Raw genomic sequence first — 247,298 nt, forward strand, 5'->3', positions numbered from 1 at the left:
GAATTGATCTTACCGATATAGATATCGTACCTCAAAGTGATGATGTTACTGATCATTTCCTTGTATCGTGCATGCTGCGTATTACTGATATTAGTTATATGGCTCCGCGTTATCGTCCGGGCAGAACTTGTTGTTCCAGCTACCAAAGACAGATTCACAAATAACCTGCCTGATTTATCTCAACTGCTCTGTGTACCCATAAATACACATGAACTAGACGAAATGACTAGCAACATGGGCACTATCTTCTCTAATACATTAGAAGCTGTTGCCCCCCTCAAATTGAAAAAGGTTAGAGAAAAACGTACTGCGCCATGGTACAACAGTTATACCCATTCTCTCAAGAAAGAAACTCGTAATCTTGAGCGCAAATGGAGAAAAACTAACTTGGAAGTTTTTAGAATTGCGTGGAAAAACAGTATGTCCAGCTATAGACAGGCTCTAAAAGCTGCCAGGGCAGAGAATATCCGCAAACTCATAGATAATAACCAAAACAATCCAAGGTTCTTATTTAGCACAGTGGCTAGATTAACAAATAAACACACGCATCCCAAAATCATTCAAGCTGGCGGTTATTAAGCCTCTTATTAAGAAACTACAGCTAGATTCTAATGAACTGGCAAATTACAGACCCATTTCAAATCTTCAGTTTATGTCTAAAATTTTAGAAAAAGTTGTGTCTGCTCAATTGTGTTCCTACTTGCAAAAAAATTATCTCTATGAAGAATTTCAGTCAGGTTTCAAGCCTCACCATAGCACAGAAACTGCACTTGTTAAAATTACAAATGACTTACTTCTTGCTTCAGATCAAGGCTGCATCTCATTGCTATTATTACTTTATCTTAGTGCTGCGTTCGACACTATAGACCATGACGCACTCATAGATCGATTACAAAACTATACTGGTATTCAAGGGCAGGCTTTAAGATGGTTTAGATGGGGTGGTGGTGGCGCAGTGGATACGACACATACCTTTGGTGTGAGAGACCCGGGTTCGAATCCACTGTGAGACACCAATGTGTCCCTGAGCAAGACACTTAACCCCTAGTTGCTCCAGAGGCGTGCGACCTCTGACATATATAGCAATTGTAAGTTGCTTTGGATAAAAGCGTCAGCTAAATGAATAAATGTAAATGTAAATGTTTAGATCCTACCTGTCCGATCGCTACCACTTTGTTCATTTAAATGGGGAGTCATCTCAATTAAAGTATGGAGTACCACAAGGATCTGTCCTAGGTCCTCTGCTATTTTCAATATACATGCTGCCCCTTGGTAATATTATTAGAAAATACGGGATTAGTTTTCATTGTTATGCTGATGATACTCAACTATATATCTCAACAAGACCAGATGAAACTTCTAAACTATCTAAGGTAATAGATTGTGTAAAAAATTTTAAAGATTGGATGACCAATAATTTCCTCCTATTACATTCAGATAAGACAGAGATATTACTTATTGGACCAAAAAACAGTACACAGAATCTCTTGGATTACAATTTGCAACTAGACGGATGTACTGTTACGTCCTCTAAAGTCAAAAATCTGGGTGTTATATTAGACAGCAACTTGTTTCTTTGAAAATCATATTTCCCATGTTACAGCATTCTTCCATCTTAGAAACATTGCTAAGCTTCGAAACATGCTACCTGTTTCTGATGCAGAAAAGCTAGTTCATGCATTCATGACCTCTAGACTGGACTATTGTAATGCACTGCTAGCTGGTTGTCCTGCATCTTCAATAAACAAGCTACAGATAGTCCAAAATGCAGCGGCTAGAGTTCTTACCAGGTCAAGAAAATATGATCATATTACTCCAATTTTACAGTCTCTGCACCTATTAAGTTCCGTATCATTTACAAAATATTATTACTTGCCTATAAGGCCCTAAATGGTTTAGCTCCTGCGTTCCTAACTCATCTTCTACCACGCTACAATCCAACCCGCTCCCTAAGGTCGCAAAACTCTGGACTTTTGGTAGTACCTAGGATAGCAAAGTCCACTAAAGGAGGTAGAGCTTTTTCACATTTGGCTCCCAAACTCTGGAATAGCCTTCCTGATAACGTTCAGGGTTCAGACACACTTTCTCTGTTTAAATCTAGATTAAAGACACATCTCTTTAGCCAAGCATTCACATAATGCATCTTATAATCTTGTACTGCAGTTATATCTGATCAAATGTACATTATTATTATTCTTTAGCTTAGATGGAACAGCAGCTATGCTAATTATGCCTCTATTTGTTTCTCTGTTTCTGATTAACATCCGTGGTAACTAGGAATTACAGAAGCTTCAGTCTGGATCCAACCCTTAAATGATCTGAGATGACCGAACATATGTATATATATATGTATATATATATATATATATATGTATATATATATCATACAATACATGGTAAATGGAAAAGAAAAAAATTAGGATATTAGAAATAAATTGAAAAGGAAAGGGAAATATGAACAGAATTAATTGGAAATTGGAAATTAATTTGGGAAGGAGAAGAAAAGAAACTGGAAATGTAAAGAAATAAAATATATAAATAAACAATTGCTACATGTTGAAAACAAAAAGAAAAAGGAACTAACTGAATATATAATTTAAAAATATCTTGTGTATATATATATATATATATACACACACACACACACACATATATACATATAGACATATAGAACAGTACACACACATACACACAATATGTGATAATATGAAAATAATAGAAAGATAAAATATATAGAAATTAGAATATGGAAAAAGAATATGTGTGTGTATGTAGTATAAGTGTAAAATGTATGGAAAGTTTGAAAAAGGAAATGGAAATAAATGTAGAAAGAGGTTTCACTGCATACTATAACATACTGTTCTATAATAATATCTCAGTTGTGTATGGTGAATCATTTCTCCATATGTAAGAGAATATGTAAGTTTTTAATTTTTTTCAGCTTGTCCATCAGTGAGAAAGACGTGTTATGTTTTATGATGAATGTCGTCAGTCAGCAGGCAGCCAGACTACATTACAGCTGTCGACGGTTTGTAAATCGCATTCAGAGGAGTGGATTTTTCCCACCGGGAAATGTTTTTCATGCAAGATCAAGGCTGGTTGGTGCTTGATGGCCTGAGGGAACATTTACAACGCAGCCTTTCTGCACAGTAACTTAAAGATGCAATTTAGTTTTAACACCGTTGCTATGATGACTGGCTCCACAGCGGCCCTTGAGCTCACAATGACCCTGAACCAAACCAAACCCAGACTCCACATTTCTTCATGTAAACATACCTTCAGACACACCAGCCTGTATGAACTATTACAAATACCCATCAGTGCAGTAGTCAGCATGAAGAATACACAGACAAAAACAGAAGCATCAGAAAGAACATCTCATGCAGAGAGGAGTTTAGCTGTTGATGAGAGCCACCGCCTCGGGAAACTGCTTGTTTTTGTTCTGATGGCCCTGAGCTGCTTTATGGAGGATGGTGATAGATCTTGACTGCCAGGATGACCCCCAAAAAGACATTCAGTGTGTCAGTAACTGCATTTTTATTATTGGAATGAAGAAAACTCCACAGAATGAGAATTTGGTTAGTGCTGTCTGGGCTATTTTGAGTTATAAATTGCACAAGGCCTGTAAACACGTCAAGAGACGGGTTCATCTCATGAACACTCAACAATAAACGTGGAACACACAACTATAATACACTATCCATTCACCACACTCACTTATTTTATTTTTATTTTCTCATTTCTAATTTGCACATACTTGACCTGTACATACATAGTTGTCTATATATTATATATTGTGTTTTTGCTGCTTCGTACATTGCCTATTTGGTTAATTGTTGTTATTCTTTTATTATCTGTGTCCTGTCCTGTTGCTGTCTTTCTGTTGCACTGTGGAGCTTCTGTCACTACAACAGATTCCTTGTATGTGTAAACATACTCGGCCATTAAAGCTCATTCTGATTCTGATTCTGAGACATGAGACATCCGTCCAATCCCAGCGGATCTTCACTCATCCAGTGATTCATGGCTCAGCATTCAGGACCCAAAGTTACAGAAATGAAATAGTGAAAATTAGATCTAGAAATCAATAAAACAATATGATTAGGCTGCGTTTAGCACTGCAAAGACAAGTCTTCACACACACACACACACACACACGTTTACTTAGCTATCTAAATGGGGACATTCCATAGGCGTAATGGTTTTTATACTGTACAAACTGTATGTGCTATTGCCCTACACCTAAACTTAGCCCTCACAGGAGACTTTCTACATTTTTACAATTTCAAAAAAACTTTGTTTAGTTTATTTTTAAACCCGTTTTACAAATGAGGACGTCCCCAAAGGCAGGTTTTTGGAGATTTAGTCAGGTTTACCTCACTTTTGGGTACAAATTTGTCCCCAAAATATGGTTAAGTAGGTACACACACATCGCAGCTGTTTTTTTTTTTATAAATTTTTTTTATAATGTTCAGGGTATGATCCAGCTGGCAATGAAAATATTGTATATACATGCTATTCACAATAAATGTTATTTAAATTCAGAGCTATAGATAGATGGACAGAGATAGATTTTCTTTTTTTAATTTAATTTTTTTTTTTTTTTTGCACTATGTAGTCTTTCACATAATTTTTCACCTGCCATTGTTTAGTCACACTAAACCTTTGATGAGTGATCTATTATTTTTGTTTGTTTATTTATTTGTAAGTTAAAAAACATTAAAGGGAAGAACTGTGAATAACATCTTTACTATTGCTAAGTTTGTATGTTTATAGGGCCTGCTGTTCTGAGAATGGAGCACTAGTGTCCTCTAGTGGAGAATATTAAATAATGCAGTGGACTCTGAATCCAAAGCTTTGCATTACGATGAACAATGGTATGGATTTCCAGCGTCATTTAAATATATTTAAATATGCATAAATTTAAGTTTCCGGTATGCAAATTCAAATATGCAAAGCTGCATTGTCATGGGAACATCTGACCATTTTCTCGTAATATATTTATTGAACTCTGTGCCTGTTTGAGCAAAGTCAAAACAACTGTAAAATACTTAAAATATTATTCTTTACAAAAACAAGGCATATTTTGGGGATTGTACATTTGTGTGTGTGTGTGTGTGTGTGTGTGTATATATATATATATATATATATATATATATATTAATTCAATTATTAATTGTAAAGGATTAGGTAGGCTAATAGATAGCATTATATAAAATTATAGGCTGATGTAATACTCTGTATTTCAATTATTATTATAATAATTTTTTACATGGTATAAAAAAAACGCTTTGAATAAAGCAAAGGTCCATTCCTGCAAATCTGACCATAGGAATGACAAAAACAAGTCTTGGTGTGTTTTGGGAAATGTAGTTCCGTCAGTGCTGATAAAAGTAGTAAACATTAACCCGTCCATAAGATTCACAATAACATCCAGATAGTTTTTATCATCTCTGATGATATTTATGCAGGTGTTTCATTAGGAGCTCCTTGTATAATTGGCTTTTATTTTATCATTTACACAGTGGCAGTCAAAAAGAAGACACAGGAAGAATGCGTTTCCGCCCCTTTCTGAGTTCACGCACCCCCTCAACTACATTTCCCAGAATTCCCTGCCCGCTTTTCGCGGTACTGTCAGCGACAATGCATTATGGGAGTTGTAGTTTAAACAGGCCGTGCCAGCTTGTTGCCTGACGTCTGGACGAGCATTATACATGAGGATCTCTGCAGAGGGAAGTCCATCATAGACATGAAAATAGAGGCCAGGTAATCTTGCTTTTCTTACAATTTATACAAAAACACACGTCCACGTGGAATGTAGAGTGTGTATAGCGATTAAATACGAAGGTAAAGCAGACTTTGCCGGTTGCGCAAAGGACAGAAACGCCAGTGTTTTATAGCTGCGTTGGTGGTTTTCATGTGAAGCAGCGAAACGACCCGATTCTGTGTCTTTTTATAGATTCTCAACACTCATTTAGTTGCATTTCTGATGTCTGGTGTGGTAGTTAGGATGTGAATGTTATATATTGGACGACATATGCAGAAACAGCACAGTTTTCACATATTAAGACATGAAAAATAAACCGGCCTCTGTTATGCCGCAATATTGAGGATGTCTCATGTTCTGCGGGGATTTCACGTCAACTTTAACTCGATATTAAACCATAAACACATGAATGCATGCCGCAGATTCGATGTAATTATGCAACATGGGCGCTGTTGAGTCATTGTCCAATCAGAGGCCAGATTAATGTGGCAAGGCTACAAAATAACACAAGACAACGTGGCGTTACATACACTATGTAACATACACAAGTCACATCTGTTTAACCATGCTTAAAAAATGTAACATTTCAGCGAATGTAATAGATTTATCTGTAGTAGATTTAGGAGCTGTCAGAATCATGTGGCCAACCATATGCTGACACTCCATCAGTTTCTGTATATGCTGAAATGAAAGTATTATCTGTGTGTATTGTTGCTTATAAGCCCAAAAACACCACAGGTAAACATTTCAATTAATAGATTTCACCACACTTCCCAGCTGAGTAAAATACATTTTTCACTGTTTTTTTATTAATAAATGTTGTATTAAAAATAGGTAAATTATATATTATAAAAAAACTAACTCAGAATATAGATAGGAATAAAACTGTAAAAGCTGGTGTGTGTAAATGCTTCTGAAGAGGATAAATTAAATGTTATGCAAGCAAATTGGCCAAAATTGACCAGTGCATTAAAAACAATGGTTTTGCTTGTTGTGTCTTGCTTGAAACCAAGATCAGCAAACCTGTCGGTTTACTTGTAAATCTGTCATTTTTCTCTTCTAGGTGTGTTTGAGGTTTTGGAAACATGTCCAAGAAAAGGGGCAGGTGAGTCAAAATAATATAAATGTGCTGTATCAGAATGGCAATACCATGGTGTATGATGACATTGCAGGGATACCGGTATTTGTGTAACAAATTGTAAATTAATTTTAGCACAATATATATTGAAGTGCCTTGAATTACCATCGCTTTTAGTCAGTGATTAATGGGATGGTGCACCCAAAATTAAAATTTGCTGAAAATTTACTCACCCTCAGATCATCTAAGATTCTTCTTCAAAACAGATTTGGTGAAATGTAGCATTGCATCACTCTGATGCTTTGCTTGTGGATTATTGTGATGTTTTTATCAGTTGTTTGGACTCTCATTCTGACGGCACCCATTCACTGCAGAGCATCCATTGGTGAGCAAGTGATGTTGCTAAATTTCTCCAATTCAGTTCTGATGAAGAAACAAACTCATCTACATCTTAGAGGGCCTGTAAATTTTAATTTCTGGGTGAACCATTAAATTTCAAGTCTTATTTGCTGTTAGTAAATTGTATCATATACCACATTGCTCTCCAGATATATGTTTCTGTATCTGCCCACATTGGTCGACCACAAATACACACAACATTGTCCAAAATTGACTATTTCTGCACACGTTTAGATTATCAGCAGCTCCAGGCTGATAAGAATATTTTGGTAGCTGGCCGGATTATGCTGTGACATTTCCAGGAATGTGTTTTGAGCGTTAGAAATGTTGAGTGACAGACACACAGACCGGTAGCAATGAATGATTAAACTGAGCTCTGAACTCTTGTGCTCAGCTGAACTAAAGTCAGTTGGGAGAGGCTGGGAGTTTTATTTAAAGGTCAGCCATGTGGGTTCTGTATAATCTGGAAAAGTTGCTAGTCATTCTTCATCTCATGTGAACATTTCAACATATTTTGTCAGTATTTATTTCTATTAGGAGCCTGTAGAGTCCCATTTTATTTAGGTAATCGATGTATTTCTGATTGAAATAGGATAATCAAGAAAAATATGGGGTGGGAATTGGATTGTGAAAAGTGGCTGTTACAGATCAGAAGTGAGCCAGGTTATTGAAAAATAAAAGGACTTTGTAAAGTCTGCAAATTTGATGAAAGATTATGAACATAAATGTGTTTTATTTAGAATAAGGTACACTTCAAATGTTTTGGGTCAATAAGATACCAAGGCTGCATTTATGTGATCAAAATACAGTAAAAACAGTAAAGTTGTGAAATATGATTATATATAAAAGAAACTGTTTTCTGTGTGAATATATTGTAACATGTCATTTATTTCTGTGATCGAAGCCGAATTTTCAGCATCATTACTCCAGTCTTCAGTGTCACATTATCCTTCAGAAATAAGTCTTAATATGCTGATTTGCTGTTCAAGAAATATCTATTGTAATTAACAATGTAGAAAATAGTTGTGCTGTTTAATTTTTTGTCAAAATCGTGGTGCATTTTGTTCAGGATTTAAATTTTTTGAGGTAAATAGAAAGTTCAAAGGAACAGCATTTATTTGAAATGGAAATCTTTTGTAACATAATGAATGACTTTATTGTCACTTTTGATCAATTTAATACATCCTTGCTAAAGGAAATTATTATATTGATATTTATAATTATAAAATAATTAAATTATAATATTATACGGATCCTGTTATAATATATAATTACGTATATTATAACAGGATCAATTTTTATTTCCATATCACGTCTGCTTTTGTTCCGACTGTGATACTAATTTTTAATATCACTTTAGACTAATGCACAGTATTTGCATCTGTTACATAAACCATATGCATTTGATATGATTCAAGAGAGAATGCTGTGCAATATAAAATCGATAAAATCATATTCATAAGCTTAGAGTTGTAAAACAATCCTCGATTAGCACTCCGTCAGACTTAATGCAGCCCATTACGTTTCTGTTTCCGTCTGCTCAGCAGGAAGCGCAGCAGCGGCGAGCTAAGCGACAGTCTCACCCCAGATCCCAACAACCTGCTGGGCCGACGGATCCAGCACAGCTGGAGGGAGAAGGGCGCGCTGACCAAGTGGAAGGGCACCGTGCTGGACCGCCTCAGCGTCAACTCCTCTCTGTTCATGGTCAAGTACGACGGCTTCGATTGTGTCTATGGCATCGAGCTCTTTAAGGACGAGAGAGTCTCTAACCTGCAAGTTCTCACCGAGAAAGTAGGTGAGTAGGTGAATCTGTTGTGATGTGAACAGGAAACAAGCCAAAGACAGGAAGTAGCACATGTGCAAAGATGAGCGTTGAGCTAGTATTTATAGTGCATGAATTTAGTTTCTCATAATTAATCATGATACTAAAACATTGTGTGCTACTTTAGGAAAGAATATGTATGGCCAAAAGTAATTCTATATCCCAGTAATGGCATGAATTCAGTGTTTAATACTTTTATTCAGCAAGGTTGCATTAAAACGTTCAGAAGTGAAAGTATAGACTTTTATAATGTTACAAAATATTTCTTTTTCAAATAAATGCAAACAGCTGTTTTTAACACTGATAATAATCAGAAAATGAATTAGAAGGATTTCTGAAGGATCATGTGGCACTGAAGACCGGAGTAATGATGCTGAAAATTCAGCTGCACATCACAGGAATAAATGACATTTTACTATATATTACAATACAAAACAGTTATTTTAAATTACAATAATACTTCACAATATTACTGTTATAAATGCAGCCTTGGTGAGCAGAAGAGTATGCTTTCAAACACATGAAAAAGTCTTAACTTTTGAACAGTAGCGTAGTTATTTTATGATGCTTGACACATTTCTTCTATCACACTTTATGTACCATCGTGCTACCCAACTCTGATACCTTAAAATGGATGAATTATTATTATTTATTTATTTTTATGCATATCTGTGAATTTAGCTCATACTGCAGTGTTTTTACCTCTATGCAATGATGTGCACATCTGTTCCCTAGGGATCATAATACAGTTAGAATAGCCAGAAAGGAAAATAAATGAACTGACTACTAAAGCACAAAATAAAAGAGACCGACTAGGAAGAAGACATTTGTTCCTGATGATGTTTGCAGTTGAAATGATGGAGGCAGATATCACATGCATAGATTTACACTGTCACAATGGAGAAGATATGAAAATGTTAGACTGTCTGTTGAGTAAATATGGGTTTCATCTAGAAAGCTATGAATATGAAATATTGTTACTAGAATTCTAGTGCCTGTTTGTTTGGCACAGCTTTACTTCATTTAAAATTTCATATCTTATAAGTCTAATAAACTATTTTGCATGGTGAAAGAATAGTTAGTTAGTAAAAAGGCTAGTTAGTAGTTAAAATAAATTGAATTATTTAATGAACGCACACTATTTTTTAAATAATTTAATACTTTTATTCAACAAAGGGACAGAAACAATATTTATAATATTACAAAAGATTACTGTTTCAAATAATTCTTATTCTGTTGAACTTTCTATTCATTAGATAATCCTGAAACATAAAACATCATGTTTTCCACAAAAATATGTTTTCAACATTGATAATAATCAGAAATGTTTCTTGAGTAAATCAGTATATTAGAATTATTTCTGAAGGATCATGTGACACTAAAGACTGGAGGAATGATGCTGAAAATCAGCTTTGATCACAGAAATAAATTACATTTTTAAAATGTATTAAAATAATTTTAAATTGTAATAATATTTCACAATATTACTGCTTTTTTGCTAAGCATTTTTGATCAAATGAATGCAGTCTTGGTGAGCAGAAGAGACTTGTTTAAAAAAATAAAAAACTTTACTGATAAAATCAGTAATAAGTGTCTTATCTATGAATCGATAAACTTGTTTATTTTAATATATTATTTTAATACTACGTAAAACACACACACACAAAAATCTTACCGACCCCAATTTTTTTTACTTTTTATAAAATATTATTATTAATTATTGAATATACACTTATTCATTTTGCTGTGTTTCCAAACCCTTCAAAGTGAACAACAAGATCAAGGTTCCTCATGACGCAGAGGAGCTGGTGGGAAAAGCCGTGGAGCATCTGTTTGAAAAGGAGGATGGAGAGAAGAACGAGTGGAGGGGGATGGTCCTGTCCCGAGCGCCCATCATGACCAACTGGTACTACATCACATACGAGAAGGACCCCGTGCTCTACATGTACCAGCTCTGGGACGACTACAAAGACGGGGACCTCCGGATTTTACCTGAAGCGGGTAAATAAGCTGATGTTTTTAGTAAAACCTTCCTTGAAGGTTTCTGTCATCTCTCACCTTTTATATTTACTAAGTAATATAATAATTAAATAATAATAATAATTAGAAACTATAATAGTATCTCAATAATACTAAAATAACTTCTCGAGCAGCAAATCAGCATATTAGAATTATTTCTGAAGGATTATGTGACACTGAAGACTGCAGTAATGATGCTGAAAATTCAGCTTTGATCACAAGAATAAATTACATTTGAAAATATATTCAAAGAAAGAAACAATTATTTGAAATAGTAAAAATATTTCACAATATTGCTGTTTTTACTGAATTTTTAATCAAATATATGCAGCATTGGTGAGCAGAAGAGATTTTTTTTTTAAACATAAAAACTCTTACAGACTATAAACTTTAGAGTTTTAGATTATTTATTAAATTATTGGTTTTGTTTGTAGCTATATAAATAATAATAATATTAGTTGTATTAAAGGTATAGTTCATGAATGAGCCCATGATTTACTCATCCTCAAGGCATCCTAGGTGTAAATGACTCGAATCCAGTCAGAGGTATATTAAAAATGTTCTGGATCTTCCAAGCTTTATGATAGCATTGAATGGGTGTTGAGATTTTGAAGCCCATAAAAGTGCATCCATCCATCATAAAAGTGCTCCACACTCTAATCTCTAGCTTCCGCTAGAGAGAGTGGTGTTCCAACATATGACGTAGGCATAGTGTAAACTGAAAGAAGAAAGTCATATACACCTAGGATGGCTTGAGGCTGAGTAAATCATGGGGTAATTTTCATTTTTGGGTGAACTTGCATGTTTATTTTGATATAAAATATTTAATGTTTAATATTACATTTGTTATTTTTAATTTATAGAATAAGTTGTTTTGATTCAGTCACTTCATTGTGAAGTAAAGTCATTCCACCGTTTTGTTTCCACAGAGAACAAACACCTGCTGCCTGCAGACAGGAAGCCCGGTGAGGAAACAGAGAGCCTTGTGGGTAAGCAGGTGGAGTACGTGACGGATAAAGGGGTGAAGAGAACAGGCCTCGTCATCTACCAAGTTCCCGCCAAGCCGTCTGTCTACTACATCAAATACGATGACGACTTCCACATCCATGTGTACGACCTGGTCAAGACCACCTAAAAAACCACAGACAAAACAAAGAAACCCGAGACAAACCCACAGCGCTTCACCTCTTTATAGCTTAAGTATCATCGCCTCTCATTGTACAGTCTGCCATGCCTCGCCGTGAAGGGCTGGCCGTGGAGGTGCTGTATGAAGCGTCCGTGTACAGGGTTTGTTATTTTGTGTTGATGTCACAGCTTAGGGAGACGATTTTTACAATTGTCATATCAAAACAGTGTATTTATACGTGTGCGTTGGGCATCATTTGGTATGTTTATAATCCAATGGAATAGCTTCCATTCACCCGTAAACCATGGAGAAGCTTGCATTTTCGTATGTACAAATGCTCAAGGAGTTTTGAATTGTAAATAGTTCTGACCGCAGGTAAAAAAAAAAGTCACGCCAGAGAGACATTTGATTACAAATCGTATAGTGAGACTCTCTAACTGACCTATTTATTGAACTAATACGCTTCGTAACCCAGAATTGCTGTTAAAACCTTTGAGTTGGTATTATGCGACGCATATTGTGGCTTTTAGTTGCGTTTTCCCCCCAAATCAAATCACATCTGCAGTGAAACAAATGAGCGCCATTGAAGAGGGTTGCCCGTTTTGTCCTATATTATATAATTTGTGCTTTATTTTTGTTGTTAAACAGCAGAAGAGCACTTGTATCTGAACACCAACCTAAATCAGCGATTTTGAATGTCAAGCATAGCAAAAAATGAAAACAGTCTCCTGTTGATTGTAGTAAAGATTATCGCAAACTAATTGCAAAAATAAGAGTTTATGTAGCCCAGTTGATTTAAAATTTAGCAGGCCTCGGTTTAGAAAACACAAATCCAATCCAGCAGGCTGGGTAGACCTCTACAAACATCAGCTTTACTGTGAAATAAATTGGTCTTAAATGATTTTAAAAAAATTAAATTCACTATATTTATGCTCATGTTTTTGTCCCAGCCGATCTGAGCAGAGCTTCATGATTTCATGAGTTGTAATGAAGAGTGATTTGTGTTGTCTTCATGTGTCAGATCGACCCTTTACAGTGATAAAACAGCAGAACTTTAAATGTTTTGTGAGCCTGTTTCCTCTTCTTGCTTTTTGCATCACTTCACGTTTTGTTGTAAATGATGCATATGAGCATGATAATTGGCCACCTGTTCATGTAGCTGATTAGACCTTTTTTCCACTTTATTCTTAAAATGTTGTCTGTAGCTCCAAAGTGACCCACAGGAAGTCTGAAAATAATTGTTAATTTCAGCTACAAAAAAAGTGTCTTTCCTGATTGGCATCACTAAAATAAAATATACAGCAAGCAATTTGAACTAAACTGAAATAGTGCAACTTATATATGATATTATTAGTATATTTTATTAAACCAATCCCATATATATATATATATATATATATATATATATATATATATAATTTTTTTTTTTATTAATTTGATCAGATCAAATTTATCCACTATTTACAATTGACTTGTGTATGAATGGATTGGTTATGGGGATTTCATGCTCTCTGATTGGGTGTATTTGATGATCGTTTCCTGCTTTGGTTTGCATGTCTTTCTCGGACAGACTGACAGTTTTTGAATTCCTTCAGTACATTAGCACTTCACACAGTTGTTTATTGTGTAGTTTTATTCTAGTTCGATATTCAGTATGCCATTATCAAAAATGTAATTAATTTTTTGGAAAAGATGAATGGTTTATTTCTCCAGACACAGTAAATCTTTTGGGCAACCCAATCGGGTTACAGGAAAGTATTGTTCAGTGAAATGCACATTTCTGTAAATGAATTGTTCTACTTCCAGCTGTTCATATGGATTGAGTTTCTGGTCCGTTTGCCGTCACATCAGGTGGATCGTTCTCTGTATATTCTCCGTTGTGCTTTAAAAACACTTGTACTATATTTCTGCCTTCCCTTTAGACAAAAGGTTTGATGATTTCGACATGCTCAAGGTTTCACGGCCCTCAGCAGGCTTCTGCGGTTTTCTTTCTCCTAACTGTGAACGAGTAATTCTCTCTGGCTTCTTTGTAAATGTGTTTTATCGTGTGGTCTGCAAGCTTTTGACGGTTCCTCTGGTTCTTCTATTTAATCTGTTCATTTACTGCTTTTTACCAAAGTTACGTTTCAGTAGGTGACATTGAGGAGTGTCAAACTATTCATCCTGTCTGTTTGTGTAATGATGTTATCGTAAATAATAAAAGAGATATTTTTTGCACTGAATATGTTGTCATGGTAATTTTTTCTTACATATAATGCTACATGCACTTTTACAAGTAGTTTGACCTGAAATGTGTGTTGGCAGTGTGTGTACACATTCACCCTATAATGATAAAAATCCACCCAGTGTTTTTTTTTTTTTTTAAATCTAAAATCTTTACCCCTTTATTTTTTTTATTTTATTATTTTATTTTATTTTTTATTAATGCTTGAACAAATACAGAACAAAGGCTCCAAGGGTATACATGTAAATAAAATAAAAAGTATATATTAACTATACATGTATGTATAAAGTCAATAAATAAATTAAAATCTGTACCCCTTTCTCCAATCGAGCCGTGTGACGTCACACGGACTGAGGCCCCGCCCACGATTGTTGATTGACAGTAGCATTTTAGCACAGACTGCACTAGCATCTTACCTCTCAGACCTGCCCTGAGTGAGCTGTCATCAGTGGTTTTACCGCCGGAGCAGATGTAGACAAGAATGACTCCTAAGCTATCAAGGTGTTTTGCATTTACTCCTGTGGTCTGAGCAGCTGAAGAGGATCATGTTTGTTTTTAAAGGGAATGCGCCCTCGATCTATGTTCTCGCGAATAATTCGTGATCCAGCTTCACCTCCAGAAAAAGTGAGTACAAGGTTTTTTAAATGAATCTTTGTAAATGCCTTTCCTAATAATGTGCTAATTAGCAAGTTTCAGGATGAATGAACTAAAGTAAACAATCCCTCAGAGAGCGGCTCAGAAGAGAGGGGCGGAGTCAGCAGAGCTAATTAACATTTAAAGGAGAATGACTCAATACGGCTTGCTCTGACAAGAGCTGTTTTTGACACAGTAAAAAGGTGTTTTTTACACTACCAATGAAAAATTTGAACCAAACTATGTTACAGACTTTTCATTAAGACCCTAAAGAATAATATCAACTTGTGGAAAATGGGCATTATATGACCCCTTTTTTCTAATAATATTCTTAGACACATAAGGATGCACATAATGTAAAAACATTAAGTGACAGTATATACCATTTATAGGAATGGTAAACAAAATGAATAATTTTTTAAATATTACATATATTTTTAATGATTCGCTAAAGCAACTCAACTCTGAACATACTTAAAATGATGTTCTGTGTACTGTAAATGTTTCAGCCATTTAAAGCAGCTGTTTGCAGTTTTGTGGCTTTAGAGCTCTTTACTATGGGAGCTATTTCTGCCACAGAATAAAAAAAAAGATAATTGATATTTTTATCTCACAATTTTTTTTTCACAGTTCTTAGAAAAAAAATTGCGAGATAAAATAAAACATTGTAAGATTAAAGTCGCCATCACCTTTTTAATTTTTTTTTATTTTATTTTGTGAAGAAAAAAATAAATAAATTGCAAGATATAAACTCAATGTGATATAAAAAGTCAAACTTAACCTTTTTAAATATTTTATTCCGTGGTGGAAACGGGCTCTTACGACTGTCGTAAATACATCACTGTTGTAATTACAGTTTGCTAGCTGTACACATGGCCTGAGTCCCAATGTGCATATTATTCATCCTAAATTCTATGTGATATTAGTAATTTTCAATACTATTTAGGGCAGATAGGGTGGATAGTATGCACATTGGGACGCAAGGATGCATTTATTTCCACCGTAAAGCGATCCGCTCATTTCGTGGAATTTCGTACCCGCTCACCAAACGGTTCTTTTTGGGAAAGAAACCGAAGCCATTCGGCTTATTAGAATTCAGAGCGATATTGAAAATGATATTTCAAGGTATAAAAAAAAAAAAAAAAAAAAAAAAAAAAACTTGCTGAAAAGCACTTTGAATTTTCATGCATGCATTACTTTATTGCTGCTTTGGAATTGTACATACTACAGAGAGACCTTCAGCCTCCTGAGCACTGAACTATCGGCGCCCTGGACCTCAGGCAGCTTTAAATGGACGATCAGTCACGGTTTATGACTCTTTTCTATATCAGCAGTAAGTTAGGTGTAATACATGCAGTCAGAAGTGGGATTTCTCATTCACACACCGAGCTTCTGATCGAGGACAACAGTGAACATGAAGGGGTATTTGGGCTTTTTTCTACTGATCGCTGTCCTCACGGCCTACACGTGGAAAGATACATTTGATCCAGGTCAGGACAACAGCTTTACGGTGTTATTATGCTCATTTTATTTTCGAATTGCCGTATTCTAGTCCTTAATTTGACACACTAATATAAAACATGACATATATAGCCTATGGGAATCCTTTAAAAAAAGATGTTTAGGCAGCTTATTTGCATGCAATACAATAAATAAATAACACTAGAAATTAAAACTAATAGATAAAATCCTTGCATTTTCCAAAGACGACTGCATTTTTAGACGGCTTTAACACCAATTTAGCTTCCAAAATCTTACTCAAAATACCAAGTATTTGCAAGTATTCCACTAGAACTTTAACCAACTAAACTCTAGTCTTGAAAACTGTTGGCAGACTCTTTTATTATGGTTATGTAACTTATGATTAGTTTATATGAATGTAACCTTGGTGAAAATACCATGTGCTGATGATCTAGAGTTTTAATCTTCTCTTTAGTCATAAAAAATATAGAATTAAATGAATTTAATAGAATTAAAATGACTTTTTAAGAAAACATTTGAACCCTTTAAAGCCTGACGTATGAAATAATAATCAATACTTTTAAAACTCTGTTTTATTCAGAATCCCAAACTGAGCAAAATATGCAATTGCCAGATGTGCTGATATTTATGGAGCCAAAAAGTAAGATGAAATTCTGATAGCATGTAACGTAAATATGTGAGATCTTTTTAACAGTATAGCAGATTACATAAAATGATATAAACATAAGTCGTCACTCTATATCTGCCAATAAGATGATATTTAAATGTTTAGTTGCATGATCAAACATATAAAGCAATGCAATACAGTGATGATTGGGAGATGAACAACTAAGCATTCCTCAAAAGCCTGATGATCATATTTGAGACTCACATTTGAACATGATTTTCTGAAAAATGATGCATGGATAATCAAGTAAACCTAAGTCACTCAATGTTTTCATAAAATATTACTAACAATATTAAAGTTATTCTTATATTAAAATCAGTAAAGATTTGACCGCAAAAAGACATGAAGCACCAGCTGAAGGTAGACGTTTGTACAATTGTGCTGAAAGGCCTTTTATTTGCTGACTAATAATTAGCTGACAGAAGGCATGTAGTAGATTGTGTGCAACAGGTTTTTCAGCAAATTGTTGATCATTTGGGGGCCTCAGAAATTTGTACATCAAATGCAGTAGGCTTTATAGTTAAGATTGCTTCTAACGTTTCAGTTTTGAACTTTAGGGGAGTTCAAGTCTTAATAAATCTAAGTGGTACATCAAATGATGGGTTGGTTAGGTTTCCTGAAAAGCAATGAGATGTCCTGAATTCCACCGAGGCCGCTGTGTTCTTGCACATAGAGTCAGTTCGGGGGGCCCGAGTGTTGATCACAGGGGCCAGTTCAGGCATTGGGGAGCAGATGGCCTACCATTATGCAAAGTTTGGAGCCCAGATCGTCATCACTGCCAGACGAGTAGATGCTTTGAAAAAGGTCAGTTCTTTTGTCCCAAACCGGTTTTTAAATAATGTTGTATTAAAGGGATAGTTCACCCAAAAATGAAAATTCTGTCATGATGTCAAATGATGACAGAATTTTCATTTTTGGGTAAACTATCCCTTTAATGCTTTCAAAAACTCTAAACACTTTAAGACATTCCTTTATAGTGTTTAACAATGAATGGACTTCAATCATATTTTGTTTGAGGCTGTAAAGCTGTGAGTTTCTATGTAAGGGGACCAATAATACAATGATGTTGCATGAAAGTAAAAACTGAGCAAATAAAAGTTAAAAATGTAAAGAAATCATGTCCCGTGGATGTTCAGGTGGTGCAGAAGTGTGTGAAACTGGGTGCAAAGAAGGCGATGTATGTGACCGGAGACATGTCTGACCCCGCCGACCCCGAGAGAGTCTTCAAATACGCTGTGGAGAAACTGGGTGAGAAATGACTCCATCACAGTGCATGTGAAATATAAACACTCCCACTTGGAATAATTAAGAAGTCTCTTCTGCTCACCAAAGCTGCATTTACTGATCTAAAATAGTAAAGCCGTAATATTGTGAAATATTAATACAATTTAAAACAGCTGTTTTCTATGTGAATATATTGTGAAATGTAATTTATTCCCGTGATCAAAGCTGAATTTTCAGCATCATTACTCCAGTCCTTCAGAAATCATTGTAATATGCTGATTTGCTGGTTCGTATTATTGTCAATGTTGAAAAGGTTTTTGCTGCTGAATAGTTTTGTAAAAACCATGATACATATTTATTCAGGATTCTTTGATAAATATAAAGCATTTATTTGAAATCAAAATATTTTGAGACATTATAAATGTCTTTACTGTCACTTTTAAACTATTTATTGTGTCCTTGCTAAATAAAAGTAGTAATATCTTGCTTGCTCCAAACTTTTCAATGGTAGCATTGATAATAAGAAAATCAGCATGTAAGCAGATCATTAGAATGATTTCTGAAGGATCATGTGACACTGAAGCCTGCAGTAAAAATTCAGCTTTGCATCAAGATTTTTTATTTGTCACATACACAATTATACAGAGTATAACCAGCAGTGAAATGTAGGTAATAACATACATTTATACAAACATCACAGCAATAAATTACATTTTAAAATATATTACAATATTTTTTTTTTTATTGTAATAATATTTCACAATATGACTGTTTTACTGTATTTCTCATCAAATAAAGCAGAATAAAAAAAAATATCATAATTATTCCAAACTTTGCTGAACACATTCAGCATGATACTCCTGATTTCTGTCCTGCAGGTGGGCTGGACTTTCTAGTGTTGAATCATGTTGGAAACACTAACGTTGAACTCTGGAACGGAGACTCCGATCACGTCAGGTCACTCATGCAGGTCAAACACAGGATTTTGTTGCTACAGTGTTGCAATATGTGGATTTCTTCATTTTCTTTTCACACTGATCTCTCACTTGTTGCAGGTGAATTTTGTGAGTTACGTGCAAATGGCCACAGCAGCTCTTCCTGTTCTGGAAACGTCCAGTGGATCCATCATTGTAGTGTCTTCAGTGGCAGGTGAGTCTTTAAGTTGAATTTTCCTGCTGGAACTGGAAAGATTACTTCTGGCTCTTTTCCTCCCTGGTTCAGGTAAGCTGGCGAGTCCATTCGTGGCTCCGTACACCTCTACCAAGTTTGCTGTGAACGGTTTCTTCGGAGCGCTGCAGAATGAACTGGCACTCAAGAAGAGCAACGTGTCGGTTTCCATCCTGATCCTCGGACTGATAGACACAGAATCAGCCATGAATAAGATCAGGTTGGTTTTCTGTTATAACACTCCACTGCAGACCAAAAATGATGACTTTTAAGCTTGGATTACCAGAAATGCTTTATTCAGCCACAGTAATTACCATTTTTAACTCAAATAACCATTTTTTATTCACATTTATCAAGTACATTACAGAACTAATTTATAAATTAAATAATTAAAGCCATTTGCTTGAATCAACATTTCTATCTTATAGCAAACACAGTATCTCATGTTTCATGTGCAACATGCCTTTGATTTGACAGTTTGTGCCTTAAATATTTCACGAGGTTGCTGGCAATTTTTAGAGATGATGTTTTATTAAATATTATAAATGTATTAAACGTTTTGGTTAAATTATTTTTTTAAAATTGCATAAAATCAAAGAAAATATGCTATTATTACTTTGGTTATAATATGCAATTTGTTCTTTTTTTGTACAGTAAGGTTCCATTTGTTAACATTAACTGCATTGGTTAAAACGAACTAACAATGAACAATACATTTATTAATTTTAAGCTAATTTTAGCATGTACTAATACATTAAACTCAAAAGACTTAATATTCTTTAATGGTCCTGAGCAAACATGAACTAACAAACTTTTATTACGTTTATTTCATTTTATTTAACTAATGTTAAGAGAGATTTTATATCCATCTAGTTGTGTAAGTGTTTGTTCTGTCCAGATCTTTCGAGGACATTGGTGTGGCCTAAATGCAATCAATGTTTCCATTCTATTCTCTGCATCAATCAAGATATTTTTGGAAGCTGTTTATGAATTCATTTGCAGTTTGTCATCAGGCTCATTTATCTTGTTACCTTGGTGATCTATTATAATGGACAGAACAATGTGCTAAACATAACTATCGACACCAGCCGCCACTCACCTTCTCCTGGATCATGATTCAAGCAATATCACACACACTGACACAAGCGACTGACTGTAAAGGAACATGTCTGGGCCACAATTTCATTTTTTTTTTAAACTATCTACATGACACTTCAGCATATTCTTACCTGTCACTTTGCATGAATGCATTAATTTGTCATTCATACAATCAATGCATTTTTAAAAAAAATGCATCATAGTAGTAATTGGCTGAATCACCCATAACTATATTCTGCAGAGGATACACCACGATGACCGCCTATCCTGCCAGTGAAGCCGCTCTGAGCATCATCAAAGCCGGGGCGACCCGTCAGAGAGAGGCCTACTACCCCTGGTTCCACTACTTCACCTGCCTCATCAATAACATCTTCCCCTTCATGAAGGACCTTCTGATGTCAGGCCTCAGCGCGGAGTATATGGACTAAACCATCTGCATAGTTCAGACATTAAAACTGCAGCCCGTAACTTTTTAATTGGTTAAAAATGATCCGAAATCAATATTTGAGCAAGTACATAACCAGCCAGTGTTCAAAACTATCGCCTTACTTTATCGCCTAAGTTTTCTAATTTGAGTGGTACGGGAAGGTTTTCGTGGGAAATTTGAGCATGCTGCTGCGTCAGTACGTCACGACTGTAAACATAAAGAAGTTGTCCCGACTACTAGGCTATAGCATGTTCGGATCCTGCAGGTGACGGAACGTCTATAGCCTTTTCTCACAGCAGCTAGAATTATTAAATGCATCATTCTGATGGTGGATTGTGATCCAGAAAGGATTATGTGTTTATGAAACATATGAAGGAAAGCTTTTTGGGTTAAAAGAATTTCTTAATATGAAATTCTAATGGCATGCCAATTAGAGATTAGACTGTACAGAAATTGAAATCTACACGTTAATACACACTATACCCATAGTCACACAATGCTGATGTTGTTAACATTAATCATTTGAGAATAAAGTATAACAATAATAATAATTTGCATGGTTTGATGTGATGTGATTCATCCGCTTTGCAGCCGATCCGGAGCACTTCCCACGCAAGGAAGATAATTCCGCACAGAGCTGCAATTCCAGTTTTTCAAACAGAGATGGCGACAAAGAGGCAAAACTTACGGACTGCAGCTTTAAAGCCACTGGTATTTAAGATTTGTACCTTGAAATATCAGTTTCAAAATCACTCGTGTTCTGGGAATTTAAAAGTTAAGCGGGTCAGAAATTACACCAAAATGCCAGCAACAAATGCACGTGTACATCTATATGATAGGGGGCGCCAAAGTCGCACAAATCCATAAAACTACATACAAACAGGATTTTTCATTATGCATTATATTATTCATTGTGATAAATTGTTTTATGTGCACTTGAGCCAATTTTTACATATAGCCAGTAGATCATTGTAATTTTTCATTAGTAGTTTTTATTAAAATATATTTATACCCCACTTTAAAATCCCACGTGCAAGACGAGCCGACACAACATTGTAAACAATACAAAAGAAAAATCAATTCATTATAAAATCAGTCACAGAACAAATAACATTCAACACAAGATGCTATTAATCACACTTAGGGAATTATTTCTTAAGAACTCTCTATGAAAGATTTTAAGAGCCAGTGCTTAAATGTTTATGTATTTATTTGTCTGACATTAATTAATTTTTCAACTCCACCAAGACTCTGTGCCTTTGGGATTTGAACTTGCAAATATATATAATGTTTAATTAAATAAAATTAATTAAACAGCTCATCAGTTTGTGAGTCTGTGTCCGCCGTCTTCATTTAAAAACAAATGTTGAAATATTAACGTCAGACGTGGGAGTAGCAAAACTTTACCAGAATGAACAATGTTCTCCTTCCCCTGTGTGATTTTTATTTAATTTTTTCTCTCCCCCCAAACCGTTTCCCATGAGCGCTGTGAGACTCTGAGCACGAGTTTGCTGAAACCACTGAAGGATGTAAAATCTGAAATTAAACTCTTGTTCCTCTGGTTATTGTGACTCACAGAGACATTGGGGCAATTCATTTCCATTTGTAGTCATTTAAGTCATTTATAATTATAATATTTGAAAGTCTCCGACCATAAAATGCTTTTTCTGGTGAAGTTGTGCCATTGTTAAAGTTCTGAAAGTGTAACCAATTACATGTGTTATGTTACTGGGGTCATACTGGTTAATGAACAGCCATGAGAGCAAGGTCAAAACCATCAAGAGTCAATGTGTTGTATTGTCATTGTCTGCCAGAAGCTGATAACTCTTATAAGTGAAACATTAATCTGCAGATATGAAATTTGATAATTGCATATGACAGTTTTAGGTTCACCTGAACCTGAAGTTTATGGACTTTTTAACTCTCTTTTAGCTCAACCCCATGTCGTGATTTGACGTGTTCATCAGCTTACATATTTATATGTATAAATAGATGTTTGGACAGTTTAATCACGCTTGTGTTAGATTTAGTGCCTGTATCTGCATGCCTCAAATACAAATTTGTTGTTGTTTTTTTGTTTGTTTGTTTTTGGTCAGTGTCTTTTATTTATTAGTCGATAATTTCACGTTTTTAACACTTCAGGTATCGGTCTTACTGCGGCCCTTGTTCTGTGAAATTAAATACAATAAAAAGAAACAAATAATATTTTTATACTTGGTAATACAAATATTTTTAAAAACAATAAATAAATCAAATACTATTGTAAAACAGATAACAGTACCACCACAACACTTCTGCTGTAGGCTGATATCAACGACTAGTGTTGTCACAGTACCAAAATTTCAGTATTCGGTACCGATACCAGTGAAAATCCATGGTTCTCGGTACCAAAGCAAAACACAAAAACATGCTAATTAAAAAACACGCTATTTTTATTAATAAAAATCAAAGAAAAATAAAATTTACAAAAATCAATGCCATTCTTTATTCTTATTTAAAATTGTGTTCCAAGTTTTTCCGCAATTAATAAAGTATGAAAAATGGTAAACAAATTTCACCCAAATTTAATTGGTCTTTTAATTAATGGAATTTAAACATGTTTTGTTTTTTGGTAAATAAAGGGGATTTACTATTAAAATTAAAATATGGAAGAAATATTTACAGATTTTTACAGATACTAGGCCATGTTGCGATTTGATTTAAGTGTAATGACCTACTTTTGATTAATTCATCCAAACTTTGACAAACTCCGTGACATACCGTGCTATCAACGACAACAGTTTTCCGAATATGATTCTGTCTACCCCCCCCCCCCCCCCAAAAAAAATAAATAAAATTAAGTGTACATTCAAATATTAATTACTGTATATCATTGTACTTGAACTCACAAATAGAAATAGCAATATAAACTGCTTGTTTAAAATTCTACAATGAAATATTTACATGCACTGTTTGCAAAAAAATAAATGAATAAAAATAAAATATATGGCGCTCACCGGAACCACAGCTTTGGCTCTCTGTGCCACAACTGCTCCAGCTCGTTTCCATGGTGACCTGCTCATGCACAACAGCTCTTTGCCAAGTGTGATGTTTATTTAAAGATGCATTAAAGACACTTTGTAAGCAGATGATTTACATTTTACAAAATACAACCAGATAAATAAAAACAAAGTTAAATAAGACTTTGACCATATAAAACAATTATTAAAAATAAATAATAAAACGCCAATAGTTAAATAGGAGAAAAGATACTGAAAAAAAAACACTGACCAAAAACCCCAAAACAAACAACAAACAAGTCAAATTATTAACCAATAAACAAAAAGACACTGACCAAAAATAAAAACAAACAAACAAAACCTAAAAACAAACAACAACAAAAAAATGTGGAATTTGAGGCATGCTTGATTAAACTGTCCAAACATACATCTATTTATAGCTATATAAAAATATGAATAGACTGGACAAAAGGAACCATTAAATTGTGCATTCATCCACACAGTGGCACTATAGGGTAAGACATACTTGACCAATGGAAATCAATGGGCAAGAAATTATATTTTTACCTAATTTTTACCTCAAATTTACAGATATTTTTAGGCAGAACTGAGGTGGTGTGATTCATTCGGTGTTCCTCTGAGATTTGTGATACTAATTTTACATCATCTGAAATATTAAATAGTCTCTATAGATCTCATAAATTACAGTGGTATTTGTCTGCCACATAAACTTACGGCTAGGCTGGTTTAAGGACAAATCTGTATGCATATAAACATTTACTATTGCTAGTTAGATATCTAGAGGTCACAACCTCTGATTAAATGTCCCTGATAGAGAGATCGTATCCAGATCATTGTCTCATATTAACAATCTCTTTACAAATGATGGAGAGAATAGCAAGAGGGGATTGATTTTTCTTGTCGTCTTCTTCACAGAGAAATTCATTCTGATCTAAGGGGGCTGTTAGTGAGCTGTATGGAGTGCCGCTGTGATGGGATGTTTGTGGGAGAGTTGTCCAAACCAAAGTTTTTGTTGATTAAAATCTGATCGGGATGGAGTGGCGTTGGCATGGACTCAGCACTTTGGTTTGCAGAGCTCAGCAAAACGGCGATGAGCAAATGAACACTTCATCAGAGCAGAGAGATCCATCGCCGTACAAACACGCATCTGATATCTGCTCCAGTTCTCCACAGATCCAGCATATTATGCACAAACAATAGCATGTGCAACCTGGTATGAAACAGTTTTCAACTTCAACACTTTCATGCTCCTCATGAGGCGGTCAAAGATTATGTTTTGTTTTCTTCAGGGAAATTAATATTCTATATTTTAGTTCAATTATGTTTTTATTTAATATTTCAACGTGAAAAAAAAAAAAGAAGAAAAAAAAAAAAAAAAAAAAAAAAAATATATATATATATATATATATATATATATATATATATATATATATATATATATATCAAAACACAATATATATCATGTTTTACTCTAAAACTGTGAGAAAATAAAAGCCACACTATAAAAATTTAATAGTAAAATGAATTAAATGAAGCAAGTTACTTTCACTCAAATAATAATTAAAGTTCATTGGACTTAACTGAAATAAGTTCTGTAAACTCAAAATGTCGTTGTACTAAGGAGAACTTAAAATGATTGCGTTTTCTAGTTCCCAGCATGCTTTGCATTAGACAACAAGGAAAATAAATGTAGGAATTAAGTGTTATTTTGTGAGTTTTTTTTCCACAAGATTAACATAGAGAGACATAACCCAGCAGGCACACAACGTCATATGACGTTAATATTAGGTTAGATTTAGGTCGCGACGTCAAGTGACCAAAATTCAATGTCAAGCCAACGTCTAATGACAACGTTATTTGACGTCCAAGACCGACGTCAGTTGACGTTGATATTTTGTTGTTTTTAGCTTGTGTTGTGAAGTAACCAAAATCCAACGTCTAGCCAATGTCTTAAGCCAACGTCATATTGATGTCAAATACTGATATATAGTCGTCAGGTATGGCAACCAAAACCCAACGTCTCCTAGACGTCATAATAGTAACATTCACACAACATCAAATTCTAACATCATTTGACGTTGATCCTCAGTTAATTTTAGGTTGTGGCATTAACTAACCAAAATCCAACGCCTGTCCAACGTTGGAGATTGACGTCAATCTGACGTTGGGTTCTGACATCATTCTGACGTTGGGTTCTGACGTCAACCCGATTTTCATTTTCAACCAAAATTCAACGTCTCTCCGACGTTGGAGATTGACGTCAATCTGACGTTGGGTTCTGACATCATTCTGACGTTGGGTTCTGACGTCAACCCGATTTTCATTTTCAACCAAAATTCAACGTCTCTCCGACGTTGGGGTCCAACGTCAATCTGACATTATATTGACGTCCGGTGCCTGCTGGGAAGTTAGTTCAAAAAGGAATTGTACCTGCAGTTTTTTTTAAAAACAATTACCTGTAGTGTGTTTTGGGCCATATCCCATTAGGGTTTAGTGGTTTTAACATGCCACCAACAGAACGCAACAAATTACCAGCACAGACCCACAGGGACCATAACAGTTTCCATTAAAACGTCCCATTCTAGGAAAAATACCTGACATGGATGTACTTCCACAATGGTGGTTTACCTTCAATAAATCAATAGGCTATTAGTATAACAGTAACAAGACAGAAACATAATTTATAAATACTGGACGTGCAATCTTTTAGTAAAAGTATAAACATGGTACTTCAGAGACATGAGCCATAGTCTTTTTCTTGGTTTAAACCACATTGTAAAAATAGTTTTGAAGAAATAGATGAATAAGCAATAGGCTAACATTTTCTCAATAATACTCAATTCATCGTATTTAAATTCAACAAAGCAACACAAACATTTTTTTTGTTAACAACTGTTTATTAAGTTTTATTTTTTGGAACAGTAGTACAAAACAAAAAGCAACTGTTCAAATTTAAAACCCACCCCAACCCATCCCACCCCTTGGTAGACTTAGAAAATAAATAAACTAAATAATAATAATAAACATTAATTAATATTAACAACTAAACAAATAACAATAAAATAATTTTTACAACAATTTTAGAAAAGAAGACTGAATGCCATGAATGTACAGTTTTCACGTTAGATCCATGTATACGAGAAGTAGAGAGCTCCATTGAGATAATGTCCAACAAATACACCGTCCAGGTTCTTCTGTCCAACGGTTGACTAGCAATTGTTTTTGCTGCTGTGAGAGCAGCTAACAGTAAAGATCTTTGTTGGACGGACAAGGTGAAGTCCCAAAAGTCATTCATGAATAAATGGCGTGGAGTCAAACATATCTCAGTACCCAACAAATATGATAGGTCCAGTGAGAGCAGAGTCCAAAAAGGTGAGAGAGAGGGACACTCCCCAAAAAAATGCAAAAATGTGCCTAAAACTCCTTGGGAACAGAGATTACACTTAGGAGAAGACGACAGATTCATATAAAAGCGTTTCATTGGAGTCAAGTAAACCCTATGCAGCAATTTCCAATGAATCATTTGGTGATTAGGGTTTTTAGAAGACAATTTAAACACTCCATACCTGATTGGAAAATAAAACATGCACATCTTCATTAAGATCCTTAGCCCACACAGTAGTGATAGATAAAGGTTTGTATGAATGCTCAAGAAGAAAGAGATAGATGACTGAAGCAGAGGAGGGAGATTCCTCGGAAGGAAGGATTAGTTTGACCAAAGGGTGAACAGGCAGTGGAGAGTTTCAAGGCACCCCATACGCCCATAGAGCCGATCTAGTGCGCAAATACATAAAGAAGGAGGTGCCTGGCAGATTATATTGAGTTTTAAGATTCGGGAAGGATTTTAAACCACTATCATCATAGATATCTCCCAGAGTGTTTACTTTACTATGAGTCCATTGCGGACGATGAAATGGAGTACTGCCTGACAAAAGGTTATTATTGTGGAAAATATGCCATTTTGTAGCTAGTTGTGAACGTCTTTCAACATCCCTCCATGTGGAGAGGAGGTGCGTTACAATGGGACCAAACCGAGATTTACACTGCCTAAGCGGAACTCACGAAAAAACAAGATGCTTCAATTTATACGGATTAATGATAGATTCCTCAATTGCTCTCCAAGACACAGAGACATCAGGATCAAACCAAACTGCTAAAGGGCAGAGGGAAAAGGCTTGAGCATACAGTCTAAAATTAGGGAAAGAAAAACCTCCACGTAATCTACATCGTTGTAAGACAGTCAGTTTAATACGAGGACGTTTCCCATCCCATATATACCGTGAAACACATGCATCTAGTTTATTCCAGTAGCCAACCGGTGGAGCGAGAAGAATCATGGAAGAAAAGAAATTAATACGTGGGAGAACATTCATTTTAATCACCGATATATGGGCCTGAAAAGAAGTAGGAAGACAAGACCAATTTTCCAAATCTGAGGATACTTTGGCTAGAATGCCATTATAGTTTTTTGAGACGATTTCCTGCAGGGAAGGAAAATCATCTATCCCCAAGTACTTAAAGTTTTGAACCAATGGAATAGATATAGAAAGGGACATGGAATCAATTTTAGAATTGAGGGGAATTAACATGATTTACTCCAATTAATGTTAAACCCTGAGAAAGATCCAAAATGGTCAAAGCAACACAAACATTTAATTAAGGCTCAATTAACAGGCATAAAAGGGGTTAAATGTACTAAATATGAAAGATTTAGACACTGTTTAACTTTGAAACTAGCATATTCAACATTTATCGTGTAGCATCCTAGCATGCTAGTCACGACGCCCCCATGCTAATCATGTGCTTCGACAAACTACTCATGACACGCGCTTAATAAAGTACAAAACCAGCTTTTTTAACAGTTATAACTCATTAGGTTTATGTGTGTTGTGTATTTTTGGCAAATACCTGTGAAGTAACGCTGTGCTTCCTCAACAGCGGTTTACCCTGAATAAAGCAGATCTGTTGGATTTTCAGTCAAACTTAACTTCAGATGTTTTTTACTCCACAGACAGGATTTATAAGGATGCAGAAGACGCAATGCTTGTCCTTCATGCTTCAACACAATCAATCTGTCCGTTTATCGCTCTCCCGTCGTATTTCGTCTCATATCGCTCACAGGCCGCTGCCCTCAAACTTTTAACTCGTGTCAGACTTTCACCTTCTGCTAAGAAAAGCTCACAGACGGTCACATTAAGACAGTTCATTATGAGAATTCTAATTCATAATCTGTGACCCTGAGAGAGTTCAGATGAGACGAGAGTGAGATTGATTCTCATTAACTTACGGTAATAAAGATGATGCCTTCAGTCACCCACCACATCAGTCCCTTCATTATAATTTACTGAAGAAGCCACTGAGTCACTGTCTTTTGATATCTGCCACATTCAAAGGGCTTTATTTCATTGACTAAAAGTGTTGATGTAACTTTCTGCTTGCAGATGGCATCTCAAACTTATTCTCTTATAGTTCAATGAGAAGTCTGGCAAAGCATGTTGTTTCAAGCCTGTGTGACTTTCTTTTAAAAGATATATGAATGTCCAAGCTGTTTTCAACACAATGAAGGTAGATACAAATTTAATTATAAGCACACATTGCTAACAAATTTCTTTTAAAGCATGCTTTTGCCACAACCAATTAAACTGTTACATTCAAAATAATTTAAAAGGCCAGTATTGTGTTACTTTAGTATATTATTATATCATTTTTGTTAATATTTTAAATTAGATTTGGGCTTTAGTAATTTTGTCGTGTTTTTGTCTTTTTTTTTTAAATGTTTAAATATTTTATTTATTTTATTTAATTTTAGATAGTTTAGTACTTAAACTAAAACTAGATGAAATTAGGAATGTTTAAAGATTAAATAAAACATGCATTATTATTTTTTAACATTAAGGTTAATTTTATAAGCAACATTTTATAAAAAATAGTTTTAGCTTTGGTAAACAATAATTGAATATAAAACGGCTAAAATTACTTTTTATTTATTTATTTTTATTAACACTTAGTGAAACTTGTTTGTGGTGCATGTCGTCTAAAAGACCTCAAATATGATCACAGTATATTATTATATTTATTTAATGTTGATTATTGTGTGCATGCAAACTGCCATACATCCTGATGCCAAAAAATTAAGTTTTATTTTCATTTTAAATATCGAGATAAATCTAAAAAGGAGAAAGGTTTTTGTAGGCTATCTGTGATATTTTCCCCTTTTAATTATTATTATTTTTTTACTTTCAAACAGAATTTATTCCATCCTTTCACTGATTCCACTGCGACTGCATCGAGACACAATGATCCGAGAGTGCTGGTAAGCATTTATCATTTTTATTGTAAAATTGAAAAAAGAAGAAAGACAGAAAAAGCCCCGATAAGCATCATTTATACATATTATGTCAGAAATGATAAACTTAAAGTTCATACATAAATATATAAATAAACCAATGCAAATGATCAAATTCTAATAATAAAAATAATCAAATAAATTAATGAGCGAAACAATAAATAGATCACCGTAATTAAAACCTTTTACACATTTAATTGTCAAAGCAGCAAGTTCAAGAGGGAAGATAATGGGACAAAACTGGTTTGTTGTTGTTCAAAAATGAAAGGAAAAGGAAGGTTTGCTCCTTTACACCTCCAGAGAAGGGCTTAAAACTCATCGTACAGACGTTACGGGAACATCTGGTCGTGTCCCACACTTCCCTCCATAGCATTTAAACATAGATTCATTATTTAGCTTACATCTGCTTGTATATTGTGCTAAGAAACCCTAAGATATAACACGATCGTCCATAGCAAAGCCGACCCGACTTGTTTTCTGTCGCCGATCCAGGTCTCACGTTGGACTCCAGCTCACACGTAGAGCTGATCCCGGATCAATCGCGACAGAAAACGCCGGGAGCTTTTGCGCAACTCCCCATTGTACCTGAAAGAAGCGTTCTGTGCTATCAATATTCCCAGCAAATACAGATTTCATGAGCCCGTCCCTTCGCATTCATTACCTCGACATATATATATATAAAGAGAACCATTCATAGGAATATCATACCAGTAGATTAATCTATAACCATTTTCTTCTGTACAAAACATTCGGAGTATTGGCTGGAACAAATCATTCCATCAAAGACGCGGGAAAGAAAAGCAAAAGTGGATGGAAAGCTTGAGGTTTGTATGTTTGGATACTGTATGCAGCGTTGGCTCTAGCAGAGGACTATGGCAGTATATGGGGAGTATGAAGGAAGAGGACATGGCTTAGTTCAGGTAGTAACATCATATGAATAAAAAACACAGTTTGTAAAATAGCCCAAACCCTGAAGAGCATGTCCAGCGAGTCCAAACGCAGCGCTATGTTTCCATGATATCCTTACTGCATGATAGCACGCTTGAAAACTACAGAGCGTGACCTCCGCTAGTCGCCTTGAAGCTTTGACCACTACCCGAGGAGGTACTGGTTGAAAATCAAAACCAACAAATGGTGCAATTTATGTTTTCTAGGTCTTTTACTACAAAAATGTCTCTCTACGTCTCTAGCAATTAGCATGCACAAAAAGTGATTTAAAGAACTATAGGCAGGGCAAGCTATGAAAGAAGAACTAGTTTTCTCTTTTTTTTGTCAATAAATAGAATAAAAATTGAAATAGAGCATGAGAATTAATGTTTGTACAGCATGTATGTTAGTATGAGCCACAGGTTTAGAAGCATCCGGACAAAAAAAAAGAAAAAATCGCACATGCCACTGTGCATGAATCAGCTGCCGCACGGCTAGGAATGTTCTGTTTTTATGCAGGATGTGTTTGGAACGGAATACTAGCATACTCTGCTTAATGCACACTGCATACTTCATACTGTTTAGATGACCGTCTGTGATGCAGTATGCAATAAGTTTCAAACACACTATAAAAAATGATTTTTCAAAATTGTAAATAAAAATGACTAAAGTACATGTTACTTGTTTCTTTGTATTATTTGTGAAAACACCCCCCCCCCCCCCCCAGCGCAGTTGTTAAATCAGGCTAGAAATATATTTAATTACGAAAATGTGTTACCAATGCAAAAGTTGCTGCAGTGATATCCAGGGTGTTGCTGTGGTCGCTAAGGTGTTCTGTTTTTGTATAATCTAGATATTATAATTTTTTTTGTTAATTTTTGAATTAGTTTTTATTTGTATACAGTGTTTTATATAGGTTTCATTAAAAAAAAAATATTTTTGTATATTAAGTTGAAACGTTGCCTTGGCAACTAGCTGAAATGAAATAAGTTGTGTATTTTATTTCATTCAGTCATTGTTTATTTTATTGAAAGTAATACAAATATTTTAGTTGTAGCTAAAGAAATTAGATGTAGACAGTTCACAATTTCACAAATAATTACAAAGAAGCAACAAGTAACACTGAATCAAACATGACATTTTGAAGTAGAAAAACTGTAATTGTATCTTTTAGTTAATAAAAATAGTTAATAATAATATTAGTTATTTACAACTTCGAAAATGCATTTGTTTTTTACAGTGTATACTGATTTTAATTCATTGCAATGCGTTTGCTAGGGTATTGCTTTGCTGCATACTGTGTATTTGATAAATGTAGTAGAGAAAAAAGTATGCATACTGCAAATACAGTATGAGGAGTATGTTAGTGTGCTTTTACAAACACATCCATGATCTCGCTGGGTCTCGTCTTAGAATGAGAACAGCTAACAGTTCAGTTTTACAATATTAAAAAACAGAATAATGGAAGATGTGGAAGTGAACAAAATTGTGCCTTTGAATGTTGATTATATAGTGACCTTCCGCTGTGATCATCTGATATAGGTTTAATTGAAAAGCTGCTCCATCCCTAATCACTAATTTGAGTTCAGACAGACAGATGGCAGACGTCCCGCTTGAGGATAGGAACTGGAATGTTTGTGCAACTATTAGCCGTATGTGTGTGTGTGTGTGTGTGTGTGTGTTTGAGGGCCCTGCTGGACTCCAACTAGTTTTAATGATCCATTCCATATTAGGGATGAAAAATAAGTCTATTTTAAGACCATTATGACTTTTTTTTGCAACATTATTTTTAAAGACAATTAAGGACATTTTTTGTACCAAATTCTCATTAACATAATGACATAAAAAAATCTCATGCTCATTATATGAAAAACTTAAAGGTAAGTACTTATACACCATTATAGCATTTGTCGTTAATTTATAAACATTATCATAATTCCGCTTTTTATTTTTGGATATTATTACTAATTAATACTACTTATTAATGAGAAAATAAAGCAAATAAAAAATGAGAATAATGTAAATTACAAAACTCAACAACAATATAATGATTACTCATAATAACGGATTTTGCATTACAGTAATGAGAATGTGCATGACTGGAAAATGTGCTTAATGCCAAAATATCACAGTGGTCCTCAAAATTGCTGTCAACATATCATATCATTCATATATATATATATACACTGCCCTCCAAAAGTTTGGAAACACCCCAAGCTTCCTAAACCTTCCAACAAGACAGTGACCCCAAGCACACTTCTAAGCTGTGCAAATCCTATTTGGAGAGGAAACAGTCAGATGGCATCATGTCTGTCATGGAATGGCCTCCCCAATCACCCGACCTCAACCCAATTAAGCTACTATGGGAGGAACTGGACCGTGATGTCCGTAAGAAGTGTCCAACCAGTGAGAATCATCTTTGGGCAATCCTTCAGGAGGCTTGGAGTAATATACAGTATCAAGTCAATGTTTGAATAAACTGACAGCTCGGATGCCCAGATTATGCAGAGCTGTAATAGCTGCTAATGGTGGATATTTGGATGAATCGAAAATTGAATTTTTTCTATGTATAAACTCTATTTTTTCATAGTTTGTGTTGTCCCATATCAGTGCAAAATTATCAAAAATTCAAAAGGATTCATGCCAATATTGTCCAAAACCCCACTTTTCTAGGGCGTTTCCAAACTTTTGGAGGGCAGTGCGTGTGTGTATATATATATATATATATACACATGTGTGTGTGTGTAATATAATAATTTGTATATAATAATTTTTAAATGTAATTATTTATGATATAAATATATGATACAATAAATACATTCTTAAAAATTCTTTAAATTCTTAAATTATATTTCATGTATTTATTGTATCATATATATATATATGTATAGCCTAAATACTAAATACATTTAAAAATATGTATTTATTTATATTGGACCTGTTGAATATGTTTTCATGAAATTCGTCATTTCTAAAGGGAAACCTGTCATAACTGATTCAAGTTTTGTGTTGACACATCAGTCACATTAACCATACGGCGATCCATCCATCAAAACTTTGCTAATTTCTGCCTTAATATTAAATAACGTACTTTGTTTGACCTGTAAAGCATTCAAGATCCACTTTGTCCCCTGAATATTAAGCGAGAGACTGCCCAATTTTCAGGATCCAGAGTGAAATGTGCTGTCCAGTCATATTAGCTTCAAGAACTCGGACGTCCTGGCATAAACTCCTAGACGAGAGGCAGCGTTTCTAAATATTATTGAGACGACGGCACAGAGAAAGTATCGCTTGTTTGGATTGGAGGAAATTGTGCTGTTGTGGCATGTGGCACATTTGCACGGTCAACTGATCATGGCAGGCTGTGCATGAAAAAATCCTGCTTTCAACATAACAGGTTTGGTCCAAAAAGTTGAACAGTTTCTGTGGGTCAAAACAACTGAGCATGATGTCAAAGTCAACATGAAACGGCATTTGTGACCCATTTTACTTCCGTAATGTGCCGTATTTCTTAGTAAACATGAATGTATTTATTCATTTGCAATTATGCCGAGTCGCTCAAAATAAGACTAGAAACGTGTATTCAGAAAGCAAACAGGGTCGAGTTTGATTTCATGTTGACTTTAAAATGAATATTAGCATGTTTTGCAGTGGTGATGTGGCCTCGCTGGTTTGTTTCTATACATTTTCAGCTCTAAACACTATTTTTCATATATTTTTGTTCCTTTACATCACTTCTCTCCTTTTTCTCAGTCGTTTAGGCCGTAACTGTGGCCTGGCTCTACATAAGTACTACGTTTACATAGGCATGCACAATACAGTGTAACTATGAGCAATTACGAAGTTCATTTAAGTGTAATCACACATGAAATACCTGAATAAAGCATGAATAGAGGAGAACTAGTGTCTTTAAAAGTGTCTCTCAAGGCTATAGAAATGTTCGGAGACTGCTTATCTCTCTGTGTGCTGTGTTTTATGGTTTGATTTGTCTAATATAAATGTTCTAGAAGGCCCTTCAGGCAAACAGCATTTCAGTGTAAGCCACTGAAACAAATTCAAAGCTTTACTATGGCACGTTTTAGGCTGTTTCTAAATGAAAGGTTTTCCTGAATTCGATCTCAAAACAGCCCGTTCTCACAATGGAAACGTCACTGCAGCGGGGAACCAGCAAAACTTCTTTCTGTGGCTGTTTTTAACCTCATTTCGGAGAGGATTCAGTAAAGCTTAAGGTTAAAGCAGTAAAGTTTGGAGAACGCAGTACAGATAGCTGGAGCAACAATTCAATTAAATAGTTTTAAATAGTGATCGTGCTGTATGAATAGCATTAGTTTCATCGCTGGGTATTCGGCACTATTTCAAACTAACATACTTAATGCAACATACACCTTAGCAGTCAGCAAGCTAATATACAAGATACAATGTGAAAAAAACTAAACTGAAAGAAAAAAAAAATGAAGAGTACTTTAAATGCAAGTCCTGCCTTGTACTTGGTAAACTGACGAATAAAATAAAATTAAACTAAACTAAATAAAATAAAAACAGATACATTGTCAGTGATGTTAATGTAAGACTTGCTGTGCACTTTCATTATTTTAAAATAATAAAATAAAATAAATTGAGAGTAATGTTGACATAAGCCTTGTTGTGTCCTTGGTAAGCTGACCAATTAAAAAAAAAACATGTTTTTTGAAAAAGTCAATAAACCAAAGATAAATGAGACTTTATGAAATCCTCAGTTTCAACGTTAAAAACAGCCTCTGGGAGTTTTGGTGGTGCAGGTTTCCTTGTGAATCTGTGTAGCTCAAAAACAGGAGCTGTTTTGGCAAAAATATCCATGTGTGGTTATGTGTTTGCTGTGGTCATTACTACTGTATTTGTTTACAGTATGATGCATGAATTAAATGATATCGCGATGGATCGAATGCCCTGTTCTCCACCCGGCAGCTGTCTGAAACGAGACGTGGCGATGAACAGCAATTCAGAATGTGCCCAAATCAATATCAACACACTTCATAGTCTATAACAAGAGCTTAAAATACCCCACTAAAGATAATCTATCAATATCCTTTAGACGGTTTTGCGGCAATAACCTGGAAACTAGGTTTTCAATAAAACACACCCCAAGTCCCCGTAAACCTACACTATACACCCTGAATCAATTGTGTCTAACTCTTAATTGGCATATTATATGAAGTAGCATGTAAGATAATCGTTCGGTGGTAATATTGTACACGGTTACGGTACCGACAGAGATGAAAAAGATTTGGTCCTCTGGTCACTACGGGTGAGAGAAAGAGAGTTCGTTATACTGCGTCAGTGGCATATACACATTTTATCGTTAAACCCTCATTATTCCACGCGAGTAAAAGCTACGGCTGTCTTTTGATATGTGCATGGATCCGTCTTTTGCTTTAGCCAACTCTACCAGTCCCAGCCATGCACTGTTCTTCCAAAGTGTTCGGTATATAGCGTTTTTCAAAAGAGAAAAAAGTTTACAGTTCATTTGTTTTTCGTCCTCGTCTCCGCCGTCGCTGTCGTCCCCCGTCACGCCAGTCTTTCATCGCCGTCGAAACACACGCTTTCTTTAATGCGTTATGCTTCACGAAACTCCCTTATGCGCTTGTTTTTCCGCTTTGTTTGCTTCTTCGTGTGTTTTTTGTGTGGTTTTTTTTGTTTAGTCTTTTTTTCGTGTGTTAGTTTTTCAAGAAAAGTTTCCATCCGTCAAAACGTCAAGACTACAACTGTTCAAAACCTGCCAGAGAGAGAGAAAGAGAGAGAAATGTCAGAGTTTGACTCGGGAGACAGACAGCAGCAGCAGAGGAGGAAAACAGCTCAGCTACATGCTGACAGCTTGATACCTGCATGTCAAACCAGGAGCCATCAGGCACAGCCGGAGCCGTGTGAAGCTCAAACTCAGGCCTGCGCTCTTGACATCGCATTAAACGTGATAGAAGCATCCAGAGAGATGACATGATACAGGTGTGCTGATGGATTGCATCATCTGCTCCACGACTTCAAGAAAACATTTGACTGTTTGCCGGGAGAGTTTAGCGGAGAACTTTGCCACTTTTAAGGAGAGATTACTTCATTCAGCACACGCTTTTATACTCAAAACTTAGGATGTAGCGATATAGACATTTGGATGATAATAATAATAATCGATTATTATGTCTCATTGTGGCCCATTATAATGGATAAGATGGCTGATATAATAATAATAATAATAATGATAATAAATAAAATTATTTGACTTTCTATTCAAAAATACAATTATTAATTACTAATAATTATTATTAATGTGTATTATTATTAACAACAATAATAATTTAATTTAAAACACACAATTAATAAAAATAGCAATAATTTCCAATTACTAATAATTACTAAAGTATATTATTATTATTATTATTAACAACAACCATAAAACAAATAATAATAATAATAAATATTATTTTTACATTTAATATTTACTATAATAATATTATTATTTTTAAAATTAAAATATAAATATGTTGTTGTTGTCAAATATAATTTATAATAATAATAATAATAATAAACATTATTATTTTAATTATTTTATTTGAATTTTTTTTATTCCATAATAATAATAATAATTTTTAATTGTTATTTTTTAATATTATTTTACATTTTTATTGAAGAAAAAAAAACTAAATTAGTTGTCAAAAATACTAGTAAAATCAGACATCAAAATATAATATGTTACAATTATTATTTACATTTATAGATTAGAGAAGATAGATACCCATTTAATACTTGGCATACAGTATTGTGTTGACAAAGAGTTTACTGTTTGAAATGAAAAAATAAGGCCTGATCTGTTTGCAGTAAATGAACTAATATTATTACAAAATTGTAAATTGTAATTAATCTTTACGCCATGCTAAGCAAAACATTAAAAAGTTTGCGAATGAACAAAAGCAACTTAAAACTGGGTTTTCCACTTGTTTTTAGAGTAAAAGCCACAAAATAATCACCATTAATGCTAGGCCTATTCAGATCATCTTAACTTAATAACTGCAAAAGACGAATGATATATTCTACACAGACGTCAATTAAATTAGGCATCTTGAGTGAGTCAAGAAAGCCAAACACTTTACATCAGCCTGCAGTACATTATGATGGACAGCTCTGGCTTTATTAACATATTGACTTTCTGATGTGCATGCCTACCTCTCCTAATGGCTGAGAGTGCACGTATGCATCCCTGGCTGTGGTCAGTATGGGCGGCTGGCGTCCTTCGGCCGTTTCAGCTGCACTTTCAAGCGTTTCATGCCGATCTGGAAGCCGTTCATGGCCTGGATGGCAGCCTGAGCGCTGGCGGGGTTATCGAAGCTCACAAAGCCTGCAGACGAGAGAGAAACTGAGTCTGCTATTTATGTGTGCGTATCTTACAGTCCCTGTAGTATAACGGCCACGAACGTCCACATTTACTCATTTTTAATTCATGTGGAAGGAAATGGACAACAAATCCTCAAGGAAACAAATAGACTGAGAGGACTGAATCAAATTAAACTAATGGGAGCGAGAGGGAGAGATTTCTGTGCAGGGATCGTGTTCCCGAGAGCCATCTGTGTATAGTGTGAGGAGAATGAATATAAATATATGTGATTCCAGACAGGCAAAGCTTTTGGGGTGAGTGAGGAGACCAATAAACCTCCATTAAACTCACTACAGTCTACACATACACACACACACACACACACACACTTGGGCTGTGGGACATCACGGGCTGCATGGCACCCTGGGTCCAAAATTAACATTTGGCAAACACTGAATGCATGTTAAAATTGGCTGTGGCGTGCAAATAAAATGGGTTAATTGCCAAATGGCTGGTAATGTGTTAGGAACTGAAACATAATGCATGCTTTAAGTGACAATGTTAACATCAGTAGTGTAACATCAGCTGTTTATAAGGGAAGCCATATGCTTGTATATGTTATTTTTTAATAATCAGAACTCTGCGTGCCAAAAAAACACTAATATAGGTAACTATATATTGTTCCTATACTGACGGATTTGTGCTGTTTTAAATTTCTCTCTCTCCCTCTCTCTCACACATACATAAATCCAAATATATATATATATAAATATATTATATATAGACATAATACATACATACAGTATCTATCTATCTAGATATAGATATGTACTGTTCAAAAGTTTAGGGTCAGTAAGATGTTTTAGAAAAAAGTCTCTTCTGCTCACTAAGGCTTCATTTAGTTGATCAGAAATACAGTAATATTAATATTACTAACTGTTTTCTATATGAATACATTGTAAAATGTAATTGATTGCTGTGATCAAAGCTGAATTTTCAGCATCATTACTCCAGTCTTCAGTGTCACAAGAAATCATTCTAATATACTGATTTACTGCTCAAGAAACATTTCTTTATAAACATTATTATCAATGTTAAAAATAGTTGTGCTGCTGAATATTATTGTGAAAACTGTAATTAATTTTTGTTTAAAATTCAAAAGTATTTACTTGAAATGGAAATCTTATGTAAAGTTACAGTCAAGCCTATACTGTCACTTTTGATCAGTTTAATGCACTCTTGACCGCAATATTTTGAACAGTAGTTCAACAGTGTGTATATATATACAGGTCCTTTTCAAAAAATTAGCATATTGTGATAAAGTTCATTATTTTCTGTAATGTACTGATAAACATTAGACTTTCATATATTTTAGATTCATTACAACACAACTGAAGTAGTTCAAGCCTTTTATTGTTTTAATATTGATGATTTTGGCATACAGCTCATGAAAACCCAAAATTCCTATCTCAAAAAATTAGCATATTTCATCCGACCAATAAAAGAAAAGTGTTTTTAATACAAAAAAAAGTCAACCTTCAAATAATTATGTTCAGTTATGCACTCAATACTTGGTCGGGAATCCTTTTGCAGAAATGACTGCTTCAATGCGGCGTGGCATGGAGGCAATCAGCCTGTGGCACTGCTGAGGTGTTATGGAGGCCCAGGATGCTTCGATAGCGGCCTTAAGCTCATCCAGAGTGTTGGGTCTTGCGTCTCTCAACTTTCTCTTCACAATATCCCACAGATTCTCTATGGGGTTCAGGTCAGGAGAGTTGGCAGGCCAATTGAGCACAGTAATACCATGGTCAGTAAACCATTTACCAGTGGTTTTGGCACTGTGAGCAGGTGCCAGGTCGTGCTGAAAAATGAAATCATCTCCATAAAGCTTTTCAGCAGATGGAAGCATGAAGTGCTCAAAAATCTCCTGATAGCTAGCTGCATTGACCCTGTCCTTGATAAAACACAGTGGACCAACACCAGCATCACTGACTGTGGGTACTTGACACTGGACTTCAGGCATTTTGGCATTTCCCTCTCCCCAGTCTTCCTCCAGACTCTGGCACCTTGATTTCCGAATGACATGCAAAATTTGCTTTCATCCGAAAAAAGTACTTTGGACCACTGAGCAACAGTCCAGTGCTGCTTCTCTGTAGCCCAGGTCAGGCGCTTCTGCCGCTGTTTCTGGTTCAAAAGTGGCTTGACCTGGGGAATGCGGCACCTGTAGCCCATTTCCTGCACACGCCTGTACACGGTGGCTCTGGATGTTTCTACTCCAGACTCAGTCCACTGCTTCCGCAGGTCCCCCAAGGTCTGGAATCGGTCCTTCTCCACAATCTTCCTCAGGGTCCGGTCACCTCTTCTCGTTGTGCTGCGTTTTCTGCCACACTTTTTCCTTCCCACAGACTTCCCACTGAGGTGCCTTGATACAGCACTCTGGGAACAGCCTATTCGTTCAGAAATTTCTTTCTGTGTCTTACCCTCTTGCTTGAGGGTGTCAATGATGGCCTTCTGGACAGCAGTCAGGTCGGCAGTCTTACCCATGATTGCGGTTTTGAGTAATGAACCAGGCTGGGAGTTTTTAAAAGCCTCAGGAATCTTTTGCAGGTGTTTAGAGTTAATTAGTTGATTCAGATGATTAGGTTAATAGCTCGTTTAGAGAACCTTTTCATGATATGCTAATTTTTTGAGATAGGAATTTTGGGTTTTCATGAGCTGTATGCCAAAATCATCAATATTAAAACAATAAAAGGCTTGAACTACTTCAGTTGTGTTGTAATGAATCTAAAATATATGAAAGTCTAATATTTATCAGTACATTACAGAAAATAATGAACTTTATCACAATATGCTAATTTTTTGAAAAGGACCTGTATATATATATATATATATATATATATATATAACTGACTACAGAGATGCAAGTGTATGTAGACATAGAATGTGTTTGAAAGCAGGGAGGCGTGTCTGACCGAAACATTTGCTCTGATTGGTGGCTCGGTCCATGAACACCTTTGAGGAGATGACAGATCCAAACGGAAGAAACATCTGCATTAGCTCGTTATCACCGAACTCCTGTGGCAGGTGATAGATAAACAAGTTGCAGCCCTCGGGACCTGAAACAGACACACGCATATTTAGTAGGCTGTTGCAGACATGAACATGTATTTTTAGACTTTATGAAAATTATGAAAACACAAATGAAACATGATGGAAACAAGACTCAGCACCAAGATTTATTATTTATTTAGTGCAACAGTGAATTATTCAAAAAAGCTTGTTTCCAACATGGAATTAAAAACAAACAAAAAAAAAATTGGAAAAAGTAAAAACAATCCCCAAATTCTGCCTTTTTTCCTCATAATTCTAAGAAAAAAGCAGAATTGTGACATATAAACTCAGAATTATTACTTATCTCACAATTCCAACTTTTCTTCCCAGAATTCCGAGTTTGTATCTTGCAACTCTGCATATACAGTGGGGGGGAGGGGGGGGGGTCAAATACTTATAAGTCAAATAATTATTTGATCCCCTATCAATCAGCAAGATTTCTGACTCCCAGGTGTCTTTTACACAGGTAAGGAGCTGAGATTAGGAGCACTCTCTTAAAGAAGCTCCAGGACCATCGCCAAGCAGCTTGGTGAGAAGATAACAACAGTTGTTGCGATTATTTGCAAATGGAAGAAACACAAAATAACTGTAAATCTCCCTCGGACTGCGGATCCATGCAAGATCTCACTTCGTGGAGTTTCAATAATTATGAGAACGGTGAGGAATCAGTCCAGAACTACACGGGAGGATCTTGTCAATGATCTCAAGGCAGCTGGGACCATAGTCACCAAGAAAACAATTGGTAACACAATATGGCGTGAAGGACTGAAATCCTGCAGCACCCACAAGGTCCCCCTGCTCAAGAAAGCACATGTACAGGCCCGTCTGTAGCTTGCTAATGATTCAGAGGAGAACTGGGTGAAAGTGTTGTGGTCAGACGAGACCAAAATATAGCTCTTTGGCATCAACTCAACTCGCCGTGTTTGGAGGAGGAGGAATACTGCCTTTGACACCAAGAACACCATCCCCACCGTCAAACATGGCGGTAGAAACATTATGCTTTGGGGGTATTTTTCTGCTAAGGGGACAAGACAACTGCACCGCATCAAAGGGACGACGGATGGAGCCATGTACCATCAGGGCCAGGGCATTGAAGCGAGCCAGGGCATTGAATATGGGTCATGGATGGGCATTCCAGCATGACAATGACCCAAAACACACGGCCAAGGCAACAAAGGAGTGGCTCAAGAAGAAGTACATTAAGGTCCTGGAGTGGCCTACCCAGTCTCCAGACCTTAATCCCATAGAAACCTGTGGAAGGAGCTGAAGGTTCGAGTTGCCAAACGTCAGCCTAGAAACCTTAATGACTTGGAGAGGATCTGCAAAGAGGAGTCGGACAAAATCCCTCCTGAGATGTGTGCAAACCTGGTGCAAGAACCAGCTACAAGAAACGTCTGACCTCTGTGATTGCCAACAAGGGTTTTTCCACCAAGTACTGTCACGTTTTGTGAAGGGGTCAAATACTTATGTGACTCATTAAAATGCAAATCAATTTATAACTTTTTTGAAATGTGTTTTTCTGGATTTTTTTTTTCTCATTTACCATTAACTTGGTGTATTTTTTTCCTCGGCAGAAATGGGCAACACCCTCAAACAAATCACAACATTATCACTGATAGAAACAGTGAGCATTCTAGTCTTTATTTAGCATTTTTGTGCTCACTTAGAGATGTTCTTTTAATGTTTTATGATTTGTGCCATTTAAAAAGTTCAAATGCAGCGGGCCAATCAGGAAACATCTGACACCTGATGTGATTGAAACTTGAAACATTGGCTCATAACAGCACGAGGGGCTGTAGGGATGCCCGTACACCAGAGACTGTGAAAGACAGTCATTAGTGAGAGAAATGAAAGCTGTGATTTCTGTCACTCACCTTCCCGCTGCTGCTGCTGTTGCTGCTGGATGATTTGAGCAGGCTGTGGCAGTGTCTGACCTATAGGGGTCAGTGTTGTGGCAGGATATATGGCTGCAGATATATGCATAATCATACATGAGAGAGAGAGAGAGAGAGAGAGGCACAGATGAGGCAAGAATAAGGACAAGACGAAAGTTGACCTTTATATGCTAATGAAATATGACAGGATCACAGTGCAATGAAATCTGAAAGCACGTTCATCATATATCAAACTGATTTAAAATGACAGATCTCTAGGCATCCGTATGATAGCAGTAATATCCAGAAAATTCAAATACAACCTGAGGTTTCAATCACAGCAAAGTCACCTACCAGCAATAACACTCCATGAGGAAAGTTATTTTTCTATGAAAGTGACATGTGAAAATATTGACTGCATGGAATGAAAATCTCAAATGAGATCTCTTTACAATCTCAGCTCAGGTTTGGAAAGATGCAAACATGATATCTCAAGTATAATATCTCTGGATTCTTCTAGACAATACTCAAATTAAATGGATTTGTTTTTTTTCTACTTGGGTCTCCTCTCAGATGTTTCTATGTTTCCTAAAAGAGAAAGACCCCAGTAATCTCACGTCTCCTCTAGTTTCAGACGAGATCTCAACAATGTCTCAAACATGCTCATTTTGCAAAAATACATTATATATTAAACAACATTTCTAAAATTGCCATATCTCAAATATGTCAATTGCTTCTCCTAGACGAAAATTAGATTAAATGGAAAACAAACTGAGTGTCCTGGCTTGAAATTTTCCAGTAATCTCACACATACCTCCTCTAGTCTAGAGTTTCAGACGAGATCTCAACAATGTCTCAAACTGTGTCCATTTTGCAAAGATTAGGTTAGATTGTGGGCTAGTTCACCCAAAAATTAAAATTAACCTGTGTTTTACTCACCTTCGAGGCATCCTTGATGTATATGACTTCAGACAAATCCAATCGGAGTTATATTAAAAATTGTCCTGGCTATTCCAAGCGTTCTCATTGCAGTGGGGGGGGTGTTTCTGTTCAACAGTCCAATATGTCAAATAAAGCGTGCGCATCCATAATAAAATGTGCCTCACATGGCTCCGGGTGGTGACTAAAGGCCTCCTGTAGCGAATCCATGCGAAGCATGTTTTATTATGAATGCGCACGTTTTGTTTGACATCTTGTGGACTGTTGAACAGAAACACCCGCCAACTGCAATGATAACGCTTGGAATAGCCAGGACAATTTTTAATATACCTCCGATTGGATTTGTCTGAAAGAAGAAAGTCATATACACCTAGGATGCCTCGAGGGTGAGTAAAACACAGGCTAATTTTATTATGCCTGTGTCACCCTTTAAGCAAATTTGTTCTCCATTTGATCTCATTGTTGTCTAGGAGAAACAATTGAGGTATTTCAGATATTAAACATCTGAGAAGCAGGAAATGCAAGCAAAAGTCAATTTTTTTTTCTCCATTTAATCTCAGCATTGTCTAGAAGAAACCGTATCTCCTCTAGAGCTTCAGATGAGTTCTCAACAATGTCTCAAACTGTGGTCAGATTCAAATTCATTTCACAGCTGTACACTCTTGCTGGATGACAACTTTTGTGTCCAAAGGAATTTTAGGAGAAACACTGACACTTAAAGGAAACCTAACTGAGATCTCCACTAGTGTGTGCAGTACCTGTGTATTGCTGGACGCCCGTGAAGGCCTGCTGGAGCGTGTCGGTTGCGGTGGGGCTCTGGGTGGAGTACGGCGGCAGGCCGTTGGTGTACATCGCCTCTACCGGATGACCGTTGGCTTGGTGAGGGATTCCACTGAATCCGTTAACAATGGGAGTCATGATGCTCGGCATGGCAGAGGAGGCCAGATTAGCCGGCGGAGAGCTCAAGCCTGCGGTGAGACGGACACAGAAATCACTGATCCGAGACAAGCGTCATGTGCACACTGAACTTCACAAGCTGGAATCACTTTTAATTACTGGCGTTTTAATGATATTGTGCTGTTTCAACTCAGTTCTCCGCATCGATTCTACACCCCAATTGATTCCACGTCAGAATGTGCTGACAGCTGATATCGATTCAGCACACTGTGGATGTAACCAGTTTATGCCTGCGGGGCAAATTCAGCCATGATCTGGGGTTTCCACACGCCTGTGTGTTCATTCTGAATTCTAAGTGAATTGCTCAGGAAAACATATTAGTTTGCAATATATGTGATGCTTTCCTGTAAACAATCTAAGCCACTTCCTGTGAAGTGAATCAGTATGATAGATGCTGATTTATTTCAATTTGTTTCGTTACATAAGGTGATGGATGTAATCAAATGATTAACAACTGTGCACTCCTGGATCTGCAGATAACTCTACAGATGTCCATGGAATTAAACTCCAAATTCTGCACATTCCCATGTTTAATGCTGTCATTAATATTTTAGTTATTTATACAATTACAGTACTCAGTACTCTTTTCTTACTTCATATTTTTGTCTTGTTTTCCAGTATAAATATCTAAACATTCTTAAATCAAGACACATTTACTTTAGAAGTACAATTATTTCAGATATTGAGCCTTGTTTTCTGAAAAACTGGTCACAATTGGGTGTTTATGCTTAAAATAAGAAAAAAAAATCTATCAGTAGGCTTAGAAAAATCAACTTAATTCAAAGGGAAACCAGATTTTTCTTGTTATTTCTCAAGTAAATGCATCTTGATTCAAGAATGTTCAGATATTTGTAATAGAAAACTAGGCAAAGATACTAGACGATCTTTTTTTTTTCAGTCCGTTTGTACCGTTTACATATTTTAATTTTTACCCCCAAATCAGCTCAGAAAATTTGAAAACATTTATTTCCTATTTCAATAATTTTTTTATCGCAGGTCTCACAAAAATATGAAGCAGCACATCTGTTTTTAACATTGATAACAATCAGAAATGTTTCTTGAGCAGCAAATCAGTATATTAGAATGATTTCTGAAGGATCAAGTGACACTGAAGACTGGAGTAATGATGCTGAAAATACAGCTTTGATCACAGAAATAAATTACATTTTACAATATATTACAATAGAAACCAGTTATTTTCATTTAGAATAATATTTCACAGTATTACTGTTTTACTCTATTTATGATCAAATAAATGCAGCCTTGGTGCGCAGAAGAAACGTCTTTCAGAATTATGAAAAAAATCTCACTTTAAAAGCAAAAGCACAAAGCAAAGCCTCATAAAGGTTTACAAACCACACAGTACGGCAACTGTGTACGATTTGATGCAGAAGCGTGATTATGTACATGTCTGATGCGCTGCTGGCTGTATCTAATGTTGCACAGATCAACACGCTTCAACTTTTCTGTCAATCAAACTGTAGAAGAGCAGGTGGTTAGAAAAACAGCTCGGTTAGCCCTAGAAGAGAGGCAAACACAATCCAACATACACACACTGCACAGGAAAACACAATAATCACCGGAAAATGAACCGTTTTATTAAAAAGGAACACTGCATGTTAGATGTTGTGTAGTCTCAGCCTCAGACGTTACGCCCTCGGAACATTGGCTAAACATCTGATGCACATGGCACACTTTTTTGGAAACACTTCAGGAATGTCGAAGTCGTCATCTGACTGGTTGAGTTAAATCGGATTTCCGGGAGACGCGAGTGAAGAAAGCTGTCACGTTTACAAATGTGACGACGAACGCTTATCAGGGTCAACTAAACGCTGGATTTTCAAAAGTATGTGAAATATTTTAAATTCGCCTTGGCCAATGAAAGCGGACATCCATTCCAGACTTTCAGTCCAGTCTGAAGGTCTGGCTACGCGAGACTAGATGTTGTGTAGAATATGAGCTTTGCATACAAGGAATATGGGAGTCGATTTATACTACAAAAAAAGTTTCAAATAGGATAAACAGCGCTCATGATGAAATAGCAGAGAAATACAAACACCTGAGAGAGCCAGAGAAATATCATCCTGCCTGCTGCCTCCTTTGTGTAGTGCACACTGTGTTTTGTTGACTTTGAAGGGTGTCTGCTGGTCTCTCTGAGGACTGCGCTCTTTAATGTCTGATCTACAATCGAATGAAGAGAGTCAAATCAAACACATTGTGTGTTTCTGTTCTGTCCGGTCTCGTGAAACACTCCTGTTCACTGCTGGAAAATCCAGCTTAAGATGGTAGATGGATTCTGTAGCATAGTAGATGGTTTCTTCTAGTCCAAACTGGTTTAAGTCATTAAGTCTCAGCTGTCTGAACCTGGTTAAACTCACAGACCATCTTGGTTAAGGGCCCTCAAAAGGGACAGTAAAGACACTCATACTGTTCTATTTAAAATAAATGCAGTACTTTAGAACTTTCTATTAGTCAAAGACTCCTGAAAAAAATATATTACACAAAAATATTAAGCAGCACAACTGATTTGAGACATTGATAATAATAAGAAATGTTTAAATCAGCATATTCGAATGATTTCTGAAGGAACACTCTAGACTGGAGTGATGATGCTGAAAATTCAGATTTACATCACAGGAATAAATTATATTTTACAATATATTTAAATAGCGTTAGTAAAATATGTTGTGTGATTCATTTGAATACTCTCCTCCCATAAATTTTGCATCTGAAAGGGAAACTCCTACAAATTCACATTCAATAAGGTCAAGCGCAAAAAATAACTGTGTCCACGCCTTTTCAGTGCTAATTCTTCACTGCGCGTCTTTAGTAAAACCTGACAGTACTATTTTAATGCCAAAAGACAGTTAACGCTGGCGCAAGCTGTTAGCAAAGCTGGCCCACAATGTGCTAATTTATGCTTCAAACACACACAATCAGTGCATGCTAAAAAACAGAAAATAAAATTATTTCTTATTTTACACGGAAATAAAAATTCTATAGAAAATGTCCTGGCATAAATGCATAATAAAAAAACACCAGTGAAACAAACAAAAAAAAAACAGTGCATTTTTACTGACTTGCCGTGTCAGTTTTATACTATTACAGTATTTATTCATATTTTAAATTAGCATTTATTTTAGTTTTTTTGTTTGCTTTGATTTTAATTTTAGTTTTAGTGACTTTGTAACATGAGTAGCATTAACATTATTCCAGCGAATAATGTTAATTTTTAAAAAATGTTTTATGTTAAAAAGTTTTATTTCCAGCGAATTTTAGTAATTTTTATTTTTATTTATTGATTTATTTTGTAATAAACTCAAACCAAATTTAGGTATTTAATTTAGTTATATTTTATTTTATTTTATTTTGGCTTTTTTAAATTTTCAATTTAATTGGATTTTATTTATTTATTTAATTTAAATAGTTTAAGTTAACAATAACAACATTGTCACCTTCATGTTATTCCAAAACCTTCTTGTGTGGAATATAAAAGAAGATATTTGGAAGAATGGCTGCTTTTTCCATACTGTAAAAATGTGCTAAAAAAGCAATGCCTTCCACTGTATGGTCAAAGAAACAAATCCATTCTGTGTTCCACAGACGACCGTCAGTCATACAGGTTTGGAACAGCATGAGGGTGAATAAATGATGCCAGATTTCATTTTTGGGTGAAATATCCCTTTACAATTAATGACAACACCTAGACAAAAACCTTTTTTACATACAATAATTGAGCACCTTAATTTTCAGTCATTTTGGCTAAAAATTCTTAAAAGGAATGTGCTGTTCTTGGCCAGAAAAAGCTGCAAATAGGACCAGATTTTATGCTGACAGTCAAAAGTCTGCTTTAGTCGCAAGACTAGAGGGAAAAAAAAAACAGAAGCTGTGAAATCTTGCCCTACAAAACTTGAAGTCACTCAGGGTATTCTGTACGTACAGCTCTTGACTGCTAGCTAAACAGGTAATGAGTGGATTTGCATTTACTGCTGCAGAAAGTCACATCACAGCACAGCTGTAGCCAAATATTTACTCTTTACAGAGCAGGAATCACCATGTGAGTGTGGGACAGCACAGGCCCAGGAGAGCTTTTGTGTCTTTTGCAGTGCTTTGTGCTTTTCAGGTCCCATGGAGCCATGATAAATTAGGTTTCCATGTCTACTACTGTCTGTTCCACAGACTCCAAGATACTCTCTGTTTCTCCTAACCACACACACACACACACACACACAGTTGCAAAAGTCAGTAGGAGGTTAGAGTAAAAGTCAAATCAATACACAGAGTGGATGCTGGGCGAGTGTATGGTTTTATTGTGTATATAAATGTGTTTGTATGTACACTCAGTATATTACATTGTCAATGTGGAGAAATAGTGTGTATTATAATAGTGTGCTAAAATAAAATATAGTCCCCTCCAAAAGTATTGGAACAGTAAATACAAAATTGCTCTGTTGGCTGTGGAGTCAAGACATTTACAAACATGATTAAAAGATGAATATGAGACAAAACTACAGAATGTCACATTTTATTATTAGCCGTTTCAACACATAGATGTTTTACCAAATAAAAAGAACAGCACTTTTAGAGTTCATGCCACTCATTGATGTGAGCATAAGTATTGGGACAGTTGAACATAAGGCAGATATAAAAGATTAAAAGCTATTATTTAGTTGCAGATCCCTTGCACACAATCACAGCAGTGAGTCTGTGACCCATAGACATCACCAGACTCTTGGTCTCATCCTTTGAAATACTTTTCCCAGCCTTTAATGCAGCCAATTCCAATTGCTGCTTATTTTGGGGAGTTTCTGCCTTTACTCTCCTCTTCAGCTGGTGAAATTCATGTTCAATCAGATTTAAATCTGGAGATTGACTTGGGCAATCTAAGACTTTCCATTTCTTTGCCCTTACAAACTCATTGACTGAACTGGCAGGGTGTTTTGGGTCATTGTCCTGATGCAATATGAAGCACTTCCCAATGAATCTGGTGGCATTTTCTTGAATATTGGTAGGCAAGATGGTTTTGTACCCTTCCAAATTCATTCTGCTACTGCCATCATACATTAAGTCATCAGTAAAGTTGAGAGGGCCTGTTCCAGAGACAGCCATGCATGCCCATGCCATGACACCACCTCCACCATGCTTTACAGATGAGGCTTTAGGCTTGGGATCATTTGCAGTTCCCTTTTTTTCTCCACATTTTTGCTTTCCCATCACTTAGATAAAGGTTCATCTTTGTCTCATCGGTCCATAAACACAGTTCCAAAACTCTTCTGGCTCACCATGGCCTTTAATTTTGCTATAGCTCTAATTGACTTCCTCTTTTCTTTTAGCATCCAAATTACTTGCTTTTCTCTTAAAGTCAGCTCCCTCATCTTCATCCTGGTTTGTGTGTGTCAAATCCCCTGCTGCCCACCTCTACTGGCATACACCTGGTCCTCCATCTGTTCCTCCGACAATCCTCCACCAGTTCTTGGTATTTCTCCCTCTTTCTCTCTTGAGCCTCCTCCATCTCCTCCCAGGGCACTGTCAGCTCCACCAAGATCAGTTGTTTTGTGGCCTCAGAGACCAATACCCCTTTTCCACCAAGGCAGTTCCAGTGCTGGTTCGGAGCCAGAGCCTAGTTTCAAACCGGTTCTTTGTTTTTCGACACCCAAAGCACCAGCTCCAAACCAGTAAAAGCGGTTCGTAAGTAGCACCAAAACATTGCTGGGCTAGAAGGAAGAACCGCTTGCGTCAGGGGCTGGGTTACCGTGACCAACAAGACGAACAGAAACTTGGACAGCCATATTTGAAATAGCAGTTAAAAGCTAACACGTTTGATTCGCCGTGTTTGGATGCCGATGTAGGTTCGCAAAGCCATGAACATCAATAGCAACGCAACGTCCGCCATTGCTGATAGTTTGTTTAGGCTTGTCCGGGATAGATCAGTGCTGCGCGGACCGTTCGGTGTGATATCGGGGTGCTGCGGGAGCGACTGGAAAGCAGACGGCTCTTTATGCTTTTGGATCGCTCTCGCTGTGCTTTAGTGTGTTCTGTGCCGATCGATCGATCGATCTGCGTGGCGCTGATGCACCTCGAACAAGCCTGTTGTGCCGCGCTAGTGAACCGAAACATGAAACGTATTCAGTGACGTAAGACCTGGCTCTGTATTGGCTCTCTAGCCTGTGGAAAAGCAACCGGTTCTTAAAGTGCTCGCCAGTCGAACCAACTAAGAACCGGCTATAGCACTGGCTCTGAACTAGCACCTGGAACTGCTTTGGTGGAAAAGGGGTACAAGATGATGTCAGGTCTCAAATTGGACTGGGTGATGTATGTTGGAATTTTCAGTTCCCTTTCCAGGTCAACTGTCATTGCCCAGTCCCGGGCTGTGGAGAGCAAACCTACAGAGCAGTTTTTCTCAGTACTCAGTTGTTGAGTACATCTTAAGTGATGTATCGGTACTTTTACTCTTCTATTTTCCTCCGTTTGTGGTCGTTACATGCTTATTTTCATTTTATTTTCATCCATTAATTAGATTAGATAGAGAGATAGTAATTGGTCTCGTGACTTTCATCAAATCAAATTGTGCATAGAAAACCTTAACCGCCAACTGCTGTTTATCATGGCTACTGGAAGTGCATTCTTCAAGCATCAATTCAGTCACATTTTCCTCTAATACGTGAAGGTAAATTTCGGATTTCTGCTTACTAAACTTACTACTTACTTTATTACGTGTGATGTAATAAAACTGCAGCTCATTTATAAACTTTTTTTTTATTTATTTTTTTTTTTTTTATCCAGTTTATACAATCCACATTCATTTAGCAAGTGCACTTGCGCATGAACAATTTCCAAGTTCAACACTTTTTGTTCCATTCAGTTGTGGATGCTGCTGATTCACCGAGACCGCCGCGGTTCAGCAAAGAGACATGCGTTTGTGTTTTCTTTTGAAAAAGTTTCCCCAGAAATACTTTGCAATTTAATGCATTTTTCCTTACAATTTGTTTTTTCAACATAATTCGAGTAAATGTGTAAAAGGTATGGCATGATGCCATCCTTCTAGAACAATGTGCATTTATGTTAAAATTGTAACATAAATTATCAAGTTTAGTTATTCTTATTTCTTTATTGCAAAACTGGCACCGTTTTGGAGAGAAATGGGCTCTCATTTTAACCCATATCATGGTGTGTGATGCTGAACTATGAGTTTCTAATGGTGTTTGTATTTGCACTATTCTAAACATTAATATTTTATGTGCAACAACAGCATGCTGTCTCAGTGGCCTTACACATGATTTTAAATCTAGTTTTCAAACTTTATGATTTAAATGGAGATAATTGTACTGAGAATAATCTTTCAACTGAATACTGTTTCCGTGCTGTTTTGATGCGTTTTAAAGAGTTGGCAGTCAAAATGAAAACTGTTGGATGATAGATATTCTTCATTCTTTATGACAAAAAGATAATGTGAATTACAGAATGTACAACGTTTTTTAAAAGTTACTCTGGACCACAAAACCAGTCATAAGTGTCAATTTTTCAAAATTGAGATCTATACATCATCTGAAAGCTGAGTAAATAAACTTTCCATTGATGTATGGTTTGTTAGGATCGGACAATATTTGGCAGAGATACAACTATTTGAAAATCTGGAATCTGAGGGTGTAAAAAAATCTAAATATTGAGAAAATCGTCTTTAAAATTGTCCAAATGAAGTTCTTAGCAATGCATATTACTACTCAAGAATTACGTTTTGCTATATTTACAGTAGGAAATTTACAAAATATCTTCATGGAACATGATCTTTACTTAATATCTTAATGATTTTTGGCATAAAATAAAAATGGATCATTTTGACCCATACAATGAATTTTTGGCTATTGCTACAAATATACCCCAGCGACTTAAGACTGCTTTTGTGCTCCAGGGTCACAAATGTATAAATTTCAGTGTAGAGCAGTTATTATAAGGGGGTAGAATCCACAGCTCAGTACTAAATACTCATGAGTACTTTTAAATAGGCTACTCTTTTACTCTTACTCAAGTAGTTTTTTGGACAAGTACTTTTACTCTACTCAAACTACATTTACTTTTACTTGAGAGTATTTTTTAAGGACTCTTTCCACCACTGTATAAATGTAAATTTATAAGGAGAAGGGTGGCAGTTAAATGTGATCAGTAGCTGTTAGTCGGAGGGGAAGTGACCCCCGGACAGATTTGCACAAAGCATCAGAGCGCACTGGTCTCAGATCAACATCCTGCTGGTCACATCATTAGTTTCATTAGGATATGAAAGGCAAACGCTGAGCCCAGAACAGCACCCAGACTAAAGGTCATTGTGCGCGCAGATGAAAGCATCTGTTTTGTGTGGCACAGATCACTCGAGCGCCAGATGATTAAGCTTGTCAAAGGCCTGGCATTTCAAACTGCGTGCAATTACAGGAGGCTCAAGCCAATCATAATGCGGCCGAATCAAATCCATGTGCCTTTTGGGGAGCTGCATGTATACATAATTAAAGAGCCTTTGAAATCAAAACTGGACTATCAGTTCTGTACATGTGTGTCAGCTCAGAGCTCAACTACATGCTAGTGTTCTCCTAAATATAGACAAAAATGGTTTGTTCTGAACATTTACAGAGCACCTTCAACATGTCTGCAGTTGAAATCCTGACTGGCGGATGGATTTTTAAATGCTTCTCAAATTCAGCAGCTTGTTTTCACACGGGACCCTGTGGACTATCCTGTATCCCGTCTTTAAGAGTCTGCTACAGGAGCGTGAGCCTGCAGCTGTGAGTGTTTGTGTGTGTGTTTGCGGCGGTCACCATCTGAAACGCATCCATGACATGTGGTTCACATCCAGCTCATCGATTCCCATGGATCAATAGGAATCTCTAGCGCGTTCCAGTCCGTGACACAGATCAGGTCAGGTGGGAGTGAAAGCTGATATTCAGCGTGAGATGTGCTTTGATCAACAAACGGAGTGAAAATCTGGGATACTCAGTAACTGATCTAATGTAACACATGTAACAAAAAATATAGTGACTTATCACTATCCCCCCCACAATATTACATTAAAAATGCACTTTAAGAAATAAATCTTAAAGAAGACAATGCTTTACAATAAGGTCTCATTTCTTAACAATAGTTTATGTATTGATTAACAAGAACTAAAAATCTGCAATATATATATTTTTTACAACATTTATTAATCTTTGTTAATAATTACAACTGAAATACAACTGAACTGAATTACAAATAAATACAACTGTTAATTGTTTATGTTAGTTTACTGTGCATTAAATAATGTCAATACATAGAGCTTTTCATCTGAAAAATGTATTAGTAAATGATGAAATTAACATTAATAATGTAGAAAAAAATTTCATTGTAAGCCAGTTATTTCAGTATCATTGTTATACTGTCACACACACACACAGATATGTATATGTGTGTTTGTTGTTTTTGTAGTTTGAAGTAAATTTTAGTTTTATATTTTCTGTTTTGACTGTAATTTTAGTTAAAGTTTTAGTAATTTTATTTGTTTTTATAATTTTTTACTCATTCAATTCATACACATCATGTTTTTATTCATTTTTATTTATTACTTTTAGTTGATTTAGTTTTAGTTATTTTAGTACTTCAAAAATTACACTAAATGAAAATTAGAAATGTTGCCTTCGCAACTAGCTGAAATATTTATTTTTATTTTAAATTAGTATTTTAGTTATTTTAGCTTTTTTACTTATTTATTTTACAGATTTTTTATTTTAAATAAAATAAGTTTAAGCTTTAATATTTTATTTCCCTTTGTTTGTTTTATTTCAAGTAATGAAAATGTTTTTTTAGGTTTAGTTAACTATAATATCCCTCTTGTAAGTTAATGTTACCTAATGTAGTTAATTAATGTTAATAAATGGAACCTTATTGTAAGGTGTTATAAAAAAATCACTTCACAAGTTTTTTTTATAAGACTTTATATATCTCGGTTACGTACGTAACCCTCGTTCCCTGATGGAGGGAACGGAGACGTTATGTCGTGACGACATTAGGGGATTTGCCTGGGAGCCCCGATCACCTCTGATAAGAGAAAACGCCAATGAAATTGGCTAGTGGATTTTGCATACCTGAGCCACTCCCCGTGCATACGAGTATAAAAGGGCGACAGGTGCATCTACTCATCAGATTTTCCACTGAGGAGCCGAGAGCGTGTCCCTGGCAACCAGCAATGATTCAAGATTGTGGCATGGGGACATAACATCTCCGTTCCCTACATCAGGGAACGAGGGTTACGTATGTAACCGAGACGTTCCCCATCTGTCGGTCATTACGAGTTATGTCGTGACGACATTAGGGGTCTATGGAAAGCGCCACAACCTGAACCCCGTCATAACCTTGTGGCATGCAGACGCTGACAAGCTAGCGTGTGTCAGACAAATGCCATGCAAAAGGTCGCAGCCTTCCCATCGCCCCAGCGCACATTCGCTGACCTTGGTACCCGCAGGGACCACAGGTGAGTACATCGCTGCTGGAGATAGCCAAGCCGCTGTTCCTTTTACCACAGAATTTTGAAGGGATTTCGTCCTTCAACGAAAGATTGCTTCAAGTCTTTCCTATTTGTTGTTACAGCTTGGCAGTAACGACGGGGAAGCGAGTCTTCCGGAGAAGGGTGCTTCGGAGGCCACATCCTGCCGAAGGGAGGTAACATGTGGAGACACTGATATGGACTGAACCAGGCCTGGGGCAGTTCTACATATGAAATGGGACTCTGAGGCAGATCCTACCTAAGCGTAGGGAGGAGGGCTGCCAGCAGAGCCTGACAGAGTACTCTGTCAAAGGGAAGACATGGGTTTACCGAGAGGGAAACCTTACCATGGAAGAATACACATATGGGATTACCTGAAGGAAATCAAGCCATATGGACACCTAGCCCAGTCCAGGGGCTGACTGGAGACCCGGGCAAGCTAACACCAGTACTGGGCCTGGCGTCAGACTGCTCCGCCCATTCTGACTGCCGGGGGTGCTGGAGGAACCCCACCAGGGTTTGCCGTCTGGGGAACTGAACTGGAGGAGGAAAAAGGCGCTCGTAACCCCGGGTGAGGGGGAATGGCTCACCAGCTCTTGGGAACCAATTCTTCCTGCCACTTACCTGTTACCCAACACACGGGAAGAAAATGGCTCAGCGCAGAGACTGTAAAATCTTGCGAAGGTGTTCGTGTCACCCAGCCCGCAGCTCTACAGATGTCTGCCAAAGAGGCGCCGTGCGCCAACGCATTGGAGAAGGCAACACTCCGTGTGGAGTGAGCCCTCACCCCAAGGGGGCACGGCTCACCTTGGGATTGGTACGCCAAGGCGATCGCATCCACTATCCAGTGGGCCAACCTCTGCTTGGAGACAGCCTTCCCTTTCTGCTGACCTCCATGGCAGACAAAGAGCTGCTCAGAGCTTCTGAAGCTCCGGGTGCGGTCCACGTATATGTGCAGCGCTCTTACGGGACACAGCAACGCCAAGACTGGGTCTGCCTCCTCCGAGGGCAGTGCTTGCAGATTCACCACCTGATCGCGGAAGGATGTGGTGGGAACCTTAGGCACGTATCCATGCTGGGGTTTCAGGACAACGTGAGAGTAGGCCGGCCCGAACACAAGGCACTCTTCGCTTACCGAAAATGCTTAGAGGTCCCTGACCCTCTTGATGGAAGTGAGCGCAGTCAGGAGCGCTGTCTTAGCAGACAGGAACTTCAGCTCAACTGAGTCCAGCGGCTCAAAGGGACCACTCTGAAGTCCAGTGAGGACGATAGAGAGATCCCAGGAGGGCACCAAGGGTGACCTAGGAGGATTTAACCTCCTGGCACCCCTCAGGAACCTCACGATGAGATCGTGCTTTCCCAGAGACCGGCCGTCCACTGCATCGTGATGGGCCACAATATCAGCCACATACACTTTCAAGGTGGAGGGCGACAGCCTGCGCTCCAACCTCTCTTGCAGGAAAGAAAGCACTACTCCAATCGTGCATCTTCGGGGGTCTTCTCGGCGAGAAGAACACCAGTTTGCGAACAGACTCTACTTCAGTGCATAGGCTTGCCTAGTCGAAGGAGCTCTAACCTGAGTGATGGTGTCCACCACAGCCTGTGGCAGGCCACTCAAGTCTGCCCATCCAGTAGCCACACATGGAGGTTCCACAGATCTGGACGCGGGTGCCATATGGTGCTGAGCCCCTGAGAAAGGAGGTCCTTCCTCAGAGGAATGCGCCAAGGAGGGGCTGTCGCGAGGAGCATGATTTCCGGAAACCAGGTCCGGGTGGGCCAATATGGCGCAACCATCAATACCTGATCCTCGTCCTCCCTGACCTTGCACAGAGTCTGTGCAAGCAGGCTCACTGGGGGAAACGCATACTTGCGCACAGCCCGATGGCAGCTGTGTGCCAGTGCGTGCCGAGGGGGGCCTCGGTCAGGGAGTAATACAGCTGGCAGTGGGAGAACTCGCGGGAAGCAAACAGGTCTACCTGAGCTTCCCGAATCGACTCCAAATCAGCCGGATTGTCTCGGGATGGAGTTGCCATCCTTGCCAGGAGGACAGCAATCTCCTCGCAGAAGACAAGTGCGTCTCAGACTGCCACCAAAGTCTCAAGAGCGCCGCTGAGCTTAGGAGGTCGCCTGGCGACCTGAATCGCATAGCCGAGTCGGATTGTGAAAATGAGCCAGCAGGACGGGTTGGGCAGCGCAAGCCACGCCCATCCCCCGATGCCGCGATCGACATCTAATCCTCTATCGGCGTGCCGAATGAAATGCTGGGCACGCTGTAAGACGGCACAGCAGAATCACCGGGGAACCGCACAGAACAGCTGCTGCGGGAGGAGTGGAAGGTCCGTGGGGACTGGCCCGGCGGAAAGGCTCTCACTGTAACCCTCAGATCGCCCAGAGCACTAGCCGATGGTTCTCTGCTCGTGGCAGAGAAGCCAGCACGGGTAGTGACAGAGGGAGAACCTCCCATCCCCGTGAGGAGAGAGAGGCGCGATCGCAGCGCTGCCATGGTTACACGCTCAAAATGAACGCATGCATCCATGAACGCAGCTTCAGCGTGCTGGATGCCCAGACACTGAAGACAACGATCGTGGCTGTTGACGGAGGACAGGAAACAACCGCAACCAAGAGGACACGGCCAGAACAACGTCTTTAAAAAGACGCGAACCGATCATGATTTGCTCTTTTAGGAAATCTGCTCTTTTAGTTGAAGTGCCCAGGGGAATCGCTGCAGACAGGGACACAGCTGTTCGCGCCGTGACACCAACCAGAACAGCTTCCAGACAGATGATGAATGGCTTTGTGGAGATCAACACGTTCATCCACTCGGCTCCGAAGCAAAAATCTGATGAGTGGATGAAGCTGTCGCCCTTTTATACCCGTATGCACGGGGAGTGGCTCAGGTATGCAAAATCCACTAGCCAATTTCATTGGAGTTTTCTCTTATCAGAGATGATCGGGTTCCCAGGTAAATACCCTAATGTCGTCACGACATAACTCGTAGTGACCGACAGATAGGGAACTTTCAGGGTTATTTCACACATTTAAGCAGAAGCCTTCTGATCAGAAGGTTTAAAATAACAATAAATAATTAAGACTCATTTAAGGATAAAACCCTACCCTACATTTGTTGTGTTGAATATCCACTTTCACAAAGCATTTTACATTACTGAAGTTTTTAGCAGTTCGGGTAATTTTTTTTTTTATTTGAGGTGGAACATTTGAGATCAAATGTGAGATTTTTTTAAGGTTGTGTGTCAGACTCACCTGACACAGGTGTCATCGAAGTGGGCGGCAGGCCGTTCATGTTGAGCGCCCCCACCTGATGGATCTGTGTCGCTGGAAACGCCACACTGGGCGCTAAATAACCGCCATGAGAGGCCGCCATGATCGCCGCCTGCTGCTGCATCAGCTAAACCAACAAAACAAGAGAGAGAGAAAACATTCCACATTATATTAAATACACAAACATTAAATACACATACTGTAAAAAAAGTGTAACCCACATTACCATGGTATCTTGTTTACAAAAAGTAGTAGTGTTAGTTATATAACTTGACCCTGTCAGAGATGCTACATGTGTCTGTAGGTGTTCAAATAAATTTGATCAAAGTACAATCCTAAAGTGAATTAACAAACACAAATGCACTGTAGCATAGCTAATTACTGTAATTATGTCACTATGGCAACAACCATCTGCACAAACACAGACTTTCAAAACAGACTTTATGTGCCTTGGAGTAAATCACAAACGCTGGAGTCCTGAAATGAAATCATATTGCAAAAATAGATTTTATTCTGGCCAAAAAAATGTACAGTGTAAACACTTCAGTTGAAAGAAGTTTATTAACCAAACTTTCCATATTTTCCAAATGTCAAAATATATTGTAATATAAAATCTTCAGGCTTCAGGGGCAAAATATATTGATAATATCAAAGTGCATTTTAGATATATGTGCAAATGTGGGTGGACTATATATATTTTTTAAATAATTACACGCGCACGCAAATGGCCCACAAAATATATTATATTTTATATATATTAATACAAATACATTCATATTTATATTAAATATATATGATTAAATATTATTAAATATTGAGGTATATGATAGCGTGTGTCTTTGTGGAACAGATGCCAATTAGCTTTCTAGAAGACGGCTGTACCACACGCCACACAAACTGACCACATTCTTGACACGGGCAGAGGCTGTAATCTATACATACATCAATATTAAGCACACTGATCTATAGGATAAACCATTAGCATGCATTCTTAATGATGCCGTTTTGTTTAGCTGTGATGCTGGAGGATGAGATGCTCTATCAACACCAGAATCCACATTCATTTCAAACACTCTACATAGTACCATGGTATTCTCTGAATTACCCTGGAGTACAATTCAAATCCAGTGTAGTGTTGTACACGAATATTGCAGTCATTTAGTAGTGGAGTGTATAACAACATACCATAATATATCAGTAGCACTGTTGATTACTACAGAAAATTATTTCAAATTGACATATGTATGGATTTGATACTGTAATACTTTTGTTAGAGTGAAGTGTGCACAATTTTATGTCTGCATTTCGTTTCAGCAAACCCTATAAAATGCCCAAAGAAATGTAACTATTGAACTGAATATCAATTTCCACCCAGCTTTAGTTCAGTTAAATGAACTGCTTACACAAAATATCAAATGTCAAAATATATTGTAATATAAAATATATTTGAGGCTTCAGAGGCAATATACATCGACAGTGCATTTTATATATAAATGCAAATGTAGGTGGATTAGAATGAAATATTTTTTTGTATTTTTCTTACTTCTTACCTTACATTTTAGACAATATTAATATTTAGATTTTTCAGTATTCAAAACATTCTGACATTTTTCTTGCAGTTCTGAGTTTGTATTTCATAATTATGTTTTTTTTTCAGAATTGCGAGATATTAATGCAGAATTGTGAGATATAAACTCAAAATTGTGAGGAAAAAGTCTGAATTGCATGGTTAAAAGTCACAATTACCTTTTTTATTCTGTTGTTTAAACAACAACAAAACAGAATTGTGAAACAAGCTTCCATAAAATGTGACCCCCCCCCCCCCCACCAAAAAAAACATACATTTATTTAAGCACAATAAAGAAATAATAATAAATAAAACAATTTCAGCAAACCCTATGTTCAAATAAATGTAACTATTGTACTGAGTATCAGTTTCCAGCGGCTTTAAGTCGGTTTAATTCAACAGTTTAATTCAACACTTCTGACCAAATTCACACGGCAAATAAACTCCAGTCCAGCCCTGAGACACAAAGACGAGTAGAAAGCCTCTGTGATAAACTCATTTACTGGAGTGATGCATGTGTGTATGTGTTTGTGTGTGTGTATTTGTGTATGCATCTGCGATTTTATTGAATGCTAATGTGTGCTGAACTCCCCAGGTACTGTGAGGCAATCAGCGCTCCATCATGGGCCAATTACTCGTGTAGTGGCGCTGCGAGAGGCACAGCTTCAGCCACTCACATGGAGAAAAGGAGGAAGACACACGTGTTTATGTATGTTAGCGGGGACATGCTGGCACGTGTTGGGGGAAGGGTTGGGAAAATGGAAGTGTTTGATGTATGAAGAAATGAGATGTCCAAACGGATGACAATAATCACTTGTTTTGACAGTCAAAGTGTAGCTGTAGTTTAAACGGCTGGGCGGCCTCATCGTGCAACAATATAAATGTGTCAGCTGGTAGAGACCCTGCTGTGGTGTTCATACGCAGCAGACAACACAGCATGCAGATCAGTTTTTTGTGAATTAATTTATTATGAATAATTAATTAGATCTTTTGGTATATGTGCATCAAGCCCCCCCCCCCCCCCCCCCCCCCCCCCCCCAGAATAAATAAATCCAACAGTTTGTGATTGGTAATTTTTTATTTATTTGTTTTTTATGTATATAAGTTTCCGCTACAGGATTAAAAAACAAAAAAGGATGAAAAAATATAATTGCAACTTTTTATCTCACAATTCGGATTATTTTTTTCTTACAATTCTGAGTTTATATATCACAATTTGGCCTTTTTTCTTGTAATTCCGAGGGGAAAACAATTATTGTAAGACATAAATTCAAAACTGTGAGATACAAACTCACAATTTCAATTTGCAAGATTCTGAAGAGTCTGTGTTTTTTTTCACACCACATAAAAATAAATAAATAAATAAACAAATAAGTTAACCTCGACTTCTCTGACTTGTTTTTCTTGCAAGTTAACATCCTTTTCTCAGAATTTTGTGTTTAAATCTCACAATTCTTATTTGCAAGAAAAGTGAAAAAGTCACAATTACCTTTTTTATTTAATTAATATTTTTATCCCATGGCTGAAAGAAGCTTCACAAAGGCTGCATTTATTTAATTAAAAAATCCAGTAAAATCAGTAATATGGCCATATTTTACTTTTACTCTTTTCTATTTGAATATATTTTGAACTTTAATTTATTCCTGTGATTCAAAGCTGAATTTTCAGCATCATTATTCCAGTCTTCAGAAACAAATATGCTTCTAATAGGCTAATTTTCTGCTCAAGAAATATTTTAGATTTGTATCAATGTTGAAAAACATTTGTCTTGATTTATATTTTTGTGGAAACTGTGATTTTTTTTCAGAATTCTTTGATGAATAGAACATTTAAAAGAACAGCATTTATTTTAATTCAATTATACATTTTCACCTAAAAATAATAATAAAATGATATATATACAGTAACCATGACAGAAAATTGACATCCACTGGTAGCTGAGGCTCATCATTGCTGCTTTGTTTGTGTGCTCTAGTCGAACAAAGCAGGCCCAAGTAGATATGAATCACGAAAATCACATTAAACAACAAGAACGCTGGGAACAAATCATAATTAACATGACAAATACTCGCGTCAGGTTAATATCCTCTGAATTGTTTGCTTATGATTAGCAAGAGTTTTTGTGCAAGAGCCAGGCACTTGCTGTGTGCAGTTGTACGGTGATCCATCAGGTGGCAGTGCAAACCACCAGCCGCTCCTCGATCACAACACAACTCAACACACCCACACACTCATGGTGTTTTCAAACTACAGCATGTTTTTACATCAATCTGGAGCTCTGTTCACAAAATGAACATCATCGTTTTGCACAAACCCCTTTCATGGTCACTATAAAAGCCTTTGGATTGAAGCGTGACGCAGCAGAATTGCACCGCCGTAATGTGGTTGAAATGAAGTGGATTTGTGGCCTGTTCTTTGTTTACATTGAGAAGGTTTCTGAAATGCCCTTCAGTGCTCGACTGCTCGTGCTTTGGTTCTTGAGCAGTGCACGCTGCAACATTACAGCCTCCAAACCTCTCACTCGCCTTTATTTGTGTCTTCTATTCCAGTGCCAGGCCTTTAAGACATCAAAGCAGTGCCAGAGAGTGCTGGAGCTGGGCATTATGGGACATAGAGTACAGTGACAAATAATCCTTACCAGTGCATTGATCATCATTTTCAGTGCTCAAATTGAGATGTTACACCTGCTGTGCTAATTCTTCGACTTCAAAAGAAATAAACGTGGGAACAGGATAGAGACGAGATTCTCAATCCATTCTGAGCATGAAAGAAAAATAAGAACAACCACAGGCTGATCTTTAGGGTTAACCTGCCATTTCTAGCACTGAGCAGAAATCAAAGCTGTTAGTTAGTATTATCATTAACGAGCTGTACTGCAGCTTCAAAAAGAAAAATAATCATCTGTTCTGTAGAGATACTGCCAAGCTCCAGAATCAAATTCCACCGACCCTAGTCATGGGGCAATATTCTATTCTATTCTATTCTATTCTATTCTATTCTATTCTATTCTATTCTATTCTATTCTATTCTATTCTATATGCATTCTGTTCTGTTTATGACTGTTCTGTTCTGTCTTGTTAGATTCTAAATAGCTCTGTTCAATTCAATTATATTCTATTTCACTATATTCAATTCTATATGGTTCTTTTGTGTTCGGTTCTGTCCTATGACTGTTTTGTTAGATTTTGTACATTTTCATGTGGTTCTATTCAATTCTATTCTATTCAATTCTATTACATGGTATTCAATTCTATATGGTTTTTAACAGTTCTGTTCTGTCCTATGACTCTTTTTTTTGTTAGAATCTATATGGTTCTATTCTATTCCACAATGACTGTTTTGTTGGATTCTATATGGTTAGTACAATTTTATGTGGCTCTATTCTGTTCTATTCTATTACAATCTATATGGTTATTTTTCTGTTCTGTTTTATCCTGTGACTGTGTTTTGTTAGATTCTACATATCTCTGTTGTATTCTGCTCTGTTCTATAATATTCTGTCTTCTTTTGAACACTCTGCTGAGTCAGAGTTGGCAATCTTTATGAAACTGTTCTGAAACCACAGCACACTTTTCAACCAGCTCAACCCAAACCGCTGACAAAAAGAACCACAATTCCAGAAATCGTCCTAAAAAACTCTCATGCTCTTATGCAAATGCTGTTGGCAGGATGTATAATCCCAACACTTCCTGTGCGGGATAACAGAGCTTCCTGTGTGCTGCCGTATCCCACTATGACCAAAATTAATAGTCTATTTCACTTAGTGTATGTGTAAATGTGTGTGAGAGAGAGAGTGTGTGTTCATTTGCTTCCTCTAGGGCAGGATTTCACTATTTAAGGCAATGTTTGAAGTGCTACTCATTCCCATTTAAATAATCCACATGCAATTTAAATCAGTCAGGTTCAAACTGAGAGTCTGAACCTGCAGACAGAACTGGGTTTGTGTTCTGTAATGTACTTTGCATGCATCTAGAATGAACATACTGTAAGTATGCACACATGGATGCTAGTTTGTGTGGATAACTAATCTGTGAAGAGGTGTCAGTTTAACTAACTTTCATTTGCTCTCTATTCACTATTCATTTGTCGTAATTGTTGTCTAAAATACTTTTCTTCATGGGTTCCAGCATATATAATTTTTTATATATGCTAGGTGCCAAGGCAACATTTCTCATTTTCAACTAAATAACTAACTTATAAATAAAATAAATAAACACTTTCTCACCCAATATGATGAGCATTTCAACATATTTTTCCAGATTGTACATTAAATAATATATTTTTAATACTTCTTTTTGTCATTAAAAACCAAACTTTTGAAATCTGACATTTGCTTTTATTTTAATATATATAATTCTGATGTATTTTTATTGATTTTTTGAACTCGTCATCAAATTAGGTAATATTAGGTCTTTTTTGCAAATCAGCATACTTTTTTTTTTTCAAGTTGCAGGACTGTGTATGTCCATGATACTAAAATAACACTGAATTCCCATTACACTGCCCCTGAAAATGCAATGCAAACTATGCATTACACTGTGCATTGGATTCTGGCACATTATGCAATGCAACAATGTATGAAATCGAACTTGCATCGCTGTAAGTGTCTCATGCACTTAGTTATTTGTGTGCACAATTCAAGTTGTGTGTGTGATTGTACATGTGTGGTTGTATTTACTGTGTACGGGGACACAGAACAGGTGGATGATGGGATACCTGGGGGTTTTCCTTCTGTTGGTTCCATGTTTAGATGTCACAGAAGGAATTGCACACAGATAGCACAGTATGTTCACACACGCGCGGGATAATAAGAGGCGAGCAGCTAACATGGCGAGGAGGCACACGCGGTTCTGGCGAAGGATCATATGGATTATAAAATCAAAGCTGTAGTTTGAAATGTCACACACACACATATGCACACACTTCAGCGCAGTGTAATTAAAACTGAATGCCTGCAGGGTATATGCTATATATAGAGCACGCCGCTCCGTTTGACACGTGATACGGAACCTCAAACTTCCCACTTCTGTGAGACTCCGTGAGCTGAAAAGTATTTAAAATAGCGGCTAACTTCCACACTATCAGATCACAGGCTTAATCTGTATCTAATGCCGTTATCGTTTCAAGTAATACGCTTATGAATATGCAAAGAAATCCATGTGCTTTGAATACATTATCCATTCCATAAATGAAGTGCGATTCATGTAAAGAAGATGAATTACTCAAAGACACATTTGGCTCTTCTAACCACGCTGAGTGTGCTGAACTAGGCCAGGATGATGAAGCTAATAAAAATCATCTTGATATTTTTCAGCCTTTTGATAATATTTGATATATATCTATATTTATGTATATTTTCTCTGAAATGGCTTAAAAGGAACCATCATTTCACCCAAACAGCCGTGGATGCCAAGTTGATTTAAATGATTAAAGAGCAAAAATCTAATGAAAAATAATCATATTTTTCACTAAATGGAAAACTGATAATCATTTTCATTTACATGCACCTAAATACTCATATAAAGTGCATTAAAAACTATTTTTAAATGCTATGCACAGACTTCAGCGAACATTTTAATTGGCTGACACTAACGGTGTTAGCATCAGAGCTTTGAACTAACTGATTAATGCAAGAACACAGCAAAAATCTAATTAAAAATAATCATGTTTTTCACTAAATGACATAGGAAGAATGATATTTAATTAGTTTCATTTAATTGCACCTAAATAATGATGCAAAGTACATTTAAAGACTTTTTACATGCTACACGCATACTTTAGTGAATACTTTTCAATGATTGATGTCAACGATTGATTGGATCAGTTTTGAACTAGTTGACTAATGCAAGAAAAAACTTATTTAAAATGATGTTTTTCATTAACTTACAAGAAAAAATGACATTTAATCATGTTTTCATTTATATGCAACTAACAAAATGAACAAAGTACATTAAAAACTTTTATAAATGCTACATCCAAACTTTAGTCAACATTTTATTGTACCAGAGTTTTTAACTGATTCATAGAAATGAATCAAATTTACCAACTCTAATGCAGTGTTTACCAAAGTTTAAATAAGAACAGCTATTAAAATCTCATACTTGTAAAGCGCATGTATGAAAAAAGTCTTTAGTCTTTAGGAAACGTAATGGCCAAATAAAAGGTGCAAGCTGCTTATTTTTATACTTATATTCAAATGCATATTTAATATTTCACTCGGCTCTACGGCAAACACATGAACTCAAAAGTACAGGTTACAAAAGTGTCCTTTATAATCAAAACGAAATACTCAAAATGCAAATAAACCATAAAAACCACACGCTAGATCAATTCGATTCATGTTACTTAGTCCGATGGGATCAAGAGTTCAAATTGCACAGGAACTCTTGGGTTTTTCTGCAAGTATTCATGGGTTGAGAATTGAAATTATGTTAATGCATTATTCAGCAGCGTAGCGAGAGCGAAAAAATGGCTTCAGACAAGGACAGTGGTCATTAATCTGAGGCTGTTAGACTCTGTACAGCACAAATGCACAGGACAACGTGCGTTTAATTCTTTAGGCCCTTTAGACGCGTGCAATACATGTTGTGTGTGCTCACCGCGTGCGTGTAAGTACTGTAGGTGCTGCTGTAGGAGCTGAACGGCAGGGCCACGGTGGGGTTGAAGATGCCAAACTGGCCGACCATCTGTTGCATGCGGCGTATGGTCCTCTCTTTATCAGTGTCAGCGAACTTTACCACCAAACTCGACGAAGCTCCCTGCGAGAGACACATGGACAGTTGTACAGTTACACTGCAACATGCACATACACACGAATGAAAATCATCATATTCTACAATTTTGTAGCATTTTTCATTTTGCAGCAAATGTTAGTGTCTTGCACCAAAAACAACTCGGTTTCCAAATTTAAGTCATTATTCGCTGACCATCTTTCCATGCAAGTAAGCGATGATCTCCTGCGAGGAGAGTTAGGATGTATATCAAGATCTGCAGTGAAAATCTTACATTTGGACCAAAATGTGGTTCCTCACATAATATAAAGCTGTCATAAGACTTAAAAAGACGAGAAATATAGCCACAAGTTGTATGGAGTGCTTTATGGTTCTTTTGTGTTAATTTTAGTTTATTAATGCTAAACTAATGGTGTAGATACAATTCTTACTCCAAAAAATGGTAACGAAACAAACAAAATGTTGAATTAAACTAGATATTTTTAAAGTAAAAAAAGACTAAAACAGTATTTTCTTGTAATATTTATTTGTAAAATGTTGCAAAATATACTCTCAAAATAATCAAAATAGTGATATAAAAAACTAATAAAAAAAACCCCACATAACAAAATGACTAAAAATGAATCTAAAATAAAACTGCAAATACAAAAATAAAATGTAATTCAAAATATTAAAAACACTCATTTTCTTCACATAAAGCTGTTGCATAACTAAAAAACAAACAAACAAGGAATATAGCCAAACAAGCTGTATGGAGTAAAGTGCTTCTATGTCATTATTATTGCACTGTAAAAAAATAATCGTAAAAAAAACGGTCAAATGACTGGCAGCTACGGCTGCCAAACAAAAACCGTAAAATTAAGGTAAAATATCTTCATTCAAACAAGGAAAAACCTGTAAAATAACAGGGTTTTTTTCTAAAACTTTTAATGAAAAAATCTGTAAAATGATAGTTTTTGCACTTTATTGGAATTAAGATATTTTTAATTTATTTGACGGTTTTTGTTTGGCAGCCGTAGCTGCCAGTCATTTGACCGTTTTTTTATGATTATTTTTTTTACAGTGTGTTAACTAAAACTAAAATGATGAGAAACAGAGAGAAATGTGGTAACTGAAATAAAACTGAAATGAAATAAACTATATTAGATGAAAAACTAAACTATTTGAACTAAACGAAAATAATGGCAAATAGTAGCAATAACATATAAATAAAAACTAAAACTCTGCAATAAAAGTAAATTAACCCTTAATTGTAATATTTAGAGACAATTATAAAAATTACAAACGCACATAACAAAAAAATCTAACTAAAATAAGAATAAAAACATAAAAAGCTAATTCGAAATATTAATATAAACTATAGGCAATTAGTATATAAATAACACTTCAAAAATTCAAAACATCAGTCCTCTTTTATTGTAACTGCATGCAAAAGAGCAACCACGCCAAATTTTCGAAGAAAGAAAATCATACAGGTAATTATACAATTGTTATTGCAGTGTATAGCAAAATCTCCATCTCTGTCACCTGTTATTTCTCCAACCCCACAATTTTTCTATTTTTTCTTGTGCTCTCTCACTGCTAATAAAAAGTGTAGTGCCACATCTCACAACTGCACACATGCGGACTCATTAAAAGGCTCTTGATGATTTACTGCACCGCTTGACCTTTCGTGTGCTGGGCCTCTCTGACCTGCTAAACCAGCATGAGATCGATCGGCCCTAAAGGCCACAATATTCCCCTCATCTCAGAGACTCTGAAGAGCTGGACCTCTGGGGATTCCATCAAAAGTCTACACAGTACTTCAATGCAGATTATGGGTGAAAGTGAGCATCATAGTGAGGGGCCGAGCACTTGAAGTGAGCACTCTGAAGTATGTGTGCATCCTACACAAAGACGTACGTCATTGCCACTTTGGTCTAAATTAGTATTGATTTTGAAGTAGAAAAAAACATGAACGTCAAATCTAGTATTTTTATGTAAAGGTCTAAAAAGCGAGCTGATCTGACACTGAACATCAATGTGACAAGCTGAAAAGTGATGCTGAAATATATTAATGCATTAAAATTGGTATGGTGGAAAGTGTTGCTCTGTAGGACTCAAACAACTGTAAGGCTGAGCTGTTAATGAGACCTTTGCTAACTCAACGCATGGCTCTGAATGTGTAATGAGGAACTATTAAAATGTCCCTGAAACTCAGTACAGCTAAACGCTCTCTCGCTGGCTCTGTTCCAAAACCTAGTGAGCTGTCTACATAGTGAGCAGCCTTGTATGTAAACTAATATGGAACCAGTTTGGAATGCACTGAACTAAATCGTTTTATGGGCTTGATAAGATTTTTTCATGTTTTCATGTATCAAGGCATCATTTAATTTATCAAATATATTGTAATATTGTGAAATATTATTAAAATTTAAAATAACTGTTTTCTATGTGAATATATCATAAAATGTAATTTATTCCTGTGATGCGCAGCTGAATTTTCAGCATCATTACTCCACTCTTCAGTGTCACATGATCCTTCAAAAATCATTCTAATATGCTGATTTCTGATTATTATCAATGTTGAAAACAGTTGAGCTTCCTAATGTTTTTATGAAAACCATGATACAATTTTCTTCAGGATTCTTTGATGAATAGAAAGTTCAGAAGAACAGCATTCATTTGAAATCGAAACCTAACATTATGAATGTCTTTACTGTTATTTTTGATACATTTAATGCATCCCTGCTGAAAAAAAGTATTAATTTCTTAAAAAAAAAAAAAAACTAAAATAATAAAACTTTTGACCGGTAGTCTCTGTGATTCATTTTTAATTCGAACATTGAATATAAAAAGAAAGAATTAATAAAAGTGAAGACTGAACCTAATGGTGCTGCTGCTCTGAGCAGTTCGTGATCAGAATCTCCTCATTGATTTAATTCTCTTTTTAAGTCGGATGGGGCGCCAACCACCAGCTGTTATCTTACCCAGAAATTTGGCAAAAGGTCTAAATCCATAATGAAGGTGCACCAGGCAGTGATATTACAAAGATATTCAATAGGTCAAAATAAATGAGAAGAAGCTTTGGAAAACAATACTCCGTAATCACAGACATTGCTATGCGGATGGGATTAGATTTCTCAGAGCAAGTCATTTGCTCTGTAATTTTGTGCAGGAAAATTACAGACTTGTTTGATTCAGGCAGAATTAAAGTCACAAAGCAAGTCTGTAAAACACACATTTACCTGACCTCCTCGGGGAAACTAGTCTCATTCACTCTAAAATGAAAATTTGCAGAAAATTGACTTACCCTCAGGCCATCCAAGATGTAGATGACTTTGTTTTTCATCAGATTTGGAGAAATGTAGCATTACATCACTTTCTTATCAGTAGATGCTCTGCAGTGAATGGGTGCCGTCAGAACAGCTGATAAAAACATCACAATAATCCACAAGCCATCCACACCACTCCAGTTCATCAATTAATTTCTTATAAACGCATAGCTTTTTGCTTCACAAGACATTAACTGATTGACTGGAGTGCTGTGGATTACTCGTGGATTGATGTTTTTATCAGCTGTTTGGACTCTCATTCTGACGGCACCCATTCACTACAGAGGATCCATTGCTGAGCAAGTGATGGAATGTTACATTTCTTCAAATCTGTTCTGATGAAGAAACAAAGTCATCTACATCTTGAATGGTCTGAGGACGAGTACATTTTCAGCACATTTTCATTTTTGGTGAACTGTTCCTTTAAAATCTTGGCTGCGTAGGCCATTCAAACTCATTCCTCTCACTCATCCATTCTGTCGTCGAGTATGTAAATGCTTTTAATTATCGGTATGCAAAGTGTGTGTGAGGGTGAGATATGGCCTTGAACGTTCATTTGAGGATAATTACTCTCAAGGTTGAGCTGATCTCCAAACACACATTTACAGTGGTTCATCAGAGACATTTCTCTACCTGTCTTTCGTCTCTGTGACAGTTAAACGCGGTCTGAGTGTTTTTTTCCTCAGTTTGATCATCCATACTCCTCCCTCTCCTTCTCTTTCTCTCTACTTCTTGTCCTGCTGTCAGGGGATGGAGAAATACACCTCTTTATCTGTCCTTTCAATGTGTGGCAGAGGAATTATTCATCTGAACCACAGAGAGAGAGAGAGAGAGTGAGAGAGAGGTTGGAAAACATGCAGAAGGGGTGTGATAAAGAGAGTGAGAGCTGTAGAATAGAGAGGGAATGTTCAGAATAGCATACTAACATACTGCTTGTATGCTATATTGCAGTGTGCAGTATGCATACGGTGAAATTTCCGTGTAAGGAATACCCAGATAGCGCGTGAGGAATCTGCAGCATTTTCTGTGCTGATTTTGACAGAAAAGCTGTGGAATTCTGCAAAATAGACTGAAGTTAACCAAAATTATTCATCCAACCTCATGACATTTCAAACCTGTACGACTTGTTCTGTGAAGGATGAAATACGAGTTATAATATTGGATCTTTTGCATGCAATTAGACCCCAACTGTGACTAAAGTGCTTCAAAAAAAAAAAAAAAATCATATGATGACATCATAAAAGTTGCTATAATCCAAGTTTTTGGAAATCATACAATATGTTTGCGGTTTTGTGATCAACTTTTATGATATGTTTTAAGATGTTTATACTGTATATAGTTTATTTCGATATATGTTAAAAAATATTGCACTTTAATTAGCTACTTTTCATTAGCAGATTGTAGTCTAACTACAGGTGCATCTCAATAAATTAGAATGTTGTGGAAAAGTTCATTTATTTCAGTAATTCAACTCAAATTGTGAAACTCGTGTATTAAATAAATTCAATGCACACAGACTGAAGTAGTTTTAGTCTCTGGTTCTTTGAATTGTGATGATTTAGGCTCACATTTAACAAAAACCCACCAATTCACTCTCTCAACAAATTAGAATACTTCATAAGACCAATAAAAAAAAAAACATTTTTAGTGAATTGTTGGCCTTCTGGAAAGTATGTTTATTTACTGTATATGTACTCAATACTTGGTAGGGGCTCCTTTTGCTTTAATTACTGCCTCAATGCGGCGTGGCATGGCGGTGATCAGCCTGTGGCACTGCTGAGGTGGTATGGAAGCCCAGGTTGCTTTGATAGTGGCCTTCAGGCCATCTGCATTGTTGGGTCTGGTGTCTCTCATCTTCCTCTTGATAATACCCCGTAGATTCTCCATGGGGTTCAGGTCAGGCGAGTTTGCTGGCCAATCAAGCACCATGGTCATTGAACCAGCTTTTGGTACCTTTGGCAGTGTGGGCAGGTGCCAAGTCCTGCTGGAAAATGAAATCAGCATCTCCATAAAGCTTGTCAGCAGAAGGAAGCATAAAGTGCTCTAAAATCTCCTGGTAGATGGCTGCGTTGACTGTGGACTTCAGAAAACACAGTGGACCAACACCAGCAGATGACATGGCAGCCCAAATCATCACTGACTGTGGAAACTTCACACTGGACTTCAAGCAACATGGATTCTGTGCCTCTCCACTCTTCCTCCAGACTCTGGGACCTTGATTTCCAAATGAAATTCAAAATTTAGCAACAGTCCAGTTATTTTTCTCCACAGCCCAGGTAAGACGCTTCTGACGTTGTCTCTGGTTCAGAAGTGGCTTGGTAGGCCTTTTCCTGAAGACGTCTGAGCGTGGAGACTCTTGATGCACTGACTCCAGCTTCAGTCCACTCCTTCTGAAGCTCTCACAAGTGTTTGAATCAGCTTTGCTTGACATTATTCTCAAGCTTGCAGTCATCCCCGTAGCTTGTGCACCTTTTCCTACCCAAATTCTTCCTTCCAGTCAACTTTGCATTTAATATGCTTTGATACAGCACTCTGTGAACAGCCACCCCTTTCAGTAATGACCCTCTGTGACTTACCCTCTTTGTGGAGGGCGTCAATGTCCGTCTTCTGGATCATTGCCAAGTCAGCAGTCTTCTCCATTATTGTGGTTTCAAAGAACAAGAGAGACCCAGAATGTACCGTATACTGTAGGGATGGTCATCAATTGAAACTCAAATATAAATATTCTAATATTTTGAGATACTGATTTTTGACTTTCATGAGCTATAAGCTCTAATCATCAAAATTAAAACAAAAAACTTTTGAAATGTTTTACTTTACATGCAATGAATGTAAAACATATGAAAGTTTCACTTTTTGAAATAGCTTACAAGAAAAAATGAACTTTTTCACGACATTCAAATTTATTGAGATGCACCTTTATATACTTCGTAAAAAGAGTAACACGAATGTTGTTTAATAACTAAATATTAAAATTAATATTATGCAGTCCACCTAATTAAGATTGTCATCTTTGTGCAAGTTAAATATTAATTTAATTTTGCACATTTCAAGATAAGATATTTACAAGTTGAAATAAAACCACTGTAAGATGGTTTGAATATATATATATATATATATATATATATATATATATATATTGAGTTTTTTATATATTAAAAATAATAGCGTAACTAACTTCTAGTTTAACTATTAAAATTAATATTATTCTTGCATATAAATTAACATTATATGCTTGCAGTAAGCTAGTGCTCCATTCAGAAGAGAAGGTAAGATGAAACAGAGAGACTGACAGCAGCTCATTTGCACTTATATTGGCACTGAAGCTGTTTGAGCTCAACACATAACAGCAGCTCTGCCTTCAACATCCGCAGTGCATGTGTGCGCTCGCTGTTACATGAACGTGTGTGTTCACAAATGCTATTGTGTCCATTAGCTTTCCTGTAGCTCAAATAGTAGAGCATGGTGCTAGCAACTCCAAGATCATGGGTTCAATTCCCAGGGAAAGCAAGAGCTGATAAAATGTAGAAACTGTAACTTGAATGCAATGTAAGTCGCTTTGGATAAAAGCGTCTGCTAAATGCATAAATGTAACTTGTTCAACATTTTAGGTAAAAATGCATATGAATGTATAGGTGAAAGTGAACATTACAGGTCATTTACCTTTTGAATGAATGTTTAAAAGTACCTCAAACCTCAATTAATACGATCTTATAAAAGCTGCATGTATAATAGTGTGTGGTTGTACTCACAGGCATGGTCTGACTCCCGTGCAGCCCGCCGATGGCAGACTGAGCCTCGGTGTGTGTTGAAAACTTTACAAAGGCACAACCTGCAAACCACACACATGCACACAAAAGAAGAGCAGAGAAATAATGAGGAAGACTGGTGGAGGTTATCAGCAGCGGAGTGTGTGTCTCTGGTGAATGCAACACTGGAGATGAGAAAGAAGATGTCCACATAAACAAAACACTCATTTTACTTTCTTAGAGCACCGTATTATCCATATATGATTTATTTTATGAGGGGCTGTTTCTAACCCCATAAAGCTTACTGTACTGTATTTGATATGCAAATTTCTAAGGCTCTAAATGAACGACACGATCAAAACTTTGCTGAAAAACCTATTGTACACAATCTACTCCACGCCTTCTGTCATCTGATTAATAGTTTAGACTTTTTAGCAAGGAAAAGGCCTTTTAGTGTAATAAACAAATGTCCACCTTCAGCTCATGCTGCCAAATCTTTACTGATATTTGTAAAGTAAACATAATAAAATGATGAACACTGGACTGAAGCAACTTAAATTTACTTGATTGTCAATACAATATTGTTTAAAAAAATCACGAGTCTCAAATATGATCATCAGGCTTTTGACGAATGTTCATCTCTCAATCATTGTATTGCATTGCATTATATGTTTTGAGCATAAAACTAAGAATTTAAATATCGTCTTACTAAGACATTTTATTGGAGATATAGTGACAACTGATGTTTACATCATTTTATGTAAGCATCTGCTATGCTGTTATAAAGATCTCATTGATTTATATTACATGTATCAGAATATCATACTTTCTTGTCCATATAAATATGAGGATCTGCACCAAATTTCATATTTTTGCCCTGTTTGAGCCTCTTAATAAAATACACATCACATATAAACTCATATCAGACTATTTTAGCCATAAAACTATATGATGCGCAACAAAAACACATGCAAACTTTTCTTTTTATATTTTGTCAAAAGCATCAAAATCTCTTCCATTTTAAATATATATATACATATATATATTAGACTATTATTTTTACAGTGATAAAGATCACAGCATATCCATGCAATAGAGGGTCATGTGATTGAACGGCGCAGCTGATCATCAAATCTTCATGATTTCGTGTTGAGTTCAAAACCTCTCACGTCGTTTCCCTCTTCACACTTTTCAAACACGATTGACCTCTCTGACATATCTCCCCTCTTGCTCTCCCTTAATGGACACAGCGATCGCAGTCTGTGTAAATAATTCCTGCCCTGACCAAGCCGGGGTTTGTCAGGTGATATCGGCACCCGAATGGATTCTGCCATGTTAGCTCTGAGAAACTCCATCACATGTCGGCTTGACGTGCACGTGTTCAAATAGACTGACGTGATGAAATTGAATGTGTAAATGAAAGCACTTCTGCTCAAGGTTGAACGCTGCTTTTCTGTTTGTTTGTTTTGACTGTCTTTTTCTGTAGAAGGTCACTATTTTTTTATCAGCTCAGAATATAAAATACACCTCAGACTTTACCCTGAAAGACACTCGGATGTCTGTCATTCACTACCGAGCTCATAAAACTGCTGCGAATGCTGAAGAGAGATGAAAGGAGGAACTAAAACTCACCTTTACTGTTTCCATCAGGGCCTCGTAATACGGTGCACTCTTCAATCACTCCGTAGGGCTCAAACAGGCGGTACACGTCCTCTTCCGTCTGCTGCTTATTCAACATGCCCACAAACAGCTTCCTGTCCTCTGAAACACAAACACACAAAGAGTATATAAACTTCTACTGTATCTTCGTTGCACACAAAAATGGCAAGAGGACAGGAAATCATAGGGAATATTAGATATTTAGGCCACAAAAATTTGCAGTTTGCAGACTGAATCATAGTCCTGGATAATGTCAAATAATCCCAAGACAATTAATAACAATCTTTGTTGGCTGCACAACAAATATACGACACAGTCACAGTCCAATTCACAAACAAATGACACTGATGAACAAATGACTCTTTTGAGCTGATTCTTTAAAATGAACGCCGACTGCAACTTAACCGTCTGAATCACTGTAACGAATGATTCACTGAATCAGAGAAGTTACTAAATCACATCAGTTTCACGAAATGATGTCAGAATCAAAATGTATAATATGTAATGTATAATACATATTATATGATATGTAGATATGTTTTCACAAATACATAAAAATAAATAACTAAAAAAATATGTAAACATTCACAAAAGAAGCTTTTTTGTCGTAGGCTATACTTATGAATCAAATTAAATAACGCAAATATTACAGTGCGAATACAAATATAAAAATAAACTAAAATAGTACAAGAACAAAAGTAAAATATGTTACAGAAATATTTTTAGTTTGTAAAGCATGTTAAAATATACTGGAGTCTGAATTCTATTATAAGCTCTGGTTTCCTCTGTGAGTGTCCAGGCCTGACACTGCAGCAGACTTTATCATCTTTATGAGTCCAGGTCTGGTCTCTCCCCATCAGCATCCCCATGAGCTATATACAGCAACACACTAACGGCCAGAGACACAGACGGAGAGCTGTGTCTATATAAAGCATCAGTAAAACGCCATCAAGAGCTATGCAAGGCCAGAACCTAGACACACACACACACACGTTGGTTTTTCTGGTTTATGGGGACTCTCCATAGGCGTAATGGTTTTTATACTGAACAAACTGTGTGTGCTATTGCCCTACACCAACCCTACACCTAAACTTAGCCCTCACAGGAGACTTTGTGCATTTTTAGATTTTCAAAAAAACACAATTTAGTATGTTTTTTAAGTCTTTTGAATTACGGGGACATAGGCAGTGTCCTCATAAACCACCTTCATATTGTAATACCTCTGTCATACCCATGTCATTATACAAATATGTGTCCTCATAAACCACATAAACCTGCACACACACACACACACATTCTCTTTATGGCCCTGATGGAAACAGTAAAGACTACACATCCTTCACTAAGCTCTCCTCTGGGATGTTTTACAGCTGTGAAGCTTTCACTTAGCTGTAGAAAACACTCACATGTATCCCAGCACTGTAACAACTTATCACAGAATAAAATGCATGCAAATATATTTGACAAATGTAGTTTGGAACTATTAAGATTTTTAAAATGTTTTTTAATGTTATTTTAGGATCCTTGATATATTATTAGTCTTAATTTTAATAATTTTATTTTTACATTTTAAATTTAGTTAAAGTTTTATTAATACTGTTGTGTGTTTTTGTCATTTTTATTTTATTTTAAATATGAAACTAAAATTGCATATGTGACTTTATTTATATATAATGACTTGATATTTAAAAACATATATTAAATATTAAAAATATTCCCTAATTCATACCTATTATCAAATTCTCATTGGTCGGTGGATCTCCATCAGATTGTGAACTGCTGACCACATGATGGAGTGTCACAAATCCTGGTGTTTGTCCTTGCCATGCAGCATCCCAATTGAAATAAGTGCTTTCTTGGTGTTCTGTAAACTGTAGTGTGTACGTGCTCTGAGTTTGAGTCTGGTTGTTGATACGCTGCTTGTGTTACAGATACAGAAATAAACACACACCAGCACAGCATGTATAAAACAACAGACTCTCGGCACCGGAACGATCATACATACAAACATCTCACAGCGACACACACGCTCTTGCCATCCAAACACACATTCCCTCTGCTGTTTACCCTTGAATCCAAGTTGCATCATCTGTGCGTGTGTGTGTGTGTGTGTGTGTGTGTGTGTGTGTGTGTGTGTGTGTGTGTGTGTGAGCGTGTGTGTTCAGTGCTTTGGAGGCAGTAAGTCTTTGAGATCTCTCTCTCTCAGTCTCTCTGCGCTGCTGGTTGCAGACTATTGCAGTTGAGTTGCAGTGCTGCAGATCTGTGACCTGTAGCCTTTAATGAGAGAAACCGTCTCACATACACACACACACACACACACACTGCCTGAAACACAGGCAATACACTGAAATTCTGCTGGGTTTACTTGTGCTGTTGATCTCTAGAAATGGACTCGTAGGAAAGAGAAATCACAATGAAATCTCTTTTTTATTTCAATTGTGGTTTCTCGACAGCAATGGAAACAAATGGAGAATAAATGTACACGTCTCCTATTTCTCAGATGTTTCTCCTGAGAAAATCAAACAGTAATCTCACATCTTTACAGTTTCTGAGGAGATTTCAAAAATGTCTCATACACTGTACTATAGTCATTTTTTTTTTTTTAGTATATTTCTATATAGATTTACTTTTTTATAGTTTTAATAATTTAATTACTAAAACTAGTTGCCAATGCTCATTTAAGTTTAAAAAGTTTTTCATCTAATATTTAAATGTACCTAATATTATCTTATTTCAGCTTCATTTAAATGACCAAAAATATGTTTCATAGTTTTAGTTAATAATAACACAGACTCAGATTTGACAAGTTACCCCAGTCTGAAAATTTGATATTTTAATATAAACTCAAAGATTTCTTATCAAATGATTTGGGCTGCCCCACATTACCCACATTTTTACCTCTATATTTCACTATAGTTCTATATTCTATTATATGTGAAATCAATTTTATTTAAATTTTATTCTGAAGGTTTTTATAGAGGGGTTTGTTCATATAGCATTTGCCTGATTTTACACAACATTTGATCTAAACACAGTGAAAATGTATTTATTTATTTTCTGATATATGGAATGATAAAAAGAGACATCCAAAATCCTTTCAGACTGTAATATGTCAACAAAATGCATATAGTTCAACTTTTCACCCTATTCACCTGGGGTGTTTTTAAGAAATCAGAGGTGAAACATCAGCCATGCAAAATTCTGAAAAAGAAAAAAGTTATATATGCAAGACGAAATGACTATAAAATTGAATTTAGTAATTTTAGGAGAAACATCTGGGATAAAGTTAAAGATTAAATGAAAGCAACTAAAATCTGAACTGTGCAACCACTCAGAATAGCACAGCTCCTAAACGCTTAAAACGAACAGATAATCCTGTCCATCTAGATGAGATGCTCAAACAAACAACAGCGTTTCGTAAGCACCACAGTCCCAGTGTTTTGGGAAATCAACCTTACTTAAAAGTTGTCTCTGCATATTAAGCTGGGACAGAAGAAAATATTATAACATCAGCATCTCGAGAGCAACCTGTGAGCAATAAAACACTCCTCTCGGGAACTGTCACTTTGATTGACAGACACACTCAATTGCTGATGATGCAGATAAATTACCTTATCCGTCAATAAACACATACTACAGAGACACCATATTTACAATTTATATTAGACCACTGAAGCGTCTCTCTCTCTCTCTTGTGCCAGATCCTGCTGGCCACAATTCTAATTATCTGCACAGACCCCCTCATTTGCTTCTCATTAGCATGTTGAATATTCATGAGTCTAATCTGTTAGCCCCTCCCTCCCAGGGGGCCGTCGGAATCTACGCACACCAGCTCTGTTCCAAAACCTAGTGAGCTGCTTTACACACATGTACATGGCATTATTTGATGCCTTAAAGGAACAGTTCACCCTCAAAATGAAAATTCGTTGAAAATATACTCCATCCGAGATGTAAATGATGTTTCTTCATGGGAACAGATTTAGAGAAATGTAGCACCACTTGCTCACCAATTGATTCTCTGCAGTGAATGGGTGCCGTCAGAGTCCAAACAGATAAAACATATCCACAAGTAGTCTAGGCTTTTTAACTTTAAATAGTCACTTCTGGATAAAATATGAGTCCATAATCCATAATCACACTTCCTCCAGTGAAAATCTCAATCTCCTGTTGTCTCTAACATCAAAATCCACCCACATATTTGTGTAGAACTGTTTTGGCTTGTAAATGGTGCTTGATCTGTGCATATTTCTCTGCATCTGTGCATAAATCGAGATGATTTTTCAGCTGTATTATGGATCATTTTAACTGCAATCAATGGTTTGAAGTTCGTCTTGATGATATGTCTTGGATTTGTTTCTTACAAACACTTCAGAAGCTGATAATTGATTGACTGGAGTGGTGTGGATTACTTGTGGATTATTGTGATGTTTTTATCAGCTGTTTGGACTCTCATTCTGACGGCACCCATTCACTGCAGAGGATCCATTGGTGAGCAAGTGATGTAATGCTACATTTCTCCAAATCTGATGAAGAAACAAACTCATCTTCATCTTGAATAGACTGAGGGTGAGTATATTTTTTAGTTTTAATACAACTATTACTTTAAAAAGATGTCTAAAAACAGAGCTATTGAATAGGTTTTCAAGCATTGGAAAAGCACTTCCTTTTCATTTCTTTGGAGCGTGTGCATTAATGTGTGAGGAAAAACAGATTGATTATAGTTCTGTGAGCTCTCAGAGACAAGAAAGAGAAAGACAACAGAGAAATGAGTGGAAGAGAAACTGCAAAGGCTGAAGGGACACGGGGAAAAGTGGGAAAGGAAGGAGAGATGATGCAAGGATGAGTTAAACGCGTGCAGTCCTGAGCTCTGCTGCTTTGTGCCGGAGGGAACGTTAATGTTCAAGACCTGTTTGGCAATAAAGGACACACACACACACACACATTTAAAATGTGCCATTGGGGATTGGAGTAAAAATGGGAAGCGGTGTGTGTGGAGTTCGTCTGAAAGATGAGTTTATATAGGGTGAGAATACGCCCTCTTTTTCCTGGCTGGGATTTCTAAATTGTCTAAAATGTCTGGGTTTTGGTTCCCAAAAGAATCTTGCAGTGATCAATTCTTAAAAAAAAAAACCTTTTAATATTCTAAAGAACCTTTTTGCACAATAAAGAACCTTTTGTGGAATGAAAAGATTCCATGGATGCTAAAGGTTCTTCATCACTGCCGATAAAGACGCTTTATTTTTAAGAGTGTAATTGCATGAAGTATGTTTCTAGCATTAGCTATTGAAGCAGACTGCCTCATTTCTCCAAAAATCCCATTGTACAAAGTCATGACAACAAATCCGATGTTAGCAAACCAAAACTCTCAATGTGACTGACAGGCCGAGACCAACTCAAAACAATCGGCCGTCACACTGACAGGTGTGATTTCTCACAAAACTTATTTCAATGATGTGTGTCGAGTAGTGGGACATTTTCTGTATGCTGTTCCATAAAAATAATGCTTACGGCACATTTAAATAATACAACCTACAGGATTTCACACTTGCACACACACACACACACAGGCACACTGTTTTGCTCAGTATGTAATCTCGGTTTGCCTCAGACTGACAGAAAACTCGCCGCAGATCAAATAAACGCCTTTATTAATAAATCAGGAGACATTAGAGTCTGTCAAACAGCGTTTGCTGATGACAGAGCGGTGGGCAGAGACTCCAGTGAAACACTGAGATTTTCTATAGCGCTCGGACACTTCATCTCTGTTCCTCATCCATAAAGTATTTCAGTGTGACATCACATCAGACGCAACCAGATGATCTGCACCTGTTCAAAGTCTCGGCCTGTTCAAAGATGCAGACAAAAAATGAAAGTAGATTATTACCGATTTTGATCAAATGTGACAATAAAGCCATTTATATCGTTGCTAAAGATTTCTATTTTTAAATAAATGCTGTCCTTTTGAATTTTCTATTTATCTGAACAAAACGCATAAAAGTTTCCACAAAAATATAAAGCAGCACAACTGTTTTCAACATTGATATTAATCAGAAATGTTTCTTGAGCAGCAAATCTGCATATTAGAATGATTTCTTGTGACAATGAAGACTGGAGTAATGATACTGAATATTCACAGGAATAAATTACATTTTAAAATATATTACAATAGAAAATGTTATTTTAAATTGTAAAAAATATTTCCCAATATTACTGTTTTTACTGTATTTCAAATCAAATAAATGCAGCCTTGGTGAACATATGAGATACATATACATGGCCCATACTGTATATATATGGGCCACATTTACTAAACAGGGCAAAGTAGTGTTAGAGCCAGTGATGGGGACTCGAGTTTGAGACTCGGACTCGAGTGCGACTTAAGTCGCACACACAGTGACTTCAGACTCGACTTGAGACTCGACCTTGAAAGACTTCAGACTCGACTCGGACTCGAGCTGCGGGACTCGTGAACAATGTTTATTTTTAGGAAACAACTGATGAGCTCGCTGTTATTCCCCTCCCTCTGTTACCTATAACCTGCCCATGTAACACGTGACGTACTACGTATCTGCTGCGCGCGGCGCGGCCGGCCACACTTTTTAAATTTTATTTTAGGCGCGGCCGCCATACATTAGAGGACAACGAACAAACATGTCGACTGCTGTGCCATTCATCGTTAGCTTTGGATTTAAGGATAGATTATACAGTTGGTACATTAGTAAAACCATTACGCCTATGGAGAGTCACGTAAACCACATATCCAAGTGAGTGTGTGTGTGTGTGTGTGTGTGCGTGTGCGTGTGCTTGCGTGTGAGAGAGTGTGTGACCAGTGTGGTCATTGAAAATTTGTTCAGATATATATCTTCACAGAAAATGAGCCAAGGCCAATGAGTCTGAGTTTGAAAAAATAATTAATCGTATAATTTTTCTCTTGATAAAAAATGAAAACGGGTCCTACAGATCCGAACACCGTACAAGGGTTAATTGCCAAACTTGTGGTGGTCGATTAACGTAATCATTTACGTGCCGCTGGCTTCCATCACGTTAATTAACGTTGTCTGCAAACAGGTTACAGGATTATTGTTGATCATGTAACATTACACTGGTTTGAGAGTTTGGGATGTGTTGACTTACAGTAGTTTATAAACTATGATTAGTTGCATTTTCATTGCCATTTAAGTGAAATTATTGAACTTAAATATACAAGCTTGATAAAAATGATCATTCTAAAGAAAATTTCAGATGGCTTTTGCATCTGAACTCTTCATATATTTCACATCGTTTGGTTTGTTGCAATAGTGTTTTGCATTTAGCTACAATGTGATGTTTGACCATATTAAGTCTTTCTTAATTTTTGGTCTGTACTGTACTGTGTGTTCATGCTACAAGTTAAAATACAGATAATATTAACTTAAAAGTAAAGCATTCTTGGTGTTTTTGTCATGTTGCAATAGCCTGTTTACACTGATTATATATAAAAATCAAAGCTGATACTGTATGCTAATAGATAAAGGAGTCATAATAACATATTCCATGCTTTGAATTCCTTATATATAGCTATGCAGTGTTGGATGGGTCGCTGTACGTGATGCAACACTTATTATAACCAGATACTTAATATAATGAAGAGACTTGAGACTTGACTTGGACTCTAGCTCAGAGACTTGAGACTTGACTTGGACTCTAGCTCAGAGACTTGTGAGCATCTCTGGTTAGAGCGCAATTCTATAAAAGTGCCGATGGGAGGAAAATTCTGCATGTGATTTACTAACAATACACACAATAACGAACACAGATGCAGCCAAAATTACCGACATTTGTTTGGACATGGAGCAAATTTGACATTAATTTGACAAGTGCAAACATTAGTAAATTCATTTGAATACTCTCCTCCCATAAATTTCACATCTGAAAGGGAAACTCCTACAAATGCATTTTCAATAAGGTATTTTCACAAAAATAACTGCACTGTAAAAAAAAAAAGAAAAGTTGAGCAAACTTAAAAATTTAGGGCAGCCAGCCTCAGCTGATTTTTGAGTTTTCTCAACTTATTTTTTAGGAGATTTTTGAGTTTTCTCAACTTTTTGGTGTATAAAATTAAAACAAGTTGAGAAAACTCAAAATTTTGCTGAAGCTGGTTGCCTTCAATTTTTAAGTCTGCTCAACTTTTTTTTTTTTTACAGTGTGTGCCCTTGCCCTTTCAGTGCTAATTCTTCACTCTGCGTGGTTCCACTTTATATTAGGTGGCCTTAACTACTGTGTACTTACATTTAAATTAATCATTTGGTACAATGCACTTATTGTGTACATACATGTTTCTACATTGCACATATATATTTTTTTTAAATACCTATTATAATTAATTTCTGTAATTACAAGGTTGACCAATCCCTTACACCTTAACCCATCCTTAAACCTACGCATACCTCCAAACCTGTCCCTAACCTTACCCATATCCCACCTCAATAGCAGTAAAAAGTGTTTTGCAATACAATATGACCACAATAAGTGCATTGTACATTGTTTTTTTTGGTGTAAGTACATAGTACGGGGAAGTCGTGGCCTAATGGTTAGAGAGTCGGACTTGTAATCCGAAGGTTGCGGGTTCGAGTCTCCGGCCGGCAGGAATTGTAGGTGGGGGGAGTGAATGTCCAGCGCTCTCTCCACCCTCAATACCACGACTGAGATGCCCTTGAGCAAGGCACCGAACCCCCAACTGCTCCCCGGGCGCCGCAGCATAAATGGCTGCCCACTGCTCCGGGTGTGTGTTCACGGTGTGTGTGTGTTCACTGCTGTGTGTGTGTACTTGTTTATGCTACTTTGTAAGGACCAAATGTCCCCACAAGGATAGTAAAACCTGAAATGTTTGACATTGTGGGGACCGGGCTGTGGTCCCCACGAGGGGAAGAAAAATTATAAAAAAATAGTAAATTATGTTTATCTGAAAGTGTAACAATGCAAACAGGTTTTCTGAAAGGGGTAATTTTAAGGTTAGTGTTGGGTTAGGGGATAGAAAATATAATTTACTCAGTAAAAAAGTAATAGAAGTCTATGGAAAGTCCCCACAATTGACAGAAACAAACGTGTGTGTGTGTGGTGAAACTGAAATAAATTGCAACCTAAAAATAAGCTAAAATTGCCTTGTTTCATGAGTAAAAAGTATTGTAACCTTCACTGAATCAACCTAAATAGAGTCATTTATACCAGCAATTTTTTCTATTAAATTAGATGGAAATATCACTTTAAGATCACAGTATATATATAGGGCCAGATTGCACCTGCGCAAACCGTCTTTTGGCATTAATATAGTACTGTCACGATTCACTAAAGATGCACAGGGTCACACTTTATATTAGGTGGCCTTAGCTACTATTTTAAGTGAAGTGACATTCAGCCAAGTATGGTGACCCATACTCGGAATTCGTGCTCTGCATTTAACCCATCCAACGTGCACACACACAGCAGTGAACACACACACACACACACACACACACTCACACATATTCTGTAAACAGAAAATGTGTATTTACTATTGTAAAGACTGTAGAGTTTTGGAAAAATCATAGGTGTACAATTCTGTTAAAGCTGCATGATTATTAGCTTTTTTCCGATAATTTAAAAATAGCATCCGTATTGCCAACCAGTCTGATATTTACAACTCTTACAAAAGTCATAATCTAGGTGCAATTTAGTGCACAAGACCTCACCGACGGACTCCTACAGGAATATATAAGCTGCCCTTTTCACCCTAATCTCAACAGACAGCAGGAGCGAGACACACTCCTCACAGCTGCAGATCCGGGACAGGCCGTCCGGCAGGTGAGCGCTACAAATCTGCAGAACAGCATGATTTCAGACTTTCAAGTCTTCATGTGTCTGTTCTCGACTGAGACGAGAGTATGAACCTGCTCTTGACACAGAAATCAAACCGGCTCGTGTGTGTGTGTGTGTTTGTGTGCAGACAAAGACAAAGAAAGAAAAACCTTTAATCTGTGAGGAGAACAGTCAGCGCTTTACATGGAGAGAAACAAGGTGGTGTATTTCATGCATGGAGGGTTTAAATTCTGAGTGCTAACCCTCAGACTTTGATCAAAACCACCAAACATCAATCACTGATGGAACTTCAGTCAGACATAATCAGACATTAAATGAGAGCAGAATGAGTCGTGTATATAGATGGAACTGCTATTTGATGTTCATTCAAATCAGATCTTCAGATCTTCATCCAAGTTGCTTATGAAGTCGACTTGAGTTTGAATCTGGTCTGCGTATCATTTTATGATACCTCAAACTCTTTTAATGTTACCTTGCAAAATATACTTGTTTCAGAGTAAAATATGGCAACAAACTTAAATAAATTGAGTTGAACTGACATTAAAAAAAAGCTCAAATAAAAAATAAAAAAGCAATACCAAAAATGACAAAAAAAAAAAGCTGTTTACTTGTCGTGAATAATTAACTTAAAAAGCCTGAAGCAATGTTTACTTTACTGAATAACAATTATAGACTTCTTATGAATGTTTTCATTTAATGTGTTAATATTTACATTCAAATTCTTAAATAAAGAACAGTGTTCAATAGCATATGGCATAGAAAATGATATTCTTCTGGTATGGCATTCATAAATGATCTCCTGAAATGTTGGTATCATGTCAAGCCCGGGGACGTGCAGGTATTGAGAAAGGAGCTTGCGTCCTAGAAACTAAAAACGGAATGGCAAATGCTCTGACGCGCCTCTCATCTACTGTAATGCTGTCATTTCAGAAGTGAGGACGATCAAATATTCATCTTAGCAGAGAAATCTAGCCGAGCTCCTCAAACCTCCTCTCTCTCCTGTATAAAACCAGATCAGCTCAATCTCTCTTCCCAGCTGAGCCCAGCACACACACACACACACACACACACATACACTCACAGTAAGGCCCGTCTCAGATGGCCTGCTGGGAAGGTCCCGCTCAGAGCTGAAGTATAATTATTCCATATCAAACCATCCACTCTATGGGAATACAGTGAGCTTGCTATGACAATACAACTGTACTGTAGTGATGTTTGTTCGTGAAACACCAAAACCTCACATTGTGGCCTTATAGGTGATTCTGTAAAAACATTATATTCAGATACTATTATGTTCAAATGACACATTATGGAAGTAGCTACAGCAACAATATGGTGATACTTGTTACTGTATAAATGATGTGTTATGTATTGGTTTGTTTGATTGCGGTGTATGTGCACTCAGATTTAACACACTAACATACACAAAGCCATCAAGGTGGTTGAAAACACATCCAGAGAGTTAACCGCTCTCATTCCCTTTCATCTCTGCAACTACATTGAGTCATTTAGCAGGCACTTTTATCCATAGTGACTTGGAATGAGCAACTGCTTTGCAACACTATAAGGACATTTCTTGCAGCAGACAGTGAACTATTTGTATCACCTCAAATAAAAATAAATAAATAAATAAACACACTGACAAATAAATGCAATGACATTTATTACGTTTTGTTGCAAGTGCCATGTATTGTATTAAAACTCCTAATTTCTCCAAAAAAATAAACAAATAAGTTTAAAATAAGCACTTGCAAAACATCTAATTTAATATAATCTAATTTTATTATGTATAAATTTTAGTTTGCAAATAGTATGTGACTGATCATACTCCATTAAATCTCCTTATTTCACCAAATAAATAAATAAACAAACTTGCAAAACATGTAATATAATAACATTGTATTATATAAAATTCAGTTTGCAAGTGCCATATGACTGATCATACTGTATTAAAGCTCCTAAATAAACAAATAAACTTACTGATAATAGATGTACTATAATAATAATATAATAATAATTTAATATTTATTCAGAACACACGGCTGCTTCTGTAGGATTTTGCCCACTTTGTGACGTAGTTACAGCACCTGTCCAGTAGGTTAGTTAGTTTTGCAGTTACTCCCTGCTGGACAGGTGCTGTAACTACAATCCTCCAAAATTATGTCTTCCAAAATTCTTCAAAAGATGGTCAAAATGGGAAAATAGTGCTGATTTGTGCAACGCAGCAAACGTTTACAATAAAATAATGCATTTTTAAAAAATGACCAATTGTGATCAAAAAAAGTGCAAAAGTGCAAAGCGATCTATAAATGCTTTGCATGAGGCAATCAGTTTATAACAATATATTTTGCACCTGTTTATACTTACATCAAAATGCAGATGTTAGCATTTCACAGTTCTCAGAAGCATGCGTGTGCATGACGTCGGGTCTTTTGTGGAGGTGCGCTGACACCTGCTCTCTAAACTCAGACCTCTCTGAGCCGAGATGTGAATTCCCAGCGCCGATTTAACATGAATGAACTCACACTGGAGTCAAAGAGACAGAGCGGACGGGAGCTCCCATCCATCATCTCATGACAGTCTGACACCAGGCCTTATGAGGGAGCAGAGATGCTCACGGAAAAACACACATGTTCCAGCAAAGCAATAGAGGCTCGTAATGAGTCTGTGCGGATGGCAAATATGGAGAGAAAATGAATTCATTTGTTCATATTATCATATACTGACATGTGCTGTGATGGAAATCACTAGGTATATAAACACACACACACACACACACACACTCACACACAAGGCAGTGTATGTGGACACTGTTATACGTGTCTGAGAGAGTCAATATATTGACACTTGAAAATCATGTTGTCTATTCTATAACATCTTCTTCCATCTTCATTGACAATCATTCATCAGATTATTTGTGTCAAAATGAAAGACTTTCATTTGCTGCCTCTGTGAGTGTGTGTGTGTGTGAGTGTGTGTGTGTGTGTGTGTGTGTGTGAAGCACAACAGCAGTCAAGCTGAGTACTGGCCTTTATCACAAACACATCCTTAGCTTTTAAGAATACTAGAAAACTTAATTTTAAAATATAAATGCAAATGTAAAAAAAATATATATATATAGGAAACGTGCACATAAAGTAGTGAAAATTCAATAAAAAAATAAAAATCTGTCATTATTTGCTGGCATGGCATAATAAAATAAAATAAAATAAAGTAAAATAATGGGGGACAAAATTATGTTTGTGTAAAGTTATATTGTGTAAAATATAACTTTAATCTAACTAATATAAAACAAAGCAAAGCATCCCCCAGGACCTCCATCTCAACCTAATGTCTTTCATCAGAATGCACAGCTCCTTCTGAATGCAGAACGCTGCAGTTATGGCATCTACCAGCAATGGCTAAATGGAACATGCTAACCTGACAAACCTTGAACCTCTGTCAGGTTCTTAGTCCGGAAACAGCTACATGGTGAGCATGACTTTGATGAAAGCCAAAAGTGGTTTTGTAGGACTACATGGCCCCTTCCGGTCTAAATGGACAGTTATTGATCAGAATAAGCAATGATTTGGCCTGGACTTGGTCTGAAAGTCAAAAGTCTGGCTGTCATGCTAATGCTAAAGGAGGCGTTTTAAGTGTTTAGTTATTATTTTTTTATTTTTGTCTAAAAGACACTGTCAACGTCAAACCATCAAAGTCTTGTGTTGATCTCTCGTACACTTTCTGTCTTTGTCTTTCTCCTTCAAAAAACGCTCATGGCTGTCCAGTTGAACGGCTCCCTCCGCAGACGTAAATCCGGGCGTCTCCATGCCCTTCACGCTCTGCGCCGGCCGGATCAATGAGCGCTTGCATCTTCCATTTATCTCAGGAAACACCCACACTTGGCCAACATGCATCAGGCTGTAACAACCTCAATTATCCCTGCTGAATTTACGGGTCAAAAGAATGACAGAAGCTTGTTTAATGAAGTCCTATTATGACCCAGAGTGTTGTTAGAACACTCATTTGATTATAGAGAGCCATTGTATTTAATGAGAAGCATTTGCCTTATGTTTGTACCGCTTTATTAGCATTTTCTAAAAATGGGATTGGGAGGCAGGTGTAAATAATATGGATATTCTGGGATATTTTCACCTTAATGTCCATTTACAGCATCTGTGGCATGCTGTTGATTACCAAAGACAATTATCTCGACCTGTCCCCGAGTTTGCTGGCCAGCTGGCAGCTAATACATGTTTAAAGTATACCATCAAAACATGCCATTATTGCAAAATAAAATTAAATAAAATTAAATATAAAATAAATTTAAAATGCAAAACATAATCAGTCTGTTTGTGTAAAGTTATATTGTGTAAAAAAAGACAAACCATAACAAAATAAAAAGCTAAATATGAAACGGAAAACCCCCCACAAAATTGTATACAATAAATAAATAAATAAAACAAAACTAAATAAAATGGGGAATAGAATCCCCTAGATTCCCCTAAAATATAACACAACATAATAACATAAAAATAAAATACGAAAGAAAAAAAGCACAAAATAAAACAAAAAACAATAAAATAATTGAAATAATAAATAAAAAAATTGTTATATCAATGTTTAAGCATGCAAGGATTTAAAATAAGAAATATGAAGGTGAATTACATGGGTGAGTTATTCCTTTAAACTGATAATAAGCCAAAACCCTTTCAAATTAGAAGTGATTCTGTTCTGTACACTGTCAGAGTACGGAGACGCTCTCTCTTTACGTCCCGTCTCGCGCTAATTTACACCTGACCAAAAATATCTCCCAACGGCGTGAAAAGCGCAGCAAACACGGAGGCGCACGGCATGATGGGACAGGATATACATCTCAGAAAACAGCTCCAGATGGAGAAATACTATTCATCACTCTGTTTTACAGCAAAAATAAAGAGGGTGGAAGGTGTTTCTTTTAAATTATAATTTAAAAATACTGTATCCCAGGGAGCTTTTCTATGAAAGCAACAGACAGACGCTATTGAAGCAAAATAATTAAAACCATTTTCTGTAATTTTCTACGAATCTCTCTTGCCGCACATCCCTGCAGTGTCTCTCTTTGGAATGGCATGGGCAGCCCAGAGCCTGCTGGGAAAAATCATTATGTATAATTACTGTGTCTCTGCCTATCACTTTCATTTCAATCGCAAATACAATTTCAGCTCTCATAAAACACAAAGAGATGTTCATATCTGTTCCGCCTTCCTGTTTCTGTTCTCCGGTGTCTTGCAGGATAATGCGTCTATAAAGGAGCACAGGGTGAACGCTTAAAACATGCAACAAGATGAATATTTACAGCAAATATCAACTCCAAATTAAATTGTCCAACATATTATATTAAATTGTTAACATATTATATTATATATGTTGTAACAAGCTCTTAAAGCGCTCTCGCACCAAGCTAAAGTCGGCCCGTATCAGTGATCATTCACATTCTCCTATTCATTTTCTTCATGTTCATTTCATAAATAAACTTCAGTAAGAGGTTTGAGGCCATGAACCAAACCAACCAGCTCTGATATGAATAACTTAACAAGCTTTCATTTAAAGCAAAAAATATATGACAAGGCAAAGCACACTGAAGCCCTGTGAATGACAGAAAAGAACCAAAATTATATTATATATTATATAAAGCCACAGTATACAACTATAAACTGATTGTCATTAATTATAAATGTAAGAACAATACATTTTAAGATTATAACAACATTTTCAGAAATATACTAATATATACAACATCATTCAAAAGTTTGGGGGTGCTAATATTTTTGAAAAAAAGTCTTATGTTCAGAAAGGGTGCATTTTACATAGAACAGCATTACATTTTTTGTAGCATTATAAACATCTTTATTGCCACTTTTGATAACTTTTTTAAAAACTCATTATTCATCTGAATTTCCAAATGTTAAGACATTTAACATAAAAAATGTATTGTTGCATACTGTCCCAAAAATTTTACTATTTAAAAGAAAAGTGGTGGGTAGAATAAATGCAAACGCAGCCACGGTTTAACACAAACTATCCCATCAACATCTAGCTGATGGTCAATGTCAATCTGTCTTAAGAAACAGGGTAAGCCAATCATGTTCATGGCTTCAATGGTTCCCATGGTAACATGATGCCTGTATGCTATAGCAAATTACGAGTATGACTGTGTGTGCACACACATTCTGTTGTCCTGTAAGTGATGTGTGAAAGGCGGTAAACAGACGGTCGTGTTTGTTTTACGGGACGTGCTTGCAAGGCCTCGACCTTTGGGATTGTTACGGGAATTGCAAGAGCATGTGCATATTAAAGGAGTAAGGGGAACAAATTAAACACACACACACACAGACACACACACACACACAAACTCTTGTCCCTTGGTAGAGACTCATTTCTTACCCTGAACTTGACAAGCATCAAAGCAGAACAAATGTCGGCTAATTATATCCAAAATAAAATGAATGCATTCTGTGACCGTGAAAAATTCCATATTGCTCCGCTCAGCAGGACACACAAGCAACTCATTCTCACGGCTTAAAGGCATAATGAAAGCTGTGGTTACATGGCAATGCTTCTTCCCCCAAAAACGAAAAATTCATCACCCTCAGGCCATCCAAGATGTAGATGAGTTTGTTTCTTCACTAGAACAGATTTGGAGAAATGTAGCATTGCATCACTTATTCAACAATGGATTCTCTGCAGTGAATGGGTGCCGTCAGAATGAGAGTCCAAACAGCTGATAAAAACATCACAATAATCCACACCACTCCAGTCCATCAGTTAACATCTTGAGAAGACAAAAGCTGCGTGTTTGTAAGGAACAAATCCATCCTTAAGACTTTTTTAACTTCAAACCTTTGCTTCTGGCTAAAATATGTCCTTTTTTGCATAATATTGCTTTCTTCAGTGAAAAAGTAATCTTGTCTGAATCAGGAGAGAAATCTGCACAGATCAAGCACCTTTTACAAACCAAAACAGTAGGTGAAGAAAACTGTAGGTGGATTTTGATGTGAGAAGACAACAGGAGATGGACTTTTTCACTGCAGGGAGTGTTATTATGGATTCTGAACTCGTATTTTGGACAGAAGCAACCATTTAAAGTTAAAACGCAGTAATGCTGGAACGCTGTAATTGGTTTCCTACAAACATGCATCTTTTGGCTTCACAAGACATCAGTTGATGGAATGGAGTGGTGTGGATTATTGTGATGTTTTTATCACCTGTTTGGACTCTCATTCTGACGGCACCCATTCACTACAGAGGAGCCACTGTTGAAGCCACTGTTGAGCAAGTGATGTAATGCTATTTCTCCAAATCTGTTCCCATGAAGAAACAAACTCTACATCTTGGATAGCCTGAAAGTGAGTAAATCTTTATTTTTGCATAAACTATTCCTTTAACAAGTGCGTTAAACATGTCATCTATCTGTCCTACAAGGCCAAACCACTCAACTCATCTTCAACTACTGATTTCATTTCAGATGCAAAGAGTCTCTGAATTCCGCTGCATGCAAATGACTTCACCAAAGCCAATGTTTCATTGGCAGGCCAATTGGGACGGGGGCGGTTCTGCAATCATCCGCAGTTTATAACATCGGGATGTTTGTTGCGTGCAAGTAATGCACCTGAATATTCCATCGGCCTATCGCTGTTAATTTGTATGCAATTATGATAATACTCCTCATTCCGTGTGGCTGATAAGCATCTCTTTGCAAAAGGAAGGAAAAGTGAGTAAAAGTGAAATGCGGATGAGGGAGCGCCGTTGAGAGACTCACTAATGAGGGTTCTCCGGTCTCTCTGGACTGATGTGGTTGATCCCTAATGGAAAGCAAATTGAAAATCAGTGGTCCCGTCGGGGGCTGCGTTAACCTCTGCTCCATGTGCACATGCTGCAATCAACAGTCCCATCAGGGATGGCGTTAACGCTGGGAAAGCAAGGTTGCCGTGGTGATATGAGATGCAGACGGGACACACACTACGGGTTCAGCTACTACCGGATTCCCTAATGGAAACTTTTTGATGGATCCCCTTGCGAGGGACTCTATAGTTAGAGTGCAATATATTTAGAATAATTTTAAATATTTAGAATTTTCATATTGTATATAATTTCATATATTACTCTAAAACTATTTTAAAGCCAGAAAAAAAAAATACAACAACAAAACACAACGTAAATGGCTTGAGAAATAGGACGTTGTTTTCTGTCCTGCAGTCAATGTAAATTTTGTTGTATCCCTTTCATATGCTACTTTCACATGCATATATATAATTTCAGCCTATGTCATAATTTATTTTATCTCATAATTTAAACTTTTTTATGTCATAAACTTTTAGTTTCATAATTATGACTTAGTATGATTATAGTTAGACTTGATAATAATATTATTTGAATATTTGTGTCATAATTTATTTTATTGTATTCCTTTGCATAATATTAATTAATTGAAATTAATAAAATATATATTTGTTTGTATTATTTATTTATATATGTATTGTATTATTATATTTATATATTATTAAGTTATTGTAATTAATAAATTATGACTTTTTTGTATTATCTATTATTTTATTATGGTATCATTGTGCCTTTTTATTTATTTATAGATTTATTATTAATTTATTGTAATTAATAAATTATGACTTAGTATGTTTTAGAATGATTAGATTTAGTCTTGATTTGAATATTGTTTTAAACTTTTGAGTATTATTATAAAATAATTGCCATGACCACAGCATCATTTCATTATATGAAGTGCAGAAGGATAAAAAGAACCAGGAGTACAATAACAAGTCATGTTTGTCAAACAGCATTTATCATGTTAGAAATGTCTGAATGAAAGCGAGGGAAGGGAGAGCTGCTCTTTAATAGGACGAACACACTCCAGCCTCATTTACATGAGCCGCCTGCTCTGAAAATAAAGCTCGAGTCGTGCCGCCCTGCAGTCAGGCCACTGAACCCAATTAACAACAGCCCGACTAAGACACAAAGAGAAACCAAGAAATACAAAGCGAGAAAATGCATGACCATTAGAAAACACTGGATTTATCATTTAGGAGAAATTCTGCTCTTTTCCCAGACTTCCCTGCAGCGTGATGTGTTAATTGAAAGCGGACAGCTGTTATGTGTGTTTACATTAGCGTGCTGTAGTGTTTTACGGTCAGGGATTACAGCGTGCCGTTTTCCTGGATCTGTGATGTGCAATGGTGTCGATAAACCTCGGAGGGATTCTCTCCCTCATCCGCACGCTTTCCTTCACTCCTACATTTCATTCTTTCCCTATTCCCTGCTTTTTTCTCAGGAAGCTCTCACTATGCCGGTGGAGTATTTTCATGTATCCATTTCCTTTAATTCAGTAGCTTTATCACAGAAACACACCAGCAGGGACTAATTTTCATCAATAATGCAGCTAAAGTGCCTCAATTTTTCCTGAGCTTACACAAATCACCTGTGCTGTCATGTTGCTGCAGTCGCCAAGTATGAGTAATAAGCTACTTCAGATCCGTGCGAGCGTGTGTGTGTGTTTTGTGCGCGCTGACCTATATTTAGAGGAAACCGCGAGGCATGCGCTGATTAAATAATTTGGAGAAAGTGAGCACAGATGCACAGAGATGTACAGACTAAACACGGCGTGGAGCTGCTGTCGGGTCGGGAAACATTTGACATTCACTGTCAGCTCATCTACACCTGTTCATATGGAAAATTCTACATGCCAATACGTTTTTCCTTCTTTACAAATTTGCACCGCATCATTTTTTTTTTTTTCTTCAATAGTACTACAAATGGGAGTTAAAAATTAGGATAAAAAAGTCAAAATTATGAGATACTAAATCATAATTGTGAGTTAAAACATCAAAATTATGAGATATAAAGTCCAAATTATGACAGAAAAACCAATTATAACAAAAAACAAGTTGTCTTTTTGTAAGAATGATGACTTTTTAGTTTATACTGCAATTATGATTTAGAAGGTAATAGTTTCAACGTTTTGTCATAATTTTTACGCATTAACTGTGGATTTTCAATTTCAGTTTGTCCTAATTGACTTATTTATGTAAGTTCTAAATAAGACTTATGTCATTTTTTCCTTTTTATGTCATAACCATAATTACAACGCCATAATTACAACTTTTTATATCATATTTGTGACTTTATCTGATAAATATTACTTAGCATGTAAATATTTTCATGTCATAAATGACTTGTCAGTATGTCAATTTGTCTGTCATAACAATTTCAACTTTTTATCTCATAAAATTAGTATTTTGACATAATTATGATTCAGTATATCATTTTGTCTTTATGTCATAATTTTTATCACATAAAGATTACTTAATTAGTTTTTTACTTCGTACATACTTGACTTGAACTTTCTTTGATAATTATGACTTAGTATGATAACTTAGACTTTTTCATCTCTTAAATACTACTTAGTAAGAATTTTGACTTTTCATGTCATAAATATGGCTTGTTATCATTTTCTCATAATTATGTTATAATATTATCATAATTTCAACTGTTTATCTTAAATATTACTTAGTATGTAAATAATTAGACTTTTATGTCATAATTATGACTTAGTATGTAAATTTGTCTTTAATGTCTTTAAATTACTTTTATGTCATAATACCTTCAATTTTTCATCTCATAAATATTACATAGTATGTACGAATTTGGAATTTTCATGCCATAAACATGATTTACCAAAGTATGATCATTTTATCTTATGTCTCAGAAATGGGCTTCTATAATACTTTTATAATATATACTATACTACAATATTTTTTTTCATCCATAATTACTTCCATAATGTCATGTCACTTGTTTTCTCCTTATCGCTTTTTCTCACTGTTACTCGTATTAAAGCACTTTCTTGAGGCTTTGCCATATTTTCTTATTAACACAGCTCGCATATAAACCCAAACACACCCATAATTCCTCGAGATGCTGTTCACGGCTGAATTGTTTAATTGCATTAATTTCACCGCATCAGCTCAGATTCTAGGGCGTCATGAACGTCATCCAACAAGGGACCGTCCCGCGAATGCACGATGAAATACACGGCGCGGTTTCCTGGCCCAGTTTGTGCGGTTTGTTAACGCTCTGCGCTAATGTCGAGCTGTATCTGTAGCAGGAGGAAGAGAGGTCGTTACATGAGTGTCTAGACATCAATGACAGTTCAAAGGATTCATTTCAGCAAAAAGTTAATTAGCCAGTGATTCCACCCCGCGTATTCTCATCAGCTCCTCTCCACCTTTCATCTCGGTGGCTTTTGAAGCACACCGGCCTGTTCCAATACCGCATGGGATTGTGGCTCCTGCTTTCCGGTGACACACTTACAACGGAAGTGCTTTTCAGGCGAGAGATCTGAGACGGCGGTGAGCTAAACCTCAAAGTCATTTCAGCCCGTTATTTTATATTAAGTATTTCAGGAGTTATGTAAGGTAATGAAGACAGCCTTTGGGACTGACTCGCCGTATTAGACAAAAAGAGTCTCTGAAAAAAAGATATCGGTTTAGACTAAAAGAGACAGTTCACCTGAGAATGAACATTATGTCATTATCACATTTTTCCAAACTATGAGTGTATGATTTTATTTCCTCCCCTGCGGAACACAAAGAAGAAATGTTTACACAGCTATTCTTCACACAGTGACACTGTGGATCCATTTGCAGATTACTTTAATAATCTTGATCAGGGTCAAACAGGCAGTGATCAAACAACAGCGGCAGGTATATCAGAGGCAAAGCAGAGACAGAAACGATACCGGGCAGGAGTCAGGGCAGGCAGCAAAACAATCAGAGTTCCAGAGAGCAAGATCACAAGGGCAGGTGGCAGAATCAACAGTAGTCAAACAGTCCAGGCGGGGAACAAGTCAGACGGGGAACAAGACTTCGCAATGAGTGTGAATGTAAATGCTGCTTAAGTAGAGCAGTGGATGGGAAACACCTGTGCAGGTGATTAGTCTCAGTTTGGGGTGCATGGGAAATGGAGTCCGAGAAAGTCAATACTCAGGTGAAGGTGGCCATCGGAGAGAGCCACAGTGGTCTGATTCATGACATTTTGGGTGAGAGGAAAATCATTCTGCTGAAAATTCAGTTTTACATCATAGAAATAAATTATATTTGAACATATACGCAAAAAGAAAACATTATTTTAAATTTCAAAAATATTAAACCAGTTTACTGGGGGGGGGGGGGGGGTCTGTATTTTTGGTCAAATAAATGCAGCTTTAGTGAGTATAGCCATTAAAAAATCTGACATCACATTCAGATCCTTGTCAGATTAAAAAAAATTTTTAGATGACATCACTGAAGATTTTCAGAAGCATTTTGGAGCCTGAAAGACATCATTAAGATTCATCAGCATTTCTCTGATTGAGAAAAATAGCATTATTTGAGGCAACATGAAGATGTTGAGAACTGTAAATAATGACAGTTTTCATTTTTGGGTGAACTATCCCTTTAAATCTAAACTGCCGGATATTTGTACTATTATGCCCTCATTTGTTTCTTCTTAAAATGTTTTATACATAAAGAAATGGAGAGATACCAAAGTCTCAATCAAAAGTCAAAGATGTCAATATGAACTCTTACCAAATGATCTGAGCTGCTAACCACGTTCATTTCATAGCTCTACACTCTTACTGTAAGTCAACAAATGTATTTTTGAAGAAACTGATAAATAAATACTACTGAGAGCTCCATCAAGTCTCCTGAGCTCTCTAACGACCAACCTCCGAGCAGTAAAATATCCCTCTGTGTTGAGTTTGTGAGACATCTCTGTGAAGGTCAGTGAGAACTCAACCTGGAAACATCTGCACGGCCATCTGGCGGACATCTCCTCACCTCTCCAAAGACATCTGCTGCTCCGGGAGCCATGGCAATGTTCCCATGAGCTGCCCTGGGTCCTGAACTCAACATAGGAGTCTGTGTTACTGCCTGCTTGGAAACTAATGCTTCCTGTGGGAGGATAATGGACCAGGTGCTGGTCGCTCACAATGGGCGCGTGCCCTTAAGAATTACCCTGGATCTGGGGATCAAATTCACACAACTTCACATGTTTTTACTAAGATACTCCTTAAGAATTCATATTCATTGGTTACAAGCCATATGCTAAAAAAAGGAGTAAAAAACTGTCCAAAATATATTTTTAAATATAATGTAAATGTATGTTAAGTGAAGAAAGTATATGCAGAGTAAAGCTCTATAATATGATATATTTTTGAAATTGAAAATATATTTAGTTTCAGTGTATTTTAGGGGCAAGAAAATGCATTTCCAATCCTACAATATATATATATATATATATATATATATATAAATACAAAAAAAATACTAATCTAACAATATAGTTTTGGGGCATTTTTTTTGAAGCATACCAAAATGTATTTCAAAATGCAGTTTAGGGACAAGAAAATACATTTTATACTGTAAGTTTGGATTGATTGTTTGATTTATGTTCAAAAATATACAAAAATGCTCCAAAACAATATTTGTATAAAATATGTTTATATAAATATATTTTGAAACATATTTTCGATTTTTTTTTCGGAGAAAGCCTGATATATATTTTCACATGATTTGGTTGCATTTTTCACATGAAATTATAATTAATGCGCATACTGTACGTTTGCGTTCTTTGCGCACATGCATTATGATTGTATGTGCATTATATTCAGCTGTGTGGTTTACAATGAAGCTCCACACTTATACTCCGTCCGAGACGATGGTTCAAAACACTCATGTAAAGTATGAGCAATAATAACAGAAATGCTTGACTCAGCAAACACCACTAAATATTTCAGCATGTATCTTTTTGCATGTATAGACTATTTCTATCTCAAAGCATCAAAACACATGCTAAAATCCAAAGACATCAGAGGCTTTGCGAAATCTTCTGAAACAAGGCTCTTCCTGTGAGAATGGGCTCCAAAACAATATATTTCAAAGATCTGGAGATGAATGGAGCTGAATGAATGATCTACTGTACAAAATCACACTGTTAAATTAAACCTCGAAAGTAGATCGTCCTGCTGCAGTACTCTGATTTATTGTTACAGGAGCAGTACCGCAAATGCACGAAACATTTTCAAGAAATGCTTTGTTGTTCCGAGAGAGAGAGAGAGAGAGAGAGAGAGATGAGGGGGGAAGCTCTAAGCCGATTAAAAGCTGTAAATAGGCTTAAACATTGACACAACTGAGAGCCCAAACAAATATGCCCCTTTATTTCTCAGCAGTACTCAAACGGAGGATTGCAAACGCCTGAACGTACAAACCCTTTTCCCTCTTTGCTACTAAATCCCCCCTCCCCCTTTTTTTTCTTGAACAGATAAACAGACTTTGTTCTATCCCCGGGTTATATTTTTCTAATATGCTAAACAGTTGTCCTACAAACAGAAGCGTCTCACAGGTGGAGTGGTAGTTTACACCTTCATCATGTCGGGTGTGTTTTGTTTGCTCAGAGAGCAGTCAGATGGGACCGGAGTGAACGCCAGGGCTTTTTATCTTTGTTTGTTTTTAAAAGCGATGACAGAGAACGTCAGTGAATGAAGCCGCAGCAGGGTGTGTGTGTTGCAGCTAAATGAAAGCGCTACCCCATTTAACCCACATCAACACACTTTTGACTTGACAGGTGGAGAGAAAAGCACGATAAAGTTAACTTTAGCATCAAGAGAACAGAGCTAACACATGCACTGATCACTAATTACAGTGGCCGTGTGGTGCAGTGGTTTTACTACAGTTATCAGGTGCTGTGACATGGATAACTGCGACAGCTAAATTATTAATCATTAATCTAAATTATTAATTAGTTTAGATTAATGATTAATATTTATTATTATTTGTTTTCGGAAATTTTTTTTATTTTTACCCAATTATTTTTAACATTTTACGAGTGCTAGCTCATACAAAATCACTGTTATGATGCTGTTGTGACTGGTTTCTAGGGTGTTGCTAAGAAGTTGTGAGGATGTTGTGGGTGGTATCTTGGGTGTTGCTAGGACACTGTGAGAGGTTTCTATGGTGTTGCTAGGATGCTGTGAGTGGTTTCTATGGTGCTGTTAAGTGGTTATGAGGTGTGGGTGGTTTCTAGATTGTTGCTAGGATGCTGTGAGTGGTTTCTATGGTGCTGTTAAGTGGTTATGAGGTGTGGGTGGCTTCTAGATTGTTGCTAGGATGCTGTGAGTGGATTCTAACGTGCTGTTAAGTGGCTTTGAGGTGTTGTGAGTGGTTTCTATGGTGTTGCTAGGATGCTAGGGTGCTGTTAAGTGGCTGTGAGGTGTTGTGGGTGGTTTCTAGGGTGTTGCTAGGATGCTGTGAGAGGTTTCTAGGGTGTAGCTAGGATGCTGTGAGTGGTTTCAAGGGTGTTGTTAAGTGGTTGTGAGGTGTTGTGGGTGGTTTCTATGGTGTTACTAGGATGCTTTGAGTGGTTTCTAGGGTGCTGTTAAGTGGTTGTGAGGGTGTTCTGTGTGATTTTTAGGGTGTTGCTAGGGTGCTGTGAGAGATTTCTAGGATGTTGCTAGGATGCTGTGAGTGGTTTCAAGGGTGTTGTTAAGTGGTTGTGAGGTGTTGTGGGTGTTTTCTAGGGTGTTGCTAGGATGCTGTGAGTGTTTCTAGGATGTTGCTAGGATGCCGTGAGTGGTTTCAAGGGTGTTGTTAAGTGGTTGTGAGGGTGTTGTCGGTGGTTTCTAGCATGTTGCTAGGACACTGTGAGTGGTTTCTAGGGTGTTGTTAAATTTTTTGAAAGGGTGTAATAGTTGATTTCTATGGTGTCGTTAAGTGGTTGTAGGGGTGTTGTGGGTGGTTTCTAGGGTGTTGTTAGGATGCTGTGTGTGATTTCTAGGGTGTTGTTAAGTGGTTGTGAGGTGTTGTGAGTGGTTTCTAGGGCATTGCTAGGTGGTTGCTAGGGGTTTTTGGGTGGTTTCTAGCTTATTGTTAAGTGGTTTCTAGAGTATTGTGGGTAGTTTACATGGTGTTGTTACATGGTTGCTATGGTGTGCTGAGTAATTTTTAGGTTGTTGTTAAGTGGTTGTGAGGTGTTGTGGGTGGTTTCTAGGGTGTTGCGAGTATTTTGTAGGGCGTTGTTACATGGTTACTACAGTAATGTGGATAGTTCCCAGTGTTGATAGGATGTTGTGTGATTTTTAGGGTGTTTTGCGTGGTTGCTAGGATGCTGCGCATGATTTCTAGGGTGTAAAATTGTTGCGATAGGTGTTTCTAGGGTGTTGTGAGGTACAGTAGCTGTGGGCGATTGCCAAGGCACTGTTATGTGGTTACTCAGATGTGTATATCTGGCCTTTAAGCAGCTCATCCAATCAGATTCAGAAGCAGAACTATATCTGTTTTATAATGTAAATAAAACATCCTTGTTTCTTTTTCTGTTTTGGAATAACAAAATATACCTGTAGTTCAACTGGTGACAGGATTGCAAATCCAGTTCCAAACACACACACACACACGCACGCATGCACGCACATACACACACACACACACACATACACAGCAGTGTCAGTAGAGCCTGAATGTTCTCTCTGCACTGCAAACCCTTCAGATGAAATCAAATCAACCCTGCTGAGCTCAGAACACACAGGTGAGGCTGGATTTACCTGCTAATACACACAACAACAAACACAGCTCTGAGAAGGTCATTAATGCTGAGCAAACACTTTATTTCACAGAGTTCACCAAGGTGAATACTTCAGATGGTTACAACAAACCCCTTAAATTAAGGAAAAACCCTACTAAACTACCTAAAGGGTTGTGCTGCAAACTGGTGCAGGTACTTCAGTTCTTGTACTAAAGGTAAATGAGAAATTACAGTAACAGACAGAACCAGACCCATGTCTATACAGTTAAGAGGCTTTTAAAGTAAGCTAGTCCATAGTTATCAAAATATTTATATCTAAAGCATTTGGCTGTGCATTTTATTATTTATGATCATTTATCACCATCATTATTTATATAAACTATATGTGGTCCAGCCTGTGTTTTAAAGCAAGAAAACTATCAAAATGGTTATAGGCTCTTTAAAATATAACTTATAATGTCTTGTTACCAGCCTTGTAATTAATACGCCATTTTCAGAAGACAAATATCTTACAATAATGATAGAAAATCTAAAATAAAATTGGGTTGGTGATTAACTCTTGTTGCCAAAAAGAAGCAGTAAATTGTCAGTACTGACAGCATATCACACAGCAGAAGTGAAGACAGATGAAATCCAGCGGCATATTGTTGGCCAGATCCCATCACAGCAGGATAATATTACAGACAGAAGGCTGGAGAAGTCAGAACAGAAGGGCTGAGACACATGCACCTACAGCGCCTCATCTATAACTCAGATCTATGAGCCGTCGAACAGAACGACAGCTACACCTCGCCGTACAAAAGACGAGCAATACTCGTCACCTCACCGGATGCTGCTGAATTACATGATGTGAGTGTTTCTGGTTTACAGCAGATTTTAAGAAGGTAAATTTAAGACTTTTTAAGACCAAGTACAAACAATTTAAGGAATATATTGAATGGAACTCAATAATCTATAAATGTAGTTCGTTTTAGCAATGCTTCAGAGTTTGAACAGATCTCCATTACTTTTTGATTCGTTTTTTTTTAAACATCTTAACTAGAATATGGAAATAACTGTTTACTGTACCTTCTGATCAAAAGCAATGCTCTTCATCACTATTTTTGTCTTGTTTTCTAGTGCAAACATCTAAAGATTTTTAAATCAAGATATATATACTTGAGAAGCAAACAGACATAAAATAAAAAGTCTTGTTTTCTGAGAAAATTATCAAAATTAAGTTTATAATTAAAGCAATAACAAATCTCTGCCAAAATTCAACTTAATTCGAGGCAAAATTGAATTTTTGTTCCCCATTGACAGATATTTGTTCATGTTTTAAGCATAAAGTCACTTAATTTCACACAGTTTATCAGAAAACAAGACATCATAGGTTCAATTTGCCTCTCAAGTAAATGTATCTTAATTTTTTTTTTTTTTTTTTTATTTATTTGTATTGGGGGAAGAACAAACAAAAAGTGCTGAGGAATATACATACACACATTTTTTGCAGTGTATGATGCAACAATTAATGCCATGGCTTTATGAATTTTTTAGGCCTTGATTTGTGAAAGGGCTAAAAAATTAATTTCTAAGTGTCTTGGAAACCCTTAAATGGGTTGAAAACAATAAAAGCAAATCAGTAATATTTTGCATCATGTGCAGTTGCAGCAAACAGACTTACAGTAATACAATGATTTAACACTTTAACACTTTAAACTATTTGTTGCCTGTAAAAGAAACATTTACATAATTTATTTCACATTTTTGAGGGGCAGACAGTGAAAAAGTATATAGGACAAATAAATACATTAACTACTGACAGAAAGGATCCTTATTGTTGAGTTGCAGTGATTGCTGTGCGCTCTGCATGTTAAAATTTAACCCAACACCATGTATAATGCAACACACAAGTCAGCAGGCTAACAACATACATGATGCAATGCAATGAAAGCAATAAAAAGTACATGAATTGACACTAACTGCATCACAATGAGATCCCTGCTATATATTTTTTTAATACATGTTCACAGTTCACGTTATTCTAAAGAAAAAATAAATGCTTGCAATAACGGTAATAATTTACTCTGCCTCTGGAATTATTTTCCTCTCACCCAAAGCTTCATGGAGAGGGAAATGTTTTTGACTATGATATTTTTGACGTTGTATAAAATGTAATGTTACACTACAGTAATATTGTGAAATATTATTGGAATTTAAAACAACTGTTTTCTATTGCAGTATATTGAAAAATGTAATTTATTCCTGTGATGCAAAGCTGAATTTTCAGCATCATTACTCCAGTCTTCAGTGGTCATTCTAATATGCTGATTTGCTGCTCAAGACACATTTCTGATTATTATCAATGTTGAAAACAGTTGTGATGCTTCATATTTTCCCCCAGTATTCTTTGATGAATAGCGAACACAACAGTGGTTATTTGAAAGAAAAATATTTTGTCGCATTATCAATGTCTTTACTCTCACTTTTGATCCATTTAATGCATCCTTGCTGTGTAAAAGTATTAATTTGTTAACAAAAAAATCTTACTCACCCCAAACAGTAGTGTAAAATCTTTGCAATTTAATGTGATCTATCACAAGCTTGCTAGGTTAAAACGACCAGTGGTAAATCTATAAAATCATGGTCTGTGTTCAAAGAAGCAGGACTGTTCGACTGAATTACACAGCGATGGCCGTTCCATTAAGACGGTATTGGTTTCTTGAAAGAGCAAGCAATAACCAGTCTAAACCCACATTTGTGTTTCAGTCAGCTAGTTCTGTCCAATTCAATACATCACAAGCCAATTAACTTAAAAGCTATAACAAAATCTATGATGCAGACCGTAATACAATCATAATGTACAATTAGCCACAGTTTGCATCATTAACAGAACATAGTACGGCAAATCTTTCCATGCGATTAAAAAAGCTTTAAGGGTCTAGTGACCCTTAAAGAGTGGAACAAAATGTCAGAGTTTAACAAGCGTATAACAAATATCCGTCCTCATTTGTGTGTGCTTTGATTATGAGATTTTAATGGTGGTTCTACAGCATGACCCCGAATGACATGATAGACTTAAAGTGACCAGACGTCTGGATGGAAGTTTTTCACAATAATTAGCCTTAACTTCCATTCGCTTTTGCCATAAATAAAGACTGCATGGACATTGCAGTGTTTTGTGCTTTTTATGAAACTAGCTGCAGGGCAATGTGTAGTTCAACCAAAAATCATCATTCAGTCATCATTTACTCATCCAAATATTTATTGTTTCTGTGGATCATAAAGGAAGATAATTTGAAAATACGATCTCAGTTTTTTTTTTCATATAGTCAAAGTCAATGGAGTCCAGTGTTGTTGGACATCAACATTTTTCAAAATATATTACAGTTTAATCATACAGGTGTGAAACAACATCAGGGTGAGTAAACAAAACTGAATTTTTATTTTTGAGTGCATTATAATGCATTATAAAGGGTTATTAAAGGATACAAAGCATTATACTTATTCATAATACATTATATCTTGTTGTAATTAGAACCAAATTTAAAATGCATAATGTAACAATGAATTGCTAATTGTTATAATGTATTAACTGTGGTTACAATTATTCATGAGGTTGTATAATACATTATAAGGTGCATTACAAGGCATAATTAATGCATTAAAGCTACTTGTATAATGCATTATACATAAAGGCTTTAAGTAAAGTGTTTCCGAACTCTCTTTAACTATGTAGTTATTTGACCCAGTAAAAGAACAGTAACCATTACATTAAGAACAAGGTCTGTTGTTTCCAATACTAAGAGGAAAGTTAGTACCTCTTAGTAAAAAGTAAAGCTACATGGTTTCGGTATACCTTATAATTTATGGATTGTAGCATCAACACAAAAGTTTAGGTCTGACTTGTTGTGCATTACAACAAAAACTTACCCAACCTTGGGTCTATAAAGGACTGGGAGTAACACTTACACATAACCTAAACATTCAAAATAAATAAATGCAGTTAAATAAAATCTTTAAAATTAATTATTTGTAAACTGAAAAACAAAAAAAGATGTAAAACTGTTATTTAATTAATGTTTTAAAAAAATACAAAAATATATATTTTTAATAACAGTTAAATAAAGAAATAAAATAGTAGGCTATTAATAATTTTAAATAGCATTTTAGAAAAACTTTATTTATTTATTTATTTATTTATTACCACTAAGCCAGCTGCTTTTCTTTTTTTCCCAATTTTTTATTAGCATTTTTTTTTTTTAAGTTGTCATTTTGCTGCCAAATGTTTTCTTTATCTATTTGTAAAATGAGTTAAAATGCCATTGGACAGTTCATTCATGGGGGCAACCAATCAGCATTCGACCAAGTCACCCCCTCTCAAAGGTGCTAAAGTAGGTGATTTGTTGATTTAATTTTTAAATGTCACTCCCAGTCCATCCATCAGAGCTTGTGTACTACTCATCATAGTCATTTGATCAACCCAAGTGGATTGCTCCTGGTTGAGTCCACTGTGTCTTTCCCTTCCTTTCCTCTCTATATCGTCTCTGGAGCCGCAGAAACCTGCATCACCCGTCCCAACAAAGCACTCGCTAAAATATGAATCACAAGGAACACGGATAAAAGAAAAATGTAGGATTTGAAAAAGAGAACGCACCACGCTGAGATTTTGATGAGGGTTTTCAAGGTGCCTATTTAGCATTCTAAGACGATTACTATTTCTGTGGCGCAGAGGAGTTTCAGAATGGCTCCCAAACGCACAGTAAAACTCTGTAATGTCTCTCCCCTCCTCTGGTATCCATTTTCCTCTGTTCTCCTCACATCTATTACTGCTACTCCCCAAAAAAACCCATTACCAGCTCATGGACAGCTGTGATAGGTGGCCCTATTTTCCTCTGTATACCTCAGGGATCCATAGTGAGTCCTGCACGGGCCGACGAACGCAGGAGCACATCCAGCATTGGCCGAGAGCAGGCCAAAGGCACGTCTCTGAGATCGCACAGGCCATTTGCTTTGATTGTAGATCAATAGCTAAGAAAATGAAGGTTTTCTTTATTACGGCCATAATGTGTCAGGTCATCTGTTTGGTGACTCCGCTAATGACCGAAGCCGGACCTCTCGGCTCATGTCATCTCTAAATGCCATCAATCACACGGGCCAAAGCAGACACGCACCGCTGCCCGCGTGCAAGCCCATCTACAGGAGCTGGACAATGACCTGTCAATGAAATCAATTAATAAGTGGACAAATGATCATGTAGAAAATGTATCTGAGGCTCATACCAAGCGTTAGTGATAATAACACTATGCTGAGTGGGCTCTTTTGACTTAAACCAAGAAACCACCATCCTACTTACATTTACTTTTGAGAATATAAAATCAACTTCATGCTAATGTCACACAAAGATAAACAATTACATGACAGAAAATGTTTAAGGAAGATTAGTAAAACATTCTTTAGAAAAATTCTATAAATAATTCTAAAAGTAGCTAATATAATGTAATATTTTATATACATTTATATAAAATTTACAGTATATATAAATGTCATATTTTACATTTTCATTTTGAGTTTATTTAAAGTTTTAGTCATTTAGTTTTTTTCTATGTTGTTTTATAGTTTTTATTTATTTTTATTTCAGTTCTAGTTGTAGTTTAGTACATAAAGTTAAACTAAATGAAGATGAGAAATGTTTACTTGGCAACTTTTATTTTATTTCATTTAAAGTTCATTTATTTCGTTTTTATTTAAATTTTATTTAATGTTATGTAAACTGCACAGTTGAGTGTTATTATTATTTAAAGTAAGACAATTGTTTTTTAAATGGTTTTAGTTTTAATAACCCTGCTAGAAATATTAAAAATGTAACCTAAAATCTCTCTCATTTTGAGGTCAAAATCAGATTTAACACTTTAATAATTAAATTCGCTGTTTGTTTATTTCAATATTGTACTTAATAAAATTACATTTGTACACTTGATTTTTACATACATAGCAAACTCAATAATAAAATTGCAGAAAAATAAACATACAAAAATATTTTTTTAACTCTTTTTTTATTGCACTTGTTAATATTAGTTGTTAATACTATCATACTCAATTATAATTATTTTGAGCACACAACTACTTGAGTATTTGGAGTATATAACTATTATTATTTTAATTTATTTAACTTATTTTGTGCTCTTTTGGCAACATAAATATATAGTTTTTGTCATGCAAAAGAGAGAAGACAGGTGAATAAGTACAGTGATTAAAATGTATTTCGAGCTCGTTGAACTGGACATAAATGATGTAGCAGCCAGTCAAATGGAGTGAACTTCAAAGAGAGATAAAGAGAGAGAGAGAGAGAGAGAAGGGGGTTGGGTTTTCATGGAGAGACTCGTTTAGCATCATTCTCTCAGAGCTTTGAGGGACGGGACTCAACCGGATTCCTATATCACACCCAACCACTTTAATAACAGCAGAAAATGAAACACATGAGAAAGTGAAAGAGAGCAGAGAGCACCGCTCCGTTCTGAAAGCCAGTGTGCTGCCTACATAGACAGCATTTCAATTCATCATAGACATGAAGGCTGTACAGAAAGGTAGGCAGCAAAATGATGCTGCCTTCTAAGTACATTCTATTGGTCAAATCTGAGGCAGCATCCTTTATGGAGGAGATTATCCCCAAAATGCACTATGAAAAAATCAGTTCAAGATTGAAAAAAGAGAACTGTTGATTATAAATATACTTTGATTTGCACTCAAAGACAAGAAAATTACGATTAAATACTCTGGCTTATTCAATAATTGAGTAGCAACATGCTAACACATGGAATTTGTGAGGGGATAAAAATCATAATATTAAGATAAAAAGTAGCAATCACTGTTTTATTTTTTATTCTTTCTGTGGCAAAAAAAAAAAAGAACTGTGAGATGCAAACTCAGAATTTAGGCCCCGTTTACACTGGCGTTTCCGCTGCGTTTCAGAAACGATCTCTGTTTACACTACACAACCGAAAACGCATGTCACACGACCATTTATGCAGGTACAACCATAGATAAGTATAGGTAGATTCCCTATTATTTAAATCGCGGACGTGTCTGCATGCTTGGAGCGGTCGAATGGGGAACCTACCCATACGTATCTATGGGTACAATAACGAGCATGCTGTTATTGTTTACACGGTCGTCAAGGCAGCCACGCCATGGTTTTCAAAAGTTCCGTTTTGGTCCGTTTACACTGAAACGCAACCCCGGTGTTTTCAAACTAAAACAGGGTCTGCAGCGTTTTCAAATGTGTCCGTTTTTGACCTTGAAAACGCCGGAGTAGTGTAAACGATAGGCGTATATCCGTAGCAAAGTTTATGCGTTTTAAAATGAAAACGCACTAGTGTAAACGGGGCCTTAGAGAGAAACGGTCAGAGTTGAGGGATATTCTGAATTCTGACATTTCTCACAATTCTCAAGTTTTTTTTTCTCTTGCAATTCTATTTTTTTTGTTTCTTACCCGAAATAAAAAATAAAAAAGGTAATTAAATTTTTTTCATCTCATAATTCTATGGAAGCTTGTTTCCAAGACAGAATTATTCTGACTTTTCTTCTCAGAAATGCTAGTTTATATCTCACAACTGAAAGTTGTAAACTTGTTAACATCTCTCAAATCTTTCTCTGAATTGTGAGTTTATACGTAGATAAAAATATCATGAATTCACAATCGTGAGTTAACATCGCAATTCTGAGAAAAGAAAGTTAGAATTGCAAGAAAAGTCACAATTCTAAGAAAAAAAAGGATTGTAAGAATTAAATTCAAAGTTCGGAATTCAGACTTTTTTCTCATAATTGCAAGAAAAAAAAGCCAGAATTTTGAGATAAGTCACAATTACCTCTTTTATTTTTTTATTCTGTGGTGGAAACAGTCTCCCATTTTAACATCACACTCTACTGGAAGCAATTGTGAGTTGGTGTGTATGTAGAGTGTCCAAATCAGTCACTGAATAGCTTTTATCTCAGTCAGGATGCTGTCTGTGTAGCCAGTAGACAGAAAGGTAGCTCACTAGAGCTAATCTGTGGAAACACACAGTCTCTCCTTCTCGGTTTCTGTCCTTCTCGCTCCATCTGTCTGTCTCTCAGTGGTATCAATCCTAAAGACAGCCCAGAGAATCAGGACGGCGCTCAAAAACGACAGGCAGAAAGGGTGAGCGGAGATAAGGGCTCTCCAAAACTAGGGCATAAAATCAAACATTGGGCCACAGCCAGCCAGAAAGAGAGAGAGAGCGAGAGAGAGACATAATAACATTTCCCTTTGATGTAGCTGCTGTATGAGAGAACACACACACACACACACACACACACACACACACAGTGACTGCATCACCCAGAGCTCATCTCACACTCCTCCCCGTCAAACTCACTCTTCTGTTATTCTCACCCTGCTGAGGAAAAAGACAAGACACCAGCTATTTTACCCGTTTGTTAGTCTGTCGCTCTATTCTCACTTTTTAGTTCTACTCGGTTATAAGCTATGCTGTTATTTTATTTTTATGGTTTTATTTGGCTATTTTATTTTCTATAAAGTTGTATAGAAATGGTTATATTGCTTATTTCTTAGAGTTATATTTTATACTATGCAGTACTATTTTGTGCTATTTTATTCTATATGGTTCTATTCTTTCTTTATGGTTTTATTATATTCTACTTTGGACTGTTATTTTTAATTCTATTCATGTATACACTATCGTTCAAAATAAATATTTTTTTGACAGAATTGATTATTCAGCAAGGATTCATTCAATTGATCAAAAGGGCAGTATAGATATTTAAAATGTAATTTTTTTTAGAATTTCAAATAAATGCTGCTTTTTTAAAAACTTTTTCATCAAATAATATTAGAAAATATATCACAGTTTCTACAATATATGAAGCAGCACTACTGTTTAATGTTGTAATAATATTTAAATTTTTTAGTGACTTTACTGCTTTTGATCAAATAAATGCAGTCTCGGTGAGCAGAAGAGACTTCTTTCACAAAAAAAACAAAACAATATTCATACTAAATCCCAAACTTTTGAAAGGTATTCTATTCTGTATTAAATGCTTCTATTCTATGTTGTTCTACATTGTTTCATTTTAGATAGTCATAGTTAATACAGTTCTACCGCATTCAACAATTCTGCTTTATAATATTCTTTTTATCTTTTCTGTCTGTTTCTAAAATGTAGCATGACATTCATTTGCTAATAAAATATTTCTAACGAGGTTGACACCGCAAAAACCTTTGGATCCATAACCATATAATGAGAAGAACCAAATGCGAAGCAGATATCAATATCACTCTCTGTACAACTGCCTCATGTTTTGAACCGTACTACCGTACATGACCTCCACTTGGGCTGTTATCATGTAAATCTGTCCTCCAGGCCTGCTGGACTGAATGAGATCTCTAAACCCTGAGCTCAGCAAATGAGTTCGCTTCATTATAACAGTGTTGCCAGATTGGAACAACAGCACTTTTACTGTAGTCTCAATGAGGCACGAGCCGATGATAAGAGCGTTACACAAACACAAGCACGCAGACACACAATCATACATCACCAAGATAATTGCATATAGGAAACAGAGCGAGCCCCACCCATCCACAATGAGTAGATTCATTACACCGCTAATCAATACTCCACTACGCTTTATCACTGCACAGAGGCAAATAGAGGTTTGTGATGAATGAGACGTTTGGTTAACGATCAGGTCGAGATGGTAAAGGTCAAATCTTTATTGGGAATTCTTACGATAGCAGAGCAGGAGGTGCACATGACATTTAACTACCAGAAAAGACACTTAGGTTGCATCTCCATTCACTTACTATATGCCCCAAAACACTGAAAACAGTATGCCAAAATTATCCTGAACTATTTTTGGGCTAGTATTACACACAATCCCTTGGACTAAAGAGGAGAGGGAACTGAAGCTGCCACTGCAGTCTTTAAACGCATTATACAAAATGAATGCATTTAGCTACATGCAAATGCAAACAGTATGTGACAATGGAAAAGGATCATGATGCAATTTTACCACATTTGTGTAACATTACTCCGATATTAGAACATACCGCAAATGATACGTACTTTCCTTCCATCAGCACAGTGCATAATATCAGTCTTCAGTGTTTCATGCTGCCATAGCAACTGTGGGAAAAATACTGTAACATAAAGCATATACAGCCTCAATTTTTTTATAAAATGGCCACAAGACCAATATGTCGAGATACGAGTACTCAATAAATAGTTGATGTTAATAATTCAATTAAGAATAAACAATTATTGTGGTAAAAGGTGCTCACATTTTTTCAATTTCTCCATGATTTTTAGTCATTGATGATAAAAAGGCAAGACAAGTTTATTTATATAGCACATTTCATACACAATGGTAATTCAAAGTGCTATACATAAAAGGAAGTAAAATGATCATATATAAAAAAAATAATCACAACAATAAAACCAGAAATTTAAAATAGTTTAAAATGATTTAAAAATTGATTTAAAATGAATCTGAAACAGTTAGAAATAAAAATGATTATACATAAAATACAGTGCAGTCAGTTCGGACGTAGCACAGTGCTCATTCAACAAATGCACAGCTAAACAGATGAGTTTTGAGTCTGGATTTAAATGTGGCTAATGTTTTAGCACATCTGATCTCTTCTGGAAGCTGGTTCCAACTGCGTGCGGCATAATAGCTAAAAGCAGACTCCCCTTGTTTTGTGTGAACCCTTGGTATTTCTAACTGACTCGATCCTAATGCTCTGAGTGGTCTGTTAGGTTTATATTCAGTGAGCATATATGCAATGTATTAGATCCAATGTATTTAGGCCATTGAGTGATTTATAAACAAGTAAAAGTACTTTAAAATCAATCCTGAATGTAACTGGAAGCCAGTGTAAGGACCTGAGGACTGGTGTGATATGCTCAGATTTTCTGGTTCTAGTCAGAATCCTGGCAGCAGTGTTCTGGATGAGCTGCAGCTGTCTAATGGTCTTCTTGGGAAGGCCGGTGAGGAGACCATTACAGTAATCCACCCTGCTGGTGATAAAAGCATGAACAAGTTTCCAGTCTTGACTGGAAACAAAACATCTAATTCTTGCAATTTTTTGGAGATGATAGTATGCTGATTTAGTTACTGCTTTGACATGACTACTGAAACTAAGGTCTGTCTCCAGAATCACCCCAACATTTCTGACTTGACACATCCAACTGTTAATTTCATCAATGCATTGGCAGAGGGAGTCAATGGGGCTGTAGTCATTTGGAGATAAGGCTAAGTAAATCTGGATATCATCAGCATAGCTGTCATAGCTTTCTCATTATTTGACTTAGTGGGAGCGTATACAGGCAAAACAAGAGTGGTGCAAGAATTGAGCCTTGTGGGACTCCGCATGTCATGGACGTCCACTTAGACTTATGCTCTCCTATACTCACATAATAACCTCTCCCTTCTAAGTATGACTTAAACCATTTGAGTACCATTTTCCAGTCTCTCTAGAAGTACGTTATGATCGACAGTGTCAAACGCAGCACTAAGATCTAGTAGTACCATCACTGATACTTTGCCAGAATCAGAATTAAACCGAATATCATTTATTATCTTAATGAGCGCTGCCTCTTTGCTGTGATGCGCTCGGAAACCAGATTGAAAATTGTCCAGGTATCCATTTGAGATTAAGTAGTTGTTCAGCTGATTAAAAACTACCTTTTCAATAATCTTACCTATGAAAGGAAGATTTGATATTGGTCTATATTTGCTCAATATGGTATTATCAAGATTGAGCTTTTTCAGAAGGGGCTTAACAACTGCAGTTTCCAGGGAGTTTGGAAAAGTCCTAGAAAGAAGTGAGGCGTTCACCACTTCTAAGAAATCTGCTTCTAAACAGTTAAGCACAGTCTTGAAAAAAGATTTGGGAAGTGAGTCAAGATAGCAGGTTGACGATTTAAGGTGCTGTACTATTTCTTCCAAAATTTTGCTATCAATTGCTTCAAAAACAGACTTAGTTACTTCTTTTTGAAATTGCGGTCGAATCTGTGTGACCTCGGCATAACTTGAAGATGTGCCAATCTCCTTTCTGATATTATTGATCTTCTCAGAAAAGAAGGAAGCAAACTCATTGCATTTGCTGTCGGAGAGCATTTCACTGGGAATCTGATTTGGGGGGTTTGTTCGTCTCTCAACAGTAGCAAAAAGAGTGCGAGTGTTGTTTAAGTTACTGTTTATAAGGTTTGAGAAGAAGGTCTGTCTAGCTGTGGCTAGTTCCACATTGAAAGCATGAAGGCTGTCTTTATAGATGCTATAGGGAATTTCGAGTTTCGTCTTCCGCCACATCCGCTCAGCTTTTCTGCATTGTCTTTTCATGCTCTGAACTGCTGTTGATTTTCTCGAGGGTAATTTCTGTCTGCCATTCCTCTTAATGACTTTTTCAGGAGCAATATCATCAATAACATTCTTAACTTTTGAGTTCAAGGAATCAAGGGGAAGATCAACAGAGTCTGCAGAAATGCTTGGTGTTAAAGATATAGCCTCCATAAATAGTGCACTAGTGCTCTCGTTAATGCATCTCTTTCTGACAGAGACAGATCTAGATTCAGTGGTAGCAGACATCATTATATCAAAGAAAATACAGAAGTGGTCAGAAAGTGCTACATCCTTAATAACAATGGATGATGTGTTTAGACCTCTACTGATGAGTAAATCAAGAGTGTGTCCACGATTATGTGTTGGTCCATGCACATGCTGAATCAGGTCAAAGTGTTTAAAACAGTTATAAAAATAATAATTATAATGATTTTGGTGCTGAAACAGACTATATCCGGCATAGTTTTGTTTCAGATCACATCTGATTGCCTGAGGAAAGTACAGGGTCCCACTTTATATTAAGTGGTCCTAATACCTGTGTACTTACATAGTAACTAGATGTGTACATAGTATGTAACCACAGTGTAAGTACATATTGATACATAGTATCTACAGCTCTAATGTTTGTGTAACTACATACATGTAACAACCCTCAGAATGGTATGTGTAAGTACAAATGTGTAACAGGACATTGGTAACAACACAGTATTCATTACAGGAATTATATAATTACATTTTGTAACAACAATATGTATAAGAGTAATTGAAAGGTTTAGGGGTGGAAATGGGACCCAGGGGGTGGAAACGGGTAGGTTTAGGGATATGTAAAGTGGAAGGAGTTGGATCTCGAGTTGGTGCACCACTGTAATATTAGTGTACTTACATGGTAACTCCCCAGGAACTGTCCACTTAGTATAAAGTGTAGCATTCTGGACACCAACCACAATTTATATGTAAAGCCTAACTTACTGGCCACTGCTGTGTAACATCAGAGTAATTACATGGTAAATCCATAGGAATTGTTTACTTAATATAAAGTGTAACACTTTCTTTACCAAAAAGTGCTGTTAGTCCTGTTACACATTTGCACTTTCATTACCAAAAAGTGTTGTTACCAATGTCCTGTTACACATTTGTACTTACACATACCATTCTGAGGGTTGTTACATATGTGTAGTTACACAAACATTAGAGCTGTAGATACTATGTAACAATGTATTCTAGTTACTATGTAAGTACAGAGGTATTAGGGCCACTAAATATAAATATAAAGTGGTATATAAATACCAGTACAGTATGTCAATGCAAACCAGAATTGTGCATCATTTAGAATTGAACTGAGAACAAACTTTTAATTGAATTCGAATTGAGGTCGCAAACAGAATGCAGGATTGCAAGAAGGCAATTTAAAATGATTTAAAAGGAATTTTAAAAAGTTCATAGAACTGTCTTTGTTAACAAGAACGATAGATAGACAGAGTGGTAGATCGAATGACAGAAAAATAGAACAATAGATAGAATCTATCTGTTCATTCTGCTTGTATTTCATGAATAAGGCTGAATGTCACACACGTAAATGTTAAAACGCTGTCAGTGAGATGTTATTTTGGGTGCAGTGCAGGTGCTGATCGAGTAAATGTCATTTCCCAGCGCAGTAGATCAGTATTGAGCTGCTAATTGACCCTTTGTTAATTACAAATAATTATTTTAAGCTAATCTGATAGCGTCCTTCATTGCTGGTGTTCTGATAAGCTATTGACAGGAGCTTCCCTTCCACTCTGGACTGCCCACCGATCTGCCAATATCACTGACATCAGCCAGGGAACACACTGCGTGTAGTGTTTGTGGCTAACTAAAGCTAAATCTGAGGGCTGAAGAACTACCACAGGGCAACTGTGTGATCAACATTCTCTAATAGTCTTGTAGCATCAATAGTGAAAGTTATTTACACACCCTTGAAGGACAATATGGTAAGAATGCAAGACAGGGATGAGAGTAAGCAATGTAACAAGTACAAAGGCCGGATATATGAGTCAGGAAAGGCAGGAAAACAAGGGCCATTCAAAACTGAATTAAGAATGATTTTTCTAAACTTGAAATCAATTTAAATTGAAGTAGCAAAGAACTGCAATTTAAATTTGAATGTAAGGAAGTAAACTAAAATTATTTGAACATTCAAAGACGTTCAATTGCGTGTAACTGTCATTTTAAACTAGAAATAAGTTTATCAATTAAAAACTTTGAATGATAGAGTGATAAAAGGATAGAACGATCAAAAAGAGAATGATAAAGTGATAGAACAATAGAACGATAGAATGATGCACAGTATGATAGAATGATAACGACAGAATGATAGACCGATAGAGTGATAGAAGGATAGAATAATATAACAAAAGGTAGAGTGATAGATAAAATGATAGAACAATAGAAAAACAGATAGGCAGAATGATAAAGTGATAGATAGAACAATAGAATGGTAGAATAACAGAACAAGAGTGATAGATCGAATAACAAAATGATAGAATGGTAGAACAATAGAATTTAAACAATAGAATGAGAGAATGATAATATTAGAATGTTAAAATAGTAGAACAACAGATAGAACAATAGAACGATAGAGTGATAAATAAAAGATAGAATAATAAAACAGAATGATAGAATGACAGAATAATAGATTGATAGATAGAACTACAGAAAGATAGAACAATAGAACAACTGACAGAATGACAGATGGATGGATAGATAGAACTTTAGCCAGCGATGGCCAGCCTAGCCTTCTCTGCTAATGAAGAGCTCACCGCATGATCGCCACATAAGCTGCATTCAAACACAGCTTCTCTCGCAAGTGTCTTTTGTTTTTTAGCTTATTCCTCCTCAGACGTCCAAAGAATGAGATATCAAATCAGGGCACAAAAGATCTCTCTAAATGCCGGCGCATTTGGCATGTCAGAGCTCAAATTTGGAGAGCCATAAGCCGAGAAAGCTCTTTTGTTTGGGGCGCTAAAAGCATTTTGGTATTTTAGACACATCCCTCTAATTTCTGCTTCGGAGTGGGCGGCAGGCGGGGGATAAACACCGTTTATGACAGAGAAGAGTGAATTTGGCCTTGTGACAGAACGCTCTCGCCACAGGTTTTTTTGTCCATCTGAACCATTACAAAAGATATAGGCTGTTTGCTCGGAAGGATGGCAAGCTACGGCTCTAAATTAGATATTTTTCCTCATTCAACAGGAGCGAAGCTTTTCCTTTCTCCTGTGTGTATTGGTGTGCTCATGAATGGTGACAATAACCTAGTCAGTAGCTTTGTTCTCTACTGTCTACATAGGCAATGGTTTTCACAAAAATAATCAGCAGCACAACTGTTTTCAACTGTTCTTCAGCAGCGAATCAGCATACAGTATTAGAATGATTTCTGAAGAATCATGTGACACTGAAGACTGGAGTAATAATGCTGAAAATTCAGCTTTGAATCACAAAAATAAATTACATTTTAAAATATATTACAAGAGAAATCATAACAACATCTCACAATATTACTGTTTTTACTGTAGGTTTGATCAAATAAATGCAGCCTTTCTTCCTTTAAAGTCACTATTCTTGCCTGTTATTGTGTGTGTATAAGTGGTTATATAGTTTAAATAATATGGTAAACAAGATTACCATGTAGCTACTCATTTCAAGGTGAACTAAAAAGTACAGTTTACATATATTTAAAAAAGAAAAAGTTTCCATAATGTTTTTATAATGGAATGATTTCTCTTTTAAAAGTTTATATCTCGCAATGTTGTGTTTATATCGTACAATTCTGACATTTTTTCGCACAACTGCAAACTTATATCCTGAAGTTCTGACTTCTTTTCACAGAACTGTGAGATATAAACTCACAATTCTGACGTGAAACTTCATATAAAAATTCAGAAAATGTTCACAGTTGTGAGTTTAATTTTGAGATGTAAACTTGCAATTGCAAGAAAAAAAGTCAGAATTGTGATTATTTTTTATTCAGTAGCGGAAACAGACATCCACAGAAATGTTCAAATACATAATTATAAATAATAAATAAATATCATGACCTTTTCAACATCCAATCCAGTCCCAATGGATAGAATCAAGTCCCACACCACATTGCATTATTATTACAATATTCTGTTTCACACACAAGATACACACACTACAGATGCAAATGCATGATGCCATGACGTGTCAGTGAGACCGAGATCTCCGTCTTGTGTCAGCCCAGAAATGTCACATCACATTGAAAACATACCACGCTTATTCCAGTAAAGCGTCAGCTCCTTTCTGTTTGTGGTCATGCATTTTTATACATGCGGATACATGACATGTCCGTTTGCCTGCGACCTCCTGACAAACACACAGAAAAGCTTCAAAAACAGAGAGAGAGAGAACGCTGGCAAAAGGTTTTTTACTATTTTATTGATTGCACGTTCAAGCCCGCCTCACTGCATCTTGTATATTTAAGAAAAGCAGGCCGAGCGCCGGGACCCCTGGGCACCCCGTCACAGCGGTGGATCGAATGACTATTTCATTTACAGTCTTATGCTAATGCACTTGGCAGGAGAAGGATGAGGTCTGTGCACACATCTGCACTCAATAACCCAATCACTTTAACCAAAATTAATACCCACAACAGACAGAGAGAAACGCTGAACACTGAACACTTTCAGAAACAGTCACAATGCAAAAAAATCAGTATTATGTTGTTTTACAGTAAAAATCTCCTTGAAACAACATACACTACCTTTCAAATAATATATATTTTTAAAAGATATTGGTTTTTTTTCAGCAAGAATGCATTAAATTAATCAAACGAGTAAAGACATTTGTTACAAAATATTTATATTTGAATATTTCTATTCATCAAAGAATCGCCAAAAATTAAATGTTGCATGTTTTGCACAAAATATGAAGCAGCACAGTTGTTTTCAACAGTAATATGAGAAATGTTTCTTGAGGAGCAAATCGGCCTATCAGAATGATTTCTGAAGGGTCATGTGACACTGAAGACTGGAGTATTGAAGTTTGGAATTGCATCAAGGAATAAATTACATATATTACAATAGAAAACTGTTCTTTAAAATGGTAATAATATTTCACATTATTACTGTTTTTATCGTATTTTTGATCAAATAAATGCAGCCTTGGTGAGCAGAATAGACTTTACTCAAAAACATTAAAATATTGTACTGATCCTGAATGTCTGAATGGTATTGAACATTTATTTGAGAAGCAAATTAGTATAAGATATTAAGACTTGTTAAATATATTTTGAATTTGAAATTTTTATGTACTGTATATTTATTAGCAGAATATTATTATTTTTAAACACTTTTTTTTGCCTTGCTTTTAAACACTTAAAGTTTGATTTTCTGCAATGCAGAATGAACAGAAAAACATACAGAATAGATCTCCAGACATGTTTGTAATGCTAATGTTTGATGCCAGTTAAATATTACAAGTATAATATACAAATATTACAGTTGCTTGCATAAACATTAATATGCTCAATTTGCAACTCCTGCTTCCTATAATTGGACTTTAATTGTAAAATCATTTATTACAAAGCACAGCAAATCAAACTATTTACAACCTGATATGACATCTTGCATGATAAACAAGATTCAACGCCTCCATCTGACATTGTGCATTTGTTTACAATAAAACCTCTGACTATAAAGTGCATATGCTTGTGTTTGAATTCAAATTCAACCCCTAAACTGTCTTATATCCTCTCCTGCTCACACATCAATAAAAAGCACCAAAACCTTAACCATTAAATGAATCCCATCGATTAAAAAGCACAGACCCTGTAATGTAAACCCCTGAACAGAGTAAAAAAAACAGCAGTCAAAGCTAATATCACCAGCACACAATGGCCGAATCAGAGAGTGAGCGAGAAAATAAATGAGTGTGGAGCAATAGAGTGAGGTAGAAATTAAATCTCTTTACCTCCTCGACTCTCGCTGTCAGCTGGCTTCACCTGAATAGGCCGTGTCATCTGCGGGAGAGAGGGAGAGAGAAAGGTTAATGTGGAGGTGTAAGACAGAGACAGCCAGAGGAGCAGGTTAGGAGCGCGTCGTCTCGCTCCCGGATTCAAAGCTGTCAGAGCCACTGAAGCTCAGAGACATCAACTCCCAGAAGCCCACGGGCCGCAGGAAACTGCGTACACGCGCGCTTACAGTAATTTCAACGTCAGGCTCGAATCAGGACTTCAGTAGAGCTGCCTTGGTTTGAATTAGACTGAGGTATTGTACAAAATCAGACAAGACGAGATGAGAACTACAGGAAAGATTGCATCTCGTAGACATCGACGAGATTAAACAGAGATCCAGCTGAGACCTTTTGCTTAGTAATCTCGTATGTGTCCCCTCTAGAGATCCGGATGAGATGTAAACAGTATCTCAAACTGCACTATGAGTTGTATTCAGTCAGCTGCAAAGTCAGAGATATCAGTATAAACTTACACATTTCTCTTCAAATCATCTGAGCTGCTACTCACTTTTATTTTAAAACTAGAATTATTGGTCCCACTTTATATTAAGTGGCCTTAACAACTATGTACTTACATCAAAAAATAAGTACAATGTACTTACTTTGGTTATATTTTATTGCAAAACACTTTTGCTGCTATTGAGGTGGATACGGGTAAGGTTAGGGACGGGTTAGGGTGGTAAGGGTAGGTTTAAGGGTGGGTTAAGGTGTAAGGGATCGGTCAACAGTGTAATTATAAATGTAATTACAGAAATTAATTACAGATGTAATTACATGCAGGTATTTTTCAAATATAAATACAATGTAAAAACATGTATGTACACAATAAGTGCATTGTACTAAATGATTAATTTAAATGTAAGTACATAGTCGTTAAGGCCACTTAATATAAAGTGGGACCGAATTGTTTTTAGAGCTGCACAATTTTAGGAAAAAAAATCTAATTGCAATTACGATTTAATATATATATATTTTTTTTGCTGTGATTATTTGTACAGTATAGACAAAAATGTGACTATATATATCAATGTGACAAAATACTAATATCATTACTAAAAATATTATAAAATAAGATTACAACTGAATTATTTCCCTGTAAAATAAAAATGAATTTACGTAAAATTACAATATTAGCATTTCTGGTTGCCTTAATTTCTCCATTTCAACACAACATAATTGCGAGTAAAAAAGAGCAACCACTGAGCAATTTGAGGTCAGGCGAGGTCTGTAGCATCTGTTTAACCCTGCTTTGTTCCATCACTCCATCTCTGCATTCACTATTCGCATCTTAATTTCCATCTAAACTTCTCTCTCTTCATTGCATTTTCTCTTCATTACGGTTCACGCTTAAAGATGGATGTTTCTGAATTCATTAGATGCCTTTTTCCTGGAGCACAGAGGCACAAATTCATTGTGTCTTTCATGAATACGAAGCGTGTGCTGTGATGCACAGAAAAGCCCAAACACATTTGCATTTGTTTAGCGTCTGATGTGAGAAGGAAGACGAGCGTGTGAAGATGACGAGAGAGAGAGACACAATCTTACACATCTAATAAGTCGACACTGAGATATTTTATGTGGAGCAGCTTTAAAATCTGTAATCTGATAAGAAGAATGAAAGCTGATCAGATCACGACAGCGTTCTGCATCCTGTACGTGACTCTGCCCTCGACAACAGGAAATCACAGCACCTCCTCCAAATCAAAGCCGACAGGCCACGGATGAGGAGCACCGTATATTAAACCAGAGACTGAATGACAGAAACACAGAAATATAAGTTAAACTTCAGTGGATAGCTCATCCAGCTATGGAAGCACTTTTGTGCCACTTAATAAAAAATAAAAAAGTAATTGCAACTTTTTTATATATCTTACAATTCTGACTTTTTGTTTGTTTTTCTGGAGCATTTGAGGCTAGAAAATCATAGTAATAATATACAATCAAGCAACGACCCAGAACACCCTGGCAACCACCTAGTAACACCCTAGCAACCGCCTAGCAACCCTAACCACAGCAATGTGACAAAAAAAGCTGAGCAACTGTGTGGCAAGCACACCAAACTCACTAGTGACCACCTAGTGACGCCCGAGCAATGGCTCAGAACACTAAAACACCTTAGCAACCACCCAAAACAAGCTAGTGACACCCTAGCAACCGCTCAGATCACCAAAACACCTTAGCAACCATCCAAAACATGCTAGTGACCATCTAGTGACACCCTAGCAACCACCCAGGACATCAAAACACCTTAGCAACTGCACAAAATTCCCTAGCAATCACCTAAAACCCTAACCACATAACAATGTGCCAAAAAACTCAAAACAGCTGATGTGGCAACCACCCAAAACACGCTAGTGACCATCTAGTGATGCCCTTGCAACCGCCCAGAACACCAAAATGCCTTAGTGACCTCCCAAAATGTCCTAGCAACAACTCAGAACATCAAAATACCTCAGCAACCACAAAAAATGCCCCAATGACCACCTAGTGATGCCCTAGCAACTGCCCAGTACATCAAAACACCTTAGTAACCACACAAAACGCCCTAGTGACCACCTAGTGATGCCCTAGCAACCTCTCAGAACACCTTAACAACCACCCAAAATGCCTTAGTAATCATCCAAAACACCTTAGCAATCACCTTAAACCCTTTAGCAACACCCATATCAAACTAACAACCATATAGCATATGCAATGAACTGCCTAGAACAGATCAACCTATCAACTGCAAAGCAATGAGCTAAAAGCTTTCAGGATAAAAATAGTAATACTTTTTAATAAGAATTACAAATTATTTAAATAATAATAATAATAATAAATCACATAGTAATATGATAAAACTCTCAAACCCTGTGGCAACCATCCAAAACACCCGAGCAACCACATAACAACCCCCTAGCAACCACCTTAAACACTGAAAAACTGCATAGCAACATCCTGGCAACCACGTGCAAAAAACAACATTTTTCTTAATAAATATAAAAATCTAGTTTTCGAATGTACAATTATTTGATTAAAACAGCAATTAATCTCAATAAACATCAGTTACAACAAAACATAAGAATGATGAACATTTAACCTAGCTTGAATAAAACATATTTTTATTCAACATTAGTTGAAAAAAAAAAAAAAAACGGAAAAGCAATAGCAATTCTTGACAGGGAAAGGCAAATAAAACAGGGGAGGGAGGGGGAAAGCAGGAGCGAGCAGAAGCGCTACAGTGAGAGAAATGAAGATGTACAGAGAGACGGGTGCAGCAGGTGAGCTGTGTGGTTGCCCGTGGCGACATCGCTGTGGCAGTGGTGATGAAAGACTCTCCTGTATGGAGTTGTCACGGCGACGGCACACAGGGGGCTGAGTCGCAACAGGAAGCGGGGGGTGAGACGGGCCACAGCCTCGACAGGAAGTCAACATCAGCGCTAATGGGGACCTATCGCTCACTTAGGCGGAGAGCCATACAGGAGCGATACACAATAACAACACATCACCCTGCGCGCCTATGCACATTTGGATTCTCACAAAGCATTTTTTTTGGGGGCGGGATGCTCTCGCTTCACTTAGGCTCCAAAATAAATTCTGTGCAACGCTTGCCAACGGGAGGTGAATTGTGAAAATTAGGCCGTTTTTCCTTTCCATTTTGCAACATACAGCGCGGGTCGGGGTGTCAATAGCAACATCATATATTATGCAGGCTATACATCCTTGTCGGAAGGTCTTACCTCCCACTTCTGAAGACGCAATTAGAAATCCGTCACATTCAAGTTCTTTGTGCATGTTACATGTCTACTACGCATGCAGTCTAGGGCATGTACACACTGCAGCTAAACTCGGTTGCCAGTTCACCTTTTAGTGCTTAAAGGTGCTGTATGTAAGTTTTTGACTCTACTAATGCATACAAATACCATAATATGTTTGTAGATATTTAAGAAATATGCTAAGTTAACATAATTGTTTATCTGAGAAACAATGCTACAGTCAATTATTCTCCTTCGAAAATGTGCGTTCTGGGCCGGAATGTCGGTCTCTGTTTTGGTTTGTGAAACCTGCCCACTGCCAGTTTACCCAATCGTATTCCGGTACCCTGGGTTGCCAGTTGGTGGAAAACACAGCGTATTTCATGTCTTTCATCGTCATGTGCGCTCGTTTCTGTTGGTGTCATTAATCTGGCAACCTGCGTGTGCGTCAAGTCTGAGGAGGAGGGACTGGGTGAAAAAACCCTCTCCAATATTTTGAATTTGGACAGCAACACCTAGTTCAACCACTAGTCAAAAAGTCTAAAAGAGTCTAAAAAAACATACACGGACAAAACCAAATTAAACCCTGCGGCTCGTGACGATACATTGAGGTCTAAAGACACAAAACGTTCAGTCTGTGCAAGAAACTTAAGTACAACTGTCCTGAGCACATTCACAACAGCCGGTGCGTGACGCGTCAACGTGCTCTGGCATAGTGGACGCATGCGCGGAAGTGGTCTAAACAATGAGTGACGCATACATGCGACTGATCGCTTCCGTGCATGCGGTGGATCAGAGGTAAAAAATTATATAAGTAGCGTTCAGTTTCTTGCACAGACCGATTGTTTCGTGTCTTAAGACCTCAATGTATCGTCACAAGCCGCAGGGTTTAATTTGGTTTTGTCTGTGTTTGTTTTTTTGACTCTCAAAGCCGTGGGTCCCATTGATTGCCATTATATGACTGACAGACTGCACAGGTTTGAGTTAAAAATCTTCGTTTGTGTTCTACTGAAGAAATAAAGTCACCTACATCTTGGATGCCCTAAGCAGATAAACATCAAATTTTCATTTTTGGGTGAACTATCCCTTTAATCCTGTTCTGTACACACACAGTTCAGTCATTTAAGGGAGTGACAACTGCATCCTACAACCGAACTGACTCAAGAAAAATTTTGGTAGCGACAACTGCATTTGCAGAAATTCTTCGCAGGGTGTACTGAATCGAATGGAACAACTAGCTGTTAATGATGTATTTGAGCGTGTATCAGTGTGGTGGTGCAACAAGTTACAGGGAAGGAGGAACGTCTTGACTCAGTGTTGCCAGATATTGCTATAAAAAACAGCACATAAGAACAAGCATATAATAAACTTTATAAATTAAACTATAATGATATTTTATTATCTCCATATAACAGATCACTTTATGAGCTAAGCCGAACCTAAACAACAAGCCCAAAAAGTCTTAATAATAATAAGTGTTGCTTATTATACTGTATGTGGACATGGCAACCCTTCAAGAGAGCGCTATGTTAAGTAGCTTTCCAAACATAAACATAATATGATGGCTCTGTTGTCTGTGGTTTAGTTAAAATCTGCCAACATAAGTCTTTGGTCACTGTAATATTACATTGGTCAAAAATAGCAAATACCAAACACGCCGGATGACAAAATATTGCTATATTTACAACAGAGTCAATCATTGCAGTTTTGAGAGTGAGTTCTGTTCGGTACACACACAAAACTGTAAGTTAGGGGATTGGGAGTGACAATTGCATTTAAATACAGGATTATCATTTTGTGTGTACGGAAAAAACTCACTCTCAAAATTGTGATGACTGACACAGCACAGCTGTAAACATAGCAACGTTTTTCCATCTTCAGCATTTGGTATCAGCTATTTTTGACCAAAGTAATATTACAGCAACCAAAAATTCATTATGTTTGAAGACTTTAACTAAGCCACCGTTGACAGAGTTGGCATTTTTGTTTAGGTTTGGAAGGTTGCTTAGCCGCAGGGTTGCCAGGTCTGCGTAACAAAACACAACAAAACGTGACAAAAGTCGAAAACGTGTTTCCCAGGGGGTGGGTTTTTTGATTCAATCTGTTGACTTGGAAAAATTGTGGACTTGGTAACAACTGCTTTTAATTTTTTTTGTTTTTTTTTACAATAATCTATGATATGGCACTCTAAAACAGTTAAAAGATTACCATGGTATCATGTACAAAAACATACTATGGTAATATGGTATTACATACTATGTAATACTATGGTATTTTTTGAAAGAAGAGGGTTTAATTGTTTTAAACATTGTGCCTCAGTAGAATAACATTTCAGAGAAATGCTCAATAAACCACAGACTGTCCAAAAAGAAATGGCATCAGTGAGCCTGAAATGGCTCAACCACAGACAATATCACACAACAGAATCACACGAGGGACAGATTTTAACCCCACACCGCCAGACATCTCGTCTTCGATTCTTATCGATTCTCAATATATATTACAGCAACATTATCTTCAACATACAGACCGTTACCACCAAACTGCTTCCACGTGAAGCGGCTCAGACGAACATGAGGCTGTCAGAGTTCAATTATGCTTTATGATGCTCATTTTATAATAATAACTGTCATAAATGTGCTGTCATAAAGACAAATGATCCACCTGTCTGCACACACACACACACGGGCTATAGTAAATACATAAATCTGGATGAATACAGTGTTTATTCTCATGTTCTACTGTACTTACAGCTGCCCTGGATAACTGATGACTGCAGCAGATTTCTGTGCAAAAACAGACGCCACATTATTTATACAGGGCTTCCACTTTATGGAATCCCTGTTTACTAATGGTTTTCCTGTGAACAAGGGGAAATTTACAAACACACACACACACACACACACACACACACATGTTGGGTTTCCATGTTTTATGGGGACATCCCATAGGCGTAATGGTTTTTATACTGTACAATCTGTATGTGCTATTGCCCTACACCAACCCTACACCTAAACTTAGCCCTCACAGGAAACATGCTGCATTTTTAGATTTTCAAAAAACTTTATGCTGTATGATTTATAAGCTTGTTTCCTCATGGGGACCAAAAAATGTCCCCACAAGATTAAGATTTACTGGTATTACTATCCTTGTGGGGACATTTGGTCCCCAGGACGTGATGAATACCAGGTGCACACACACACACACACACACACACACACACACACACACACACACATCAAACCAAACATAGATTAGCTGGCTAATCTATTAAGTTAGTAACTGAACTAAGTTAGTAACTGAAACTTTTTTTATATTATTACAGGAAATGTAATAATTGTATTTTTTTTCTCTCCAAATTCTTAGTTTATATCTCTCAATCCTTATTTTTTTTTTTACTAATTGTAAGATAAAAAGTCACAATTTCCTTTTATTTCATTCTGTGGCAGAAATGAAGTTTTTACAGCATCCAGCCTATTCAGTCTAACTACAAATTTAAACAACATACATAAGGGATATGAGTATTGGTATTTTTTTTTCTAGTGTTTTTTTTTAAATATACTAATTTCTCAGCAAGGTTTAAATGCATTTACTCTATATTTAGTATCATCACTTTTAGTTTAATTTATTATTAATCCAATTTAGAGATTGAGTAATGAACTGTAAAAGAGCTGAACATGTCAAAATACTGATGTATATCTATCAATCTATCTATCTAGATAGATAGATAGTGTATATATTCAAAAAATAGTGAACCAATCCTCAGTTAAACATCCCATCTTTGACTATTTAATGAGATGTAGCAGATACTTACACACAGGTGTGTGCATGCACACATCAGAACACACACACACTTCCATGTGCACGTACACACTCTCATGTGAGGATACACAGGTCAGAGTGGATTGTGGGTCACGGCGCAGGCCGCTCATCATCTGCAGATGTCCTGTGAGCGGTGACCCCTCACGGCTGTGAGGAAACCATTCATTTTAATGTCTCCAGAGTGCACCGATAACCTATTAGCATTTCACTGCTGCAAACGCTTTCAGAACAACACACACAAACAGGGCTGTGTTATCCGGCATGATGCTAAAACAGACTAGGAGAAAATATGAAGCAGCAGAACTGCTTTCAACCTTGATAATAATAATAAACATTTCTTGAGCAGCAAATCAGCATATTAGAATGATTTCTAATGGGTCATGTGACGGAGTAATGATGCTGAAAATGCAGCTTTGATCACTGGAATAAATTGCATTTTAAAATATATTGAAATAGAAAACAATTGTTTTAAATAGTAATAATATTTTACAATTTTACCAAATTTGTGATCAAATAAATGCAGTCTTGCTGAACATAAGAGACTTCTTTCAAAAATGTTAAAAAAGTTACTGACCCCAAACTTTTGACGTGAAATGTAGCGTATATGTTTACATTATGGTAGAGTAGAACATAGCAACAGACTCGAGGACGTTCAGCGGTGAGGTTCATTATCTTGTTATTTAGAGAGTGAAATGAAGAAGCGTCTCACCATCTGTCACGTAATCACTTACACGTAACCTGAATATTCCACATAAACATACATCAGAGCAGCAGCATATTATCTCACCTCAAGAAACACATAAAAAACTTAAAAAACACACTAATATATAAGTGTCTGTAAAACCTGACAATATCTGACATTAAACCACCAGCATTCACTGCTGATCCCTAAAGAAATATTCAGGTTTATCTTAAAGCCTGCAGACAGCATCTGCGGTCTGCTGTCGACCACAGACAATAAAGAGAAACGCATTTACAGCAATGCATTTACAATGGAAATCAAGCAGACGGAGGGTTTACAAGCCGAAGCGTGAAGCTTGTACTTTTGTTAATGAATTCTTCAATAAAACTGTTGGTTATTTGAGCTGTAAAGTTACACAGTTCACCCAAAAATGAAAATTTGCTGAAAATGTACTCACCCTCAGGGTTTCCAAGATGTAGACGAGTTTGTTTCTTCGTGGGAACAGAGTTTGAGAAATGTACTGTAGCATTCCATCACTTGCTCACCAATGGATCCTCTGCAGTGAATGGGTGCCGTCAGAATGAGAGTCCAAACAGCTGATAAAAACATTACCATAATCCACCGTAATCCACACCAATCCAGTCCAGTTCATCAATTAATGTCTTGTGAAGTAAAAAACTGCAAGTTTGTAAGAATCAAATCCATCATTAAGATTTTTAACTTCAAACCTTTGCTTCCAGCTAAAATACAAGTATTCTATCCATAATATTGCTTTCTACAGTGAAAAAGTCATCTGGTCTGAATCAGGAGAGACATATGCACAGATCAAGTACTGTTTACATGCCAAAACAGCTCAAAAACAGAAATGTTTGTGAATTTTAATGTGAGAGGACAACAGGAGATGTACTTTTTCACTTGAGGAAGCGTTATTTTGGCCAAAAGCGATGGTTTAAAATTAAAACATCTTAATGATGGATTTATTTTATCTTTTCACTTCACAAGACATTAACTGATGAACTGGAGTGGTGTGGATTACTATTGAGATGTTTTTATCAGCTGTTCGGTCTCTCATTCTGACGGCACCCATTCACTGAAGAGGAACCATTTGTGATGGAGGTGATGGAATGTTACATTTCTCTAAATCTGATGAAGAAACAAACACATCTACATCTTGAACAGCCTTAGTGTGAGTAAATACTCAGCAAATTTTCATTTTTGGTTGAACAATTCCATTAAATCATTCTTTTGCACAGATACCAAACATACTATGGTTCATTTTCTGATCACAACGTCCACTGTAAGTGCATCCTGTAAAGTTTTCCAGACTGAGGTAAGAGTCAAAACATAGCAGCATGATTTTGGAACAAGACATGTGGACAAGTAATAATGACAGAGTTTTCATGAATAAATCTCACTCAGCTGTCATGAATACAGCGGATCAATGGAGGGGTCGCGGCTTCAAAAGGTCACCCATTCAATCGCACCTGCCTTTGTGTGGCCTCCAGCCCCTGGTTGTAGCGCACAGCGCCGCTAAGTATAATTAATGGATGTATTGATTGAGTTCCCCACAACTCAGATTGAACGAGGTGAGAGGAACTCTCTGTGAGCCGGCGGCCACTGAAAGATGTCCAAGACCTCAAACTCACTCAGTGAAAAGACTTTATTTAGATAACACCGCAGCACCATTGATTAAAGCAGATACTTCAAAGCAAAGGTGAGGCTGTTGTGTGGGTTAGTCAAGGACTGAGGCGTGACGCAAAAAAATAGAGCTAATCTGAAATCATGAGAGTCTGAGAGCCTCACTATCAAACACAGCTTCGATCGCATTTCATCAGGGACTTTTGTTCGTTATTGATCATTAGAAGCAAATCCTTCCCACCTATCAAATCATAGCACCCTCTCCGAGAAGCTGTTTGCAATGCCTGATCCGAAAAGCCTAGATTGTATTTTAGTTGTGTTAATGAAGTATAATATAACTTGGAATACTGGATTCTGATTGGTCAGTTGGTCAGTTTTGTTTTTTAATCTGTATAATTGACGGTTGTCCCTGGCAAATGAATTCCTCCATAGCTATCATGCTTGTTTCAAGACTCGTGCATCCCTTTACACTCTCGTTCTTCTCAAATAAGAAAATAATTTACACTCAAATCAATATTTAATCTCTGTGTCTTTAATTATTTGGTGAGTAGCAGCTTGGTGTCTGCATCCTCATCATCTTGTCGCACTAAAACTCCATTGACTGAAAAAAAAAAAGTTTAATTGAACAATATATCATAAAGTTCTCATTTGAGTGGAATTTTGCATTATATCAGAATATTATAATATTCATGCATGTTTTTATTATATTATTTTCATTTCAGAATACTACATTATTTGCATTATATCAGAATATTATTTTTCACATCAGAATATTATATTATTTGCATTATATCAGAATATTATATTTTTTTATATATTATTTTTATATCTGAATATTATATTATTTGCATTAGAATAAAGAGCTGCTTATATTATGCATATACATTTGCAATATATAACAATACAATTCAATTGCTGTTTTTATTTTTATTTTAGGACTACATAGATCAAGGAGGTATAAAGGATTTAGCTGTAATAACCAATAATAAATAAGTAAAATACCATAATAATGCCTTGATTTACTTTGAAGTACCATTTAAATATGACGGTACTTGAATACAGTGATCATCTGTGCCATGGTATTATAATCTATTTTCTATTGTAATATATTGTCAAATGTAATTTATTCCTGTGATGTAACGCTGTATTTTCAGCATCATTACTCCAGTCTTCAGTGTCACATGATCTTCAGAAATCATTCTAATATTTGCTGATCAAGAAACATTTCAGATCATTATCAATGTTGAAAACAGTTGTGCTGTCCAATCTTCTTGTGAAAACTGTGATATATTTTATTTATCAGGATTTTTCATTTAATAGAAAATTCAAAAGAACTGTATGTATTTTAAAAAATAAATATTTTGTAAAATTATAAATGTATCCACTGTCACTTTTGATCAATTTAATGAATTCCTGCTCAATAAAAGTATTAATTGGTAACACTTTATTTTAAGGTGTCCTTGTGTAATTATACATTTAAGTACTGAGTAATATTAATTAACTACATGTACTAGGGTTAGGATTTGGGTTTGACTTAGGGTTACTTGCATGTAATTATGCATAATTAATTGTTATTATAATGTAACATCCTTAAGAAGGACACCTTAAAATAAAGAGTTACCTATTAATTTCATTAAAATAAATGTTATTGAGCCCAAACGTTTAAACGGTAGTGTACACATAGCTTCAGGAGCTCATTATATGTGTTGGCGACAGCAGTGGAATCACAGTGATAGACAGGCGAGTGGATTGTCATGTTCATGTGATCTGCTGACATCAACATCAACACTAGCTGTGGGCGAGTGAGTCGCTCTCCAGAATTCTTCTTCTCTCTGTCTCTCTCTCTCTCTCTCGTGCTCTGTCTCTCCGTCTCTCCCTCAGGGCTCAGCTAAAACGTATCCTGCTCTGCTCCAAAATAAAATCAATACAACAGAAACATACACACACACACACACACACACACACACACACGGCTGTATCCAGACACACAAAAGATGACTGTATGTAACTGCAGGCAACAACAACATACTCTTCTAATCCAGGTCACACACTCCGTAAGAGAGAGTTAATGAAGAGAACGACAGCTCATGAAAGAAATACGCATAAAACAATGAGATCTCTTTCACATCTCACTTGTTTCTTCTAGAAAACAATGAGAATGAGCAGTTTGGAAGGTGTTGCTCCTCAAATAGAGTTGGTTCCTTCTTGTAACAGATTTAGAGAAATTTAGCCTTCCATCACTTGCTCACTAATAGATCCACTGCAATGAATGGGTGCCGTCAGATGAGAGTCCAAACAGCTGATAAAAACATCACAATAATCCACAAGTAATCCGTATCACTCCAGTCCATCAATTAATGAATTTAATGAAAAGCTGCATGTTTGTAAGAATGAAATCCAGTGATGGCACCCATTCACTGCAGAGGATCCGTTGAGTGAAACATTTTCATTTTGGGGTTAACTGTTCCTTTAAGGAATTTCATGACAATCGAGATAAAGAAAAATAACTAAAAACGCGACATCTGCACAATACAATTCTCCTCTGCAAGCGTGAGAGAGAGACAGAAAAGCAGAAAGACAGCCAAAGACACACAGACAGCATTGGAGGAAGAAAGAAATCGAGGAAAGCTGACGGGATTGAAGGAAGGAAGAGGAAGTGAGAAGGGACAAGAGACTAGACAGTAGTTTGAGGCGAACAGCGAACGGAGGCCAGCTTCTACACAATGAAAACTGTTTCGACACCAGTTTTCATATTCATACTTCTGTAAGACTCAGCACAGAGAAATGTCTACATAGCAGAATGGAGAATAGCCCGGGGAAGAGCTTCTGCTACGCTGCAGATCTGCTTGTTTGTACTCTCACCGTGTTAATTCGCCTTTGCTCTGCGCTCAGCTTCCTCCTCGGTTCGTGTGCAACTCAAACAGGGCTGTGAATGCATGCTACAGTATATTACGAGTGTGTGTTTAATCTGTAGAGAAGGTAACACTGGAGGGATAGTTCAACTAAAAATCACTATTCTGTCTTCATTTACTCAATCTCATGCTGGTTGAACTCCATGTGATTGTATTTATTTATTTAGTAATCGGTAATTTATGTTTAGCTTTTTTGTATTTATTTATATATTTATAATTTATACAGTTTTATCAGGTATACTCTTCACTTAATTTGAATTAATGTTATAGTAAACTTAAGGAGCAAGCACATACGGTTTTCACTCGCTATTACATCTGATGTAAATTGATTTGATTTGGTTGGTGATGAAGAGCGGTCAAGATCCAGAACTGACAAAAACATAAATAAAATAAAATAAAATTTATAAAAAAAAATTACGTGAACAAAAACTGTATGCATGCAAATACTCTCATAAAATAATATATACTGTATATATATATAATATATAAAATTAAATTAAATTAAATAAATCAAATCTTCAACCTTTGAGTTGAGAATTATCATCTTGGGTGAGCTTTCATTTTATCCCTCAAAATTATTTGGAAAATATATGAACATACATAATTGCAATCATTCAAACAATCAATATGATAGCTTATATCTTTTAAAAAAAAAAAAAAAAAAAAAAAAAAAAAAAATATATATATATATATATATATATATATATATATATATATATATAAGCATAAAACAATCATTAATTATAGTTGCATTCATTATTAACAATAAACAACATCTTTTATAATCGGCAAACTTAAATGAAATCAAAGCGAAACTGAAACTACCGGCTGGCGTGTAGGAAACACGCTATACAAATAAACTTGTGCTCATGTACCTCTCTCATTCATATGGATCCAAATGTATGTGCTTTGCGCATGTTTTGTGTGCTTGACGTTTATTGCATTACTGTATAGAAGTCGCAGAACATTTCAGAAAATAAAAAACATGACATATTCTGGAAAATACTGTATGTAATTTCATATGTAAGCAAGTAAGCAAATAAACAAATAAATAAATATTTAATGAATGACGTAATTCTTCTAGCTTTTAAAAGGAGATGTGTTTTTTGAGCAGAGTTTGGGCAACATTAGGATGCTCCAGTCTCAGAGCGCATGCTTTGGCTGCAGGCTTATGCATATGTGTTTGCATTTAAACAGCGCAGCTGTCACTGAGAATTACATCCCCTCACGTCGCTCTGCCTGAGATATGACAGCTGTGATGTGGAGGACGAGTCGAATCGAGAGAGTGAGAGAGAGGGGGAAGTCGACAGCCAACGGGGGACAATGATGGGGTGAGTCCGTGAGAGGAAGGACAAGCTTACACTCATTCACACTCACTCCTGTTTACACCCGTGACCAGATCTGGAGCAGAATGCCTGCGAGGAGAGGCTTCAGACAAACATACATCTGCTGATGTTAAAATCTGACCGTTTAACTAGATCTGCATTTTCTGAAAGACAGAAAGAATTTTAGTCTTGTGGACTCTCAGACCTTCCTGTAGCTGAAACAGTAGAACGAGGCGCTAGCAATGCCAAGGTCATAGGTTCCATTCCCAGGGAAAGTAAGAAGTGATCAAATTGAATGCAATGGAAGTCCCTTTGGATAAATTCATCTGCCAAATGCATAAATGTAAATGAGTTCATAAACCTGCATGAGTAAAGACCACGAGACCGCAAGTCCTGCCATTTGGCTCACGTGACTATAAACGGTGCCAAATGGCTAACAAACTCCAAAATTGACCATAAAAATAAAATATGTAACCATCAAAGCCCATAAGAAAACTACCAATTTTTACATTTAAAAAAGTCATTTAACTCATTATTTATAGCTCTCAAATCTATACATATAGACATATGCATGCAAGCACCTTCTTATATTGTATAACTCTGGGGGAAGAAGTAAATATACATAAAAAAAACAAGCCATCAAAAAACAAAAAACAAACAAAAAAAAAATTGTTTCAACCGATAATAAATTCTATCCCTAAAAACTCATTTTGGAATAATTTAAAAGCATTACGATTATAAAAGTTCGAATAAGTATCAAAACAATACCGAAAAATCGTTATTGGACCACACATCAGAGAATCCTCTAGTGACAAACTTCTCACGCACCAGTGATTCTGACAAAAACACAGGCACACATTACCCACGCAAGCATGAAAACACACACACACACACTTCCCACTTAAATGTTACGCTGATTGGTGCCAAGCTTAAATGCGGCAGACGCCAAATGCCAGTGACCTGCTCTTTGCACCCCTGACTTCCTGTCAGGCAGGAAACGCATCATAAATGAGTGCTGGGCGCTGGAGGGCGAGTGCATGGGTATAATTTCAGCGACGGTGGCACCTGCCGCACCGAGAGTGTCTGACCATCAGAATGAATGGGGTCACAGCCCATGTGATCGCCAAACTCTCATTTATATGTAAATGATGCTAGCTCTACATCCACACACAGAGACACAGACACAGACACACACACACACTTCAACACTCCTTACGCACTCTGGCTGGAACACACACACTTACACACACAAAAAGCCCCAAACCATAGTGAGCTGCATCACTGTCTACATAGACAGCTGCATACTAAGGGCGCTGAATGCAGCGGAGCGGAAGGGAACAGAACCAGGTTCAGGGGACACGCTTTAAAAGTTGGACTTCTTGATGTGGCGTCTTGAAAAACAGGACACTTGTGGCAAACGGTGCAGCTTTCAGTCAAAGACGTATGTCTAGCGCATTTTTAAAGAAAACAAAAATACAGAAAACCTGAATGCAATAACATGCCCTGTGTGAACACAGCATGACAATCAGTGTTGTTATTGTTATTGTGAGCTAAAACTAAAACTATTAAAAATCATTTCAAATAGAAATAAAGATAAAACATATAAATTATAAATATCAGATGAAAAAAATTATAACTGTTGCCTTGGCAAATAATTGAAAAAAAGGTAAAATGACTATAAAAAGCTAAATGGAGATATATTTTTAAAAAGAATAACAAATAGCACATAACAAAATTACAAAAAATTTAACTAAATTCTGACAAAAATACAAAAAAAAAAATATATATATATTTTTAAAAAGCTAATTTAAAGTTTAAGTACAAAATGACTAAAACTGGAACAAAAAGAAATGAAAGCAAAACAGAAATATTAAAGACTAAAAAGAATAACAAAAGCATATAAAATGACTAAAACTTAAGTTAAATTAAAATATTGAAAACATTAAGATATATAAAAATATTTTAAAAAATGTCATTCAAAAGTTTAAAGGTGCCATAGAATGCATTGATACAGTATTTTAAATTGTTCTCTGATATCTACACAGAAGGTATGTGGCTTAGGTAAGGGCAAAAAATCTCCAGAAACGATTTTACATGTCCATTTACAACCCTAGTATTTCTCCCTAGAATGAAACGGTCTGTTATTGGCTTATTTGGCAGGGTCATGAATAATAATGAGCTCTGCTCTGATTGGCTGTTTCACAGTACGGCTCAATGTTGAGCTCTGCTCTGATTGGCTGTTTCACAGTGCTGCTCAATGTTGAGCTCTGCTCTGATTGGCTGTTTCACAGTACGGCTCATCAGCAAGAAGGAAGCACAGGGAGGAAAATATATATTTAAATACTTTCTCTCGCAGTTATATCGTCGGGTAATTATACTGTATATAAAACGCGGGCATCAGGGAGCCGTTATTAATATGCAAGGCATTGAAACTGCTTTTGAACGATCCATCGATCGCGTTATAGTTTCACTTTCAAGAGACGCGATCACACAAACTATGTTTACATTATGGAGCAACAGTACTTACCACACATTTCACAAGATCAGATGCTTGTCAGTGGTGCTCAGGATCTGTAAGTCATTCGCCATCATCCTCATCTCTCCTTACTGAGAGTGAAATCTTATGTACTGTAACAGGCTACCGCTAGCAAGGAGCTAACCATGACCCTTTAGTGGCTCGCGTTATTAGCTTTCTGTGCCTTTCTGAATACAGACACCAACCCATCCCTGCACTTCACACCCCCTGCACGGCCTGGAACATAAAATTTATTTTGTTATTTTCGCTGTTGTCCGCGCTTGTTTATTTACAATACCTGCAGAGCTTCTGATGGTTCGGCCGGCTTAGAACAAGGGCGGGTTTATGCAAATGTTGGGGGCGTAGTGATCCCGACCGTTGCGTCACAGTCGGTGTTATGTTCTGATTCGCCTGTTTTTCAGTGGTCTTTTTTAATCACGAGATTTACATATGAAGGAGGAAACTATGGTGTTTGAGGCTCACTGTATGTCATTTCCATGTACAGAACTGTTATTATTTAAATATGCCAGGGTAAAGACAGTTTTTCATTCTATGGCACCTTTAAGTATTAAAGTTACTGCTGTGTTAGAAATAAAGCCAAATAGAAATATTATAATATTAAATATTATATTAGAAAAACTAGAAATAAAGCCAAATAGAAATATTATAATATTAAATATTATATTAGAAAAACTAAGAAGAATAGTAAAAGCTCATAACAAAATAACAAAAACATAAAGTACAATTATAAAAATATAAATAAATATATTTATATAAAAATATAAAAAGCTAATTCAAAAATGTTAGTAATACAATTACTAAATTAAAGCCAAACAAAAGCTAAATTACTAAAACTTAAACTAAATTAAAACTGAAAACAGAATATATATATTCTCTGCAAAAAACAAATGCAATGCCGCCTTAAACTTTAGACAGAATTAGACCAGTTTGTTTAATGATTGCGTAATGATTATGCTGCCCCCTATGATCCCTTAAAACCCCTGTGCCTACAAAGACAGCTCCCTAAGTTTTGTAGACAGCAAAACAAACGCTCACTCAAACCACTTTAAGCACAAAGAAAACCTCTCAGAAGATTCCTGTGAACTCATAGAGGAAGATTGCTTGATATTCCCCGGACACATCAAAAGTCTGTTTCATCAGGGACGGATCTTCAGTACACTGCTGCATCTTAACAGCCTATTTATCCAGGGCCAGAATCCAGTAAACACATCCACAGATCCTTTAAAACGCTATGGGCTCTTAATGCTGCAGATTTAAGATCGGTAAATAATGAATGTGCTGTGATCTTCAACTCCACACCATCACTGGACCCAGAGAGAGTGAGAGACGGATTCTCTTGCTGAGATTTATATGACAGTAAAATATACATGCATATATGCATTCACGTCAGGAAGTGTAAAGTGAAGCAGGTAAACATACATGCATGATGGTACGAAGGTTTCTTGCACCAAAAACACTCGTGATATAGTTTTGCATGACCGCATTCAACCCTCTATAATCATGAAAGCAAGACGACCTTTATAAAGCACATTTCATTTGTAATTGAAAGCACTTTACAAAGAAAAACAAATATAAAACATATGAAAATTTTAATTGCATTAATAATACTAAAAAATCATATAAAATGAAAGATTAAAACAATTAAAGGGTTTATAGTAATCAAAGAGTAAGCAGTTAATCGTAAAAAGTATTTAAAAAAACATATGAAAGTCATATGTTAAAAAAATGAGTATTAAAAGATAAAAATATGAAAGTTAAAATAAGAATAGAATTACTATTCAAGCAGAAAGATACATTGTTATTACTAAATATAAAAGTAAAAAAAACATAAAAATCTTTAAAATATTTGTTTAAAAATCATATAAAAGTCAGATATGTTAAAAATAATAAATATGAAAATAAAAAAATAGATGATAAAATAGTAGTACAATTATTAGTCAAGCAGAAATAAAGTCTGTTTTTACTTTATTATATTTCTGTATGTAAACTGACATAACAGGCATACAAAGATGAATATAAAATTATATATATATATATATACGTATATACATTTTAATTTGAATATTAATATTAAAAAGATTAAAACAATTATATAAAAGTTACACTAAAAAGAATGAATATGAACAAAAAAAATAAATATAGAACATAAAATAATAGTAGAATTACTATTCAAGCCAAAATACAATCATAAAAATGGCAAAAGTCATTAAAATATAAAAACATAAATCTATTAATTATCTATAAATTAACCTGACCTTTAAATGTTAATTTAAAATGTATTAAAAAGAATGAATAATGGCTATGAAAAAAAAATACCAGAGATAAATATAAATAATGTCATGCAAGAAAGTAAATTTATATATTGCTTTTTATTGCTGTATCTTTAAAAATCCCATATTTTAATGACCTCTAAAGGCATAGTTAATCAGGATGGGTCAAGTTGTTGAATAATGAATAGGGTGTGTAAATGTGGGTGGTCATATGATAATTAGCCCAGATCTTTAACATAAATGGGTGGAGCTTTACATATTTACACTCACTGAAAACGATTACATTTAATCTTTTTACTTGCATGCCATGTGACTATTAACCAACATCAGAGAACTGTGACCTTGCCAATTAAGTTCAATTATTGAAATATTAACTTCTCATGAGGACTAAATATTTTAGTCTAAGTATGGCTGAGAAAAAAGTTATTATTGTGATTATTATGCATTGAACATTGGTGTCTGCAACCAAAGCTCATCATCATCATCATCATCATCCTGATCTTCATCGGCATCATTAAAGCTTGCAACGCGTCTAACCTCTCCAACCCATAATTACACCGTTTCAGCCGAACAATTGCCGGCTTTTTAATAAGGAGCTTATTTTCTTTATGATTCCCTAAAATGAAGGGTAAATAAACTCCCAGGACTATATCCTAGCCTGCTGACTCCATGAGCTCCATAATTATGTTCTGGCCGCCTATTGATACGGCACAAAACCAGGGGAAGCGTCTGGAAGTGTGGCGTTAATGAGGAGCGGGAGGGTGGATCTCCGGAGGGTTCTGCTTATCTTCTGTCCCCGAGGGCAGTAACCCAACGCCGCCTGCGTGCATTTAAACCCTTTACAAACGCTGTAATCACCTGAACTGGGGCTTAATGGACCCTCTGCTGCTCAGATAAAAATACAGCTACCAGAAACCTGACAGTGTGAAAGACACACACAAAGAGAGAGACGTGAGCCGTCAGGAGGAAGACACAAGTCCTGTCTCGAACGGCACATTTAAATGCTGTCTACATAGGCAGCTACCTTCTAAAAAAAACTCAAATGGAGTCATAGTCTCTTCGTGGGTGGCATCACTCACAAAAAGGCTGCTCGTATCAAGAGCACAAAAGCTAAGCTACTTTATTAAGTATAAAACAGCAAACAATTATTAGGTAAAAAAGTACATTTTAAACAGATTTAATGTTGTTGTAATGCTTTTAATGAAATACACTGTTGTTCAAAAATTTAGGGTCGTCAAGATTTTTTATGTTTTTAAAAGACGTCTCTTCTGCTCACCAAGGCTGTATTTATTTGATCAAAAATATAGTAAACGCTGTAATATTGTGAAATCTTATTGCAATTTCAAATAACTATTTTCCAGCTTAATATATTTTAAAATGTAATTTATTTCTGTGATGCAAAGCTGAATTTTCAGCATCATTACTCCAGTCTTTAGTGTCACATATCATTCTAAGATGCTGATTTGCTGCTCAAAAACATTTCTGCAAAACATTAGCAATGTTGAAAACAGTTGTGCTGTCTATATTTATTTATTTATTTAGTTAGTTTTGAAATGGCGATACATTTTTTTCAGGATTCTTTGATGAATAGAAAGTTCAACAAAAGCATTTATTGGAAACACAAGCTGAATAAAAGTATTAATTTCTTATTAGCAGTTTATATCTTTTTTTATAGAGTTTATAAATGTGACCCTGGAGCACAAAAGCAGTCTTAAGTCGCTGGGGTATATTTGTAGCAATAGCCAAAAATACATTGTATGGGTCAAAATTAGGGCTGTTAACGTTAAATTTAACGTGTTAATATTTTTTTTTACGCAAATTAATCGTTTGATAAGGTTTGACCCCAACGTTTTGCCATCATCGCAGCGTGGAAGGTAATCATTGCCTGTGTCCCAATGTGCACACTATCCATCCTGCATCTTCAATAAACAAGCTACAGATAGTCCAAAATGCAGCGGCTAGAGTTCTTACCAGGTCAAGAAAATATGATCATATTACTCCAATTTTACAGTCTCTGCACTGGCTACCTATTCAGTTCCGTATCATTTACAAAATATTATTACTTGCCTATAAGGCCCTAAATGGCTTAGCTCCTGCGTTCCTAACTTGTCTTCTACCACGCTACAATCCAACCCGCTCCCTAAGGTCGCACAACTCTGGACTTTTGGTAATACCTGGGATAGCAAAGTCCACTAAAGGAGGTAGAGCTTTTTCACATTTGGCTCCCAAACTCTGGAATAGCCTTCCTGATAGCGTTCGGGGTTCAGACACACTCTCTCTGTTTAAATCTAGATTAAAGACACATCTCTTTAGCCAAGCATTCACATAATGCATCTTATAATCTTGTACTGCAGTTATATCTGATCAAATGTACATTATTATTATTCTTTAGCTTGGGTTGAACAAATCATTTTTGCTTAGATGGAACAGCAGCTACGCTAATTATGTCTCTATTTGTTTCTCTGTTTCTGATTAACATCCCGTGGTAACTAGGAATTACAGAAGCTTCAGTCTGGATCCAACCCTTAAATGATCTGAGATGACCGAACACCTGAGAAGAGATGATGCCAACCCCTCAGAGGATGCAAACGCTCAGACAACATACAGAATTACCAAATTTTGCCACAAGTTAAATATATTAAGGTTCTGCAATATATAAATATATTGTGGAAACTTAATTTCCTGTAGAGCTGCTTTGCAACGATTTGTATCGTAAAAAGCGCTATACAAATAAACTTGAACTTGAACTTAAATTCTATGTAATATTAGTAATTTCAATACTATTTAGGGCAGATAGGGTGTATAGTATGCACATTGGGACGCAGGGATTGTGTGATTATGAGGCGCCGGGCTAGACAACAGTGAAGCGAACGCAGAAAGAAAGAGAGAGAGATGTATACTCATATGTACAGCGAACCAGTGTTGCGGTTTTCTCGCACAATTGGGCAATTTTGAAAAAACAGTGGCGGGAAAAATTACAGAGCGGGTTTTTTGGGCTACTTTTATAATGTACCGCGGCCGCCCAAAGTGTATATACACATGTGATCGCAAAAGGAAGTTATTACAAACACTCGATGGTGGTTTAAAGAGAGTTTTGAGTAAAAGTGCACTATTAATCTCAAACTGTCTTATGCAGCATGATGTTAATGTTAGCTCTAATGCACCTGCAGAACAGGTCCAATTCTTCTTCATAATGTATTTGATCATAATACTTCATGCAAGGTCGCAAGAAAATGTTTTGTTGTATTTATTTACAAATACTTTTGATAATAGTTGGGTAAATGTGTACTGGAATTGAAGCTTGGTAAACGTTTTATTGCCAGTATAAAGGCTGATAATGGCTGAATTAATGGATGATGGATTTTATATGCAATTCAAATACATTTTAAATTCAGGCCTAAATATTTTTTTGAGTTTACAAAATGAAACATAGATAGAGATCACATATGTTTGACAGATGTAATGAACTATATGAGAGGAGGAGACTTACAGACAATGAGAGAAAGATGAAGAGAGACCGACAAGTCTGTGATGATAAGACCTGCGGTGCTGTTCTTCAGAAATACTTCAGTCCATCTGACCACACACACACACACACACACAGCTGCCATGTCAAATAACCCCAGCGATGAGCACATTTCAGATCTGACATCTTCAAGACAGACAGAGAGTCAGAGAGAGAGAGAGACAGCTGTAGGGTTTGAGGTAAACATCGCTCCTCCTCATCCTGTTCTCCTCCTCTATCGCTCAGAAGAAGGTGGGAGATCAAAGCAGTTTGAGAGTGACTGAAGCGCAGTCTCCTCCCCTCAGGCGCTTTAGCCAATCAGAACATCAAACGCCCGTGCTGTTTATCAGCGCTTAGCCTGAGGTGGCCAATGACGGGAGCATTTGACGGATGGTGTATCTATAGATTGAGAATCCGGTCTGACTGACAGCTCTCATAACCCGCATCACTGACAGCCGCATCACATCCTGACAGATAATCATTGATCATCTAGCGGCTCGTGGCGGTACAAACCATCCTTTCTCTTCTCATCTAGTTCAAAACGCATCTTTTCTTCTTCAGAAGTCTCTTCTGCTCACCAAAACTGCATTTGTTTGTTTAAAAATACAGTAAAAACAGTAATATTCTGATATAATAAATAAATAACTGTTTTCTATATGAATATATTTTAAAATGTGATTTATTCCTCTAATGCGCAGCTGAATTTCCAGCATCATTACTCCAGTCTTCAGTGTCACATGATCTTCAGGAATTATTCTAATATACTGATTTACTGCACAAGAAACATTTCTGATTATTATCAATGTTGAAAACAGTTGTGCTGCTTAATAATTTTGTAGAAAGTGTGATTGGTTAAGGATTTTTTTTTTTTTTTTGATGATGAATAGAAAGTTAGTTTTTTAATTGAAAACTAATTTTTTTTTAAATTACAAATGTAATTTATTATCAGTTTAATGCATCCTTGCTGAATAAGAGCATTCATGTCTTCAAAAAACTGTTTTGTTAACGTTTAGAAGTAATCATATTAAATCTTAAATATTAATATTAATATTAAATATTAGTATCGTGTATTGAACCCAATTGTGATTATTTTGTTACACCCCTAACAAAGTTTTACAAAAAACATCACTTATGTTTTCTTTATAAAATCTATTTTAAATGTATTTTTAGATTTTCAGTTTTATTATAATTTTAGTAATTTGTTATTTTTATCTATTTATTTTTTTATAATTTTTTACATTTTATCTTATTAATAAAACAATTGATGTCCAATTTTTGAAGTTTTTGAACACATAGAAGACCATATATCATATTACTCTATTTATTTATTGTATATATTGCCTATATAAATATCATGTTTTTTTTTGCTAGTTGACATGATGGAAATATCTTAATGTCAGTCAAATGGTTTTAATTTGAAGTGAATGAAAGTGAGGGAACTGTGAGAGATTTGTGTACCACATTCGGTCAGCTAAACATTAAAAATACATAAAAGTCAAAACTCCAGACAATGGCTGTGAAAATCAGACATGACCATGAAGACAGTAAAACCCAATGATCGAACTGTACTGGAATCCCTCGGAGCCCCGTTTTCATTCCCATCAAACGAAACCCACAGTCTGCCTTGACTAGCATCAGTAGTGTTTGGGCCGAAGCTTTGGTGGAGGTTGGTTTTCCATCAGCGTGAGCCGAGTACAGGCACTGTGAGATATTTCCTGATATTGACCCCTCTGTCAGGACGTTCCTGTATCTGCAAAATAAGTGTCTTTGATAAAGCAGGTTAACATTGATTAATCCTTGAGAACTCTGGGCCTCAGAAAAGAAATTAACGAGGAGCGTTTTCCTGTTGTCTCCCTCAGGAGCAGGAAGTCTGAACACAACACAGCCACTCATCTCATTACAGCAGCGTGTCCCTGCTCCGGCCTGTTAGCGCTCCGCCAGCACCTTCATTTGCAAGGGGAGGACAACAATCGATGCATGACTGATTGGTCCCAGTAAGGAATTTACCAAATACATGGACTATCTTTCTTAATTTCTTTCTTTGCGATAATATTCAACCTTTTTCTACCCTTATTTGGTCATACCGCTCCAACATTCCTGTGAGATTTGCAGTATTTCCCTATATGTGACCCTGGAGCACAAAACCAGTCTTAAGTCGCTGGGGTATATTTGTAGCAATAGCCAAAAATACATTGTATGGATCAAAATTATTGATTTTTTTTTTTATGCCAAAAATCATTAGGATATTAAGTAAAAATCATGTTCCATGAAGATATTTTGTAAATTCCTACTGTAGATATATCAAAACTTAATTTTTGATTAGCAATATGCATTTCTAAGAACTTCATTTGGACAATTTTAAAAGCGATTTTCTCAAAATTTTGATTTTTTTTTTTGCACCCTCAGATTCCAGATTTTCAAATAGTTGTATCGTAAATATTGTCCGATCCTAACAAACCATACATCAGTGGAAAGCTTATTTTTTTATTTCCTGTCTTTCATTGTATATCTTTACTTATATGATTATTTTAATATTATTAGGCTGATATCTAAGCCATTAACAGAATGAGCAGAAAAACATAATTTTTGAATGCACATTTTTTTTAAAATATTTGGGCCTTTTTGAAATTTTGACTAAGATTAATTTGATACAATCTCATAAATTACAATTTGCATAAATACATAACATTCCTGTCTTTCATTGTATATCTTTATCTTCATTTATACTACTATTTTAATATTTTTAGGCTTATATCTTTGACTCAAATGAATTGTATTCCCTTTATTTTCACCCAAACAAAAAGACAGACAGACAGACAGACAGATAGACAGATAGACAGATTGCTCGGTGAAGTGTTGGAGTGGGATAGGATCACATTTACAAAGTAGAGCATTATTACTGTAAACTTTCTTTGTATTGTGTCATTTATCCTCATGTTCGAAAGAAATAAAGTCTTTAGTATGAGACTCACCTCCTGGAGTCAAACAGACATCATCATCTCAGTAACCCAGTGACTAACGTGACTAAATAATAAAAAAGGTGGGAGAATAAATAATGAATACAAGACTGCCTAATGGTGAAAAATCATGGTTGAACACACACACACCACAGATATGGTCTAATGCAGCATCATGACACACAGACACACACATGCATGCACACGGCTGCCAATTTCACACATTCAGAAATGTCCTACTTAGAAAAAAAGGCTTTTGTTTCACAGAATGACTTGAGTGCATTTTCATGAGAATCTACTAGACTAGAGGAAAGGATGATAATGCTGAAATGATGTTGAAGCGTTAATAGAGTTGCACTCATATAACACATAATCCACTGAAACAGTAGGCGTGCATGAACCCACCATCCGTCTAGACATCAAATTACAAGGATGTAAAGGAGAGAAGGATCTGGCATAACAGCGTATGCTAACTCAGTATGATGAGATGTAGAAATCTGCAGCTTGGTACGCGTCTGGCCTTCATAGGGACACATCTGAGTATGTACTTGTGTGAGTGGCAGTCAGGGGCTCATCTAGTTACGTGTACAGCAGCACACTGGATAACTTTGAATTTAGTTTGCAAATTCAGTTTTGCAAGTTTTGTTGGAAGCTTCTTCCTGCTGGATCCTATTAACGTTTCTGGACAGATCTCTCTCACACAGACATGTTACAATGGAAAACTATTTCAGGCATTCCCGATCACATACGTCTACTACTCTCTAAAATTATGGATTTTTGAAGTGATGAGAAAGAACGTTTTAGTATGAATTCACATTACTTCAGATAAAAAAGTGCTTTCATATTATATGTCCTATTTCTTACTTTATAATAAAAAAAGAAGTATTTTAGTGCTCCCTCAAATAAAATAAAATAAACAAAATAAAAATATCAACTAAAATATGCCTTCATGGAACATTTACTATATATATATATACTATATAAATATAAATATAAATTAAAATTAAAAAACGATTATATATATATATATATATATTTTTTTTTTTTTTTTTTTTTTCAATATTACAATTTTAGGCATATATTTTATTTTACATACTACCTTGGCTTGGGATTCACTAAATCATAATAAACACTACATTTATAAAATAATAAAAAGTACATTTAAATATAAAAAGTAATAATAAAAAGTACATTTTACAAGTAAATATTATTTCTACCTCAAAATTTCCCATTTAATTCAATGTGTTTCTTGAATTAATTTTTCTTTGCAATTATTTGTGAAATTTACTAGCAATTTCTGACTGACAGTTTGTTTTTCAGGGTACAGGATGGACATCATGTGAACTGGGACACAGCATGACAGACAGGTGGACGATGTCAAAATACCCTGAGGTGAAATAGTGAGACAATAACACAGTAACCCTGGGTAAACACGGCCACTCTATCAGTGTCAGCTGACCTTTCATGATCTCTAAAACTATATGACACGATCCCAAACAATCAATGTTTGATCCAAACGCTAGATCAATAACCCCTACGGCAGCATTCAAAACCTCAATAAAGACTCTAAAGCACTCCTATTCTCACTCCAATGGATACAAGTCAGTTCAGCCGTGAGAATGTCTCCAGAAATATGCCCATTTGATACTCAAATGACATTTGGAAATCTTCGACATTTACAGACATTTCCTCTGTCCTAGCATGGACTGATTGGTCATTCACCTATTTTGATTGTAATAATTCCAGGGCGGCTTTAATAAAGCGTGATTTGAGTGCGGTTTTATCTCTAATCTGTTTTCGCACTCCTCCAGGATCAATACGAGGCAGTTTTAGCCGTGTGAATCAATGTGCTTGCACTGCTGGGCCGCTACCATAGCCGATAACTCTGCCCAGGTTCCATATCTGTCATGGTTTGATCTAGATACGTCAGAGTCTATTCCCCCAAGGAGAGTGACCGAGTGATCGTTCTCTTTATGCAACCTTGAATGGTTATTTGCTGCTTTAAAAGCCTACAGCACCTTTGATTGGCTACAGGGAGTTGGGTTATTGCTCCATTGCCATTCCACAGTGCTCAGAAGACCATTTTAGACTCGTATGAAAAGCATGATGGCACATATAATGCTGTGTTCATACTGAGTGTGATTAGCAGGACTCAACTGCAGTATTTCTTCACTTGGTAACCATTGCAACACGTCACTATGAATTTAGAGTCCTACAGTCTTAGTTGCTCATATTGTTAAATATGACTTTTTTTATGACTTCAAATTGTTGTCAGTGTGAGCAAACATTTAGGATTAATTTGGAAATAGGGAAATAAAATAAACAGCCAGTAAAATGTTTGGACACACTACGCTAAATTTATGTTTCTCGTGATATTAAAATATTTCTCTCTGAAGGCTTGAAATTAGTTGTGTAGACAAAGATTTTGGCAAGGCAACATTTACCATTTTCATTTATTTTATGCAGATGTACTAAAATGACAAAGTAAAACTGAAAATTCATAAAAACAATATAGGGATAAAATTTTTTTTTAAATATATTTAAAAAAAGACTACATCTCATTAGCAAACAGGGAAAAAATATAATAATAATAATTCTAGCTATTAATAACAAGAACACTATCTTAACAATACATATACTGGTACATATGCTGTGTGAAGGTGCGTTTCAGATTTAAATTATTATCACACATAATACATTTAACTTAATAAAAGATGAAATCTTAGGGAGTAAATCAGCAAAGAGAGAACATTTTCTGACTCTCATATTTGTCTGTGAACAGAGCATTATAATGGATGAGGTTGTGTGTGTATGTTCGGGTCAGCGAAGTGACCCTTGGGGAATTGTAGTGTGGGTAATAAACAAGAAACTAAGTGAGTAACCGAACGTTGTGTGTGTGTGTGTGTGTGTGTGTGTGTAATGAGACAGTTGTAGAAATGTGGCAGCATCATGCCGGACCTCACAGTAGTTCATCTTAACAATAGCAGCTCCCTATAGACCGCATGCTTAATGGCAGTTATTAATAAACACGCACACATACACATACAAACACTACAATAATAAAAGCTCAGCTCCGAAACCCAGTCAAAGCATTTTAATGCTATACACATAAACAAAGCAGCATTATGTATTTCACGTATACAGGAAATTCAATCCAAGCATGCATTGTGGATTGACAGTGAGGAAGCTCACTAGGTTATGAAACAGAGCTAATAATACCTTTATAAATATGCATGTGAACAATAAGATTAAGGCATGAGATCAAACATGATTACACACATCTGTTCCTCATCCTGTTTTACATAGTCTCTGTGCTTACATGCCACATCTAGACAATGTTTACTTGAGCTTCTAATAAATTAAAAGGAAATACAATTTAATTAGTGAGCTAAAACAAACATACACACAGACAAAAATCATAGTTGTGTTGTCAGATGCATTTGATTGAGGCTATTAAATGCAGATTTCCAGATCATGTACTGGTATTTTGGCGCTGTATATACAGTGCATGGGCTGCCTGAGGAATCATGGGTAATGTTATAATTTAAAGCTGGCTACATGTTGGCTTTCCTCCAGTGTTCACTTCAGCGTACAGTCGAGAATGTGAGCAGAATTCATCTGAACGTAATCAGGATGTCTGTGTTGTGTAGGAATGCCTCTGGGATGTGTACAGAATGGCCTGTGTAGAATAAGCAGTCCTACAGACAGTATGTGAAAATACAGTAAAAAGAGTATTATTATTATTTAAAGGAACTGTTTCTATGTGAATATTTATCCAAAGTTCTGCTTAGGATTTTTGTGGATTGCTTTGGGGTTTTCAGGATTCTTTCATGAATAGAATGTTCAAAAGAACAGAACTTACTAGTGAAAACAGTCTGAACTGTCACTTTTCACCAATTTAATGCATCCCTGCTGAATAAAAATATTTTAAATATATATTTTTTAAAAATACAAACAGCCGTTCGAAAGTTAGGAACCTTGGTAAGATTTTTTAATGAAAGAAGACTCTTATGATCGCTGAGCCTGCATTTATCTGATCAAACATACGGTAAAAACAGTAAAATTGTGATATATTATTACAATTTAAAATAACTGTTTTCTATGCGAATATATTTGAAAACATAGTTTATTCCTGTGATCAAAGCTGAATTTATGCCATCATTACTCCAGTCTTCAGTGTCACATGATCCTTCAGAAATTATTCTAATATGCTGATTTGCTGCTCAAGAAACATTTCTGATTATTATCAATATTGAACACAGTTGTGCTGCATCACATTTTTCTGGAAACCATGATAAATTTGATTTTTCAGGATACTTTGATGAAAAGAAAGTTAAAAGGAATAGCTTTTATCTACACTAGAAATCTTTAGTAACATCACAAATGTCTTCACTTTTGACCTATTCAATGCATAGTTCATTTTAGGCAACATTTACTGAAAAATATGGGAAAACATTAATGATAATCATACAAAACAGTATGCTGTACACAGTACAGTACTCTAGTGTTCCCCAGTTTTGAATGCAATCCATGACACACACTGAGGTGTGTGTGAAACTGGAGAGGCTGTCTAATTTCTGGAATATAATATTGATGTCTTCACTTTGAGCACACAGACGGGGCATGATCTCGTGTTTATAATTCATGTGTGAGTTTCTCACACAGGCTCTCCTCTCCCCATTATGAGCCTCTCATCCATATTTCACCGCTGGAGAGGGTTAAAAGACGTGCGTGCATGTGTGTGTGTGTTTGTGCACATCTGTGAGTGTGTTTGTGGAAGGATCCATTTGAATGCACAGTCACAGAGCCTCTGTGGAGTGTTTCAGCACCACATGTGCCGGACAGCTCCCCTGTGAGGCCACTACAGCCTTGATTTACTGGGCCAGAAGGACTCCTGAAGAGTGCTGTGCATGAGCACGTGTTCCTGAGGACATATGAACCTGTGCATGCTCCAGTCTCTAGCTTCATTTCGCTAATTGCAAATCAAATCCAGCAAGCTCTATTATGGTAATATGCAGTAGAGTCACAGACGATGTCAGCAGATACCGTTCAAAAACTCAAAGTCTGCTAATCTACAAATGTAAATGATTGCATATATAAACGTTCATACATGTATACTTTATACTGACTGATCAATCATGGCATTCAGTTGTCAAATATTTCATTTAATGGCCACTATATGTAATTGAACAAAATATAATTGATCATCATCCCAAGCAACTGATTTCCTCTATAGCTGTGTTGTTGTAGTTTCTCTCATCACTCCACACTCTCTTTATATATTTTCAAAATACTTAAAATGCATATACAAAAATACATAATATAAAAACACAATAGTACAAATAGTCTGATTTCCACCACAGAATGCTTAATAAATACAAAAATTGAGATATGGTAAAAATGATGATGCTTCGGAGGGGGAAAAGAAATCAGAATTCTCCTGTTATGAATATATTGTTGGACAATGTTAATATAGACAAACAAATTAAACTACTGAGAGTGTGGAACGTCTGTTGCCAAAATTACCTATAGTTGAAGAAACACCCATAAAATGCACATTTTTACATAATATTTCCTCAAAACTCACTCACAGAAACTGTGCATTATCCACTGACAGAGCGAACTGTATTTTAACACGAGTAAGCGCTAAAACTACTGTTAATAAGCAACAAATAATCACAAAATAATAATCATATTATTGATTAATAATAATCACATGGTGATCAATGAATCAGTTTGGTCAATATATCAGTCTATTAGCTTCTATACACATGATACCAGTGCTGAGACTCCAGTGGTCATTAACCCAAACACACACACACACACACACGTAGAGGGGTGGAGGCCATACTGAAGTGAGCCCTGATTGGTTCTGATTGGATATTATTGTTTTCCACATGATCACCGAGTCGCAGCCTCAAATAAAATGGCAGGCGTGACAGTGGATGAGGCGTGACATTATAATCAGGAGCTATAGAACGGAGCAAACCCCTCTTCACGTCTCTCTCCCTCGCTTCTTTTCTCTTTGACACGTTAATCACTGCAGAATGTCACGCTCCCCTTTCAGACAAAGGACAATCATTGCTGTGATAATTTGACCTCTCCTTCAATCAGTTTCACTGTAATTGCATCAGCCTCCGTCCCTGTGTCATATCTCTCCACGGCTCTAATGAGAGACCGAGACAGAAAGAATACGAGAAGAAGTTCGACTTCTGGCCCCTGAGGAGTTTCGCTCACATCATCTATTGTTCGTCTAATAAAACGGGTTTTACAGCCTGATGTCAAAAGAACCTCTACATTCTTAAAAATAAAGCTTTGTTGGCATTGATGGTTCCATTAAGAATCTAAAAAATCCATGGAATCTTTGCATTCCACAAAAGGTTCTTTATAATGGAGAAAACATTCTTTAGATTGTTCAAATGTTCTTCACACTAAGAAAAACAATTATTTTAAGAACTGTTCACTGAAAGTTTCTTTGAAGAACCAAAATGGTTTTTCTACAGCAAAAAATAAATAAAAATCTAAAAACAGTCTGGAAGCTTTATTTTTAAGTGTTCTGTTTTTTTTTTTTTTTTTCAAAGAAACATCTACTGCTGCTTTAAAGAACCTAAAAAACCCAAAACACTGATCTGGCAATCTCATTCTAAAGCATAAGAAAGCACAAAGAGTGCTTTTTGCAATCATAAGTGTTTTTATAAGTGCTTTCTACAACAGCAATATGATAAAAGACATCAATATTCAATAAATAACCAGTTTTATTAACATTAAAACATCACAATAAGATATTCTTCCATCAAACTATATAGCTGTTTATAATATTTTATTAGTTTGTAAACTTGCTTGAATTTGTTTCTTCATGGGAACAGATTTGGAGAAATGTATCATTCCATCACTTGCTCAGCAATGGATGCTCTGCAGTGAATGGGTGCCGTCAGAATGAGAGTCCAAACAGCTGATAAAATCATCACAATAATCCACACCACTCCAGTCCAAAAGCTGCATGTATGTAAGAAATAAATCCATCATTTAGGCATTTTAACTTTAAACCATTGCTAAAATGACATTATTAAAATCTGTTCGCTTTTTCACTCTGACAGCACACTGCAGAAGATGCATTGGTGACCAAGTGATTAAAACCTAAAAAAAAAAACGTTTAGAAAAATGTTTAGATGGCCTGAAGGCGAGTAATTGTTTAGAAAATTTTAATTTTGAGTGAACTACTCCTTTAAACACCCTGTTTACAAGCAGAATCCTATAGCATAAAACACCAGAAATAACCCAGAGTAAAAGAGACTGAGAAAGGTGGGAGAGAACATCCGCACGGCTCCTGCTGGGCCACAACAGACACACAGATCAATTTAAATGATCTATGAGAGATATTAGTAATGACATTTATGAATACTTTATGGAATGTAGAAAATGTCATCATACATTTTTATTCGGGCAAATGAGGCAGCGGCTGAAAGCAAACAGCATCAATGTTTGAGTACAGACACGAGGAGGAAATGAGAGAAACGAAGAGGAACGTCACACGGTCACCCTTAACACACACACACGATGGATGATTCTGCATTATAAAAGATGTTTGCATTTTGAGCGGCAGTGATTCAATGCGTAATATAAGCCACTCATGGTTGTGAGTTGCAAAATCTACCACATTTTGTTTGTTTCATGTTGTCAACATGAAAACACACTCCATAACCATAGTAAAAGAATTCTAATGTGCAATTAAGTGCTTTCTGCAACAGAAATATAATAAAAGACATCAGTACTCAACAAATATAATGATAACCGTCGCAAGAAGCTATCAAATAATATAGTTTATTTGTTTATGGGTTTGTAGAAACTTGCTGCATTAATACAGTCAGAAATCTGCATGTAACAGCAGTTTTTGAATGAGACTCGATCAGATTTTACAACTCAAACTATTAATTTGATAAGTAAACGGCAATATACAGTGCAGTCAGCCAGTCATTAATGTAAAGCAAATGCATTAGAGCCTTTTATCACAACTGACTGTACATTATCTTGTTTACTGCATAAATTAACAATAAATAACTGGATGTGAAATATTGATTTGAGCTCAAAACATTTCAAAACAAAGAAACGATATGGAACTAATGTAGCTTGGTAGGAAACCAGCTGGCTGGGACAGTTTAGCATCTTCATATAAAAAATTTATTTGACTGCAAAAGCTCCAAGTGACCAATCAGAATCCAGTATTTCAGAGTGCCGTGTCATAATCAGATGCAAAACACTTTTGCTTCAATGTCCATTAAGAAAACAGCTGTTTGTGCTCCTGTTCATATAGCCATAAACCTGCACATGTGTGTAACTGGCACAGATTCTCACTGTCCAGTGTAACAGCATGCTTCTATCCACATTCACACACACACACACACACACACAGCTCTAAAATGATTTATCCCATTTTACAACAGCAAATGCAGCGTGTGCCCTGAATTCAGCACAGCAGGGAAGATGGAGGAGTTCGATTTCTCCTGTATATCTGTGGGTCAGGTTTAGACTCTATTATGAGGGCCAAATGTCCCCGTAACGATAGTGGAACCTGGAACCAACTATATGGAGGGGAACAACACTGTTCTCATGAGGAAAATAGCTTAATGCACATAACTAATATCTTAATGAAAATCTATAAATGCAGAAAGGTTGAGTGAAGGTTAGTTTTAGGGTTAGAAGATAGAAATGATCATTAGCTCAGTATAAAATCAATAGAAAATCAAGTCAATGGAAAGTCTCCATCATGGTTGAAAAACAAACATGAGGATATTTCACACAAAACATCACTGCTGTTTTATAACCACTATTAAATACTAGTCAGATAATATAGTCACTATTATAGTTTTTATTAATATTTTTAATTTGTTTTTAAGTTTTAGTAATTTTGTTGCCCATTTTCTGTCATTTTTATTCATTTTGTAAAATTGTATGTCTAGCCTGTATTGTTTTTAATATTTATTTCAGTTTTTATTATTTTAGTACATCAAGGTAAAAAATTCAAATGAGAAATATATATGTATATATGTACCGTATATATATATATATATATATTTAACATTTAACTATAATAACCCTGCACAGAATTAAAGGGCTGGCCAGAGTGAAACAAACAGTCAGAAATGTTATGTTCTGGATGAAAGAAACTGCACAGTTGATGAAACACACTGGTCTCCTTGGCAACACTAAGCTGGATTCAGCCTTTTATCAGACCCTTCCCACAGGGGCCAAAACACTTGCCAAGACCCAAACGCATGTAAAAACAGCTTTGGTAACTAGTAACACTATAAGCCCAGTATGCCTGCAACTATGAAGTGCAAAACTACAGATTTGAAGAAATGTTGTGTTACATCACTTGCTCACCAATGGATCCTCTTCAGTGAATGGGTGCCGTCTATATTAATATTTGTAAGAAACAAATCCATCATTAAGGTGGTTTAAATTCAAAGTGTTCCCTCCTGCTATAATACGAGTCCGCAATCTGTAATATTGCTTTCTCCAAGAAATTATCTGACTGATCAAGTGCAGTTTACAAGCCACATAACAGTCCAAAACAATTATAAACAATTATACCTTTGAACTTTGATGTGAGAGGACAACAGGAGATGGACTTTTCCACTGGGGAAGTGTTATTATGTTAAAATCGTCTTCATGATGGATTTGTTTCTTACAAACATGCAGCTTTTCTCTTCACAAGACATTAACTGATGGACTGGAGTGGTGTGGATTACTTGTGGATTATTGTGATATTTTTATCAGCTGTTTGGACTCTCTTTCTGACGGCACCCATTCACTGCAGAGGATCCATTGGTGAGCAAGTGATGTAATTCTACATTTCTCCAAATCTGTTCTGATGAAGAAACAAACTCATCTACATCTCAGATACCATGAGGGTGAGTGAATTTTCATTTTTAGGTGAACTATTCATTTAAGATGTTGAGCTAGTAAAGCAAAGTTTTCTGTAAACAAAGGTAAACAACAATGTGACAGGTGCCATTTCAAACAGGACAATGACAGCTAAATGAACTGTATATTTTTAAGGACAAAAATGCATGCAAAATACCATTTCATATCCAGTAAAATATTTAGGGAAAGTACATTTTCTCAATACACTTGCCAAAAGAATTGAACAAAATTAGATTTTGGCCCTGTGTACATCTCTTCATATCAGCATCTGTAGGTATATTTATAGATTGCAGCACTGACCTAAATGAGAAAACTGGCCTAAGTTGATATCGATCATCTGTGCGTCTCTCTAGGGTCTTTAGCGAGCATCGTTCCCCTGGGTCTGTGAGTATTCCAGACCAGAATATTCATCCGAAGCACGTTTGCATGGCAAGGCACGTTTCCATGGCGAGACATCGATGATTGGTGTTAAGGATGTAATTATGCAAAATGAATAATGGCTTGTCACTGGTGCCCACCATGTCTGGAGATCATCAAGTGTGGGTACACGCTCTCGGAATACACACCGCATTCTCTGCTGTTAACAACACTGACATTTAACCTCCGGCAGGCGTATGATTGACAGGCTCGGCATGATCGTGCCGTAACCTTATCAACAGTGTGTGTGAGGAGAGTTTAGCTGCTGGTCTGTGGTTTAATTGAATTAGTGCAGCGTTTGAAAAGCACCTGTCAATCAAGCGAACTGACAGATCTAAATGAGTGCAGTGTGACAAACCTGAAGCGGCAGAACATTGAAAGTCACCAACAAAAAATAGTTCAAAAAGTTAAAAAATGATGACCTTTTCTGAAGAAAATGTGAGTGGGGGCTCAAATTTGTACTACGATACTATGGTGTTGCTATGGCATTTCTATGCAGTTGTTATGTGGTGTTCTAAATGGATTTTATGCTGTTGATACTATGGTGTTGAGGTGGTGTTGTCAAGGCGTTGCCATGTAGTTGTTATGTGGTGTTCTAAATTGACTTCATTATGTTGATATGAGAAGCCAACAATGTAATTCTGTTTAAACTTGTTGTTTCTGTTTTTCTGAGACTTTAGATCACTAGCTAAGTTTAGCAACTAACATTGGACATGCTATCAACATATATCTATCTGAAACATGCTATTAATATGATTAAACATACTAGCAACTGCATAAAAACCCTATAGAAACCACTCGGAACACTCTGGCAACCACCAAGAAGACCTTAGCAATTCCCTAGCAAGCTCCCAGAACACCTTAGCAATACACTGGCAACGACACTTTAGTAACTGCCTAGCAACCACCTAGAATACCTTAGCAACAACCTAGCAACCCCCCAGAACACCTTAGCAACCACACTCTAGTAATTGCTAGCAACACCCTAGCAACCACCTAGAATACCTTAGCAACCACCTATAATACCTTAGCAACACCTTAGCAATCACCTGGGATGCCCTATTTAAAACATTCTAAATTCAAGTTATTAAAACTACTTCCTGAACATTCTAATCAGGCTTTCTCTGGGAAACAAAGCTTGTCTTGACATACTTTTATTATCTAGTTATGTGTTTGATTTGAACGTGCACAAACAAGAACTGAAAACAAATTAAATGCAGAGTTCACACAAAATTGAAAACATTATGTCATCATTTACCCTCATGTCATTACAAACCTGTATGACTTTCTTTAAAAGTTTGGTTTTCCTTCTATGGACAAGAAGAAAAAAACACTTTTCAGAGTTTCTACTTTTGTGTTCCACTAAAGAAAGTCATAGAGGTTCTGAACAATATGAGGTTGAGAAAATGATCAACTTCAACCATCCGCTCTTGAATCGTTACTAAATGTTCTGCTCAAAAACAGAGAGAAAAGCAACAGTGACAGCGAGGCAGCTGTCTGTCGCCTGTCGGTCATCTCCAAACTTATGATTTATACACAAATAAACAGGCAAACAAAGAAATGGCCATCCTTTACGCCCCCGGCGAGGAACTGCAGACGTTTCATTAGTCTGGGATAAAAGAGCGGCGAGACTTTGACGGACATCTGTGATTCATTTGCTTTCACACAGTTGTCATAAATTACCATCGTTATCAGCCGTCAGCTCTTCCCCGGACTGAAATAAACGAGTCTGTCAATGCGTTACATGCTGATGACATAGTATGCAACAGCATTCAAACAAACACACACACAACAGAATGAACTTCAATTCCCTCTCTACATTTATTAAAGATGCATGATAAAATAAACTACTGTGTGTGTTTAGATATAGTGAAATGAATGCAAAACTAACATTCAGCTTAGTTAATTACACACACTTCTACTGCAATATTACATGAACTATTACAAACACAAGATTGCTAGTACTACAGTTAATAAGTAATAGTGGTTGGCCAATATAAATGTTTCATTGGACAATATGTAAGGTAGAAAGCAAGGTGACTGATTGCTGATATAATGCTCATTTATAAAACCCTTATGAGTACTTATAATAATAATAGTATTTAAAATTAGAACTATTATTGAACTATTTAAGAGAATTATAATAGAATAGTAGAATTGAAATTTTACACACACACACACACACACACATATATACATATATACACACAAATTTTAACATTACACAAAGATAAGCCGAGTACATACAAAATTCAGTTTTGAAATAATGACTACATTTATTAAGGGAAAAAAGCTGTCCAAACCTGCCTGGCACTACGTGAAAAAGTAATTGCCCCCGAAATCTAACAACTGGTTGTGTCACCCAGTCAAGCATTTGCAATAACTGGCAATGAGTCTTTCACATCACTGTGGAGGAATTTTGCAGAATTGTTTTAATTCAGCCACATTGGAGGGTTTTCAAGCATGAATGGACTGTTTAAGGTCACGTCACAGCATCTCAATCGGATTTAAGTCCGGACTTTGACTTGGCCACTCCAAAACCTTAATTTTATTTTTATTGAGCCATTCAGAGGTGGACTTGCAGGTGTGTTTGGGATCATTGTCCTGCTGCATAACCCAAGTGCGCTTGAACTTGAGGTCCCAAACTGATGGCCGGACAGTTTGTGACTGTTCCATGGTTCCATGAATTATGGCAAGTCGTCCAGGTCCTGAAGCTGCAAAGCAGCCCCAGACCATCACACTATCACCACCATGTTTGACTGTTAGTATGATATTCTTTTTATGAAATGCTCTACAATGCATGTTTTGTCTCATTAATCCACAGAATATTTGTCCAAAAGTCTTGGGGATAATCAAGATATTTTTTGGCAAATGCGAGACGAGCCTCCATTTCTTCATTTGTGGATAATGGCTCTGACCGTCGTTCGCTGGAGTCCCAAAGCCTTAGACATGGCTTTATAACCCTTTCCAGACTGATACATGTCAACTATTTATGTGTTGCTCTTAAAGCATGCTTTACTTTGTCAGACAGGTTCTATTTAAGTGATTTCTGGATTCAGTTTATTTTTCATTAATACATATAACAGTTGATTTACATGCTAGGACGCAATCAAATAATATTCTATATTATTACTCACTATTACTACTACAACAACAAGAACTAACTAGCCATCATATTCCACCAAATACAAAATAATATTTAGTATTTGGTATTTTGTGGACTAGAGATCTCCAGACTTTTCATAACTATAAATGTTAAAACTGTATCAGTATGAAGAGATCATGGCAGAATAAGAGCTCGACAGCTCGACATCTCTACGTTTGTAATCCCTGGAGATCCTCATGGCAGCACTGAGATTGAGAACAGAGACTGTGATCTGATCTTAAAAAAATATATATAACAGTCCTGCTTCACTTTAAGGAAACCCCGCCAAGATAACGACAGCCACCGCTGTCTGCGGTGAGAGAGAGACAGATGACAAGCGCTGAAAAACCATCCAATTACAGTCCAGCGCTGCTATCACAGATCCATTACTGCCTTATCATTGAGAGAAACTCTGAGTGTGTGTGAGGGAGAGACGCAGACACACAGCAGGTGAAAATAAGAGTGTTTGTATAAAGGGCAACAACAAGACTATACATGAACGTGTGTGTGTGTGTGTGTGTGTTTATGAACAATATACGCTGTATAAGACACAAACTCTCTGTCACGCTCTACTCTTTTGTTTGTTTGGACTGTTAGACATCACAATCAGAAAACACAATGAACACCTTCCTCATCCTTTACAATACAACACATTATACTGAAAAAGATTATTTTATAATTCTTAAGCTTCATTCAGGCTTCACACAACAAGTACAAAGAAATTCATTTGGCGCTAGTGTCGACATGAATGAACGAACAAACGAATATGAACATACTTTTCTTTAAAGATTTCAGGTTCCAATTTTAAACGGAAATTGTACTTATAAAATGTTATTCTAGCCACCATAATTTTTAAAATATTTATTAATAAGTAATCATTTTTGTAGTTAACTACTGTAGTTACTGAAAATTACATTTAGCAGTTGTTATTATTATTATTATTACAAAAACAGTACAAATATCCATGTGGAGTCTAAATTAAAAATAAAATAAAATAAAAAAGCCTGTGAACATACATTTGTTAAAATCATTCTTCATGTTCCATTTACAGGTTCTTCAGATCAGTGTTTTGGTTTCTGGGCTCTTTAAAGCACCAGAACATACTGTAGATAGCTATGTGAAGTGACATTCAGCCAAGTATGGTGACCCATACTCGGAATTCGTGCTCTGCATTTAACCCATCCAACACACACACCGTGAACACACACCCGGAGCAAGGGCACCTCAGTCGTGGTATTGAGGGTGGAGAGAGCGCTGGACATTCACTCCCCCCACCTACAATCCCTGCCGGCCCGAGACTCGAACCCGCAACCTTCGGATTACAAGTCCGACTCTCTAACCATTAGGCCATGACTTCCCTAATAGGGAAGCTATCAATAGCTATCTAATGAACAAGAGATTGTAAAGTTCTTTATGGAATTTATGGAGTTTTCAAACCATTTCTGGTTCTATCTGGAATCTGCACAGCTCTGAGAGAGAGAGCGAGAGAATGTCAGAGAGATGTTTACAGAGGAAACATTGATCGTGTTGCCTTGACGACGGAATCTGGCTGCACTGCTCTGGCATTAGGATGTTCCTGGACTTGTTGCTGGTTGTTATTCCTGCGCTTTTGCATTCAAGACACTAAAAATAAGACAAAATGAACAACACTTACCATGTTTCCAAAATATTTTGACATCCTATCCATGATAAAGGAGCACAAAGAGGGAATGAACTCATAGTGGCTATAAGAACATGATCTTTTGATAATCTGAGTACAACATCATTTAAAAGCAGCATCACTGTGTTACATAAGCGCTGCTAACAGACATGCTCGATTTCTCTCTCTCTCTCTGACAGCATGTCTCTCCCAGAGCAGATGGTGCCGTGATATGAATCTAAGAGTAATAACTAATTACAGCAGGCAAACTGGGGACTTCAGAACCTCTCAAACAGCTAAACAGATCACCATTGATACTCTCTTGCCTCTTAAAGGAATAGTTTACTCAAAAATGAAAATCTGCTGAAAATTTGCTCACACTCAGGCCATCCAAGATGTAAATGACTTTTTCTTCATCAGATTTGGAGAAATGTAGCATTACATCACTTGCTCAACAAAGGATCCTCAGCAGTAAATGGGTGCCGTCAGAATGAGAGTCCAAACAGTTGATAAAAACATCGCAATAATCCACAAGTAATCACTCCAGTCCATCAATTAACATCTTGTGAAGTGAAAAGATGCATGTTTGTAAGAAACAAATCCATTAAGGCATTTTAACTTTAAACAGTCACTTCTGGTTAAAATATGAGTCCATAATTCATTATCACACATACTCCAGTGAAAAAGACCATGCCCTGGTGTCTCAAAATCCATTTTCACTGGAGGAAGCGTTATTATGGATTATGGACTCGTATTTTGGCCAGAAGAAATGGTTTAAAGTCAAAATGCTTTAATGGTGTATTTGTTCCAGCTTTTTGCTTCACAAGATGTTAATTAATAGAGTGGAGTGGTGTGGATTATTGTGATGTTTTTATCAGCTATTTGGACTCTTATTCTGACGGCACCCATTCACTGCAGAGGATCCATGGGGTGGGCAAGTGATGGAATGCTACATTTCTCCAAATCAGTTCTGATGAAGAAACAAACTCATCTACATCTTGGATGGTCTGAGGGTGTGTACATTTTAAGCAAATTTTCATTTTTAGGTGAACTATTCCTTTAAAGACTAAGTACGTTATTGCCATAACACTAGTGCAGCCAGAAGTGCTGTGACTGTTAAATGTGCTTGATGAATTTTAAGCTACTTAATTAATTATATGGTAATGCTACATGCAAACCCAAACAGTATATGTTATGCAAACATTCCTGCACTCCAACATTTTTATGACACAGCAATACTGTTTTCTATGATTTCCACAATGCAGAAACTGTGGACAGAATTTGTTGTATAACACAGAGTGTCAAGGAATTTGCCCAATTTCGAATTGATGAGACGCTCTAAATTAAACCAAAATTACGGTGGCCGAGAAGTGCAAAACAAATCACGATTCTGAAAGCAAAATAACAAATTACAAGACAGCACCATTGGTTTGGGAATAGATTACTCACCGCTGACTGGACGAGACATCTGTCAATCAAGGTGTACAGGAAGAACGAGAAGAAGAACAGCAGAGTGAACTGAAGTATATCGCGTGTTATCGTGTTTTTTGTTATTTTGTTTTTTAGATTTGCATTTGCGTTTGTAATTTATTTTGTTTTCAGAATCGTGATTTGTTTTGCACTTCTCGGCCACCGTACAAAATGGAATTCAGAAGTATTAAAATGGAAAGCACAAAATTTGAAAAAATAAAATGACATTTGGGAAAAAATAAAACAGATTTCATAGGGCTGTAATACTTCAAAACATACATACTCTTAGGCTACATTCATACTGCAGGCAAATGTGGCCCAAATCGTTTTGTTTTTTGCTCACATGTGACTCAGATCAGTTTTTCTCATGACAGTATGAACAGCACAAACCACATGGAATGTGATCTTTTAAATTCCAATTTGTGCCACTTCGGCTAAATTCACACTGCAAGCCTTCGTCTACTTTTTCACTGTTGCCGTGGGTTGTTTTTCAACTCCGTGGATTGAAGTGACCACACTAATGCTATAGTTACCCCTGGAATGCGATTGAGTTTTGAGAAGCAATTGGGCAGATTTTGTTGTGAAAACCTGGCAACCCTGTTTGTATTGTTCTTTTGTGCATGCGGATCAGTTCAGAAGCATATCTGTTCCCACTGGAAATCTGATATTGGCTACATTTAAAACAAAAATGTGAAAAGCTATACAAAAAAATCAGATCTGAGCAAAAATCAGAATTGAGCACTAATGCTCGCAGCGTGAACATAGCCTTAGTGTGCAGAAGTTTGCGAACTATATAACTAAAGAAATGCATGCAGAAATTTCAAAAACAAACAGACAAACAAAAATACATGAATAGGATTTAAACATGAAATGAAATGATGAAATTTGCATACTTGAATGACATAAACCAAATGACTGAAACAATAAAACATTTTATTTAACAGCCCACACTTACACACAGCATATGTGTTACACACAGCACACACACACTGCCTATTCTGTAATTTGATGAGGACAGTAGTGTCAACATTCAAACCCACAATGCATTCTGTTATCTGTGCCATGCTATTAATCGATAGTGTAATGAAACATCCCTACCGCGTGCATGTGTGTGTGTTTGTTTGTGTGTAGCTCAGATAATGGCACACTGCTTCAATAAAAGCCAGAAATGGGGAATTGTACTCAAACTGACCTCAAACCAGTTCTGACTGCTCTCAGAGAGACAGAGAGAGAGAGAGCATGAGCAGATCCCAGGCGCTGGATGAGCATATGAACATGCATTACAGCAGAAATATGGCTCATGAAAAAACATCCTGCATTAATGTAAGTTATGAATATATTTGAATTGCATTTTGGAGACGTTTGGATTGGACTGTGCATCTAGAACACTGACACACATACACACTTTTCCCAATGCAGCGTGACTCTGTCTGACAGAATTAATCAGTTGTGTTTGCTATAGTAAGCATCACAATAATGCTCACATTTAAACAAACCCTGCACCCTGAATGAACATTCTAGTGACCACCTAAAAACACTCTAAACAAACATACGGTACATCTCAGCAACCAACATGATTGTATGCTGTTCAGAATTGATTTAAGAATAAATTCAATATGAAAGTGAGGTGAAAGTGAAGTGACGTGTGGCCAGGTATGGTGACCCATATACGGAATTTGTGCTCTGCATTTAACCCATCCACACACACACACACACACACCGTGAACACACACCTGGAGCAGTGGGCAGCCAATACTGCGGCGCCCGGGGAGCAGTTGGGGGTTCGGTGCCTTGCTCAAGGGTCTCACCTCAGTCGTGGTATTGTGGGTGGAAGAGAGCGCAGTACATTCACTCCCCCCACCAACAATCTCTGGGATTCGAAAACCTGAGATTCGAACCCGAGACCTTTGGGTTACAAGTCCTTCTATCCATTATGCCACGACTGCCCCAAAATGAATTGGAGACTCAAGTAGGATGTGCAATTTCACGTTTTGGGAAACAGAATTACAAGAAAGAAATGTTACAAAAGATTTCTATTTCATGTAAATGCTGTTCTTTTGAACTTTCTCTCATGTGACACTGAAGACTGGGGTAATTCAGCTTTGCATCACAGAAATAAAATACATATTCATATAGAAAATGGTTATTTTAAGTTGCAAACATATTTCACAATGTTACTGTTTTTACTGCATTTTTGATCAAATAAATGCAGCCTTGTGAACACTTTGAACTGAACACCTTTGCAACCCCACAGGGAAGCACCACCTTGTTTTCTTCTGAAAATGTAAAAAAAAAGTTATTTGTACAACTCCAAACTGTAATCTGTCCATCTTTATGTCTTTTCTGCTCGTCTTCAGTGATATGTCGCTCTATTCCTCTTTGTGTTTCTCTTCATCTCATGACACATTCTCTCTCTAATCTCAAACTCTCACTCGTCTCCTCCTCAGGCTATATTCATGCTCGAATCTCTCTCTCTCCATCTCCCCGCGCAGCAAACGCTTCACCCACGCAGGATTACAACCCCCACCCCCCCCACCCCCCACACACACACACAGAAATACTCACGGTGCAGCTTGAAAACACTCTCTTCAGAAGAGCTTCTTGAGTGGGGGCTGGAGAGTGTTGGAGGAAGTGCGAGCGAGACAGAGAGAGAAGGGATGAGAAAGTGTGTTTGTGAAAGAAAGAGAAGATGAGAGAAGGAGAGAGAGAGTGATAGTCTTCACTTCTTCTTGGACTCACAGTGGTGAAGAAGGAAGGAAGGAAGGCAGGAGGTGCTAAGCAAATCGACAGGAGACGACAGTCCATGTGTCATACATGCAGAAACCCTCCAAATATGAGATTTAATGTCAACAATAATTCAGTTTTTACTGTAGTAAATTCACTGTATCAAATGAGTGTGTTTCGCACCATCAAACTAACTGTCTTTGTGATAAGCAGGTCAGTATTCCACATTTGGAGTATGTATCTGACTTCAAAATTGTCATAATGTTGAATAACAATGGACCAATCAGCTGTAATCAAGAAGCTATCTTCAGTAAAACAGTGAAATGTGCAAATATCTTTGTTTCCTGTTTCATATTCAAAGAAAATCAATTGATATAAAAATACACACTGCTTAAAATGAGTCACACAATGTATATATACATATGGTTAGATGGTTAAAATCACTTAGAAAGCCAGAGATTTCATTTGATGCAACTGTAAATGTATTAAAGAACTTTTTCTATATATGATTTTTCTATGAGAAATTAATTAAATTTGATGCAATTAGTTTGAACTTTTTCTAAAATAAAAAAATAGAAAGAAATTAGTCAAATTTGCTGCAGTTTAATTTGTTACATATTTATATAAATAAATATATAAAATAATCGAATAAATTTGAATGTCAGAAATGAGAAACAAGATAAATATAATACCAAATATTTTTTAGATATTTAAATAAATGTAATAATGTAAGTAAAATAAATATTATAACTTTTTCTATTTCAATTATATTTAAAAATGTTATATTTTACTTTTATTTATAAAAATAATACAAATGTTAATCATTTAAAATGCTCCAATTTTTATTTAAACATGTATTCAAACATAAACAAATATTATTTATATATTTAAAGTTATTTAAACAAATAAAAACAAATCTAAATGTAACAATTAACTAAATATTTTAAACATTATTTAAATTTTAACAAATAAAAATAATAAATTAATCAAGTAAAATGTATTAATTCACCAATACATTTATAATATTACTAAAACAATTATTGTATTTATGACTGAAAGAGATAATAAAGTGGTGGAAGAGGTGAATTAACAGTAACATCAAAAACAGGAACATGTTTGTCAGGGTAGACAGCTTTTCTGATTATAAAGGGAATTATAATAGGATTATACTTATCATATATTAGTTTTATTTCCACATTGATAGGAAAGTCTAGCCACATGGAGTTCAGCTTTACACATTAAAAATGAGTTTAAACACATTTGGCATCTTGCGAACTAAACTAAAATAAATAAATAAATAAAAACCTTACTAACCATCTAGCTTGTAACTGTTTGGTATCAACAGTAACTTTTCATTTACTCACCGAGACCAATTTTAACTCGCATTTGGTCCCTGGAGTCGAGTTTTCAAAATTATACCAATAATTTCCCCTGAAAACCAGTTGCATTAGCATAAAATCAGCATGTTCCAAAAGGTCTAATTTCAACCCGCTGCCTGTTTGAAGAGTTTCCAGATGGTTCGCTAAAATAATCTCCCCTTTTCCACGTGCCTGTTATGCATTATACCAACATGTGAACGTGTGAAATATAAAGATAACCTGTCGGGTGTTTCGGGCGGCAAATGTTCTGTTAGAAATCACACATGCAGCTCAGCATGACACACTTTTCACACTTCTGACAAAAAAAAAACTGGAGAGAAGAGCTAGAAGAGACGCTGACGCACAACGCGGATCCCCATACACTAACACAAAGCACAATGCATTAGCGTTTAGGATTGTGCGTGTTCCCCCCAGACCAACTGTTCGCCGCCACACTGATGCATTGTGGGAGGTGCTTCTATAAGGACAAACAACACCTCTATACCACACCATCTCACACAAAGTCCCAAAACAGTGGTACCATTCACAAATGAATTATGTAAAGCGCTGACATATTCTCTTTAACTGATCTAACACTTTCTCTCTCTGCTCTGAACGTTCAGTCAAATCTCTCTGAATAAATGATTGAGTTTTCCCGAGCTTTAAGCACCTCAGACACCATTGAAACTGTTTTACTCAGTGGCGGGTCGTGCATTTCACACCTAGGCCTTCAGTGGCGTCCTACATGAATTAATCCACCTCTTAATACCATCATAACAATGCCATAGCTATAGAAACCATAATTAGTAGTACACAGAAATGCAGTGTAACAGGGCATTACATTACAGACAGGTATCTTATGCAGCGAGAATGAATGATATTACTAAAGCTAGAAACCCAATTAACACAATTCATGAAGTTTCCACACCTGCGCAACGCATCATCTCTATCTGAGGCATTTACCTGACAAAATGACACAAATATAATCAACCCGATGTTCTCACAGACATGTATTAACTCAAACGTATTTATACCTTAGAGAACATTGGTATAAAACAAATAAGGAGATTACATGTGTTTTAAAGTTGACCTAACAATTTAATGAACTCTTAATGCTTTTTGTCTTCACGAGTCATATTCACGAGATTTATTTGACCCTGGCAACACAATTGCTGAAATATGATTGGATAAGAGCTCTAATATAAATATATGCTACTGGAAGCAGCGCAACCAAGAGAAAAGCTATGAAATGAAGAGAATAGACTATTGTAAATAATTTAATACACATTCAAGGAAAAATATATTAAAACTAAGTCAGTGATTCTGATAGTGTTTAGGCTAGCAGAGAAGGCTTTTCTGGTTTTACTAGAGTGAATTATTCATCCTCACTCACATTCACAGTAGATGCTCATATTGACACGCAACCACACACTAAATTACTTGCTGGTTTATGATGGTCACATGTCACAATATAGCTCATTTTTCTATATTTTAATTAAACAGAAATTATTTATATATTAAATGTGCTTATTTTTGAATAATAAAGCTAATTAAATTATTTACTTTCATTTAAAGAAATACAGCAAATTAAATAATTTACTCTTTATTGTTTTCCAAATCACTAGAAACAATTGAAGAGTTTATTTGCAAAAACGGTTTTTAACAATTCTCAAAAATCATGTTTTTTCATTGTGCATTCTTAATTAATCTCAATGAAACTACAATTGGGGTTTTTGGTTAGGTTAAAAAACAACAAAAAAACAACTAAAAAAAAACACAATAAAACACAATAAAACCATGATAAATTAGTAAAAAAACATGATTTTTGAAAAAAAAAAAAGATCTGTTTTTGCAAATAAACTTACCAAATGGATCATAAATCTGGCATCAGACATAATGCAACACTGTGTAACAAAGACCAACACCAAATTCTGATTGGATGAGCTAAGTAAGTAAATAAATAAATAAATAATATGAAGTTATAGGTTAATAGATTAAAAATACATAAACACAGGAAAAAAATAGATAAAATGGAAAAATTTCTTTCTACAGTTGTTTGCTACAGTATGTTGCTCATTTGTAAATTATGTTGAATAAAATGTCTGCTAAATAAGTAACGTTAAATGTTATGAAAAATGTAAATATTATATTATATTATATTACATTATAAAATGGTATGTTCCAACACCAAATTCTGAGAGGCCATGTTCAAATAAATAAATAAACATAATAAAATGTATATATTAATAGATTATATTAATAATATTTAAATAATATATTAAATTATAAATTAAATGTTTATTTTAAGAGATTATATTAATAATACATTAAATGATAAATTAAATGAATCTCTTTCTCTACTTGTTTGCAGTATTTGTAATTTCTTTTGTATAAAAGTGTCTGCTAAATAGCTGAAAATTTAATTATAAATGTAATATACATAAATGTAACTATAAATGTATTGTAAAATGAAGATATATTCCATATTTAAACTAGTGCTGTCAATCGATAAAAAAAAAAACTAATTAATCACACATTTTTCTGAAATTAATCGCGATTAATCCCCCCTAACATTAAAGTTTTTAAATATACTTTTATATTGCAATAATTTCACATTCAATCTTCAAATTAATGTACAAACAGACAGTATATTTTTTAATATTTGTTTAATGGCATCTTTTTTTATCACTGATACCAATACTAATTTCTCTATAAAACTGCCCCCCCCATATTTACCTATTGACTATAGCCATTCAACATTACAGTATAATTGAGAGATACCAATTTTAACATTTATTAGACTTTTAAAAAATAACTTCTAATTTAAGTGAACTTAAAACAATCTTCACATAAACCCATTATAATAAATGTCATATTACCTGTGCCCTTCAGCAGAAATATACAGAAATTGAAATTGAAGTTATCAAACACTAAATACTAAATTAAATATAGATGAATCCTTAAAGCTATAAAAGTTATTTTTGATTAAAAGACATCACAGCAGCTGGTTATTAGGTTATTTTGGCTGTTATTTCTTTAAGAGCTGCCACTACTGAACATGACGTGGATCTGACACGCATCATATTTTCTCTCAACTCTTTTTTACCATTTCTGACACACTTCAGGTCATAAAGTCTCTATTAATGAGTTGACGAGTTGAATCAGGTGTGTTAGATGAGGGAGATGAGAGGGAGATGAGTTTTGAAAACCATTTCAGAGATATGTTCTTAAATGTGACTCATATAAAATATATTACATGCACGCAGCCATGCACAGATTTAAGGCAGCTTTAATCGCCTTTTTGGTAACATCATGACTTAACTGACCACAACATTGCATGCACGTAGTTTATTTTGTGCTTTGATATGAAATGATACAGGCTACAGCGCACGCCGGCACCTTTGTGCATGTAATTGAAGAGCGCTGAACCATCTCCGGTTTGATGTGGTCGTAAAGACGCTCTGCGACTGAATAAATGCATTTCTTGCCAAGAGAAAAAGTGACAGAAACAGCAGGTGTGAGTGGGGTGGCCAACCCTAGCTCCTCCCTTGTGTTAATTGCGTTAAATATTTTTAACGCATTAAACGTAAAAAAATAATCGCCTGTGTTAACGCGCAAATTTTTGACACCACTAATTTAAACATTATTATATACAGGTAATGTCCTACCACCCTGTCTTAACCTAAATAAGTGCAAGTTGTGCTGTAATTTGTCAGTTAGCCCTTTCTTTGTGGTTTCAACTTCTAATCGTAAATATTTCACACCAAATCAATGAAAATCTTTAATATCGCTGTATTCCCAGCTTTAAAAAAATCCCCACCGTGTCTTCAAATATTATTTAATCTTCAGCTCACACACACAGTGTGCTGATGAAGCCAATCATCTTCAGCGTATTCATGACAGCCAATCAGATGCAATCAAAGGGCTTCACCGATTGGCCGAATTCTCTAAGAGGCCCAGAGCGCAGAAATAAATCACATTTGATGCGTAAAGTGTTATGTGATGAATAAGAAATTGTATTTTAAACAAGACCACCGTCTCTGTATTAATATCCACTCTATGGTTGTGGAAATATACGGCCTGTTTCTCGTCTCTGTTTCGTTTCTCATTCTTTTTGCTTCTTTCCCCCCTCTTTCTTTTCATTAGCCATTCGTTTAATTAATGTCAGCAGTGTGCTAAACACTCATACATTAATGTGGATCTGTCTCTAACCTATACAGTACCAATGTATTATTAAATGCAATTAATTTTGCATTACAAAATTACAGATGAATAAAACATTACAAGAGAGGAAGGAGAAATGGAGGATGGTGCAAGCGGCCAATTAATTCTGATTAAGCTGTCAGTCTTTCAGCACGGGGCCGACGAGATGAAAAAGGCAAAACTGCAATTATAAATGAGAGGAATTCTGCGGAATATGGGAAAGAGGGTGAGTCAAAGCGAGAGGCCTGCTGTAATCGAGGGCCAATTTAAATGAATATCTATTCAGGCCAATGTACTGTATGCGTCTCCTCCTCTCTCACGGCCATACTGTATGAGCAGTCGATCAAATCACAGACAACACAAATCACTCTCAATGCAAGACTTTCACAATTTGGAGCCTGTGCAATGGCAAAATCAGTGACATTTACAGTAAGCTGTGGTTTCCAGGACTTTATCGTCAATTTATAGTTTTCACTGTAAGTTATAAGATGAAAGATGACCTGTTATTTTTAACTTCCAAAAACTGTACATGTAACAGTATTTTAGTTTAAAGTTACATGAAATGTCCCATTAGATCCAAGAGAAATTAACCTTAATTTAAAGTTAGCATAAACTTAACCTAATGTAAACTTAATATAAAAATGAACGTCAACTTAATGTAAACATTAACATAAACATAACAATGTAAACTTAATGTACATATTAATGCAAACTTAATGTAAACATTAAAGGAACACCACTTTTTTAAAAAATAGGCTCATTTTACAACTCCCCTGGAGTTAAACAGTTGAGTTTTACGGTTTTTGAATCCATTCAGCCGATCTCCGGGTCTAGAGGTAACACTTTTATCTTAGCATAGATTATTGACTCGGATTAGACCATTAGCATCTCGCTCAAAAATGACCAAAGAGTTTCAATAATTTTCCTATTTAAAGCTTGACACTTCTGTAGTTACATCGTGTACCAAGACTGAAGGAAAATTAAAATGTGCGATTTTCTAGGCCGATATGGCTAGGAACTATACTCTCATTCCGGCGTAATAATTATTAAGCTAAGCTAAAAGTGCTACCGCCCGACCCGGAGATCGGCTGAATGGAAACCCAACTGTTTACCTCTAGGGGAGTTGTAAAATGAGCCTATTTTCAAAAAAAAGTAGAGTGTTAATTTTCGCAAGAGCTTGCAAAATTTCGTATTTGCTCCAGATTTTCCGCAGATTTCATCGCAACGCGCATGCAGTCAAAGAAATGTTTTTTCTCAGTTTGAAAAATTAAATGAACAGCCTTGCGTTCTCATCATGACCGATTTACATGAGCTACATTGGACAAACGAACCTAAAGCGGAACGAATCTGCGCTACTCGTTTGGGCTAGTCAGCGCAGACCGTTTATCTGCTCGGGCCGGAGCCGCGGGCTGCTCTCAATCACGCAACACCGTTATACACAGCGCTGGGAGATACAGTGAAGAAAGTAGTCTCAATCTCTGTCAAATCTTGTGAGAAGCATTGAAATTCAATGCAGAATTCTGTTAAAGCTACGGATATAAGAGCAAACGCCACTGAGGTGGAAACCAGGAAAAACATTGTTCAATAAACACAAATCTCCACCATTCAGCATGGATTTAACATAACTACAGGAACAACTTGTGGCAGAAATGGTCTTATGTTTTCGAGTGTTTTTAAATGCTTCACACAACTTTTGCCAGCACTTCAAAGCTTTAAGTATCACCAAATTTTAAAGTTTTTTTTAATGTGATGACATTATTTGTTTATCCTTCATAGGTTGCCTCCATTTATAAAACTAAAGGTTTCATAATGTAGGAAAGCAAACACTTAAAAATAAAAAGGACATTAAATTAAACTATATGGCTGCAGACTTGTAGGCTTATTAGCCATTTCAACTCCCTATATATATATATATATATATATATATATATATATATATATATATATATATATATATAATTTTATTATTTTTTAATCAAATTATATTTAGACATTATGAATTACAGTAATAAAAGTTAATTTTATCTGCATCCCAACTACCCAGACAGCACAAGTACATCTGTAAGACGTCTGCTAAAGATCTGGGAAACAGCTGCCTTGTAATCTGATGAACGTCTCAGAAGCAGTTTTACATGCATTCTAATAAATGTCTATTTGACATCTGACAGGAAACATCTTAGAGACGTATTGCAGATGACACCCTAAAAAATATGTCTTGCATATGTAAATGCAGACGTCACATCTCTCGAGACATCTCTGATATGTACATGTGTGATTAGGATGAGTGCTTTACTGTCAGGTGCTGGTGCCACCTTCTGTAGAACTTAATAGTATTGGTGTCCTCAAACGTTAGTCTGGAGCCCTATTATGGTTCTCAAAGTCAGAAAAGTTATAACAATTTCACTGCAAAACAATAAGAAATGCCACAAATATCACCGCAAAAATCAGAAAAAAGTCCTGCGAAATCCCGGAGGGACAGGTAAACCGTGTAAAAACTGACGCAAAACCAATGTAAATATTAACGTAAACTTAATGTAAACATTAACGTAAACTTAACTCTAAACATAATGTAAACATTAACGTAAACTTAACTTTAAACATGTAAATATTAACGTCAACTTAACTTTATGTAAACAATGTAAACATTAACGTAAACTTAACTTTAATTAAATTTAATGTAAACATTAATGTAAACGTAACTTTAAATTTAATGTAAACCTTAACGTAACCTTAACTTTAAACATGTAAATATTAACATCACCTTAACTTTATGTAAAAAATGTAAACATTAACGTAAACTTAACTCTAAACATAATGTAAACATTAACGTAAACTTAACTTTAAACATAAATATTAATATCACCTTAACTTTATGTAAACAATGTAAACATTAACGTAAACCTAACTCTAAACATAATGTAAACATTAACGTAAACGTAACTTTATGTAAACTTAATGTAAACATTAACATAAACTGAAGTATTCTAAACTTTGTGTAAACTTAATTAATGTAAACTTAACATCAACCAGTTTTTAACCTAGTAAATGTACAGTTTTTTACCATTTTGTTCAGCTACTACGTGTTAACCATAGGCACTCACCATTGTGAGCACATTTTTTGAAGTCATTCAATAATTTTGTGTGATAAAAAGACTCAAATTTTCATCATGTACCTAAAATCATTTCCTGTGCTGTATACGGCACATTTTGATGCATCACATCGGTTTCAATGACCTCATCAAATGTAGAGCCACATTTAATCTGAGAGCTTCAGATCTGCAGCATGTAAATTTGGCTCTGTTTCTCACAGAAAGCTATGATAAGATATCTAATTATACTTGGAATATAGCATTCAGTTCATGGACTTCATACTGTATATAATACTGTTTTCCTGCCATTTCTGGAGCTTGAGGGCCCCAGTCACAAATATCTTTCAAGATGATGACAGAACGTTAATTTTGAGGTGAACTATTCCCTCCTTGTTTTCTGGCTTTATGTGTTTCTTTTTATATCTCCTACAGGGACACTCATATTTCTTTTTTACCCGTGCATTAGAGCCGCGGTGAGAAAAGAGACATAGAGACAGAGATGCTCTTCTCTCCTGTGGGCTACAGCCACATTATCTGTTGTGAGGTGGGCCGAACGCAAAAGTAAAATGAATAGCTCCAACTTTTGTGAAAATGAAAAAGGCCTGCGAAGGCAAACAGAAGAAATTAAGTGCAGAGTAAGACAGAGATGTGTGTGCTTATGAGATATTCTGGGAATGACAAAGCGTCTCAGACAGTAATGGGGTTTGAGACAGTGACCTTTAGGTTGTAATATTCCCCCGTCTCTCCAAAGCTCTCGCCATCAACAAGTGAATCTGCTTAAGCAGCTGGAGAATATGACCGCAGAAGACAGAGTCAGGGTTATTGTGTTTTCAGTCAAAATGACTGTCTGTATGAGGGGAACAGCTAAGGAATCAACACAACATATGGCAACCACAGTTTTTTTTTTTTTACATTATTGTTTTTAAACTACACACACACACACACACAGATAGATTTCATATTGTGTGATTTAATATTAAGCATAAACAGAATCGGAACGTAAACACATAGATGCCTGTTTATGTGTGTGTATATGTTTCATGTCTGAAATGAACTGAATCTGATCTGATCTCTAACTGAAACTGGCAAAGCCAAACGACAGCACACACAGAGAGGAAAATGAGATGCTCCAGTCTCGATATAATTCATAAAGCTAATCAGGAACAAAACAGTCCATTTATAGCAGGATTCTTTTAATCCTTCCATAGCTATCGTTTCATCCGCTCTCACACCCTTGTGTTTTTGGCAGAATAATTCACACACAAATAAGCTGGTGGACGGGTGGAGGAACAATCCAGTTTGTGGTTTATTAAAGCAATAGTTCACCCAAAAATGAATATTCAGTCATCATCTACTGACCCATTTGTCTGTCGCTCTTATGTTTCGCCCCATAAACTGATGCATTTACGATACACATAAGATAAAATGAAGTCTGTGCACACTTTCTTGTTGTGTCAAGTACATTGTGCTATTGGCTGTTTCTTGAGGTAACACTCCAATAAAACATTCAGCTTATGCATTTGTGTGTAATTTTGCACTTCAAATAAAGCCAATACAGAACTGAGTTTTCAACAGTAAACTAAAGCTACAAGATGTCTGCTGTGGACACAAACAAGTCCACATTAACATGAAATGGGTGCCTACTAAACATGTGTCTGTCTACAATAAATGCTGTTTCACAGATTTAATTACCAGTCAAATAAACACATTCATTCAGATAGGATTGTTTACACACTGTAAACCAACACACCAGCATTTGAATCGCTGCTGAGAGCATCTATCAAAGTAAACTGAAGACAATATCGATCATGAAAATATGACCAATTATGTGGATAATGTAACACTAGCGGACATTAACAAAAGTACAACTTATTCAGCCCTAAATACAACCAGAACTGGATTTTAAATGTGGATTTTATTTATGCTAAAGATACATTAACATAATTCTGTTACACTGCAAACATGTATTTAGCTTTTTTTTTTTGTCTCGCTTCCAGTATCAGTAACACTTTAAGCCTTTATGTTTAATGCACTATAAAGGCATCCATAATGTATCTCCTAATGCATTATATCTTTTCATAAACAGTCAGATTCCTTGTTACATCTGAATTTGGTTGTTTGTCATGTGTTTTAATGCATTATAATTCCTAAAGGTGTGTTCAATGAACAGATGAGTATTATAATGTATTATACAAGTGATTACAATTACTCATGAGACCACACAATGCATTAAAAGGTTCATTACAAGACATAATTAATGCATTAAAAATACTTTTAAAATGCATTATATATGAGGGCTTTCAGTATAGTGTTACCCAGATATCTAAACATTCCTAAATCAAAATACAATTACTCCAGATCGCTATAATTTTAGAGATATTAAGTCTTGTTTTCTGAGAAACTGTTAAAAAAACTGTCTTTGCTTTGAATTCAGTTTATTTTTCTTACCTAATTGGCATATATTTGGTTCACAAAAATACTAATTAAAGGCACAATATGTAAAATATCCAAAAACTACTTGCACAGTGTGATATATTTCATGCAGTTGTGTATTTATGTCATGCCAAAAATTCCCAAGTATTCGTAAATCCAGAGAAATTCCAATTTTAAATAATGACTCGTCCCTGGTCATTGTCGCCTATCAATGATGTAATATCCACATATCCTCAGTTTCCACTTGTAGAAACTATAGCAACACACGGACACAAATGCTGCTGTACAGTTAAACTAAACCGATTACGGCTGTCGCGAATAAAACATGTTTTTTTTTTTTTTTTTTTTTATGTGTCTTATGAATGCAATGGCCAATCAGAGGCGTTTAGATAAGTTTTTTGTTCAGTGCATGCGCTCGTTGACTGAATTCAGCTCTCACGTGAATTCCTCTTAAATAACAAAGTGCAGATGTACATATGATGTAAGAGATTCATTCATAAAACCGTGTATAGACAGCTTTACTGATTATAAGGGGAGTTTTTTGAGAGTGCCATTTTTTCCCCCTATATATACCACAATACTGAGGACGATGGCCATGTAAGCTCACTCAGGACTGGACAGACACTCTGAGGTGTTGCAGAAAGCATCTTCACGTCAACTTCACTAAATCAAGCAGGACACTGAGAGCTTAGCATCACGCTCACTAACACAAACAAAATGACAGCGCTATTTGGTGCCAAACACAGCAGCGCTACATAATGCGTTTGGCAGCCGTGAGCGGGACCTAAAATAACTGCTTGTCAATAGCATTTACCACAGATCCACTGCAGCCTCTTTCACGCTGTAGATAGAACAGGTTTTGTTCCAAACTGAGCTGCCTACAAAGACAGCATCCTAAATAAAATTCACACATTAATAATATGGAATGCTCTATAGGAAACAAATAAGTTTATCCTATAATATGTCACAAAAACGTGCATGGGAGATATCACAAAATGCACAATTGGTTTTTCGATTAGCATGTTAACATTAAAGCATTATGCAAATCAGCGTATTAGAATGATTCCTGAAGGATCATGTGACACTGAAGACTGGAGGAATGATGCTGAAAATTCAGCTTTGCACCACAGAATTAAATTACATTTTAACATATGTTACAATAGAAAACATTTCTTTCAAATTATAATAATATTTAACAATATTTCTGTATTTTTGATTAAATAAATGCAGCCTTGGTGAGCATAAGAGACTTCTTTATCAAAAATGTTCATTATATTTATGATCGACATTTTTCTGAAAAAATTTCATGCATTCTGATTTGCAGAAGTTGCGCAATGAGAGTGAAGCTTGTGATTTTGAATATCATATTGCCATTTTTTGTGGTCCTGATAAAACCCACACAGCACTTACATGCTGGATTTTACCCTTCAGGACTAAATAAACCAACAAATACACAGAGCATAATGATGTAAAAGTAAACAGAAAAGAGACATTACAATTATGATATTATTAACATTGCTTTTATTTTTTCCCTCAAGCGCCAACGAGACTAAATGGAGATGTATGCTTAAGTTTAATGCTTCTCTGGTTTTCTTCTCAGAAACAAAGTCTCAAACTGTGATCAGATTTACTAAGTGTTCAAAGAAAAGTCAAAGATCTCAATATGAATGCAGACATTTTTCATCAAATTCTTCCAATATACACAACCATCAAAAGTTTTAAAAGTTTGTGGTCAACAAGAATTGTTCATGTTTTCGAAATAAGCCTCTTCTGCTCACCAAGGCTGCATGAATACAGTAAAAACAGAAATAGTATGAAATATTATAGATTTGAATATATTGTAAAATGGAATTTATTCCTGTTTTCAAAGCTGTATTTTCAGCATCATTACTCCAGTCTTCAGTGTCACATGATCTTCAGGAATCATTCTAATATGCTGATTTGCTGCTCAAGAAACATTTCTGATTAATATCAATGTTGAAAACAGTTGTGTTGCTTCATACTTTTGTGAGAAATGTGATAATTTTTTCAGTATAAGACATTATATATGTCCCCACTGTCACTTTTGATCAATTTAATGCATTCTTGCAGAATAAATGTAATTTGTTTAAAAAAAAAAAGTAGTGTACATTTATTGTATAGCTCCATATTGTTACTCTATCTCCTAATCATTCATTTGTGAGTGTTTTTAATTCTGATAAGGAATTTTGGGACAAACGTCCTAATTAAACAAGACTCCTGAGTTTACAAGCTCCTTTTTTGCTCTCACAAGTAAATAATGTAAAGCAGTATACCATCATGCCATCCCGCCCTTATACTGACACACACACACACACACACACACACACAGGTATGTTTGTGAGGCAGATGTGGTGTGACCACTGAAAATGAAGGACAACATTGAGAATTTGTCAACAGAAATCACAACTCCAGCTGCTGAGGGGCGCACACACACACACACACACACACCAGTATACCACAGCATACATATGTATAAATGCATCTGATAAAGTGCACTCATAAACAAACGTGCACACACACTCGCCCCAGCACAACTACAGCAGCACATCGCATTACTGCTGCACTTTGAAATGAAAAAATAAAAACATGCATGGGGGCGGGACTTAGTGACCTAGAATTCATGAGCGCAGCATTGGATCGTTATTCGTTTTGATGTGTGATTGTGTGCGCCTACATTGTAGGTCATCGCCAAGTGGCAGCAACATGGAACTCTCTCTCTCTCTCTCTCTCTCTCTATGACTTGTTATGTAAAAGGCCTCATTCTCATATTCAGCTTTCATGCCATTGCAAAACACAGCAGCACACGGGAAAGAAAAGACTTGAGACTGAACAAGTTGATGCTAGTTGAGGAAAGTCAGAGCCAGTCTGCAGATTACAGCTGACAGATTCCACAGAAAATCGGGTAGTGTATGATGGTCAGAGTCTCCGATTTTTTAGCTTCAGACTTTGATTCCATCCAGTCGGAGGATGTGATGTTGTTGTGATCGCAACGACTTTAAAATCTGGTAGTGGTTGATCTTCAGTCGCGTAGTGTATGATGCCCAGTTTTCCTTTGTCAGTATTTACAAAGTCGTGTAGTGTATTCCAGCCTTTAGCGGCTCTAGTGACTTAATAAAGCACTAAACAATGAGATGTTGCGCTTTACTGTGATTTTACCATGATTAATGAGTGTTGTTAAGCATCTTTTTTTACACAGAATTCAAAAACTGTGATTACTCTAAAACATGTCAATAAATGGTTTATTACTTTTATTAAGCAATAGCGACAACATCATAAAACATACATATGTACAATAAATAGTTTGATTGCTTAATAATAATAATCAGAAAAAACGATTCTACTATGGAATAGTTTGACTATGAATAAACTATATATAACATAATATACTTTTTTTTTTTAAAGAATCGAATAATGTATACATTTATACGTGAGATTTATGAATAAGCTTTCCATTGATGCATGGTTTGTGTTAGGAGTTTGGACTTTGGTTCTATATTTTTCTGGTTTTTCTATCTGTTCCTGGGTTTCCTTATTTGGTTTTGTTCCTGTTCTGTTTAGTATTCATTTGATCATTAGCCTTGATTAAGTTAACTCCCGTCACCTATTCATCCCTCATCAGCTGCACTATTTAAGTCATCCTTTCTGTTCAGTTTGTGTCCGTGATTATTTATGTTACACCCTTCGTTGTTCTTCACAAGTAAAGACTTATTATTTATTCCTGCCTGCCTTGTCGTGTTTTCCCTCTCTGGATTACAAACGTAACAGTTTGTTATGATAGGACAATATTTGGCCGAGATACAACTATTTGAAAATCTGGAATCTGAGGGTGCAAAAAATAAAAATACTGAGAAAATTATCTTTAAAGTTGTCCAAATGAAGTTCTTAGCCATGCATATTACTAAACAAAAATTAAGTTTTAATATATTTACAGTAGGAAATTTACAAAATATTTTCATGGAACATGATCTTTACTTAATATCCTAATGATTTTTGGCATAAAAAAAATGGATAATATATATGAATATATCATATATATATTCATTTTCTAAAAAAAAAAAAAAAGAAAGAAAGAAAGAAATCTTACAGACCCCAAACTTTGGAATAGGAGCGTACATTTATTTTATTGCTCTGTATTGTTACTGTATGAACACTATCTACACATTTGTGTCTATTTTTATTTCTTCTAAGGAATTTTAGGTTTAGATTTAGATTTAGACAAACTTGATTATTAAAAGTTGTATACATTTTTATATAAAATATAGAATATATGTGAAGAGACTTTTGCTTCTTAGCTGTTTCTTCTCAGAACTTCAGAGCTCCCACACTTTATGACCTATATTTTCCCATGACTTTTCACATCAATGAATAAGAATTCTTTAACAATAATAATAATAATTTATAGCAACTTACTTAAAGCAACTTCTAATTTATCTAAGCTAACAGAGTGTGTTAAAAATGTAAAAGACTGGATGACCAATCATTCTCTCCTATTAAATTCAGATAAGATAGAGTTATTACTTATTGGACCAAAATGCCAACAATGCCAGCTCGACCAACAAGAGAGCTCAGAAGGGGGCAGCATGCTCATAGGTGACCCTCTATAGTGAGGAGAGCAATGCTAGCTCGACCAACAAGGAGAGCAACTTAACAGGGAGGCAGAGAGAGCCTAACAATCTGAAGTTGCTGACTCACAGAGCTTAAATTCTTTTCAGATGCTCGGGAGGGCGCAGCATGCTCATATGTGACCTTCTAAGGTGAGGGGAGCAACGCCAGCTCGACCAACAAGGAAAGCATCGGAAGGGAGCAGCATGCTCATAGGTGACCCTCTATAGTGAGGGGAGCAATGCTAGCCCTACCATGGCAGAGCTCTGGAGAGCGGAGAACTTAACCTGTCATCATGAGAGGGAACTTAGACACCCAGAAGGGAGCGGCATGCTCATAGGTCACCCTCTAAGGTGAGGGGAGCAATGCCAGCTCGACCAACAAGGAGAGCTCGGAAGGGATCAGCATGCTCATAGGCGATCCTCTATAGTGAGGGGAGCAATGCTAGCTCGACCAACAAGGAGAGCACATCAGACGCCCAGAAGGGAGCGGCATGCTCATAGGTCACCCTCTAAGGTGAGGGGAGCAATGCCAGCTCGACCAACAAGGAGAGCTCGGAAGGGAGCAGCATGCTTATAGGCGACCCTCTATAGTGAGGGGAGCAATGCTAGCTCGACCAACAAGGAGAGCACATCAGACGCCCAGAAGGGAGCGGCGTGCTCATAGGTGACCCTCTAAGGTGAGGGGAGCAACGCCAGTTCGACCAGCCAGGAGAGCATAGGGTACAGGAAGGGAGCAGCATGCTCGTAGGTGACCCTTGATAGTGAGGGGAGCAATGCTAGCTCTACCATGACAGACTCTGGAGAGTGGAGAACTTAACTCTCAGCATGACTCTCAGAAGGGAGTGGCATGCTCAAAGGTGACCCTCTATGGTGAGGGGAGCAAAGCTAGCTCAACCACTTGCCTGAAACTCCAGAGAAGCTGCCACAATAGTGTTTACTTACACCCTAGCACAGGGGCTCAGGGAGATTGCTACTTAAAAAACCTCGGAAGGTGAGCAGTCCCTGAGCTAGCACATAGATATCCTCAGATAGCCATGCACCTTTCTCAAAGGACGCATCCCTATGCCAAGAACTGATGTCAAAAGACCCGCAGGTCCAGGCATTGCAGTGCTGGAGACCTGATGACCAAGGAGGCTCCCACAGAAACTTATGACTGGGCCACACGATCCAGGGGTATGAGGCCGGAAACAGGGCTCTCATCCTAGCCTGGATCTAGTATCGACGAGTGAGGTCATCACTGCACTGCGTCGAAGGCAAGAGGTGAAAACACACAAAACGACAGGCCAGAACTGCAAAGAATGGCTAACAATGCGTTGTTCGGGCTCAGACCTGGACCTTCTTGGAATAAAGGTTTTGAAGGCCGCTGAGCATGCCCTCGCCTCCCTAAACCTCTCGACCACCGCCTCACCGTCCCAGCCCTTCTCTTTCTTCCCAATATCTGCCAGATTCACCCACAGATGTCTCTCCGTTACCACCATGACCGCCATAGACCTACCCATAGCAGTGTCAGCCAGCTTAGTGGCATGGAGAGCCAAATCCGTGGTGCGGCGCAGCTCAGCTACTTCGTCAGGCGACAAGCCCTGACCCTTATACAGGTCTTTCAGCAGATCAGCCTGGTATGCCTGAAGCACCGCCATCGTGTGCAACGAAGCGACAGCCTGACCTGACCAGCCGTTTCCTGAAGGGGCCTAGATGGCAAGGAGGGAGCCTTGAGAGAGGATGTCTCAACCTCAGAGAGATAGCTGGCTAGCGTCTCTTCCTCTCATAGCCATTTTCACGCATCCCCTCAATGTTCGCATAACTGGTCTGCTGAAACCTATGAACGCGAGAGGAAAACGGCTTCTTCCATTCCCTCTCAACCTCCGCATGGAGATCAGGAAGAAATGGGAGGTTCACTCGAGCTGGGGGGTTATGGCCAGAAAGATAACGCTCATTGAGACGACCCCGCAGTGCCACCATCTTGGCCCGCTTCCACAGCAAGTCAAGCCTTGCCTTGCCGTGGCACGTTCCATAAGCTCCAACAGTTCGTCCTATGCAGGGCAGGAGGGAACTTCTTTGCCCTCAGACATCTCCTGCTCTTCCTGGGCATAACCTCTTCCAGAGCACTAGCCGCTGATCAGAAAATAAGTCGTGACGTATTGTCAAGTATGGTGACCCATACTCGAAATTGGTGCTCTGTGTTTAACCCATCCAAGTGCACACACACAGCAGTGAGTAGTGAACAAATGCGCACACACACACACACACACACACCGTGAACACACACCCGGAGCAGTGGGCAGCCATGCTGCAGCGCCCGGGGAGCAGTTGGGGGTTCGGTGCCTTGCTCAAGGGCACCTCAGTCGTGGTATTGAGGGTGGAGAGAGCGCTGGACATTCACTCCTCCCACCTACAATCCCTGCCGACCGGGGACTCGAACCCGCAACCTTTCGATTACGAGTCCGACTCTCTAACCATTAGGCCACGACTTCCCCTTAATGTCAGCGAGATCGCATCATCATCCCACGGCTCGCCCTTGCTCGTGGCCGAAGAGCGCTAGAAGGAAAGCCCCCTCTCCAACTCATCAGCCAGATCCACCTGCGAACCCCACGAGTTCATTCTCCTCCGTGCCTCAGCATCAGTGGGTCTTGAACCGCGGGAAGTAGAGGACATTGAGGACATCGCGTGCGTGCTCCTCGCCCAAACAAAAGATGCAAATATTGTGTGTGTCATGATGTGTCAAATAACGAGGACACGGATGCACACATCTCTTACACGCCTTGCTAGTGCTCGCCATAGTAGTAGTAGAAATCGTTCTTACCAGTGGAAGGCACGCTTCAAACAAAACAGTCACTGAAGACAAAGAAGAGAATGACGTATTTTCCCGGCGCCCCTTTATACTGTGGTCGCGCCGGAAGTGACGTCATAGGCTGTTGCTGGCCAACATGTGGTGTTTTTGTATGTATGCTTCAGACACGGGTCACGCTGACGGTGTTCCACATAGAGACCCCTAGAGGACGCAGTTCGAAGTTCCCTCGAAAGGGAACTACCAAATTTTGCTATAAGTTTGATTGCAACACATAATCATTGCTGTTAATAATGTTCATAGTCTGTTTGATTACGTAATTAACTGATTTTTACCTTGACATAGTCACCACTGATAAGCTACCACTAAATATATTGTAGAAACCTAATTTCCTGTAAAGCTGCTTTGCAACGATTTGTATTGTGAAAAGCGCTATACAAAAAATCTTGAATTGAATTGAACTGAAAGATCTCACTATGAACTCTACCGCTTCTTATCAATTGATCTGATATATTATCCACATAGCTCTATACTCTTACTGTATGACATTGATTCATTTAGGTCTGTTTTTATTCCTCCAAATTAGCACGCAACTTGGTTCAATGCAGATTAACTGACGCTGAACACAAATGAGCATGTCAGAGGAATATACACTACCTTTAGATGAACTGTAAAACAAGACAGCCAAGAAAAGCAAAGGTGCAACTACGGTCGTCCACTGGCAGTGCGTTTGCGTGACTGTGTATTTGTGCTGGCTGAAATTGCATTTTTTTCTCATTACACTTACATTGATAACAGGCTTGCTGCCGTTTCTATGGCAACTATAGATCCCTCAAGCTGTGCTGCGCTGAAGGATGTCGAGAACAGCGGATAGAGAACGAACACACACACACAGAGATCCTGTGTATCTACAGCTGAGCTCTATTGAGATTGACTCCCAGCTGTGATCCTTCCCAAAGCCTCAGAGTTATTGAAAACGCACAACTGCTATTTACAATCTAAACATGGTGATGAAAACCATTATAGACCCCTATAGCCATATTATACACTCAACTGGCTCTGCTTTAGAGTCCAGATTTTGCACTGTAGACTCAACACAGCATCAGAATTGTTTATCGTATAAAATGGTTGCATACTAATAAGCCACAACACAAAACACCACTGAAGTCCAGGCCTCCCTCTCTATGTTTTTCTCCTCCGCTCCTTAATTTCCCTAAATACATGCAGACTGTGTGTCCACAATGGTTTTTCTTGTTATCGCTGTACTTTCCTGTGAATCGGCCCTGCAGGGATTCATACGCTTTACTGAGCTAAAACAAATAAATGTAAGATGAGTTCAGGTGAATCAAATGGATTTTGATTTAACAGAATTTAAGTGAACTGAATTGATTTCAAATTCACTGCTGTCATTGAATTATTTTCAGTAAATTCAGAATTCTGTCAAAAATTTATGCAGAATTGCCACACGGCAATTTCTATACACTCTATGAAAAAACAGGCCGGTAAAGTCAACATGAAGACATATTTTCAACCTTGATAAATAATCCAATTTGTTTCAGTCAGAAATATGTCACATTACAGAAGTAAAACAGGTTGTGAATTGCATTTCCAAGGTCCATACACCATTTGACCAAAACAATTCCATGATATTTCCAGTTGTTTATGATTACTGGACGTTAAAAAACATTTCAATGAGAAACTGATATATTAATTGACATATTTAATATTTATTTATTAGCCATTTATTGGCTATATATTTATATAAAAGCAGACCCTAAACTGACCACTATTGGCTCATTTGTGTTTATTTCTTATTTGTGTTTATTTTAGTTTAATTTGTTCTAAAGAATTTTGAAACGTGATCATTAAAGATTATATTTTATATATGTTATATAAAATATATATGGAGAGCATATATATATATATATATGTATGTATATATATATACAGTGCCCTCCATAAGTACTGCAACAGTAAAGGCAAAATTGCTCTGTTGGCTGTGGAGTCAAGACATTTGCAAATATGATTAAAAGATGAATATGAGACAAAACTACAGAATGTCACATTTTATTATTAGCCGTTTCAACACATACATGTTTTACCAAATAAAACAAATAGAACAACACTTTTAGGTTTCATCCCACTCATTGATGTGAGCATAAGTATTGGGACAGTTGAACATAAGGCACATATAAAAGATTAAAAGCTATTATTTAGTTGCAGATCCCTTGCGCACAATCACAGCAGTGAGTCTGTGACCCATAGACATCACCAGACTCTTGGTCTCATCCTTTGAAATACTTTTCCCAGCCTTTAATGCAGCCAATTCCAGTTGTTGTTTGTTTTGGGGAGTTTCTGCCTTTACTCTCCTCTTCAGCTGGTGAAATTCATGTTCAATCAGATTTAAATGGAAAGTCTTAGATCTGGCAATCTAAGAATTTCCATTTCTTTGCCCTTATAAATTCCTTGACTGAACTGGCAGGGTGTTTTGGGTCATTGTCCTGATGCAATATGAAGCACTTCCCAATAAATCTGGTAGCATTTTCTTGAATATTGGTAGGAAAGATGGTTTTGTACCCTTCCAAATTCATTCTGCTACTGTCATCATGCGTTAAGTCATCAGTAAAGATGAGAGGGCCTGTTCCAGAGACAGCTATGCATGCCCATGCCATGACACCACCTCCACCATGCTTTACAGATGAGGCTGTATGCTTGGGATCATTTGCGGTTCCTTTTTTTTCTCCACATTTTTGCTTTCCCATCACTTAGATAAAGGTTCATCTATGTCTCATCGGTCCATAAACACAGTTCCAAAACTCTTCTGACTCACCTTTGTGCTTTTTTGCAAACTCTAATCTTGCCTTTCTATTTTTGGTGCTGGTCAGAGGTTTGCATCTTGCTGTGTAGCATCTGTAATTCTGTGTCAAAGTCTCCTGAGGACAGTCAGAGCATCACCCCAGCTTTCTGGAAGTTGTTGATGATTTTACAGACATGTCTTTTAGGTTTCATTTTCACTTTTATGATTAATTGTCATCAACTACTGTTGTTTTCTCAGCCGATCAGGTCGTTGTTGGTTGCTGGTGTCGCTGGTGGTTTCCAAACTCTTGATTTCTCCATGCCCTTTATTTATGCTAAAGCTCTAACTGACTTCCTCTTTTCTTATAGCATCCAAATTGCTTGCTTTTCTCTCAAAGTCAGCTCCCTCATCTTCATCCTGGTTTGTGTGTGTCATCATCAAATGCAAGATTCAGAATACAGAAGTAATGGATATAACTGATACGACACATTCCCTGCTTTTAATATCTGAAGAATTAATGCAACAGGTAAAACATCTATGTGTTGAATAATAAAATGTGACATCCTGTAGTTTTGTCTCATATTCATCTTTTAATCATATTTGTAAATGTCTTGACTCCACAGCCAACAGAGCAATTTTGTCTTTACTGTCGCAATACTTTTGGAGGGCACTGTATATATATATATATATATATTACTAGAGAAATTTCCATGAATTTCTAGAATTTTACTAAATTACATAACCAGCAATCTCCATGTAAAACCCCCAATATGTCCAGGATTACCATGACGGTAATTGGATTGAAAAAATTACAGGCCAAATGTCAGGCTAGCACCAAACGTGCCGTCGGCGGGGATTCATATGTATTTCTCCAGCATCTGATCTTATTTTACTGTGTTCTTTTATTTGAGATGAAAAAATAATGGCCTTTCTGTCCCAGCTGTCCAATAATGTCTTGTACGAATGCAAAACAAGTGTAAGACTCGCTGCTTCTCTGTCTCTCTCATCTTCCTCCTCTGACCTCTCGAGGCCCGATGCCTGCTTTCCGCAGACGCTTAATGGAGATGCCGAAACTCTGCCAGCCCGGCTGTGGCTTTCTGTTCAACACACACACACAGAAGTGCACATATACGTATGCCTAAGGCTGTCAACATGACCCTCGTCACCCTGTTTGCGTATACCATCTCTCTTTTTACTTTCCGTTCCTCTAAACTCGACGTGCCCGGCGAATTCCTGCACATATTACTCTATTCATCTTCCAGCTCCCGCTATTTATATTCTTTTGCGCTCCATCTCTCTCCTGTTCCTGCTTCCCAGACATCTCTCTGATAAATACCATAGTTATGAATTATATTGTAGTTCTTGTGGCTGAACCAAGCAGAGCACAATCATTTCTCATAGTACAACAATACAATCTGACAACCCGATAGCGCTCTTAAATAAAAGGAAAGTAAGGAAACGGCGCACGCACACACACACCATAAATTTCCTTCAGACATTTCCCTTGAGTCATCTGACTTTTTTTTTTCACTGGGAAACCGGTGAATTAAACAACAGGGTTGACTAGTTCGCACCCTCGTTAACAACACAACATGCATTAATCAGTATTAGTGAACATCTATGTGATTGATTGTGCCCTCAATTCATCTGTTTTGCATTAGATCTATGAACTCAATTGCTCCTGTGCGTTTAGTTGAACCTGGACTCAAAAATGGCAAAACAATAAACCCAAAATTCATGTTTACTAGGTACAATGAACACATCTGAGGACAAACTTATTGGTTGGTTTGGCAGAGTTTGTGAGTTTCATGATGATTTCACTGATTTTAAGTTTGGTTCAGGTGCTTAGTCTTAAGTAAACAAGATATCCTCTAGCCTAGATTTCTCTTTGGTTGTAAAGTTTAATCAGGTTTACCCTCGTCTAAACATCAAATTGTAAATAAAACTGTAAATGTAACTTACAGTCCACGCTGAAAGCAAAAATGAAGAATAATATGAGACAATAAAACTCAATTAGAACATTTTATTAGTAATATACATGTATTACATGTAGTGTATTATTATTAATGATACACTACTGTTCTAAATTTGGGGTTGTTAAGATTTTATGTTTAGAAAGAAGTCTCTTATGCTCACCAAGGCTGCATTTATTTGATTAGAAAATACATAAAAAATTGTGAATTATTATTCCTGTGATCAAAGCTGAATTTTCTGCATCATTACTCCAGTCTTCAGTGTCACATGATCCTTCGGAAATCATTCTAATATGCTGATTTGACGCTCAAGAAACATTTCTTCTTATTATTAATGTTGAAAACAGTTGTTCTGCTAAATATTTTTGTGGAAACCATTAATATCCTCCCCAAATGGCATCTCTTGCTGCTTAATTGCATTGCATCTGATTAGGACAATGATGGCAGTTGTCAAACATCTGGCTCGGCGTGACTAACGAAGCCCAAACTAAATCTTGCAAACCACATTTACTAAAACCATTTGTCCCAATCCCAGAGCAGAATGAAACTCAGCCGGGCCAAAAAAACAAGCCAGCGAGTGACTGCTGTTTCCTGTTTCTAAACCAGTTCAGGTGTCACATGACTGACTGTTATTCCACTGACACCCCGTCTGCTCCTGAAATAGTCTCTCCAGCCTAAAATTACGCTCTACTGCTCTCTTTTACAGTGACCCCACTCCAAACACATACACAGAAACACACACCTCAGAGTAAATGTAGCTCGGTTCTATAATTGGGATCCATTCAGGGTTCATAATACGCGTCTTAAACTGAAAATAATGACTAGTATTATCATAATGCACTGTGCTACACGTCCCAATAAGACCAGAAGGTTTGCTTGGACATCAGAGTAAGAGTGAACCTCAAGAAACCGGTCCAGAACAAAAGAACAAGTTCACGTCATACTCCACCCCAAAACTTACTTATTTAACAAAACTTACTTAAAAGACATTTTCATCATGACGATAAAGAACATCCATTCTATAACCGTCATTATTTTATTGTGAAAATGTTTTTATATGTGACCTTGGACCACAAAACCAGGGTAAAAAAAAGGGTAAATTTGTCAAAATTAAACAATATTTGGCCGAGATACAACTATTTGAAAATCTGGAATCGGAGTCATCTGAAAAATCTAAATATTGAGAAAATCTCCTTTAAAGTTGTCCAAATGAAGTTCTTAGCAATGCATATTACAAATCAAAAATTAAGTTTTGATATATTTACAGTAGGAAATTTACACAATATCTTCATGGAACATGATCTTTACTTAATATCCTAATGATTTTTGGCATAAAAGAAAAATCAATAATTTTGACCCATACAATGTATTTTGGGCTATTGCTACAAATATACCCCAGCGACTTAAGACTGCTTTTGTGCTCCAAGGTTACATATAATCATATTAATAATAATAATAATAACAATAATAATGTATTTAAATATAATATAATGATTATTATACAGTATTGCAGCATTTATTGTACAGTCTTTAACTTGTGCTGATTTAAATAAAATATTTATATTGCAGTAATGTTTATCAGACTATTGAGAAAAATCATCAAGACTAATGAGAATTATATAAAAATCCATAAGTAAAACATGATTTGAGGGTAAAGCTGAGCCAATACTGAGACCAAAATAAATAAATAATACTACAAATTAAGTAATTAAAATAGTAAATAATTAAATAAGAAACACAATTTATTTAAATTCTATAAAAATGCATATTTGAAAATATAAAAATGCATTTTTCATTGACAAGACAATGTCAACAAACTAGAAAAATCACCTCTTAAGCGGCTAGTTGGAAAACTAAAAAACTAACTTCACGAAAAACTAACTTCTTAAATCTTTCTTTGATTTTGGGGTAAAAACAAACATTTGATGAGATTCAGCCGTGTGTGTTTCTGCATAAGTTCCAGAAGTGCATGTATATGGAAGTATTCGTATTGTGCTTTTCTGCATCTGTGTGTGTGATCCAACAAGGTTAATGTTCGTAACCTTTACATAAATCTACTGCGGCTCTTTTCCAGCATTGTGTTTTCCGGCAGCTGGCTCTACGGCAGAGATAGACCCCACGGGAACGTATGAATGTGCAGCCACACGTCTGCTCATGACAGTCCAACATGAGTACATGAGCCAAACAAACCCTATAGCTCACCTCTGATTAACTCGCTGCATTCCCTACGGAACCCACGTCATCTAAATATACAGCTCCATTTACACACATGCACTCTTAAAATAAAGCTTCTTTACTAGCATTGATGGCTCCTTAAGCATCCATGGAATCTTTCCATGAACACAAGGTTCTTTATAGTGGAAAAAAAGGTTCTTGTATTTTTAAAATGGTTCTTATAAGAAGTGAATGTGGGAAGTCGTGGCCTAATGGTTAGAGAATTGGACTCGTAATCGAAAGGTTGCGGGTTCGAGTCCCCGGCCGGCAGGAATTGTAGGTGGGGGGAGTGAATGTGCAGAGCTCTCTCCACCCTCAATACCACGACTGAGGTGCCCTTGAGCAAGGCACCGAACCCCCAACTGCTCCCCGGGCGCCGCAGCATGGCTGCCCACTGCTCCGGGTGTGTGTTCACGGTGTGTGTGTGTGTGTGTGTGCATTTGTTCACTACTCACTGCTGTGTGTGTGCACTTGGATGGGTTAAACGCAGAGCACCAATTTCGAGTATGGGTCACAATACGTCACGACTTTACTTTACTTTAAGTGTTCACTGAAAGGTTCTTTGAGGAACCAAAAATGGCATCACTGTGGGAAGTAAAAACACCTCTTTTAGAACTTTTATTTGTAAAGGAATAGTTCTCAGAAAAATGAACATTTGCTGAAAAAGTCCATCCCCTCTTGTCCTCTGAGAACAAAATCCACCAACATATTCATTTAGAACCGTTTCAGCTTGTAAAAGGTGCTTCTGTGCAGATTTCTCTCCTGACTCAGACAAGACGACTTTTTCACCAGAGGAAGTAATATTATGGATTATGGACCCATTTTAGATGGAAACAAGTTGAAAACATGTTAACGATGGATTTGTTTCTTACAAACATGCAGTTTTTGGCTTCTCAAGATGTTAACTGATGGACTGGAGTGGTGTGGATTATTGTGATGTTTTTATCAGCTGTTTCTGACGGCACCCATTCACTGCAGAGGATCCATGATGGCAAGTGATGTAATGCTAAATTTCTCCAAATCTTTTCTGATGAAAAAAAAAAACCCAAAAAACTAATCTACATCTTAGATGGCCTTTCAGCAAATACTCATTTTTGGGTGAACTATTTCTTTAAGCGTGTATGAAAGAGAAATCTCTTTAATATCACAACTGCAGTTTCAAAACAACACCGTTAAATGGAGACAAAAGAGTTTCCTGTGAAAAAGACACGAGTAATCTCTATCATGCACACAACATTGAATTAGCAGGAGAAACACATCATGAAACATCATTTCCTCTGTGTGAGGTGAACTTGAACAGACTGACAGTAAAGAGCTGAAGGCATGATAACATAAAACATGTCTAACATCTCCACACACAAACTTCTGACGGATGTGTTTGAACCAATGACCACCGGACGTTACAGAAATGTTACAGGGATGAGAAATTTGAGCAGAAAAATTGATACTTCCACTAGTTTCGGCACGATAGTTCCCCCAATTTTTTTTTTTTTTACTCATTTCTAGCTTCTTTAGGCCACAAAAGCAGCTGCTTTTTATCAAAATTGTACATTTTGCTCATTTTTTGCACAACAAAAGTGTACAGTGACCAGAAGCTGTCAAGCTCCAAAAACAACCAAAATAAATCAATAATCACAAAATACACAATTTTATGGACAAGGTGATTCAAAAATCCTAAAAGAGACACTTAATTAAGTGACTGCCACAATTTTTGCTTTCATAAAAAGCATAATTAAAAACAATTAAAGGGAAGAATTTCCATTCAAAGTTTAATTTATTAAGCGAATTCCTTTTTAGACATTGACAGCCACTGAGCACTTTCATTGACCTGCTTTTTTGAGGTTGTAAATAAAAGAAAAATGATTAGGGAATGTGATAAAAGAAAATACTCTCGCCATTTGTTTCTTTGTAATTATTTGTGAGATTTTCTAGCAATTTCTGAGTGAAAACTGTTTTAAATTAAATCCTACATCAATACTGTTTTGTGTAAATTTGAGTTTCATAGGAGCAATTTTGGCTGAACTATTCCTTTAAGCTTTCCTACAAATAAAATCTGGATTGCATGTCACAAACATATCAAGAGAAAACAGGACAAGTAGAAAACAGTGTCATTTGAAGTTGTTACTGAACTGTGTTCAACGGTTAGACCTTTTCTGCCTGAAATAGATGAAACAAAAAGCCATTAGAGAAATACAGAGAGAGATTAAAAGAGACATACCCCTGGTAGAGTCTTCTGTTCATGCAATGCATTCTGGGCTTTGATGGCTGATTCACGAGCGCAGTAGGTGAGGAACGCGCAGCCTGTAAAAATGAGACGAGAATCAGATACGGAACGGCACACACCTACACAAAACACACACACAGTCATGTACCAAAGCTGTGTGTTTCGCTTCCACGCTGCCATTTATCACAAAATAGAGTTGTAAACTAGATTTTTACGTTCTGAGCAAACATGAGTGATGTTGCTGTTGTGATGCAAGTGTGTTCTGGGTTGCTGCCACAGCATTGTTATGCGGTTGCAATAGTAATAGTGATGTTTGACTTATTAACATACATTAACATGTATTAGATTTATTAATTTAGCAGCTGCTGTTATTCAAAGTGACTTACAAATAAAGGTCATCACATGCAATCTGCAACAATGCCACATTTAAAGTATACAGTAGATTTGGAACAGTGTTACGACCCCCCACCCCAGTATTTTTGGCTGGCGTTGTAACCTCAACTCTTTTCGGGAGCCTCTGCTCCTACTAGAGCAACTAGAAATGATTTCCAATGACCATGATCAGGCATCAGTCACGTCTGTCATTCTGTGCTCTCTCTCTCTCTCTCTCGCTCTCTCTCTCGCTCTCTCTCTCTATCTCTCTCTCTCGCTCTCTCTCTCTCTCTCACGGGTGCGTGGCTGGTGTGGCCACAATAAACTTTAAGCACATGAATTAATTTACCCCATAACAGTTACGAGCAGGATATGATGTCAAACTCTATGGCTTCTGTTTATACTATTCTATTCTGTATACAGTTCTTCTAACTTTGAATAAAAACCATTAATAATGAACAAAAAAAAATTGTAAACTGCTACTTTTTAATGATACAAATTAATAGTGAATAGTGTTGTTATTGTTAACTTTTTTTTTTTTAAATGTGGTTTGTGGTTAACTGAAATAAAGCTGAAAAATATAAATATTAGATGAAAATTAAAAAGATTCAAATCAATATTAAAAACAATAACTTAATGTAACATACATTTGAAAAACACAAACTGTGAACAGTGTTGTTATTATTCATTACATGAAATAAAATATAAATATCAGACAAAGAACTTGCTTAAACTCCAAGAAATTCAGAAAGTAAGTAGAAGTTAAAATACTAAAATTACTAAAACTGAAATAAAAACAAATTACATCTAAAACATATCAACAATAAACTATAATGTGAAAAAATACTGTGATGAGTGTTGCTATTGTTAACTAAAACTTAAAAATAATTTTCATCAATTGAAATTAAGCTGAAAAATATACATATTAGATAAAAAAAAAATTAAAAATAAAAAATAAAAACTTGAAGTAAAATTAGAAAATGTTTAAAAAGTTGGAGCACTAAAACTACTAAACCTAAAACTGAAATAGATTAAATTAAAGCTAAAAAGAAACATAAAAAACTAATACAAATTACAAAAGGACTTAAAAATGAAAACTGAATAAAAATAAAAGCTAATTCAAAATATTAATAAATATATAATTAATTCAAAAAGAACCCATTGTTAACACTGAATTATGGCTTCTACAAAATCATATACCATCCTTTAACAACCTCGTGGTAAGTCCGGAGAAAAAAGCAATTTGAGCTACTTTTTGAGTTGAAATGAATGGTAGATTTGTCCTAAATTACCTTAATTCACCCTATATATTCATATTTTGGCTAGCAATCAGCTTGATTAGGCGGATTTCAATATTTTAAAATCCTGAATTATCTATATTCTGTCTTGCAAGTTGGCTTTGTGCTAATCAGAAAGTCTTCAAAAAAATAATATTAAAAAAGGTCAAAATTAATTAAAACTATCTTAAGAAACACATTGCATTCTGTTCGGCCTGTTTTCTACATCTTCATATTCACATTCAGGCTCTCCCAAACATTAAAACGCAAATAGATTAATTATATTCTGTAGTAAAAATACTGCATTTCCCATTGGAGCCAGCTCTCCAAGATCAGACAAAGAATCCAAAAGAATTTAAAGCAGTTTGGGGCCTGCCCAGCCTGTTTGCATTCCCGTCCATTGTTCTGACAGCGATATTTTCACAGCTCCAGTATAATTGGCTTGTAATGATTGCCATTACAGGAGCAGTAGTCTAGCGTAACCTGTAAACCTTAATTAAACCAGTCACATTCAGATGGACCCAAACCAACCCTCTGAGCGCAGCCGCGTGTCTGGAGCGAACGGACCACTTCATGTAGAACTAATCACACACACACACACACACACACACACAGAGGGAATGGCATTTAGAGAGAGCAGAGAGTGTAACAGCTCTCATATGTATTCGTGTTGCACACCTGTGTCAGAAATATCACTATAATACATGAACACTGGCACAGCATGCAGACAACTAACATTCTCTATAAATCAACACAATCGCATTAGCAGCTCATCCATGCCACAAAAGATTAAGAAGCTTGTAAAACTAGTTTAAAGACCCAATGAATCTGTTTTGGCATTCACAGTTTACTATCCTGCATTGATGTGTTACTTATTGAAATTGGAAGCTCAGCTGGAACATATAAAAAAAAGGTGGCAATACTGTGCAATAAGTTCCTATTAGTACATTTTAATTATTGCATTAACATAACAATGAACTACACTAAAAGGTAAAACTGTCACTGGGGCAGCACTCTTTCAAAAGATACTAATATATGAGTACTGTGTAGCTTTAAGGTACTAATATGTACTATTTAGGGGAAAATAAGATGCTCATGTTAACAGATGAAACCTTATAAACTGTTACCAAAAAGCTTTTTGTTTTTCTTTTTATATTGGCAAAAATCACACTTGACAACTTCTCCACTCTAAAAAAAATGGTGCTATAAGCATTAAAAGTGGTTCTTGGCTCGTAATCATAGGGAAACCACTTTTGGTGCTATATAGCACCATATCTTTAAAAGTGCTATACAGCACCTTTGTCAAATGTATGCTATGTAGAACCATAAGAGGTGCCATATTGCACTGTATTTCTTCAACAAAAATGGTGCTAAACAGCACCAACAGTGGTTCTTTGGCTCGTAAAGAACCTTTAAAGGGGCTTAACAGGTTCTTTGTACGGCAGTGGTGCTATATAGCACCTTAATCACGCCAAAGAACTACTGAAGAACCATACAGGAGCTTAACAGGTTCTGTATATGGTAGTGGTGCTATATAGCCCCTCAGTCATGCCAAAGAACCACTGAAGAACCATACAGGAGCTTAACAGGTTCTGTATATGGTAGCGGTGCTATATAGCCCCTCAGTCATGCCAAAGAACCACTGAAGAACCATACAGGAGCTTAACAGGTTCTGTATATGGTAGCGGTGCTATATAGCCCCTCAGTCATGCCAAAGAACCACTGAAGAACCATACAGGAGCTTAACAGGTTCTGTATATGGTAGCGGTGCTATATAGCCCCTCAGTCATGCCAAAGAACCGCTGAAGAACCACTGAAGAACCATACAGGAGCTTAACAGGTTCTGTATATGGTAGCGGTGCTATATAGCCCCTCAGTCATGCCAAAGAACCACTGAAGAACCATACAGGAGCTTAACAGGTTCTGTATATGGTAGCGGTGCTATATAGCCCCTCAGTCATGCCAAAGAACCGCTGAAGAACCACTGAAGAACCATACAGGAGCTTAACAGGTTCTGTATATGGTAGCGGTGCTATATAGCCCCTCAGTCATGCCAAAGAACCACTGAAGAACCATACAGGAGCTTAACAGGTTCTGTATATGGTAGCGGTGCTATATAGCCCCTCAGTCATGCCAAAGAACCGCTGAAGAACCACTGAAGAACCATACAGGAGCTTAACAGGTTCTGTATATGGTAGCGGTGCTATATAGCCCCTCAGTCATGCCAAAGAACCACTGAAGAACCATACAGGAGCTTAACAGGTTCTGTATATGGTAGCGGTGCTATATAGCCCCTCAGTCATGCCAAAGAACCGCTGAAGAACCACTGAAGAACCATACAGGAGCTTAACAGGTTCTGTATATGGTAGCGGTGCTATATAGCCCCTCAGTCATGCCAAAGAACCGCTGAAGAACCACTGAAGAACCATACAGGAGCTTAACAGGTTCTGTATATGGTAGCGGTGCTATATAGCCCCTCAGTCATGCCAAAGAACCGGTGAAGAACCACTGAAGCACCAAGATTTGGTACTATACTGCACCAAAAGTGGTTCCCCTATGATTATGAGCCAAAGAACCACTTTTAAACTTTCTTCAAAATGCAATAATTTGTTCCTGAAACTCTTCAGTACCTTTTACTGAACCACCTGTGTGTAATATAGAGACACTTTTCACAATCTAATCAATCCTTGATAGATCAAATAAAATGTTTTCTTCTTTTAATGTCCACCAAAGCTGCATTTATTTGATCAAAATACAGTAAAATTGGTAAAACTGTAAAATATTACAATTTAAAATAACTGTTTTCTATGTGAATGAATATGTTTTAAAATATAATTTATTTCTGTGATCAAAGCTGAATTTTCAGCATCATTACTCCAGTCTTCAGGTGTCACATGATCCTTCAGAAATCCTTCTAATATGCTGATTTACTGCTCAAGAAACATTTCGTACTATGAGCAATGTTAAATACATTTGTTCTGCTTCTTACATAATACAATCATTACTATCCCGTTTTAGTCAGAAGTGAGTCTTGTTACTGAAACAAAATGGATTGCAAATTTCATGTTAACGTTAAGAAAAACAAGGTCATGACTGGGTTCATTCAGGACAGTACGGTGCTTACAGACAGAAACCCAGAGTTTGGCTTTATACACCAGAGCATTACACACCAGCTAATTTAAGATAGAGACAGATAATTGGATTCAGGCAGTGTTATTCTGCGCATTTGGTATCTGTGTTGTATCAAGCTCGGATCAATACATTCTGGGAGCAGAAAATGATAGTTATCGCCTTATCATTTTCCATTAAAATCCCCTTTTGATAACATTTCATCACAGGCTGGTGGATAGGAAAAGAAAGAGAGAGAGAGGGGGAGAGGAAATGATAGGGAGATAAAAAAAGAGAGTAAAAGAAAGGTTTTTGTAGCTCCATAAAAACAGCTTTATCTCCTCTGTTTGCCCCCAAAAGCTCCAAAAACAGGCCGCACTGGATTATGGGCTATAAATTATATTAAAATCTCTCCGCTGTAGTAATTTCATTTTCTCTTCTAAAATAAATCTCAGCCCAGCAAACACAAAACACTGAAAGCCAAACAGTTTCTGGACAACTTTTCTGAGGTTACTTCTGAATTAAACGACTCTATTGGCAATTATTTATGTGAGTTTTAACTCAACATGACTTCATTACGTCCGAACGACTTCACCGCGAAACAGCTTGAGGACTGGAACAAATTTAGATGAGTATGTGCCACATATTTCAGCCAAAATCTAGATTGTTTGTGGTTTAAAACTGCTTTATCACCAACCGAAAATGTTTGCAAAAGCAAACTTCAACAAGACAAATGATTTGAAAAATGCATATTATTCAACTGTATATTATATATGTATATTATTAGCAACTGTATGTTGTTATTTGTCTGAAGCGTAATGAACTGTCCACACAGAGATCATAAATGTGCTCAGAAATGTGGACCTCTCACAGGTTTTTTTTTTTTTTCATCTACACATGTTGGAAAAGCAATGAAATGCAATTACGGCTGACTTCCTACCCTCCATAGCAATGAAATGCAATTACGGCTGACTTCCTACCCTCCATTACCCTTACACTAAACAGCCATTACGTTATATGACTTTATCTTTATATATAGCTTTTCTGTCTAAAAATGTAATTGTGACATTATTTCTCAGAGCCAAGATCTCTGCACCACCTTAAGGGCCACTCACATTTATACACACATATGTGCACATACATAAGCTATAATTAAACAAATATATTTACTTGAAATTCATGATATTCAAAAGGAAAGATTTTGGAACAAAAGAGAGCTAATGCTTTTGTTCTATGAAAATAGACTAATTATATTCAGTACTGATCAAAATTCTGCTCACCAAGGCTACATTGTTTTGATTAAACATCCAGTAAAAACAGTAATATTGTGAAATATTATTACAATTTAAAATAGCTGTTTTTCTATATTAATTTATTTTAAAATGTAATTTATTTCTGTGATCAAATCTGAATTTTTAGCATCATTACTCCAGTCTTCAGTGTCACATGACCCTTCATAAATCATTCTAATATGCTGATTTGCTGCTCAATAAATATTTACTATTATTATCAATGCTGAAATTAGTTGAGCTGATTCATATTTTTGTGGAAACCATGACACATTTTGTTTTTCATGATCCTTTTAGTGTCCGTAGTGTCATTTTTGATTAATTATGACTGGACGGTGGCACTAAAATGAACAAGATGAAAGATAAACCGTACCTGAGCATATCTAAATACATCCAATTTTATGACAATATCAAATGCACATCATCACAATACGCTCATAAGATATTCAATGCAAAAAAGTATTTGGTCCAATTGAGTTTATATGACAATATGCGCAGCAATTTGCATGTGGCAATCAAGTAAAAACAACTGACTGTCACAGATGTGAATGCTCTTCTATAAGGAAACCTTCACATGTACTAATAAAGACCTCTTCCTCGACCTGAGAGAGCTCAATGCGTAAGGTTATCTTAATAAAAGAGAAAGGATTACTCCTAAAATAAAGGAAAATGATGGTCTGATGGTCTAATTCCATAGATATTTTTAAGTCTTATAAACTACTTTTTATCTTCTAGTTCTTTAAAAAAAAAAGCATGATGCTTTAAAGAGTCCAAAAAACATTTGAAGATCTGAAGGACCTATGATGGAACATCAAGACCTTTTTAACCATATAGCAACTTGAAAATCCCGAAGCTAAAATAAGAAGAGGCTTCAACCACTGAAGTACCTTTGTTTTTAGCAATGTACTTCAGATTTTGAAGATGAGATGTACTTTCAAATGCATGTAAAAGATACTGTACTATAAAATCAAACTTCATAGTACAGCCTGAAGGTCTACAGCATGCAGCCAGGTTCATTACCCACAATTCCCTTCTCAACAAAACCAATATTCCCTATAACATCTTTCATAATCTGACATCATGCTAAACAGTAATTACCTCAATGCTTCACCTCGCTCCTCTCTTTGCGCTGTCACTGAGTGCCGACGTTAGTCTGAATAACAAGCTTTTACGCACCTACTCGCACGGCACGATCCAGGCATTTATTGACAACCCTGATTAAACGTGTGCATGTGAGCGCGGGTCAAAGGGAAGCCTGTAAACATGCCACCTGTGATGATTAATGTTTACCGCTGTGGCTGTTTATCTAATGTGATGCACACATACAAATACACATCTACTCTCTTCTTAAAACTAGTAGATTTGGATAGAGTTTGCTGTTATCATGTTGCTTAGCTAACGAAATTATATTCCAATAAGCATAAATATGCATAACACAAACAAATATGGTGTAAAACAGGTCTTTTTAATTGCACACTGACCTATTTTATGGTCTGCCATCCTCGGATCGTTTGTTGCGGTGCATTTTCAGATTGCCTTGGAGGGCACATGTGATGCTGCATTAAAATTTGGCTAAAGTAAGTATCTTAGAAGCAGCATAATCATACCATAAGCAACAATTTAAAGCATCATGGATAGTAATACACACCGTTTATAACAAGCTTTTCATGTGTATTATGCCTTAGAATGCTGCCTATGTAATCTTAAACAGCCTAAAGAGGTTAGTTGGTCTACCAGTGTAGCCTAAATGACTAGTTTTAGAGATATTTTACACACTTGGAAGTTTAAAAGATACTGAATATTCAGTAATATTATTGATTTGACCACTGATGCTATTGGATGAGAACGAAACTGAACTAAATTGAGCTTGATAATGACGATTGTTTTCTGCAGAGATGCTTTAAAGCTAAATCGAAACTAATGAACTTTGCAACAATGACACTGTTATTGAACTGAATTGAATCAACTGACTTGATCTGACACTTTTGTAGAGCTGCTTTATAGCTGAAATTGTATTTATTTCATAATTTAATGAACTTTGCACTATTATTGAACCAAACTGAATCAACACTGTTGTGTTTGTTTCATAACTAATGAACTTTGCTGCATTCACAGTTATTGAACTGAACTGAATCAACAATGAATGAAATTGAGCTGAATAATAACACTTATGTAAATCTGCTTTACAGCTGAAACTGTATTAATTTCATAATAACTGACAAACTTTGCAACATTAACACCATTATTTTCATGTTTATTACAGTGAAGCTGATTTGATACAATCTGTATTGAATTATAAAGCGATATATAAACAAATGTGTCTTGACTTGTTAGCTGTCAGGTTGGGAGACCAGCTAAACCAACGTAAACCAGCTAAAGCCAGTGAACCACATTAGGCTGGCTTATGCTATTCTTTTAGCAGGGCTGTGAAGAAGAGTAACTGAAATGTGCAACTAATTTTGTTTTCCATCGATTTCACCCTCGGCCTATTGTGGCAGGTCTTGCACACTCATAGAGCGCATTTCACTGTTGTAATTTAATGTCAAAGTAAATGATAATCTAACAGCACTGTACTAATAACGTCCCACTGAGACAGCAGCCAACAGAGAGCGTGTGTGTGTGTGTGAGAGCGCGTTTGTGAGTGTGACAGGCCTCCTACGCTGATTCATCCTCCCTCTCGCACTCTCCTATGGGCATAAACCATTATTCATTTGTGTGGTGTGTGTGTGTGAGCATGTGTGTGCCTCTGAGCATGACAGAAAGAGGAAACATGTTGAGCAGAAGAAGGGAGGGGGGCACAGAGGAGTGTGTAGCTTTAAATGGGGTTTCAAGTTCAATTAACATGACGTTTATAATGAATTAGAGGACTAAGTTTTCTTTCACTAATAAATGAAATAATCACAGAAAACCTGGGCAAGAATCTGTCTGTTTAAAATGCATATGAAATGTATCACATCCCTCTAGCGCTGCTCTCAATTTAGAGCTCCAGTCAAGTGAGATGACCTGCCTAAGACTAGAGAGAAATCCAGGAATATGAGCTCTTTTACTATTACAAATATTATTCTAAGCTCATTTAAAATACAGGAATATATATTGTACATACTGTATAATACAATTTAGATTCGGTTTTGATCCCGCTAAGAAAGAACAACTAAAAATTTGATTGTTTTAGTATCTCATTTGTTTCTCCAAGACAATGAGGTTAAATGCAAAATGAGTCTGTTGGTTAATTTTTATCCTGAAAAAAGACCCCATTAAGCCCACATGCATTTTCTAGAATTTCAGAAGAGATCTCAAACATTCCTCATCAAATTCTTCCACAACCAAATGATCTGAGATGCTTTCCACATGCATTTAATAGCTCTACACTGTTAAAAATATATATAGAAGAACCATTTTTGATTCACCAAAGAACCTTTCAGTGAACAGTTCTTAATAGAACCATTATTTTCTTATTGTAAACAAAATTTTAAAAATCCAAAGAACCGTTTTCTGCTATAAAGAACCTTTTGTGCATTGGAAAGTTTCCATGGATGTTAAAGATGTCAATAAAGGACCTTTATTTTTATGACAACAACTGATTTATTTTTGTCTAGAACTATTTTGCAATTGGATTTTTTTTTTAATTATTACAAGAATCCATGCTAAATCACACATACTTCCGAAAGCGTCCTGTCCTAATTTCTCTTTTGTGAATTTGGAAAAAATTATGCATTCTTGCTCAAATGTTGCCAAACAAAGAAATACTGAACCTTTACTGGATTCATGATTTCTTTGAACAAATAAATTAGCACGTAATGGAAGATTCACATTTTGCTGTGAATGAGAAACCTCACACCAAATGTTTCATTTCTCATAGTGAAGAAGAGTGCACGTCGTGCACTGGGAGCTCTTAGTATGCATCATCTGCGCGCAAAGCGGGGCTGCCCTACTTCTGAGAGCACACACAAAAATACGAGATGATACACAAGTGGGAGTGACCACGGTACATCTAGTATCCTTTTTATTGTCATGAAGCAGAAAAGCACAACGCATGCGAAATAGATCAAGAAAGATCTGTCAACATCAGATTGGTCTGAATGACATCTGACAGCATGCATTGATGGAAATCAGTTACAATCATACTAAGTGTGGCTCAATATAATGTGGGACACAAATAGCCTTGTGTTCATGCAACAGAACAAATTTGATGCTTATAATCTAAGTAAACAATAATGTTTATCTATTATAAATCTAAATAAATGCAGGTGCACAGCCAGCACAAAAACACAATGCATCAATGTAGTACATGAGAAATAGACCATGTTATTCGAAAGAGAATGACAGAGGTAGGTTTGCATGGCATCTGATAGCATGTACTGATGGAAATCAGTTGTAATAGTACTGACTGTGCCTAAAAACAATTTGAGGGGGGGGAATGAGAGGATGAGAATACACAGTGTACATGATGAATCTGTGTGCAACAGAGTTTGGATTTTTATATTTTCAGTAAGCATTGATCTAGCATGTTACCCCAAAATTGAGAGGTAGATTAGATTGCCATCTAACAGCATGCAATGATGAAAATCTGTTAAAATCATATCCAGTGTGGTTTAATATTGCATAAGGGAGCACAATGAGTTAAAATTTAAGAACAGGGGTAGCATGCACAGTGTGTAAAGGACAAATGCCCGTTCAATCGTATGTTTATAAAGTCATAAATACTAATGTGGAAACTTGTTTTTACCACATATCTTTCAAGAATGGTTAATCAGGTGCGCAACACAAACACATTAATGTATCGCATAAAAACAGACTGTGTATGTTACTTTAAAAAAGACTTTGGTTTGAATTCAATCAATGCATGCTGTCAGATGTCAATCGCTTGTAATCGTGTTGGCCGTGGTATATGAGAGACCAGAATGTGTGCAAAATAAGACCACGCTCCGTGCGTAAAGAACAAATAAATGCGCAACAGAAGAAAATGGTTGTTTAGAAGTAAGCGGCGGAGGACAACAACGAGGCAACATATTTTTTGTAACGTAATGCATAATATAACAGGTAAACCATGTGGCCAAAGCCCTCACCAGCCATTCAAAAGCATCATTACCTTTGTGCATGCCTGTGTAGCGGTCCTTGAGGACAGTCAGTTCGTGGATCTTTCCAAACTGTTCGAAAAGAGGTTTGAGGTCCTTCTCCTCCAGGTTGCGCGGGATCTGTCCTATAAAGAGCTTGATGGCATCCTGGTCTTTCATGGTGCCGTTGTCGGGGTGGATGGAGATGGGCTCTGTGCCGTTCATGGGCTTGGGGAAGGTGATGTGCGCGTACTGGGGCTGGTGCGGGATCAGGAGCAGTGGTGCTGCTGCCTGGCTCGGTACCGCCCCCGGTCCAGAGAGGAGTAGGCTGGCGTGGGCAGGCTGAGGATGCTGCTGAGGATGCTGCTGCCTCCTCGCTTCAGTCTGGGTGAATCTAGCCATTCTGCGCGCGGCGGAGAGCGCGATAATAATAACAACATACACACGCACGCACACGCGCCGGGAGAGAGTACGCGCTCAGCTGGAAACGCGACGCTCACTATTCGACACAAGTCACGCTCGCACCCCCCGCACCTGACGGGAGGAGGAGGAGACGAGAGCCGTGCGCGGTCACGACTCAAATGCGCGGGCCCGTAGCGCCACCTGCCGACCAATAGTCAACAGCAGATAGATAGATAGATAGATAGATAGATAGATAGATAGATAGATAGATAGATAGATAGATAGATAGATAGATAGATAGATAGATAGATAGATAGATAGATAGATAGATAGATAGATAGATAGATAGATAGATAGATAGATAGATAGATAGAATGGGGATAAAATTATTTGATCCCCTGCTGATTTTGTACGTTTGCCCACTGACAAAGAAATGATCAGTCTATAATTTTAATGGTAGGTTTATTTGAACAGTGAGAGACAGAATAACAACAACAAATCCAGAAAAACGCATTTCAATTGTTTTGCATTTCAATGATTGAAATAAGTATTTGATCCCCTATCAGTCAGCAAGATTTCTGGCAAGGGAGTGCTCCTAATCTGAGTTTGTTACCTGTATAAAAGACAACCTGTCCACAGAAGCAATCAATCAATCAGATTCCAAACTCTCCACCATGGCCAAGACCAAAGAGCTGTCCAAGGATGTCAGGGACAAGATTGTAGACCTACACAAGGCTGGAATGGGCTACAAGACCATCACCAAGCAGCTTGGTGAGAAGGTGACAACAGTTGGTGTGATTATTTGCAAATGGAAGAAACACAAAATAACTGTCAATCTCCCTCGGCCTGGGGCTCCATGCAAGATCTCACCTCGTGGAGTTTCACTGATCACGAGAACGGTGAGGAATCAGCCCAGAACTACACGGGAGGATCTTGTCACTGATCTCAAGGCAGATGGGACCATAGTCACCAAGAAAACAGTTGGTAACACTACGCCATGAAGGACTGAAATCCTGCAGCACCCACAAGGTCCCCCTGCTCAAGAAAGCATATGTACAGGCCCCTCTGAAGTTTGCCAATGATTCAGAGGAGAACTGGGTGAAAGTGTTGTGGTCAGATGAGACCAAAATCCAGCTCTTTGGCATCAACTCAACTCGCCGTGTTTGGAGGAAGAGGAATGCTGCCTAAGACCCCAAGAACACCATTCCCACCGTCAAACTTGGAGGTGGAAACATTATGCTTTGAGGGTGTTTTTCTGCTAAAGAGACAGGACAACTGTACCGCATCAAAGGGATGATGGACGGGGCCATGTACCATCAGGGCCAGGGCATTGAAGCGAGCCAGGGCATTGAAAATGGGTCATGGATGGTATTCCAGCATGACAATGACCCAAAACACACGGCCAAGGCAACAAAGGAGTGGCTCAAGAAGAAGCACATTAAGGTCCTGGAGTGGCCTACCCAGTCTCCAGACCTTAATCCCATAGAAAATCTGTGGAGGGAGCTGAAGGTTCGAGTTGCCAAACGTCAGCCTCGAAACCTTAATGACTTGGAGAGGATCTGCAAAGAAGAGTGGGACAAAATCCCTCCTGAGATGTGTGCAAACCTGGTGGCCAACTACAAGAAACGTCTGACCTCTGTGATTACCAACAAGGGTTTTTCCACCAAGTACTAAGTCATGTTTTGCGAAGGGGTCAAATAATTAATACTTATTAAAATGCAAATCAATTTATAACTATATATAAATTTATAATTTATTTTTTTAAATGTGTTTTTCTGGATTTATTTTTTTTGTGTGTGTTATTCTGTCTCTCACTGTTCAAATAAACCTACCATTAAAATTATAGACTGATCATTTCTTTGTCAGTGGGCAAACGTACAAAATCAGCAGGGGATCAAATAATCCCCCCACTGTAGATAGATAGATAGACATTTAAAATAAATGTTTTTGGACATGAAATCTACCAAATAAAATCATAAAGTTTATCACTGGAAAAAAAAATCAAATATTTACTTTGGAAATATTTTCAATCAGAAATTGCTAGTAAATTTCAATATTTCACAATAATTACAAAGAAATGTACCCCAGCAATCTTTGTTGTATTTACAACTTGAAAAATCACTTGTCTGTCCAAAATACAAAACAAAATAGAAAATAAACAAAACACATCAACTGGTCACTGGGGTTCCTTAGGGATCAGTTCTTAGACCTCTCTTCTTCTCCAAATACACTAGGCTACATCAGCATAGCAATAGAAGGAAAAAAAAAAAACGTGCCAATTATACAGACATATTTTTTTTCCCTATTGCTATGCTGATGAAATTCAGCTCTATATTCATTTTAACCAGATGATCCGACAGTAGCTGCATGGATCCCAGGCTGCCTGGCGACATCTCAGCATCGATGAAAGAACATCACCTACAGCTCAGTCTGGCAAAGACTGAGCTTCTCGTCTTCCCGGCCACTCTGACTATACAGCATGATTTCACAATCCAGCTAGGTTCATCAAGTTCAGTCTGGAACCTTAGTGCAATCTTTGAAGCCCATGATTCAGAATGCAGCAGCACGATTGGATTCAGTGAGCCCAACGGGCCCATGGCTACCGGTTGCAGCTTACATCAAGTTCAAGACATTGATGCCTTGATGAAACCATCTCAGGCACAATATCACTTTTTAGAACATTTTGCTCACCGTATATACCATTTGCTTTCTCAGCTTGTAATAATCTGAATAATGCTGAAACTTTGTATTACAAGCACTTCCTGTGTTTATTTGCCTCTTTATGATGAATCTTGTGTTGTAGGCTATTCCTCAATAGTAAGTGGCTAAATGAATAAATGTTAATGTAAAAAAAAAAAAATTCTTACAAATTACATATGTTACATGTAGCATATGTAACAATTACATACGTTTCATACCTCTTATGAGGTCATTACATGTTTCCATATGTTTAGCAGGGTAAATTACATAAAGTTTAAGTTTTGTTCAAGTTTAGATATCAACTGGGGGTAAATTTACATTTTTCTAAACTATGTCCTCTTTAAAATGATCCTAATATGAAATCACATATGACAATATCTCTTTGGAACAAGGCTCTTGTGGATCTATTATGAATGAGGATCGAAAAGAAAAAAAGTTTCACCTACAGTAGCTGATTTTTTATTTATTTTTGTATTGAACAAACAAAACAATAAACATAGTAACAGCTCAAAACATTATAACAACAAAACTAGATATAGCTTTGATATAAACAATATACAAAGGTCTTGGAAAAATAACCAAAAAACAAAACATTAAGCCAGGGGAAATATATAAATGACAATAAATTAAATTTGAGAAGTGGAAAAAAAAAAACTAAATCCAACCCTCCCAACAGCTAGTCAATAGCATATTATAAAGAAGGATAAATATTATATTTTGAGCACAGCGTAAAGGATTTTAAGACTTTGACATTACTGGAAGAGGAAATAGTATCCAGATAACATTTCTGGTCTTTACAAAAAATGGAAAATAGGTTTAACAGACAAAAATGTACATTTATGTATAAAAAAAATTAGTAAAATAAATAGATTTATTAGAAAATATTTGTCTTTTTCATTCTTGTGAGTGTTATAAAAACCAAATAAGACATCCTTAAACACCAAAGAAAAATTAAGGCACGTATATACAGAAACATTTCCAAAAGGTAGCAACATGGACACAAAAGGACCACACTTTCTTCCAAGGAATATCTTCAAAAGCATTACTCCAATAAGATATCACAGAAGGGACAGTGATTATGTCTTTCTGAAAGAGCTGTCTAATCTTTCTATTTCTGAGAGAGGGACTGGACAAAAAGCAAATCTTTCCTATTGCTGTTTCACTGGGATGTGTCCAAGAAATACAAGAAGGTAAAGAATTAGATTCGTTTTTTAAAAGTGCACTGGGGATGGCATCCATCACTATGGCAAAGTCATGAGGGGTGACAGATATACCATATTTTTAAGAATTCTGAATAAGAAAGCAAGAGATCATTTGAATTTAAAAGTTGAGAAACTAAAATAATATTGTTAATAAACCAATCTGAAAAGAAAACGAATCGAATATCTTGATTATTCCAAATAAAATACCTGTGTTGTGTTTGTAAATTAAGTGCCAGGCCAAAAGCACCTGCTTATGGACGTTTGATAATTTGATGGGCAATTTAGAAAAATTATAATTACATACCAAAAGAGAGGGGAGACCACCAACTTTAGAAAAAGTATAATTGGGAATAATGTTCCATATGGATTCAGAATCATTCAAAAAATTGCCTCAACCAATTTATCCTAAATTTATTATTTAAAGAAGAGAAATCTAGAAAATTAAGACCCCTCTGTTCGAAGCAGTTTAAGATAACAGATTTTTTGATGTAATGTCTCTTGTGTTTCCATAAGAAGTCAAAAGCATTGCATCAACCTCTACACAAACTGATTTGTCGACATGCAAAGAAAGAGCAGGGTCAATCTGGAAACACCCTCTGCTTTGGCGAGGAGAGCTCTTCCTCATAAAAACAAGTCTCTTTGGAGCCAAGAGTTCAACTTTTTCTTAGCTTTAGTGATTTCTGGATCAAAGTTTAATTTACCATAGCATTATCATCTTTACAAATGATTACACCTAAATAGTTTACTTGGGACTTAACATGAATATTGTATAGGAATGGGGCACCTTATAGGTAGAAGTTCACATTGATCTAAATTCAGAGATAGACCAGAAGCTTTAGAGTAACACATTAAGAAGATCAAGAGAGATATGGATCTGTAAGTCATTTTTTAAAAACTAGGTAGTGTCGTCAGCCAATTGGCTTATAAGAATATGTTTATCAGCTATGTTAATCCCTTGTAATTGACTATCTGACAAAAAAAGTAGGAAGAAGTTGAGCAGCTATTAAGAAAATGTAAGGTGATGCAGGGCAGCCCTGGAGAACTCCTCTAGACACATTAAACCTTGGACAAACTCCAGATTTGAGATTAATTGAGCAGTTGCCATTTTTATATAAAGTCCGTACCATTTTGCAAAAGAAATCACCAAAACCTAATGCATACAGGGATTGTAAAATAAAATAAAATCATGTTCAAGGGTACAGCAGCTGATCCTCCACCTGCAGGCATACGAACTGACGTCATCGAGGATGTACACAGCACAACTCCACGTAATACACACATTGTTGACGTCACAAGGAGGACCAGAAACCCGATAGAACGGAAGATCAGAAACTCTTGCTTTGACTGACTAACTTAAACTTACCTTTTAGCCAGAAAGTGAGTCATGTCGGTGAATTACTCTGCAGGACTTTCTCCATATGCGGATAAGGGCATCTGCGGCCTCCCGGAGGTGATGTTTACATTTGTAGCAGTTAGCCGGCTAGCTAGAATTAGCTTCATTTAGTGCACATTTGCTCTACGAAATGTACTGTTGTTATTCTGTATGAAAAGCTATTTCAGTCTCTAGACATAGTGCTACGTGTGTAAAGAATAAATCTACCAAATAAATCTGAACAAAAACATTGGCGTTAGGCAGTCACTGAATTAAAATGCTAATAATAAAAACACAAGGTCTTTGTTACTTTGATTTTACCACAGTGAAGGAAGAAACGATATTAATATGAGGAATATCTGCTGTGGTTAAATAATTGATTTTTTTTAATTTATTTTTTTTAGTTAGAATCGCATTTTTTCCACAGTTCACTAGCACAACTGTAAGACAGTTTATGGTTGCCAAGCAACGTACCCCGTTAATATTAAGCCAAATGAGCTGTTATTGAATAATATCAACAACAACACAATAATAATTATATCGGCTGCTCATTCAATCAGATAGTGTATCAATCCCAATTAATCAATCTTACACTAAAATAATGTATTTAAATCTTAACATCTCAATTCAAAAACCATAAAGAGAGAAGAATGTGATTATTCATAAATAGATAGGCTGAAAGATTATTGGTGGTTGCTATTATTTATAGATTGGTCACAATGTATTAAAAACAAAAACAATGGTGTATTCACAAAAACTATTAAGTTAGTATAAGTTCAACAAGATGCAAGCAGTTCAGCTAAATACATGTTTACCATGTGTAAAAGGTCATATGTACAATATAAATACTGCACTCTCATATGGAAAAAAAACAAAAAGTAATTTGAAACGCACTTTGTGCACATTTGTTTGTGTGACCAACTTACTGGTGAGACAGCAGTTGGGCTGTTTGCAGTGCAGGTCATGAGTCTAAAATGTGTGTGTGTGTGTGTTTCCAGGAGTTTGACAGCCCAGAGGAGCTGAAGACTAAAGTGGAGACACTGGCCCAGTGGATAAAGGAGTCACAGTACATGGTGGTTCATTCAGGAGCTGGAATCAGCACGTCCACAGGCATCCCGGACTTCAGGTACTGCACGGATCAGTGTATATTAGCATTATTGATATACTATTATCATTTTTGTTCATATTTAGATTTTTTACAATATTGCTTTTATATTTTCCTTTTTCATTTTAAATTTAAAGTTAAAATTAAATAATTGAATTGTCTTTTTTTTTTGTCTTTTTATTAGTTTTTTGTTTGTTTGTTAAAGGGGTCATCGGATGCGACATGCACTTGCACATGCATGTGTGTTGGCAGTGTGTGTACACAACCACTGTAATGATAAAGATCCACCCATCTCGTTAAATCATTTCCCCTTTCTCATATCAAGCCATTCTCAGATGCCTGTCTGTGTGACATCACACAGACCCAGGCCCCTCCCACGATTGTTGATTCACACCAGCATTTTACCTTAGACCCGCCCTGAGTGAGCTGTCATAAGTCCACCATTGTTTGGATGCCGAATTAAAACATTGTTGTAAGGTTCTTTTATGAATCATTGCAAATCGCCTTTCCTAATAACGTGCTAGTTCGCAAGTTCCCTGGCTAAAGTAAACAGTCTCATGAGAACGGCTGGGCGGGGCGAGCAGAGCTCATTAGCATTTAAAGGAACATGCACAAAAACGGGTTGCTGAAAACCGAGCTGTTTTTAACAAGGTAAAAAGGGTGTTGTTTTACACTACCATTGAGAAATTTTAACCAAAGTATGTTAAAGACTTTTCATTAAGACCCTAAAGAATCTTATCAACTTGTGGAAAACTGCACCTGATGACCCCTTTAATATGTCTGTGTAGTTTTATTAGTATTAGTTTTGGTTTAGTTTAGTCAGTTTATTTGGTTTGTAATTGCAGTACTTAAAATCCCCCTGTAGTCAAAAATTGGATCCCTTAACTCACATTTGATCATCAAAATTACATATTTAATTTTTTTTTTCTTGTGAAAATAATTTTTTCATGCTTTAAACAACTGAAAATAAGAAATGTTGCTTCGGCAAATAGCTGATATAAAATACGTTCAATTTTGTTGTATTTCAGTTAATGTTTATTTTATTTCAAATAATTTATATATAGTTTTAGGTTAAGTAAAAAAATAATAACCCTGGCTTGAATGCATCAAACATGCATGCATTACGTTATTATCAAAAGTCAAAACTAACAAACAAAAGCTAGCATAGCCTGTTCTTGCTGTCCATGTGTGTTAATTAACACTCCCAACTGCTATTTTAAATGCATGAAAGAGGATGCTGACTGACTCTTAAGCACCAAAATGGATAAAAAGCACCATGAATGTAGTCAGTGTCAGTTTTTTTTGCTTTACAAAAAATCATCTGAAGGCATACAGTAGCTTTCTTCGAAATAAAATGTCCAACTATTTACTGAAAAGCTTGTCGTCTTTGTTAGCTTTTAACTCTTGTTTATGTTCACAATACACATAATAACTTCTTAAGGGCAATGCACTTTTTCTCACTAGTGAAATGTTCACTGTCCCTTTAAAGTCATGACTAAGAGTAAAATATTTATAGATATTTTCTTTGAAATACCATCAACAGAGCTATAATTTGTCTTAAAACCAATGGCCAGAGATACGTTTATATTTTCCTCCCACATTCCTAATCTTCTGGCAGCCCAGTAGAAGGAAACTGGGATAATCCTGTAGATTTAATCCTCCGGAAATAACCAAAACCTTGCTTTTCAAACCAGAAATAGAGCTTTTGTTTGCTTCAGTATTTATTTGCGTGTTGGTTCGGTTTGTGTTTGCTCTTTATTTGTTTGTTTTTTGTTAACTCTAATTATACAACCCACTTGTGCATTAGTTATTAAAAATACCCCACTGATTTTACTTTTAAGTCCCTGAACTCCCACATTAATATGGCTTCATAGTGGATCAAATTAGCATGGGTTAAGAAATACTGACTAATGTTATACTGGTCCACCAGAATCACAGAAACTACAGAGAGCTGTCACTAGAGGGAGATATGGAGCTTTAGGAACAATAACAGCTGAAAATGCCATTCATATTTTAGACTGTGCTTGGAATAATACATGCTGCATACTGCCCACGGTTTTTAGGAATATGAAACAGTCATTTGCAACAATGAATGTTTCAGTCTTTTGTATACTTCACATTTTGTTAAAGGTGTAGTAACTGATCCCGGTGTTCCATGTATACTAAACTTTTTTTAATCTAGTTGCTATCATTTCTCATTTTCATTTAGTTTACTGAAAATATATTTTAATTCATTTACTGATTTATACATTTAAAAAAAAAAACTTATATATATATATATATATATATACTTATTTATTTATTTGTAATTAATATAAATAACAATTATATATACTTTTATTTATATATATATAATATATATAATTGCTAAAACAATTACTAAATTACTTTAAATGATTAACTTTATTATTAAGATGAAAACAATACAAAAATAAAAAGGCAGTGCAAATAGCATATTATTTAGCGATAGATACTATTTACACTGTTAAAACAATACGAGTTTCTGCTATTTATTACTTATTGCAAATAGTGGCAATTATCTGCACCTCAGTATTGTAGTACATTATAAAACTGTACGCAATAATAACCAGTTGAGTGTAAATTAGTTTTAATTCAAATTATTAAATGGATACCACCTTATTGGGACAGTAAAGCCCTCCCTACACCTACCCTAAACCTGCCTGTTAATTTTTGTCAACTTTTTGATTATTTCCTTAATTTTTATTGAAAATAAATGCCTTTCTGATGCAATATGAGATTTGAAAAGGGAGAAAAAAAGTTTGGCAAAAGGCGGACTCAAACTCAAATTACCCATCTACACCACTGAAACTGATGCTCAATTAGCGTCTTTTTTTAGTGTTGACTAACCCAATCACACGTTAGTGGGCGGAGTTAGTGTAAATAGCCTTTGCCAACAAGGTGCCCTATTTGCTCTTAGTGTAAATAGACACTCCGAAATAAAAAACATTTCAAAATATGAATAAAATTCTAATAGTATTTAAATGATACTAAAAACATTGGTAGTATACTAGCATACTATTCTGAACACAGACTTTCATTCAGCCATTTGGCGAGATGCATGCTTCGATTTTGTTCTCACGATGGCTTCGGCATCACAAAGCCGAGTCAATGGAAAAAGAGAATTAATCATTAATTTGAAAGAAAGCTCTGATAACCTTTTCCGCATTTGATAAAAAAAAACGAATGGTGATTCTGGTCTCAGTATTTTCTCTTAAGTAGAAAGCTCTTGGACCGTTTCTGAATAAAGCTTATAGCACTTCCTTTCTGTCTTATATTGAATCTCCCCGTTTACGCCACGTAATTGATCAGTTGTTGCTGATGTAAAGATGAGCACTGCTTGCTTTATTGTATTATTGATCTACATGCTTTCAGGTTGTTGCGAGGCTATGGAAGCATTGTCTCCAAATATCTGATTGGACCCATTTCTTAAGTACTTATCATTAGAAGACCTGATCCTCATTGAGTTAGATGGTGAAGCTGACATATTATACATATTCTGTATTAATATTTGGGTGACTCTGTGGATGAACATGCAGGTGGTTTACCTTCAAAAAGTTTTACTTCATTTAGTTTTTCATATTTGATATTATTTTATTACTATTATTATATATTCCATATGTCATGTATTTTAGTTATTTGTTATTTTAGTATTTCCAGTTAAACTATATATAAAATTAGAAATATTGCATTGACGAATAGCTTAAATAAAATGTAAAAAAAAAATCATATTATTATTATTTAATTTTTTTCAAGGAGCATTGTTTTTCAAGAAGTTATTTATTGGAACGCTGAGTACTACAGTCTTATTCTCAACTTGATAAGAGCGCACGCGTGTGTGTGCGTGTGTGTGTGTGTGTGTGTGTGTGTATTTGCAGTAGTGCTTTTCCACACTGCTGAGCCAAGTTGATCTCATTTCACTTTGGTTTACTTTCAGATTTGTGTTTGATGTTCAAATTTTTAATGTTCCATGAATTTCAGAGCTGATTTAATTGGATTCACCTTCTGCTAGTTTGTCATTGTAATTGCTTTAAACCGTACAGAGGGGGGGGTTTAATTTTAAAGGGTGCTGATGTCACGTTGAGTGACGCCTGTTACATTAATTCTTCTTTCACCCAGCTGGTTTTCTTTTCTTCCTCTCTTTGTCATTCCATCGGCACATCTGACTCGTTATCAGAAAAAACGTATGTGATGCGATGGGCAGCTATGAAATATGAAATATGAGATATGAAATTTTCATAAGAACACCTGTCTGTCAAATCTTGATTGACAGAATATTTTTAGAGGTGAAGCTTCTATAGGTGCAAATAGGTGCTCAGTCTCACTGTTAAGAGCATAACGCTAAAGCAATAGTTCTCTCACCATTTACTCACCTTCATGTCATCTGAACCAAATTAGATTTTTAGTAGTGTTATGTTTGCAAGAAATAAACTGCATAAAAATAAATGCATGTTTTATACTATGCTTTTCACTAAGCACAAATAAAATAAAATTATTAAACATGTTCTTTTGAAAAATGTAAAGTACGGTTTGGCACGATATGAGGGCGAGTATAAAACTTGTTTATAGTTAAACTGTTGTTTTAAAATTCATATAGACACACTCACTCTGGTCCTGCTTCAAGGGAGCAGGTTGACACATTTTCATGATTGAGTGTTTTAAAATTCTACAGGCATATTCATCTAAACAGGAGTGCAATAGAATCTTTCAATTTCCCACATTGCACGGCTTGTTGGTGTGCTATGCAGTATTTCATAAGCGGAGAGCTTACCTGGGCCAAACGTAGTCTCGGGCTCAGATGGCGTGCACACAGCCTGTTTACTGACCGCCTGCGTCTTGCACACAAAAATGTCAAGTGTTGAGCTCCAGTCTGATTGCTTGGCTTGATGCAATTTCCGGTTTGCTTGGGGAAGAACTAAACACTACAATTGTTAAAGTTTTCGACACTGAATCTTTGAAAGACAGTCGAAAGTTTCATTTGAGATGCTTAGTGAGCAAGCAGACCTTTGTTTTCATCCGATTTCAGATTTAGCCACCTCCAAATGTCACATTAAGGAAAAGCTAACTGTGTTTGACGGTTAACGTGTCAGTCAGACGCCCACTTTCTGTCTAAGCGGGTGATTCTTGGCCAGAATAAGCTGCTGTGTGTACAAGACTTTGATCAATAGCCTAAAGTCTGGATGGGACTTATTTAGGGGTTTATGTAGTACTTGTAAGAGCTTATCCAAGTTTAGTAAGAACAGAAAACTTTTGATAAGTCAGGCAGGGAAAGCCGCTGCATGTGTGTAGCTAGGAAAGCATGAAAAAGCAAACCGGATTTCAGCAGATTTGGCTGTGTGTGTGTATATGTGTGTGTGTTAATAGAAATTCCCAAGTGCACAAGAGCAAGATTTCTGCCCGTTTAAGTGAACTTTTGAGTCGTCCCTCTTAGTGACTCCATCCGCAGTTGTAAGAAAGCGTAGTGACCTCCTGCTGTTTTCCGTGATGACTAAAACCCTGTCTTTGTCATCCGAGATTCCCAGCAGCTCAGCAGTGCTCACTGAATCACAGAGGGAGAGGAGGATCAGACAGGAGATGAAGGCTTGTGGGAATGGAGAGTCATTTTGTTCTTTCCTCCTGAAGTTCACTGGTTTCTTGTGCCAGAAATAGGTTTATATAATCATTTTCAAACCTAAAGCAGCACAAGTATGCACTGTAACTTAATGGACATTTTTATCCAAATTGTCATGCATTGCATTTTAAACTATGCATTTTATCATTTCATTTCACTGGGAATCGATTGGCTGTTTACTATATAGCATCTATACACACGTGTTCAAAATATTTTTTAAATATAAAAAGGCTCTTCTGTTCACCAAGGTTGTATTTATTTGTTCAAAAATACAAAGAAATGTCGCCAAATATTATTACAATTTAAAATAGCTGTTTTCTATTTAAATATCTAAAAATGTGATTTATTCCAGTGATGCAAAGCTGAATTACTCCAGTCTTCAGTGTCACATGATCCTTCGGAAATCATTCTATGCTGATTTGGTCCACAAGAAACATTTTTGATTGTTATCAATGTTGAAAATATATTGCTTTATTGACATGACATACTTGGATGCATACTGTCAAATCATTGTACACAGAATAAAATAAAAAAAAATACATATAATATACATCCATAAATAAACAAAACAAAATAAAATACATGTAAAATACATCCATATATATCTATATAAACATTAATGGTACTACTAATGCAGATGTGGTCACTTTTTACTTCTTAGTTTGTGGCATTTATAAATATGTTGTGCTACCAAAGAGGAAGTAGGTCCTTCACCAAGTAATATTCTTTATTTGTCATTTTCATGGAGCACCTTTAATTCCTTTTTTAAGGATTCTTTGATTAATAGAAAGTTGCCCATTTATTTAAAAATAAATCTTTTATAACATTCTAGATTTCTTTACTGTCACTTTTGACCAATTAAATGCATTCTTGCTGAATAAAATGTAAACTTTGTAAGGAAAAAAATATGATGCAAAATTTTAAATGGTGACATGTATTTATTTGCATGTTAATATCATTGTGCACAGATTTCAGAACTAGATATTTTTGCAGGTTTGCTTCCTTTATAAATCATGCATTTTATCAATTTATTATAGATTTTTTCACCCCTAGGATTTGAGTTTTGAAACTGACAATATGTTTTCACAGCACATCAAGCCCTATATTTCAAAAGATCAAGGAAGATTCGATTTTTCAGGATATGACCCAGAAAGACTCCTGACTGAAACTGAGGACAAGAGACTGTATTTCAGCCAAAGCATGTTTGTGATCTCTGTGCTGTTTGTATTCATCAGAGGTCCTAATGGAGTGTGGACGATGGAGGAGAGAGGCGAGACGCCTCACTTTAACACCACGTTTGAGGACGCGCGTCCCAGCCTGACTCACATGGCCCTGCTGCAGCTTCAGAGGACAGGACACCTCAAATACCTCATCAGCCAGAACGTAGACGGCCTTCACCTGCGCTCCGGCTTCCCCAGGTAATGACCGATATTACACACAAAAACATCCAGTCTGATTGGCTGGCTTCATGCCGTTCCCACGTCTCTCATACAGCTTTTGATTAAAGTTCTGACCTCTGTCCTGCGTGTGATGTCAGATGTGTCACGTTGATTAGCTCTTTTAATTTTCCCTTCCCGCAAGCAAATGCAATCAGCATGTCTTGTTCTAGACAAATGACTTAATGCTGTTAATGTTGAATTTAGCATATTGACATGATGAATTGCACATTTTAGTCAGGCAGACGTAATTAAAAGCCCTTAGTCATCATCTATTGTTTTGTGTTTTTTAATAATGTTTTGTATTTGAATCAGGGTTATTATCGTGAAATAAAAAAAGACAAAAAAAACTTTATAATATACGATTAATAGTAAAATAACACTGATTTGAAGGTAAACTGATAGAAATGACAAAACTAATAGAATTGGCAAAACCCCAAAAAATTCCTAAAAATTTAATTGTAAAGAACACACATAACACATAATTCAAAAATATTAATAAAAATTAAGTATATGAATAATACTAAAAAACACTAATTTGAATATCAACTAATAGAAATGACATAACTACAAAAATAACAAAACACAAAAATTATTAAAATTTTAATTAAAATTAAAACTGAAAATATAAAAATTAAGTTCTAACATGACTAAAATTTTATAAAATTGATTAAACAATAAAAACAGAATTGACAAACTGTCAGGATCTTGGACCTGTTTTTGTTGTGTTTTGCTCCCCATGTGTTCTGTGACCCAGTTTCTCCCTCATGTTAATTGTTAATTTGATCCCAGGTGTGTCTCCTTAGGTCCCTCGTTATCCTGTGTTTATAAGCCCCAGTCCTTTCAGTTAGTTTTGTCGGTCGTTGAATTGTCTTCCCTGTCCGTGATGTGTTTCCTGTGCCTCCCATGCTCCTAGTTGGATTAAAGATTCTCGTGTTTGTGAATTCCTCGTCTCCTGGTCTCCGTGTCTCCGTGCTCCCGGGCAGAGTTGCAACAGAACGACCGACCACTTACCGAAGACGAGACCACTGCTCAGGATGCTTGAGCTTGTGCCCGTCGTTTACGGGGGTTCACGCCGCCGTTCGCGGCTCACCCCTGCCCGTGCTGCGTGGGATGTCAGGCTGCCTGTCGCGGCTTACCCAGGCCACCCGTTTTGGGGAGAACGGGTCGCCATTCGCCGCACGCCCTTACCCACCGCCCAAGAGAAATTTGCTCCGCCTGAGACGGCGAGGAATGTTCCGCCCGCGGCGAGGATGATTCCGCCGCAAGGGGCGATGAACGTTGCGCCGTCGGTGACGAAGAGGATCCTGCCGTACACGGCGATGAATGTTCCGCCCGCGGCGAGGAGGATTCCGCCGCAAGGGGCGATGAACGTTGCGCCGTCCGCGACGAGAAGGATTCCGCCGCCTATGACGGATCACCCCGAGCCGCCGGGGGAAGAAGTTCAGGTACCAGTGGGGATTTTAATTGAGTTTGAGGGCATGCCATTCCCTCCAGTGCCTGCTCCTCGCCAGTGCCATCCAGTGCCTGCTCCTCGCAAGCGCCCTCCAGTGCCAGCTCCTCGCCAGTGCCTTCCTGTGCCTGCTCCTCGTCTGAGCCCACCAATTCCGGCACCTCGCAAGTGCCCACCTGAGTTCCCGCTGGTTCCGTCCAGCCCACCTGAGTTCCCGCTGGTTCCGTCCAGCCCACCTGAGTTCCCGCTGGTTCCGTCCAGCCGTCCTGAGTTCCCGCTGGTTCCGTCCAGCCGTCCTGAGTTCCCGCTGGTTCCGTCCAGCCGTCCTGAGTTCCCGCTGGTTCCGCCCAGCCGTCCTGAGTTCCCGCTGGTTCCGTCCAGCCGTCCTGAGTTCCCGCTGGTTCCGTCCAGCCGTCCTGAGTTCCCGCTGGTCCCGTCCAGCCGTCCTGAGTTCCCGCTGGTCCCGTCCAGCCCACCTGAAGTCCCGCTGGTTCCGCCCAGCCGTCCTGAAGTCCCGCTGGTTCCGCCCAGCCGTCCTGAAGTCCCGCTGGTTCCGCCCAGCCCTCCTGAGTTCCCGCTGGTTCCGTCCAGCTCTCCTGAGTTCCCGCTGGTTCCGTCCAGCTCTCCTGAGTTCCCGCTGGTTCCGTCCAGCTCTCCTGAGTTCCCGCTGGTCCCGCCCAGCTCTCCTGAGTTCCCGCTGGTCCCGCCCAGCTCTCCTGAGTTCCCGCTGGTCCCGCCCAGCTCTCCTGCGTCTCCGCTGGTCCCGCCCAGCTCTCCTGCGTCTCCACTGGTCCCGTCCAGCTCAGCTCTTCCCGAGCGCCCCCAAGTGTCCGCGCTTCCAGAGCGCCCTCCAGTGCCGGCTCCACGCACGTGCCCTCCAGTGCCGGCTCCACGCACGTGCCCTCCAGTGCCTGCTCCTCGAAGATCCCCACCCTCCCACCCACTCCTGCCTCCTCCACCGCTGTCGTCTGGCAGCCCCCCCGCTCGCCCTCAGCCCTCTATCGGTACGGTGCGAGCCCCGTGGGTCTGCCATCCTCCAGCGTTGCCGGGGCTGGAGTATCCCTTACCTCCGCCTCCAGCCTCCGAGGCCCGGACTCTGCCTCGGTCCGTAGACCCAGTGGCTCCACCTCGGCTCCTAGCTCCCTCGCCTCCACCGTCACTCCTCGATCCACCAGCTCCACCGGGCTCCCTCGTCCCTCCGGCTCCGCCTTGGTCGGGCGTCGACCCGCCATCGCCTCTGGACTCCTCTCCTCTGGCTGCGCCTCGTCGCTCCGTCCCACCGGCTCCGTTGGGCTCCTTCCTCCCTCCAGCTCCACCTTGGTCCTCAGTCGCTCCGGCTCCACCGCGGATCTCCGGGTCTCCGCCTCCACCTCGGTCACCAGAGCCCTCGGCTCCACCCTGTCCCCCCGGATCCTCGGCATCACCCTGGCTCGTTGGCTCTCCGTCTCCGCCTTGGGCTCCTCCACCACCTACTCCGCCGCAGTTGGTCGGCCCCCTGGAGTCGGTGGCCATCCCTCCTCCATGGCTCCTCCCTCCGTCGGCTCCACCGTGGGCCATTGTCACGGCTGTGGCCTGGGTCCAGCTGAGCGCCTCCTGCTCCGGGTCTCTCCTGTCTCTTCCCTGGCTCCTCCCTCCTTCGTCACCGCCTTGGTCTCTGTCTGCCGGCCCCCTCCCGGGTATCCGCCCTCCTCCTGAGCCGCCTCCCAAGTTCCCACCCGCCCCTCCCCTTTGGATGTTTCTATGGTGCGAGGACGCACCTTCCGGGAGGGGGGCGATATGTCAGGATCTTGGACCTGTTTTTGTTGTGTTTTGCTCCCCATGTGTTCTGTGACCCAGTTTCTCCCTCATGTTAATTGTTAATTTGATCCCAGGTGTGTCTCCTTAGGTCCCTCGTTATCCTGTGTTTATAAGCCCCAGTCCTTTCAGTTAGTTTTGTCGGTCGTTGAATTGTCTTCCCTGTCCGTGATGTGTTTCCTGTGCCTCCCATGCTCCTAGTTGGATTAAAGATTCTCGTGTTTGTGAATTCCTCGTCTCCTGGTCTCCGTGTCTCCGTGCTCCCGGGCAGAGTTGTAACACAAACACACAAAACTAACACTTTATAAAAATATAAATTTATTTAAAAATATTAATACAACTCTAAAAGTATATGAATTATACAAAAATAACATTGATTTAAACTCATATAAACAACCCACAGTCGTTTGCACGTATTGACGGGATTGTGTCATCATTTACTCATCCTCTCTTTAATCGCTTCTCTTTCTCTTGTTATTGATTTTGATTCATTACTCATTCTTCTCTTCTTATTGGGTTTGTTTCTTTCTCTCTATCTGCTAGGGATCGATTGTCAGAGCTGCACGGGAACATGTTTGTTGAAGAATGTGAGAAGTGTGGCAAGTATGTAATCGATCTGTCTGAACATGTTAATGAAGTCTGTCTGCACACGTCAAGAGCAGGAATAACCACATCTTCTGATGTAGTTGAACAAGTACAAGACATTCAGGACTGTTTTAAACTTGTTGCTGTGTTACTGGTTGCTAAGGGTAGGTAATGATGGAAAAAGACAGACTTTAAATTATTTATTTGACCAGCAGCATACAATGGTAGAAACCTTCAGTTGAACTTGCGGTTTGTTTCTGAAAAGTTTCAAATGACCTAAAAATAGAACTTAAATCTAATTTATAGGTGAAGTATGTAATTTTGTATGTTTAATGTGTTATCCTAGTTTTAAGCTAAATTCTGAATTCATTACAGGTTAAGCTCAGTAGCATTTGTAGCTCAGTAGCATTAAGCATTTGTGGATTATTACCACAAACATTATTTCCATTTGTCCCTGCTTAAAACAAAAAAAAAAAGCAAAAATCTGACTTGCAATGTGCCAGTTTGTAAAGATTAAAATACGTTGTTTGCTTATCAAAGCAGATTTGGCATTCCATCACTTGCTCTCCAGTGGATCCTCTGCAGTGAATGGGTGCCGTCAGAATGAGAGTCCAAACAGCTGATAAAAACATCACGTAATCCACACCACTCCACTCTATTTATTTAACATCTTGTGAAGCCAAAAGCTGCATTTTTGCACTTTTTAACTTCAGTCCATTGCTTCTGGCTTCAGTCCATTGCTACGTGTCCTCTTTCCAAACATGCATTTCTCCAGTGAAAAAGTCATCTCGTCTGAATCAGGAGAGAATATGCACAGATCAAACACTGTTTACAAGCGAAATCAGCTCTATACAAATATGTGGATGGATTTTGTTGTGAGAGACAACAAGGGATAGACTTTTTCACTGGAATAAGTGTTGTTATTGATGGACTGGAGAGGTGTGGATTACTTGTGGATTATTGTGATGTTTTTATCAGCTGTTTGGACTCTCATTCTGACGGCACCCATTCACTGCAGAGGATCCATTGGTGAGCAAGTGGTGGAATGATAAACAAATTCTATTTACAGAAAAGTCTTTGAATTTCCAGTCTCCAAAAACATATTGATTCAGGTTTAGTTTTCTAATGCACACTGCATGTTTGATATTGAACATGTGCAGTATTGATTGTGTATGTGCATCATAGCTCTGTGTCTAACAGATAAACCCTGTAAGAATGCTGAGCTATCGATCACACAAAAATCTGTATCGAAGGAGGTAACGGGTCGTGTGCTGGTACTGCCACTGTCACAGCGATAAGCACTTGTGCTCTGGGCTGTTTCAGGCAATATGTTCGGGACACTGTAATTGGAGTGATGGGTCTGAAGCCAACCGGACGCTACTGTGATGTCACGCGCTCAAGAGGACTCCGATCTTGCAGGTGATTGCACCGTTTTAGAGGAATGGAGCGCAACATGTCCATCATCATTTTCCATGATGGTGGGAGCCATAATTTTATGACTAGCACACACAATTTATTAGGGAATTTATTATTTATTATATGTCTACAGTAAAAAATATGTAACACTTTATTTTAGGGTCTTTTAACTAGTTGTTTATTAGCATGCATATTAATAGAATATTAGCCATTTATTAGTAGTAATTAAGCACTTATTAATGCCTTATTCTACATGACCTTATTCTACATCCCTTTTCTTACCCAATACCTAAACTTAACAATTAGGTCGTAGTTAATAATTAATAAGTGTTCCCTATTCTAAAGTGTTACCAAAAATATATTTATGTAGTCTCGTATATCTCTTCCCAAGCTCTTACAACACAGTACCGTTCAAAAGCTTGGCATCCATACGATTTTTTAAATGTTTTAATGACATCTCTTCTGCTCAACACATGTATTTGATAAGCAGTAATGTTGTGAAATATTAGTACAATTTAAAATAATTGTTTTCTTTTGTAATATATTTTAAAAAATTCTATTTATTCCTGCTGAATTTTCAGCATCATTACTCCAGTCTTCAGTGTCACATGATCCTTCAGAAATCATTGTAATATGCTGATTTGCTGCTCAAGAAACATTTCTGATTATCATCCGTGTTGAAAACAGTGGCTAAAGAAATACAAAGGTAGTAGCCTGCTAGTGTCTGTATGTGCTAAGGGCCCTCAGGAGACCTAGTGGTCAGCTCACACCGTTTGCATTGAGGGACCTGCTCAGTTGTCATCGGCAGTCTCAGGCTGTGCTTCCTATGGCTGTAATGGCCCCTGGCAGTCTGAGGCCCCGGGGCACCAGCCCCTTCACTTCATAATCCAGCCGTGAGCATCCTCTGACATTGCAGTAGGCAAGTGTTACGTCTTCTGTGGCCAGATTCACAAAAAGTTTATGGATGAAGTTTTTACGATAAATTTCTTAATATAAATTTCAAGTAGTCCAGTGTGTGGGTGCTTTCATACATGCAGTATGCTGTCAAAGATAATGTCATATTTATGGGCTAAGATAGCTCCTTGGCTCATTTTTATCGAGTTGTTACTGAATTTCAAAGCAAAAAGTCGAGTCACACATAATCATGACCAATCTGATTAGCTCAAAATTGTTTTGATTATTGATCATTGGTGTCACTTTACAAAACTTGCATATCCTTATTAATAATAAAATCTATTATAGTTCTAAGTTGTAATGCTAAATTACAACAATTTGTATGAAATTGGCCAATAAATCCATATAACATCTTACCTTTGGGGATTTAAGACAAGTTGACCACTAAAGCAAGATTCTTTTAAAGAATTTGGGGAAAAAATAAAAATTGTCTTAACAATTTTAAGAGAAGAGATACAGTAAGAACGTTCTTTAGAAGCATTTTTTGGATACAATTTTTTATTTTTTTTTAAAATAAGAAAATGTCAGTTAAAAAATTATTTTCGGGAATCTGGCCCCTTGCTTAAAGTATGTTTTAGTATAGTGACATCAGTGTTATTTCATATTAATACACTATTGTAGTTTTTATAAATATTTTACATGTTTTTAGTTTTATATTTTCCATTTTAATTTTGCTAAAGGTTTTATAAATTTTTTGTCTTTGTTGTTTTTATTCGTTTTTGTTTGTTTGTTTAAGTCCATAGTTTTTATTTATTTTTATTTCAGTTTTAGTTATTTTAGTGCATCAAGGTAAACTAATCTTAAATTGGGACTAAACTTAAATAGAATTAATAAAACTACAAATGTTGCCTTGGCAATGAACTGAAATAAAATAAGCTTCGAGTTTTTCAAGTTTTTTTTTTTTTTTCAGTTCAGTTTTTATTTCAAGTAATTTATTTTTTTTATTTTTTAATGGTTTTAGGTTTAGTTAACGATAACTCTGGTTATCACAAACCACTGTAAGTCACTAGTCAAAACGGGTAAGAGAATAAAATTTTTGATATTGACATTGATGCGCATGTTTCTTAAGTTGACATGCTGCCTTAAAATGCAATGTTTATGGTGCATGACGCTCACTAAAACAATAAAACAAGATTAAACGCACACAGAAGTGTGTCTGATGCATCTGTACATAAAACATTTAAAAATTGCAAGCACACACTCTGCGCATACGCCTCTCAGATTTCGTTGCCTGTCATGAGCTGTTCTGTCTTTTCTCTCCAGAGGGAAGCTGATCAGCACTATATTGGACTGGGAGGACGCACTGCCTGACAGAGACCTGAATAGAGCTCATGAAGCATGTCGGTAAGAAAGATAAATATTTCGGGAATAATAAGGTGTGTTGAACAATACACGGAGAAGGCCATTATATAGGGAATCAAGAATGGTGCTCATTGAGAGCAAGACAAGTAGCAATTACAGGTCTAAAATAAGATTAATGATTGAATGATTAAGGAAACTCAATTCAAAGGCAGTTTCTAGCTTCACTATCATGTACACCTTTTATGTATAAATTTGACCAGATAATTGCTGGGCTATTACAGTTACATAGAACTAAATCCATTATTATTATATATTTTTTTTTATTACTTGAAATAAAATAATTATTAACTACACAAAAAAAAAAAATATATATATATATATAGAGAGAGAGAGAGAGAGAGAGAGAGAGAGAGAGAGAGAGAGAAATATAATATTTAAATCAAAATGAAAATGGAAAATAAAACCTAATTTTAATAAATAAATAAATAATAAATAATAAAATATTAATAAAATCTATAAAAGTAATAATTGTTAAAAAAAAAATGTTAAATGTCAAATATTAAATGTTACATCGAAATCAATATGGATTTTTTTAAATGGAATTTTACAGCATTTGCTATAAATGATTTATCCATGCATCATTTTGTTTTAGCAAACAACAATGATCCGATTTCCTGACAAAACTAAATTTCTTCTCATTCAAGGAACACGAAGAAAAGATGGTTGCAATCTTCAGTTTCATTTTCAGTTTTTATTTTAAAAAGTCCACAGGATTGTACAGAGCAGCAAGTCGTGACTTTATGTCCATAATTCATTGCAGTTTTGCAATATCTCAACCTAATTTATACATATATGCTTCTGTAGCCAAAATGTTACTGTATATTCCAGCAATGATAGATTATAAACTTCATATCAGTACATCAGATTGATCTCACTTCCTGTACAATACTGTCGGCCATCAAAATTGTGTGTTGCATGCAAATGGTTTAGTTTATCAAAACACTTTTTAATTACTTCTAACTACTTCAGTTTCAGGTCAAATTAAGAGATAAGAGTGCTCAGTCTTAATTATTGTATCAACAGCACCATATCCAGCTTAATCATATTACAGCGAACGTACTGCAGTCTCACAAGACTCAGCACAGAGACGCACACACATACAAAACATCCCGCAACACCTGCTGCACATCTGACCCGCGACTGTCCTCTGGGCTTCCACATGCTTTCAAAATCCAATGGAGCTTGAAAGAAAAGAAATGTGACCTTGGAAGTAGACAGCGCTCGAATGTGGGGTTTTTTCTGTCTTTATTGAAATGCACAACAGTTACAATTTGAGTCCCTCCAGTCATTTTATTAAATATGTTCGATAATTTGTTTAGCCTGTCAGTGGTTCAATTCAGGACACAGTACTACAAAGCTGTTCAATACAATTCAGAATTGCTTTATTTGCCTGACTGTAAAAAATACAAATGTTTCCTAGTTTACAAGATGTCTATATGTTACACGAGTTAAGAATGAGATTGAACTTTGTGTTATTAAAGGAATAGCGCACCCAAAAATGAAAATGTCCTCACCCTCAGGCCATCTAAGATGTAGCTGAGATGCTGGAGAAATTTAGCATTACATCACTTGCTCGCCAATGGATCTTCTGCAGTGAATGGGTGCCGTCAGAATGAGAGTCCAAACAGCTGATAATAACATCATAACATGTACTCCAGTAAAAAATACATATTTGTTTAGAACTGTTTTGGCTTGTAAACGGTGCTTGATTTGAGCATATTTCTCTCCTGATTCAAGTTTTTCACTGGAGAACGCAATATTAAGGATAGAAGCAACAGTTTGAATTTAAAACATCTTAAAGGTGCAGTAAGCCATTTCTGAGAAACACTGTTAATATTTGAAATCACTAAAACAAACACGCCTCTATTTAAAAAGATTCACAAACATGCTGTGCAACACAGGCACCTCCCGCATCACGAGTGGACATGCCCCTTATTGCTGATTGACTACAAGTGTGTTTTGGTGCTCGGTCCGATCCGCTTTCAACAGCGTTTCAGAGCAGAAATCGCTTACTGCAGCTTTAATGATGGTATTTTTTCCTTACAAACATTCAGATTTTTGCTTCACAAGACGTTAACTGTTGGATTACTTGTGGATTGTTGTGATGTTTTTATCAGCTGTTTGGACTTTCATTCTGACGGCACCCATTCACTGCAGTGGATCCATTGGTGAGCAAGTGATGGAATGATACATTTTTCAGCTTCATACATCAGCTATGAAACTTTTTGCCTGCGAAATTTCTTTGAAATGTGACTGCAGCACCTTTACAGATGTCTTTTAAATGTGTTTTAGTTAAAAGCTTGTCTAAGCATGTAGTTTTCACAGTGGACAAATGGCATTTTCAGGTGAAATTGGAACGGTGCTGATGAGTTTCCTATGACCGCATGAGACCCGACAACTAATCAAGCACCTACAAGCTTCTGTTCAGACTTAAAGAAGATTCATAATTCTCACTTTTGCTGTTTTTCGCTCTTTCAATATCCTCTCTCATGGTTGGAGGGCACTTGTGATTTCTTGATAAGATAGGTTGTAGTTGTTTCTTGCCTGCTGCAATCATTCATTATGTCTGGATTTTGGATGTTGTGGTGAAAGGAAGGTTCAGCCAATCTCTTTTCATCATGCATTTAGAAAGCTGTTCATCCAGGTTGTAGTAGTTCATGGGAAATTAACGGAGCTTTTAGTGAACCAATATTCATTATGTTGTGTACAGGATAATTATCTCCTTATGTAAGCCTAATATTAATTAAACATAAGTATTGTACTGTTTCTTTTGAATAGTGTACTTTAAAGTTAATGATGTTCAGCTTAAAAGAGACTTCGAAACGGTGATGATAAAAGGCACAGTGCTTTTGTTACAGCTCAGCTAATTGTTACAATTCAGGTCTGGGAATATCTTCAAGCCTTTTCTCCACCACTGTTGCATGTTACTATTCTGTCCTTTCTGCAATTTCAGGATAGCAAACACACTTCAACACTTGTGAAGGAGAAAGAAATAGTCGACTAGTCAACCATTTAGACCCATTCTGCTCATTTCAGAATTTTCTATATACATTTTATTTTAAATGACCAGGCCATTAATTAAATTAATTTATTATTATTATTATTATTTACAAAAATGCAGCCTTATATTTTGGTTTAATTTAAGATTTTTTATTTTATTTTATTAGCACATTTCCTCATCTAATTCTCATGATTACAATGTATGTATTTAATTTGTGTAATTGTTGTTTATTATATTTTCAGTTAATGTTTTGTGTGTGTGTGTGTGTGTGTGTGTGTATACATTGCATTTATTTTATTTGAAACATCATAAAAGTAGTAGTGTTCTTATTTTACTATTAAGAACCTTTATTCAAATAAATCAGACATTAAATTACATATAAATATTAGTTTAATGTTAGTTTAATTACTAAATTTGCTAAAACTGAAACAAAATAAAGCATAATTAAAAAAAAGAGAATATAAACTACAAAACCACATTTAAAACTGACTAAGAAAAAATAAAATAGAAAAAGAAAACTAATTCAGTATATTAATAAATTATATGATATTAGATAAATAATAATAAAATAACGCTAAAAGGCTGTGCAAATAAAATTACATGAGATACAATTAACATATTTCATTCTTTTTTTATGTGGAATTTCTTGATTTTTCTGATGATTCTGAGAAAAGAATAACAGACCCCAGTAGCTGATACTCCACGTCTCTCTTCACAGGCGAGCTGACTTGGCCTTGACGCTGGGAACATCTCTTCAAATTAAACCTAGCGGAGATCTTCCTCTTCTGACCAAACGCACGGGAGGGAAGCTGGTTATAGTCAACCTTCAGCCTACCAAACATGTACGTCTCACCAACCTCAAAAAATCATTTTCCTTCAAATTTAATTAAAACTAATACTTTATTCCAGCAAGGATGCTTTAAATTGCTCAAAAGTGACATTATGAAGCAGCACATCAGCATATTAGAATGATTCCTGATGGATCTTGTCACACTGAATACTGGACTAACGATGCTGAAAATTCAGCTTTGCATCACAGAAATAAATTACATTTTACAATATATTACAATAGAAAACAATTATTATAAATTGTAATAATATTTCAAACTTTTTACTGTATTTTTGATCAAATAAATGTAGCTTCAGTGAGCATAAGAGACTTGCAGAGCATCGCACACGACATGCATATTTGACAAATATATATTTATCGTAACCACAAATTAGGAATTTCTTCCATAACATTGTCATCATTTACTCATGCTCATGTTGTTCCAAACCTGCATGAATTTCTCTCTTCTGTTGAACACAAAAGAATATATTTTGAATAATGTAAGCAACTAAAATGTTTCTGGCCACATTGTTCTAATTTGTTCCCTCTTTTGATTTAATTGAAACAAGGTTACAAAATAATACAACGTGGCCATAATTTCCTAAAATAAGGGAACAAATTAGTACAACATGGCCACGATTTACTGAAACGAAGGAACAAATTATTAACAAAGGAATTAACTAAGCAGTTGCTGGTCCCTATTGACTTCTGTAGTATGAAGTCAATGGGGACTAGCAGCTCACTAAAGTCTTTTTCTTAGTCCTCACCCACACAAACACAAATAGCAGTTTGAAATCTGTCAGCACGTGCACTGTGAACACACTCAGATAAGCGTCCTTCAAAAGCACAGCTAAATCGTTATTAAAATAATTTTGATTAAGAAGCTTTTCGGCTTCATCAGAGTTGGACTGGATTTTCTCTTAAGCTCGTATCGTTAGTCTGTCATTTCCTTTCTGATCTCATCATGTGGCTGGAATGTTTTTTTAATGGATTAATCCTGTTCATTTTTAGACGTGTTGTTATCTGCCCATGTTTGAGTCATGTTTCATCTGAAGGTTATTTTTGCCGCATTACCTTATTGCTTTCACTTCCTGTCAACATCTCAGTTCCCAAATTGGATTTCTTTTTTTATAATTCTTGTCTGAAATTCAAAGCCTGACACGTATGCAACATGAGTTATTCCAGGTGTCAGATTTTTGGAGGGGGAGTTTATGGTATTATAGCGGCTTAACGTGTAAAGAAATTGAATTTGACATTTCTTGTGCGGTTTCGTTGTGCTCGTTTGTATCTATCTCTGTTGTGATTGATTAAAGTGTGCATTTATTCAAAGTAAATTAGTGTTTCACACAGACGGGCTAAAGAATGAAAAAATAGAAATGTTGGCGTGTAATTTTCAAGGAAAAGTTTGGGGTTAGTAAGAATTTTTACTGTTTTTGAAAGAAGTCTGTTATGCCCACCATCATTACTCCAGTCTTCAGTGTCACATGATCCTTCAGAAATCATTTTAATATCCTGTTTTGCTGCTCAAGAAACATGTTGAAAACAGTTGTTCTGCTACATATTTTTGAAAACACTGATAGTTTACAAGAACTTTTGTATCATTATACATGTTTTTACTTTCACTTTGGATTAATGCATCCTTGTTTAACAAAAGATTTTAATAATAATCTTAGCTTCCCCAACCTTTTCAGCAGTAGTGTGTATGTAATATTTTGTTTGTTCAGGGAATTTAGCATTTTAGTTGCATCACGCTCTTAGTGTTAGAGCACACAAAAATTAAAACATAATTATTGACAAATTTATGCAATCTATATGACTTTCGTCCTTCTGTTGGTCACAGAGATTGACAAAAAGCTTGATGTATGATAAAGTCATCATACAACTTCTAATGTGATAGTTTTCACTGAATAATTGCTTAAATTGTCATCCACAAAAAGCTGTTGTAGTTTCCAAGTCATGCATATTTTATGAGTTTTTTTTTTTCTAATGTGGGTTAATCATCATTTATGTTCATTGTATGGAAAAGAAGGTGAGTAAATAATGACAGAATTTTTAGTCAGGTGTCACTTTAAAATTTCTCAGGTTGTTTTACTTAACAGTGCTACTTGGTTTTTGTAGGACAAACACGCCCACCTGCGTATCCACGGCTATGTAGATGAGGTCATGGGTCAGCTGATGAAGCTGCTGGGATTGGAGGTTCCCGAGTGGGAGGGGCCAACGCTGTGCGAAAGCTCAGGTGGAGACCAGGACATCCTCCCATTCGGAGCCTGGAAAAAGGAAGTGAAGATTGAGCTGAAGATAGAGGAAAATAAACACTCTGTTCCAAAAAAACGAAAGAAGGAGCAGGATTATGAGATAAACTGCAAGAAAGATGTTAAAGTAAAAGAAGAGGACAAGGAAGCGGTGTTTAGTGACTCTCGACCAATCAAAACGCCGAAGTCATCCTGTGAGACGCATCCTTCAAACGGCTCCTCCCACAATCCTACAAGTTCTTCTGCCGTAAATTAAACGGTCACAGACCCTGAACAGCCCTCTTCCTAGAGCCCTGTCACAATCACAGAGAAACTGAATGACAAATCTCTCTCAGGAAGTGTGGTCACTGTATGCCCTGTGTTTACATCATCATGAGGAAAGCCTGGACTCAGGCCTGGTAGATGAAGTGATGTCATCAGGCTGTTAGCTAGTGAGTGGATAAATTAGGTTGATGATTATTTCTATTTGCCAGCTGATCTGTGCAGTTATTCTGGATGGAGGTTTTGGTAAATCATGGTTTTTTACTGTAAAATAAAGATAAGATGATTTTTTTTTCTAACCTCAAATAAATCAGGTTTGAAAAAGAAAAAAAAAAGGTTGCTGCACAAAGCATGTCTTTCATATTTCATCCTGATATATCACGTATATATCACATTTTGTTATTTTTATGATGCTAGATAATTATTTTAACAGTGATAGACTTTTTTTTACATGGGAAATTTGCTTAATTTTCATGCCACAATGAAAAGAAAACGACTTAATGGTCTTAAAAATATGCTTTATACTCTATGCAATATATTTTTAATGTTTTGTTTTATTTTGGGGTGAAATATGACCCAGGGAAGCTTTGTGAGGTTCAACTTTTAAGGGAAAAAAAGTCAAATGTTGAATTTGCTTGAGCTATTCATATTGATTGTGTAACATGTAATGTCTCGTAACGGCCACATCTTTAGCCACTAATTTCATTGTCTTCAGCGACATTGTGTAACTTTTGTTTTTCTACTTTTTCATCAAGAACAAACATTGTATATAAACAAGATGCTGAAACTGTCACTGTTTTTTTTTTAGTTTGTAGTTGTAAGTTATTTTAGGATTTAAAAGCTGTCTTGTTTCCTTGTATTCTGCCTTTTCCAAAGTACCTCTTTAACCAAATTGGAAGAACAAGTATGAAAATGTAATGATAGATAGACATTTATAGAAAGAAAAAGGAAGAAGTAAATATAGGCCTATAGAAACATATATGTCTTTTATAGAAATGTATTTAAACACAAATTTGCATGTTTATACGCGTGTATGCAATAAATTGTTAGCCATTTGTATAGTTTGTAGACATGCTATTCAGAGCATTCCATATAGGTTTACATAGGCGTATGCATTTGGTTGACACTTTTATGCACAAATAAGTCACTAAAGGGGTTTCAATTTGCTCCCTTAGAAGGTAGCTATTTGCACACGGCATGGCCTCCTCTATCATCTCACTGAACGGAGCAATGAATTCTCCAGACGAGCCTTTGAAAGTGCTGCATTAAACTGCTGAGGAGGCTGTTCGAGTCGGACAGTGACCACCACGGCTGATGAGTGGAGAATATACAAGTCAAGCATACATCAGCTGCCGCAGAGACTATTAACACGTCCCCGAAGTGCCATCAGGACTGTTTTGACAGGCCTCTAGTGATCCAGCCACTTCTGAAAGAAAAATTGAAAGCTCTCTCTAACCCTCCGGTGTCTTTGTCTGTTCAAACACCGCTCATGCAAAAACACAGAATAAAACAACAGAGGCACAGGGAAAGCTGGATAAACACGGAGCTCGTGTTCTGATCGCTCCGGGGACCAGAGCTGTTCCGGTGAAGTCAGCCGACGCTTCTCTTATGATCAAAGATGAATGAAAGCTGAACTGAGAACTCCTAGAACAAAGTCCTGGTACAGGCTGAGCTGGCCTGGATTCCTTCCAGAAGCTCCGTTCGCCACATGAACCCTTAAAAATCTGCAGAGATTCTTTCGACAGCACAGAGCCTTTAGTCAACAATAGCTCTGACAAAATCCCTACAGAGACAGAAGCCTCATCTAGTTTATCCACTATACAAATTGTCTAAACGAGCAGACATCGTAACGGCTGTGTCATCAAAATCGACAAAGTGATTCTCAACAGATCGATATTTGTGTATGCCAGCTGTTTTCTGCTGTGCTGCAAAAAGCACATGATTATAGTTCATACTGAGTTATTATATTTCATCCTGAAGCACGAATTTGTTTTGGAAGTGAATGGTGGAGTGCTTTTACGCTTGAGGTTCAGAGCTGGTCAGAAGGCTGCAAATGCACTGCAAAAGTACTTTCTTAGTATTTTTGTCTGTTAGCTAGACTTTCTTAAAGGAAAAGTTCACCCAAATGAAAGATGTAGAAGAGTTTGTTAAATTAAGCAATACCAGTGGATCCTCTGCAGTGAATGGGTGCCGTCAGAAGCTGATAAAAACCCCAAGAAATCCAGTCCATCAATTAATGTCTTGTTAGTGCAAAAGCTGCATGTTTGTAAGAAACAAATCCATCATTGAAACTTCAAACCATTGCTTCCATCTAAAATATGAATCCCCCATTCATAATATTGCTTTCTCGAGTGACAAAAAGTCATCTCGTCTGAATCAGGAAAGAAATATGCACAGATCAAGCACCAGTTCTAAACAAATATGTGGGTAGATTTTGATGTAAGGGGAAAACAGGGGATGGACTTTTTTCCCTAAAAAGCTGTATTATGGATTTAGTTTTTGTTGTTGTTGTTTTTTGGCTAGAAACGACACTTGATGGATTTCTTACACTCATGCAGCTTTTCACTTCACCAGACTCCAATTTTGATTTTAAAACTCCATTCTTATCGCATAAGGGTACAAACAGCATCTTAAACATCTCTTTTGTATCCCTTTTGTACAATGTGCTGCAGAAAATGACACTGTAGAAATTACTTTAATGGAAGGCAACTGTTCTCTGTTGGCAGACACCTGAATTGCCATGTTGCAGCTCAGACTGCCTGCTGTTGAACAGTCAGAGAGCTTGGATCATTTTCCAATAATTCCTAGCCCTCACATCCAGCACATCTCAGCTTCCCTCCGGGCTGTTCAAGCGTCCTGTAGCGTCCGCAGCATACTAACACCTTCCTGCTTTGTTACCCAACAACCTTGTCAAGAAGGTTGACTTCTGCTTCTCAGACCTGCTCCCTCAAATTGGGAAGAAAATTCAGGTCTCTTGTGAAATCTTTGTAGCCTACTTCAATTGGTTGCACCGTTTGATCTTAACACAAGACTTTGCTTGCTTTTATTCATTTATGTTGTGTTGCAGTTTTATTTATGCAAATACTTTGGAAAACACAAATGCATTGTCAAAGTGCATTAAAAAAATAAATGTTAAAATCTCCATATTATAAGTGAACACTTAATCTCATACATAATGACATTTATCTTAACCGATTCAGTAAGCAGCCTTAAATCTCAAAGCATCATATTTGATACATGAATTTATAAGAAATTATCAACATGATCTAAACTTTGCTGGAAAAAATATACACAATACAGAATATACATAATTTTGTATATGAATTTTATGTCTGTTTTATCGGTAGGCTCTGGTAAGGTCACATTGATTTATCACAATTTCACATTATTTTTTGGTCATATAAATAACAGCAAATTGCATATCATAATCATTTATTTAAGAGTAAATAATAAATATTTGGAGCTATAGCATGCATTTTTGCAGGGGTGTAACGCACACTGAACGCTGAGGGGCAGGTGAACGGTTGAAGATGCTAACGACTCTGCTTAAAATGTGCAGTTTTACTGTATTTGGGGGGTCCGAAAACCAGTCATCGTATTTGGTGTGACCACCATTTTCCTCACGCAGTGCAACACACCTCCTTCACATAGAGTTGATCAGGTTGTTCACTCCTCTTCAATGGCTGTGCGAAGTTGCTGTATACTGGCAGGAACTGGAACACGCTGTTGTATACGCCGATCCAGAGCATCCCAAACATGCTCAGTGGGTGATATGTCCGGTGAGTATGCTGGCTATGTAAGAACTGGGATGTTTTCAGCTTCCAGGAATTGTGTACAGATCCTTGCAACATGGGACCGTGCATTATCATGCTGCAACATGAGGTGATGGTTGCGGATGAATGGTACAACAATGGGCCTCAGGATCTCGTCACGGTATCTCTGCGCATTCAAAATGCCATCAATAAAATGCACCTGTGTTTGTTGGCCATAACATACGCCTGCCCATACCATAACCCCACCGCCACCATGGGCCACTTGATCCACAACGTTGACATCAGCAAACCGCTCATCCACACGATGCCATACACGCTGTCTGCCATCTGCCCTGTACAGTGAAAACCGGGATTCATCTGTGAAGAGAACACCTCTCCAAAGTGCCAGACACCATCGAATGTGAGCATTTGCCCACTCAAATCGGTTACGACCACGAACTGCAGTCAGGTGGAGACCCCGACGAGGATGACGAGCATGCAGATGAGCTTCCCTGAGACGGTTTCTGACAGTTTGTGCAGAAATTCTTTGGTTATGCAAACCGATTGTTGCAGCAGCTGTCCGGGTGGCTGGTCTCAGACGATCTTAGAAGTGAAGATGCTGGATGTGGAGGTCTTGGGCTGGTGTGGTTACACGTTGTCTGCGGTTGTGAGGCCGGTTGGATGTACTGCCAAATTCTCTGAAATGCCTTTGAAGACGGCTTATGGTAATGAATATTCAATTCACGGGCAACAGCTCTGGTGGACATTCCTGCAGTCAGCATGCCAATTGCATGCTCCCTCAAAACTTGCGTCATCTGTGGCATTGTGCTGTGTGATAAAACTGAACATTTTAGAGTGGCCTTTTATTGTGGCCAGCCTAAGGCACACCTGTGCAATAATCATGCTGTCTAATCAGCATCTTGATATGCCACACCTGTGAGGTGGATGGATTATCTCGGCAAAGGAGAAGTGCTCACTAACACAGATTTAGACAGGTTTGTGAACAATATTTGAGAGAAATTGGCCTTTTGTGTACATAGAAAAAGTCTTAGATCTTGGAGTTCAGCTCCTGAAAAATGGGGGCAAAAACAAAAGCGTTGCATAATTTTGTTCAGTGTAGCTTCCTTTTTGCATGATAGAGCTTTAGTTGGCATCTGCAGATGGCACAGCGGATTGTGTTTACCGATAGTGGTTTCTGGAAGTATTCCTGGGCCCATTTAGTAATGTCAATGACAGAATCGTGCCGATGAGTGATGCAGTGTCATCTGAGGCCCCGAAGACCACAGGCATCCAACATAGGTCTTCGGCCTTGTCCCTTACGCACAGAGATTTCTCCAGTTTCTCTGAATCTTTTGATGATGTAATGCACTGTAGATGATGAGATTTGCAAAGCCTTTGCAATTTGATGTTGAGGTACGTTGTATTAAAGTGCATATTGCAGGTAAAAAAAAAAATCAAATGAATATATAATATGAACCGTTAATGCAGGATTTGAAAATGTTTTACAAGGTGTGAGGGCACAAATTTATACGAAAAAGCGACGCTTTGCTTGACAGCTCTCAAAAAGCGTTTTTTTTCAACATCTCGTCTCATCATCATCGTCATGGTAAATTATTGTGTTTGTGGAGGTAGCACTAACTCCAGCCTGTCAGGACATCAAGTCCACAGGTTTCCTAACAAGAAATAGGACAGTATCTTCTGGGCCTCGGTGCATTAGCCACCTCTACAGGACTGCAGCTTCCACTACTAATGGAGACGCAGAACTGATGGAGGCCAAGTGGAAAAGCATGGTCAGCAGTGAATGTGATCTAAACTTTTGCTTGCTTCTCCCAGCATATGCATCAGCCTGAGAGTGTTATACTGCAGGTCACCACAGGCTCCACGAGAACACAGCACTGTCATGTCTTCCACTACACCTGCTCCTCTTTCCAGATTCCTCCAGAGGATCCACAAGATGAGGCTGTTGGCATCTATCTAGCACAGCATTCACCATTTAACACACTTTAACAACACATTAGTGTGATACCCACACTGAAAGATTGTTAAATGCTTTTAAATGGGTCAGATGGTATATTTTTATTTCGATAGTATATGTTTGGTGCATCTATATTATATATATATATATATATATATATATATATATATATATATATATATATTTAATTAATTAACAGTTGCAATGTTGTGTTTTGAGTTATTAACAAGGTTTTAACAAGTACCATTAAGGTATTAACAAGTGCTATGAAATAATATTTGTTATGATTTAGTGCTGTATAAATAAAACTGAATTGAATTAACCATAAATTATATAGCTTGATATATATCTGCTCAGAGTAATAAATGAGCTCTGCCCTAAACACACTAATGTCTGCTGGCCGTTAAACCAAGGTCTTGACTCTCTGTGGCCATTAAAAATCCCAGGATGTCCTTTGAAAAAAAGAGTAGGGGTGTAACCCCAGCATCCTGGCCAAATTTCCCCATTGTCCTCTGACCATCATGGCCTCCTAATCATCCCCATACACTGATTGGCTTCATCACTCTGTCTCCTCTCCACCAATAAGCTGGTGTGTGGTGGGCGTTCTGGCGCAATATGGCTGCCGTCACATCATCCAGGTGGATGCTACACACTGGTGGTGGTTGAGGAGATTCCCCCCCTTCTATGTAAAGCGCTTTGAGTACCCAGAAAAGCGCTATATAAATGTAACAAATTATTATAATACATATAATTTATTTAGTATAATTTAGTATAATATTGCACAACTTAATAATAATATGTATTTATATTAATTTATACAAGTATATATATATATTGTACCCAATTATACCTAAAACCTCAGATTTGCATGACTGAAGTGTCATCTATTTGATGATGTTTCACCCCTGCTGAGTGTGTAGGGAACAGTGAACGCAGATTTCGGGATGTGGGTGTGTGACGTCACAGTTACTTTGCAGCACTCGTGGAGATGTGCACTGAAGTGATAAACGTTCACTTTAGAACAAATTCAACGCAGTCTTTGAGTCAAAGCATAGCAGTCCACTAATGAGCTGATTAGATTAGAGAAACACATCAAATGTGCATAAAAGTGGCCTCCAAGAGTGGCATCAAAAACACTATGGTACACTACAAAATAAGTAATCTGGAACTATAACAACAACACAGGCTTAAGCAAAGCACCTCAGATGCCTCCCTGGCATATCCCATGATCCTTGGCTCGGATGCAGTCACAGTCATTCGCCCTCAGCAATAGCAAGACTCAGAATACCTTAAACCAATTTGGAAACCACATCACTTTCGTTGTCGCCAAGCTGCTGTGAGCCATAAGTGTGGCCTTATCTCACAGCGAAATACTCTTCCTCTGCGTCACCGAGACTCTCTCCATCTCTCACGCGGCCCCCTGGACAATTTAAACTTAATTGAAAAGTTTCACTGCAATTTGCAAATAGATGGCAGAGCAAAAAACAAAAACAAAAACAAAGCAACTGGTAAAACTATGAAAAAAAAACAGTCTCTTGGGATTTTTTTTAAATGAATGACCTCTTCAGCAGAAGGTGTCTCTGTAGGGACTCTTGCGTTCCCATCTGGTAGGGGTCTGCGCAAATGCTTAGAGTGCAATTCTGGCTGCAGAAGATGAGGTTGCGAGTTGGGCACCAAAATACGGAGGGACATTGATTACGATGATACCATGTTTTTTTTCTAAGGCAATCTTTATGTGAAAGACCTGAAATTCACAAAATTCTATAATCGTTTCAACAGTAAAGTTGCTTCAGTTGTCAGTTAATCAACTGAGGTGCCCTTGAGCAAGGCACTGAACCCCCAACTGCTCCCCGGGCGCCACAGCATTGGCTGCCCACTGCTCCCGGTGTGTGTTCACGGTGTGTGTGTGTTCACTGCTGTGTGTGTGCACTTTGGATGGGTTAAATGCAGAGCACAAATTCCGAGTATGGGTCACCATACTTGGCCATATGTCACATCACTTCAGTTCAGATGTTTATCCAACACTCCAGATATTATTGACTCATCATGTTCTCATCTTGTCTATTAAAATTGGATTTTATTTAGCTGTTTACATCAGCCACAAGAAGAAAATTTCCTAGTAACCACATTGTCACCTGATGGCTTTCATGTTTTCAGATCAAGGTAGTTTATCTTGGAACACTCTGTCCTGGGACATTTCTACTATACACTATCATAAAAGATAAAAAAAAAATCAGCATATTAGAATGATTCCTGAAAGATCATGTGACACTGAAGACTGGATTCAGCATTGCATCACAGGAATAAATGACATTTTACAATATATCCAAATAGAACACCGTTATTTCAATTTTTAGTTCACTGTAAATTTTTATTTACAGTTTTACTGTATTGTTTATCAAATAAATGCAGCCTTTGTGAGCATAAGATACTTCAAACAATTAAAATTCTGTCTGAATTCCAGCCTGTTTCAATGTCAATCTTTTTCTTAAACTCAGTCAATGTGAAAGGAAATTTGCAACCCTTTTTTATATATAGTCTGGTGTATTTTAGAGTAAAAATGATATTTAATGAGAACAAATGTAGAGTGGGAAGGTTTGATGAGAGTTTATGTATAAATCAATCTAGATAAAATTAATAATCTGGATTAAGAAAGTAAATGGGATACAGTTTGATTTTATTTTGACAGTAAGTTTAAGTACGTCTTTTCCAAACATAATTTTGGAATTTAGAGCAAGTTTAACCATTGCAAATTATGCATTACCATGATTTGACTTATGTCTGCTTTATTTTTGCTATCAATTCTACTTGGCGAAACCTACCAAATAGCAGAAAATGTTTTAGTTTCTCTAGTAAGCGCACTTATAAATTCACAAACTGTCATATATATCATCCTGTTATAATCAGTATTCAAAAGTCCATTTGATTAATTTCGTGTTTAATATTCACTTGAGGTTCCAAAGTGAAACTCTGTCTGATTATTTTGTACTTTGTGCCCAATTATGAATTTATCATGCTGTAATGTGGATTTAAATTGCTCACATTGAGGCATAATTCTTTGACAATTGATGCCACCAACAATGAACCCAATTTCCTTCTTTTCAAAGCTGCACATGCATTATCACATGTTATTATGCAAAAAGCTTAAAGCGGTTTGAAAATTGATGATTGAAGGTGAGAAATGTCAGTCGTTCGTCAGGCTGTGAGATCTGATACTGTGGAGGTGTTTAGCTCGGCTGAATATTCACGTGTTACCCAAGGTTCATATTTAAAGTGGTTAGTTGGAGGATGTTTTACTGTCAGTTGCCAAAAGAGCAAGGGCAGCTTTAAAAAGCCACACTTGGAGGGTCACATTAGAAGCAGACCAGTAAAATCTGAGAAACTGAGGCCAGAGAACTGGAAGTGCTGTCCACGAGATCAGCAAATGTCTCAGCGGCATATGTTTCAAGCTCCATTGCAGACATGATATGCCAGTTTTGCCAAAGCTGGGATGAAGCGCTCAACACGTTCTGTCCCAATACAACAAGCTAACTGCCCATTAACCGATGATGGCCTTGACATGGATAGCAGCAGTCGTTCTGTAGGGAGGGGATACAGTATCAGCAGGGTTGAGTGCTATTAAGAAATTAATGAATTGAGAGCACCTAAATATAAATTAAGTTGGAACTGAGGTAGCAAACAAGATATTTTGCTAGATAGATAGATAGATAGATAGATAGATAGATAGATAGATAGATAGATAGATAGATAGATAGATAGATAGATAGATAGATAGATAGATAGATAGATAGATAGATAGATAGATAGTCATTCCAATTTAATTCAAATTCATGAACCGGCAGGGAGCCAAATAGTCAGTTCTTGATTTGTTCATAAACTTAATTGACAGGGACATGGAGAGAGGGACAGTTTTGTGACTTGTTGTGGTTGAGATTATTGTTGACTTGAGCAGTGATGTGATACAGCAACAACCATGAACTTATTTAATTGTTTGTTTTTTCGCAGTTGCGTGTCAAATGTGCTGAAGTCTAATATTTGGGAGTTTGTTCAGATCACAAACGTTCAGTCAGGGGTCAGGGACAAAGAACAGTTTTCAAAATGTGTACGGAAGCAGAATTTAACATAATGCCATTATTGAAACACTTGCAGATTTTGAACCCAATTACCTTGTAGTGTCAGCATTATATTGGCTATAGTCTAAAATCAAAAATAAATTCTCAAATATATATATTGTCCATAAAGTAGGCTAAGACCAAATTCATTACATCACTTTTCAGAGCAGACAGATCTCAAATCTTCTGTTTTGATTCTTGTCCAACCATTGGTCTATGATGGAACAAAGCACAGCATGAACTCTCAGGTTCTTTTCTTCAGGATATGAATGTCATATATGATATTTTATGAGCTCTGGCTAACTGTCCACTTGGCTGCAATTTCCACTAACGCTGAGTTATTAATAATCTTATCTTCTATTTTAATTATTCAGAATGTGTTTTCTCCAGAAGGAAGCAGCGTGAGTCAACTCATAAAGAATGACACTAATACATCATCCTGTAATCCTCAGGTGAACTTCACTTTCGCAAATTATGTGCCAATTAAAACAAAATGTAATTTTGTTTTTTACTTGTTGGACCCCAGGAAGAATAGCCACTACCTTCGCAGTGGCTAATGGGGATCCAAATAAACAAATACATAAATAAATTATGCCACAGTGTACAGTTAATTTCCCATGACGCATCTCTTTCACTCTGGCTTAAGTGTAGGTGTTGGGTGCTTAATTAGTGAGATTCATGCCAGCATTTTCAGCTGCCCTCTGAATAATAAGAGGACGATTATTTTATTTATTTATTTATTTATTTTCAATTTAAAGACCGATTTCCACAATGACTTCTTGTATATTTTATGAGTAGGAAGTGAGAAAGGTGTTATAACACTTTGGTGAACATTTGATGTTAAAAATATAATTTACACACACACACACACACACACACACACACGTATATGTGTGTGTATATATGTGTGTGTGGGTGTATACAGTCATGATCAAATGGCACCCTTGGTAAATATGATCAAAGAAGGCTGTGAAAATTAATCTGTAGCATTAATCCTTTTGATCTATTATTTAAAAAAATCACAAAAATCTAACCTTTCATTGGATAATATTTAATTTAAAATGGGGGGAAATATCATTATGAAATAAATGTTTTTCTCAATTACACGTTGGACACAATTATTGGCACCCCTAGAAATTCTTACGAGTAAAATATCTCTGAAGTATATTGAGCCAAATGGATTTTTAATGCAGCTTCCAAGAGAAAAAAAATAGTCAATTAATATTTTCTATATTTAATACAATCATATCGCTGGCTGGCGCTGAGCCAGAGACAGACGCGTTTTTACAGCGCTGCGCATTACAACCAATCACACACGATGCTGTTGAGCTTATGAATGCAATGGCCAATCAGAAGGCGTTCAGATGAGTCATCGTTAAAATCCCGGTGTTTTCTTCACTTGCTCGTGGACTGAATACCTCTTTCTGGCGAATTCCCCCCCTCAGAAACAACAAAAGTGCAAATGTGTGTATATAATGTATATGTAAGTAAGATATTCATTTCATAGTGTAAAAAGCTTCAGTGATTTTAATGGGAGTGTTTGAACTCTAGAATGTCAGTAAAAAAAATTTTGCTCTCTTTCTGTACAATGAAAGTGTTATGATCAGTAGACTAACTTAAAATGTTCTTATTCATATTAACTTTCAATGTTAAATATTATTATTATTTAGTCATTTAGCAGACGCTTTTATCCAAAGCAACTTACAAATGAGGACAACAGAAGCAATCAATTGTAGTATGTAAACAACTAAAAACAGATCCAAAACTAAAACTTTATAAATACTACCTATACACATTTTAAAAATAAAGAAATTAAATAAAAATGACAAATGCATACAAACAAAATGTCAAAACTTAACATTTAAATGAAAAACAAAAATAAAGCTAAAAATAATTCAAAATATTAAAGAACAAAAGGTATAAGAGTACAATAATGTATTGTAATGTAACACAATAGTGTCTGGTCTGATCGTCATATTATGTGTATCTGTATCTCCAGCGATTCCTAAGTTTGTTATTAAAAGTCTATGTTAGAAAGAAGTTCCTACGTCTCTGCGTTTCCCTGCTCCAGAGTGTGTGTTGTGACACATACATACATGCATGCATATATATATATATATATATATTCTATATATATCATTTCATTTCCATTTAGTTTGTTGAAGTATTCAAATAACTCCAATTAAATAAAACTTAATAAAAGACCTATACAGACTTAATAAATTCAGACATAATTGAACTAAAATTAAAATAAATAACAAATGCAAATCAACCGACAGCAGTTTATCAGTAATCCTTAAAAATAACACTGCGAAACACACATGCTAAAAAAACACAACTTACTTACACATAGTAAGAAATGGTTATAAAAAAACTGAAACAGAATTGAAACAAGTAGTAGGAAAGAGGAGAAATAAAATGCGATACGATAAAAATATAAAGTCAGTCGTATTAAAATGTTATGGCATGACACCCATAGCCTATTTACTTTGACCATCGCCCACTAGATCAACTAACATAATCTATAAAGGTGAGAATTTAGATATTTCATGATATAGTTAATGCGTTTGGGAATGTTTTGAATAAAAATGAAAAAATAAAACAAGTGTTGTGGCTACTGTGTCACATTACGACCACAAACCCTCCAACTCGTGCCCCCTCAAAAATAATAAGTGCATGACGCCCCTGTATGTGTAGGTACATAGACAGACAGACAGACAGATTTTTATTGATTGCATTACCTTTATCTTAAAATTTACCCTAGCCTTTAATAAAAAAAAAATTTCCCCAGTTGCACACAGTTTGCATGTAGGTTGTTCTAAGCATCTTTGAGAAGCTGACACAGCTCTTTCTTGGATTTGCACTCAATTGCCTCAATTGTTGTTGAACCTTTTTTGTGTAACTCGAATCATATGTCTTGTTGAGTAGAGGTCGGTGTGTTTTTTACTTTGAGTGACTGAGCAACTGCACTGCAACACCCTGGCAGTCATCCAAACACACTAGCATTGCGTGGGTGAGTTTCACATGCAAAACTCTTGCCTGTTGATGACAGACTATCGACAGTACAGTTGGGCAAAAAAGTATTTAGTCAGCCACCAATTGTGCAAGTTCTCCCACTTAAAAAGATGAGAGAGGCCTGTAATTTTCATCATAGGTACACTTCAACAATGAGAGACAGAATGGGGGGAAAGAATCCAGGAAATCACATTGTAGGATTTTTAATGAATTAATTGGTAAATTCCTTGGTAAAATAAGTATTTGGTCACCTACAAACAAGCAAGATTTCTGGCTCTCACAGACCTGTAACTTCTTCTTTAAGAGGCTCCTCTGTCCTCCACTCGTTACCTGTATTAATGGCACCTGTTTGAACTCGTTATCAGTATAAAAGACACCTGTCCACAACCTCTAACAGTCACACTCCAAACTCCACTATGGCCAAGACCAAAGAGCTGTCGAAGGACACCAGAAACAAAATTGTAGACCTGCACCAGGCTGGGAAGACTGAATCTGCAATAGGCAAGCAGCTTGGTGTGAAGAAATCAACTGTGGGAGCAATTATTAGAAAATGGAAGACATACAAGACCACTGATAATCTCCCTCGATCTGGGGCTCCACGCAAGATCTCACCCCGTGGGGTCAAAACGATCACAAGAACGGTGAGCAAAAATCCCAGAACCACACGGGGGGACCTAGTGAATGACCTGCAGAGAGCTGGGACCAAAGTAACAAAGGCTACCATCAGTAACGCACTATGCCGCCAGGGACTCAAATCCTGCAGTGCCAGACGTGTCCCCCTGCTTAAGCCAGTACATGTCCGGCCCGTCTGAAGTTTGCTAGAGAGCATTTGGATGATCCAGAAGAGGATTGGGAGAATGTCATATGGTCAGATGAAACCAAAATAGAACTTTTGGTAAAAACTCAACTCGTCGTGTTTGGAGGAGAAAGAATGCTGAGTTGCATCCAATGAACACCATACCTACTGTGAAGCATGGGGGTGGAAACATCATGCTTTGGGGCTGTTCTTCTGCAAAGGGACCAGGAAGACTGCTCCGTGTAAAGGAAAGAATGAATGGGGCCATGTATCGTGAGATTTTGAGTAAAAACCTCCTTCCATCAGCAAGGGCATTGAAGATGAAACGTGGCTGGGTCTTTCAGCATGACAATGATCCCAAACACACCGCCCGGGCAATGAAGGGGTGGCTTCGTAAGAAGCATTTCAAGGTCCTGGAGTGACCTAGCCAGTCTCCAGATCTCAACCCCATAGAAAATCTTTGGAGGGAGTTGAAAGTCCGTGTTGCCCAGCGACAGCCCCAAAACATCACTGCTCTAGAGGAGATCTGCATGGAGGAATGGGCCAAAATACCAGCAACAGTGTGTGAAAACCTTGTGAAGACTTACAGAAAACGTTTGACCTCTGTCATTGCCAACAAAGGGTATATAACAAAGTACTGAGATGAACTTTTGTTATTGACCAAATACTTATTTTCCACCATGATTTGCAAATAAATTCTTTAAAAATCCTACAATGTGATTTCCTGGATTCTTTCCCCCCATTCTGTCTCTCATAGTTGAAGTGTACCTATGATGAAAATTACAGGCCTCTCTCATCTTTTTCAGTGGGAGAACTTGCACAATTGGTGGCTGACTAAATACTTTTTTGCCCAACTGTATTTCAGAGCAGCTATCAGTCAGGCTGTAAGTGAAATTAAAGCAGCGACATTTTGAAATCTCACGTGGAGCTGAAAGCACATGGGAAATCGATGATTTAAGGATTTTTTGACAGCGTTTCAGGTGCAATCCGCTGTTCATTAGAGCAGATCAGCTCAGTGAGAGGCTCGAGGAGGTATTTTAAGTCATGTTGATATCTGAGCTCTTTGAATGAGTAGCTCTCCGCTGGAGAGCAGCTTTGATCTGCAAACTCACATTCTCTTGCTCTCATACCTCCTGCCTCATTGAAATCCAT

At 36.7% G+C, this 247,298-nt stretch overlaps 4 protein-coding genes across 6 annotated transcripts; 3 read left to right on the plus strand and 1 right to left on the minus strand.

Annotated features, from left to right (window-relative positions):
* Positions 1-5,673: 5,673 nt before the first annotated feature.
* LOC306846070 (spindlin-W-like) lies at positions 5,674-13,581 on the plus strand. 2 transcript variants are annotated; one of them, XM_079379164.1, is made up of 5 exons: positions 5,674-5,766; positions 6,831-6,872; positions 8,792-9,039; positions 10,834-11,067; positions 12,015-13,581. In XM_079379164.1, the coding sequence occupies exons 2-5, from the start codon at positions 6,853-6,855 to the stop codon at positions 12,218-12,220; spliced, it is 708 nt and encodes a 235-aa protein (XP_079235290.1). In that variant the 5' UTR covers positions 5,674-5,766; positions 6,831-6,852; the 3' UTR covers positions 12,221-13,581. The 2 variants fall into 2 exon arrangements, with proteins under 2 accessions (XP_079235290.1, XP_079235289.1); XM_079379163.1 differs by having other exon boundaries at positions 5,676-5,766; positions 8,789-9,039.
* A 2,901-nt stretch (positions 13,582-16,482) lies between these two features.
* Positions 16,483-21,134, plus strand: LOC306845750 (hydroxysteroid 11-beta-dehydrogenase 1-like protein; the record flags this gene model as incomplete). Its single annotated transcript, XM_079378729.1, has 7 exons — positions 16,483-16,558; positions 17,891-18,021; positions 18,354-18,465; positions 19,320-19,411; positions 19,497-19,590; positions 19,663-19,828; positions 20,948-21,134. 7 exons carry the CDS (start codon positions 16,483-16,485, stop codon positions 21,132-21,134), a joined length of 858 nt encoding a protein of 285 aa, XP_079234855.1.
* Positions 21,135-38,661: 17,527 nt separating this feature from the next.
* On the minus strand, positions 38,662-205,145 carry LOC306846067 (CUGBP Elav-like family member 5; the record flags this gene model as incomplete). The annotated part of the gene is made up of 11 exons (XM_079379160.1): positions 38,662-38,789; positions 41,738-41,881; positions 43,751-43,843; positions 45,448-45,683; positions 59,408-59,556; positions 67,596-67,754; positions 74,794-74,873; positions 76,423-76,551; positions 121,201-121,249; positions 193,638-193,720; positions 204,779-205,145. 11 exons carry the CDS (start codon positions 205,143-205,145, stop codon positions 38,662-38,664), a joined length of 1,617 nt encoding a protein of 538 aa, XP_079235286.1.
* A 5,168-nt stretch (positions 205,146-210,313) lies between these two features.
* Positions 210,314-234,479, plus strand: LOC306845577 (NAD-dependent protein deacylase sirtuin-6-like). Of its 2 annotated transcripts, none has more exons than XM_079378453.1 (8): positions 210,314-210,497; positions 211,418-211,545; positions 218,389-218,571; positions 222,380-222,439; positions 223,745-223,840; positions 226,055-226,135; positions 229,873-229,996; positions 232,102-234,479. In XM_079378453.1, exons 1-8 carry the CDS (start codon positions 210,432-210,434, stop codon positions 232,489-232,491), a joined length of 1,128 nt encoding a protein of 375 aa, XP_079234579.1. In that variant the 5' UTR covers positions 210,314-210,431; the 3' UTR covers positions 232,492-234,479. The 2 variants fall into 2 exon arrangements, with proteins under 2 accessions (XP_079234579.1, XP_079234580.1); XM_079378454.1 differs by having other exon boundaries at positions 210,323-210,424.
* Positions 234,480-247,298: the final 12,819 nt, after the last annotated feature.

This window comes from Barbus barbus (assembly GCF_936440315.1).
Source record: "Barbus barbus genome assembly, chromosome: 26".
Lineage (NCBI taxonomy): Eukaryota > Metazoa > Chordata > Actinopteri > Cypriniformes > Cyprinidae > Barbus > Barbus barbus.

Coding starts and splice junctions, on each gene's coding strand:
- LOC306845577 (XM_079378453.1), top strand. CDS start 210,432: ATGTCGGTGAATTACTCTGCAGGACTTTCTCCATATGCGGATAAGGGC. Junction 218,572..222,379: donor CTGCGCTCCGGCTTCCCCAG/GTAATGACCGAT, acceptor TCTATCTGCTAG/GGATCGATTGTCAGAGCTGC. Junction 222,440..223,744: donor GAATGTGAGAAGTGTGGCAA/GTATGTAATCGA, acceptor GGGCTGTTTCAG/GCAATATGTTCGGGACACTG.
- LOC306846070 (XM_079379163.1), top strand. CDS start 6,853: ATGTCCAAGAAAAGGGGCAG. Junction 9,040..10,833: donor AGTTCTCACCGAGAAAGTAG/GTGAGTAGGTGA, acceptor AACCCTTCAAAG/TGAACAACAAGATCAAGGTT. Junction 11,068..12,014: donor CCGGATTTTACCTGAAGCGG/GTAAATAAGCTG, acceptor TTGTTTCCACAG/AGAACAAACACCTGCTGCCT.